Source organism: Mchenga conophoros, linkage group LG20 (genome assembly GCF_057382185.1).
Source record: "Mchenga conophoros isolate Kocher_MC1m ecotype Shallow Benthic linkage group LG20, M_conophoros_male_GT1.1, whole genome shotgun sequence".
NCBI lineage: Eukaryota > Metazoa > Chordata > Actinopteri > Cichliformes > Cichlidae > Mchenga > Mchenga conophoros.
The window spans coordinates 12,149,351-12,419,098 of NC_140545.1; the positions used below are offsets into that span (position 1 = coordinate 12,149,351).

At 40.1% G+C, this 269,748-nt stretch overlaps 6 protein-coding genes across 8 annotated transcripts; 2 read left to right on the top strand and 4 right to left on the bottom strand.

Annotated features, from left to right (window-relative positions):
• Positions 1-209: 209 nt before the first annotated feature.
• On the top strand, positions 210-3,460 carry LOC146550471 (succinate dehydrogenase [ubiquinone] iron-sulfur subunit, mitochondrial-like). Its single transcript, XM_085260264.1, has 8 exons — positions 210-361; positions 1,175-1,308; positions 1,418-1,503; positions 1,620-1,756; positions 1,867-1,983; positions 2,649-2,750; positions 2,862-2,984; positions 3,066-3,460. Exons 1-8 carry the CDS (start codon positions 302-304, stop codon positions 3,144-3,146), a joined length of 840 nt encoding a protein of 279 aa, XP_085116390.1. The 5' UTR covers positions 210-301; the 3' UTR covers positions 3,147-3,460.
• A 2,359-nt stretch (positions 3,461-5,819) lies between these two features.
• atp13a2 (ATPase cation transporting 13A2) lies at positions 5,820-21,645 on the top strand. 3 transcript variants are annotated; one of them, XM_085258928.1, is made up of 29 exons: positions 5,820-6,124; positions 9,819-9,895; positions 10,306-10,473; positions 11,161-11,219; positions 11,330-11,396; positions 11,474-11,553; positions 11,717-11,794; positions 11,873-11,942; positions 12,092-12,226; positions 12,320-12,386; positions 13,308-13,439; positions 14,206-14,367; positions 14,636-14,746; positions 14,842-14,888; positions 14,970-15,158; positions 15,257-15,463; positions 15,634-15,738; positions 16,066-16,222; positions 16,343-16,454; positions 16,568-16,692; positions 16,832-17,010; positions 17,469-17,561; positions 17,644-17,723; positions 17,869-18,021; positions 18,165-18,261; positions 19,519-19,742; positions 19,890-20,041; positions 20,214-20,386; positions 21,364-21,645. In XM_085258928.1, exons 1-29 carry the CDS (start codon positions 6,112-6,114, stop codon positions 21,526-21,528), a joined length of 3,477 nt encoding a protein of 1,158 aa, XP_085115054.1. In that variant the 5' UTR covers positions 5,820-6,111; the 3' UTR covers positions 21,529-21,645. The 3 variants fall into 3 exon arrangements, with proteins under 3 accessions (XP_085115054.1, XP_085115057.1, XP_085115055.1); XM_085258931.1 differs by lacking the exon at positions 5,820-6,124 and adding an exon at positions 7,121-9,183; XM_085258929.1 differs by lacking the exon at positions 5,820-6,124 and adding an exon at positions 7,121-9,178.
• Positions 21,646-21,698: 53 nt separating this feature from the next.
• Positions 21,699-26,362, bottom strand: szrd1 (SUZ RNA binding domain containing 1). The gene is made up of 4 exons (XM_085258932.1): positions 26,227-26,362; positions 24,950-24,999; positions 24,461-24,724; positions 21,699-23,740 (listed from the first exon to the last, which is right to left on the bottom strand). Exons 1-4 carry the CDS (start codon positions 26,272-26,274, stop codon positions 23,629-23,631), a joined length of 474 nt encoding a protein of 157 aa, XP_085115058.1. The 5' UTR covers positions 26,275-26,362; the 3' UTR covers positions 21,699-23,628.
• Positions 26,363-56,634: 30,272 nt separating this feature from the next.
• Positions 56,635-108,550, bottom strand: LOC146550474 (V-set and transmembrane domain-containing protein 2-like protein). Its single transcript, XM_085258968.1, has 4 exons — positions 108,136-108,550; positions 63,320-63,489; positions 62,474-62,518; positions 56,635-59,205 (listed from the first exon to the last, which is right to left on the bottom strand). Exons 1-4 carry the CDS (start codon positions 108,251-108,253, stop codon positions 58,735-58,737), a joined length of 804 nt encoding a protein of 267 aa, XP_085115094.1. The 5' UTR covers positions 108,254-108,550; the 3' UTR covers positions 56,635-58,734.
• Positions 108,551-112,706: 4,156 nt separating this feature from the next.
• On the bottom strand, positions 112,707-193,814 carry ctnnbl1 (catenin, beta like 1). Its single transcript, XM_085260512.1, has 16 exons — positions 193,627-193,814; positions 192,486-192,716; positions 190,640-190,746; positions 190,324-190,463; positions 189,635-189,732; positions 185,614-185,707; positions 180,167-180,258; positions 177,763-177,835; positions 176,520-176,578; positions 176,125-176,273; positions 165,799-165,980; positions 146,580-146,677; positions 142,513-142,593; positions 128,282-128,419; positions 127,548-127,620; positions 112,707-113,317 (listed from the first exon to the last, which is right to left on the bottom strand). The coding sequence occupies exons 1-16, from the start codon at positions 193,654-193,656 to the stop codon at positions 113,229-113,231; spliced, it is 1,734 nt and encodes a 577-aa protein (XP_085116638.1). The 5' UTR covers positions 193,657-193,814; the 3' UTR covers positions 112,707-113,228.
• Positions 193,815-256,135: 62,321 nt separating this feature from the next.
• On the bottom strand, positions 256,136-268,622 carry LOC146550476 (protein-glutamine gamma-glutamyltransferase 2-like). Its single transcript, XM_085259670.1, has 15 exons — positions 268,600-268,622; positions 267,749-267,795; positions 266,931-267,125; positions 266,296-266,538; positions 266,084-266,202; positions 265,859-265,987; positions 265,592-265,769; positions 264,997-265,132; positions 262,544-262,647; positions 262,190-262,429; positions 261,985-262,026; positions 261,229-261,441; positions 260,926-261,086; positions 258,135-258,274; positions 256,136-256,971 (listed from the first exon to the last, which is right to left on the bottom strand). The coding sequence occupies exons 2-15, from the start codon at positions 267,783-267,785 to the stop codon at positions 256,818-256,820; spliced, it is 2,091 nt and encodes a 696-aa protein (XP_085115796.1). The 5' UTR covers positions 267,786-267,795; positions 268,600-268,622; the 3' UTR covers positions 256,136-256,817.
• Positions 268,623-269,748: the final 1,126 nt, after the last annotated feature.

Here is a 269,748-nt window from a genome sequence, read left to right on the forward strand (position 1 = left end):
TAATGATTAAACCTACCCCTACGGCCCAGCTAAGTGATTAAGCAGAGTTTCATACATGATTGTTTAAATGTTAAAATGTTCTCGTTTCATGCTTCACGTAATTCTGCACGAGCTTTAGAGCAGACTAATATGCTTGACGAATTTAAAGAAAGAGGGGACGTGAAGGCAACAAAAAAGACGTTCCCTGCGTCAAGCACGTAGGGGGCGTGGTCTCGGCTTACATCAGGAGCACAGACAGCAGCAGCAGTTCACATAAAGTGACCGAGACTATTGTGGCTGTCAGAAATATCCAGGCAGAAACATGTCGGTGGCGTGTCTGAGTAGAAATGTTTTGGCTTTTAGGAATTCTAGTGTGATGGTGGTAAGTAGAAAAAAAAAACCCCAACAAAAAACATCTAATTCGGTATTTGAAGGCTTCACTGACGTAACTATTAATGGCTTTTTTGTTGGTTCGTGCACTGTTTACTTTTTTGCTAGGCTACAGGATATTATCACAAAGTGTTTATGCCTATGTGTAGCATAGGCCTTTTTGTATCCTATGCCTATGTGTAAATCTGACATTACTTGACAGAGTCAGCTGTCAAGCGAAAACTGTCGGATAACTTTTTCTCCTCGTAAAGACCTCTTTGTTGAGTGGTAGTGCACATAGGTTATACACTTCATAACTTCTAATAAATATATCAGCTATTAATGCATTAAATTGATATTTTATTGTCCTGGAAGAGTCAGTTAGATAACCAAAGTCCGCAAGGTGATGTAACGCTTTCAGTTCAGTTCTTTCAGGCCTCCACTAGGGGGAGACTCCATACTATCTTACACAAAAGGAGCGTACAGTAAGTAACTGTGTTGTGTAAATACACAACGCGACAAAGACTGATCTGAGGGCATCTAAGTGTATTGTCTGTCATTATAACTGTAAATTAAATGCCCTTGTTGCTGTTGTTCATACGAGGGAATGCATTAGCACTCGTACTAGATAGACTCTTGTATTCCAGGATACTCCCAGATTAGTTTTACATGGCACCACCAACAGGAATGTCACATCATGAGGCGTCCCTTTGTACATATCTAATGTTTTTAATCGGACTGTACTGTTATACTGTTCTTATTCAGATACCTTGGTAATGTTCAGTTCAGTTCATTTGGGATTGTTTGTTTACTATCTGTGGTACAGATGGTGCGCCATGCTCAGACTGCAGCTGCTCCGGCTCCTGAACCCAGGATCAAAAAGTTCCAGGTTTACCGTTGGGACCCCGACAAGTCTGGAGACAAACCACGAATGCAGACGTATGAAATCGATCTCAACACGTAAGTCATGAACTGGTCATTGAACAGAAGGCTGCTGAGCAGTATGTTTACTTTTTACTGCATGTTTTATGCCATTGTCTAATCCACTGACGTGTCCTCATTATTACAGCTGTGGGCCGATGGTTCTGGATGCCCTCATTAAGATCAAGAATGAAATAGACCCCACGCTCACATTCAGACGTTCCTGCCGTGAGGGTAAGAGAGGCCATTTGGATTCTGTTTGCACATAATAATGTGAACAATTTCTGAATGAAAGAAATCAGTGACTTGGTTTCAGACTGACTGTCTGTGAATATCTCAAATATCTTCAGGTATCTGCGGCTCATGTGCCATGAATATAAATGGAGGAAACACTCTGGCGTGCCTTAACAAGATTGACGCCAACACTAGCAAACCCACCAAAATCTACCCGCTTCCACACATGTATGTCGTCAAAGATCTGGTGCCTGTAAGTACTGCTAGTCGAGAGAACCCATCTAAGTTTAAAAACAAGCGACGTGGAAGAAAGTATATTACAGTTTATTACATTCATCATGTGTCTCTCCTTATTACCACCAGGATATGAGCAACTTCTACGCGCAGTATAAATCCATCGAGCCCTACTTGAAAAAGAAAGATGAATCTCAGGAGGGGAAGGAGCAGTATTTCCAGTCAGTGGAGGACAGACAGAAGCTGGTAGAAAAAGAAAAAAACTTATTCTTTTAATCTCTACGTGATTCACATGGTTAACACAAGCAACATTGAAGCCATGTGTCAGTACTGTATAACACGCTGAGAACTGATCGCGTAACCCAGAGATGTCAAACTTATTTTACACTGCTGACCACATACAGCCAACTTTTATATGTAGGCCAGACCAGTGAAACTCCACTTTCTGTCAGTCTTCAGAAGTTTAACTACAGATTTAATCAATGGGATATCTTATTATAAGATGAAGAAGCTTCATTTCAACAGTGTGCCTTGGTTTTTCTACATGATGAAGAAATGCTGCTGTAGTAAATTGAAAGAAATCTGTCAGCCTGACTCTTTCGGCTTAAATTGTAAGAAGTAAATGTGTAAAATTACAGAAATCTATAATGTAATTACTTTGCTGTATTGTGAGATGTCATGGGGGAACCTTTTGTCATTAGGAGAAGCTGTAAAACCTGAGAAATGCAGTTAAAAGTCCAAATTTCTGTCTTTCTTCACACTGGGCCGATTCTGGCCCCCAGGCGTCATGCTTGACACCTCTGGTTTAACCATTAAAATAAATAATTAATTTGGTAGCAACGTTTTAGGAGCTGTTGCTAATTTGATTAAACAGGCAGAATAAGCTGGTATTTGACTGTCTAACATAACAGGATGGCCTGTACGAGTGCATCCTCTGTGCCTGCTGCAGCACCAGCTGTCCCAGCTACTGGTGGAATGGAGACAAATATCTTGGACCTGCTGTCCTCATGCAGGTAGGTAATATATTATATTATTATTATAATGTTAGGGAGATAGCTCTTTTTTTTTTTTTAACTGCTGGTGGAGATGCCATTGATACTGAATTTGGTGTCTTTATCCCACAGGCGTACCGGTGGATGATTGACTCCCGTGATGAATTCACAGAGGAGCGCCTGTCTAAACTTCAGGACCCCTTCTCGCTGTACCGCTGCCACACTATCATGAACTGCACTAAGACTTGTCCCAAGGTGCTCCAATGTGACCAAACACACACTTCCTCACAGTTAAGACTTTCAGTTTCTCACTCTGTCTGACTCACTTCTCTACAGGGACTCAACCCGGGAAAGGCCATCGCGGAGATCAAGAAAATGATGGCGACTTACAAAGAGAAGAAAGCAGCAGCTTCATGAGCGTGTGAATATGAAACTGGCTCAAGATCCACTGAGAATACCTCAAACTTAGGAGGCCAGCTGTAAACCTTGCTTAGAACTGTACATTTTGTGCTCTTGATGAGTGTCTTATGTGTTTGAATGAGTCCAAGTGTGTTTAAGTGAACAGGAAGATGGAAATTCTGAGAAAAGGACGCTAGAAATGCCGTACAAGTGTTGCGACATGTTGGACTACAGTTCTGCTTTTTGCATGCTGTACTACATTTGCTTGAAATTGTATCAGCTTGTTAATATTTATATGCATTAAACTCGAGTAAAGCTTGATATGGAGACCATGCTCGTATGCTGATCACCTTTGTAACTTGCATTCCTAGGGAAGGATAATGAGATGAAAACATATCAAATGTTTTGTCACAGTGACATAATTTTCTGCTCATGGCAAAGAGGAAGAAATAACCTATGGTGAAAAATCTGCACCTGTTGTCATAATGACAACAAGCGCTACCCGAATTCTAAATTTTGATGTCCTACACCTACAAGCTGCCCAACAGCTACGGGGCTGCATGTGTTATTGGTCTGTAGTAAGCCGATTTCACTGTGTAAACGAGAACTTTTTTTTCGACCATAAATATTCTTAGCAGAATGAGTAGTGGTAAAATGTTACCAGGTAATATTACACCCATGTTATGCTAAAGCCATTTACACACTGTCTCCATACCAGCCTTTGTGGTGGTGCTCTGTCATACTGCACATTCTGGTATTGATCCAACACTAAGTAAATACAGGGCCAATATTGTCGATACCAGTACCAATACTTTTAATCTTTAAAGGTACCGACGCTCTTATTGGTATTAGATACCAGCTATGCCAGAAAGAGCAGTGTGTCATGAGTTTGCAGATTTTAGACACATTCTAATGACCACTAAAACAGATTTTTTTTTACCTCCCATAATAATTAGTTAATACAGTAATTCACACCTTTCAGTTTTGCATGTATGTTGAAAATGTGTTTTTTTGAAGACCTGAAATGTGCCTGTCTCTAACCAACTTTAGGTCAGCTTCTCTTGTTTTAATGTGTTGTAGGCTATAAATAAAATAGAGATGACAGTCAATGCAAAAAGATTCAAATATTTTTAGTAGCTCATGTTTCAAGTATATGATTTCATTGGCAAGTAAATAATTTATTTAACACATTTATTAATTTATTATTAATTTATTTAACTGCGTGGTGAACTTGGATAGAAACAAAGTATTGGTCCTTTCGCGCTGGTATCTATACCAATAAGAGCGTCGGTATTGATATTTGGATTGATCCACCCAAGGGCGTAGATTTGGCATGGACGGAAGGGACATGTCCCCACCAATATCCAGCAATTATTGAATTTTCCCCACCAATAATTTGATCTCTTCGAGTACAGAAAAACTCTGTTTAGTTTTAGCAGCGCCAAGCCTGCGCTGCAAGGAGGAGAGGAGGATGGCAGCGCAAAGGAAGAACCTGGATATAAGAAAGTATTTTTCAAAGAAACCTGTAAGTCACTTAAAGTCAAGTTCACTCATAAAATGTGTCCGTCATAATAACGTTACAGGCTATGCTAGGCTTTGGCCCACATCAGTCTAAAATTGTAACCATGAATAACGTGTTTTGGAAACTAACTGCACAACAGGCAGCACTATTAGTTATCTCAGTCTCAGAGCAGCATTTCTAATTTTGATTGAAACTGTCAGAGAAAACGGCAGCCTCGAGCAAGCCAGGATATTAGTTTACAGAGGCTGTTAAAATTATACATCTAACCTTAAAATTTCATCCTAATGGTACTGAGATATTCATAGGGTTAATTTTGAGACAATATATCATGAAGTAGCCATGATTTTGCAAATATTCCACCTTGTAGTGCAGTTTGCAGAAATTGTTTTAAAAATGCACTCACCCAACAAACATTACTGATGAGTGACTCATCAGTAATGTTTTTATAGTGTGCCTAAAATGTTGCATAATTTTGCTGAGAAATCTTTTACTTTGTGGTAATTTTAGATGAGTAGTTTTATGGACAAAACCCACCAGGTCATTCAGTGTTCCCTTAGTGCTAATGTATATAAGAGATGTTGGTGTAATATAACTGAAGTAATGTTGTTAAGTCCTTAAAGTCATATTCTTTTATTGTCATGACTGTATTTGAAGCTATTTTTTATTTTTGTATGATACCTGATTTATATGGAATATGGCTGAAGTAAAATACATTTAATAGTAATTTAACATTATATAATTAACATATAAAACTATGAATTGCAATTTTAAATGGTTTAAAAGCATGTAGAATAGCATATGTAGGCAAGTATATATTCTCCCTTTTTATCAAGAAGCAAAGACAAAAAGGTGGTTCGGTGGTTGAATCATCCGTCCCCACCAATGCCAAAACAAAATCTACGCCCTTGGATCCACCCGCCTCTACTCTTGGCGATGGCTGAATACGATTGGTTGGTATTTATATTTAATTAAACGGGTTTTCCAATATTAGGTCATAGCATTTTATTTATTTTTGGCCATTTAATAAAAATGTAAACTTTTCTTTTGTGTAAGGCCAAAGTTAATTTGTTGGATGCCAATTTTCATTCTAGGGACATGTAATCATGACGTGTTGTTTTTGTCATGATATGCGTGATCCACATGAACTGCACCTAAAACAACAACTGTTCACGCATATCATGACGGCTTTATTTGGAAAAAGGCGCCACGTGAAAGAAATGAGCAGATATTTGTGGTCCTTACCAAACCAGCAGTAAACATCACCGCTTCGCGTACCACGCTCTTTAACTTAATGCTATTTCTGCGTCGTCACAATTTTGGACGAGGAGGCTATCCGTAGACATGTGTCATTGTAGTTTAGGTCGCTGCATGGTTTGAAAGAAGCTTTTATGACCGGGAGCAGGAAACTGTTTGTCATTAACATTATGATGGTATGAGAGGTATGCGGGATCTGACGACGGGATGAACGGGAGCGGTAAGTGCGGATGCTTTAAAGGGAATGTTTCCTGCAAACATACACACTGTGTTTGCTAACTGTTAGCCACAACTCTGTTATCTCGCCGGCTAGATACGGATAAATGTTGGCCACTGATGGCAAAAACTAACGGTCATCTTCTGTCAGCTTGCGTACTAAGGTCCCACTTTCTTATTTTTTTTCATTTGATCGACTGTGTACTATGTCAGTATAGTGTCAACAAAGGACAAAGGGCTGCTAATAAAGATAAGCATCCAGAATTACTGGAAATTCAACTCTAATGTGAAGCGAACCACCTTTCATTTCTTTATATTTTTGTAGAAAAATGGGAAAAAGGTGCAGCGATTTATCGAAAAATGTGCAAACGTAAATGAAAATACAGTATATAAGGCAGCAACCTAGTTTTTACAGTTCTAGCAAGCTAGGAAGTAACCTTTATTCTTCAGCACAGTCTGAACTCTGTTAGGCATCTTTCATAAAAATGTCTTTAAGTAGTCTTCAAGAATAGTTCTCCAGGCTTCTTGAAGAACATTCAAAGCTCTTCTTTGGATGTTGGCTGCTTTTTGTTCTGTTTTCCGTTTAGATGATCCTACATTGCTTTGATAATGTTCAGGTCTGGGCTCTGGGGACAGTCCAGTTCATGACTGATAGTGTTCTACTCTGTGTTTTTCTATAAATGTGTGCTTTTACTGCACTTGCCATTGCCATAAACCCATTGCCAATCAGACATTTTCAATTCTATGCATTGTATGGCAGGTCAAAATCTGATGGTACTTTGCTCCATTTATAATTCTATCAGTTTTGACAAGATCCCAACACCACTAGATGAAATGCAGACCCAACCATAACAGAAGCCTCACCCTGTAGACACTCATTGTTTACCTCTCTTCTCACCTCCTCCATACTTACTGACAACAGTCACTCTATAAGACCTGCTGCCACTGATTTTTCAGTCAAGTTCTTGTGAAATTTCAGCCAATAACATAATACCCTGGAGATGAATTAATGCTTATCCCTTTAGACCTTGGCAATCTAAAGACTTCACCATTGCCCTACTTTTGCTACTTACAAAAGCACTACAGAAACTACTGTTTCCTCAATTTACTGTTACTTATGGTATTGCTGTTGTATCTGCTGCAGCTGCAGATACTAGCACCTTTCAGTTTGTGTGCCCTTTTGCAGTTTCATAAAGTATTGTTTGGGCTCCGAGTCAGTAAATTTCACTGCTGTTGTTGCTAAAACTGTTTCTAAGTTGCTAAGATGTAACAAAGGAATTTACTGGCCATATCAGGATGGCAAGGTTATCCTTTGGGTGTACGGACTCTTGGTCCCGGCAGAAAAGTATTGGGTTATTTAATTTCAAGGATTTGTTTTTGCATCCTCAGCTCAGATGACTGTCTTGTGTCTGTCTAGTCTTTTTTTTTTTTGCACACAGGGCATTTCCTTTTTGAGACACTGCAGAAATTTTACTCTGTGTAAGTTCTGTATTATCGTGAAATTGAAAGTCTGGGCTTTCTTAAGTTTTGTAAAGAGATGACACCTTACATGGGTGACATATTTGAATGAGTTGGTGACTCTTAACCGGATGAAATCAAGCACTGATTTTTACAAAGAAAATTGGTAGAAGCTGGTGAGTAGCAACATGTCGTTAAATGAGCCATTCCAAATAGTTAGGTACACAGAAAACCGTGGTGAATGACTTCAAAATCAAGGCCCACTGTGGTGAATGAATAGCTGATACTTTACAGGCTTCTTTTGGTTGAGTATGGCCTAGTTCGACCAAAGTGAGCATGTGATTTGGTCAAATTGCCCAACTTGGATAATCCTCCACATGACTGCAGTACAGGCATGGCAGAACAGATGACTCGGTTGTTTCTTGTGGTCAGGGTAGTGTGCGTGTGTACATGCGTGTGTCGTACATCATATTCTTATTATGAACATGCAGCAGTTATGGTATCATGCACAATACATTGTCTTAATGATAACTTGATATGTGCGTGTGTTTCTTGTTTTTCCAATCAATATCATCTTGGTCTTGAAATGAAATGAGGTAAGCAACTGTAAGTCTTTCTAGAAGCAAACCCTGGTAGTCAGGAGTCATGTTGAAAATTATTTTGACAAAGCACTGTCTTCAGTTTAATTATAATTTTAATAGAAAGACAGAAGTTTGATATAAACCAGTTAAAACATTTGGCTGTAAAAGGCATTTTTCCCCTTAAAAATGTAGATTTTTACCTCCGTAGAGTTTCTCTCTTTTGTTATCTGTTGAAATGTAGTTAAATGTAGCTAAGGTGTACTGGGACATAAACTAGATGGGTAGGTGATCTGGGAAAGGCGCAGATTAGCCCTCTGCTATCTCCACTTTGTCTTTTATCTTAGCAAAGCACACGATAAGAAAGGCAGAGAGCAATCACTGTTTCTCAGCTAGCACTGTCCACAGTGTTGCAGCAACATCCAGTGTATTTTAAGATAGCTGGTGGCGCAAACAAGCACAGAAACGTAATTGTGTTGTTGTCTCTAACTGTTGCTGTGTTTGTGTGTGTGTGTGTGTGCGCGCGCGCGGGTATGAACCAGATTAACTCGTTCTTTTAGTTTTCAAACAAGGGAAAGCAGCAGTGTAATGTCTGTGCCAGAAAACAGCTGTGAGGTATTGAATGGCCCTCATACTGTGCTCAGGTGCGATTTAATTACTGTGCCGTTCCCATGGTTACCTCACGGGTTGCACTCTGGCTGTTAGCTACCTTTATAATAATAAGATAAGATTCCCCTTTCCCCAGTACATTTTTTAATGTAACTGTCCTGTCCATTTGTCCGCATGCGTAGTCTCAGATATGATTAAAAAAAAAAAAACTAGATTAAAATAAATAAAAATGAACGTCCTGTCTGCAGTTTTCCGGGTGACGTTTCGTGTGACGGGTTTGTTTCAGAAGCCGGTTAGACTCGTAAGCATGAAGAGCCCGGATCAGTGCAGGCTACAGGGAGCCGAAGCACCTCTGCAAGGTGGTCTGATCCGTAACTTTCGGGAAAAGGCTTAATTTTAATCGCGCTTTGACGGTAAGGTCAGTCTATTCCTAAATTGTGTTTTCAAATTAAAGGAATGTGGTTTTCTTTTCGATACGAGCCAGCTGTTTGGAAGCGGAAGTCTGTTCTGAAAATAGCGTCGTTTATTGTGCTTTTGTTTTGATTTTCGCTGTTATCGGCATGAGTTTATAGCGAGCTTTTCACCTCTTTCGCGCTGTAAAGTTAATGTTTTCGTAAAACCTCAAAGTGTTTCCAGCTTAATGAGATGCGCGGATTGACTTTATTAGAGTTTATGGTGACTCTTGAATCTCCTAAAAATCATATACATTGTGATCTTACTTATTTAGAAGTACACAGATGAACAACTGTGAGATGTTTTTACCCGCACTGTCCTGGACTGGAGAGCTCTCCCTGTTCAGTTTAGACTACATTGCAGAGGCAAAACATTTTTTAATATTTGTATCTGAATTCCTGCTCAGGATGTCTCACATTAAAGAAAGTCTTCTTCAAGTTTGCGGCATGGACCGGACACAAGCTTTGCACTGCGTTTTGTCAATATTGACTTTGAAGGCGCGCGCGTGTGTGTGTGTGTGTGTGTGTGTGTTTTATGCTGCTTGGTTCATGTTAATGTTTTAACAGACGCACCATTCACCCTGCATATCCTGTTCTGTAGGTAGTGTGGTGGAGCCGCAGAGCGGACTCCCCTCACCCAGTCCTCGAGACCCCCTACTGAGTCCTGACACACACATGGTAAGAACCTACTCAGTGTTTCTGATTCCTGTTGTGGTGTGTGTTGTTTGTTATCTAGCTGTGAGTTAGATAGATATAGAAAAGAAAAGGTTAAACTGGGAAAATCAAATGCTGTATAAGTGAAAGTGCAGAAACTGATGACTTGATGTTGTGCCCAGCACCTGTCACCTGTAGATGCAGAACTTGCGTTGGTCTCTGTGGCCTTGTTATAAATAACTTCTATCATTTGTGGTTTTTAGTATCACTTCCAAAGACAATACAAGACACAATCTGGCTTCCTACAGTGGCTTTTTAACATGCAATGCCACCAATGATAAGTTGACTAGATTTATGGAAATGAACCGCTGTGTGGATGTGAAAATGAGTCTGATTTTGAACCTGAAATCCTGTTTGGTTCTCTCTCCCACCAGGATGTTCAGGGGTATAAGTGGGTGCGCTGGCGGGTGTGGTTGTGTCGACTGGCTGCCCTGCTGTCCTTAGGGCTCCTCCTGCTTGTGTTTCACTGGCGCCCACGGTTTGGTGTCTTTGCCCGCTGCAAGTCCTGCCCTCCGGCTTTGGCGGATATTCTGCTTCTCAGAGTGAGATAATCAAACAGTTCCTATGCTGAAGTAAACTCAACCTGATGGCTGGCATTATTATCACTGCCTATCACTTTGTTCCACATTGTCCTTGCAGGACTTAATCTAGGCTTCTTATTGCAAAAACTGGCTTGGTCATAGAGTATTAGTATATGTATTATGTATAGTTGTTTACACATTCTCCAACAAAAGATTCCAGGAAGAAACAAAAATCCTTTTGGGGTTGCGTCAGGAAGGGCATCCAGCATACTAGCGTAACTTTACGTAACTTTTAAAAAAAATATATGCTCGCTAATATATGCAATGATAGTTCCATTCCAAAGTTTTAAATAGGGCGTCATCTCCAGCTTTGTATTCCTGGTGTCCTGCATTCACAGTTTGAAACAAGCTTTTTTAGCTCCTCTCTCATTAAGACCAGCTTCCTTTTACGCCAACTGTCTTCAGATTGGCTGCCAAATGTAAACAGAAGGTTTGAACAGCAGGTGGGTGAATCACTGAAGTACTGGAACTTTTTAGTGAAATACTCCTGCTTACACTAACCTGAACAGTTATTACTTTACTTTATTTTGTGATGTTCTGATCACCTAGATTGAATGGCAGTTTTCTGTTAGATACTTCCTGTCTTGCTTTAAGAAAGTGTCCAGTTTCCAACTCTAACTGGTGAATTTGTGTAACCTTTTCCTTCAGGACAGTTTTGGCCAGCAGCATGTGGTGGAGGTCCTTACAGAGGAGATGGAGGAGGGAAGGTGAACTACTTGTCTATATATTCACACAACACCCTAAGCCTTTCAACTGTGTACATATATCTAAGAGAACTGTTAAACAAAACTAATCTAACTTGGTTGTTTCTTTCCAGTTTGGAGTTGCTTGGACAGTCAGAGGATACCGAATCCAGAGATACAGTTCAGCTGTACAAAGAGGAGGTAAAGCAGATGTTTCAGCAGAACCTTTTGTCCTGAACGGTACTTCTCCAAGATCTGACAGCTTTATTGTGTTGCAGAAAACACTGCTGCGGTACTACCTGTTTGAAGGACTGCGTTATGTCTGGGTGGATAGGAAAGGCGCGTTCTGTCGCGTTAGGTATGGAAAAAACTATAATGCAGTGGGATTCAACTAAACTAGACTCATGAGTTTGTGTGTCTTAAATAAAAAGAAGAACATACCCCCAAAACTCACTCTTTTAATAGTCTAATGCACTCGTTGTGTTGCGGAAAAAAAAAAGTGGATTAATTTGTTTTTATAGTGTCCTCAATGAGGACTGGACCTGCAATAACCTGCATGGCTCCCAAAAGGGACTGAGTCCCCTGGAGCAGAGCTTTAGGTAGGAAACACATGGACACAACACATTCCCTAATCTCAGAGGACCATGCTGAATAATCAAATGCACGATTTCTTTCAGGAGAACCATATATGGAACAAATCTTATTGATGTGCCTGTGAAGCCTTACCCAAAGCTGCTGTTTGAGGAGGTGGGATACATGATTACCTTCATACCGATTTCTTTTTCATTTGGCTTTTAAATATTTGATGTAATAATTTATTTAAAAAGCTCACATGATGCATCCAGTTATATATATTTTTTAACATATTTTTTTCACTCTTTTTTTTGTTTCTGTAGATCCTCAACCCATTCTATGTGTTCCAGATGTTCAGCATCATCCTCTGGACGGTTGATCAGTATTATATTTATGCCATATGTATATTTATTATCTCTGTCATCTCCATCGGTATCTCACTTTATGAGACCCGGAAGGTGAGCCTGTTATCAGAAACACACTGGAATTGTAACTGACTGTGTTTAAGCACAGAAACGAGAGAATAATGGTATTTATGTTTTTGTGACCAGCAAAGCATCACGCTTCGCAACATGGCCCAGCTAATCACAACCGTCACTATTCGCAGAAAGTCGGGAGGTGAGGGGTATTTTTGTTTGTTTGTTTTTTTAAGCAGATGTTTTATAATATGAATTTACTTTTTTTCCAGAAACACAATTATTTGTGGAATGTTTAACTGATTGATACTTAAAATAACTTTGACAGGAGTCCACTAATGTAATTCATGTGAAGATGGAAGAGCAGTCGATATGCTCAATAAATAATAAATAATATTAAAAAGTTTTAATTGTTAAAGCCAAGACAGTCACTGAGAGGAGCATGTTTATCAGTTAAAAACACTTCGATTTGCTGATGAGATAAAAAAATAGTGTTCAAACTAAATGAAACTCAATTGTGTCGGTAACAGTTGCTAACTCTTAAACCACAGATGCACCCTGTTAAAACAGAATGTCAGGTCTGATCATTTGGACCAGTTACAGTGTACAAGTAATTTGTTAAACGGTTTAACTGGCACATGCTTGTCCTCCCTTTATGGTCCTCTCTTTATGCACCTACGTGGACAAGGACCTTGACAATGTGCTTTACCGGCTGTAGTTGTGTAACTTTGTTATTCTATCTCATATACAAACATGTTCTACTAAGCATCGCTGAGTGCAAACAGAAAAACTCCCCAGGGAAACTTTAAGCTGTTCCCTTGAGGCAAAAACCAGCTGAGCTTTTTGTTTGTTTAACTAGTTTGCAAAAATATCCAGCAGCTATAGAAATGTAACAAAAAAAGAGAGAGTGAGAAAATATAATTTGGTTCCACATTGCCTATAAGGTTACACATGCAGAAACAGAGAAAAGTACTACATTAAGCACATTAGTGCAGGACTGGTCACGAGGACAAACATTTGCAAAGGAAGTGTGAAATTATCATGTTCAGTAGGTTTTTGATTCTGACCAGTCACTCCAGAAGCCTTCGCATAGACATCTGTACTGGACTGTGTGTTTTCTCAGAGGAGGAGTGTGTGAGTTCAGTGGAATTGGTCCCCGGCGACTGTTTGATCATCCCTCAGGAAGGTATGCTGCTGCCCTGCGATGCTGCCCTGCTGGCTGGGGAGTGTCTTGTCAATGAGAGCATGCTCACAGGTAATTAATTGACCTTAACAGCACCTAAAGACATTTTCAAACAGCCATTTTGAACTTTTCTAAGACATCCTGCAGATGTGCACGTGAGAGCAAATGTTTGGACATTTTATTTGCCAGTCTGTGTAGTGTATGATAGCTCTGTGGCCCATATGATGTTTTAAAACGGGTAATAGTCGGATGAATTCGTAGATCTTGCATCATGCCTTCAGTGTGTTCTAACCAGGTAGCACCCTGGCCTAAACCAAACTGAGTCGTTCCAGTAGTGAGAATAAATGTGAGGCAGACAATTTCCTGCTTTTTGAGAGACGACAGTTTCTAACAATGTCCCTATGTAACTATCATAACCAGGTCCTGACCCGATTCTCCGCATCTGGAGTTAATGTGTGGAAAAACAAAATCGATTGGCTGTGTTCCTCAGTCGTCATGTTATTTGCTCGTCGTGCCCACAAGACTAATTTAAAAGTGTTATCAAGGCTAGAGTCAAGTCACATTTCACAACCTTGAGTGTAACTAAAGCAACAAATTGGCCATCAGAAGGGATTTTCTTCACTTCCAAACTACTTTACATGTCAGTGCTAGTTATTCAATGAATGTTTAGTGTAGGAGTCTGTCCAAAAGAGGGTACATAACTTGCTTCCGACACATTTTTATTATTTGACCAACTAATGGTCGTGGCGCTTGGTCATAAAGGTGTGTTACTAATTCTTATTATAGCCTGACTTTTGAGGAATGTGTGCAGTAATCTGCTCTTGTCATCTGTGTCCAGGCGAAAGTGTCCCCGTGCTCAAGACTCCACTGCAGGCTAGTGATAGGAAGTACAGCTCAGACACTGAGCGCAGACACACCCTGTTCTCCGGTACGCAGCTCATTCAGGCAAAGGGAGGAAGACCAGGAGGCGGTGGGGCTGTTGCTGTTGTTACAAGCACCGGTGAGTAGAGAAACCGATGATGTGACTCGTTCTTTTAGAGTTTATTTTGCAAGTTGAAGGGACCCTGTGATGCTTTGACTCCATGCGGAAATATTTTTCACTGAGGCAAGACGGATCAGATTTTCCTGAAGTGATTAATAAACATGAGTATAAAGAAAATATAAAAGGGTTTACAGTTGCAAATAATTATACATTCAATATATTTTGGCACTTAAACTGTTTATACACCAAGTGAAACCACTTCTGTTTGTATGTGGATTATCCACAGGGTTTTTCACAGCCAAAGGTGACCTGGTCAGCTCCATTTTATATCCTCAGCCAATCGACTTCCGCTTTTACCGAGATGCCGTCAAGTTCCTGCTCATCCTGGCTTCAGTTGGTAAGAGCTTTAACAGCAACCTGGTTATCATTGAGACATGAAGCCTTTTGACCCAATAACAAGTTTTTCCAATATTCCCCATCTCACTGCTGCAGCTCTCATTGGAACCATTTACATTTTTGTGGTCCTCTATAGATCAAATGTAAGTGGCATCTCTAGTGACTGCATGTTTTGCTCGCATAGTAAAATACTATCACTGACATGTGGTTGGATGTGTATCCAGGTGACCTGGGCAGAGCTGGTTATTAGGAGTCTGGATATTGTAACCATTGCGGTGCCTCCCGCTCTGCCTGCTGCCATCACTACTGGCACAATCTACGCTCAGCGAAGGTTGAAGCAACGTGGCATCTTCTGCATCAGTCCACCGCGCATCAACATCTGTGGCAAGGTCTCACTCTTCTGCTTTGACAAGGTGAGGAGGGAGAGTGTTGCTAGAAGTGTGCTGTGTACATAGAGATGAACCACAGCTACTTTACATGTTGCTGGTGCTTTGTACATCTGTTTTCTTAGACAGGAACATTGACAGAGGAGGGTCTGGATGTGTGGGGAGTGTTGGAGGCGGGGCCTGCCGGTTTTTCAGAGCTGGTGCCTGAGCCCAGGCTTTTGCCTCCGGGGCACCTGAGGTCTGGCTTGGCTTGCTGTCACACTGTTGCGCTGCTGCGTGGCCAGCTCCTCGGAGACCCTTTGGAGCTTAAGATGGTCGAGTCCACTGGTTGGGTATGTTACCGTGTTACTTATTTCAAAGTGCTTGAGCTCGCATGCATCTCATTTAAAAATTTGGATTTTTTTTAAATAATTGATGAAAATGTATGCTTGGAGGCTCTTTCAGTTTCACAATCTGATAACATTAATGGGAATTGGAGTTCATTTTTTTTCTGATTTTGCAGACTCTTCAAGAGCCAGATGGAGATGGCAGTGTGCTAAATGCAGAGTTTGGAGGCCACAAAGTTTTGGCAGTAATGAGACCACCAGATCAACAAGCTTATGGAGCAGTGAGTATCCCTGTTATCACTGATACAGGTTGATCAGTAGGATTTATTAAAGCGAATGCTTACTGACTGTAAAGTTGTTATATGGGCAGCGGTTGTTTTTCAAATAGTTGCTCCTGTGTTTCGGCTGCTGATAATGAAAGATGTACTTGGTTTGTGCCTCTTTTCTAATGCAAGACAGTTGGTAAGCAGATGTAGCCAGGGCAGGTGGATAAATGAAAACGCGTAAGCTTAAGCAGCGTAATTTTTTTTTTTGTCTGCTTTGTCTGCCATTTGGAAAGATCAAGAACTTGCCGAAAGTCTTCATTTATTCTTTCATTTTGCTCTCAGTCCACGGATGAGGCGATGGCAATTGTACAAAGGTTTCCCTTCTCCTCAGCCCTGCAGAGGATGAGTGTGGTGACAGTGACCCACGGGGGGCGCTCAGCTCTTGCTTTCATCAAAGGATCTCCAGAGATGGTGGCGAGCCTCTGCCAGACTCAAACAGGTTCAAAATTGACACAAATCATAACTATAGCTTTAGTGACATTTACTCACGTTTTGTTTTTTTGCAGTACGTTTTCCTATTTTATGACATTTGTCCAAAATGGAATGTTTGCATTTCCAGTTCCAGCACAGTTCTCCAGCAAACTGCACAGCTTCTCCAGTGAAGGCCTCAGGGTTCTCGCAGTCGCCTACAAGCCATTAAATGTGAACTCTAACTTAAGCACCATTGAGCGGTAAGAACATAGTCTATATTTCTGGCTTAATTGTGGCACAAAAACTTATCCATTTTTAAAAAAATGATCTATAATAGTTTAATATGTTTGCTGATCAAGCTGTTTGTCCACAGAGGGGAAGTAGAGAAAGACATGCACTTTCTGGGTTTGCTGATGATGAAGAACTTGGTAAAGCCTGAGAGTGCCAAAGTTATCAACATCCTGAGAAAGGCGAACGTTCGCAGCATTATGGTCACTGGTGAGGAATGTTTTTGTATTCATCACTGACCGTGCAACTTATAATATTTCTTGTTATAAGATAGTAAGTTGCAGGAATCGACACAGATGGGTTTTTTAAAAGTCTTTTTGTCCCATCTTGTGTGTCTTTTTAACCATAGGGGACAATGTTCTAACAGCAGTTAATGTAGCAAAAACCTGTGGGATGGTGGGATCTGACGAGAAGGTGATATTCATCACTGCAACCCCCCACACTGCCCAGTCCATGCCCACCCTGAGGTTCAGCCTGGAGGAGGAAGCGGCTCTTTCTGGCCAAAGTTCAGTAGAGGTCATCACTCAGGTTGGTCTTGCTTAAATGGGACACTCCACTCTGGATTGTACTCTGTTGCTAAAATGTTTGTTACAGTCATACTAGCAGCTATGAAATTATGAAACGGCTACGTTGTGAAAGAGTTCCGGTTGAAGTGTTGCTCACTGATGTCACGCCTGGTTTCTGTGTTTGTGCCTGTGGCCTGCAAACATGGAAGTAAATGACCTCAGTGCTCAAGTAAAGTCGAGGACTCATATTGTTGCCTGGTTATAGTTCATTTTTAATGGAAGCAAATTTGTGCAGCTTTGAAGGCAAATGAAATGGTATGATCTTCATCTCTCTCTCATGTCAACACATTTCTAAACAGCTTGAATGCTTTCTGTTTCTATGACAGTTGTATGCATAACAAGTCCAGCTATGGCCTACTTTTTTTCAACTGGCAGGATTCATTCGAGTTACTGTTACTGATGTCTCTCCTCCTCTCTCAGGGTTTGTATCAGGGTGGTTTTGTCTATCACTTGGCTATCAATGGCAAGTCCTTTGCTGTCCTCTGTGACCACTTCCCTGAGTATCTGCCGAAGGTAATGGAAACTGTGTAAACAGGAATACTTTGACAGTGCACCGCACTTGCACGCTAATGACTTTAACCTGCTGTCACTGCAGGTTTTGATGAGAGCCACGATATTTGCACGCATGGCCCCTGACCAGAAAACCCAGCTAGTGAAGGAGCTGCAAAAACTGAAGTGAGTACAGTTTCTGCAGCATACACAAACTAGAAAGGAGTTGACACATAAGGAGAACAAATGGGAAATAAAACAGAGTAGAAATATAATGAAAGGGAATCATTTTTATAACATTAACTGTGAAATACTGCTACTGTTTCTGAAGCTACCGAGTGGGGATGTGTGGAGACGGGGCCAATGACTGCGGGGCACTAAGAGCTGCTGATGTCGGGGTTTCTCTTTCCGAAGCTGAGGCTTCAGTTGCTTCACCTTTTACTTCCAAAACTGAAAACATCAGCTGTGTGCCCCTGCTTATCAGGTAAAGACTGAGATTAAAAGCCTAGAAAACACAAAGCAGATGGGGGAAGTCTTTTTGAAAACCAACCAAACTTCTCATTTGTGTCTGCAAAAAGAAAAAGATCTGTCCTTTTTTTTTCCCCGTCCTACTCTTTTTCCATTCAGAGAGGGACGATGTTCTCTGGTCACCTCCTTCAGTCTCTTTAGATACATGGCCCTCTACAGCCTCATTCAGTTCTGCTCCGTCATCATCCTCTACACGGTGAGTATCAGCAGATCACAACTCCCTCATCTTTCTCTGCTTTGTCCCCGTAGATCACCTTAAACATGAAGCTGCAATTTATTGCCAGCTTTTCATCCATTGTAGAAATAAACCAAAACATACATTTTATGGATAAAATGACTGAAATAAACTAAAAATGTATGAAAATATGTGTATAAATAACTCATAATAAACGTTACACATGTTTCAGATAAGCAAAGACAAAGATAACACAAAACAGGTGTAATGATACCTGCATTTTGGTAGGTCTGGATAGCCAAAAGCTATCCGGCTATCCAGACCTACCTGGCCCTGTGGGAAATGGTTATTACCCCCTCTTCATCCCACCCTCTATATTAATTATGAATTAATGTGATTAGATGCATTTTTTTTTTTAAACGATGAGTTCAGTTTCACACCCAGGCCTGATTACTAGCAGATCTGTTGGATAAAGAAATAACGTGACCTGTTTGACAAGGCGAAACAGGCAAAAAGATCTCAAAAAGCAGCTTAAAAACAAATTAATCAACATCTGTCAGTCTGGAAAGGGTTAAATATCTGATGGTTTGGGACTCCAGGGATCCACAGAGAGAGACATGATCCACAAATGGTGAAAACTCGGAACAGTGGTGGACCTACAGTGGCAAGCCTACCAAAAATACTCCAAGAGCTCATTGAAGGTCATCCAGGTCACTCATGCTGGAAAACCCTCCGCTTTGGCTGAATGAAAGCAGTTCTCCGAAGAAAAGTTGAGCAAAGTTCCTCCACAGCGATGTGAAACATTCATTGCAAGTTATTACAAGTGCTTGATTGGACTTCTCGCTGCCAAGGGTCAAACCCCCCCCCCCCCCCCCCCCCAAAAAAAACAAAAAACAAAACAGTACAACCTGGTCTACAGGTAGTGAGAAATGAATGTGGCCAAAAACTTTAATAAAACGGCATGAGCGAAAGCACACTGCATTCTGTTCAGCTCTCGTCAAAAAAAGCAGTTTTAACTGTTATTCTTAGAAGCAAATGGAAATGACTATGTGTATGTGGAGCTCCAACTTTAAAATGTGGAAAATGTTCTTTCACTTAATATTGAACACTTTGGTAGCCCATAAAATGTGACCTGTGCAGTCTCTTAACACCAAATGCCAAACAGAACCACAGTCCGGTTGACTTGATCTGCATGAAAACAAAACAAAGTCCTAAATCATACAAGTTTTTTTTTTTTTTTTTTTCTCCCCTAAATAATCATTCTTGATGTGTGTCCAGGTGAAGACGAGCGTAGCAGACCAGCAGTTCCTGTATTGTGACATTCTTCTGGTGACTCTGCTGGCCATTGTGATGGGAAGAGGAGGCCCTAGTGAAGAGCTGTACCCTTCCAGACCCGCGGCTAGTCTGTTGGCCCTGCCTGTACTGGGCAGCCTCTTCATCCACACCTGCATGATTGCTCTGGGCCAGCTGGCTGCGCTCTTCATCACAACCTCAGAGGAGTGGTCAGCAAAATAGCTTTTATTTCTCATCAGACTGCCCTCAAGAAAACTGTTTACGTTGACTTCTGTGTGTTCAGATGCAGATTTAGAAAAAGAGCATCCCACGTGTTCTGCACTTTAACTCTTATTTGTCTCTTCCTTCATTTTTAGGTATATTCCTCTCAATGCGACTGAGGTCGGAACAGCCAATCTGCCAAACTTCGAAAACACCTGTGTGTTTGACATATCTGGTTTCCAGTACATCATCATGTCAGTGGTGGTCACCAAGAGCTACCCCCACAAGAAACCCCTCTACCACAACAGTGAGTCAACATGTTCAAATGCCAAAGGAGGATGATTTCAGTTTGGGAGGGCGATACATTTGGACAAATTTAGAACTATTCATGAAAGTCATACTGAGTTCAACATTAGTGAAACTTATCACTGATGCAGGACAGTTGAGTCACAAGTGTTTTTTTTCTCTCCTTTTCCCAGTGGTTTTCCTTATCCTGCTGTTCGTCCAGTTTGGTGTGACAACCTGGCTGGTGTTGTATCCTGGGGCTGTCTTTAGCCGGTTACTTCAACTGTACAACATCTCTGACATGAATTTTAAATTGCTGCTCGTTAGTCTGGCTGCTCTCAACTTCCTCATTTGTTTTGTCGTGGAGGTGAGTGATTTGTACGGAGCTTCCCAGATTCCCCGTCTGTTAAACTACACAGCAAAATCAACGAAATCAGACATCTTTAAAGTGGCTGTGATAGAAAGCTCGTAATATTCTAAAGTGAACATGTTTGCTAGAATAAGGCCCTACTGTAGACTTTTTTTTTTTTTTATTATAGCACATTTTAAAAGCAGCAGTGCTGACCAAAGGAGTGATGTGACCATGCTTTCTGATGCCTGTTAAAAGATGCACAGCAGCATTTTGGACTAACCACACATAGTCCACTCTAGAGGTGTTGAAGGCCTGAATAAAGAAGATGGGATTTTTCTTTAGCGAATTGATGTAACTGATAGAACATTATTTAACAACTGTGGCCACATTTGTTAAATAAAATAGATAAGCATCTTAAAAAAAATAAAAATAATTAACAGTGAGGGAACAATAAGAAGCAAGAGGGCACACGGTGTCAAGGTTTGTGATACCATCTTGTAGACTGTTAAACGGAGGCTGCAGTGGGACAGAGGGATCAAATTAAATGGGGTAATAGTAATAATGATGCTTTCATTGCTTTAAGTGAGATACGATACTGTGCAAAAGTCTTCACACTTCATTTCCTTATACTTTGCTTTCAAGGAGCCAGGCTTGTTTTGCAAAGTAGGTCTTGAGCAATAGTTCAAGACTCTGAAGTTCTTTCAAAATTTTCTTTGGACACAGACTTGCTTTTTAAAAAAGGAAAAAAAAAAAAGAAAAAAAAAACCCAAACAAACACACTTCCCATTATAAAAGAAGTGCTGGGTCTAAAAAGTAACTTATATTAGATGAACATAAAATAAACAGAAATCCAGCCCAGACCTGAGATAGTAATAATTTGTCATTTTCTGAGCAAAATATAAAGTATAGGGGTGCCTCAGTACTGTTGTGCAGTACTGTATATCAACAGATTCCCTGAATTATTCTACCACTTCCATGTTTTTTCCTCCCAGGTGCTGATAGACCTGGGTCTTTTGAACTGCCTTCGACTGCTGCGAGGGAAGCGTCCGTCTAAGAAACAGTATAAACAGCTGGACTCTCTTCTGTCAGACTCTACATCATGGCCGCCTCTCAATCAAACTCTGACCCCCACAGATACAGTTCTGTGCTGTAGCTAGCATCTGCTTGGCCTTCCGTGACTGTAATCTGAGCCAAACTATGCCACAGATGCCCAAACTACATCCCCAACTTGACCAACAATGCAAAGTCTTCAATAATAAACTATTTTTATTTAAGCTGCGTTTTTTTTTTAACAAGTTATTTCCATGAATTTAATGTGTTTTCCAATGCAAAGCACTGAACGTAAACATTTTTTTTTCCCAAATCATTTTATTAAAGTATTTACAGGCAGTTTGTGTTCGCACTTGGCTAAACCCGTCTCCTGCTCTGTCGTTAGAATTCCTGAACAAAAAATCGCTTACCAGTACTGTGAACTCACCCTCAGTTTCTTGAAATACAGTAACACAACCAAAAAAAAAAAACCCAGGAAGTAAAGATGTGATACAGGAGGCACAAGCTGAATTCAACCACTGTAAGAACTTTTTGTGTTTATGTCACACCATTTAATATGGCTTTGAAATCTCCTCTGTTTCCAAAAAAATAAAAAAAAATAAATCTATTGAACACAATGGTCAACTGCTCTCTGGATCGCAGCTAGCTGCTCCATTTAAGCAGTGGACCATCACTCACCATTCTTGTGACTAAAATGCTGACGGTGGGAAAAAAAACAAAACACACCCAACATTCATACACCTTGGGGCATAGACATCATTTCAGTTACATTGCAATTTATAGAGCACGGTTTCTAAGTGCCAACCCAAGCTTAAATACGGACATTAGCTGTATGAGCAATCAACCCTGCTGGAAAAATACAATCTTATTCATTCATTCAGCCTCATTCACTTGACCTGAGTTCCTACATGCTGTACTTCAGTGGGGTGTATGAAGAAAAGAAGCACGCCGCCAACAAGGTGGAGTTAAGACAGTGAGGCTCGAGAGGTACAGCAGTAAATTCACCATCTGACCCTTCTTTAAATTGCTGCCAACATCACCTTCAAATAATGATTTTTAGGTTGTTTTATTAGTTTTTGATTTTAAAAAAAGGGCTTTTGGTTCTTTTTTAGTTAAAAAATACTGCTCTGACATTGCTGCCCTCTTCTTAAAGAAAAAACTGCAGGAAAGCTACTTAAAATGGACTTCAATCCAACATCTCATCTTTTTTGCCTTTACTTTTAAATAGAAATGAAATGACAGTCTAAGGAAGACAGCCAGAAAGCTTTAAAAAAAAAAAAAACAAAAACGTAAACATACCTTGTCAGATATACAACTTCCACATAAATCCTAACCCCTGTTTTAAGAAACAAATGGCAATTTACATATTAGGTTGTGTCCTGATAAATCTAAAATCTCAGTCAAGTACTCATTAGCAGTGTGTGCATTTTAGACACCAGCTGCAGTTCCAGGTGTTTAAACCATACAAAGAACCCAACATGTAATATTGTCAGATTTTGCCACCAAATAAAGGTGGAAAACATATTTCCTATTTCTTAAAAACAGCAAATGTTATGTTTATTTTAAAAAACAAACTCAATATAAAAAGCTGCTCTAAACAGATTCTTGCGGTGTATGTGTGTGTGAGAGAGACATACTTTTACCTGTTAGATATCAGAACAACCCTAGATTTGATAAAGACAAGCGAGAGAAAGATGAGATTAAAATTTAGTGAGCCAACAACTGAAAATTAAAAACACAAAAAGGTGACGTCTTATTGCTGGGAGAAAGCTGCTGCACAAGTACCAGCTCATCTCATTTTAACATGGCCCCTCATTTTTCCTCCTCTGTTTAAGTCTTTCTGTTTGTCCTTTTGGCATCCTCTGACGAAGCCACTTAGAACCGGAGGGGAGACAGATGGAGGTGAGGGGCTTTTCTTAAAGGGGAACATCACAGTGAGTCCAGAAAATGTCCATAATCACAGTGCCAAACAGATTGAAGTGGGGAGAGATGAGAGCATGTTTTCATTGGACTTCTTCCTGGAGTTCCTCGCTCCCTGTCGGTCCTAGACGGCTGTGAAAGAGGCCGACAGCAAGGATGCTTTACTTATAGATCCCCGTGTACGTAGGGAACTGAAGGAAGACGTTTTTAAGAATACAGTACTGCATTTGCTCTCAAGAGACCCTTTATCTCTCTCCCTCAGGGGCTGGGGGGCCCTCTAGGTGCACTTATCTGTGCTGTCGGAACCCTTGGGTGCCGTCTGGGCCGGTTGGCTGCCGGACAGTGTGACTGTTTGATCTGGTGTCCTCTGAAGGCAGTGTAGAGTTATTGTGCCCTGGTCTGGCATGAAAAAAAAATGAAAAAAAGAAACAGGAATAAATTAGAGACAGCAGTCTTTTCCATATGCCAACAGCTTGACACAAACTGCACACAACTCACTGCCAGTTGGCAACGTTCAGTCATAGTTTTTGTTTTGAATGGACGTCCTACTCCAGAACTGTCCTACTTAAAGGATTCCTGTCGTGTCACGAGAGACAAGTACCAGCACACGATTTTACAGTTTTGTCTTTAAAAAACAAACTTTCAACTTTTACACCACTGCACTTTGGTTGCATTAACACTGATTCTGGCAAAATCCAAATCAAATGAATAGAACTTCCTCTTTTTTATTCAAATAATGTCACATTAAGTAATGCAAAGGATTAGGAAGCTTTCTGTGATCAGTGTAAGTTTCAACCAAAACCAAAAGATATATTAATTAGCCGTAATCTTCAGAGCGGGAGGACATGAAGTCCACCCATCCTAGTAACCGTGTCCTCAAAGCTCCTGTTTATCCAAGAGTATAGATTACAAGTGTCAAATCAAAACTGTAAATAAAAACAACCCCGTTTTGAAATTGTGATAAGAGACTCCCTTGCATTTTAGACTGAAACACAAACTTCATACTTGTGCCTGTGCATAGGTTGCTGTTCTGTCAAATGACTGCTAAGCTCCCTAAAGTAAGCAAGCATTTTGTTAGGCTGTGATTAAAACGCCTCAGTTATATTTGATGAGTATTACCTGTCTATGTTGGGCTTATCCTGTGGCGTCTCCTCTGGGCAAGCGCTGCCCAGTATTCTCTTCCTGGCCTCGGCATACTCTGCTTCTCTCTGGGCCAGGGATTTGACCTGCGGTGTAGGCCTGTTCTGATTCGGGCCCGAGGTCAGAGAACCGTTACTCGCAGGCCGCTTCAAAATGCGTATCTGGGGTGGAGGTGCAGCTGGTAAGGAGTCGTCCTGTATTACCATGGTTTTCTTCAGAGATCTTGAAGAATTGCTGGAATCCCTGGAAGCAAAACAACAGAGGCCGTCCATGTAAATTTACTTACATGACAGATGGGAAGAGGCCGCTACAAATGAGTGCTAATAAGTTTAGAGGATAGAATTAAAGTCTTTAAAAAAAGTTGTATTAACAAAAGCAGGTATTGCTATAAATGGTACAAGTATAGTGGGAACAGCAAGAAGCATAAGAACACAAATAACATTTTTCTTCAACCTTTAAAATCCTTACTTTTCTTTCTGGCTGATCCTTAGCTTCTCTTCCAACCGTTTTTCCATTTCCTGTGTGGAAAACCAGCATGCATGGGGATACATATAAACAAATGAAACTTTCAAGATAGGAAGAAGTTCAGCAGGCAATAAGTGGGAAAGTGGATTGAAGTTGGGATTCAGTTACAAGCTATTTATACATGTGTACAGCAGCTGCCAAGTCATAACAGAGTGAGTGTTCCGCCTGCTAACATTAGCCGCCTGATGTTGCCAACGAAAACTAAATGTAGATGTTAGCAGAGGTACCGGCGAACCCCCAGCAAGATACGTTAAATCAACCCGCAAGTTCAACCTGAGGAGCTTCTGAAGTTCCGGCCAACCCCAACCAAGAGCCACGTTCGTGACGTCACCAGCTAACGAGCGTTTGCCAAACTACCGTGACTACAGCTACCTACTGTTAGCTGAGTGATACCAACTGACCAGTTGGGTGACATAACTAGATATCAAACCGGGAACTAGTTGACAACATGGCCGAAATAGTCGAGCAACAGCCTGGCCTTGTGAGGAGAGGGGGAGAACACGCTGAACAATACAACCACTTTCAATCAGGCCCCACGACAATGAACATCAACGTAGCGGTACCTATTTAAAGAAGCTTATATTCACTTTCTGACAAATTTCCTCCTTAAATTGACTTGTCGCCATCCACGGGCTGCTTTGGCTCTGACGTTACCGCGGGGATGTCATTTTTTCCAAGATGTTTTAAGCTTTAAAAATGTATGCCGAAATGAATATGAGGCAAATTTAGATAGGAATATGGACTCTGGTGCTCTTCTGCGAAGTGCCTATACCTGCCGACAAATAAACTGACTTTATTTTGACACATTTTCTACGCGAGCAGTAAATGGCTAGCTTAGCATTACATTAGCCAACTTGAACCTTAGCATTTCAATTGGAATTCCGGGGTTTAGCTCGCGTCAGAAGCCATAGTGCTTAGCTCGCCAACGTTAGCTAAAAATCTAGCACATTAACGACATTCAACGCGAAATTATTCCAAACAGCTTCAGTCGTTTGCTTGGCAAAGTCCGCGTTAAGCCTGGTTCAGTGTCAAGCTATTGCTACTTGTTCGCCAAGTTTCTTACAGCTAACATTAGCTTTAGCCACATTGTTGGCCCGTAAGACCCGTTAACGTTGAACAGCGTTATGGGAACTTCTTAAAGCTAACCCCTTCGTTAAAAAGAATCGCCTAGAAGCACATGTGTCTTTAACCGAAGCTACATTGAGACATTTGTTATTTACCCCACTATCAGCAGCTTCTTCCCAACTTTCAGCGATCTCCTCATCCATGTTACATTTTGCTCAGACACGCTGTAGAGTTAGGTGAACCGTCCTCCTTCAGGTCCGCCTCCCGGCTGCCTTCACACAGTGACGTCACGATCACGGATTTCCCCAGAGTTTGACGCTGATTTTTTTTTAAAGGCCACACTACATTTCAGTACAGTCTCGGTAAACAGAGCATTTATATTATGCGTAAAGTTATGTGAACTGTGTTCAACAAAACAATGACTTCTTCATTGTTAACAGCTTTATGATAACAAAAGGCGCACCGTTTTCAGAGACAGTATAAAGACAGAACTCGGAGGACATTTGCGTATTCTAGTGAAATTTCTTAGCCAAACCCCATATACAGATGTCAGTATTTTTAACCAGTTGTGCTACATGACATCTTTGTCATAAAATGACATGTACTTTTTATGCCCTTGCATTAACATCTGTGGTTTAAATTTTACATTAGAAAGCGAGGTAAAAACGTCCATGTGGCTGCACAAATAATATGGCTCGCTATTTAGTGAGCCTCAGAAATCATGAATTCATTCATTATTTTTCCATCTGTATTCCTTCTCCGTGCTAAGAAGATGTCTAAGAAAAAGTCATCAGTGTTCTTGAATTGAGAGAATAATTTCCTCAGCTTCGAGTCCTTTTTTGTCATATATGGCAGCAAAATTTGCTGGATTAGAGCTCATGTTTATAATCAGACCTTATATATTTATATATAAGCATATATTTTCTCAGTGATGATCGCTTCTTTAATTGCATAAAATAAAGAAGACCCACTGTCATTTGTAGTAGAAAGTCAGACTGATTGATGACACCGCAAGCTGTTAAATTATTGTACTGTACTTGTTATCCAGAGATCTTTATTGCTACCGGAGTTACATCTCCTTCCTCATTATCACAGTTTTGTTCATAGATAAGAAAGACTTTTAAATTGCTCTTAAAGTGATTTACACCGGAACCACCGGAGCTAACCTGGACAAAAAGAACATGAACTCAATAAACTCACTGATGTGCATGTCAGTTATAGTGGCAGTATGTGCCCCATTGCAGCCAGATATATTTCTGTTTTACAATGCAACAGAAATGTGCTGCTGTTTTTTTTTTTGTTTTTTTTTACATTTTACTCATTTATTTTTGTAAACAGCAGATTATACTGTACATATTAGGTAGAATATGTCCTACATCTCATTTCAGTGGAGACATTTTTGTAGATTCAATACTTGTAGGATATTAGTGTTCTGAATAAAGACATGAAGGCGATCTGAGTGCAACACTTTGAAATAAACACAGAACTAAAAGTCAAGTGTTTGTTTGTTTTTTCGTTTACCTGGGATCTTTGAGGAAGGATTGGCACACAGCTGTGGCTGTGAGCACAGCCGCCTTCTGTTATGGCAGCCAATCAGAGAATAGCTGCTTTTAAGAAAAGATGGCCTTAAAGGGACAGGAGCTAAAACAGTGGATGTTGTTTGGAAGCTCACTGAGGGCAATTATAGGATACATAAAGATTATATTTAAACCATCCATCCATCAGTTTTTCTACTGTATAAATGGTAGAAACGGATGAACGTATGGAAAAGTGAACCATACAAAAGCTACCCTATAGATAAGGCAGAGTAAAAGAATAAAAATGTAGAGCATTAAATGTGCACTTTCAAATCTTTCATGTCATTTCCTAGTCCAAACAGCCTGTCCACTTTGTTCTCATGTTGCAAATAGGTTAATGTCAAAATGTCAGTGAAAGATTAGATGCCCTTATAGTTTAATATTTCAGGCGTAATAAACACAAAGATATGACTATGGTAAATATCTGGAGCAGGTTTTCCAGAGGGTAATCGAATGCATGAAATAAACAACAGACACTGTATGAAAGTAAAAGTTGGATTTATTTGAAACAAAAAGTGAGTTCTCAAAGCAGAGCATTAGAAGAAGGAATGATTATAAAGGAGCTGCAGTGAAACGTCCAGCAAACTGAGTTTAGTTAGACATTATTCAGATTCATTCAGAAATACTACATTAGATGCTGTTGTATTTCTAACCTAAGCATCAGTCAAGGATGCCACAGTTAGTTTTGATTAACTTAATTTCTCTTTTTAAAAGCAGAATTTTATGTGCTACATGAGTGTTAAAAGTCTCCATAATAAGGATAATTCATCATTGCTGCTTTTTCTGCTTTTTAAGATAATTGTAATGCACTAATAACTGGGACATTAAATTCCTGTGTAGTTGCTGGTGAATGTTTGTGGAGAGTGTTTCACAAACTATAACAAGTCAACTGCTGCAGTCACTCCTTTTTAAGAAGCTGTGCAATCAGCCAGTCCTGCACAGTTTAACTGATGATTGTGTTTAGATGCATTTCTGAAAAGTGGAACACTCATCTAGGAGCTGCTAATACCGTTGAATGTACAAATCAGTATGTCTTTGCTACATAATGCTGGAAAACTAATTACGGGCTGGAAAGCCTAATGAAATCAGTGTGCAGCAAAAAAGGAAAAGGCTGTCTAGAGTTCAGAAAATGCTGTCAGTGCTTGATGTCAGTTAAGAGTGAATTTCCTTTGAATGAATGAATTTGGCAAGAAACATTCAGACACAATTGCATTTTAAAATACAGCTGAGAGCTACAGAGTTGATTTGAATTCTGTTCAACACAAAGATTTTCACTGTTAATGTAGCATTGTATAAATTCATGGTTTGTCCATGCACTTTTATCTTGTGATGGCTTCCTTCATTCTACGGGCATCGATGGATGTGGTATCCAGTCACGTATCCTATAATGTAAACAGTCACCAGTGCAGCTACAGCTCCTGCAACCTTCACTGCTATTCCAATGTTGCCGGTGCACATTCTGTTGTAGATCCTGTGAATGGCAGAGAAAGGGAGGAAGAATCAATTATTTAGTGGTCCAGGCTTAAAAGGTTAAAACAATACTTGTGGGTATATTTTTTGTATAATGCTGAATTTGAAACTGAATTTGCAATGCCCCCCATCAAACCTATACATTATATTTTTATGTTTTATCTCATGTGTGTAGTTCTGTTTCTATTCAGTGCATTGTAGCTTTGCTTCTCTATACCACTAGGAAATATGCAACTTTAATGTCATGCATCATTTCAAGTCTCACCTTCGCAGAACAGGCTGTGAAGCCTCCACGTTCATATTGATATTTTCCTCATTCCAGCGGTCGTATTGCACGCTGGGGGTACCGTTGGACTCCATGTGAAAACTTCTCCTTCCTTTCAGAGACTGATCTACTGGAATCACTGCTCACTCACTGCTTCCCTGTACAGGTTCACTGTGCTCTGAAACAGCGAGTTCAGAGAGAGTTGTCTTGGTGTATATAACACAATATCAAGTGTCCATAAAAGACTTTTAGGTCATAATCTTGATCATAATTTTGAGATTTGTGTGCAAATCTGTTTGATTATTACCACTAACTGATGTAATATTCTACACAGGAGATTGCCAAATGTTCAAAAATCAGTTTTCACTTCATATGCTAATGTTTATATAAAGATCTTGCTCACCTGTAGGAGTCTCAAACAGTCACCTCCTTGCTTAGGAATCTCTGCTCTCAGGCACTTTTAAATCCAAGCCTGAGATCAAAAGCCCTGCCTCCTGCTTGGTATGAGACCTTGGCCATAGTACATGTCAGTCTGTCATAAATGCTTTGGCTGTAATCTTGCTCTTCTTTTTTCACCTCATTATACGTCTCTTTCTCAGTTATAAAACCTGGTGTGGTTCATTATAGTCTCCGGTTTCATCCTGCACATCCTGTGCAGATAGTAGACTACAGATGAAATAAAAATGTTAATGGTGATGGTCATGATACTCCCCTGTGCCAGAGAAAACTCGATTTGTTGTCTTTTGTTGCCTTTTCCTTGGCTGCACTGCAGAGAGCATTAGTGATCCAGTTTGATGGGGTTGGAATAACAGCACCCTCTGGTGTTTGTAGCATCATGGCCAAGCGAAGCTTGTGTTTAAAAAAGCCGCTCATTACTTCAACGTTCAACACAGTGATCTCTGGTGACATCTAGTGGCCACAAATATGAAGAACAGCTTGAATCTAAAAATTAAATGGCTTCATTATGACTGACCAGTGACCACTCCACTGGAGTTCCCAATTCTGTCTAATATTGGGTCACGCTTGTCTTGCTTTGAAAATGGGGGAAAAAATATGTCTATTTGTTTCATTAATAAATTTAAACTATAAACTTTTCTTATTTAAACATGTGTCATGGTGTGGTCTTTCTTTGCTTGTGACTACTTGATGTTGGTAAATACAATAGATGAAAGATACATATGATACACATTATGGAATATGGTTCTGCTGTGAGGTCCTGCCTCCATGTACTTATACAATTAATCATGAGACAGGTATGTTTATAAATAAGATTATATTAGGCCAATTTTCTTATACATATTTTTGACCAGGGGAAACGGAAAATGCTTATGAACTTGTAAAGTAAAAACATGCTGCATTTAGGATTAACCTGTTTGGTTTTATTAATTTAAAACAGAAGAAGCTGGAGTGCAGATACACTGCAATGCAAGTCGGTAGAGATGCAGGTCCCACAGGCTATCACCTAAAAAGACTAAACACATTAAATTGCTGCACATTTTGTTGAATAACATTTTAAGATTTTTTTTTTTAAAATAAAATATATATTTTATTTTTATTAAAATTTAAAGAGTCAAATGGAAGTCTTTCTAAAGTTTTTAAATGATATTTGTACTATGAAAAGCAGATTTTTGTTTTGTTAAAACATTTTACATTTTCACATTTACAGATAAAAAAAAAGCCCCCCACACAAAACAAAAAGCAAACAACAAGAACAGAAACCTAGCAAACCCACTCGAATGACTAAAATCAACCACCTCCTCCCTTCCTCGCTGGCTCCATATCTCTCAATAAAATGATCAGTGGAATGATCAAACCCCACGAATGATTTATTTCCTTATAAACCACAGAATACAGTGTGTTGTTGTTTTTTTTGGACGCACAAGCCGGAGCGTCAGCTTTGAGCGGGCATCACTACTAACAGGTCTCCTTACTTCTCTTACTCACATTTTCTTTGCATCTCTATGAGAGAAAGAAGCACGGTTTAAAGATCAGTTGCTTTTGTAGTGCATTCCTCTCAACTTCAGTAATTTGAAATGATTTATCTCAGATGTGAATTAGGCCTTTGTGCAGTAAAAGCGCTAAAAAAATAACGTGGAAAACTGATAATAATGACAGGGATGAATGAATGGATAAAGAACTCAAATATAACACAAATTTTGTCACCCAAAACCACAATAAAAAAAGCTTGGCCAATGTCAATAAAATGTCAATAACATAAGATTTCAATTGCAACTCATTTAAAATGTTTGTTTTTTTTTTAAATTTAAAACAGTGGAATAACAACACATCAAATGTTGTAACTAAGAATTTATTTTCTTTTTCAGGCTTTTACCTTTGATTTAAGTGGATTGATGGAGAATTTGTTTTTTAAATCTTTAAAAGTATTTTATACATTGAGCTTAAATTTCACAGCGATCATGTATGTCCAAACTTAACCAATTTACAAACCTTAAAATTCTTATGAAAATCAGACATGGTCACACTAAAGGCCTTTGCTGATTTGAGATGGCTCTACGAGCTTTGAGCCCAGCAGAGAGATTCTTCTGGGTTCACTGTTACACACGATAGTGAATGAAACTCACTAAATCTTCCCAGCTTTGTTGTATGCCTCCAGAGATGTAGTGGTTAACGTGTCTGCTTAATAAAGAATTGCTAGTTGGATTCCAGCAGCAGATAACTTTGGGGTTATGTCAGAAGGACACTGAGTGTAAAACTCTTCCAAATCAAACATGCAGAGCTACCTGCTGTGACAGGGAACAACCTACAGTAGTTTTTTGGCAACTTGAGGTTGCAAAACTTTGTCAAATGACTGACTACAAGTCTATGCAGTCATTTTTTTGATTAAGCAAACTTTGTTCACTGTGTAGTTCTTTATTTTTAAATGAAGTGATGATTGTAGCCAACAAGGAAGGAGCTTTCTCTACAGTGTATATCCTAATATTTTAAAAATGAGATTAAGGGAGCATTTTTCTTAAATCTCAGCTTTTCTTTTCTAGCCTTTGTAGCAGATTATTGTTGTTTCATAACTCTACAAAAGTTCTCGGTTATCGTCCTTGTTTCGTTGTTTTATTGCGAAAACCTTAGTTTAGAGAGGACACTTTTTGTTTTTTTGACAATTCTGTGCTTTATTGAAATAAAGTCTTGTGAACCACGTTATTTCTGTGCCTCTGCGGAAATTCCGCTAAGAGTCTGTCTTGTGCGGCCCAGTTAAAACACAGCACAGGAAGTCTGATTGGTTAGAATTCATACCACATAGCCAAGAATACTGTGAATTCTACTTACAGTGGGGCAAAAAAGTATTTAGTCAGCCACCGATTGTGCAAGTTCCCCCACCTAAAATGATGACAGAGGTCAGTAATTTGCACCAGAGGTACACTTCAACTGTGAGAGACAGAATGTGAAAAAAAAAAATCCATGAATTCACATGGTAGGATTTGTAAAGAATTTATTCGTAAATCACGGTGGAAAATAAGTATTTGGTCAATAACAAAAATACAACTCAATACTTTGTAACATAACCTTTGTTGGCAATAACAGAGGTCAAACGTTTACTATAGGTCTTTACCAGGTTTGCACACACAGTAGCTGGTATTTTGGCCCATTCCTCCATGCAGATCTTCTCGAGAGCAGTGATGTTTTGGGGCTGTCGCCGAGCAACACGGACTTTCAACTCCCGCCACAGATTTTCTATGGGGTTGAGGTCTGGAGACTGGCTAGGCCACTCCAGGACTTTCAAATGCTTCTTACGGAGCCACTCCTTTGTTGCCCGGGCGGTGTGTTTTGGATCATTGTCATGTTGGAAGACCCAGCCTCGTTTCATCTTCAAAGTTCTCACTGATGGACAATAACCATATCCAACTTCTTAATAGCAATGAACTGGTCTGCATTGGTGCATCATATCTTTATTCTCTTTCCCCTCCTGCCCCCCCCTCTTTCTTAAATAGATAACTATCATATCTGATATCATATCTCACAGTACAATAATATTGAATGGGTTGCATTGTTGTATTTTGTCATGTTTCTCAGGTCTTTGTCTGAATTTCTACGAACATTATTGCTAAGGATTGTCTTATTGCATTGGAGTCACACTGGGTTAAATATGTACACTTGGGTTTTAAGGGGTATTTATTATTTTCTTCTTTTTTTTGGGTTGTATGGAAGCCCCAAACGCAATTTCATTGTTCTTGACAATGACAATAAATAAATAAATACTAAATACTAAATACTGGAAGGAGGTTGTGGCTCAAAATCTCACGATACATGGCCCCATTCATTCTGTCCTTAACACGGATCAGTCGTCCTGTCCCCTTGGCAGAAAAACAGCCCCATAGCATGATGTTTCCACCCCCATGCTTCACAGTAGGTATGGTGTTCTTGGGATGCAACTCAGTATTCTTCTTCCTCCAAACACGACGAGTTGAGTTTATACCAAAAAGTTCTACTTTGGTTTCATCTGACCACATGACATTCTCCCAATCCTCTGCTGTATCATCCACGTGCTCTCTGGCAAACTTCAGACGGGCCTGGACATGCACTGGCTTCAGCAGCGGAACACGTCTGGCACTGCGGGATTTGATTCCCTGCCGTTGTAGTGTGTTACTGATGGTGACCTTTGTTACTTTGGTCCCAGCTCTCTGCAGGTCATTCACCAGGTCCCCCCGTGTGGTTCTGGGATCTTTGCTCACCGTTCTCATGATCATTTTGACCCCACGGGATGAGATCTTGCGTGGAGCCCCAGATCGAGGGAGATTATCAGTGGTCTTGTATGTCTTCCATTTTCTGATGATTGCTCCCACAGTTGATTTTTTCACACCAAGCTGCTTGCCTATTGTAGATTCACTCTTCCCAGTCTGGTGCAGGTCTACAATACTTTTCCTGGTGTCCTTCGAAAGCTCTTTGGTCTTGGCCATGGCGGAGTTTGGAGTCTGACTGTTTGAGGCTGTGGACAGGTGTCTTTTATACAGATGATGAGTTCAAACAGGTGCCATTCATACAGGTAACGAGTGGGGGACAGAAAAGCTTCTTACAGAAGACGTTACAGGTCTGTGAGAGCCAGAGATTCTCCTTGTTTGAGGTGACCAAAGAAAGACATCTACAGTACGTATACCTCCGACCTGCCCTTTCAACAATCCAACAGATCAAGAAGCGTAAACCTTTCTGAAACTTCCTGCAAGTCTTGTGCAATACTTATTTTCCACCCTGATTTACGAATAAATTCTTTACAAATCCTACCATGTGGATTCATGGATTTTTTTTTTCACATTCTGTCTCTCACAGTTGAAGTGTACCTCTGGTGCAAATTACTGACCTCTGTCATCATTTTAAGTGGGGGAACTTGCACAATCGGTGGCTGGCTAAATACTTTTTTGCCCCACTGTAGCTGGACCTTATTTCCCTTTGTAAAGTCTGGATTTTTTTTAAGCTAATAATTATATAATAATTATAGTGAAAATATTTCCCTTACCTTTATGGAGGACCACAAGAGCCACACGCATCGAAATAAAGAATTCTGTAATTAAGTAATAAATTGTAGAATAAATTTGTAAATTCCTTTTTGAATTCCAATTTTTAAAAAAGTGATTTTAAAAATGTTTTTGAAAAACCTCATTTCAAAACCCATTTTTTAAATTGCAATTTAAAAAAGTGTTTTTAGCCTCGGGATTTACACTTTGCCCGACATGGATTATGTGACGAATGAAGGGACCCTGCAGTGAAACGAGTGTGTGCCTCTTTATTCAGCCTCACCACCTGTTGAAGGTAATGTGCTAACATGACCAGTGTTGGACAGGTTACTTGATCAGTAACTAATTACTGATTACTTCCCCCAAAAAGTAATTGCGTTACTTTACTGATTAATTATTTTTAAAAGTAATTAGTTACTTAGTTAAAAACTAAGGTCAGTACTTCCACACTTTAAACGCTGTCATACTCTCTCCCGCACTCGATATATTATCCGTTGTTGATCTGCACACAGCTGTTGCCACGAACGTGGCACTCGTTTACGTCATTGTCATGAGACACTCTCGCAAACAAAATCACGGTTTAGCAACACAGTAACGCAGCATGCTTACAGGAAAGTAACAGTAATCTAATTATCTTTTTTGCAATATTTACTTTACTGGTTAAATGGTCGGGTTCCCGGAAGTTTAGCGCACCCAGGTTCCCCTTAGCAGAGAAGTTACAGATATAGGCACACCGAGGGATCAAACCTATGAAATCTCTGTTTTGACTCTGCTAAGAGCCCGCCTGTTATTACCTTGCGCTACATGACGGGCTAGTAGAAGCAATACAAAATTCCTATATTTAAAGTGCACGCTCGGGCTCTCTCTTGCTCGCTCGCTGTGTGTGTTTAATGTGTGCATACTTCAAGCGGTATACACGGGGAACAGTGGGGGGAGTATCCCCCCAAAGGAGGGACAAAGGACCCCCTGATGATCCTCTACCTAATCACATGAGCCAAGGTGTGAAAGCGGGTGTGGGTCACAATCAGCCAGGGATTTGGGTGAGCACATTGGGACACCTGGCCCCACCCTATCATGTGATTTCCTGAGGTCAGATGGCCCAGGGTGTGAGTGGGTGTTAAAGCGTCTGGGAAGGGATCTCAAAACTGGATTATAGATGACAGACAGTTTGTATCGTAAACCACCGCCTCTGTTCAAAGATGGTCGCTCACAGTGGACATAAATGGCTTCTTTCACTCCTCTTTCAAACCATCTGTCCTCTCTGTCCAAAATGTGAACACTGGCATCCTCGAAAGAGTGACCTTTGTCCTTTAGATGCAGATGGACCGCTGAGTCTTGTCCCGTGGAGGTGGCTTTTCTATGTTGTGCCATGCGCTTGTGAAGTGGCTTTTTGGTCTCTCCAATGTAGAGTTCTGGGCATTCCTCGCTGCACTGTACAGCATACACCACATTGTTAAGTTTGTGTTTTGGAGTTTTCCAAATGAGTCATCAAGCAAACAGGCATGTGCTTTGACTGTGGGAGAAATTAAGACACGTTTTGTTATGCTTTGTCTTTGAGGGGAACTTAATTTTTTCCCCATTCCGTTTTCGGTGGTGAAGAGTGGGCACTTTCCTGGGAGACAAAGGACTCGCTTCAATTATTGCTACAGGTAATAATTGGTAGCACTACAATCACTCTTAACAAAACGTAATCACAGCAAATCCACACAGAGCACCTCTGTGAGACCAGCTCAGGGACTGCACTTAGCCCGACTAATATTGCACCAGCCCAGTAAAGAAAAACAAACCCAGAATAAAAAAAAAAAACAGTTTTAAAAGGTGACCCTACTCTAAAACTAACCTGGGAGAAAAATGCAACGAAAAGGAGAAAGAGGAAAAAACTGTGACCAATTCACATGTGCAGCCTGTCCTGCAGGAGGCAATACAATATAAATTACATTGCAGTGCATTAATATCCTGTTTTAATGTCAAATACATTAAATGAACATACCTCCAGCTAACTACTATGTTTGCTGCACAACTTGCTTGTGGTCTTCTAAAATCACTTCTAAAAACATAAAATACAATAAACATCAAATACCTTTCAACAAATAAAAAAAAAACAAAACACTAAAAGAAAAACTGCCTGTACCTTAATTTTCTGCTGTAAAGACATAACCCCAGTATGTGTGAATGGCTACTCAATCATCTCAGGAGCTTCACCTTCACAGCAGCTTGTCAGTGCAAGAGAGTGAAGAAGAGCACCTGCTGCTATTTCCTCTTTTATACCCTCCTTTGGGTCCCCTGGGTCCTAAAGCCTTCCCATTACAGAATTATACCTTATAGACACTTGTTGCTGCTCTCCTGGTTCAGAAATATAAATATGAAAACTTGGTTATTATGCTTCACACGCCCGACTAATCCCAACAAGACAGCTGAAATGAAACTTGCTTCCTGAACAACAGCATGGTTCTATAGAGGTTAAATGACTCCAGCTCTATCTTGTTATGAAAATGCCTATAAGCAGCGTGACCTGGACGAGGGTCATCTTAACTTCCTAAGACCCGAACTCTTCCACGGCATGCATTTTTAATTTCTCTTTGATATAGGCTGATTGGGACCCGATGAATGTAAAAACAACCAGATTTTTTTTTTTTTACCTGATTTTTGTTTCTAAGAATAATGAGAGCCACATATCAGGATATTCGTTTAAAGTTTTGATAGAACAGTGGCAGTATAATGTCCTCGTAAGTGGATATCAGGCCCTTGTAGAGCAAAATTAAGTATTTTGGTCTAAATAACCCAAAATGTGATGTCCACATATGTGGACGCCAGGTCCTAGGAGGTTAAAAGAATAAAATATATTACCCCAAATTGATGACGCAGCCTTTGTAATAACTTGATATTCATTTGCTGTCTTTCATTTCTCTAGTAAATCAAACAAACAGCAAGTGGCATTATTTTAAAGACAGAAACATGTACAGCACAGGTAAACATATGGAATCAAGTACAATGTTGCATATGTTGTTATAAGTAGTAGGTATAAGTTATAAGTATAAATATAAAGCATTTTATTTTGTTGAATACAATATTCTGATTAATATCTGAATGCTTTGTGTACTCAGTTTAACTCTGAAGTGACAATGTAAAGACAGGAGAGCATAAAGGACTTCAAAGACACTGGAATATATTTACTGCTGTTTGAAATCCAATTACTTGTACATCAATCATCGCTGCTGTCTTCAGTTGTGATCTACAGTTAATAGTTAAGATGGCTGTATACATACTTCTCTATTGAAAATATCACTATAATCCCAAAGAAAGAAAGAAATAGATGACTAAGGTGAATCTTTATGGATCCTGAAAACTGCCAGAACAAATCTGACAGTATGTAAAAAGTGAATCTTGTTGCCTGCTATTTTTCCTGGAGTGGAGCTTTATGAAAAATACTGGGGTTTGTTCAATGTCCATGAAGTATGCATGTGCCCAGTAATTCACTTAATAATCTACATGATGAACTTGGTTAGAATACTTATGATCTTGACTTTTAACATCTGCGATCATGAAATAAAACAGTAGGAATAGCAGCTCTAGTATAGTGGACAGATTATGCAGCAATGTCGAAAATTATAGCTTTGAAGTGGGCATGGGTACTTTTGGAAATGCCAGTTGACTCAACTGCTTTGTATTTCCTGTATCAGCTAAAGATTACATAAAGTTAGAGGGGAGAATTTGACTGAAATACCCTGCTTAGGTTGCTGCCACTTGTTTTGGTTAAGCAGAAGAAAATGAGCGAGCAATAATGTGGGGATTATAAAAAAAAGAAGAAGAAGAAGAAAGAGATAGGGCAAGTTGTTTTCTTTCACCCAGCCAGCTTCAATCTGAGGAAATACATTTGAGAACACAGATGTTGGATCATAAGCTGTGGCTGAAAACTTTGGTTTGGTGCATCAAGCAGTTCTAGAGTAACAGTGTAGTTTTCAGAGTGAACAATGAAATGAAAAGACACCTAAGTAGTGTTGTCTTCTTCATCTTCACTGGTGTGTGGACTGCTAATGGCAATGTGATGATCCATGAATGAGTGTGTGCTTAGCGCTACGCTCTCCCCCAAGCTGATGTTTTTCTTGGTAGCCATGACAAGAAAGACGTCCCACGAATCCCAGCTTCATAAACACAGGGCCCCAGCACCCAAAAAAAGAAAAGAAAAAAAATTGGGATTCCTTAGGGGGGAAGACAACCCAGAAATCCCCCTATCAGGGAGAACCTACAGCATGAGCGACTGAGTGAGAACCAAACCGGTGCCCGTCTGTGGTTCAGGCTGCCAGGGGCTGGCCAGGGTTCTCTGCGCCACCTGACAGGCCGAAGAAAGCCATGCAAATTTGATATATTTGATTTCTCTGAGCACAACAAAATTTTTGAAAAGGAAACACAAGAACTGTGATGTGAGGCAATGTATGGTACTCGGTAAAGATTGGGGGGTGTATTAAATCAATGCCAGTGATGTCCATAGTGACGACCAAACCACAGGTAAGTAAAAACCTGAATCTGTAGATCTTTTTCTTTTATTTTTGTAATCTAAAACACAGAAATCCCGAAACTGTCAGCTCACAAAGTTGAAATTTGGTGTCAATTTGGCTTAAATTACCTAAAACGTTTAAGTGCATCTATCTTGCCACACTACATGTTCCTAAGCTAGCTAAATTAGTTTCTGTTAGCCAATCAAGTTCAAGCTCATCACATATCATCATTCAGGGTACGTTCACAGAGAAGTTCGTACTCATGTTTGTTTTTTCCTTTTACTTACTTCCGAAAAGAAAACCTAATTTCTGCCATTCAATGGGCTACTGAACAAATTGAAACTTTTTAAAATTCAGTCATTATTATTATTATTATTATTATTATTACTGCTCTTGTATTCAAGTTTGTCTCTTAGTGTCAGGTGGGCCACACATTGATTTTAACACTTTACATATGAGTGCGTAGGATGAGCATTTTATAACAGCCTGTGTGGTTTTTGTTTTTGCAGGAAGGCTAAAAGCTGTTTAATGTCTGATCTAACTGTGTCAGACATTTGCGTTCTCACGTGCATGGATAATATCTAGAAAACCTCAGGTCTGCAGTACATGTGCAAAAGTGGTTAGAAAGCAGTGCATTAACATGTGTTTTTGTCTCCTTGCGTAGCTGCTCAGTCCATCCAGACTCCTCTCCATATCCAACAGTGATGCCGGCAACTCAAATACAAGCTCTCTCCAAGTGATTCCTTCATCATCAACATCCACGATCCACCAGCTCAACACCAACATCTGGCAGCTATCCATCCAACTCGAGGGCATCACCTGCTGTGCTCAGGCGCTGGGCCGCGATTTCCATCCCTTGTTGATGACCTCGCTGTATCCTGTGCTGGAGAAAGCTGGTGAGGAGACGCTGCTGGTCAGCCAGGCGGGACTGAGCTCCATGTGGGACATCAGTAAGGCCTGTGGATACGCTTCCCTCAAGGAACTGATCAATGAGAACTCTGACTACCTGCTTAATGACATTTCACTCAACCTTCAGAGAATCAGCCAGCATCCACAGGTAGTTGTGTTTTTAACCCAAAATGGACACAGAAATGACTGCTGGAGGGTTTACCTGATTTCCTCCTTTGTCTGCTTTGTGCTGCCCTGAGCTTGTACTGTACTTCATTATAATCCTGTCTTGTTGCCCAGGCTCCACGGGTGTTGACAGTTATGTTGACTCACTCTGACTGCAGCCTGCTGCCGCTGGTCGGGGACATCGTTCAGGATGTGCTGACGGCTCTGGATCTCAGCTACGAGCGCACAGCTGCTCTTTTCTGCTCCGTGCTGCACGCGCTCATGAAGGCACTGGGTAAGATTTCAACAGTGATGTCAGCTTGAGTCTCACATATGCTGGGAGTCAAAGAGGACAAGGAAGAAAATGTAACTTGTGGCATGCTCTGCCAAATTTTTTTAATGTTGCTTAACTTTATGTTTTCTGCAGTGCCTTTCAAAGTTTCTACCAAGGGGTACATTTCAGGATGTATAATTTGCTCGTTATCAAATTATCAGTATCTTTGGAAACATTTAATACATCGTGATGGTTTAAATGCTGAGTTGTTTTCTGCTGTAGAATTAATATTCATAATAATACTTATACAGCGGCACTATAGGTGTTTGCAGTTTTACAAGCCCTCACAGTAAAAATGTGTAAATTAAATGTCACTAATGGCTCTTTCCAAAAAACATCAGTGTCTGTGTCACACTGATTTGATCAGCTGACTTATTTTATTGTAACCAAACCTATGTTCATATTGTTGTCTTGTTTTTCCTTTAGCGAGGTGGTTTCCTTCCACTTGTAGCAGGACCAGTAAGTCTGACAGCTACAGGCAACGCTCCAGTGACCAGGAAGACCTCAGCATTCGCCAATTCCTGCTGAATTACTGCAAACAGAAAGAACTGGCAGAGAGCATTGGAATAGAGGATGATTATAACACTGAAGACCAAGGTAATAGGTCTGTCTAAGGGCCAGTGGAATATAAGCTATAGGTTGTAGTGGTGGTGATATTAGATTCAGAGTGTAGAGGAGATGGATCATTGTAATTAAGATTCATAGAAATCTGAACCTCACTGCTAAACTGGTGTAACCAGCATTTCATTGCTGGCCAGCACTCCTGCAGAGACTCACAGCTGATGACCCATTAGCAGTCCTCAGAGCCTTCAGGGTAAATAAAACAAACCTCTCTTTTCATTAAGTGAGTCAAAATTATTCAAGTCGTCTTTAGTTTTAAACTCTTAGTAGTGAAAGAATGAAAGATGCTGCCCAACAACAGGCTTATTTCATTCAGAAATAGTTCTATTATTTTCTTTTTTGGGTTGTAATGTGAAGACTCTTTAAACTAACATTTCTTCTATCAGCACAGAAAGATCACTGTGTGGATGCCTTCTTAGAGGCTGCTTTTCAAACTGTCTCAGAGAATCACAAAGTAGGACTTTGTGATAAATGAAGCTGATAGTTTTTTGTGATCTTTGGTGCAAGTGTCAGCTGATTCAACTTGTCGGTGTAAATTAGGCTACTCGTCAGCTCCTGTCATCAGCTGGAATATTTTTAAATTTGTTATTCATATTTTTATTGATGAACTGACAAATACAGACACATTAAGTCTGTAAACAGTCATTTATTCACTCAGAGCTGCTGCTGGGAAATTGTTTCATCAGCAACATGCAGCTTTTGGATATATCCAAGTTTTGTAAATAGGGGAGACCGGGGATAGTTGTAACGTGGGTCAGTTGTAACACTTCCAATTTCTCCAATCAGGGCTAAGTTTCAAATGATGTGACTCATCCTGTGCATGCCCAATTCAGTTCTGCTATCACATGTGAAAAATCAGCACATTTTGTCAAACACAGACAATTTAACATGAAAAAAAGTAATTTGTATGCCAAAAAGTAAGTTTTTCTACTTTATTTCAATTTGTAATAGCATTATCTGCTTTGCAGTTAAACTCATCAAACTTAAATTATGTTATTTGTATGTCTATGGGGATATATTCTGTGTAGGTCTTTAGTGCTAATGTTTTAGCCGTTGCCTGTAATGTTAGCGAGTTCATGGCTATAGGAGTCTGGGTCAGTTGTAACAGCAACAGTCTGGGTTAGTTGTAACAATAATGCAGATGTTACAACTTACCACACTATTACTTTAACTTATATTAAACAAGTTGGGACAACGACATCAGCAGAGAGAGGTTCACTGGTCGCATTTGTATATGCGGTAATGCCATTGGCAACACAATTCCTCCACTGTTTGTGTTCCCACACATACATTATGCAGACCTCTGTGTCAGAGATGGACCAGTAGGAAGTACTGGTAGTGGAAATAAGTCAGGATGGGTGCAAGAAACAGATTTCCTCATCTTTCTGAAGCACTTTGCAAACCACACCAAGGTAAGCCATGATAAAAAGTAATGGAATTGCGATGCTGGTGAACAACTACATTTTTTCAGCTTCATTGTTGTGTTCAAAATTGGTGCAAGAGTTGTAGGTTATAATGCCCACTGAGCCAATGAGGCCAAACTCAAGGAAGACCAACCAAAATTAAGGAAATATTCAGTTGCAGAAAATTCCATAATTTGTCTTTTTTGGGGGGTTGGGATATGTTCAAAAGCTAGATTTCTGCATTCTGTCACACACACACAGAGCTACATAAATGGATGTAAGTGCATTCATGTGTTGAATAAACAAAGATTACATGTTAATGTTTTGTTAGTACCCTTATTTCATTGTGTTACATTTCACCCCAGGATATGTTACAACTAACCCAGACTATGGGGTTAATTGTAACATTTCACTCTTCGTGTTTGAGACTATACCATGCAATGGGTAATTGTGCTGCAGAGAAAATAACTGCACTATTTAATAGCAGAGACATGTAAATACTTTGCATTACATTTTGAATCCACTACCTTAAAAGAGCTTCAATTTACAGACAGAAATGTCAAAAATGTTACAACTATCCCCGGTCTCCCCTACTACAATTCATCCAGGAGGATACAATGGGAAGGTTTTATTGAATTTTGACAGCTTGCTGCTTTTGTACATTACATTTTTGTGCATTACATGCCAGGTGCTGTGCGTGCTGGGTGAAACATGTGGGGACTTTGTGAGGAGGAGGGTTTCTAAAGAGGTTCTGCCCAAGCTGAGCGCCTCTCTGGCACGGCAGGCTCCAATCAGCGCCAAGGCTGGGCCTGTCTACACACACACCCTGGCCTACAAACTGCAGCTGGCTGTATTGCAGGGGCTGGGCTCACTGTGCCAGAGACTGGATCTGGGTAAGAGAATAGAGACACAGTGCTCACAAACAGCACAGTTTCACCAAGACACAACATAGTGCATCATCCTGTAGAACTGTACCTGGGCTCTGGCAATGATCAAAGCAGCCACAACATGGACAAATCAGAGCAAGACAACTATTCTTAGTATGACGCCTCACTTTATGGAGATTGGTGCAACATGAAGCCCATTTATGTAAAACCACAGTGAAGATAGATTACCTCTTTCCAGCTGTAATATTTAACTGAAGCTGAAGCTCCTTCACCACCAGGTGGCAGTCTCATATAACAATGAAAACCAACCATTGGTGTCCCAGCATAAATCAGGGCATCTCTGTTTTATTATACAAACCTTAAACTGTGAAACAGTTTGACATCCTAAATGCATGACGGTGATGTTATTACTAAAAATGCCTCTTCACTGTGGCAGCTCTGTCATTCAACATATGTTAACCATGACTTTGATGATACGGACCACAGCCAGCTGTGCCAGCAGGATGCTGCTCAGGTCCAAACTGCACACACAGCTACGACTGCAAGCAGCTCTTCTTATACCCAACTGAGAAACGTGATTGTTCAATCAGCGAATCATGAGGTGACAGCGAAGGAGGCCGTTTAATTGATAAGATCAGAGAAGTTGTTGTTTTTGTTTACTTTGTGCTCAACATACTTCCATTAGCATGTTGAAAATATTCAAGGCCTGCAGGCTTCTGCCATTACATTACCAATTATGCAATTATGAGCTGCTTGTGTGATTTTTCATCAGTCATTAAGTTCATTAGGCGCTGATGTCCCTGTCACAACATAATGGCTGAGGATTGCTCTAATTTTCCAAAGCTGTTCAGTGTGTGTGTGTGTGTGTGTGTGCGCGCGCGTGCCCTTTAGTATTCATCCTGTCATTTGTGTGTCCGAGGAGTACTGAGATGATCTCACTCCTAATGTGACATGTTACAATCCGTCACCTAACAGAGAAGACTCCTGGTTGGAACCTGTCGGCCAGGTGGTGCCTTTCAGTGTGGAGGCTAGACTGGTCGGTGTGAATGCGAGTGTGTGTCTCTTCATGTTAGCCCTGTGAGAGGCTGGTGATCTGTCCAGGGTATACCCTGCCTTTCACCCTGTGACATCTGGGAAGAGCCTTCAACACTGCATGACCCTAAACTGGATGCACAGTTAAGTAAGAAGGAGGGATGTGAATTTTGAAGTTTGGGGATTTTTTTCTTGTTTTTTTAATCTACAGTTGGCTGATGGGGTCCAAGTGACAGGGTAGTCTGGATACTTAAACTGGAAATGAAATGCTCATTTTATTTTTTTTAAGCATTATAAAAACAAGTTTCATTCTACAAAACTGGGATTTGATTTTCAATGGTGGTGGCCCCAGGCTGGTCACCTGCGCAGTGTGGAGGTGAACTGAGTGACAGAGTGAACATCACGAATGTCACACCCTCCCACTGAGGTTCATCGCTGACAGATGAAAAGTTAGCAGCTGGTGACACCACATGTCACAAAGGTGACAGAGCTGTCTGCAGCCTTTCCAGAGCCAGCGTTACATCTAACAGTGACAAGGACTGCAGTGTAAAGACAATTGTTTCATTTTGTAAGAAACTGTTCCTTTAAAATAGCTTTCTGTACAGCAAACTCTCTCGTACAGTGCAGTGTGCAGATAAACAGGCACGATACATGTTGTGTGTTTGAGATGCTTAAATGGCTTGTTTTTTGTTAAATCCACGTCACGTTCAGTTTTTGGTCTGCGTTTGAGTCCTCTCTTGCAAACACATACAGTCTGCCTCAGCCAGACTGTGACAACGTGGTATTAAGTGGGAGTGGGCAATTTTGAGAATAAATGCCTGGACAGGCAGAATTATTGTTAGTAAGCGTTAACATTCTAACCTCTCACCATGCAGGGCTCTTCAGTCAGAGTCTGTGCTTTTACTCTTTCTACTTTTAAATGAGCTGCAATTAAAAGGTGAGAAAAGTCATTAAGTAAACCGGCAGAGAGGCCATCTGTACCCGTCTGCAGTAACAGTGAAAGTGCACTGTTTGATCAGCGGACGTCAGAGCACTTAGCATGTCACTGGTATATTATTTTAGCAACTTAAAAGATGTTAAAACATTGTTCTAATTCTATATTGAGAACTTGTAACTTAGCAACATGATCTACAGATATTTTCTCAGATTGTCTTTAAAATACCACACGTGAAGCTGTTAAAGCCACAGCGAGTGATCCTCGGTTAATATTAAAAACTGATCATGTGGAATATTTGATAAGAACGGGGTCTTTCTTGTGATACACAACCTCACAGAGAATTGCAATTAAACTGTGCAGTTCAGCAGCTGAAGCGCTGCACATAGTCAGGCCCATAAATATTTCTTACAAAGCCTCCCTACAGGCTCCAAACTGTACAAGATAAAATAATTTTAAACCTTGTAAGATTATTTTTAATACTTTTAATGCTTTTTAATCAGTGGTTACCTGAAGCTTGTAGCCATCAAGGATCACCAAACTTCGGTTCCTCACTATAGATGCTCTGACATCATTTACTGCTGCTCGCTGTGGATACTTAGCCTTCAGTCTTGTCTTCATAGGGTGACAAACCTGCTTAGCTGGGTTTAGTTTGGGTGACTGAGTCAGCCATCTGTACTTCACAGTACAGAGGGAAAACAATTCGGCTGTCACATCAATATGTCTATCCCCTCTAGTGACTTCTTGACTTGTACGTTTTTTGTAAGGTTTTTCTTCACCAAGAAAAGATTTCTGTGAGTATCCACTTTAGTCACCCTCCAGGATTTCCCAGTCCTTTTAGTGTTGCTCATCTTGTCACTGTGTTTTACATAAGTGTACAGTATTTAAAGGATGCATTAAATTGTTAATTTGTTAAGTCCATAAACACTCTGCTATCTCTCTCTCTCACTTAGATCATTAACTCTTCGGACTGCATTTTGAGTATTCTCTGAAATGGAAGTTCAACTCTTATAAATTGTCATGAAATAATGAAAAACTCCAGATCATTTATCTGCTTATTTTGTCGTGGAATAACAAGGGAGCGGGTATCAGGAGAAAAAAAAATCTGATTGCTAATTTCTTAATAAATAAAATCCATACAAATAGAGTTTTACAACCACAGTTACACCACTATCACTGGAATCATATAGCTGACAGTTTGGTTTAAAATGCCTCACTGGCCTCTTGGTTTGACATTAACTCTGTATTTCAAACAAAATCAGAGTACAGACTGTACTGACTGCAAATCTAAACTGTTTCTCTGAGAGGAAAAAGAATAACTGCAAGTTTCTGTAGGTTTAATGGTTTTGGTGTACACACCTGTAAAGTGAATAATTTCACAGATTAAAAATGTCATTAAAGTATACATACCTGAACTCAAATACAGTGTGATGAGGATTTGTTAGCTTTACCTGAAAGGCGGGGGTTTCTTACACTGACTTGCAGAGAATAAACTATATTGGTCTCTCAGTTAGAAGGCAAAGCTCCGTTACTGTGATTACCTCCTGCTGTCTCTTTCTGCCCTGGCAGAGCTGCCAAATGTATATAACAGCAGACCGTAATTTGAAAAAAAGGTCCAATTTTGGCAGCATTCACTTTATCCTCTGTCACAAAGGTAATTTGCTTCTCATGAACTAACTTGCTTAGAAGTCAGTATATGTACTTTTATGTTCTGGGCCCTATGGGTAATTCCTTCTTTTTGGTCTTTATTATATCGTCGTCATCAGATCTTATATGCGGTACTATGCAAAATTCTGCTATTAGCCAAAAATTTGGCACAGGTTGGAATGTAGTGTAGTGATGGCTGTGAGGGTCTAAAGCTGTCTGTAAAACACGGTGGAGGCTCTGTCATGGCTTGGTGCTCTGTTTCAGCATTGGAGATCTTGTCAAAACTGATGGAATTATTAACCCATAAAAGTGCAGGCATACTTAATCACTGTTCCTGTGCTTGATAGTGGAAACTGTTACGATGAAATGATAACTACTGCTCACAGTTGTTTGATGGTTTTAGTGTAAAAACTGTGAGCAGTGTTTGCATATACTGGCTCTGATGCTTCTGTATTTAAACACAGTAAGACTACACCTAACAAAGGAGCCAAAATGCATTTGGGCAACAGTCAAGATAGTGTAAGTTTTGGTTAGACATGTTAGACTGTTTGTTCAACACTAAATAAAATAATTTCTTTATGCACGTGTGGCATTTTAATTAATCCAATTGATGTAAATTCATAATGTTTATTTTTCTTAAAGTTGGAAGAGTGCACACAATTTTGAAAGACACTGCAGGACATCATTCATGTTGTCATTTGTACTGGACAGTATTATTAGCTGAAATTATTCCAAGTGTGAGATGGAAACAAAATGAGCCTGATTGGATTTTAGCCATGCTAGCTGCAGGGCTCGTCAGTGCCTCCAAAACAGCTTTTACATATCAGGACATGGGACTTCTTGGGGTGTTCTGTGGTAAAAAAAAATAAATAAATAAAAAATACCTTGAACTACTTTAAGATATGCAAGCTGAAGCTTTTGGATTAGCTCTTATAGTCTCTTGACCTGATAATTGAAAATCTCTGGTGAGATCTTAAGCATGCTGTGTGTGCAAGACGGTCCGAAAATGTCTCACAGCCTGAGATCTGAGGGTAATTGTGTCCCAGTTACTCCTAGGAGCAAGTTTAAGAAGGTGCTGGTCTGTGTTGGCATCACGCTAAAGCTGCAGATTGTCAGATGACCGTTCATGTTATTAATCTACAGGCTTGACATCTGATAAGTGTTAAGGCTGCTCGAGTACAGTGAATGGTCATTAACATGTTTTTAGTGGAACCAGCTCGAGAAGACTTGGAGATTATTTCAAATATGTTTTTGTTCAAAGGAACATCATAAAGAATCATAAAGAAGATGTGTTGGTTGTGCTGTTAAGTGAATGATCATGGCCAGCAATAGATTTTAAAGAATGGTGAATTAGTTTTAAGGGACATAAAGTCATGGAAAATATCCCCCACCATCACAGCAACACTGCTAGCCTCTTAGATGGCACAACTAATCCATGGATTCACTGTTTTCCTCACCCTACCTTCTGTATATTGCAGAAGGAGGAATGGAGATCTGTTAGGCTAGCTGGAATAGTTTTCCCACAATTTTCAATTTAATATTTGGAGTTTGCTACTGTGGCCTTGTTTTTCTGTTGACAGTTTCTAGCTGCGTTGCGAATGTTGCTGTCACATGATTGGTTGAGCAGATATTTGCACTAATGAGCAGTTGCGGCGTTATCTAATAAATTGGGCGGTGAGCATTTCAGCTCATTTGGTTGCCAAAGCAAGGCTCTGTCTGCTGTGAAGAAGCGTGACGCCGGGCTCAGCTCTCACATGTCATAGCTGAAGTCAGGCTCTTTTTCTTGACTCTCAGCCACGGGCAGACTTCTAGCCTCGGTTAGATTCAAGGTCTTTAGTTCTAGAGTTTCTACACACAACCACTAACAGAACACTGGGCACAAGCTGTTATAGATTGTTTAAAAATTCCCAGTAGGATTAATAAATACAATCTCTATCTATATTTACATGCTTCCTGTCTGTGTCAATACATTGTATGGCCTTAAAAAAACAACAGCTTTAAAGGTCACTGAAGGATTTTCTGCTTATCTTGTACTCCATTGCTGGTTAGTACTATCTCAGGCAACCTCTCAGAGGGGTAAAGCAGTGGAAGCGTAACCTCTCCTGTCTTTTTAAACCTTGTTTTTTATGAGGAAATTAATCTCTTGAGATTTAGAAATTTGAGTTTTCCTTTTGAATTTTTGCCAAAATGGACAACATTAGCCTAGCACACTATTTGATGGCTGGACAAACCAGAACTCCTGGACACACAGAATCACACGGAGAGCACATAAACACCACAAAATCAGGACCTGTTCTTGTTTTATACCCAGGGCATCTTGCTGCGAGGCAACAGTGCTGACCGCTAAGCCATGATGCCCATGTTGCTTTATTATTAAGATGTACCCATGCTAAAAAGCAAAGGTCTTATTTTTCCCATCAAAGAAGGAGACAATTTTTTTCCTTTATCAATCCTGTGCTTGATTTTCGTTGCTGGCACTTGACGCTGTCCTCCTTTCTATCTGACAGGGGAGAGATTTGGTGTTGGGAGATGGAAGGAATATGAAGGAGCAACAGAGAAACAGTCAGCGGCTGCAGCCTCACTCATGTGAATACCGATTTGGCTACAGCTTACCTCTGGGACGCCTGCAGCAAGCCAATTACCAAGCCTTAGTCACAGAGAGAGAAAGACAGAAACACACATTGACTGAAACAAATAATATGTTTCAGCTCCAGCTTCAGCTCCAATTCCACCCTGTTACTCATTTACTGCAAAATTTACCAGCACCAGGCCCTTTCCTCTTTAGTATTTGTCATTCCTCTCCTTCTATCCGAACACCTTGATTCCACAAAAGACTACAGGCCAAGAGTGTAGCCCCAGAAAGGGAGGAAGAAAGGGGATAAAAGCAGCTGCTAAATAATCCCATTTAACTCTGAAATGTGCACTGCTGCTTTTATTCTTGACACACAGCGAGCAGGCCTGGTTGAAGCCGAGTGTGGGTTGAATTGGCAAATAGAGTAAGCAGAGAGGGAGAGAGACATGTTTTGAAATGAGGCTTGAAAGGCAGCCCAGTTTGCAGCTCAGGGAGTTGCTAAATGTCTGCTGGGAAGGATGGTGAAAGAGAGAGATACAGAGTGTGAGTGAGATAGGAGGAGGAAGATGAAAGAGTGGATGGAGGGAGCAGGAGCTGGCAAGGTTACGAAAGGCGCACCAGGTGAATGGGAGGAAAGGAGAACACAGGGAGCTGGGCCACCAATAGACTCAAGACATAAAGGTGGAGGGAAGTGTAGAGGAAAAAGAGGCGCCCCCTTTTCCCACATACATCCACTCCTTAATGCGAGGAAGAGTGGATCTCCTGGAAATCCAGGGATGTGCAAACAGCCTGCTGTGAAATTCTCCACCTGAACCACCTCAGCACTTTTACTGAGCTCATTAGGAGTTAGCAGAGGTAAAGTCCAGGCTTGGTCTACTTTTTATACTCTTTCATCTTTTTCCTAGTTCCTCTTCTTTCCCTCCTCCTTATCTTTACCCCATATTTTTGGAACCAGTATCATATCTTCAAAGGTGATAGTATGTAATGTGCCCCACTTTCCTCACAACCTACTGCACCACTGCGTGCTGTTTCAGCCCATCCACCACCCCAGCATCCACCTGTGTGCTCCTGGAGTTTTATGAGTAACATATTTACAGGGAGTGATCCACCCGAAGACCAGGCACCGAGCTCAAACTGTATTCTGCTGCTGTGATTAATCCGTGAAATTAACTTGGCTTTGTTGAATTTTATTCTTTTTTATTTTCTTTTACAAGTCGATTTCTGTTGTAATTTCTGGATAAAAGTAAAAAAAAAAATCAGATTTTTATATGAATAAAATATAGTAAAAATGTCCTGTGTTTGGTTTTCTCAGCTGAAGCAGACCTCGATGTTTGTGAAGCCTGAATTTGTACTATGTGCAAGGCGGTACTTTTCTTTGGGTATTGAAATTCTAGCATGTCCTGCCTGATAATAATTTAGTATGGTCTGATATTTTTATAAAAGACAAGTTGTTGTTTTTTTTCTTGTTTAGTTTTTTTCAAATCTGCGCTCACATGGCCCTGCAAATGAATCTTCAGTCTGTTTCTAATCAAACCACAACACACAGCTCTGATGAAGCACATTTGGAGTGTTTAACTATTAATCAGTAATAACTAATAGTGTTTTGTTCCTGATACTTTGAATGCTAGTTAATCCTATGAATAGTTAAAGTGCAGATCTCAGAGTTTTCAGTCTTAGTTGATTTGACAACAACTGTATTACTGCTAATAGCAAATGTTTAATATAAAGGCCATACATTGTAGGGCCAGCAAATCAAACTATTGTTGTTTTTTTTTAGGAAGGCAATAAGTTAACGCCATCTGACTTTATATTGCAGCGGTACATCAAACTTAGGTACTTTGATGTTGTAAATTTATGTTGCATGTAGCACCTTGGTCCTGGAGGAACGTTGTTTCGCTTCACTGTGTACTAACTGTATATGGTTGAAGTGACAATAAAGCCAACTTGACTTGACCAGTACACATTGAATTCCAAATTCTGGCTGTAATATTCAAATATCTCAGCAGAATTCAGGAGTTCCAATCACTTCAATGGCCACAGGCTTATAAAATCAAGAATTAAACATGCAGACAACAGCATCTCAGCCACGAAGTGGTAAGCCATGTAAAATCACAGCGTGGGGTGAATGGATGCTGGGCACATAGTGTGCAGGTTGCCAACTTTCTGCAGAATCAGTCACTATACAGTGGAGAAGGTCCGTAAAGACGTCTAACTTCTGGCATCAACAAGACATTTGCATCAAGAGAACTGCAGCACACAGGGTATTTTCTCTTTATTAGACCATCTATATAAACCTTAAGGATGGTTCTGTTGGAAGAATCCCTGTAGATCAGCATTTTATGAAATACAATCATACGACATTCAAGTCACTAAAACCACATTTCTTCCCCATTCTGATGCCTAGTTTGAACATACATACTGAAATACTAATTGGATGATTAGATAATTGTATTTAATGTCGAACCAAGTGGCTGCCGAGTTTATAAATATTGCAGACACCAGTATTCATGACTTTAAAGTATATTACCTGTAATATAAGACTTTTAACCCTTTGCTGCAATCTTTAGTAAATCAGTTTTTGGGCTTTATTTAAATATCACCCTCACTAATTTTGTCCCTTGAGAAGGTAACTCCCAGAAATACGCAGATGTAGTTCAGCGGTGGTGGCTAAAACCAACAGGAGCAGTTAAGCTAACGTCAGGTTGGCACACAACAGAGCTAACTAGCAATAGCTAGCAAACTTGGCAAAAGTCTTCCTAGCCAGGTAAAGAGCATAAACAGTGAGGAATGACTGTGATGACAAGTTTATATGTGGCATATCATCACAGGTCAGTTGCCTTACTTTAAAGTATATTACCTGTAATATAAGACTTTTGAATAGAATAGAAGTGTCTTCAGGACATGTAGGGCCGTGATCTCCCAATACTGTGTGTACGAATCTGAAAGGGAACTCGTTTCACCATCACACTGGCAAAAACGCAGTATGCAAGCAACCTTTAATAACTCACATCATTCTGAATTATTGATCTAAGTGTTTGGGTAGCAACATAGCAGCCACAAGTAAAAACACACGCTTTAATATATTTAAGTATTTTCCTGCTTGGAGGTGATTTAAAAAACAAAGCTGAAGAGAAAAGCAGTGTTGAGTTAATGAGCTTATAGTTAAACTGTTGGTTTGCATGTTAAAGTCAGCAAAACTCGTTCAGTCTGTCACTTTGGATTATAGGAAGGTGTTTTCCATACAATAGATATTACGTGCAAAGTGAACACACAGCTCAGAGCTAATCCTGTTCCCATGTTTTTTCCCTTTCCTGCACAGTGTGTTCCGACACTTAATCCAGGTGGATCCGGACACCTTCTGGTTTACTCTAAATAAGCTGCACTGCCCGTCCTCTTACATCCCACACCACCCCGACCTCCTGCCGGTGCAGCTGAACGGCACGGGCAGGCCGAGAGACGAGTTCTCGGACAACGTGTTCAAACTGCTCAAGGAGGAGTTTGGCTCCGTTACTGAGACAGTTAACCAGCCAGTCAGCTAATGAGCTGCTGCTTGATGAAATTGACTCTTCTCACAAACAGACGACTTATTGAACCACGACTCCAACAGGTCATTTAGCTGAAAGAAAGTCTATCAGCTGTGCCAAAAAAAGCAGCCGTCAGATATGTTTGTGATAAACTTCATGGTGTGCACAGCTCTGATAAACAGCAAGGTATTAAAGAAACCAGGACCACACCTGACACGTCTTCTACATTAGGAAAAGAGCTGCTGATTCTGTTTGATCAGTTTTTATGTTTCACAGGCATGTTAAGGAAATACAAATGTTAGAATTTCTATTTCTTTTCACTCGACAAGTTTGAGCATTTTGAAGCAATTTTGCTTTTGCCGACCCTAATTTAAAAAAAAATTTTTCCGTGAACTTCAAAGGTAATCACCAAAGATCACCCGACTCAAAAGGATTTCATTCTGCTGATGTGAAAGCTGCACTTGAGAAGAGGGATTGTGAATGTCCCTCATAGTGCTGTGTGCACCTATTAAAATGTGTCTGTAGCTCAGAGGGTTGAAAGGCTGGCTTCAAGTGTTTGTCCAGATAGGAAACAGTATCCTTGATGATATATTTTACCCCCACCCCAAAAAAAGTGTATGCAGATGAAAAAGTGAAGTCTCTTTTTAACCAAATTACCTGATAAAAATAATAATTTAAATTCTACAGCTTATATCTTCTATTAAATGTTAGTCTATAATATTTAAATTGGCAGCATTTTTTTTTAAAGGTTTCTACCCAAAAAAGCTTCAAATAAATCATGAGTGCAGGTGAGTGCATCATCTTCATAAATATTCTTTTTTCAACCAAAACTGTCATGGTCCTGGGTCGGTGACCCAGCGCTTTAAGTTTATTATTATTATCATTTTCCAATTTATTGGAACCCCGTCTGTTTGTGAATCTGTCTGTTTAGTTCAATGTCTTGTCTGGTTCCATGTGTCTGAGTTTCCTGTTTTATTGTGAAGGTCTGTGTCGTATGTGAGTGTGCTCAGCTTACGTTTCCCCTGTCTCGTCAGCTGTGATTTCTCCCCGGTGTGTTCCCCTCCTGTCTCTCATCCCTTGATTACTGCTATCTGTGTATTTAAGCCCTGTGTTTCTTTGTGTCAGTGTCGCGTCGTACCCTCAACTTGCTGTGTGTTTGTAATGTCCTGTCCTCCAGCACCTCGGTTTAGAGTTTTGTTTTTGTAAGTTTTATTTCGTGAATCTTTCCTCCAGCAATAAAGCTGCGTTTTCAGTTTATTCCCATCTCCAAGAGTCCTGCAATTTTGGGTCCACCACTTCTGCTTGCCTGCCACACAGCCAACCATGACAAAAACCTAAAAGCTTTAAAGTCCAGCTCATCAGTGAGACACACTCACAGTGCTGGATGTATCTGTGATGTCAGGCATTGGGTCAGTGTGGCTACTTCACTGATATATTCATAACAGTGAAGTACTTTATTTATCATCAGTCTTACACATGCTGAATATCACAATACATAGCAGCACATCTAAAATACTGCCCATCAGGTAAACTATTCATTACTATGCACGTCACAGGAAACACATCGTATAGTATGTTACAAATATAATTTTAACATTGACCTTAAAAAAGTCCTGATATGACAGCAGCTATGTCATAAAACTTTCTGTTTTTAAAGCAAAGAAAATATTTAAATATTTGTCAGCCAATTTCATTATGATAGCAGTTTTATTTCCCAGATTCTCTTCTTTCTAATCACCCAGCTCTGTGTAATTAAGAGCTACTCTGTCATTTAGAAAATGTCCCTTAGTCATTACCTTGATTATCTAACCTCCTGGCTTCTGCTAGTCCACAATTAGTACTTACTGTACATTAACATTAGGTGAAAATGAGTTATGTTTGATCAAAAAGAGAAAAAAAAACTACAGTATTGGACAGTTTTTGGCTCTTCCCTTACAGTGGGACAAAAAAGTATTTAGAAAATCTGTGGCGGGAGTTGAAAGTCCGTGTTGCTCGGCAACAGCCCCAAAACATCACTGCTCTCGAGAAGATCTGCATGGAGGAATGGGCCAAAATACCAGCTACTGTGTGTGCAAACCTGGTAAAGACCTATAGTAAACGTTTGACCTCTGTTATTGCCAACAAAGGTTATGTTACAAAGTATTGAGTTGTATTTTTGTTATTGACCAAATACTTATTTTCCACCCTGATTTACGAATAAATTCTTTACAAATCCTACCATGTGAATTCATGGATTTTTCTTTCACATTCTGTCTCTCACAGTTGAAGTGTACCTCTGGTGCAAATTACTGACCTCTGTCATCATTTTAGGTGGGGGAACTTGCACAATCGGTGGCTGACTAAATACTTTTTTGCCCCACTGTATTTTCCCGAGGAGGGAGTCTCAGCAGATGGATCCAAACACATTTTTTACACCATATGACCTTCTTGATGTAATCGTCTCATTTATCCAGGCTTGGGACCAGCAGTACGAGTGTACTAGCTTTGGAAGCCCTGAGGGTGGGTGTCTCCTCCACCAAGGAGCCACTAAAAAAATACAAAACATTAAAATATATATATGAATACGGTTACAGCTGTTTGATTGATTTTTCTTTTCTTTTTAAGCTCTACATTTGTGTCCTACTTTTGTAGTAAGACAACACGGACAGAGTTTTAATTTTATTTTTTGTTTTTTTTAAATGAGATTTTCAGCAATTAGTAAAGGAAGTGCTTCAAGATCCTTTGGAAACTCTATGGCAAATCTAGCTCTGGTTAGAACAGACTGTGTCCTATTAAGGCAGAGGTTGCTTGACATAGTGACAAGGATGCTGGCCGATCTATCATTGTTATCAGTCAGAGCCCTGCAGGGTTCAAGAGATGTGTAAATGAAGGAAGCAGAATGTCTCTTCCATTATCTCCTCACTGATGGGAGAGCCCGGGACCTCCCCGCTCCATAATGGATGTATGACGCGTTTAGTGTGGGGAAACAAGATCACCACGTTTTGTATTTAGCTGGCCTGGCTTAATGTTAGCGAGCACGGCACAGCGCCTCTTTATCTCATCCGGTGCTGTTGCTATTTATCCTGCTGCCAGTACTGACAATAGCACCATTAGTCATCAGCAGCAATAGGATGAGGGGAATCTGGCAGCACCTATTACACGCAGGCAACTGCCGAACATCGCTGCTCCTTGATGCACATGGACAGGCACACACAGAGCAAGGGGCCGTAAAGGTAAACTGCAACTGGCGAAGAACAGCAAAAAACACCCACTTAGGTAGAAATGTGTAGTGAGTACTCAAACTCCATTGTTTCATATACAATTTATTTCATTTGATAAAGGCATACACTTAGTGAGAGACCAAACATTCTAGAAGAAATGTACATTTCCCTCTTTTTTTCCCACCCCAACAGTAATCTCTTCTTTACAAAACATCAAATCAAATTACTAGTTGAAAAATAATTCTGCTGATCACCGCTTTAAACCATTAAACAAGCCTCCTGAAGGCTGCTCATAGTAACAGCAGCACTGTTGTCCCTCTGGAGAGTAATACACCAAAGACGTGGAACCATTCATGGCCTTTGAAACCCAAGAATATATTTTGAGGCAGAGGATTTCAGTGTTTCACTAACATTTCCTCTTACTTTACCCCCTCACCGCTGAAGGCTTTATCCAAAGTGTTACCCATGTCCACATTGTCCCAATTGATCCCTTCAGAGTAACCTACAGCCCAGAAAGCCTCCCCTTCACCTTTACAGATGAGGTTTCATACAAGCATCTAAGCAAAGAGATTATTCTTGAAAATGGCAGAAGTAAAACGGCCCCTCAGACGTTTTCAGACACACATGTTCAGGCTCATTATTATGTGATTACACTCATGTTTGCTGCCCTGCAAATACAGTAGTTTAAGAAACACTGCTGAAGTACTAAGATACATTAGGGGAGCCCCCCTTTCTGAGCAGCTATGGAGAGAATGTGTCATTCATCTGTCTGTACAGCACTTTTGGAAAGCAGGAAAGCAACAGAAAACTGCTTAAAAACTAAAAGATCTAATTGAAAGGACTTTAAAAGTAAAATATGGATTTGGAACAGAATGATGGTTTTTTTTTTTTTACAATATAAGTAAACTCAGGTAACACTGTTTTTATTGGTTGGCTGCAAAAGTCTTTTTTTTTTTAAGAAAATCACTAAACATGCACTAGCTTTAATTCATATTTTACAGTCATGTACACAGGGTGGGTTTAGAGGCTTGTAGTGGAGAGGATTGAGGCTTTTTTCTTTTAAAATGACTGATAAGAACTGGGCCAGAGCACTGGAATAAAAGAACTAAGCTGGGAGAGGAATACAGTCCAGCTCCTCCATAAACGGGGGAAGTTTGTTTCACGAAGATCACGATCTGTTCCTTCTATGTATTTATAGTCAGGATTCAGAGGCACACCAAATCTGTTTAATTTAGAGGCATTGGGATTTGACCGTCTCATGGCTTTCCAATAGGGTGGGGTCCGCATGGAGCGATTTGATTGATTGATTTCTCTCAGCGTGAACAGCCACGAGTGGATCAAACCTGCAGCACGAGCGAGGGAAGGCAAATTTTCAGAGAGGCGTCATAAACTCAAAAGAGCTCTGCGGGGAGGATGGAGCCCGTGTTGTTGTTGGTTTGATTTAAAATCTCTCCCTTTTCAAACTATCGATGTATCTGTGATTTAAGACTTGTGTCTGTGCTGGATAAGCACTGCTGCTCTGGGAACACAGGGAGAACACTTGTCGATGTGTGGCTGTATACTTATTGAATGCACACAGAAGAGAAAAAAAAAGATGTAATGAAGCTGAAAAAGATTTTCAGGGAAAGAAGTAGGCTGAGTTTCATTCAGAATACTCTCAGAATAAAAGGGAGGATTTTTTTCTACTGGGGACAGACCCAGTTATAAAATGTACAATATCAGCCTTTCTTTTCTGAGGGTGTATCAAATGACAGAGTAAGGCAGTGGAAGAAGTATGAGCATGAAAGCAGAGTGTGTCTTTTACAGTATGTAAAGTACAAGAGTGGAACAGAGCACGGGTTAATAGTAAGACAGAGGTCTCTTTTTTCTTTTTTTATAATTGGTGCTGAGACCAGAACCTGTGGAGCTGCCTAGATCTACACATCAGCACCCCCCTCCCCCTTCCCACCCTTTTGCTGAATGCTGTGAAGCCAGGCTTTACAGACAGGTGAGCAGTCCAACCCAGACCCATGCACAGCGAGAAAAAGCTACATTCCCTGCACAGTTTGCAGCCCTGTGCTTAGAATAAGCCATACTGGACATTTTCTAGAGATTCTGGATTTGTGCACAGGCCTGCACTGTGTGGGAAGAATAGCTTTTTTATGCTGTGACACACATCATATTATGCAATCCTTGTGTAATGCCATCTACAGCGCACAGCTCGGTTCGTTGGTGCAGTCATTGTGGCTACTGTGGTTACTGTCCACGTCCCTCTTCCTCAGCTCTCTGCCCGCCTTGTGTTGCTGACTGCTGCTGCTGCTGCCGTGGCTGTGGTGGGCAGGTGAAGAAGAACGCTTGCCGTGCTCCTGGTGGTGCCCGTGATTCTGGTGATGGCTGTGAGCGTGCTCTTTGGTGCCACCGAGAGACTCCCCGTCGTCCCCGTCAGAGAATCCCACTCCTCTCTTGGTGTCGTCCATGGCCTCAAAGTTGTTGCTGGGGTTACGGCTGATTACGTCGCTCTCCAGCACCACCTGCAGGTAGGCTCTGACGCGGTGGTGACGCGCGCCCTCGATGTCGCTGAAGTCAATGACTCGGCACTCGTACGTGCCCTCGTCAGACGGCTTGACTCGGGAGAGGCGGAGTTTGTGGGAGATGTTGCTTCCTACAACCTTCACAACCTGATGAAAGTAGACGGACAAAAAAACAAACAAACAAATAAAAAAACATATATAATGTGGTTGGACTGTAACAAATATATCCAATATAACTTCCAATCAGAAGAGAGTTTACCAATGAGTGGCCATTTCAAGATAATGGCAACCCAACAATAAATGTAGTAAAGTAAAAGCTATTAGTTTAATGAATGAATGAACTAACAGTCACTATAGCTCCTGTTCATATCAGACCAAGAAAAACCTGCCATCTATTGAGAGTACTGAATTAATTAATGTTGCAATTTTTACGAGTCCCTTTAACTGGAATAGAAGGAAAATGTCATTTACTCTTTCAAAAAATGAAAAAGAGCAATTTGAAAACCCTAAAAATGATTCAACTAATATTTCAGCAAAAAGCAGCTCCAATACTGTAGCTATCTGTGCTGTCAGATCAGCTTTGTTCTTGTTCTCTATATATAGCTGAAGATGAGCCTTCAAAATAAAATAAAATAAAAAAAACACAGGAAAAGTGCACAAAACCCCCCAAAAAGGACTTTTGCTATCTCACAGACCCCGAGATGAGTGAGTGTGCACTCACCTTCTCACTTCAACTAAGTATGGTGTGCTGTTTCTTGGCTTCAGCTATGAAGTTTTACTATTCACACGGGGCAGCTACAGCAGCGTATTAATGCCATTGTAGGTAAAATAGAAGTTTGAGCTGGGTCAACATATACAGAGCTGTGCAAAAGTCCTTCATTTTTATACATTTACCTCCAAAGTAGTCAAACTTGTTGTCATATTTAAGATAGTTTTGAGTTCACAGGCTTTCTGCAGGTCTTTTAGAGTTTCTCTTTAGCTGTTCTTTTTAGTTATTTCCAGTCCTTGTAGCTGACCCTGTTCAAAGAGTTTTTTGTGTTTTTTTGCCAGGCAACTTAATTTCTGAATATGTTTGCACATTTCAATAAATCGCTGCACCTATTTCTCGTTGTCTTTGTAGCAGCATACAAAGAAATGAGTGAAGAAATAAGAGGCAGCTCAAGACTTGCAGAGTACTGCATGGTCTGTGAGATTAAAGTCATCATTTTTAATGAACCTCATGGCTACCCTTTGTAAAGTGGGAACAACCTCATTACATCACACATGTGGCCCACTTGCCATTTTTATGCCTGGCCACGCAAATTACACTTCAAAATCTGACTCGGCAGTAAGGATAAACTCAGTATTTTAGTGAATCATCATATTATCATAAGCATCTGGACATGACCCTGAATTCTGCCTGTTTAGAAGAAAATAACACACTGGTCTGAATGAAATTGGCAGTGCTCCTTGTTTACTCGTAGCCTCTGTCGCGTGATGGTGATCCCACTTGCAAAATGAAGTGTTGCGGCTCATTTTACAAAAAGACAGTTTCTGCAACATTTCTCATAAATTTGTAACTTTAATCTCATTTGTTCACTGCAAACTTTCAAAATGTTATGAAATTCATCATTTTCTTGTAAACCTGTGCAATTTCCGGAAACACCCGTAATCTTTTCTTTTTTCTCTCTGAATCGGTGAAGTGGTTAAGATGATGATAGATGGATGGCTCATCCAAATGTATCAGATTTCACAAAAAGTTTTTTTTTCCCTTTGCAGTCCTGAGCCGGTTTTCCTCAGAAGAAGAACACAACACATAGAAAATCAAGACAAAACGACATCACAGACGTGGCATTTATCTACTCATCTAACAATCAGCGAGAATGCAAATCAGTGGATCGTTTCAAAATGCCAAATTATTACTTTGATTGTATAAGCATCCTTCTTGCATGCAAATTCAGTCAAGCCACTTAAGGCTTGCGGCTGCCTATCATACACTCGTCTGTGTTGAGAAAATGAGCTGAGTGTATTTTGAAGATAGTTAAGATGCGTGAAGTACTGGAGGTACAAAAGAAAGATCATGAGAAGAATAGAATAAATGTGTGGTGTGGCCTGGATGCACTCTAAGGCCATGTCTCCTCCAAGCCAATCACTCAGACAAACAATAAAATCTGTGAAAGTACGAAGAGAAGACGTCAAATGCTTTGCAAGTTTGCAGAGCAGGAGTTAAGACGATGAGAGTCTGGGGACATCTTGAGATGTGACGCACCAAGATATAAATACAACTTCATTTATCACCCACCTTCCTCCTCGTGACGCCAGTAGGTGTTGGGATGTGTGCGTCGTGTGTGGCAGTGACATTTGCGCGTTTGGCTGTAAGCGTGAGCTTAATGCGTGCCGTTTGCGAGTTTGCGTCTGCATATGTGAGCATCTCATGGTGTTTTTGGTTTGACTGTATGGATGTGAGCCAGGATCCATTATATAGAGAGAGCTCATAATGATTTTGCAGCTGTGTAGCCTGCAGTGTTTTGCTCCACCCACACAAACATGCACACAGACACACAAAAGCACACAGACACACACACAGTCACAAAAACACAGCATCAGTGATTCAGCAGCAGCTAGCCTTTTGGGAGAAAGCCGAAAGGTTTTTGTTTGTACATGTTTCTGCATGTTTAATGCAGCTTTATGCATCTTCAACTTCTGCGCACACACACACACACACACACACACACACACACACACACACACACACAGCTTTAAAACCCCAGAAAGTAGAACATTTTTTGGTTCATTTTTGTAATTATAAAGTCAGTGGAAAGAGATAAGGCTAGGGGAATAAGTTTATGTAGAGATAACATGCAGTCGGTCCTGCAGTCTGCTCACTTCTGCAGGTAATTAGAAAAAAGTCAAAATGTTGAGTTACTCTATACTGTCCTGCTTCTTTCAATAAAAGGCTCACCTATTTTTCCATTTGCCAGGGGGAATACCAGAGGAGATATAAAAAGATCTGCTGACTTCCCACCCTTCCTTTTCTACTCTGTTTTACTGAGATCTGGTGCTGCAGCCACAAAGTTTCAGTAGTGTTTATTAAAATTTGCAGATGATGCCCTCAGGGGCCACTCCCCCATGGGGAGGACACTTAACCACCCACGAGCAGCAGCGCTGCCTGCTCTTTGCCTGACGCTGTGCTTCTGCAGAGCCATCGAGGTTTTTCGTGAACGTGTTAATGCACCGTCTGGAGCGTTCACCCACCATGCGAGCTGCAACGACTGAAAATCACATCGCTGTGTGCAATACAGCATAAGCACAACCTCTGTGGATCATGCAGAACAAGAAATTTAAATGTAATCATAAGCATTTTGAGTCTTCTAACACCAAGGCAAACATAACGGCTTTCTGGTGAAAATAACTGCAGATATTGTTCGCAACTCACACTTATCTTTGTAGCATCCTTTGCCATCTCCTCCTCAGGAGCCACCTAGAAAAAGTGACAAACATTAGCAGAAGGATCTCAGTTTGATTGGCTTTCTAAAACTTCAAGTTAAAAAAGAAAAAGGGCTCATATTACCTTACTCTCCCATATACTCAAAAGACAATTTCTGAAGACAACTCAGAGACAGAGAGCGTAAATACTTATTTCACCTTATGAGTCCGTGGGCTTAAAATCACCTGCTGTGGCAACTGCCATAAAGGTTGTTTTGAGCACTTTGGCAGGTGTTGAAATGTGTCTCTGTGGGCATATTTCAGCAATGTGAAACACAGACGTGAAACCTGACAAGTGTGTAGCTGAGGTCAAAATGAAGGCTGAGTTCCAAGATCAGTACTGGGTAAAGGACACTGGAAGAAATCGAGGCAAGGGGCTCAAAACCTGTTCGCACCTTACAAACCTGCACCCACATTAGTCTGTTTTCCTTTGCATACTTATAGCCCCTTCTTTGATTTCTAATCTGTTCATTTACATGTTACAAACACATTTACTACAGTGCCAACTCTAGTGTGTGCATCAGCATCACTGGGCTGGTGGGATCCCATTGCAAGATCATCTAGAATTCATCTGGAGTTGATCTTTTATTTTAATTTTTCATCTTTTCGATCATTTTGGTAACATTGTAGAAACAAGCAGTCAGGCAGTAGTGATTCAACTGAGCATTTAGATTTTCCAGGTGGCTGTGTTAACTATCCCCGGAAGGATGACCACCTGTAAACAAGATCACTAAGGGTGAACATATCCTTTAAATAAAACCAAAAAAAGGAGCCAGGATTTCTGTTGTGAACTTACTTCATTAGTTGTCCAGGGCTGCCTGTGGGTCCAGTCAAGATGGTTCCTGATGTACCACCACTGGATTTCCAGTGCATAGGAAGGGGTTCCCGCTCCTCTGAATGAGCAGGCCATCTCCACATCCTGACCTCTTTGGGCAGTCATATCGTGAGGCACCTCTGTGAACATGGCTGGACAGACACAGACACGGTTAACAAATGGTTCTAGTAGCAAGCTTTCAGTTCAGACAGACCAGCAAGCCTGAAGTGGATGCCCTTTGGAGCTTGCACCAAAACCGTAATGAGCTTTTTACAAGTGGATGACAATTTTCTTGACTTGAGCCTGGTAAAAGGGCACTTAGTCACTATCTACTCATTTTTTTCTGCCCGGTTTTACTCTTGTAAGGGTAGAAAATGTTCTGATCCAACATTCAGACACAGAGTGAGGTTTGATTTATACATCACAAATCCAACAATCTTTCAGAGAAGAGAGAAAGTTAGAGCTTGAGACCCTTTTCTGTCAAATTAAAATTGAGGTAGAGTGAAATTGAAGGAGGAAGTTGTTAGTGATAAGTACTCAGAAATATATTCTGAAACGCTTAAATCAATTTTCAGGAAAACCCTTAAATTGCTTCAGCAAAACAGTTGATAAATCTGAGACTGGGATGAGTGTAATGAGTCTGCATATTAACTGAACCAATAATATAGCAGTCCTAGCATAAATCATGGCGGAAACGAGGTGAGTGCTTTCTTTGTTCCATTTTCAAGCTGCTACAGCTAAATGATAAGTGTGTGTGTGAAGGTGAGACTGATGAACGCGAACAGGCAGAATGAGTGGGTGTGTACTGAAGAAAGACCCCAAGGGTGAGAAGGAAGTGTAAGTTATATTTGAAAACTACACATAAAAAATGTTCAATGTTTTGGCGTTTATGAAACCTATTAAGAAAAAAAGGCTTTTTTAAAACTTAAAACAGTGTAGCTGTGATTGCTTAAACCTTTAAAATCACAACAGTATATGAAGCAGTCATGAAACTTTATAGCTTTGTAGCTGAGATTACACGAAAGGGTGAGTCTGACGATGGCTGTGGTCCAACCCGTAATAGTGATCCAGTGGGCCACTTTACAACAGTATCATCATATGATCAAATATGGTGTTTAACTGGAAGAAAGTATCGTGGTACATGTGAAGGATGAGGTAGGTTTAGAGCCAAGTCAGAAATAGATGTTGTTCTTGAAAATTTAAGGTCAAAGACTTGTTTTGCAAGCTGATTTTAAGAAGAATTTGTTTATTTTTTAGGAATTCCCAAGCCAGTGAGAGGAATATCTCAGTAAAGACTGAAGACAGTGTGGTTCCTAAAATTTCGAAAAAATCATCCTCGATAACTTTAGGATTAGGCTTCAAACATCTCGTTAGGGTCCCAGAATCTCCTGCAGAACCAGGCTCAGGGAGAGGCTCAGGACCCCCAACCGGTTACAGCAAATGGCTACGCCTCACTGAACCGAAGGTTTCTTCCTGTTAAAACTGAGTTTTTACTTCCCACCATCGCCAAGCTCATAATCTTATTATTGGGGTTTTCAATCCAACAATAAAGGGTGCAAATAAAACACAAATGACCTGAACTGAATATGTAAGGGTTTCCAACACATTATAAGAATAAACAGGAGAAAATGTATGCCCACCCATCCATTTCCCTACACAGCAAATTCAAAAGTGTTAAATGTTTTGGTGTTAGTAGTCTTCTTGCAAAAGTAGAGTTAATTTTACTCTAAGTAGAGTCACATTCTTTTAATGTAACTCTGAGGTGTAAAATGATAGTAGTTAAAATCGAGTGTTAAAAACGAGTGTTTCTATGTCAAATCTGGAGGTGTTACAATGGAAACTTTAACTCTTGACCTCTTAACTCCGAACTCCTAGAGGGCCTATGACACCAATAGAGTAAATTCACAGACTCCGCCCCCAGCACCATATAGGCTCCAATCTCCAGGAGTTATTAAACTAGGCTAGCATGATCCACAGATGGATGACTGAATATAAAAGATTAATTCACAGTTAAACTTCCTTAGACTGATGAAAAAGTGCGTTTCTTTGGTATAAAAATCAAAGTGTGTTGTATGTGTATGCCTGTCAGTCTGTCAACAGATTTTAATCTTTGAATTATTTAAGAAAGGTAATTTAGAAATAACAAAAGTCACTACTGCTAGTTTTCCCATGAATGGGAAAACCGCCAAATGCAAGAGAATTTTCTCCAAAAATAAATTTTCAATAGCCACCCAAATTCACCTTCTGCAGGTGTTAAAGTGCATGTATCTACAATCACGCCATGGCCCTAATTTTAAATGTGCAAGAGCTGTGCCAGGAAAAAGTCTTTGCTATCCAAGAGTAACCATAGAGAAAAAATTCATTCTGCCAATAAACAGAAGCAAAGACAGCCCATTGTTTTAATTAATGTGCCATGCATCATATGAAAGAGTCGTTGAAGACAATATGAGGCCGTCTGTCCAAAAGTTCAAGCTAAACTGGAATTGAATTGATCACCATGAAAATGATACTAAGCATAGTAAATTTGCCAAGGAATGGCTCAAAAAAAGAGGGTTATGGAAATGGCCAATTCAAAGCCCGGCTGAAAGCTCGGGAGTCATTAAAAATATATTTCACAGCGTTTAAACATTAAAACAAGGGAAAACATTCACACATGAACACAAGAAAACAAGAATCTTACATCATTTTTATTCTTCATCCCTTTCCTTTCACATACACCCACCAAAAAAATCAAGACAAAACTCAACAGGCAGCGATCAATCACACCAGAGATGTCTACTACTATGAAAGAAACGCAACACTGAATTCGCTGCTTGCGTCTACATCACTGCCGTATTTTCAGCATTGTCTACAAAACTTTTCATTTATCATGCAGGAATTAGGAGTTTTCCTTCAAACTGTAAACTTCAATAAACTTTAAAAAATCTCCACCTTTGAAATTGCCCCTACCAAGATTTGTCCAGCTTATTCACTCAATAAGACCGAGTGAAATCAGTGCCAACTAAGTGCCGATTTTCATCTCGGTTCATAGATTAATCTCGCCCGTTCAACCAGTGAGGCTGCGCTATGGATCCGTCTTGTATTACGAGAGCGGTACAAGCCTCGAGTCATATATCCCTCTTGTACATTGATCAAATCTGCTTGTATTTTTCATTTGTGAAACCCGAAACACACCAGGTATCGATTTGACATTACACAGCCGGAGTCAGCAACAATGCCCGTGGCCCTTCTCTTGTAGATAATATTCAAAGCTGGGACATAAAGAACGGTGGAAGATAGAGCCTTTGAATTTGCTTTTAGCAATGATCATCTATCTTTTCCCACTTAGCTGTGAAGCCCACAATGCAAAATCCTTGGGCATTTTTTGGGGGAGGGGGCTTTAATGCTTCCCAAATTATAAAACCACATGAAAATGTGATAGTCATCAGCAGTTTATTATAATGTAAGAGAGCTAATTCTCACCCAGTAATTTACAAAACCCACACAGCAGATGCTAATTTGATAGCACAATGTGCCGTTTCTCAGTCTGCCTCATCCAGTAAAATGTCTCTTTTCTTAATTGCAATATTTCCTGCACCTGTTTAAGACTTTAAAAGCAGCTTTTAAAATGTAACAAATCTGAGGAAAATCTCACATATTGTCGCGCAGAATTAAATTATCTTCTGCTACTCTGCAAATCTGAACAATTCTCCTGTAATGATGATTCAAACTTGTGGCTCTCTAATGCTGTATCTCTTATTAATAGCCATTTATAATCACTGCATTGTTGAAGCCATAAAAGGCAGTGATGAGTTAGGTCTGCTCACCCCTAAGCATTATTATTATCCGCGAGATAAACGACGGAAGGCTCTCGGGCGACTGCTGCAAGTCGGTGCTTAAAAGCTACAGTACGGCTGCCAAGTCACACTCCGTGTCAGCCCTGTTACCACAGGAGGACGGAGAGATGGACAGACAAATTAACGGGGGCTGAGAAGAAAAGGCTGCGTGTGTTTGCGCAGTCATCGAGAAAATAAATCATCAGCAGAGATCAAATTAACGACTGATGTTTGTGAGAGTGTGGCTCTGTGTGTTTGTATATGGGAAGAATTAATATGAGATGCGCTGTGTGTGAGACAGAGGGAGAGGGACAGGAGAGGAGGAGGAGGAAGGTGGAGGACAGCGTGTGAGGCAGCAGATAGCTTGGAGTGGAGAAAGCTGCAGAGGCGCCTGCTATTGTTTATTTCTTTGAGAAGTGGAATGTGGTAATTACAGTGGTGATAAGAGGGGAACAGGAAATGTTCCTTTGTAGCGTACTTACTCCGGCCAACCTAACGTCTATCTTACACTCCTTATAAGCTTGTTTACACGGATGAGATCCGCCTAGGTGACACTTTTCAGAATAGCGAAATTTTCGAGAGAAAGGAAGGAAATTGTTTTCTGTTTTGTTGAAAGAACCATAAATATAAAATTTCTTAAGTCAAAAAACTACCTTTCACACTTGCTGCTACCCTTCTGTTATAGATCACACTCATCTCCACCCTGCCTGCACATACTTCTTCACCTCTCTTGTGCTCTGTTGCTTTCCACAAGAAGGATGTAAATTCAAGGAGAAGAGATACAGCAGGTTCTAAGATGAGTTATTGCAAAACAAATTCCATTTTCTGATTATTTACTTCCTCTCTGGACAGAATTCTTTTAGTAAATTTGGTTTATGGCTTGTCTTATGTATAGCATTCAGAAGAGATATAATCATACCAATGATACCAATGCGCAATGTCAATAAAGTCATTATAAGAGTTCACAGTATCTTCTTATGTTTTTAATGTGGAAATGAAGAAGGAAGAAAATCAGTCAAGAGCAAAGACACTGGGACTGCGTTGGAAGATGATGGTTTTTGCTTTGGAAATGCTGATTTTCTCAGTGATTGGTGCCAGCTAGCTGTTTTCAGCTCCAATATGTTCACCAATACTACCTGCCCAGCACCAAACAGGAGGCAGATAATGTTAGATAAAATGTCCAATGTGGCAGTTCTCTGGAAGAAAATGGCCTTGTTGGTGCCAGATGTCACGGGAGAATGGCCAGACTGCTCAGAACGCACAGCACGTTGGAGCAGATGGGCTACAGCAGCAAAGACCAAACCAAGTGCCACTCCTGTCAGCTAAGAACAGAAAACTAAGACTATCATTCCCACCAGTTCACCAAAACGAATCAACAAAAGTCTGAAAGAATGTTGGAGGGCCCGATTAGTCTTGATTTCTGCTGCGACATTGACACGTTAGGGTCTAACATGATCTTGACGTAACCAACAACATGGATCTATTATGCCTTTGCATCAGTGGTGCAATGGCGTGGAAGATACTTTCTTGGCATACTTTGGGTCTCTCAGTACCAACTGATGCCTCCATCAGAATAATGTGCCCTATGTCACACAACTCAAGTCATCCTCAAAATTTTTTGAAGATGACAATGAGTTTAATGTACACAGATTTCAATCCAGCAGAGCACCTTTGGGATGATTTGCTTCATAGATGTACAGCTGACAAATTTGCAGCAGCTGTATCAATATGGATTAAAATCTCTAAGGAATGTTAAATTTATGCCATGAAGAATTAAGGAACTTTTGTGGGCAAAAAAGTCAGATCCAGTCAGTTGTATAATTTGCTACTTGACTTTTGATACTAAGTTTAGCTCTGTTACTGGTACTCTACAAAACTCATTAATGCATTCACATCTTTTCTAGTAAACCTACAGAAATAGAAAACGAGATAAGCCGACAGCGCATAAATTTGGGAGGCTTTAACAACCAACCAGCAGCAGGTATAGGCTCCACAACTGCACAGACTCAGATCCTGACCTACAGTGCACAGTTTAAAAAGTGACTCCTGAATCTAGCAGTGGATATTAGCTCTAGAAAATGGTTATTTTTTATCATTTGTTACTGTTTGTATACATAAATTCCTAACCTTTTTAAAAGCTCTGTGTCTAAGGCTTGCGAATGGGGAACCGTGTAGCTGCACATATTCTTTGCTCCAATTATCGTCCGAGATTTGGAGGGTAAACATACCACAGCAGGCATAAATCTAATAACCACAGCAAAGAAATTCACAATTTACAGCACAGTAACGCACTTTAAAGAGATACAAGTGAAGTGAAGACCTAAATTTTAATCATTCTTAAATTTACTTATTCATGATCTTTGTCTCAAAACAGAGACCAAACCACAACTCTGACAAGCTCTAAGGACTACACCTGGAGTGACTGTGAATTCAAGAGCAGTCATATTTAAATCCAAGCAGAGTACACGGGTAAAACTTTTTGCTGTTCACTTCTCCTCTTCTCCACGCCTCAAAAAGAAAAAAGAAAAAAAAATCACTTTCCAAGGGCTCATATGTTATTTCACAGCTGCCTAACAAGGATATTGAGAGACCCGTCATGCATTTGCTTCTGTGCATTTCGCCCGCAGCCTTGTGTAACCCTCTCTCACTCCTCATAGCTTCCACAACGCATTGGTGCAACAGTCGAGTTTTTTTTTTTAATACATAAGGGCTTTGGCAACACTGAGCCTCTCTGTGCCTTTTCTGCTCACGATCTGAATCCATCATGATCGGGCAGCTGGCAGCATCAGCCTCTGAATGTCAATGCTGCTCAGTGTGCGAGATGGCTGGTGGTGCATCGTGCCGCGTACAGTGCTCTCAAGAGCTTTTCAGCATCTTGAAATGGCTTCATAACAGTTAAGCAAGTGGTTACAATGTAATGTGGCTCACAGCCTATTAAAATGGTAATTAAACTGATGTATGTGCATCTTCCGTTACACACAGAAAAAGAAGGGTTACATTGCTGTGTTGCCCAGCTACATTTCTGCAAATATAGAATTACATTTTCATTACAACAGTAACTTAGTTAATAATCCCCAATGGATGCATACACATCCAAATGTGAATCTATTTGTAGTTGCTAGTTTTAGTGGTGCTTTAATCTGCTGGTTAAATGGATGAAATTAAACATCACAGTGCTATTCATTTTTGCGCAGTGGATGCTTTATGCTTAGCTGTAGACTGAAAGATACTTTAGCAAATAGTACAGTAAAACAGGCTTCATATTTTGCATATGTTTTTCTTTTGATGTGAAGGATAAGGTTGTAATACCTGTTACAAGGTGCCTCCAGTAAGTCAAAATTTCCATTAAACAAAAATGATTAAAAATGATTAAATCGCTGTTCTATGGGTTCCAATCTATGTGTTTCCTTTTTGTTTGGAAGTTTACCCTTTACCTGTACACACCTTACACATTACTGTAGCAAGGTAAAAAATTAAATGACCAGAGGCTAGACAAGGTGGAAGAACTGATAAATATACAGTTATATACATTCTGCTTTTGGCTCTAGCTTGGTTTCCAACAGCCCATATTAGCAGAAAGTATTTGACTTTCTTGTTGATGTTGTCTTTCTGTCATTTGTTTACACTGAGAACTGTGTCAACATAAACCAAAACAATGAGGTAAAAGAGGTGAAAATGAAACGATCTGTAATACACACCAGTCCTGGGATGTGCGTGCATATGGAATTTTGTGTTGCATGCTCTTATGTCCAAAATCTATTGTGTCTGTATTCTATGTACAGCAACACTGCACAACCGCAGTGGCACACAATGCACACATGTGTATTGTCTCTGTGTGTGTGGACCTTCACCACCCTTGGCTTTGCCAGCTCCTCCATTTGAGATCAGTTTCCTGCTGTTTTGGCCTAAATCCCAGCTGCCGGCCTGCCTCCCCACAGCGCAGGTCAAACACTGTTTTCCCTCTTAATCAAATGAAAAAGGTTAAAAGGAGAACATGGCTTCCTGAGCCAGAGGGTTCAGCCAGAACACCAAGGACAAGTCATCTTTTTCCTGTAATTCAACACAACAAAAGGTGGCACGTCGGCACAAGAAATTATTACCACATCATCACTGAGCGATTATTTCTTCACAAAAACACAATGAGAGCAGAGAGTTCAGAATAACAACTAAGCCCTTGTATTACAAAGCAGTGTGAGACGAATGCGCTTAAAGCATCTCTTGTTTCACCGCATGTCTGAGAGCAACAGCAGGCGAGTGAAGAGGCTCACTTCGATGTAGTACGAGAAACATGAATAACAATATACTGAAATGCCCTGTATTGTCATTGGTAACGGGATCAGCTAGCTGTGGCATTTACTATCTAGAACGGTTTGATTTAATCCAGTCATTCAGATATCACCTCAATCTTCTTTTCACATAACATGTACCAGATACACCAGATTTAGAAGCAACCTTTCTTTCTGCAGAATTTATAGAAAAATCAACTCTCCAGCTTCCTTGTTTTATCTCCATTAATAATAACGACAATAAAACAGCCACAGGAATCAGGTTCCTCATCCCGAAGATGGCTTATTTTGCTCTGGACTGCATCGCTTGTCTTGCTCAGCGCCTCCGTTTGGAACAATGAGAAATTCAGGACTTGAGCTGGAGCTATTTCTGTCTTCTCTGCTATCCATAAAAACATGCAGCCTGTAAGGTGCTGTATGATTTCTCTTCTCTTCATTGGGAACCCTGAGAGGCACAACCAGCTTCAAGTCAGTTATAAATGATTGTCTCATGGACTCAGTGAAGATGGAGACTAATGAGGTAAAAATACACATCCCATAAAGATAAAGTTGGCCTATTTACCTCTTTATCTGTATCTTTATCTGTATGTCTATTTATTGTATTTTTTATCTGCACTATATTTTCTGCCGCTGTGACAACTTAAATCCCCACTGGGTTTATTTATATCCATTCTTGAAAAACAATCTATCCACTGCTTGCACTGTAAGCAGAGTATTTTCCAGCATGAAACTGTTATTTTACCAACTGTAAACTACAGGAAAATCCTACAAACAACAATTTGTGGGACGTCATCTAATACAGCGGTCCCCAAACTTTTTTGCGCCACGGACCGGTTTATGCCCGACAATATTTTCACGGACTGGCCTTTAAGGTGTCGCGGATAAATACAACAAAATAAAACTAGTACCAGTACCGAAAAACAAGAAAATTTATTCATAACACACGTGAAAAGACCAAGGAAAACCGAGTAAACGATAAAAACGATAACAAAATAACGCTGAAAACCGATAAAAACCCTGAAAACCATACATTTCACACCTGAGCCTCAACTCTCGCGGCCCGGTACCAAATGACTCACGGACCGGTAGCGGTCTGAGGCCCGGGGGTTGGGGATCGCTGATCTAATACATTTCTTACAGTATTCCAGTAAAGTGTATAATAGAGAAGTGTTACTTAACAGTTAGGTCCCTAAGTACTTAAGCACAATTTTCACAATTCTGCTTGCATATACCATCACAGTGGATTTGACATGAATCAATATGTGTTTGAATGGCAGACTTTCAGCTTTAATTTAAATCATGAACTTATTAAGTATTACAATCATTTTATTCATGAAGCTTTATGGGCAGGTGAGGCCTGTTCCCTTGTTATTCCATAACAAATTAAGCACATTTAAGAAATAGAAAATACTTCAAATGCACATTTTGACTGCAAATGAAAGAGGCCAGCAGCAATAGGTTGAAAAGTTAAACCAATCAGAGAAACAACAAACATTTTTAGGAGTGGTCAGTTCAGCAGTTCTGCCAGTGGAATCAGATCACTTGTGTTTATTGATAATGTGCTCATAGAAGTAGCAGGATGAATTCTGCAGGTCTATACTCTGATTCAACCACCCCTGCAAAACTGGGATTCACAGAACAATGCAAAAATGGCGTTAATCTGTTTTAATCCCAGGTAATGCAACACTTCAGTCACATCTTTATTTGTTTGTTATTTTAAAAAAAAAAATACAAAAATCATTAAGACTTTTTTAAGTAATGAGTAATGTAAGGGATTACTATTGCAGAAAAGATTACTGTTACTAACCACGCTGTGTTACTGCGTTACTAAACCGCGATTGTCTTTGTGAGAGCGTCTCATGACAATGACGTAAGCGCGAGCGACGTTCGTGGTAACAAACGTGTGCAGATCAACAATGGATAATATATAGAGTGTGGGAAAGAGTACTACCATGCAGCGTTTAAAACGTGGAAGTACTGACCTTACTTTGAGTTTGATTCCGTAAAAAATGACAAAAACATTAGAGTCCGCTGTACACTGAGTGGGAAGAAAATGTATTTTTACAGCAAAAAAACAATCTAAACTTCTGAGCAAGTACCTAGCACACTGCCACGGGAATGTGAAATTCACAGAGAAACTCCCGTATCCCCCCACTGACATGACCGCTGCAGCACCGGGCAAACCACCGACTGCTCCGCTTCTGCTAAACAGGTAAAAATAGATTTAAGAGCGACAGGACTCAGTGCTGCTGAGTCTTTGATTTCATTTATTTTCTGCCGTGTTTTACTTGCATCTATTTGAAAGAGGGAGTGTCCAAAGAAAAAAAATACTTTATTTTATATGCTGGAATATGCAGAAAATAGCTTTAAACGCTAAACAAATTTCTTCAAATCAAAGACTGTTGCATATAATTTAATATTTGCTTAATGCGATGTGCATGAAGTTAAAACATTAAAACTAATAAAACAAGTTTTAAAAAGGGACTTTTTTTTTCATTTGATTACATTTTATATGAAAAAGTAGAACTGGGCTGAAAGGTCTACTGCTTTATTACCTATTTAGGTTGTGTATCATGTTTTTAAAAAGTAACTAAGTAACTAATTATTTTTGAAAATAAGTAATCAGCAAAGTAATGGGATTACGTTTTGGGAAAAAGTAATCAGTAATTAGTTACTAATTACTTTTTTCAAGTAACTTGACCAACACTGGTGTGTATACAGTAGGAATATGCACAAATGAATGTGAGGTTGACAACAGGGATGTAGATAGATAGTCTCAGAGAAGGGGACATGCAAGAAAAAAAACTTCTAAAACCCTTTAAAATGCACAAAGGAGGAGGGAAACATTTGTTTTGATGGGCCAGATGATGCCCAAAATTGCACATGTAACTTTAAAACTTTGTCTACGGGAATATCATCATCACATTACTATAAATCAGGGGTAGGGAACTCCAGGCCTCAAGAGCCGGTGTTCTGCAGGTTTTAGAACTAATCAAATGATTAGTTCATTACCAGGCCTCTGGAGAACTTCAAGACATGTTGAAAAGGTCATTTAGTCATTTGAATCAGCTGTGTTGGATCAAGGACACATCTAAAACCTGTAGGACACCGGTTCTCAAGGCCTGGAGTTGGACACCCCTGCTATAAATGGTTCAATCAAGAGTATGTTAGGCTGACTCACCCCAACTTACATGGATGATCTGATATCGTCGTGTTGGTGTTGATCCTGGAACAACATTTACTATGTTGTTCCTGGAACAACATAGTAAATGTTGTTCCAGGATCAACATTGCAAGTGACCAATCACATTGTTGTGACGTTATTCTTTGGCGCACCAAGCCATTCGTGCATTTATGAAATTCCAATGTTGCAAGGACAATATCAATTCTGCTTAGCGTTTATTAAAGGGTTAGGGTTAGGGTCCGTTGATCGGCGGACAGAGGCGGTTTCTCGCAGCTTAAGTACAGTTTTTTGTTTTACGGCGGTTTTTCCCGAAGTCGCAAAAGTATGACGTCACAACATTCTGATTGGTCACTTCCAATGTTGATCCTGGAACAACATTTACTATGCTGATCTGGGAACAACACCAACACGACGATATCAGATCGTGCAACTTACACAAGGGTACTGCAAAGTCAGAAGTGTTGAAAATTTGACGAAAAGTGAAATTCTGAGAAGCTAAAAATGAAAAGAGCCCAAATTATCTTTGTTTTTTATTCCTTTCTACATCTTTTGACCCCTCAAAATGATCCCATTCACCCTTTTAAAATTAAATCTACCACGTAAAACAAGCACATGGCAAACATACAGATTAAGCTTAAATTCATGTACACTCTAGTGAACTGAAATTCCCAGTGGATTAAAACAAACAGTAAGAAAGCCTCACTCATTTGACCCCTCTGCAACACTATGTCTCTCTGCTTCTCTCTCTTTTTACTTCCATCACAGCTTGCCAGGCAGCTCCTCAGAAATAATTAGCGAGTAACGAGTCTCTCACATGGCCTCATAACAAGCTTCACGCTCTAATAATGAGCTTCTAAACAGTTCGGTGGTAAACAGCTGCCATCAGTTACACAGAGAACCTGCCGGAAGCTTTAAGCCTGAGCATAGCCGAAGACAAACCAGCCAGCCTGAGCAAGCAGAATCCACGAGATTGTTTTGTCTCCTTGGAAGATGTTAGAGTTTTTTTCCCCCCTCTCTCTGTGTCTCTTTTTTTTGAAGATTCACTAATGAGAAACCACAAATGAATTCACTGCAGAAAGGCACATTTTAAATTTGCTGTGCCTATTGCCTATTCATAAGTCTACAATGCTTCACAACTTTCATCAGCAGTCCAAACAAGAGAATGAAATAAAGTGTTTCCTCAGCATAATGAATGTGGAATAGTTTGGGGCTAGGGGAATTGAGAGGTGAAGTTTTATTAAAAACAGACTATTTTTGAAAAGAAGCAAACTTTTCCAGCGTTTTGAATACTCATGGAAAGGCACTCAGTCCTACCCATCGTGCTATTTGTCAAGTCTGCAACCTGCAATACTAATCAGCTATCATCAATTAGCACATATCACTTCCTGTTCACACTGAAAAAAAAGAGAATACAGCTGTAAAAACATAAAACGTAAGTGTTCACACCAAGTAGCATCACTATTTCGGCTTATGTGAGTTATTTCAAAGGACACATCACAGTCAGGTGTGTAATGATTTTTACAAGCCTCGATGAAAATGCCTCGTGGCTTGTGTGTGGTCAGTTGCAGCAGGAGCTGAGCTAACTAGCCATAAAACAGTGATGGATGATAAGAAGGTTTAAGCAGCGATGAGTAAATGCCACTGTGTTTATGAGCCGTCGCTTGGTGTTTACAACGGGCTCCATACAGAGTCTAATGCTACAGAAACTTGAGGTATAGAAATGTATATGTATGTTTTGGGTATACTGGGGTATGTGCATACTTTATATCTATACATGTTGCAAGCTTTTGCTTTGTTATAGTGTGATCTGCAATCATTTAGAACAATGACGTTTAAAATGCAGTTTGAATAAAGTATAATTCTGAACAGCTTCTCGTGGTGTTAAACCTATTTCTAACGGGATGGATTTGGCATCCCAGTCTTGAATTTCACACCAGTCATCTCGCAACAAGTGCAGGATGTCATCTAAGATTCAACTTTAAATAATTCATTTGATAATAAATTACCATAGATTACCATGTTAAACATTAAAAGCTGTGTGTGCAACACAAGTGTTTAACGTATCTTGTTTGCATTAGAGATCCCCCCCAAAAAATATTTTAAAAATACACATTTTCAAGCTACAACACTATCCAGCCATTCACTGCACAGCTTTATTTATTCACCAAACACAACAGATGGACGCGCAAGATTAGCTACAACACAGGAACCACCACTGGGTCAGATGCACCCTGATATGATTCATGCTGTACCGGGAATATTTGCACCAGATTTCATAGCATTCATGAAAATCCACAAAGATATCACCGACATGAAAAATTTGAATGTATCATATTCAGTTGCAATTTATGCCCTGGGGGGCGTGAATGACTCTACACTATTCATACGATGCTATTCTGCAGCTGCACTGAAATATTTGGATCAACAAATCAAAAATCAATACAAATAAACTCAAGCGAGCAGTATGGCGTGGTGATTAGCACTGTTGCCTCACAGGAAGAAGGACTTGGGTTCAAATCAAAGACCTTTTGTTGTGGAGTTTACATGTTCTCTCTGTGTTCGAGTGGGTACCGTTTCCCCGCCCAGTCCAAAAGCATGCATGCTTTTGCTGAAAGCCTCAGTCCCCCTGTTTCCATTACAGTGTATAAAAACACAGCAATTAAAAGTGCCTCCCCAATCAATCAGTCATTGAATCTGATGTATGTGTTTCTCAGCCTGAAAGACAGAACAATAAATAAAGTCATCTCCAAGGTGAATCTATAACAGTTCCCAATAGAAAACTGTGTGCACGAGGTGTGAAGATAAAGCCACGATTTCAACAATCCAACAAAACACTCAGTGCTCAGACTAACAAGCAGCCAAGAAATACCCTTTTTTTCTCTCCCATAACGTAAAGGATAGCTGTGTCTTTTATTTTGTTATGCATAGTGCTTTCTGCAGCATTGCAGGTATGGAAAGACTAAGTTTCAAAGAAGAAGGCAGAAAAACAACTGATGAAGTCAGAGGGAGGAGAAAAGGCGAAATGAAAGAAACAGGCCTGCAGAAATCACAACAGGGCGCATCCTTCTTTCTCTGCTTCTACAAAAGCTGCTTCTACCAGTCTATTCTCCTGGGCCAGGCAGTGGCAGCGAAGAGGAGACATAGCGGGAGAGAAACAGGAGAGATATCAGCACTCTATATCTAATCTCCCTACCCTCTCTAATGCACCCTCGAGTATCCTCTCCAGCACCAATATGGGCAAAAAGATAGAAGTCGACAGCTGCACGAGCTAAAATGCGGCACCCAAGGTTTACAGCAAAACGTACGCTATCCATGTTGGGCCTGACTCGGAGAGATATAGGGGGGGGGGGGGGGGGGGGGGGCGTGTGTGGAGGAAGGATTCTCAAAAAGACCCCAAAAAGGCTTATCAATCATTTCAATCCTAAGGGCTTCTATTTCTGTAACAAAAATAGTCCACATCAACAGGACATTTACACAAATAAACACTTCATACTGTTTTTCTTCAAAACGACAGCAGGATTCTGCCAGCAGGATGAAATTAAGACATTTTTGCTTACAGTTTAGTTTGCAAATCTTTCAGAAATCTCTGAAGGAACGTGTCACTAGTAAACACATAATGCTTGTTTTTGCTTGCAGCAGTGTTTTTTTTAAAACCATGTCGATTTGCATTGAAAGTCCCACTGAAGAATTATTTCCCAAAGCTAAAAGTGAGATTTTGCCCATCTCCCACAGGTTGATTCCTACATTTGAAAATAAATGCGTTTTGAAAAAATCATTTTGAAAACCACAATTACAGCAGTACCAACAGTGCACAGTGGTATCAGCCTTTATTGGCCTCTACTGCCTCTGTGAAAACAAGCAAACACCTACAGTGACAAGTGTGTAGGAGGGACAGTGGCAGATGAGACATTTTCTAAATTATAGCATGCAACCAAACCTGGAAGAAATGCAGAACTGCTACTACATTTAGCTCTCTGTCACTTGATGAAATATTCGATTGATATGATTGGACTCATTTCTCCAAAAGTTAAGCCAATGATGATAATAAAACTTAATATTCCAACAAAAAAACAAAGTTAATAGGAAGAAGAGCTATGAAAGAAGCATGCATTTTCTTGGCATTTAGAGCAAATAAGTGTTTCATTAGCCATGGTAGTGGCTCTGTGAGGATGTACATCTACACAGAATATCAATAAAAATCAGGAAAAAAAAACATTTTACATAAATTTTATGCACTGATTTGGACTTCATTGACTGCAATACATATTTGATCCAAAAGCAAAATATGACTTACTACTTCCTGGAGACACTCTTGTTAGCAAGCACAGCAGTAAGACACCAGGTTTGGTCACATCTCGCATTTTGGCCCACTCATTTTTATAGAAACCCTCCTAATTGTTTAGGTTTCTTGGCTAGAGCTTCAGCTTTCTTCACAGATTTTCTATAGGACTGAAGTCTGGAGACTGACTCGGCCACTTCATGACCTTTAGCCACTTCTTTATTGCTCTGCAGTATGTTCTGGGCCACTGTCAAGCTGTAAAACCCATCCCATGGTGCTGTGAATTAGCAGAAAATGGCCCCAAACCATAACACTTCCACCTCCATGCTTGACTGTGGGGATGGTACACTTGCAGTTGGTGGGTCGAGTTGATGCCAAAAGAGCCAGATTTTGGCTTTATTTGACCATAGCACCCAAGTCTTCCCATTTAGTTTCTTGGAGATGAGTGCAACATGTTCCCTGACAAACTTAAGATGGGCCTGTACATGTGCCTTATTGAGCAGAGGAACTTCGTGGGTGCTGCAAGATTTTAACCCAATACGGTGTAGTGCGCCACTAATGGTGTTCTTGGTGACCAATGGCCCTAAATGCCTTCAGATCTTTAACAAACTTGCATGGAGCTCCAGACTGTGGGCAATTGATGGTTCTTTAATATTTCTTCAGTTTCCAAATAAGCCATCACCTTTTTACCAAGCATCTTGCTGACTGTCTTATACCCTATTCTAGCCTTAAGCATGTCTACAGTCTTGTTGCAGTTGTCCTTTGACAGCTCTTTGGTGTTACCTACGGTGAAATGGACGAAAATGATTCAGTAATTGATTGACTAATTGTAATCTGTGTGTTACTTGGACACCTGATGGACATCATTAGTTGCCAAAATTCTGGCTGGGTCTAGGAGATCAAATATGTACTTCACTCAATTACATGTAAATCAATATATAACTTTTATGTAATGTGTTTTTCTAGATTTTTTGTTGATATTCTGTTAATTAAAATTAAACCACCAGTGTTCATTTCTTTGTAAGTTAGCAAATGTATAAATTTAGCAAATAATTATTTCCCCACTGTATATTAAAAGGATCCCAAGGACAATATGTACATTATTAGCTGCTACTTTTATCATGTTTACCATTTGAAATTAGCAATGTAGCACAGCAACATTTGTTCACTGGACACAAAATACGACAGAGGCTTAATGGCATTACTGAACAGTTCTGTAATGTGTTGTAGCTGCTGGAAAGCCAATATGCAGTGGCAATAAAACCAGTGTACACCAGAATAACTTCCTTCCACGTGTCATCGAAGTCAACTTTACTTCACTGGGAGACCAATTTAGTCATAGTAGGACTCTCCTTCACATATAAGCAAAGCCTAAGGCAAGGAGAGCATTTCAGCATAATGTAACATAAAGAAGTCCCTGTGATAATATCTCTATAATACCTTTGTGTTTTGCCACAGGTGGAACTGTATGAAATGTTTAGCTGCAGTTAAAATAGCATTTCATAAATAGACTTACAGTTTGAATCTATATTCAGTAAACTGCATTTGTTGAGTATGAAGTGGATGGTGTGTCACAGATGGACCTCTATGTCTTCCTCACACACGAAGAAGCTTTCTTTAATTGGACTGAAAGCGCACTATTGGTTATATGGAGCTGCTGCAAAGAGCCAAAAGTGCCTCCCATTATCTCCACTCTGCTAAAAGCCAGAGCTGAGAAAGCCTTTGAGTCCACTGCTCGAAGCATACAGGCACCAACAGGGAGAAGGGGGGAGGTTGGAGGTGGGGTGTTGGTAGACAGGACAGCTGGAACTGAGCCTCAGTGTCTGGCAGGGAGTGGTGAAATTCCCTTCCACTCAATTCACACCTCCTTCTTCCCCTCCTTCCCTGCTTCCTTGTGCTTTTCCTCCTCACTCACCCTCTCCTCTCTGCAGGTTACTGTTGTGCGAGTAAGGCTCTCATGGGGCAAGCTGACAGCACGGATAAATAAGTGAACAGGCTTATTGGATGTGCACACACACACACCTTTCCAAACTGAGAGGTACACTCTTACACTAGCTTTCCAACACTCATTAAGTGAAAGCAGATAATCCTGCGGACATATAACATAAAATGAGCTTTGTGAAAGGACGCAAATAGTCAAAGGAGGTTCGATTTAACAAACACACACAGTTTCTCTCTCTCTCTCTCAGACACACACAAACACACATCAGCAGATGTATAGCCAGTCACAGGAGGTTTACCAACAGCCAGGGCTCCCTTCCTTTTCCTCTTTGCCTCTATTAAGGCTGACATTGATGAATGACAGAGATTACAGGACAGACTGCAGCGTAGCTTCATCAGAGAATGAATGTAATCAAACACAGAGAGTATCGGGGGAACTTTACACCCTGCAAGATGGAGGCGGGAGAGGTAACAAAACAGACAATTGTGAATGTGCTCGAGGAAGAAGGGGTTTACTTTGTTATATTTTTAAAAAACAACGTTCATTCAAAGATGCATGTTCATCACCTAACTGGACTGGAAGTTTAAAGAGTGGCACAAAGTTGTTCCAGATTTTACGTGTTTTATTACATCAGGGCAACGTGATTTTGGAATTCACAACTAAAATAAGGTAAAGTCTAACCCGAAATGACAAACTGAAGCTTTCATGAGTCTGCGCTGCTTGACAACTGCTTCTCTTCAACAGAGAGTTTTCTGTCACAACCAGCAGTTTTGATAACAATTAATCAAATGTGATTGCTCTTACACTGCCTTGAATAATGTGCTGATTAGCTACTCCCACACTCAGTGTGAAGTCGATGAAAATCAAGCGACCGAAGGACAGACAGACGGATAGATAGACAGATAGATGCTGTTTTGGTTCAGGGTGCCTCTCACGCTCTACAAGTCACCGACCCTGGATCCAGTAAAAACAGCCCCAGATCATCACACTTGCTCCTCCATGTTTGACAGTTAATGCCACACACTGTGGAACCATCCTTCTGCTTACACGACGACTTACAAGGATCATGCGTGATGAACGAAAGATTTCAAATTTTGATTCATCAGTCAGTAATAACTTCTTCCAATTTTCAGTATTCCAATGGCGGTGTTTCATGGCCCAGGCAAGACTCTTTGTCTTATTCTGATGTCTGCAGCTCGAAGTCTTCTCTTCACAGTTCAAAATGAGACTTGCTTACTACGACCACTATTAAGCTGTGCTTGAAGCTGTTGTCCTGTGAGCTGCCTATCACGCAAGCTGTTTACTCTCAGAAACCTGTCCTCTGATTCAGTTGTGGCTTTGAGAGACCTCTTCCCTTGCCTGAGTGAATTTTGATGGTGAAGGAAACTGTACTCACTGACACCTTGACTTTCTTTGCAATTTCTCTGTAGGAAAGACCTACATTTTTAATTGTTATGATGGTCTGTCACTCTTCCATTGTAATTGCCTTTTTCTTGCCATTTCTGTAGCAACACACTACTTCCTGCAGTACAATACTGTTCAACTGATGCTTTTGAGGGTATGCTTTTATGCAGACAGAGGGGATTGCAAGTAATCCTGGAAAGTTGGAACACCTGTAGGAATTAGTAGCACCGGCTTTACAGGCTAAATTGTTAACCCATTTTGTGTTCCCTCAAAAAGGCCTTTTTATATAATTCTGAAATATACATATACATACATATTCTTTTTAACCTCTGGCAGTTCACCATATACCTTTGTACCATTTCAAGCTATTCATTCATTGGACTCAAGCAACCTGAATTTAAATAAATAACTGGAAATTGGGGCATTCTAAAGCTTTTGACCAGTAGTGTGTGTGTGTGTGTAAAAATCATATATATATATATATGTATATATATATATATAGTTATATAAGCAGCTGGATAGCGTAGTGGTTAAACTACACGCCTTTGGAACAGAGGATCGCAAGTTCGATTCCTGCCTGGGGCGTCTGTATCCAGTAAGGGTCCTAAGGCTAGACCCCCTATGCTAAGCAAGCCTACCGCAGACATGAGCGAGACAGATAAATATGAAGGCATGCCGGCTCGGACGTCACCCGGATCAACAAGGTCCGCGTCAGGTGTTGAGGAACCAGGGCACCCTGACGAAAAGTGGGCTACTGGAACAAGAAGGCATCGGTGGGCAAGGGACGAAAACAGGGCGTTGTTGGAATGCTACTACGCAAGTAACCCTGGCGGAAGGGGCTACATGAATAGGATGAGGGACCTATGGATTCTTCGATACCCAACATCCACAATGACAGCGAAACAACTAGTAGCTCAGTGTTCCAACATTCGAAAGAAGGGACTGCTCTCACAGCTAGAGATTGACGAGGTACAACACAAATGCTACGGCAAGGAGGAGTCAGGACGCCAGGTCAGGGGGGAGATATCATCACCCCCACCCGAGATTGGGTACATAGCCCCAAGTGCGATAGGAGAAGGATCGTTGAGTGCGAGAGGAACTGACCTGAAAAATAGGATCATGGCCAAGCTTGAAACCTGGATCCCCCGTAGCCGGTTACCAAGATTACGTGAAGTACCCTCAGAAGGTCTGCTAGATGATGTTAATGCAGCACTACGGACAATACCTACAACCACGATTACCGACACTAACAAGCTGATCTACAATACGGCATCAGTGAGATGCTTGGCTACAAGTTGAACAGCCACAAGGGGCAGTACCCTCCATGGAGAAGGAGGCTAGAGGGCAAGATCAAAGTAGCACGGAGGGAGGTTAGCCAACTAACAGAGTTGCAGAAAGGTGCGACAAATAAGGTGCCTATGCCTTGGAAACTGCCAAGCAAAGACTCATAGCCTTGGCCAGCCGCTTGAGGAGGTACACCAGAGAGATAGAAGGCAGGAGAATAAACCAGCTGTTCTCCACAGAACCAGCAAAGGTGTACTCTCAGTGGCAAGGGAACAATAAGAGAACAGCACCACCAAGGCTGGAGACGGAGCAATACTGGAAGAGCATATGGGAGAAGGATGCAACCCATAACGGCAATGCTCAGTGGCTAGTGGATCTGAGGGCAGACCACAGCGACCTCCCTGAACAGGGTCCAGTAACCATCACAGTGGCAGATATCCAAGAAAGGGTCTCCAGTATGAAGAGTTGGACAGCACCAGGGCCCGACATGGTTCACGCCTACTGGCTGAAGAAGCTGACTGCACTCCACGAGCGTCTGGCAGCACAAATGAACCAGCTGCTAGTTAACGAGAGACACCCGGAATGGCTAACCGAAGGTCGGACGGTCCTGATCCCCAAGGACCCCAAGAAGGGAGCGGTCCCCTCCAATAACCTGCCTCAGTACTACATGGAAGCTCCTGTCAGGCATCATATCGGCTAAGATGAACAGGCACATGGGTCAATACATGAGCGGGACACAGAAAGGGATTGGCAAGAATACCAGAGGTGCAAAACACCAGCTACTGGTAGACAGAACAATCAGCCGAGACTGCAAGACCAGACTGACCAACCTGTGCACTGCCTGGATTGATTACAAGAAGGCCTATGACTCAATGCCCCACAGCTGGATACTGGAATGCCTAGAATTGTACAAGATCAATGGGACCCTAAGAGCCTTCATCAGGAACTCAATGGAGATGTGGCGTACAACACTAGAGGCCAACTCCAAGCCCATAGCACAAGTTACCATCAAGTGCGGGATCTACCAAGGAGATGCTCTGTCCCCACTGCTGTTCTGCATAGGCCTGAACCCCCTCAGTGAGATCATTAACAAGACTGGCTACGGATACCGACTACGGAACGGAGCAGTTGTCAGCCACCTCCTGTACATGGATGACATCAAGCTGTATGCCAAGAGTGAACGAGACATCGATTCACTGATCCACACTACCAGGCTATACAGCAATGACATTGGAATGTCGTTCGGACTGGAGAAGTGTAGTCGGATGGTAACAAAGAGAGGGAAGGTAGTCAGAACTGAGGGGATTGAACTACCAGAAGGCAACATTGCAGACATAGAGGACAGTTACAAGTACCTGGGGATCCCGCAGGCAAATGGGAACCATGAAGAGGCCGCTAGAAAGGCTGCAACCACCAAGTACCTGCAGAGGGTCAGGCAAGTCCTGAGGAGTCAGCTGAATGGTAAGAACAAGATCCGGGCCATCAACACATACGCCCTGCCCGTGATCAGGTACCCTGCTGGGGTAATAGGCTGGCCAAAGGAGGAGATAGAAGCCACTGACATAAAGACAAGAAAGCTCCTGACCATGCATGGAGGGTTTCACCCCAAGTCCAGCACCCTGAGGCTGTACGCTAAGCGGAAGGAAGGGGGCCGGGGACTGGTGAGTGTCAGCACCACAGTCCAGGATGAGACAAGGAACATCCAAGAATACATTGGGAAGATGGCCCCAACTGACCGAGTGCTCAGTGAATACCTCAGGCAGCAGAAACCCAAGAAAGAGGAGGGAGACGAGGAACCATCATGGAAGGACAGGCCCCTGCACGGTATGTACCACCGGCAGATAGAGGAGGTGGCTGATATCCAGAAATCCTACCAGTGGCTGGACAAAGCTGGACTGAAAGACAGCACAGAGGCACTAATCATGGCAGCACAAGAACAAGCTCTGAGCACAAGATCCATAGAGGCTGGGGTCTATCACACCAGGCAAGACCCCAGGTGCAGGCTGTGTAAAGATGCCCCAGAGACAATCCAGCACATAACAGCAGGGTGCAAGATGCTAGCAGGCAAGGCATACATGGAACGCCATAACCAAGTGGCCGGCATAGTGTACAGGAACATCTGTGCCGAGTATAACCTAGAAGTCCCGAGGTCAAAATGGGAGATGCCCCCAAGGGTGGTGGAGAATGACTGAGCTAAGATCCTGTGGGACTTCCAGATACAGACGGACAAAATGGTGGTGGCTAACCAACCGGACATAGTGGTGGTAGACAAACAGAAGAAGATGGCCGTAGTGATCGATGTAGCGGTTCCGAATGACAGCAATATCAGGAAGAAGGAACACGAGAAGCTGGAGAAATACCAAGGGCTCAGAGAAGAGCTCGAGAGGATGTGGAGGGTGAAGGTAACGGTGGTCCCCGTGGTAATCGGAGCACTAGGTGCGGTGACTCCCAAGCTAGGCGAGTGGCTCCAGCAGATCCCGGGAACAACATTGGAGATCTCTGTCCAGAAGAGCGCAGTCCTGGGAACAGCTAAGATACTGCGCAGGACCCTCAAGCTCCCAGGCCTCTGGTAGAGGACCCGAGCTTGAAGGATAAACCGCCCGCAGGGGCGTGCTGGGTGTTGTTGTTATATATATATATATATGATTTTTACACACACACACACACACACACACTACTGGTCAAAAGCTTTAGAATGCCCCAATTTCCAGTTATTTATTTAAATTCAGGTCGCTCGAGTCCAATGAATGAATAGCTTGAAATGGTACAAAGGTATATGGTGAACTGCCAGAGGTTAAAAAGAATATGTATGTATATGTATATTTCAGAATTATATAAAATATTATATAATATATGATTTTTTTCCACCCCTCATGGTGTCAAATTGCATTATTAAGAATATTCAATGCTCATAATTACAACATCACTTCTGTCTCTCCACACCACTATCCAACGATAGCAGAGGAACCACGCAGTGATACTTTTGTTTGTCTATAAACAAAAGAGGCTTTAACAACTGAGGTAAAACATAATGCGCGGATTAGCATGTTGACTATTCCAATAAACAGAGATTAGAATGAATGATTTCCAAACAACTCCGAAATGACATCAAGGGAAGACAACAAATGGGGTGGGATTTGTCTGGATCAACACAATGACATGAAACTGCTGTTTTCGGACTTCATTTAAATGGATGTCTCAGCTAAAAAAAAAAATCTGCAATGTCAGAAAGTTCACTAAGATTACTGACCTACGCTGTGTAAAAATACTTCATGCATTGTTGAATCTGACAAAAGAAACTACAGCAGTGGATAAGGTTTTATTGCTTCGATAGAATGGAACAATATAAAAAAAAGGCTGCAGTCTGAAGCTGTCAACTTTAAGATAAAAGGCTGGAGGGAGATACTGCATTTCAGACTTATCTTGCTCAAACAAATTCTGATAGTGCTGAGATTAATTTACTTGCACTGCAGCTTTTACCCTTTTTTGGTATTTTAATGTCATAGGAACTTATTTTTCACTTAAAATAAAACCTCCCAACAATCTTATGTACACATAAAACTGAATCATCCCTCTAACAGATTTTTCTTTTCCTCTGTATCGCCACTAAGCTATATTTAGACCCTCTTGAATGTAGCGATAACACTGACCATTTTTGTTCTGTGGAAGAAACACCATAGACATAATGAGACCACAAGTCTGCAAAGAGTCTGTGGTTCTTTAACTTAAGCTCATTATGGTTGTCCAAACAGAAGCTAAGACTAATTTGGACTCATACTGAGTTATACAGTCCTGCATCATGTGCTCATTATACGCTGGCTGCAAATCAGCATTTTGCTAAATGCCATCCTCATCCTTCTGTCCCGTCTTTGCTCTCTTTCTCCACACTATAGCATCCAGTAAACAAGAAACAAGAAATGCCATATGTGTTCTAAAGAGATGCAGAAGAAAAAAAATTTTTTTTTTATTTGAAGAAAATGTTTTATATGGGTTTTTTTCCCATTTGAGTTTGGTTATTAATATGTTAAAAACCCAATATCAGCCAGTTAAGATGTTTAAATCAAATGTGTTTAACAAAAGTATTGCATTAACTGCTTGGGAATTACACCCATTTTTATATAGACATTTTCAGAGGCTCAAAAGTTAACACTCAGTTGATTAACAAGTAGTTTCATGTGTTTTGCACCTGTACAGTTCATGGATCCAGTCTCACAAGCATGAGATGATAATTTACCGCCCCACAGTCTCATCTAAATATGGTTATTTTTGTATCCAAAAACACCCCCCAAAACAAAAAACAAACAAATAAATAAATTCTATGGGATAAATTCAACAACATTCAAAAATGTGGACGCCTGAAACCAGCGGCTGACATCACGGTGACTATGCTCATATTTTATAAAGAGCCCAGGCTAAAACCTAACAGCGAGTGACATGACATCAACACTGTTGTTTCTCAGTGTTTTCTGGTGACCCTCAAAACCATTTCACACCACTTCCATAATGTGATGTCTATCATTCAGTCATAGATTTCTAAGTTTATGGGCTTATTGAATGCCCAAACATTTCACATTGTAAAAACTTAAAAGGAAACGTTGTGAGGCACTTTACAAATCTAGAAAAATGGCACTGCAACAATTATTTGACTGCTACCAAAACTGCCAGGTAAACAGGAGAAAACCCTATTTACTGTTCTACTTTGCAGAAAAATTGTGAGCTTATTCAAATGGATGGATCAGCTGCAGTTTTATTTACCATAGTGCTTTTGCCTGTCTGTACTCTGGTTTATTACACTTGGAAAATATCATATTTACACATCATTTGGGATTACGCTGTATGTGTATTTGTTCTTCAGCAAGACATTTTAGCAAAAGCTAAGGAAGCTGCTAGCTCCCAATGTTAGGCAGTCTCACAAAAAAATCAAGGTGATATACTGAAGAGGTTGGACAGAGGACAGACAGCGGCTGTGTGAATGCAATATGAGGATTGTTAGAGCCTGGCAGGCCTTCAATTTATTGCAGTGTCCTGATAGCAAAGCTGAACATAAATAATACTCCACTTCACTCCTATGTGAAACAGCTGAACTGTTGGGTCTCTGATTAACTATAAATACCAAGCAATACAGTTTGTTTAACAATCTTTTGTTAAAACCACATTTTTGAGACAAACAAGTTGCACGAACCAGAAATTTTCTAATAACTTTGCAGTCTCTCTGGTGGTAAAAGACCCTGAGGGCAAGAAGAAATGGCTAGATATAGCTGGGGTTGCCTCAAGACACAGCTTGGGCTCTGGAACCAATGTGAAGTTGCCCCTGGTGAGAGAAAACGGACAGGGGTGGGTATACTTGTGCCCATGGGGGTGTCTGTATGATGGGGTTTTCCCTGTGGATGAGAGGTTTGCTTTCCTGCAGCTTTACGTCAGGGAATGTGTCCTGACTGTTCTTATGTGCAAAACGACAGGTCAGTGTACCCAAGAGTTCCTTGGTGCTTGAGGGTGGCCCTGTTAGGGACCACATTGTCCTGCTCGGGAACATCTATACACATGCTGGCAATGACAGTGTGACCTGGGGGGGTGTGACTGGGAGGAATTCGCTGCCTGATCTGAACCTGTGCAGTATTTTGTTGCTCCTGGCTTCGGGAAGACCCAGGACATGAAGAGATCTTGTCTGTCAGATGACTTGGGGAATACATTGCTGTCCCCCTGGATGAGCTGGAGGAGGTGACTGTGGAGAAGGAGGTCTGAGCATATGGACGGAAGGATGTGCAGTCTCACTTCAATGTTGCTCATTACATTAAAAAAAAACATAAAAGAGTGCCTCAGGATTCAAGACAGCAGCTCAAGAAGCTGAGGGTAGGAAATAGGTACTTGGCCTACTTTTTGAAAGTTCCCTAGAATTTTAAAGAAAATCACATTTGATTAATCAGAGGTGAAAAAACACACCGCCTGTGATAGGCGAGTGCCTGCCCTGCCTGCATCAGGACCGGATCTTTTCATCTTCTCTGCAGCTGCCACATCAGTGACACCTCCGCCACATTAACGTGCAGAAAGGGAGAAAAGGAAGAGAGAAAAAGTGGGGGTGAGACGAGTGTGAGACACAGCCAAAAAAGATTGAAAGAAAGACAAAAAAAAAACCAAAAGAGAGAGCATGACTTTGACACAGCAGATTAAAAAAGAATAACAGGCGTGAAAAGTGTCACATCTAATAGGGACACGACACATCAGGCCTCCTCCGAGACGCCGAGCTGTCACACAGGAACAACTCTCTCTAAAAACAGAACGAGCGGCGGCGTTGCGGTGCTAATCAGAGGCGACGTTGGGAATACAACTCCTCAGTTGTAATCTATTTGCAGCAGCGACACTGAGCTTCATTTGGAGCAGATTTCATTTGCAGTGTTTGTCTTCCTGAAACTACAATTTGGTTGAGCTAATGAGTTTGATGTATCGCACATCTCAGGACAAAAGCAAGACATCACAGCTTATCAGGGGCTCACTGTTACAGGCACAATAACGTTTAATCCAAAAAGTTGTGAATTAGTTATTTGATCAGCTCTTTATCCATGTTTGAAATACGGGAAGACGTTATAGTAATTTGATATGGGTAATATAGACCTCATCTGCATTTGGCCGTAGAACTTCCAATAAAAAATATGTTTCCGTTCTGTCCATTTAGGATCTTTGGAACTCAAGAATTAGTCATAATAGGCAGAAATGATATCTCCGCTGACTGTTAATTCTCTTATTAATATCATATCACATCTTTCATAATGAACAAAAGCTATTCTCACATACACTTCCTGGTTCAGTCTTTCTCTTCATTCTACATCAGCAAATTGATTTATACTAGGAAGCAGTTTCACTCTAACTTATAAAAGCAATGGATCCAGTTTCAACTTGAACAAAAGACTCAACTCAGTGTCCACTTTAGTCACTTGTTTTGATTCTTTGAGTTCTATTTCCCCATCCTCATAAGAAAACTGCTAAATATTCAATATTTGTGAACAAGATGTTCTAGATGCACATGTCTTTTTAAGGCAACATGGCAGAAAGACTGAAAGTGGACTTGAAACTGACAATGATAACAGAAGTCGCTGCTTGCATGCAAAAGACCCCCAGTTTGAGACTGGAAGGGGACGAATCCAGTCTCAGGTGATCACAGGCTACTGTATTCCTTGTGCCACTTGAAGCCTGAATGAATGGGAGGGTTATGTCAGAAAGGGTATATGGTGTAAAATGAAATCAAATATGTAGGTCCAAATGCATGGCAACTCCTTGGAAATATGGGAGAGGCGGAGAGTACAATTTAGAATAAGTTGCTTTTTCTTTAATTTTATTTCTTCACAGGTTTTCTCAATTTACTACAGGAGCATTTCTATATAATAAAGGTTCAGTTTCCCCATGATATCTCAGAGTGTTTAATATCAGATAATAGATACATTAACAGGTCATTAGGCAGTAGTTTTATTGGTACAGTCCTCTTAACAGCCAGTGGGATGTATGTGGCCTACAAGGTATGAAATGATTACAGTGCATTTCTTTATTACCAATTACAAAACCGCTAAAACATGCTATGCTAAAGCTATTTTAACACATGGCTAAACTGGGTTTTTTTTCTACTTTTATATGAAGGCAAAACATTAGTCTACGTAGGCAATAACACTGAATAGACACGTCCCTGAAAATGCCAAATAAATCATCAATAAAAACGACAACAATTACAACTGATAACAGCACAGCATCTCTGCCACTGTAGAGGCTGTGATAATGGTCAAAAGTATGAAGACCCACATTATAAAATACAAAAACTATTGTTTACACCTCAAAGTTGAATTTTCACAAAGCGCAAAATACAAGAATTGGGTACATTGTAACTTCCGTTGTAATTTTGTACACTCTGCGTGGTCTCCCCTCTCATATTTAAAGAACAACCCTGTTTCTGAGTGTTTAGTTTGTGGGTCAAAAGTCTAAACGATCCAACAATCCAAACGATTGCCACAAACGGAGAAATCAGCGTTTAGCACGTTCACACCTTCTTGAACACATTTAGGCTATTTTATGAGTCACATAAGCTGAACTATCAGTGCAACACAGAAAAAAGGTCCATTGTTTATAGAAACTGTGCTAATTAAAGCTTGTTAAATCAATTATATATTACACATTGCACTTGTGATTTACTAAATGTTCTGGCACAAACAGATTGTCTACACATTGGGAAATAAAGGATACATTTATATAATATAAATTAATTTATATATTATTGCATTTATTTTATATTATAAACTTTGATATTACATTTAGATATTATAAACCAAAGCGTTGTAAAATAATATACGACATTTCTGTCTGCTAGAGGCCAAATCAGGTTTTCTGGCCACTGTGATGTTGGTGCCATTTACTTTAAAGCATGCACACCCACACCATTTTTAAATCCCGAAGACATTTACCCAGAAATGTACTGGAACAAAGAATAAAATGGCCACAGAACTGCACTGAAAGAATTCTAACAGAGGAAACAGGGACATTTCCAAATGTACTGCTAAGAACCATCATCTCTAGCCAAAGCATCCCTCCAGTCAAAAGGTGATCTGATATGCAACATATTCTCATCACTAATCCCTTGTCTGCAGTTTGAGCTTCAGCAGCGAGCAGTTTCATGCCTAAAGCATCCCTCTAGTAGCAATTCAGCTGGATATGCAGCATGCTCTCATCATGCTAGCGTGTCATGTTTAGGGCAATGTAGCTCCAGTATTGAGCAGCATCCTCTCTAGCCAAACTGTTCATTTCTAAGCTGCACAGCCAGATGCTGACAGAAATCCACCCAGGGGACGGTTAAGCACAGCTCTGAGTGGCCTCATCCACAGCCTTTGTGTTGTGGCAGAATATTCTCAGCATGTCTCGGCTGGAAAACACTCAAAATTCTTTCACTGTTGAGGTGCTTTGCCCCTTGTTCTAGTAGATGCCTGTTGACTTTATTTTCATATAGTGCTGGCTTTCTTGCTGAGACTCTTAGGAGAATAGGAGTTTGCTTAATTTAGCAAAAACATTAGGAGCAGGAGAAAACAGCTTGGCTATTAAATAAACAAACAAAGGTTTAACCAAGCTCCTCATAAGCTAATAATTTTTTTTTCTTGATTTTTGCTAGTTGGAGAGAGCCCATTTCTCTTGTTAGGTGACCTGGACTAACCATAATCTGCTTCCACTAATTATAGTTCTGTTCATCTTACTCTCATCAAGAAGGCTGAATCGTTCTATACAGAGTTTCAATACATAAAGTGCTTTGGTATATACACATATATTAAAGATAAAAACACGAACATGCATTAGAGTTTGCCAGGAAAGTTAACAATTCACACTTCAGTGACCAAATAACAACTTCTCCTTTATTCTTCTTAGCAAAGGCTAGTGATGCTTAATGCTGAAATAATTAGCAGTTCAACTCAGTTCAGCTAATTTCTTTACAAAGCACTAACGTTCAATGACAAATACTAAATTTATTGCATTACTCTTTCATATCACTTAAAATCATAAATTAAATTCATTTGGATTTGGAGAAACGGTCAGACAAAAGACTTAATTTAAGGCTAGGATAATAGGTATTATATTAAATAGCATGAACTGATTACTTGTTAATTAATTAAACAGAAACATTTTAACTGTAACTCTAACAGGCTGGTCCAGAGCTGTTATTTGCCATGCAACCAGCCATTACAAACCACACTGAGAAAATACATTTTCTCTTATGCACTTCTTCCACACCAAGCTGAGTGAAATGCTATTAGTGTGTTTGTGTGCATGTGCTTTTTCACATCTCATTCTACACTGCCCACAGGTATCAAGCTGTCCAACTCAGCAGCCCTTTGTAAATACCATGCAGGGCCTTGGACATGGCCAAGAGCTTATTAGTTGGACATGAAAGACAGAATTTGTGAATCACTGGCAGTCGGCTAAAGGAGGGAAAGAGCATGATTGGATTCAACAAGAGTGTCCCTGTCAGTGTGTGTGTGTGTGTAAACCCAGAACAATATTTTAAACAACTACGCACGTGCTCTGGTTAATTTAGCTCGAGTTTTGGTAATTGCAAACCCAACCACTGGCAGTAGATTCATTCACAGGCAGCAGTCCCACACAAATGTCCACACTTTGTCTGTGTCCGTATACATTCACACCTGCTGTGTAAGGGAGAGGCTCTCTACAGCAGTGTAATTAGGCCTGGTATCTGCAGAAACATTTTAATGGATAACCCTGCTTGAGAATGGCCAGGGGCAGCACACGTAATTGAGCATGGTGTGTATATGTGCTGGCTTGTGTGTGTGTGTGTGTAATTCACAAAGGGAGGGCTACAAAAAGGGCAATTCTTGCTGCTTGCTTTGTTTTGTTTCAGCTTTCTTGATTATGTGTGCAGTAGCACCTAATGAATGTGGATTTCAAAGCACTGTGTCTTTGCGATCACACAGATACTCAAGGATCTGAGAAGAGATCTGGTGGGGGAAGCCAGTGATGCTTTCATTGTTTTTTCTCTCAACTGAGTGGGGGTAGGAGGTCGGGGCGAGTGTTACTAGATTTGATATGCGGGAGTTGACCTCTGAAATTAAAGGTATGCTCTCTTCCTTTTCATTTGTTTATTTGTGGCTACCTAAAAACTCATTCAGAGGTGTAACCAGGAAGTGCGCTGAGTAGCAAGACTTGAGGAACTTTAGTTGATGTCATTGAGCTGTCTGGTTTACACAGCTACAGTCTATAAGGACGTTTTTTACGGGACTCCGTGAAAATTGCATCCCATCATTTGGTAGCTTCCAGAACCACCTTTACCAGCAATAACTAGAAGAAACAGTAACAGTTATGACTTCATCAGTTTCTTATATCACTGTTGAGGAATTTTGGTACACTCTTATTTACAGCGCTGCTTCAGTTCATTATTTTTGGGCATTTGTTAGTGCACAGCTCTATTAAGTTCCTGCTACAACATTTCACTCAAGTTGAGATCTGGACTTTGACTGGGCCATTGCAGCACCTTGATTCTTGACTTTTTTTCTTTTTATTCCCAGCCATTCTGTCGTAAATTTTCCAGTGTGACTGGGATTTTTGTCATGTTGCATGACCCAATTTTTGCCAAGCTTTAGCTGTCGGACAGATGGTCTGGCATTTGATTCTAGAATACTTTGGATTTTGCCAAACATGGCTCTGTGCTTTATAGCCAAACATCTACACTTTGGTCTCGTCTGTTGGGACATTGTTCCAGAAGTCTTGCGGTTTGTTCAGATGCAACTGTGCAAACCTAATCTATGCTGTCATGTTCTTTTCACTGAGAAGAGGGTTTCTCCTGGCAACCCTTCCAAAACAGCCACAGTCTTTAGTCTGTTTCAGTCTTTAGTTCAGTTCTTTAATTGAATTTGAACTTGCTAACTTTGGTCTGTAGAGTCTGAGATGACTAGGAAGCTGCTGAGTAGTAAGACCTGGAATCGCAGAACTGCAAAGATTCCTGTGAAAACCAACTAATTTCTGATTATTAGCCAATGGACAAACTTTCACTAGCAACTTTTGGGTAGTAGTTACTTTCACAGAAGCTACAGGACGCTTATATCAAGAGCAACATACAGTATTTAAATCCAGCAATGATTTTAATTTTATCAAGCAGAAGCATTTGGTGACTTCTTCATCGTGCAATTTTCCAATTTCCCAAATTACCTCTGACACCTCAGCAGGGCAGGGCAAAGCTCATTGTTGGGCCTGAAAGGGTTTCATATTAAAGGCAATGCTGACTGAATAATGTAACCTTTCCATGCCGCTATTGAAACAGTGATTCAGAAAATCATCAGAATGTACTGTAAATGCTTGGTTTGATATCAGCCACATGAAAGAAGCAAACACATTAAAGCAATCTTCAAAGTCAGCTCCCCCCATATGATTGAAGTCATGGGAAGCTGCCTGCTGATTATGTCATGGGTTGATTTCAAAGGACTGACACGGGGCCCCATAACATCACAGCATATAGAACAGCAGGAGTCACTGTACTTTCTTGAGAGCCTCAAGTCCTTAAGAGGCAGTTGCCATGGTGAGGAATGGGTGTGTGAAACAATCAAAGTAACTTGCATTTGAGAAGTAGGAGCTAATGAAGCTCACATGCTGAAGGATAACTGCAGCCTGCATAAGCAAGGAGACCAAAGCTGACTGCTGCTGACAGGTTTTATCAGCTACACCAGGTGTTTTTACATATCCAGCTGATTGGTTTTCTAAAAGAGACTCCTCCAAAAAAGCCAACTTAAATAGGAATTTAATATGGATGTGATACTTCCCCTTACAAAGATCTGTGGCATGTGACTGAAAGGTCTGTAAAATTCACAAAGACTGGACTTTTATGTGAGCTCCTCAGGACTGTAGGATAATAAATCCCATGACACAGCATATTGATGCATCTTAGTTGAATTATTCATCAAAAGATTATTTACATGAAGTAGTTTTGTTATTGCAGAAGTCAGACAGGTTGTCAATGTGACTGACATTGTGCTTCTTGTTGTAGCAGCCAAAACTACAGAGTTAGAATATGTATCTACCGCACATACCTGCTGCAACTGAGGACATCACGAGCAGCCTTTTCTGGCCTTCAGCAGAGCAGCTCATGTAATGAATATTACATGGTAGCTCAATGGACTTGGATGATTGTTTTCATAAGTCTAAACCGTAGCGCTAAATGATGAGTTCACTGCAAATGAGTGACGCGACAGCCTTGCAACTACACCCAAAGGTGGTGTGGTTGATTCATTCCAAGCTCAACAAAAATGAAAACCCAGATTTTCATTTTATTTATTCCTTCACAATTATTTTCTTTTCTTCTTTGCACATAAAGCTTTGTGTGATGCCACAGTGCCATACAGCACCAGGATTTCATTCTTTCTTTTTCGGTGCATAATGTACAGCTTGGCCTAAAAGACTAAAATCAGTTCAGTTTTCCGTAAATGAGTCATAAGGAATCAACATTGAGCTAACTTGTAATACAGCTGCCTACTCTGGGAAAAAAAGCAGCAGAAATCAGAGGGACTCTTCAGAGAACAATGGTACTTCACTAAATTATGTGGCACCCCGCTGAAGGCTGAGGAGCTCTTTCAGGCTGCAAATGACTGATCCTGGACCATGGATACATAACGTTCCCCTCTTCGCCTGCCTCCTTCCTCCTCCTCCTCTTCCTGCTTCAGTGAGACTGCCAACAGATGAATCCTGCCAAGTGCCTCCCCAGGAGAAGTGTGTGTGTGTGTTTGTGTGTCACTCTCTCTGAGTCTGAGAGTCTTTGTTTATGTGTGTATGTCTCTACTTTGATGGCAACGTTGGCAGTAATGTGTCTAATGGAAGATAAGCAACACTCTCTCAGACAAGACTTCACAGCCTAGCACTTCGCTCAACATCATCATGCTGAGAGGGAATAGAGGGAATACTCTATCCCCCCCTCTCCATCACTTGGCACGTATACACACACACACACAATTCAGTAGTGTACATCCATGCAAAGCGCACACACTGAGACACAGAACACAGAGGGTTTGGATCATCTCTGTCAAAGCTGGCTTTATCATTTCTCACACAGTGTCCACAGGGCTTCGCACGCCTGCACGCGCAGCACACATCCACGGGTCAGATGATGAGTTCCCAGAGATGAGTTTCTGTTATAGAGGGACACCTCAGAGAAAGTGTAGTTTTGGTAGCTGTCTGCAATCATTTCCCCTCCCAAAGTGTCCACCCCCACCTCCACCCACGCACACACAAAACCATAAAGTCTTTGTAAGTGAGCGCGGCAGAAGGTACTTGCACAGAAAGACAGAGTGAGAGTCCTTGACTGCCGGGTGACCCCCGCAGCTTGTTTGTGCCGATTTTGAAGAGAGTTCCGATCGAGGGAGAGGAGAGGTCTCGTAGTGTAGTACACACAACACGGCGAGCAGTGACAGCCGAGGAAAGGGAGGAAGAGGTGATGGAGGACACAGAAGGTCTAAGACCACATTGTCTAGCAACGAGCAAAACACCTGAACCGGTGCCATGCTTCCATACAGGTTAGCCACGTTTATCGTCTTCAGTGACTCCGTGTTGTTTTGTCAAATAATATCTTTTCTGGTCGCAGAACAACTATAAAATAGCAGGAGTGACATTTAAATGTTCTGGCCATTTTCTTTTTTTTTTTTTTTTTTAACTGGTCATTTTTTCTTAAAATCCATTATTTATTTAATTCACTTTCTACATGAATATAAAACAAACTGGGTGGAGCCACAGAACAGCAGCTTCACTTCAAAACCTGCAGGGTTAACCTTGTGCTTATTCACATCAGTCCAAGTACAGTAATGGCCTATTACAGTGGCAAGACTGCATAAACCAGACTGTCCCTAAAGTCAGTCATTGTGTTATAATTTCATTAACTGCAATTTTGTTAGAGTTAATTGACTAAACTGATAAAATCCTTAAAGAGCAACTCACTGAAAAATGTATTCAAAAACACTATGAGCATTTAATTTTCACCACACAAAGACCGCCTGCGGTGCTCATGCAGCTGTTACTGTCAGGAAATAAGTGACAATGTCTGTGACTAATCATATGAGTTTCTAAGACACTGTTAAATAATTACAATACTATCACAGCCCACCTCTGTTCGCCATACATTGGCTCTGTTTTAAAAGGATACCCAGATAAATTGTGGCTGGCTACTCAGGTTAAGAGAGTGCTCTGGCCAGTCATCCTGGTCGCTTCACACGCCACCGCAATATCCTCACAGAATCATTTCCATTTATGCTTGCTGTTAAGGCCACTGCAGTATTCTCCTGAAGAACAGGCGTCACCACTAAGACAATACACTCACATCAACTCTGATAAAGGAAGGGTCAAAACTGGAAGCAATGACATTGCAGTGTTTTTTCCAAAGAGGTTCTAGTTTTCAGACTGCTCCAACACATCCCTCTGTATATCTGTGTCGCTATCAGCGTTGCTGTGAAACGACAGTGAATGCCACCGGATGTGACATCATTTTTGGCGCATGCCACTGTGCGACAGGGAGTAATCGGTGAGCATAAAAGCACTCTTTACCCCATTGACTTGCACTGCCGCTGGTGGCTGTAACTTTTGTTTGGCTCTGTTTCTCTTAGCAAGCAACCTGTAGTAGGTGGAGAACTGGTTCATGTGTCACTATCAGTGTTGGGTAAGTTACTTTAAATTAGTAACTTAGTTACATTACTAGTTACTTCTATCAAAAGTAACTCAGTTACTTCAAGTTACTCGTTACTTTCAGAGTAACTAGTTACTAGGGAAAGTAACTTTCGTTTTACTCAGAATTCTCTTGTTAATGTGTTGCTTCCGTAACTGGATATCCAGCAAGATTGCCATTCTTCTAGCTTGCTTACGTGCCACAAGTGCACTGTGCCACCTACCAATAGAAAGGAAAAAATAATGTGCACATTTCCACGAGAGAAATCCCACGCCTGATTCTATCCTAGCCTGCTTTTTACATCCAACACAAAAACTGCAGTCGTGGTGCTTTCGATTGTACTCAGAACTCGGAAATTCTGCCTTCTGAATAGGAAGATGTAGGCAACACCAGACTGCAGATGAGCTGCATACAGGGCTGGACTGGGACAAAAAATTCGTCCCGGGCATTTTGACTAGAGACCGGCCCACCATTATAGGAAAAATCATAAAGCCTTTGAATGAAAATAAGCACTGTTGTGACAGTGATGTTCACTGTTTTGATGGTATATATGTATCAATCTATCAATTGTTTGTTGCAAGACTCAAATAATTATTTTTTTAAAAGTGACATTTTAAATGAGAATAAGAAAGTGAAGGAAACTGTTTCCAGGGCCTACTCCGTGGATCGGCTTCCTCCGAGGCGTGGACGTCTATCAGCAGAGAATGTACCTTCACCTATCAGCAGAGAATGTCCCTTAGTCTGTAACACAGTCAAATATATTCTCAAGTAATATTCAAGCATGCCATTCAGCGTGTTAGTACGAGCAGCTCGGGAGCAGCTTGGGAGAACAAGAAAACAGAGACTGCTTTTGATTGTCTTCCCAAAGTGACTCAACTTTATTCACAAGTACAACAGTTTATATAGAGGGTAAAATTCATGAGACAGCAGATTTATCAGTTTAAACCAGTACAGACCAAGATAAGGCAGCGTCTTCCTGCCCTTGGGTGAAGAAGCATCCTTTGTGTAGTTTATTAGTTCAGCTACAATTGTGATTATCTCAGCGACATATTTTCAAGGCACAAAACGAAGAGTTCTTTCATTAGTGAAATCTGAAACAAACCATTTGGCCTTCAACAGGCGTCTAAAAGATTAAGAAACTAATGTAGCTGAGGGAGTGATCTCTGTGGTATTTCAACCTTGTACCAGCCTGTGATTCTCACACATCAATTCTTGGGTCAAAGAGAAAAATAACTAAAACAAAGGGGCCTTATTGAATGACAGAGTTTTCCTGCATAATGTCACTATAAAACAATATCCAGTAAATGCTACCATGGTACTAAAATACCTAACAGAAAGTATTTCTTTGTGCCCCCCTTTCCCTTTTAATGCCCTACATGGACCCCTGGCAACACTTTGCTAGACCCGCCCCTGCACAGTTACCAGCTGTCAGCTACTTAGAAAAGGATCCTGGTGTTATTTGTCTCTCAGAAACAGTTCATAACTTCCCTTCAACTCATTCATGTCATCTAAAAGGTAAACCTGTTTCTCCATCATCTGTTCAGCTCTGATGATCCAGTAAGGACATCTCCTGGTTTCATCTTCATGTTTCCCTCTCATCACAAAACCAAACCATATCATGACCAGCAGGTTTACAGCTGTGGCTCCAGCAAACATCAGCTGATACTAGAAACTAATATTAAATAACTTCTAACAACAGCTGATCAAGCTTAAAGGTGCTGCTGTTGTTTAGCGCGACATCCGCTGGTTTCCTCTTTCTGGCGCAAAGTGGGCGATAAACAAACAAGAGAGAAAAGCCGATCAGCTGATCATTGATCAGTTTCATGATTGAAGTAGAAACAGGAGAGAGATGGTGAGAGGATGAGAGAAGAAGAGGCAACTGTGCAGCAAAGACACAGAGTAACTCCAGCTTTGTGTCTTTTTCATTGTAGCTGAAACATAAACTGTGTTCCTTTTCACCTCAATACGGAACGCGTGATATTTTCTTTGAATACGAGACGATTCCGTTTTTTACCGGACGGTTGGCAACTCTAATAATTAACCTTATGAACAAAATAAAGTTCAACATCAGTAACATAGCACCCACCCAGCTGTATAGAAACTCCGTCATGCTAGCTAGCACGCAGTACGAAAAAGTCAGCATAACGAAAATAAACTCCACCTAAACTTGGTTCATATCTGACCCAGATGGACTGCAGGTTATAACTTCTTACCTGAAGTTCAGTTCACCTGACACTCTCGGACCAGCGGCCGCTTCGGGTCTCTCCTCTTGCCTCCCTTTTCCTTCATCCACCTGCTGGCTTCCACCACTTGCTAATGTTATTGAATTTGTGGAAGCTCCGCGATAGCCACCACACGAAGTAACGAATAAGCCTACCTAAATCCCAGTAACGAGTAACGCGTTCCCGGTTTTGGCATAATAACTAGTTACCGTGCTCGTTACCACAATAATAACGTAGTTACTGTAACGCGTTACTTAATAACGCGTTAGTCCCAACACTGGTCACTATGCACACCAAGGCTACAAAGAACAGGGACTACTTTTACCAGCTGCAGATATCTGAGAGGCAGAAGCGTATGGATCTGTTCTGTTGTCTGTGATGGTTCTCAGTCATCCAGGTCATCGTAGTCTAAGGAGCTTGAAAAGAAAAGCGTCTCTTGAAGACGTTTCACCTCTCATCTGAGAAGCTTCTTCACTTCTGAACTGAATTGAGCATAAATAAAATCTAAATCACCACACAGTCATCATGTAGCTATAACTTGACTATGCTTAGATAAACAGCTAAAGTAACAAAAATCGCATTAGTGTCCAAAACTATATTGAAGTAACGTTATTATGGATGGTCCCATCTAAGACTCTTTGCTGGCTTGGTTTAAGCTCAGGATACTTTAAATTAAGGAAAGCAATTTAAATCTGACTGTGAAACAAATCAAAAACTTGAGCAGTCGTGCTGTGCTGAGACTAACAATACCAAAGTAGCTACCCACCAAGTTGCTGATCATTACCAACCCAGACCCTCCAAAACACCACTTTCAGCTAGTCTTTAATTGTGTTAATTAAAGCAGCTCTCAAGGTTTTGAGAGTTTGTTTTCAGAAATGCTAAATATGTTCACTCTCAGCAGTGCCTAGGTGTTTATTTGCTTTTGGTAACTGAAGGAGCCTTTGGGTTAATTATGCCACCCCTAGGAAGAAGCATGACCCATCAAACTGATTACATCTATGACTACAACTAAGAGATTTCACATTTTATTTTATTACTTCAAAATAATAAATAATAATCTAGAGTTTCCACTACTTTGTGGCAGTGCTTGAAATGAAACAGCTATCATGAAGACGTAGCTATCCGCGAATTGCGAAGAGCAGGAAGAACCAGCGCCTCTTAATGTGAAAATATCACAAATTACCATTCTGAGTACACTTTGCTCACGAAAAGATGTGCAGGCAAAGTCGGGAAGACATGAAAAAGATTGATTTTTAACTCCTGAGAAAACTAAGCTGTGTATTTTGCAGAGGGAAGGTGCAGCTACAGTGGTAAGTTCTCTTCTTTGTGTAGTTTATCCTAGGCTGCCCTCCAGCACTTGTCTCCTCAGTGAGGAGTATATACTAAGGTCAGGACCTAAATGCATTGGCTCTACCTACTGCTGAGCACCAACAAGCTTTAAAACTGTCAGCCTGTCCCTCTCCCTCACCCGTCCTTCCTGTTTGTTCTGACACAGGCCTTCTTTTTCTATTTTTGAATCACTTTCTGTGCAGCACATTCACTGACAGTAGCAGAGAGACAGAGAGAGTATACGCCTGAAGGAAATTCAGGCTACAAAACCTATAAGGAAGAAAAACAACAACCCAACACATATTGTCAAATTAGCCATCTTATTGACAGTCTAATCATTTGAGAGGCAGAATAAACAGAGGCTTGTATATGGTGGTGCATCAAAGGAATGCTGATAGTTTCATTTCCAAATAATTAGATTTTTAGTGATTAATTGTTGTCTATGAGAAAACTGAAATTTTCACAGTTTTTCAAAAGCTATTGTTTTTCCCCATCAACACTAACAAAAAACAACCATATCTTATTTATGATGGCACCAAAGAGAAAAATCCAGCAACCTCAAATACTTAGCATTTTTTAAATAAATAATTCAAACAAATGTTTATCAAACCTGCACTCAATTCATCTGTTAATTGCCAAATCAATCACATTGATCAACAATGTTGTAAACCCCCATATGCAGTGTTGGGTTGGGTGTACAGCGCACTACACCCTGTGTCCTGAATCCTATTTATTATCCTCTTTAACTCATAACACAAAACTTTAACAGATCTTTAAACTGTAGATCACAGTTTTTGTTGAATATTGTAAAAATGAAGATATGCCTTGCTCTTGAAGCCAATATTCACCTTCTATGTATTAACCCAGGAAACCATCTTTTCCCCGGTGTTAACAAAGCAGCCTGAGACATAAAAAAAAAAAAACCCAACATTGATGCAATCACCTCAAGTTTGTTGCTCTGTTAAGAGTGGTTATTTCTGTAAGATGACGTGCAGCTGTGTACAACTCATCCCCAATGTTGCCATTTCCTCATGGCAGTTAGTTATGGTGGCTACATTTTACCGATGTTCCTAATCCCAGCTACAAAGCTCTGGCTGATTGACTGGAAACAGGATTCAATGCGCTCAGCTACTGATCTATTCTCCACCCACTCAAAGGAAGGATATGGCTACTAATTCAGGGGATGATGTCGAGAATCACATTAAGTTTCCAAATGCTTTATCAATGCTTTCCCATTAAAGTACGTAATTATAATCATGGGGCTGGCTTAATAAGCCGTAAAATTTAGCACTAAACAGTAACACGTGCAGTGCATTTATTTTGCGTCTAAAGAATTTATCCTGTGTTCTCTTGGAAAGGCTAGTAAATGCATGGTCCACGGTCACGAGGCCAAAGTTGAAGTATGACTCACTAACAGACTGAGGAGCAGATGTGAAAACTGAAACACTGCGCTCATTTTCTTCATTACCTTTTATTTAACTGAATATTGTTACAAAATCTCTCTGAGATGAAGCAGCTGTTTTGGTAATTATTCCCGAAAAAGCAAAGACGATGCATTGTTTACTCAGTGCTACTGGGATAGGTGCCCATATTAGCTGACCCAGTTCAGTCTTCTATATAAGTAACAGTAATTCAGTGCACCTGACTGGCTTTTTTTTTTTTTTTTTTTTTTTACGACAGCCATTCTTCTTTGTAGTCACTGCAGTGATGATGTATGGAGCCCCAGTATCATGTACTGAGTCACCACCATCACATGTGAACCGCGAGTGCGGCGATGAGCAGACATCGACATTTGGTGTGCGATTCCATAGAAGACAGGAATAAACCCTGCAAGCTGCTGCGCAGTGTTTGCCAGTGATACTGTGTTGGCTGCTGTTAAATTTTTAATAGTCTAACAGTATTGTGATGTCATTAATTGGTGCTCCAGTTTGCCTTCAGTGAAAGTCCCATCTGCACCTCCTATATTTATAATGCAACAAATCCTCAAAAAGGGCGTTTCAGTCGGTAAGAACAGTTGTAAAGGAGGTGTAACCATCACAGTCTGTGGCTGCATGTGTGCCAGATTGTTTGGGGTGGGGGGATATGCTCGTGCACCCATTTACTATATTCTTCTCAAATAACTGTCACTTTGTGGAGGGGCAGCCATGTCTGAAGCCTTTTAAGACAGTGCAGCAGCCACAAAACATGATGGAGCGTGATTCACTTGTTGAACAGAGAAAAATAGTTAATCCAATCTATTAATGGGAATGTGGTGCTGGTTTCTCTGGTGGCAAAGGTCAACTTTTGTGAAGATAAATGAATGGTGTTAAGTGAAGGCTCACAAACATCTATTCTTTAACATGACCTGTTTTACCTCGGAAAATGGTTTCATGCTGAATAAAAGGGGTTAAAGATGAGACATAGACAGCTCTGGTAATGTTATTCAAACTTGAGCTGTTTTCTTATTACTTTCTTTCTTTTCTTTTTTTTTGTTTGACATTGTTATTTTCCCCCAATGGCTCATTTACCCTCACTGATTGGAAGCCAATTGATTGGTTGGAATAATGGCTTCACATCCTCCTAATTAGGAGTTAATTGAAAAGTATCAAAGACTAAAACAGCGTCTGGGCAGATGCAGACAGGAAATCCTTGCTCGATTTTCATAAAGTTCAAGGCTGTTTTTCTTTCGACACTTTTATTTGCTTCTCTTCGTTCCCACTCTTTTGTATACAGCTCATGCAGGAAAGGAAAAGCGAGGATGAATTATGACCCCCAGAGGCTCAGAAACCACAAATACGATCCAAATGGGAAAGAAAATGAAGGTCTCTTGATTTCCCTCAGTTGACCCTGTCGTGCCATTTGTTGAACATGACTCACGGTGGTGCAGCTCATGCTGTGAATACACCTCATAACTATGGATGTCATGGCAAAATTGTCTTCTGCAAATACAAAGGTGTTAACTGAGTAAAGGTGGGTTTATCCCCATCAAAATCGCTGAACCTTCATCGCTCCTACCCTCCTCACTCATTATGAAAAACAATCCATTTGAAAATCCTATTAGACTTAACTCCATACCACAGTATTATGCACTGTGCTTTACTAATTATTACATTGCAAGGCCATTTAGTATTTCAATTAGGAACTAGACTACATGAATCTGGTAATACACTTGGTTCTGCAGGAGTTTTAAATCTCTTGTTGCCCTCCTCTTTTCTCTCATTTTTACCCCCAGGATAAAACAAAAACAAGTGTATCTGCACACACTCATTTCCATAAAAATCCTGCACATCCACTGTCCTAAAATATGTCTTCCCACAAGCACGTTATTCAGCTTGAAGTAAGGAGTCAGAGTCCTTATTTTACAGATGCACCGTGACCTGTCATGAAATATTTTTCATGTTGCTCCATATGGAACAAAATGATAAATATTTTAAGCTGAAATGCTAGTGTTTCGCTAGGATGTGACTACAAAGGGGGTGAAGGATCTAATGAATGGTGTATATAATGAGAATCCAGCTCAGACTTTACACCAGGTTGGATGCTGCTAAATCATGTTGCCAGAGGGAGTCCCTGTGGTGACCACAGAGCATCCAATATATTTGGATCCCTGCAGGCACAACCTTAAGGCAGCCCCTTAACAAATATATAGTGAGATAGTGATGATCCCAGACAAACGTCTTAATGATATGTGGATACGGACAGCCTCATCCATCTGTAAACGTTAAACAAAAACATGTGACATGGTTAACTGTTGAGGGGTCAAAGGTTTTTCCTCCACAAATGAGCACCTGTTAACATGTGACTACGATCTATATATAAAACCACATTAAGGAGTTCAGCTCAGCTTGTTACAGAACCACATTCATCAAATTCAATTTAAAAAATTTTGAATTTGATGACTTTTAAAGGTACAGTATGTTGAACACGTTAATCTAGAAGGGGGTGCTGTTGCTTCAAAAAAAAAAAAAAAAAAAGCAAAAAAAAAAAAAGCATGCAGTGGCTGTTCCAGACCCAAAGAAGTGCAACTTTTATGTCTTAGCCCAACTTAGTTTCATCTCCACTGGACGTGGACATCTGCAACCAATGTTTATGTCTAGCAACAAATCATCCAACAGTAAACCTGCATGGTGATCTGCTGGTGGAGCTACACAAATTATTTTTGCTACTGGAAGTAAGCCTCCAGACCTCTGCACGGACTGATGCTGATGCCCGGGGTGTCAGTGAGGGGTGGCAAGTGCTGTAAGCAGAGTGTAAGGAGACATACCTGCAGCCATTAGTGCTAGGTTAAAAAAAAATCTCTCCAGTGGCTCCTCACCAGAAGATACAGCATCTGCTGCTTTTCTACTTCATTCATCATTGATCTGCCCTTCAATATGATTGACAAGTAGCCAGAATTATTGACTCTGTAAAGGAAAAGAATGTGATCTCTGCTGCTTATTTCTTCTCATGTTGGACAGAAGAATTAGATTATGCTAGGTTCACAGCAGCATTATAAAATGGACCAGCACTAGCTAGTTAGTGTGCTTACAGACTGAAGCCTGGATTGGTTGCGCGCACGGACAGCTAGAGACCTGAAGGCTGAATAGTCATTCCTGTTATACTTCTTTGAAGTCCACTGCCTGAGCAAATGCGTATTTGGTGCACCGTGATGTGAATTCTCTGCAGACTAGTTCCTCGCACTTACTGTTTGGTGATGTTTATGCCACAGGGACCCAATTGGACCCTAGACACAGGAAGTATAAAATCCTTTTCACAATAAGTCTTTGATTGTTTTGGGTATTTTTACATTTAGTTGAAACTGGCACTTCCTTTTTAACATTTTAAACTAATAATCCTACATATTACACCTTTCAAATGTGAAATTTGTAGGAGTATTATAGATATTTAGGATTATTTTCTGTTTTTGTTTTTTTGTTTTGTCAAAAATATCAACATTTTCACAGCTCTGGTTTCAGCCACTTCTCCATTATTTTATATTTATGCCTTTGTTTGAGAGACCTTGCATCTCATTTTTGATGTAATCATGTTTTAAGGTGCATTTTTACATTACAAATGGCGTGCCTTAGAGTCTGAGTGCACATTTACCACTGAAAGAAAAGTGTACTTCTTCTTTTTTCGACCCAGACAAACACAACCCTGCCAAGCACATCTGCCAAGCTGGCAGCATGACACCTGTGGAGATTGGCAGGCTCAGCCAAAGTTGCCAGGACAAACTGGGGAGCTGTGGCATTCACTGTGTGTTTGACTTTATGACATAGCCGAGCGTAAACCCTGGAGGCCATTTAGGAAAGCTCCTGCTGAGAAAGAAGGGGGGCTGATCCAAGCCAGATCAAAGGTTCCTCAGTAAAGATTTTACTCGGATATGACAAGAGAATATTAACATCCACCTGTCAGCTGGCATCACCTCTCCTCTGGCGGGATGAATCACGCACTGATCAGGAGGCAGGAGGATGAGCAGAACTGGTGGAAAGCCGCAGCACTCAGAGAAAACAAAATCATGCCAGTCATGAGGGCTGGCTGGCTCGCCATGCATCACAAGATCACAACTCATTAAAATGGTGATCACATGAATCAGATTTCACTGGAAATGGTCTAAATTTAAATGATAAAGCTTGCTCTCTGACTGGTTGATGAACACTTTTTGTATTTCCAATTTTATGCATGAACGCAAAACAAAAACAACAACAACAAACAGAAGCACTTTTAGTGACCTAAACACACACACAAAGAAAACACACATTTGCACTAGTTGGCATCATCATCGGCACCAGCCTCAAGCCCATGCGATGCTCTTTTGTTTAATTCCACCTCTGCATATGAGCAGATGGCATCACCTGTGCCACCCTCTCCACAGCCTCCTTTTCCATGAAAGAAAAGAAGTCCGAAGCGGAGCTCACACCTACCGTTCCCAGAGATGTGGTTCTCTATCTCGCCGTGTCCAGCTTGCCTCGTGGAGACACTAAGTTGCATGTAGAGTCCCATGTAATGTAAAGTCCCCAACAGCACCCTGAACGCTCCCATTTCGCTTATGTTTTGTCTCGCGCTCTTTTTCACATCGAGTGGAGTGCACGTCGAAAACAAAATTTTTCTTTTTTTTTTTTTCTTTTGTTGTTGTTTAATCCGGAAGGCTTGTTCTGGCGACGAAGGGAGTGGGATACCTGCGAGAAATAACGAGGAAGTCGCCGCAGCCTCCTCCTGTGCTAGCTGACTGACTGACTGAGTGAATGTGGCTCTGCTTCCGCTCACTCGGTCCTACATGCGGCGGAGGGAGACTTTTCCCCCATTAGAAAGTGCCGCGGCTTGCAGTGGGGAATATCAATTATGAGAGGAGTGATATTACAAGCACTCAGCAAACTTAATGACGCTGAATTTGTCATTAACGAATCCGCTTTTATGAAGCGGCGCGAGGCCACTAAAAGCTGAAAACCCTTATTAAGCTAGTATTCAAACTAATTAGTATTTTAGTATTATAATGTTTACGAGTTAATGTCGTCGCGGACGTGTTTTTTCACCAGACAAGCGTGCAAGGGAGGTATCAAAAATTAGGATTGGGTAAACAAAGTGTTGCGAGAGCCAGTGGCTTGTTTCATCACTGTACACACACACACACTGCTAAACTCTGAAATAACTGCGCCCACAGTGGGCATCACAACCACGTATGGCTAACTGTTTTTTTCCCCTGTCCACGCCAATGTTTCCTGTGCACCTAAATACATTGGCGCTGTTTGGGGGTCTCATAGCTCACCTCTTGCGTCCAATGTGAACCACTCACTACCAATGTGAGTGGTGGGAAATAATTGTTTCTTTTGATGTAGCTGACAGTCTGCTCACTGATTCATTGCATTGTTTAGACTAGCAGAGCCACAGTAATGAGCTTCATCGCTGATTTGGCGCTGGAGTGTGGTTTGTTTGCTTGAGAGACTGATGTCAGGGGCACGCTGCCTGTGTGTTGTGTAGCTGTCCGTGGTGCTGAAATGTAGCCTCACTGCTGTTCGCATGAGCAGTATAGAGATCAGATTTCTCAATATAGGGCAGCCCAGCCAAGAGCATCATTTTTGTCCACCTTGTTAACCAAAATAACATAAAACTCTGGATGGTGTTTTTTTTTCTTATCAGCTCTGCCAACTGGATTTTATTTGTCTTAAATGCTTCAAAAAGTGTGCAAAATAGAAATTGAAACTTTACTTTGAATACACATATGTAACTTATACCGGTAATATGTTTTATTATATTTTGTTCAATGTTTCTGTCTATCTCACAACTTTGAATTACTTAGCTTAAGATATGTATTTGTGTTATTTTCCAGTGGTGGGTCTGTTTCACACAAGGCACAGATGAAATATTCAATCAAGTCGCTAAAGGGGCAGCTGCCCCTCCAGTCTTAGGTCAGTATGCAGTAGCATTGCACTCTCTGTCAAATATTGCCCATTCAACATAATTTGTCCAGTGTTTTGTTCCAATAACCTTGTGAAAGCTATGCATTCTTTGTTTTGGAGGCAGGAAACAATTTTTCATAGTATTTTTTTTCCTCCTGTCCACTAACACCATTCTTTCAGTTTTTCCCGTTTTTCCCTCAATCATAGGTGCTTGTAGGACATTGAACAGAACTTGAGCAAGAGCATAACTCGTTAGGAGTGTCCTCCTAATGGAAAAGGAGGACACTGTTGTTGATGTTTTGCTTGTCATTCTGGTTGTAATACCTGATAGTCACTTTGCAGGGGTGCCATTAGGGCACACTTACAGTTGTATGTGTGCTAGTAATATTTTGCCAGGTCTCACTGAAAAACTATTTTCACAGTAGGGAACGAGAGTGGATACTCTGGTGGAAACATCTTATGCAGCAATAAGTTCAGCCCCTATGCTGAGTTCTGGCGCAGAGCGGCATTTGGACTACAGGAGCAATTAACTTTTTTCGAGCCTGCGAGTTTAAGTGCTGTTAGCTTTATGTATGCAAACTGCTAATGAGGCAAAGTTGATGATGCTGAGAACTTAAGGAAAAATCAGTTTCAGTGGTGTAAACTCAGGGCCACATGTACCCCACCAATATCGATCGACCAGTCGGGGCATTTAAGGCACCATGCCGGCAGACTGAATTCACAACCAATAAGAGACGGTTGTCATTAGACCAAATCTCACCTGTCTGCTTCAGGTTTTCTGCTGTCTCTTCCTTTACCTTAGACAGCCATTAATATAGGTAGAGGGTGTTAAACAGCCAGCCTGCCTCTTTCCCTGTCACCACCGGTATGCTTACTCAGTGTCTGCTGTCTACATGGGCGAGCTCATGACTGAATATGTCAACTCCCGGCCTGCTAGATGTGTTTAGCGAAAGTCGCATACAGTGATTTTGCCTGGCAGTATACATAGATTGTTGCCATCCTTCCCTCCTCATCACACTGCTTTTGTTATTTCTTGCCATGTTTACTGAGGGTCAAAATACACAGCTTTTATTATGCCAACATTTCAAACCTAAATATTATTAGTGCTAATACATAAAAGACTTAGCTACAGAGCTATATTTAGCCTTACATGTTAGCTTTACAGATTTTATCTGGTGTGTGTGGAGATCTATTTCTCTATCTATCTATCTCTCTCTATATATATCAAAGCATTAAGGTGTCTGTTTTGCAAACTTTACCAATCCCTCTGTTCACTCTCAATAACAGAATACCTTCTTCTTCCCTACTAAAAAGAGAAAAGCTCAAAACCACAGTGGTGCACAGTGTTTGCACTCAGTCATTCGGAAAATACAATTATTCTCCCTCCCGTCGGCTGTGAAATTGCTGTACAACCGCTGTTAAACATGCTGCAGTCATAATCACTGATAGGAGATGCATGGGGCTGGGCCTCCTCCGCCAATACGGTATGCAAACGACGCCCCGCCGCTCTACCCATCTTGTTACTGAGTGATATTAGACTTTGTAAAGGCACTTAGGAAATGCAGCAGATGTGGCAGCTGTCAGTGAGCATCCCACCCAGTCCCTCCCACCACTGCTGCCTCCTGTCAGCAGTCATGGTCAAGGATCTGGAGAGGACATGGTGTACTTAAATGGGTGATTGATAATGTAACCTTTCAAGGTAGAAAAGCACTTTCCGTGCTCCACAGTCAAATGGTTTAGATTCAGGATCTGCAAATAATCTTAATATTTAATCGTCATCATCTATGGTTCAGATGCACAGAAATCTTTACCTGTGATAGGAACAGGCTCTGATCTTTGAGCCCTGACTGAGTGTTTTGACAGAAACCTGACATAACTGCGTCATATAAATCTCTTAATAGGCTCAGATGGGGCACAACCATATGCAACTTTATTAATATTCTAAATAAATTTGGCTCTGAGGTTTATTGCTCTTTGTAGATTTAACCAACTTAATTCAACAAGATATAACTAGACGTAACACCTGCTTCCCAACATCTATCAAGTATAAAGCTAGTATGAAGATGGATATTTTAGATTTAAGAATCCTCAGCTAAAATCTAAAATTGGTGCGTGACCTGACTTAGCAATGACCATAATCGACACAAGTGTCATGCACAAGTCTAACACAGTTCATCACTTAAACGTCTGCCTCTGCACCTATGAAGGAAAAAAAAAAAATAACATGTCCAGTATTTGCGGTCAATAACACAAAATGATTGTATTTAATTTTATTTTCAATCAGCCCAATGAAGCACTTCACTCTCAGACGCGTGCCTTACTTGTGGTTCCTAACCTATTACAAAGAAGAAAGAGGGAGAGCTTTCAGGCCGCTCTTCTGTGAAACCAGCTCCCAGTTTGGATTAGGGAGACAGACACCCTTTCTGCTTTTAAGATAAGCTAAAAACTTTCCTTTTTGATGAAACTTAATAATAATTAGGGTGACCCTGTATCCCCAACCAGTGGCAGGCTGATGGATGCCTATCCCGGAGCATGGCTCTGCTTGATGTTACTTCCTGTTAAAATTGAGTTTTTCCTTCCCACTGTCACCAAAGCGTAAATTCAGTCTTTATATAGAAATTACTCTTATAAGATAAGGATGATACTAGGCTGATATTCTCTCTCAGTTAACATGTAATTCATAACAGGTTTTTTTCCTCCCAAACAAAGATGCAGCCTGGCGGACAAGACAGAGACAATAATGCAGTAGGTCTGTTTGTGTACACAGCTGTACTGTAATCCACCTCCTCACTGATGTGCGTGAACAGCATCAGCGTCAACGAAAAACAGCAGTGGGCTGAGAGCTCCGGGAGGCTGCTGCGATCCATCCGTGGGTGGGTTTAGACAAGTAAAGAAGAAGCAGGTCTGCCTTTCCGCAAGGATTCTAATATTGCGAACGGGGCTGCAGATATAGGCTTGCTGTCTCCATCTGCGCTCCGTGCAACAGTAACCAAGTGGGGGCATAATGAAATTCATGTGCACAGACCGTTATCAGCTTGCTGTGCCAATCCCACGCTGTAAAACATGACATTTAATCAAAATCAAAATGGCCATCAGAATTCCATCACCAAATGTTTTTATTAGAAAATATTTTACACCTAAATCTATAAAAAACAAAAACAGAAACAAAACAGACCAAACAAAAACTCGCCAGGTAAAAAGCTTTGAGGGGGGAATTTCTGAGTTTAAAATCTGTGTCCATGATTATCCTGCAGTGTCCAACACCAGAGTTCAGTAAATAAACAGCACTGTTGCTGAGAGTAGTCTTGCTGGCTGGGTGTTTCAGTCAAGATACAATTTTCTGCCCTCCAAACTCAACTCCCACTGTGTCTGCAGTAAACATCTTCATTGGAACTGAACCAATTCTCTGACACAAGACTTAGACAAGTAGACAAAAAGGATATTATTAACTTAGGGCTGTAATTTTAAATTCTTTCTCACATGAAACCCTATCTCCCTCCACTGAATGCTTTTAGCTGTTTCTGTTCATTTAATCATTAATTTTCTGGGTTTGATGATCACCGAGGTTCATTGTGTTTGAGGGTGGGAAAGCGTGAGCGTCTGCAAGAGAAGAAGTGAGCTTAGAAGTTGTCTGCGAGGTCCATGATCCTCTTCCGCTCGGCCTCTTTGAACTCATCGCTCTTTCCATCTCCGATGCTCTCGGCGTACTCTGCAATACATAAAGGAAAATCAGAGGATTAGTTGGCTTGACAGCACAGCCGTGGGCCTTCTAACTTTTGCGGTTAAACAGAACATGCTTGGAGCCAGAAATTGACAGAATTGGTCCTCCTCCGGCACTGAACAGGAGGCAAATGAGGGAAGAAAAACATCGTACACTTCAGGTTTAGGAATTTTCCTAAGAAGTTTAATTAGAGTAATGTAGGTTCAATAATTCATTTGTTCAATAAAACAGACAGAAAAACGCAAAGATATTCACAGAAAAACAAAAATTTATTAGATGGGTTTTTGTCAAAGCCACCAAAAACTAACCAGTGCTCTGGTCCTGAAACACCACCTCACTTCAGCTTTACTTTGTGCTGATTAATTTAAAACTGACTGAATACAAATATACTTTGAATTATGCATGCAAGCTGATTTGAGAAACTGACCATCAAGGGCCCTGGGGCAAGTCTGCAGTTCAGTTAGAAATTACTGGCACTGACGCCTGCTTCCTGCACTTAAAATGCTGAATAATTAGAAAGAAGCAGAGCAGAGATGCTGTAACTTCGGGAGGGAGAGTGAAAGCTATTCTCTGTATATTAAAAGGACTAAGCGAAAGGGAACTATGCATTAAAAGGCTTTTGTTATTAAATAGCCTTTCACTCTAGTCTAGACATTCTTCAGTCTGTACATCACTTTTCAACAAAAAGTCAAATTATAGGATGTTTCCTGTGGAAAGAAAGAAAAAAAAGGGCTTTTCTATAATAAGACGCCCTGCAGCAGTGGCTGCACTGAAATCTACCCTGTTTCCTCAGTAACCGGTCCAGGTGTATTGTGTAGTGCTTGTACTTAAGTGTGGACTGCTCTACATTTGACTGTTTTCTTTATTGTCTGCCTCTCGCACGAGCCCTCTGAGACAGCGCGACGGTCGATTTGTGAGTCTAATGTGCAGAAAGTTGCAGCTGCCGCAGCCCCGGCGGAGTCCGTGCATCCGGCGTGTCTCTCACCCAGCCTCTGAGGCAGGGATTACACATTAAACTCAGGGATGTCGAGACAGAAAGATGGAATAAAAAAATAAAAAAATAATAAAAAAAAGATTTTTCTCTGGGAGACACTTCAGAGAGAAGAGAATGAAGGGGGGCTTTCCTCACAAGAGCCCGCAGGGTTTAGGAGGATAAAGAATGGCTGCCAAAGACACAGAGAAGACTTTGCTTTTGAGGGTAGAAGGATGTTTTTATGTTATTAGATTGTACATAAAGGATAGTGACAGATGTAATAGGGCTGAGGACGAACCTCAAGAGATACTGTAAAAGAACACTACTTGTTTACAGATGTTCTAGAGGAACAGGCAAAATTATTTATTATGTTAATTCTGGTTTTATAAGGACCTGTTTCTTAATTTTTCATCGTTCTGACAAAAACAAAAGAAATCAGTTTAGACTTTAAAAAAAATGCAGGATATGGATATACAAAAATTTAAGTGTTTCCACGTGTCAAGAACTGGAGTGAGAAGTATCAACTATAAATTCAAAGAGAGCCACGCAGCACCGAGCAAGCCTGGCAGAGGTAGTCAAGGACACTGGAAAGAAAACAAGTGAGAGATATTTCTTGAGACCCCAGAACAAATGCAGAGACACGAGTGAACTTAGCCATGTTGGGAAATGTAGTCCCAAGGAAGATAATCACTAGGACCCTGCACAGGAATGGACCGTGAGGTTGCAGACCAAGAAAAGAGACACATTCAAGCCAGACTGAAGCACGCTAATGATAACCTGGAGAAAGATTATGTAGACTTCTTTGGCGAAAGAAGGGAGAGGTGTACAACCAAAGATCACAGTGTACCTGGAACTGTGAATCTCGTCAAGGTGGAAGGCATCATGAAAAAAGGATGTAGGATTATTTTTGAAAAATAAACCTCAAGCAGTCAGCAGGTAAACTTAGTCTGGGTCACCGTTTTTATCTTCCAGAAAAACAAGAACCAAAGCACAAAGCCCTGATCTAAATTCTACTGAAAATCTGTGGGGTGAACTGAAGATCAAGGTCCATCCCTGACGACCATCTAATGTTAAAAAGCTTGAGAGATTCTCCAAAGAAGAATGGGCTAACATGCAGACATGCCTAGCACCTAAATGATTTAGGGGAAAAAAAAAAAAGAAAAAAAAAAAAAAAAAAAAAGCATCAACTCAAACCAAATACTGCAGTTCCTCAAATAGCCACTAGAGGCTCACTCCCGTTCCCTTAGAACAGCGCGTGCCCCCTCCAACCACACCCATATTTTGTTTTCAAACTTGATTGCAGTTTATTCCACACCCCACAATAAAATAAACCACGAAACAAAAAAAAACAAAACAAAAAAAAAAAAAAGACATGCCTAGCACACCTGCTGGCCACTGTACGGCTACATCCTACAAATCTGTATCTATCAGAGTAGTATGGGAGAGCATTAATAGCTACAGTGGGGCAAAAAAGTATTTAGTCAGCCACCAATCGTGCAAGTTCCCCCACCTAAAATGATGACAGAGGTCAGTAATTTGCACCAGAGGTACACTTCAACTGTGAGAGACAGAATGTGAAAAAAAAATCCATGAATCCACATGGTAGGATTTGTAAAGAATTTATTCGTAAATTAGGGTGGAAAATAAGTATTTGGTCACCTCAAACAAGGAAAATCTCTGGCTCTCACAGACCTGTAACGTCTTCTGTAAGAAGCTTTTCTGTCCCCCACTCGTTACCTGTATGAATGGCACCTGTTTGAACCCATCATCTGTATAAAAGACACCTGTCCACAGCCTCAAACAGTCAGACTCCAAACTCCGCCATGGCCAAGACCAAAGAGCTTTCGAAGGACACCAGGAAAAGTATTGTAGACCTGCACCAGACTGGGAAGAGTGAATCTACAATAGGCAAGCAGCTTGGTGTGAAAAAATCAACTGTGGGAGCAATCATCAGAAAATGGAAGACATACAAGACCACTGACAATCTCCCTCGATCTGGGGCTCCACGCAAGATCTCATCCCGTGGGGTCAAAATGATCATGAGAACGGTGAGCAAAGATCCCAGAACCACACGGGGGGACCTGGTGAATGACCTGCAGAGAGCTGGGACCAAAGTAACAAAGGTCACCATCAGTAACACACTACAACGGCAGGGAATCAAATCCCGCAGTGTCAGACGTGTTCCGCTGCTGCAGCCAGTGCATGTCCAGGCCCGTCTGAAGTTTGCCAGAGAGCACATGGATGATACAGCAGAGGATTGGGAGAATGTCATGTGGTCAGATGAAACCAAAGTAGAACTTTTTGGTATAAACTCAACTCGTCGTGTTTGGAGGAAGAAGAATACTGAGTTGCATCCCAAGAACACCATACCTACTGTGAAGCATGGGGGTGGAAACATCATGCTATGGGGCTGTTTTTCTGCCAAGGGGACAGGACGACTGATCCGTGTTAAGGACAGAATGAATGGGGCCATGTATCGTGAGATTTTGAGCCAAAACCTCCTTCCATCAGTGAGAACTTTGAAGATGAAACGAGGCTGGGTCTTCCAACATGACAATGATCCAAAACACACCGCCCGGGCAACAAAGGAGTGGCCCCGTAAGAAGCATTTGAAAGTCCTGGAGTGGCCTAGCCAGTCTCCAGACCTCAACCCCATAGAAAATCTGTGGCGGGAGTTGAAAGTCCGTGTTGCTCGGCGACAGCCCCAAAACATCACTGCTCTCGAGAAGATCTGCATGGAGGAATGGGCCAAAATACCAGCTACTGTGTGTGCAAACCTGGTAAAGACCTATAGTAAACGTTTGACCTCTGTTATTGCCAACAAAGGTTATGTTACAAAGTATTGAGTTGTATTTTTGTTATTGACCAAATACTTATTTTCCACCCTGATTTACGAATAAATTCTTTACAAATCCTACCATGTGAATTCATGGATTTGTTTTTCACATTCTGTCTCTCACAGTTGAAGTGTACCTCTGGTGCAAATTACTGACCTCTGTCATCATTTTAGGTGGGGGAACTTGCACAATCGGTGGCTGACTAAATACTTTTTTGCCCCACTGTATTTCACGGTTCTTAAATGGCATGGTAATTGGTTTTAACTCGTTATTTAAAACCAGTAGCACTTTTAAACTCCTTAGCTGACCAAGTGCATAAAGTTGTCTTTGTCTACAGTGATTAGGGCTGTGCGATATGACACAAAATCTCATATCCCGATATAAGACATCTATCGTCCGATAATGATATAAATCACAAAAATGTAACATTTTCTGTAAATTCTGTGAATCTCGGGCAGCTCGTCTTGCGTGAAGTGGTTCCAGCTGGGCGTCGTGTATCTGGAGTCGAGTGTTTTAACCGATGCATGAAAGTATACAATTTTAGATGTAAGTTGTAACGGCCGCCGTTTTCTTTGTGAGTATTTATTACGTGCTGCGGGGAAAAGCCTGTTCTAACGTCTAAGTCTAAGGTTTATTTTTTAGCACTTGACGGTCTTTTTTGCTTCTCATCTGAAAATACTCTGCATACTCTTTCAGGTGATTCAGTTTATTTTGAAAAGTCTCAACAGGATCTTGAGCTTTATTGTGAAAGGTTTATGTGGAACAAGCGGACACGTGACAAGATGGTTTTACCGTCGTTGTTGCTAAAGACAACACATAAAAACAGGCGCTTGTCCGTCCGTAGTGTGGTTATATTAAATATAAGAAAAAGAGAGAACTTTAAGAAATTAATGTAGCCACTACAGTGACCATCAGAACGATGAAAAAATATTGCCGTAAACAGTTTATTTTGCGACACCACGAAACAAACGATAGCGTAAAATTAAACATAAACGTTTTTATATCGTCATCCGATATATATCGTTATATTGAACAGCCCTAACAGTGATTAATAAATTTCTTTCTCTAACTCTTATTCAATAGGAAAGCTATTAACAACAACACTTTCTATGTTTCCTCACCACAACAAATAACACCTAAATGCAGCATGATGCATTCTTTTTCATTAAGAATTTTAACTTTGTAATGCCACTCATGGAAAGTAATGTCAACCTTTGTAGGTCAAAATATGTATGTATAAAATTTGCATTCAGAAATTCTAAAAGAAGAAAAATATTTCACATGATTTTAACACCATGCTTCAGTTGGAGATAGCATTTATCATGCTTTAAAGCCCACAGTACAGCAAAAGTATAGATGAGTAGACTGTAGTCAGTAAAAGCAGAATTTCAAGCCCCTGCAAAGTTGTAATGAATGGAGTAATTAGCAGAGTTTGGCCACTGTAATAATCATTTACATCTAGTCGAGGGACTGCAGTCTGTGGCACTTCCATGTTAGTTTCATTTTTTTAGGTCAATGCTTATTTCACTAAGATGAAGTCTGAGGTAAATCTGAGAGTAAATAAATGGAAAATGCCAAGCTGTGCGTACAGTTGAGTTTGACATTTATTGTCAGCTTTATGCAAGAAATTCATGCCAAGTTTTGATTTTCTCTTCTAAACAGCTTGAGCTAACACAGAGATTTTTTGAAAAATGCATAATTCTTTGACTGTTCTGTACAGTGAAACTTGTAGAGAGACAATGATAATACCTAATAGCTAAAACTATTAAAACTATTTAAGAAGAAGAAAAAAATGGCTCTTTAAAGCACTAAGATGACAATGAGCTTAACCCTTTAAGACCTACCATAGAACCAAGTCCGCCAGAGCTTATATTATATTTTTACATGCTGTGGAGCCATTTTTGGGAGCATTTCAAGTTGCTATACATCAATACAACCATTATAGCCCAGATTTTAATAATATGTATTCATTAAGTGCATAGTAATTACATAAATTGCAAAAAAGTGCAATAAACTACAAAAAAATTAAAAATCGTTTTTGATTTTTTAACATATATTTGTAGTTAGAGAAATTTAAGAGGCTTATCCCTCAAAACTGTAAATACAAAAAAGTTGCACAAAATAGTTTCCCACCACAGGAAATTTATTTTGAGTGTCTTCATAGTTTTATTTTTGAAATACACCAATTTTTATACACTGCAGGAAAAACGAAAATAAATATTATACTGCAAATTTGCAAAAAGGCAGCATATGCATCAAAATAAACTATTTCCAGCAGTGCAATATGAGTCCTAAACATCCCAGAAACGACACAGAAAGTCATAAAGTCAAAGATAACTTTTAAAAAGAGCAGTATAGGCCCTGAGGCCCTGATCGCAAAAAAGACTACATTTCCGCGAAAATGACGTCACTTCCGGTTTCGGCCAGGTAATGGCGGAAATGCAAAAGTTCGCGCTGACGTCTATTCCAACGTAGGAAGTGTTTTGAACAGCTGATCGGACCGGCAAAGTGTGTTTCTGGAATATTATGTTTTTGTTCCTGCAAGCGCTTTTTATGCAGTTTTTGCAAAGCTTTATGTGGAAGGAAACCGTGACCTAGGACAAGCTGATGGCACAATATGTAAGTACAACTCCTCCGGTTTCATATGCAAAAAAAATTTTTGCGCTAGCTTACGTGGTTGCAGTGCTACCGGGATTTAAAAATAGTTACGCAAAACAGAGCGTTCCTGCTCCGATCGGCTCTAAAGGGTTAAATACCTAAACCCACACTTCTGCCAAGCTTAATTCTTGCCTTTTCTTACCTGATAAGAAGAGTATATTTATTTAAATGTTGAGTAGAGATGAACGCTACAGTGAGATTACCGGAGACGCCCAAGTGCAAAAAGAGATTTTCATATTTTTATGGTAAATGGACCAGTTCTTATGTAGTGGTTTTATGTAGTGGTACTTTACACAACTTTGCTCATTCATCCATTCACACAAGCACTTTTTTTCTATACTCTTTCTATACAAGTGCTCCTATCTAACATCCACACATTCGTAACTTGGGGTTAGTACTTTCCCCAAGGATATTTGGCATGCAGACAGGAGCAGACCTTACTTTACCACAAAAAAAATAACTGAAGTGAGACTGCAGAGATGTATTTAAGTTTGAGCAACATTAGAAAGAAGTTAGAAGTAAAGGCAGCATAGCACGCTACAAGAAGTGCTTCTAGAAGTACAAACACTGAGCTCAGGTCAGAAGACGCTCAGGATGACAGTAATCTGCTCGGGTTACTCCATCATTGAGTATTCAGGGGAGAGCTAGGTTATAGCAGGCCACAGCACTAGGCATAAAGTTAAGTGTAAAGTTAGACCAGCATCTGCAGATATGAGGATGCAGATTTGTCCACAGATTTGTGCAAATACAAAAGCCTTGAATGTCAGAATCAGGGATTTTAATTTGATCCGCAGAGGTTTGGATGCGAACGAGACTTACTTAAAAAGGCACAATTTTAAGGGTGACTGAGAAAAGCAGGTGAGGGGCAACTCAGAGAAAGCAACTCAACAAAAACATGATAATCTATGGCCTCTATTACTGCCAGCCTGTCATTGTGACCGAGTGCCAGTGTCTCCATGTCTATAAATGGTGTTGCAGTCAGCCACACAGACAGAGAGGTCAGAGATTCCGTGACTCTTCAACTCTCTGCAGAACCTTTTCTTTGGCATGCTGGTACCCTCTCCTTCTGTCACCACGGCAACACGGCAGAGGACAATACAGTAGTGAGCATCGCCATTACTCAGGTCAGCGACTGGGACGGATCTGCCATGAATACAAGGAGAATCATTTCCAGGAGCAGCCTCTGCAACGGCAGCCAAGGATAGGGACACGCTATAGGACTTTCAGCGTGATTACAGCTGCAGCTGGAGCACCATAAGTCATTTAAAACACTGCTAAACCAGTCTCAAGCCACTGTGATCCCACTGAACAAAGGACAGCTGGTACAGAATATGCCCACAGTGGGGTAACCTACCGTCTATAATCATCATGCAGTTTGCCTTTTAACAAACAAACAAAGAGAGTGGGAAAAAAGATACTGCAAAAGCTCTCTAAAATCTGGATACCATGACAACATTTAGCAAGACATAAGCTTCAAAAAACAATAATTGCTGAAAATGTTTATTTTCTTCTCATAAACCAGTTTCATCAGCACATCTAATAAACACAAATAAATTTTTATCTATGTCTATATTTTTGATATTTTCAGAGAAAGTCTGTGTAGGGTGGACTTTGCTACTTACATTAAATGCAATAGTTTGTATTTTTAATAGAGATGGCACGATACCACTTTTTTATGTCCGATACAGATATCGTAAATTTGGATATCTGCCGATATCGATATGAATCCGATATAGTGTGTTTTTTAATCAATAAAACGTTTTTTTAATATCTTGCTGCATTTTGTATAAGTTTTTACTCAAGTTTAAATAAATAACAACACTAAAGCTATTCTGTTATACCTGTACGTAAAAAAATACACTGCGCCCAAAATATTTCATAGTTCAGCAACACTGATCAATCTAATAAACTTAAACCTATTCCATGCTCCCTATTCTGGTATTTTAAAGAGTACTTAGCAGAAATATTCAACAACCTAACTAATAGGGTTGCAAACTCCCAGCAAAAAAAAAAAAGGGAACCACCCTCCACCTCATGTTGCTTAATCGATGTAATCAAATTTAATTTGATGCAGGGGGAAAACTGCACAGAAATAAATTCTTTTTCAAGAATAATTAAATAGATTCAACATCTTTCTTCAACAGAATTGCAGAATTCACAGATGGTACTTTCCCAAAGGAAAAAGTACTATAGCTTACTAGGGTATATTAGACTTAACAGTTACTACACTGAACAAAAATATAAACGCAACACTTTTGTTTTTGCTCCCATTCCCCATGGGATGGACGTAGAGACCTAAAATTCATTCCAGATACACAATATAACCATCCCTCCCAAACAGTGGTCACAAATCAGTCCAAATGTGTGGTAGTGGGCACATCTGCCATATTGAGATAATCCATCCCACCTCACAGGTGTGCCACATCAGGATGCTGATCTGACATCATGAGTAGTGCACAGGTGTACCTCAGACTGCCCACAACAAAAGGCCACCCTGGAATGTGCAGTTTTGTCTCACAGCAAAATGCCACAGATGCCACAAGCAATGAGGGAGCGTGCAATTGGCATGCTGACAGCAGGAATGTCAACCAGATCTGTCGCCCGTGCATTGAATGTTCATTTCTCAACATAAGCCGTCTCCACAGGCGTTTCAGAGAATATGGCAGCACATCCAACCGGCCTCACAACCGCAGACCTCGTGTAACCACACCAGCCCAGGACCTCCACATCCAGCAGGTTCACCTCCAAGATCGTCTGAGACCAGCCACCCAGACAGCTGCTGGAACAATTGGTTTGCACAACCAAACAATTTCTGCACAAACTGTCAGAAACCGTCTCAGGGACGCTGAACTGCATGCCCGTCGTCCTCATCGGGGTCTTGACCTGACTCCAGCTCGTCGCCGTAACAGACTTGTGTGGGCAAATGCTCACATCCGATGGCATCTGGCACGTTGGAGAGGTGTGCGCTTCACGGATGAATCATGGTTCACATTGTTCAGGGCAGATGGCAGCTGAGAATGTCCCAGTTCTTGCATGGCCAGCATACTCACCGGACATGTCACCCATTGAGCATGTTCGGGATGTGCTTGACCGGCGTATACGACAGCGTGTACCAGTTCCCACGAATATCCAACAACCTCGCACAGCCATTGAAGTGGAGTGGACCAACATTCCACAGGCCACATTGTCAATCTGATAGACTCCATGCGACGATGTGTTCCACTGCATGAGGCAAATGGTGGTCACACCAGATACTGACCGGTTCTGGGTCCCCAGACCCCCAATAGCGCAAAAAACTGCACATTCCAGGGTGGCCTTTTGTTGTGGGCAGTCTGAGGTACACCTGTGCACTACTCATGATGTCAGATCAGCATCCTGATGTGGCACACCTGTGAGGTGGGATGGATTATCTCAATATGGCAGATGTGCCCACTATCACACATTTGGACTGATTTGTGACCACTGTTTGGGAGGGATGGTTATATTGTGTATCTGGAATGAATTTTAGGTCTCTACGTCCATCCCGTGGGGAATGGGAGCAGTAACAAAGGTGTTGCGTTTATATTTTTGTTCAGTGTATATACAGTAATGGATTTCTATATATTTTACATCAGATTAAAACTTTGGGTGTAAGATTCAGATAATTATTTATTAAAAGCTAGACATTTTAAATGAGAATAAGAAAGAAAAGTATGTCTTTGTGCCCCCTTTTCCCTGTTCATGCCCTATCGGCCCCCCTGGCTAAACTTTGCTAGATCCGCCCCTGCACAGTTACAGCCGTCAGCTGCGTAGAAAAAGATCCTGGTGTAGAAAGTAATATTAAATAAATTCTAACAACAGCTTATCAAGCTTAAACGTGCTGCTGTTGTTCAGCCGCTGGTTTCCTCGTTCTGGTGAGAAGTGGGCCAAAAACAAAGAAGGGAGACGGACTCCCGACAGAAAAGCCGATCAGCTGATCATTGATCAGTTTCACGATTGAAGTAGCAGGAGGAGAGTGAGAGAGGCAGTCTCTCCATATATTGGTTGTTAAGCTTACCATGGGAATGCTTTACAAACATTCAGAGATGAACTTACACACTTGCTTTACTTCTCTCTGGGAAAACTTCCTCGGAGATGAAATGCCTGATTGCTAGCAAGGCTACAAATACACACAGCCGCTCTATCACGTGATGCATACTGCTGCAACTTGCTACGGTTATGAGCCGAGTTACGCCGTGTAGCAAGTTTTGTGAGGTGCTTTTTTGATATTTAATGGATCGGATTACATTTTTTATTTCTTGCCGATATCCGATCCAGCAATTTGGGTCAGTATCGGACCGATACCGATACGTAATATCGGATCGGTCCATCTCTAATTTTTAAGTCTTGCAAGTTCTTTCTTTAGTACATGTTCTTACCCCACAGGATACCATGGGAGCCATAATTTCTAGTCCCTGGAATAAGGGCTTGACATTACTTAACTGTTCTTTTGTGATGGGAGGGTGAGCAAGGGTTTCAATATTTTTGGTCAACTTCCACCTTTAGCTTAAATACAGCGTAAAGACTTCTTTTGCACCTTTTTCTTTCTTTACCTCTTGAAGGCCGACTAGGCGTAAACCTTGAAGCTCTTTTTTGAACTTCTTATAGAACAAAATAACAGAGTTTGCATCAGCAGTTAGTCAGGGTGGTCTCTGATTTAAAAACCCCAAAACTATTCTAACATCTTTATTGATATAAAGATTCATGCCACAAGAATGTGCTGCAGGAAAGAACCCAACTTCTTAATCGACACAGTCGCTTAAGTACTGTTTTAGTCAACGGTACAGTTCAATGGCACAAAGGCTGGTTTTCATTGTGTTAAAATAATTTGAAGTGGAGACTTTCAGTTTTATTTGAAGGTATTACACTGAATATTTAAGAATTGCATTCATTTTTGTCCACTGTAGGCTCAAAACTACTAGTATCATAACTTTAAGTGTAAGAATTAGCTTCAATACTTGGGTAAAAATCCAAGTATTATTATACAAGGTTATCACAACTGAAACATTTAAAAAAAGGCAAATCATAAACCTCAGAATTCAAAACCAAAAACTTCACAACACAAGCAAAATTGTTCCTGCGGAGCAGTTTTTTATTCTTCAGTAAGCTAAAGCCGTTAAGGTCAAGATAGCAGAGCAGGCGACACACACTGCATGTGCTTAACCTTTTCCTGTGGTTTAACATTGACCGGGTGGGGCACTTGAAATGGGAGATGGCTCCACACACTGTGGCCTAGTAGAAAGGGTGAGGTCACTGAACCACACGCGCGCAGATGAATTATGATAGACATATGCAATGGCTCTAAGCTATTATGTATGCGGACGCATAGTTATTTGCAGAACACATAAACACAATATAGTTTATGAAAAATAAGTCACATCAAGATCATGCAAGGAAACCTAACATGCACATTAATATGTAGAAAACATTCAAGGGCAGGCACGAGTACAGAATGCAAACTGAATCAGAAATGAAGTAAACATCTGCAAGGATTTCCTCTCAAAGGTTTGTTAATATCTAAAAAATATGCAGATAAAAGCAAGCAAGGACATGTGCGTACAAATAAACATGGAGACATGCTAATGGCAATCACACACACACACACACACACACACACACACACACACACACACACACACACACACACACACACACACACACACACACACACACACACACACACAAACTCTGTAAGTAAGCAAAAACATAGTGTGGACAAGCACGATGTGCGTGTATGCAAATATGCAGATGAAAACAAAGAGTCACACAGCCACATTTAGGATACAAATTCCTGCACACACGCACACGGGGAGGACTGGAGAAATGCCACGCTTGCTGGCAGTGCCATGTGTGACGGATGGCTCTATCTACAGTGTTACATGCCACAGAGAGCCAGAGGGTGTGTGAACGGAGCCACGTCCTCGAGCTTTATCCAACAATGATACGGGAAGGATGGATGTCGCGCCGCGAAGGAAATAACACAACCTGCTAGGTCTTTGACGGCAGAAAACAAATATAGCACGAGGAGAAATCTCTGGCTAAGTGAAAAAAGTGAATAAAGGACAGACAGACTGTCTCTGCTCTACTCAGTGATAATATGATCAGTTCAGATTTGCAAGCCAGGCTCAATTTCATCATATTGTTTTACCATCTGCAGAAAGGTAATACAATTAACAAAAACAAAACAAACAATCACATCTGCCTGGATATTTTAGATGCTCGATTTTATCGTGTTTATTTTTCCATCTGAATTGTCTATATCGTAATATTCAGGACAGTCTAAATATTAAAGACACCCCTCTCATACAAGGTGACCTCTGCTACTGCAAATGCAAAGGAAGAATATACTAAACAAAGGTCAGAGTGACAGGGTCTCCCCAGGCCTACTTCTTTGTTCAAGAGAACAGGAGCATATGACATTATTTGTGGTATTTTATTATATTCCAACCTAACCACTTTGGCAGGCAAACAGCACAGGCTTGCTATCAAACAATAACCAGAGCCAAAGAACAGCGATTATACCATCATTTTCCCCTGAAATGCTGTTTCCTTGCCAGGCTGAGAAGCACTTGGAAACAGGATTTTACAAAATGTGTCAATAAAATGCACTTCTGAAAGTAATATAAATCTCTGTGGGTGTAAGAGCAGCTTTTGAAGGCACCACTTTGCCCTTTCAAAATATGCAGTTTTTCTACTTTTATCCTTGTTCACTCTAAGGTGAAGGATCTGCGCTTTTGGGCAAGGTCCCAGATCAACCTGTAGATTTGATATAAAGTCACGGGAAAGGCCTGTGCTGAGAAATGTGTCACTACAGATTATTCTCCCATTTGCAGAGTATGAAGATAAGGAGAAAATTATTTCACACTTTCAATTTGATAGATGAGGACTATCAGAATGGACGTTTTTGTCAGATTCTTCCAACTGCTTTTTTTAACGGCGCAAGGAATTTATAACATAGCATTTCTAAGCATACAATAACATAATTACTTCAGAAAAAGCAAAAGCAGTACTATTTGCCTTCTGAAAAACTAACCTTTTTATCAAACCACTGCTGTGCAATGATGCATTTCAACTTTATGTACTGTAATACTCAAAGTTTGTAAAATCAAGCTAAAACTGAGGATTTTCTTCCACAATATAAAAACTTCAGCGAGAGTTTGAGCTGTCACCTGTGAAAGCATCATGCCAAAAGAACTCAGTTTGGACTTGAGAAAATGAAGGATATCTGAAGATTTCAACAGTCAGAAGCCAAACTGGATCTGGGTCGTCATTTTGTCCTCCAACATAAACACAACTCAAAACATGCGTAGCTCCTTGTAAAGAAATATCTCCGTCAAATTTGTAGAAGCTTGAGAGATTTGCCAAAGAAGAATGGCCTGGGGAGAAGGCGTGTTACAGACTTGTTGCAAACCACAACAAACGACTGCAGGTTGTTATCCAGCAAAAAGGAACTGATTGATTTTAACCCTGGCTTTTTTGGGTTTTTGTAAAATAACTTTGCCTGTTTGCAAAGTAAAATAACATAAACATCCAAAATAAAAAGCTATGTTCAAAATTCTTTACTCACGTTAACAGCGCTTAAAAAATACTAATAACCTTTTGTGTATTGATCAAACACATTTATATGTTAAAGCACTCCCCATATGTTTTCACATAAAACAGTGTCTGTATGTTTATGTGCAGCAGAGTAGCAGAGATACTAAGGAAATATTGAGAAGATAAAGTTACTCACCTCTCATGATGTGGCGCACTACTTTGACAGAACCTCCTCTTAGGTTAAGAATTTGATGGACCCTCTGTTGAAGCTACATGCAGACAAAAAAGAAAAGAAAATAGAATTCCTATTATCTAAAGCTGTATATTGTTGATTGTTTTGATGTGTCTTATTACTTGGTCTGTATTTTAGTGATAAACAAGAACTAAAGGTAACATTGTAGCTAAAAAGACAGTTTCCACTTTGAGTTAATGCTAGTTTGCTCAGCTTAAAATGTCCAACTTTAAGCTAATTGTTTGCTCCATATGTTTATTCTTGGACTCTACTATAGTGGCTTTTATGTTATACTAGGCCTTTTAAACACTAGTGCTTGGAAATATTGCCTCAAATCTTTATCCCAATATTTCATTCATATTTTTTACAATATAGAAAACAATGCAGTGGTTGCACCTTGCAGGCAGTAGAATTTAGCCCAAACCCTGACAAAAGGTTTCAGCAGCAGTATTACAGTGTAACAGTAGTGACACGGCGTTATAGACTGTGACATAATGCAAGTCAAATGCCTAAGTAGTATTTTTTTTTGCCTGCAACTGCAACACTTTAACAAACTGCACCCATTAAAAGCTATTTGACCTCCATCTGTTTTCATAGTTTGTGTGATCAGACATGTTAAGAACAATTAATCTGAAAGGAAATTGGCAAGCCAGGACCAGTTTGCGTGCGTGTGTGCATGCGTGCACATGTGTGTGTACCTGTGGGATTCCTGAGTTGCTGATCTCCACCATAATGTAGCAGATCAACTGAAGAACAAATAGCCCGGCGTCCAGACGACGAAGGTAAAACTCATCCTCCATGCTGTCGTCCAAGATCTCCCCACGACGGACCATCTCCTGCACACACACAAACAGACAGAAAAGCCTTGTAAAAAGAGAAATGTTTTCAAGCACAAAGCAGAGTTTTCTGTTGTTTGTGGCACACTTATAAAAGATTCAACAAACAGAAAAAAAATCAGAGCCCAAGTTTAATTTAGGTGTTGTTTTTCAGCCTCTTCCACAAATCAATTTTCTTATTGACCAGACAAACAAATCAATCGATTTCACAGCTCTACTGCTGGCTCTCACACACTTACACATACGTACACACACTTGCATAGTTATCCATCTTAACGGTCCTGTCAGTATGCCAATAACACAGTGGTGCCAATAAGCACACAGCCTACATTAATCATCATTAGAGATCAAGAAGCAGACCTGAGGGGAGAGGGGAATCTGAAGCGTAAGCCACTAGAATGGCACAGAAATACAAACAGTGTGTATAGCACATTGCAGCCTCTAAGATTTACATCTAAACGTCATCAGTAAAGTCACTATTTATTGTGAATGATGCAACTGGCCTGGTAATAAAAACACTGAAATATTCATGTATTTGCAGAATGACAAACTGAGTGTATTTGGTGACATTCACAGGAAACATGCTTTATTAAGCTACCGATAATGCAAATGCAACCATTTTCTAATGATACACCTTCATATTGAAGCATATAAATGGTAATACTAACTTTTCAATGAGGCAGCCAAATTTCACTTTTACCAAGCAGCTAAAAATCTGATTCTTGCTGCCAGACAGAATGACGGAAAAGGGACACTTATTGCCTAGCCTCTATTATTTAAAAAGAATTTCAGGGTTGACAAAGTACAGTGGGGCAAAAAAGTATTTAGTCAGCCACCGATTGTGCAAGTTCCCCCACCTAAAATGATGACAGAGGTCAGTAATTTGCACCAGAGGTACACTTCAACTGTGAGAGACAGAATGTGAAAAAAAAAAATCCATGAATCCACATGGTAGGATTTGTAAAGAATTTATTCGTAAATCAGGGTGGAAAATAAGTATTTGGTCAATAACAAAAATACAACTCAATACTTTGTAACATAACCTTTGTTGGCAATAACAGAGGTCAAACTTTTACTATAGGTCTTCACCAGGTTTGCACACACAGTAGCTGGTATTTTGGCCCATTCCTCCATGCAGATCTTCTCGAGAGCAGTGATGTTTTGGGGCTGTCGCCGAGCAACACGGACTTTCAACTCCCGCCACAGATTTTCTATGGGGTTGAGGTCTGGAGACTGGCTAGGCCACTCCAGGACTTTCAAATGCTTCTTACGGAGCCACTCCTTTGTTGCCCGGGCGGTGTGTTTTGGATCATTGTCATGTTGGAAGACCCAGCCTCGTTTCATCTTCAAAGTTCTCACTGATGGAAGGAGGTTTTGGCTCAAAATCTCACGATACATGGCCCCATTCATTCTGTCCTTAACACAGATCAGTCGTCCTGTCCCCTTGGCAGAAAAACAGCCCCATAGCATGATGTTTCCACCCCCATGCTTCACAGTAGGTATGGTGTTCTTGGGATGCAACTCAGTATTCTTCTTCCTCCAAACACGACGAGTTGAGTTTATACCAAAAAGTTCTACTTTGGTTTCATCTGACCACATGACATTCTCCCAATCCTCTGCTGTATCATCCATGTGCTCTCTGGCAAACTTCAGACGGGCCTGGACATGCACTGGCTTCAGCAGCGGAACACGTCTGGCACTGCGGGATTTGATTCCCTGCCGTTGTAGTGTGTTACTGATGGTGACCTTTGTTACTTTGGTCCCAGCTCTCTGCAGGTCATTCACCAGGTCCCCCCGTGTGGTTCTGGGATCTTTTCTCACCGTTCTCATGATCATTTTGACCCCACGGGATGAGATCTTGCGTGGAGCCCCAGATCGAGGGAGATTATCAGTGGTCTTGTATGTCTTCCATTTTCTGATGATTGCTCCCACAGTTGATTTTTTCACACCAAGCTGCTTGCCTATTGTAGATTCACTCTTCCCAGTCTGGTGCAGGTCTACAATACTTTTCCTGGTGTCCTTCGAAAGCTCTTTGGTCTTGGCCATGGCGGAGTTTGGAGTCTGACTGTTTGAGGCTGTGGACAGGTGTCTTTTATACAGATGATGAGTTCAAACAGGTGCCATTCATACAGGTAACGAGTGGGGGACAGAAAAGCTTCTTACAGAAGACGTTACAGGTCTGTGAGAGCCAGAGATTTTCCTTGTTTGAGGTGACCAAATACTTATTTTCCACCCTGATTTACGAATAAATTCTTTACAAATCCTACCATGTGGATTCATGGATTTTTTTTTCACATTCTGTCTCTCACAGTTGAAGTGTACCTCTGGTGCAAATTACTGACCTCTGTCATCATTTTAAGTGGGGGAACTTGCACAATCGGTGGCTGACTAAATACTTTTTTGCCCCAATGTATATCGGTAAAGCAAAAAACAAAACATGGATTTCAGCATCAAGCTAATGGGTATCCCCATGACCTTCAGACCCAAATGATTTAATCTCTAAGGACTTCTCCTTTAAGATCAATCACATTGAAAAGCTGCCTCTTCTGAGGACTACATTACAAGACTATTTTGTGGAAGCCCTTTTAAACCATGCTGCAAAGCTGGGAAACAAAATAGCATGTCAGTGTAAGAGACTTTGTGATTTAACAGCAGGATGGAGTTTGTACAAGTCTAACAAGCTTCAAGGTCAGTGTTTGGTATGCCTACTTTATTCTGCAAAACAGCCTGAAGTTTCTTAGGCAAGCTTTTTAAAAGTAGTCTTCAGGAATATTTCTCCAGGCTTCTTAAAGGACAGTCGAGGCTCTTCTTTGGATGTTGGCAGATTTTTGTTCTGTTTTCTGTTAAGATCCCACGCTGCTTCAATAATGATGACATCCGGGCTCTGAGCAGGCCTGTCCATGATCAACAGCATTCCATTTTCTGTTTTTATTTTTTCTTCCTAGTTTTTTATGACCATACGTTTCTTTCTTTTCATCACCATGAACTGTGTTTTACAAATGGGTGTACCTCTCTTCATAAGCCTTATTGTCACCGACTTTCATGTGTAATCTGGCATACCTCAGCCTCTTCTCCCCATTTCCCTTCTTGAAGAATGGCTTCTTGATGGCCATCCTTCCACTGACATCACTTCTGATAAGGAGCAGATGAACAGCAGATAAATCAACTAGAGGTCCAGATGCATCTCACAGGTCCTCTGTCAGGTCTTTATTGGATTTTTAGGTTTGCCCACATCTTCTTTTGTCCTCCACTTGACCAATTAAGACAAACTACATAGCATGCTCAGATACACCAAGTTTTTGGTTCTTCTTAGTAATCACCTTGTTGGCCCAAAAATATTATTTTATGCCTCCCAAACTGTGTTAGCATTGACATTTCTTTTTACTCCAGCTAAAGAAATGGGAACACATAATATGTTTTGCAACATTTGCAGCCAGCTACTAGTAACAAAGTAACAACAAAAAAAAGTAAAACTATTCTACTTGTACTATAAAGCACACCTACCTGGAATGATTCAGAGAGCAGAACTGAAACATGACAGGTGATGCTGATTAAAAAATACTTGATTTGGAGTGCTGCCATGTATGCTGAAAACTGGTTATTAAGTTCAGTTTACAAGTATTGTATGGTGCATGACTGACTTAATTAGTGAATCCAAAAGAAACTAACAGGTTACACATGGTTTCCCCTGGTTTAGGCTTCATTAATTACAAGAATAGGGGGAAAAATACCCAAGTCAGCTAATGTCCCTGACATTTTAATATCATACTTGTGCAAAATGGGTTTTTTTTAATGTCAGTGAAGTATCAGATTTGCATCATTTTTATTTGCTTCCACAGTCAGAGGCTCAGTTTAATTTATTTAGTGCTGAGAAACTGTGCCAAGGAGAGAGAGGTGTTTTTCAAAATGACAGAAGAGGAGGAAGAGGGAAATGCTCAGAAAACTCCTCCTCAGTATGATCCTGGCAGCTACTAATATTAATTTTGAGAACTTTATCACCTCAACCTCTAATAGAAAAAGCATCTGCCCAGACTCAAAACACATTTAGTGTATAATTTTAGAGTGTACATATGGCCGGTCAAGGCAAGAGAAGCCATGATGTCACCAATGGAGGATGACAGAAAGAAAGAAAATTGCAGTTAGGCTTATGTTGTCACAGAAAAATGTGTGCAAGGTTTTCTTTGCTGACATAAGACAGCTAAGATCAGCACTCTGGTATGTTAATCTATCAAAACACATATGACTAAGAATAATTTCACTCATCAAAACAGAAGAACAACCTTCATGGATGGGCTCTATGACACTTAAAGCAATATTATTTGTCAGATAATTCAATTAAATGAGTTGCGCCTGGTTAGTACTTGGATGAGAGACCACCTGGGAATACCAGGAGCTGTACACTTTTGGTAAGCTGTAGCTCAGGTAGAGCAGGTCTTCTACTAATTGGAGGGTTGGTGGTTCAAACCCTGGTTTCTCCAGTCTGCACGACAAATATCCCTGATATTAATCCAAAGTCGCTCTCTGATGCATTCATCAGAGTATAAAGGTGTGTGAATGTAGATAGAAAAGCCTTTAGGTAGAAAAAGCATAGAAAAAGTGCATGTATGAATGGGTGAATAAGGCAAGCTGTATACAGCACTTTGAGTATTAAGAGTTGAAAAGCAGAATATAAAAACCATTTACAAGGAACTGATTTTTTTTTCTTTTTTTAAAATGTCATTTTAACGTGAACGTTTAAGGGGGTTGCAACGCTTTCAGAGCCAGCCTCAAGTGCCCAATAGAGAACTGCATTTTTGGCACATTTCTCAGCTCCAGCAGCTGATGCCTGATAACGAGCTGTGTGAAAACACTGCTTTGAAAACCAGAGGAACCAGCTTCCAATCTAAGTTACAGAACATACAAATCTAGGTGAATTAACACTGAAAGTTTTTCATTTATCTATATGAATACCCCCCCCCCCCCTTTTTGGGGGGTTTAAGGGACTAGAAGCAGTTTTTAACCAAAAGCCTTAAACTCTATAACTGTAACTCACTTAACATAATTAATGTGTGACGTTTACTTCTAAAGGCCTTTTCCGTAACCCATGATCCACAATCCATTTAGTTACACTTCAGCAACAACGGGCCTCATCAAAAAGAAAAAGTAATAAAAATTTTGCAAAAGTCACCTGCAACACTTTACAGCAACAGCAAGAAAAGCTCGACAGATCAAGAAAGACCTACGAACGTGTGAGAGAGTGGAAGTTCTTTTTGAAGCATGACGTGCATTTACAATTTATTATAGAAAGCAGTGGAAGTGGACATTTGGGATATTAAAAGCTGAACCGGCGTAGGCACTGTGGCAGGATTCATTACAGCGAGAGAGTTTTGTTCACTCGTAAGTTTTGACAATGTGACCAATATCTTTTGTGTGTCAGCTCGGTCCCTCTGGCAAACACCGGACAGAAGAAGCGGAGGAAGAAAAACGTGTTGAAAGGAGGGACTGGACAAGTCAATTACTGCAACCTCAGGGGAGCCTGGCAGCTAGGCTACAGTACAGACAAAGTAATAAGCAGTGATTTTCAGCTGCATTGTGCTTGTGTTTGTGTGATGGCATGTGTATGATTTATAGAACAGTCTGCATACTTTTGGAAACCACATAGGTTTGTTTGGGTCTTTGTTTGACATGTTCATAAGCGTACATATCTCTGAACAAGAGCCTTTATCTAGTGTGCTCCTTAATGTGTGTGTGTGTGTGTGTCTGCTTGTTATTCCGGTGCTCTCTTTTTTGCTGGCATACTTCGATGCAGAATTAAAGTGATTTCTTTGTCAGCAATTTACAAAAACCCACTGTGGCTGTGTGTGTAGGAACTAATGGTTTTTGATGAAGCTTAAGCAATCTCCAGAAGGAGGGGTTAGATAGCCTCATTATGAAACAGAGATGCAGAGGTTCACAAGGAAAAATCTGAACCAAACACTGCTTTGTGAGAACACACGTTGACATGCTGATTTCTAGTTGTGATGGAGAGAGCCAAAGAACAGTCATCTGCTTCTGGGCTTGTATCAGTTATCGTTTGCTTACAAAGTGGGGAAACGCAAAACAGCAGTGTTACAGGAAGATGGGGTGGGGTGGGGGCTATTTACAAGCAAAAACAACACATTCGGTGCTGAGCTCTGATCAAATGTTGAAATGGTTGACGGTAAAACACAGTTTGTCCGTGTTCATTCTCAAGCAGCTTTGTGTTCTCGATCTTTGACAGCTTCCTTCAATGTTTCTTTTATGAACAGGACTACACTTCTCCTATAATTTATCTTTTAAGTTGTGATTGTGAGTTAGCCCTGACTGGATGACTCAATCAAAGACTCAGGAAAGCAGCGGCGCACTGCTTTTAGCCAGAGTTGGGGAAGTAAAGCAAACATCGTAACAAAGACGGTAACAAAAGAGTAAAAGAAAAACCAACAAAAGGTGTTTTTCTAAGGCTACCGTTTTCTTCTAGAACCAAACATATTACCTTATTTGGTGTCGTGATGCTGAAAATAGAGAAAAAAATTTAACATATTAGCCCAAACTACCAAATAAGCCCAAAAAAGTGTCCAACAGAGTCCTTGGGAAGGCTATAGCACCTGATACATCAGACCTCCAAAACAGCTTGGACCCATCAGGGCATGAACACAGACTTCCTGAGGTACGCTGTGGAAATCTGGCACTGGAATGTTGGCAGCAGATCCTTTTGGTCCTGACAGTTGCAGGGAGGGTCTCTGTGGATCAGCCTTGGTTCAGAGCATCTATGGATGCTTGATTGGACTGGGATCTGGGGAGTTTGCAGGCCAGGTCAACACCTCAGGCTCTTTGTCATGTTCTTCAATCCAATACTGATGAGTTTTCACAGTGTAGCGGGGGGGGGGGGGGAGTAGCTTAGTCTGGAACAATGTTTAGTTGGGTGCTGTATGTCACATCCACTTGAATGTCAGGACCCGAGGTTTCACAGCTGAAAAGTGCACTGTAATGAGATTATCTGTGTTTTCCACTTTAAAGCTACGTAATGGCTTCACACGGGCACTTCCCTAACCTACTTATGGGTCCTTCAGGGACTGCCTCGCAGTGTATGAGACTGGTCCAATTGGACTTTTACCTACACTTATTTTTGTCTCGAAAACAGATACAAACAACTGATGGTTACAATATATCAAGAGTATTCACACCCGGTAACGCAACTATTTCCAATATTAGGTTGTTTACTGCAATAGGTATTATTTAGGCATCATTAGAATATTACAGTTTGGTAGTATTTTCAGTTTAGATGATACATTCTCGCCGTTAATCACATGACAGCAAACTCATTGATTCAGGCATGTAGATATGGTTAAGATGACCTGCTGAAGATCAAACCAACCATCAACATGAGGAAGAAAGATGATTTAAGTGACTCTGAATTTGACATGGTTGTTTGCACCACACAGGCTCGTTTGAGTTTTCTAGAAACTGCTGATCTACTGGGATTGTCCACAGCAGATGATCACCATATCTATGGTTTAAGGGGAATGGTCTGAAAAAGATAAAATGCCCAATGAGTGGCCAAAATGCCTTCTTGATACTAGAGGTCAGAATAGAATAGCTAGACTGATCCAGGAAGGCAGGAGTAACTCAAGCTAACACTTATTACAGCCAGCGTACGCAGAAAAGCAACTCTGAATGCACAACCTTGTCGAACCTTGAAGACAGAAAGGATAAGGAAGCAGAATACCACACTGGGTGTCAAGTTGAACAATAGATGATTGGAAAAACACTGGCTGGCCTGATGAGAGTGTCTTTTGCAACATTCTGGTGGTTAGGTCAGAATTTTTCATAAGCAGCATTTAAACGACAACAACAACAAAAAAAACCCACAAAAATGTTTCTGTCTTTGTAAGAATCAGCTAATGGTATGGCGGATACTTTCTTGGGGCCCATTAGTAACAACTGAGCATTGTTTACATGCCACAGCCTGTCCGAGTATTGTTGCTGACCGTGTCCATGCCTGTATGACCACAGCGTATCCATCTCTGGGTGTCTGCTTTTAGCAGGATAATATAGTACATCACAAAGCTCAAGTCATCTCAAACTGTTTTCCTTAACATGACAATGATTCAGTGTACTCAGCTAATCTCCCCAGTCACCAGATCTCAATCAGAGAACCTTTGGGATGTGGTGGAATGGGAGATTTGGATTATGGCTGTGCAGCTGAAAATCTGCTGCAACTGCATGATGCTATGATATCAATAAAGACTAAAATCTTAGAGAAATATTTCATGTTTCAATGTGTCATCACAGTGAACAAATAAGGTACGTCTGAAGGCAGAAAAAAATCTAACCGTGTGCAAGCAAGGAGTAAATAGTTAAGTGGCCACTGAGTGTATATCTTTAATAAAAGAAGCTTTTATTGCTGCATTAGGCCATATTCAGTGCTAGACCTAATTAAGTTCATCATGATACACCAGTATTGGCAGTACCCACTATATATTAAAACAATTAAACAGACATCAGATCATAATGTATTTTCTTTACAAAGTGCACATGAACAGAACAGTTATGGTTTGACTTACTCACCAATTTAGCACGGCTCTGCACTGATGCCTGAACTTACCCACTCGCCTCATGGCTAATTGAAATAAGGTGACTATAGCTATCGGCATTCACCTCTCACATACTAACTGAAACTTCCCACAACAAACTTGCTAATTTTGACTGAGTCACTCACATGGGTGTAGATTTGATTTAGCTAATTATTTATTTAATTACTAGTTTTCTGTCTGCTCTTTCTGCTACTTCTTCATCCCTGTTTCCTTTCTATCGCTGACCTGTTCACTCCATCACCATGTCCTTGACTCAGAGGTGTTTTTGGATGGCCTGATTTAGTCACTGCAGTTTTTTGTTGTATTTTCACCTGCTTCACATTTCTTGATACCAGTTTAACCACATATTTTAAATATTTACATCTGGGGAATTGTTTTTTTTTTTTTTTTTTTTTTTTAAAGCTATCATGGTCATATCATTGCTATTGTCTACAATAATCATGTAGTGAAAATCAGTGATTGTGACACTTCTATACCACATAAATGTGTTGGTTAAAATAAATTGGATCACTGGGTAAAAGAAAGAGATTTTAACAAGGAGATGCAAAAATTGGTCTCTGTGTATCTGACACTTGACTCTAAGTTTACAGCTTGGTAAAATAATACCACAATACTTCCATCTGTGAAGTGCAACATTACCTGTAAATACAACAGCATTTTTTCCCCTTTAAAATGTATTAGTCTTTAGAAATTATTTTTATATGAACACAGTAGATGAAGAAATGAGAGACATGTCTTTTTGAATTAAGACTGAAAAGTTAATACCTGTTAACATTAAATAATTCAGTCCAAACTGGAGCTGGGCACACTCTGGTTAAAGGTAATTTTTAGTCCTAAATCCCTGAGGACTAAACAGTCAAATATATGAATGGAGGGTGACTTTTAAAGGGAAAGAATAACAGATGAGGATAAAAAAAAAAGCTGAGAGGAGAAAGAGAAATGATGACAGGAAGATAAACAAGCTGTGACACAAACAAAATTTCACTGAAGAATCGTGTATGAATCAGGAAACAGAGAGGGAGAGCGAGTGAGGGAAAACATTTATTCTTGGAGGACGTTTAAGAAAACTAAATATATCACATCCAGGTGCAAAACCAATTCCAACTTAACACAGACTTTCTTTGAAAATGTCTACTGTCAGCAAAGCTAAACTAGCTCATTTCTGCTGTACTTGCTACAGACCAGTAAAGGAAACCCACACTCACTCTCTCTCACACATGCACACACACAACACCGCCAGCAACTGAGTTCTTAGGAGCTAGGAAAGTGCACTCAGGCATTTTACAGTATTGAGGTCGGCCTCAGCCATGTTTTGCTGAGCTTCATCAATCTCAAAGAGCTGTTACCAACAAGCTGAGAGCAAAGGGAAGGTTTGGAAAGGAAGAGAACTGAAAGCAGCGGCATTAGGGAGAGGAGGAAAGGAGAACTGAGGGAAATAAGAAAGATGTGTGAGGAGTGAGGTGGTGTGATATAGCAACAGAAACTGAGGATGAAGGAGAAAAGATGCACAACAAGAAATACATTTTATACATAAGCTGCTCACAAGGAAGTAAAGGAAGAAGGAGAGGTAAAAGAAAAAGGGGGGTATGGAAATTAAGTAGAATAATAATATTAGAGGTATGTAAAAACGCAATTTAATGCAGAAAAAGGAAAATTGGAAATATGATAGGATGAAAAACAGCTTTAAGAAAAAGGAGGAGAGAATAAGTGGGATAGAAAGAAAAGAGAAAGAGATACCAAGGTGGAAAGAAAATAAGCAGCTTATTAGAAAGGGACTGGGCTGGAGATGCAGAGAAAAGGCAGCAGCAGCTTTTCCTCTGCTATCCTCCTGAGAAATCTGTGGATAATATGTTGCAGAGGAAAAACATTTTGCTTACCGCCCCTTAAAAACAGGCTTAACTAGGGGAAACCAAAAAGCACGGCGGAGAGAGATAAAACGCTGCTGCTGCTGACGGCAGTCGATTCTGACGAGGCGCTGGACAGAACTGGGTTGGCGTCTTTATCGCCTTATTTAAAGTAACGTGGCATTTGGATTCACACAGACTTAAAATATCACTCGGGTGTTTTCAGGACTGGATGTCGGACCAGCGGGAAGGAAACCACTGCAACCGCAGTATCATTTGTTGTCCAACATTAAGGAGAAGAAGTGATCAAATCAGAAAACACTAATGGAATTTCTATGGTTTGTGAATTAAAATGACATGTCAAAAGGAGCTGGAGAGAACAATCATGGCCTCATGGGTACACGTGAGGCCATAAGTTACACACAGCAAAACTTCCTCGCTGATGTCAGAGGAGAACAGCTAGACTGCTAGAAGAATTAAGGTGTAAACAACATGAAAACATAGATCTATACAGTATCAATGGATGTAATGTATGATGTAATGCTGTGGGGGATGATTTCTTTGCACACTTTTGGCCCCTTAGCACCAACCGTACATCATTTAAACACCCATCCTACCTGAGTGTATATGCCCTTATTTTCACTTTAACCTTTTATGAGTGTTACCACTCCAAATGTGACAAAAAGCACTTCAGTCTATAAATGACTTTGGGTCCACAGACAGCACCACCCCACCGTAAAGTACTTCATATCCCTGCTACATGCTAGAGGCTTCAGGCTACAATATGCATGCCAATATATAGCTCTACACCAGGAATATCCCACTCCAGGCCTCGAGGGCTGGTGTCCTGCAGTTTTTAGATCTCACCCTGGGTCAACACACCTGAATCAAATGATCAGTTCATTACCAGGCCTCTGGAGAACTTCAAGACATGTTGAGGAGGTAATTTAGCCATTTAAATCAGCTGTGTTGGACCTTGAGGCCTGGAGTTGGACCCCCCTGCTCTACACCATTAAACACTTATATTCATATAACTATAAGTCTATAAATGGTACAAGTGCTCCTTTGCAAGCAAAAATAAAAGGTGAATAATGCTCACCAACACAGAAACTAAAACAGTGCTCTGATTCAACCTAAAAAATGTGCACTCGAATAAAGAAATGCATCTTATCAATGTGATTTACTTGAGCTCATGACTACTAGCTGAAAAAACCTCCAGTCAGAGCCTAGATATTTTAATTATTCTCTTTTTCAGTGTAAAATGAAGAGAATACTGTTGCTGTGCGACAAACTGGCTCACAGTATGAAGTCTGAACTGGCTGAAGCAAAACCATGTGGCTTCAAAGATAGCTGCACACGTAGACATGTTTCTTATCACCATGTTATCGCAGTCATACTTCCACCATCACGGAAGAAGAGGCGAGAGAACGATAGAGGGAGGCAGGGAGAGAGAAGAGAAAAGGAGAAAGAGAGATGGAGAGAAAATGTCAAACTGTCTGGTCTTTTCTTGGCAATCCCACCAAAGATGCCTGTCTGAGAAATTAATCTTCTGTCATCTTTAGATAGGAATCTCACACTTATCTGTCTCCAGCCAAACCCCGGTTCCCCTTGTCATTCTCGCTTTCACTCAAACCTCGCTCTTTCTCCTTGCATTTATGACACCATCTCCTCTTATTTTGACTATATATCTGTTGAGATATTTAAAGTATAACTATGTCTTTTCTTATCTTCCAACCTTTTTGAGGCTCTTTCTCTCTCCATTCAAGCCATTATCCCCTGCTCGGTCACTTATCTTCTATCTCTAGCCCTCTATCGTTGCGTCTAGCCCACAGCTCAATGCGCTGACATACACACACGCAGACAGCTCAATAGGCCGCTTTCACACAGCTATCAAACTTTCCATTCTTCTGTAAACTGTCATATTGTTATCAGCAGGACTGTGATTGTATTTTAGGTCTCTTCCCTCATGGCTTTGGATGTGACACTGTGTGGAACCGCACACCTTATCTACCCCATCCCTCCAAAAAAACCAAAAAGGACTGTATTTTTGAACGCAAACACCAATCCTTTCAAACAGGAAATGCAGCTGAAATCTGAACATCTATATTGCAGTGTGATTTAGCTGGTGGACAATACAAAACCATGTCTGTCTGATATTGCGCTGCGGTCCACATTTTTTCCCCCGTCCGTGGACAATTCCAACTCAGAGTTTATCTTGTGCTGTTGCGATGACCTGCTGCAGACTGCTCAAGTAACTCACAGACCTGTCTCTTAACTTCCTTCTCTTCCTCTCTCTCTAAATGTATTCAACCTAGCAATGCTTCTGTACGTGTCCTTTAAAAGAGTGTCGACGCAACACCACAGATAAACCACCTGATAAATGAGCTCTTACTGACAATACATTTCCCTCTTCCCATTTTCTGACACTCTGAATAGGCCACCTGTCCAGGGGGGTACCCCACCTCGTGCCATATGACAGCTGAGATAGGCTCCAGCACTAGCATGACCCTGAATTGGACAAGTGGTTAAGAAAATGAAGGAATGGGTGGACGGGCTTTTATAAAACATTAAACTAAATTAGGCTGTTCATCACTTATAAAAAAGGGCCATAAATCTTGAGTAAATGGCCCCAAAGTTTTCTCTATCTATAGCCTTTAATACACACACAAACTCTTCCAGGCCTGGAAAGGGAATGCAGGAATGGTAAGTTCTGGGCAACTTATCTGGGTGCATTCGGTACAGCCTGCCGTCCACAAACGCAGGACAAAGCTTAATCATGCAAAGACGAAGCCATATTTGAACAAGGTCCAGAAATAGTGCTTCTCTGTTCTGCGGTCCAATGAATTTACATTTCTGCTTAGAAAACATGGACGCTGTGTCCTAAAGAGGAGAAGGATCATCCAATTTGTCATCAGTCCTCAACGCCAAGGTCTGCATCTCATATGGTACGGCGGTACATTGGTTCTTATGGAACTGGCAGCTTGCACAGCTGGAAATGTACCATCAGTGGTGAAAGATCTATTCAAGTTTTACAGCAACATAAGCTCCCATCCATTGTCTTTTTCATGCAGGGCCTTGCATATTTCAGCAAGGCAACGCAAAGCTGCATACTGCAGCTTTTACAATAGGATCCTCTATCAGACAAGAACGGGAAAACAACACTCTCAAAAGTCTAGCAGCTGCTCTCCTCAGTCCCAGACATTTACAGACTGTTGTGAAAAGAAGAGGGGATGGCCTTAACCCATGTTGATGCCATCAAATTAAAAATAACTCTAGTTTCGCCTGAAATGGTACATTTCTTCCATGTTTTTTTAATCCATTGTGAGTAAAACATTGCTTAATGGTATTTGGAAATCATTGCATTCTGTTCTTAGTTATATTTTACAGAGCTTTATTGGAATTTGTCTTGTCCTACAAAACAAACAAATCAAAAAGATCAAACCAACCCAAAACAGAAAAACGCCTGTATAGCAATATTACGCCGAATAATGTCTCAGTGACTCATAATTCATTGGTGGCTTTTGTTTGTGGTCAATAATGAAATCCAGGAAACACGAATGCATAATGTAAATTCATCATCAAATCAAAAAGCCTCACTGACAGACTGAGAGGGTAAGAGGGAGGGATGGGAAAAAGGAATAAAAGAAGAGATGCTTACATGTTTCTCTCCTTCAATCCTTTTGTCAGCCTGTTGAACAGCCTCGAGGTACTTAAAATGCAACTCCATCAGTCGATCAACCTGGAGAGAAAATGAAATAGAGCAAAGTAGAAAAAAAGTGAGAGATGCAAAGTGGAAAAAAGAAACATAAAGAGGACACTACAAAGCAGCGCAAAAGCAGGATGAAGCTCTGCGAGCATATATGGAAAAATTCTAACAGGGACAAACAAATTCCATCTTCTTAAAATGAAGTAACAATAGAAAAATACATTTCCAATTTCATATTTCTTTTTAGATGTTAGTATGCCACTGATCATCCCCTCATTTATTTGGCTACAGACCTTTTGCAGGGAGTAACCTATGGAGTGGCAAACAAAGAGAAGAAAACACAAGCTTCCCTTATTGCCTTAACATATCGCCAGACGCTGGATACAAACCTTAAAAGCTGATTAAAATGAGACTCTAGGTTGCCTCAGTAGTGAGAAAGCTATCGACATTTGATTTGTACCACAGGCATTTTCAAAAAAAGTCATGCATCCAATAAAATGGCCTTGAGCCACAGGCTGAATATGACACATTTGGGCACATGTGAGTAGGATCGTGGGAGTTGAGGTGGGTGGTGGGAGAGTGTGCAGTGTGTCGCGCTGTCAGGTTTGACATCATAATTGCTTTCTCACATTCTGCAACATATGGGAGACGGTATACACAGGTACAGAGTGACTCGATAACCTCGGTGTATTTAACCTCTCGTAACGTCTTAGAACTAGTTTCTGGAAAAAATAGAACTACTGCAGACTGGTTCAGGTAAAGGTGTTCCCCAAGTGTGTGGAAGCTGAATGGCCTTCTAATGTGAGTATGTTATGAATAGGGCTGCTCAATTAATCGAATTTTAATCACGATTACGATCTGGGCTTTCAACGATCATTAAAAATGACTGAGCCGATTATTAGCCCCTCCCTCATTTATCCGCGACACCTTAAAGGCCGGTCCGTGAAAATATTGTCGGGCATAAACCGGTCCGTGGCGCAAAAAAGGTTGGAGACCGCTGATTAAGAGGACCCGAGGCAAGCTCGGAAAGCTAAGCAGAAGTTATTTGGAGAGTGACTGCCGTTGGTTGAAAAGAGAGTTTAAAAAAAACAAACTTCAGTGGTGTTGCACACTATTTTATATTATTTTTTTAAAGTCATTGTTAACCCTTTAAAGCCGGTCAGAGCTGCACGCTCCGTTTTGCGTAACTATTGTTAAATCCCTGTAGAACCTGAACCGTGTAAGGTAGCGCAATAATTTGTTTTGCATATGAAACCGGAGGAGTTGTACTTACATCTGATGCCATCAGCTTGTCCTCGGTCACGGTTTCGTTCCACATATAGCTTTGCAAAAATTGCATAAAAAGCGCTTGCAGGAACAAAAACATAATATTCCAGAAACACGCTTTGCCGTTCCTATCAGCTGTTCGTAACACTTCCCACAGTGAAATGATGCACATGCTGTTTTCTTTGCAAATTTGCATCATAGGATTGTTTTTTGTTTTTCCTGCAGTATATAAAAATTGGTGTATCTCCAAAATAAAACTATGAAGACACTCAAAATAAATTTCCTGTGGTGGGAAACTATTTTTTGCAACTTTATTGTATTTAAAGTTTTGAGGGATAAACCTCTTAAATTTCTCCAAGTAGAAATATATGTAAACAAAACAAAAGCGATTTTAAAAATTTTTTGTAGTTTATTGCACTTTTTTGCAATTGATGTAATTACTATGGACTTAATGCATACATATTATTAAAATATGGGCTATAACAGTTGTATTGATGTATAGCAACTTGAAATGCTCCCACAAATGGCACTACAGCATGTAAAAAAATAATATAAGCTCTGGTGGACTTGGTTCTATAGTAGGTCTTAAAGGGTTAAATAAATATCGTCAAATAATCGTGATCTCAATTTCAGTGAAAATAATCGTGATTATCATTTTTGCCATAATCGAGCAGCCCTAGTTATGAAAATAAGATCTGTGGCAAAGCCCAATCGTGGATATGCTGAATATTCAGGCTTTCACCTTTAATCACTTTTGCTTTATTCGTTTCCATGTATACTAACCTTTTTAGCTGTGGTATTTCTACCAGTTTCAAAATAGACTTTTTTGTTTTTGCTTTTGAAAGAAAACATATGTAGTCTATCTATGATTAAAAATTATTTCCAAGAGTAATAATTTGTACATTCATTATACATGTTCAACACTGTTGTCATGAAGTTAAAGCTAGGCAGCCAGTGTTTTGTTTTTACTGACCACACAACTTTAATACTTTTATAAATGAAATGTCACTGAACTTGTCTTTTTTTTCCTTTTGATCCTCTACAGTTGCTGTAAAACATTTTGCATCGCAAAGACCGCTCAAAGTTACGACTGGGCGTAAGTTTTGTTGATGCAGCTCACGTAAATTTAAACTAAAGACTAGTTTGAACAAAAACTCAAGATATTAGGAAGAGGCTTGGGGGAAATCAGTTGATGTGACTGCCATGTGAATTTTCTGACTAATAGTTAAAAGCTTCTTTTGGCTGCTCCCTCACAAGGGTCGCCACAGCGGATGGATCTGCATGTTTGATTAGGCACAGATGACCTCCAAATGTAATCCTCCCATTTAAGTGGGCTTGGGGCCGGCATGAGGAGTACACAAACTTGTGACCCCATGAGGCTGGGATTGTATCTCCTCCCAGTCCTAACCAAGGATCTTCTCTGTGTAAAGAGAATATGTAAACCACTACACCAGCAGACTGGACCGGTAACAGTCCGTGAGTTGTTTTGGTACCGGGGTGCAAGAGTTGAGGCTTGGGTGCGAAATTTATGGTTTTTATCGTTAACTCGGTTTCCCTGGGTCTTTTCCCGTGTTGTAGTTGTGTGTCTTATTTTGAATGAAATATTTACGCATTACCATAGCGACAAGAGAGCATTAAGGGGCAGAGAGGAGGATGTTACACTCAATGTTGTTGGCGCATTTCAGGATGATGCTGCTAATAAAGTTACACAATTACACAGTGAATTTGTGTTTATTATTATATTTACAAAATACCACAGTTTTTGTCTCGGTCGTATGATTTTATTTTGTTGTATTTATCCGCGACACCTTAATGGCCGGTCCATGAAAATATTGTCTGACATTAAACCGGTCCGTGGAGCAAAAACGGTTGGGGACCGCTGCACTACATCATGGAGCACAGAGAAATACGTAACTACCAGTGTCCAAAAGGGACAGATGATCAACTTTTCCCAGTTCCGATAAAATGACTTTAAATGTCTGCAGATACAGAGTACCGAGCAGCACTAGAAGTATTCAAAACGATATATTTTTTTAAAATGTATAACGCAAGATCAGGACCTAAAGATTATGTCACAAAATAAAATACACAAATAAAATACATAAAAAAAAACACCCCCAAGAATATACATTTAGTAAACTAATAAATGAAAACAGTACAAGGATAAAGAAAATAAAAGATTTAAAAAAAATTTGATTATGCTTTTCATCCAATATTTTTTCACTAGTCTCATTGACTAGATGCTGCTCTCATCTAGGGGCTAAACATTATATAAGATCAAATATTAGCAAGTGTGGATGAATGACAGAAAGAATCCAATATGGAAAGCTTCGTTGCCTGTAAGTTTCATTCTAGTATTTGGGTAAAAACCAGTTGCAAACATATGACAAAGTGCAGAATAACCCTTGCTGTAAGGCTACTTAAGCTCAGTCATGCTGTAGTAGTATTCAGAGCCTTCTCTCACCGATTCCCAGTCCTGACACATTTGAGTCAGGATTGGACCATTATCTACTCCTAATATTGATCAGTGCGTTTCTATTGCACAGAGTACAAAGCAATTTTAGAAAATATATTTTTAAGTCATTTAAATTTAGGAAATATAGTACACCTGCTCGGAATGAAAAAAAAACAACTGGTAATGAAGACAACAACACAGTCTGATGAAGCACTCAAAAACATGAGATGCAAAACAAAAAGGGGTTGCAAGGCAAGAAGAAGAATGAAGAAACCAGCAAGACGACAATGATACAAACCTTCTCACAGTCGTTCTCCGTGAACTTGCTGAGGAGCCTGCTTCTCTGCTGGGACTTGAGATTTCTCAGCATGGAGGCGATGATGGAGCAGACGTGTTCTGAGAAAGAGTAAAGTGAGAAGAGAAAAGCTCATCAACGACACAAAATATCTCTCAAATATCTCAAGCACGGCATCGCTTCACTGAAGACCTCACAGGGGTTTACAGTAAGCTTAAAACCCAACAGGTGCATGATCTTTCACCACAGTTACAGTTAAAGCAAACAGTCTCAAACTCTTAAGAAAAAAGAACCGATTACCGCAAAGCTCATTCTCACCCACATCCACAGAAAGGACAAATCGATTAGCACTTGATAATTTGCAATTAGAGCATGCAGCCGGCTAAGCGTGGATACTCTTACAGAGAGTGCACAGAATGAGAGGAGGGAAAAATGTTAATGAAATTTAGAAATCAATTTTCATTTTAGGGCATGCTGGAACATGCTAAATGGTTTTGGCTGTGGCTGAATTACATTTATCGGGGTGATAGAAATTCGTCTGTGGCAGCTCTGGGGCCATTTAGCAAGCAGGAGGTCTAGAAACATGTTAATTGACTGAATTAGCAACAAACACCAGTTAGTCACATTGAGTGCCCTTGTTAGCCAAATTCATGCTATGTAAGACGTGTTATCTCATTCAAAGACCTTCTTAGTCACAAAGCGGCACCAAAAGGAAGTAATCGCATAATATTGCTCCATGATATTGAATGGGAAATACAGTGTACACACAAGGGGGGAAGAGAATATGACATTGTAAAATCTCTGGATATACAGAGTGGAGGGGGAAAAATGTAATTGGACTTTATCAACAAGAGGTCAATATTCTCTCTCAACGAGGCTTTGCAGTTGCTAAGCAACAAGAGTGCAGGAATCAATCCCATTTCTACTTTTTAAAAGGGGTCGTATTTGCTGTCAGCTCCCTTTGTGCAATCCCCTATGACCCGCAGGCTCTCTACCCACAAGAAGTGAAGGCTGGGAACACTTAAGGCCTCTAACACCTGCCAGATGTAGCCTTTTCAGAATATAGAAATATCCATCAAAAGCAGAGGAAAAAAAAAACGTGTGAAAATGAACTGGAGTTGCAGTGTTTCAGCATGGCAATTCAGCGGAAATGTAAAATGTAAAAAAAGCTAAAAATTTAACAATAAATGTGTATTCCTGCTAAATCTGCAAGCCAAATATTTGGTTATTTTAACACTTCTGTTCGCATCTATTGCTCTTCTATCAAACTAAATCCCTCCAATGTTTTACATCAAACTTCTAATAATTTACTCAATACTTCTGATGTAATTAAAGTCCCTGAAACTGTAGCTTTGTGCTTTAATTATGCCTCTAAGCAACCAAATATTCTTGAATAAAAAACAGCTTTTAGTTATTTGTAATGTTGGTGATAAGCCCTATATGGGCATGGCTTAATCAGGTGTGACATACGGTGATGGCAAAATAACAACACCACGGTTATATTTTGATTCAAATATTATTAAACTCTGATTCATTAAAATTTGAGAATTCAATACGTGAAACTTTCAAGGAATTCTGAATTCACATTATCCATATCTCAACAGTCACTGCAAGAATGCCCATGTCTAAAGTAGACCAACTTTTTGATTTATACTGCTGTGATATGTTTGTTTACAGGAGTAAATTAAGGATTAATTAACCATACTTCAAATTTTGACAAACTAAAATCACCTCAGCACTTCTATTAAAATCCTTTATATCATCATGACACATCAGAACAAAGGAAAAAATAAATGAACTATTTCTGACTGGTTCAGAGGTATCACAAGTATCTGCTCAGGCTGAACATCAGGACGGTTCAGTCCAAAGATCCCTTATTTTAATGTAGACAGCCTTATTTCCTGTACACAAAGACAAGGAGGCTAAATGCCATTTCCAAAAGGACACTACTTTATCAACTTGATCCAAGTGGTAATTGATGTCACCACCTCCACGCCCTGCCGGGGAGGCTATTGATCGCTGGCTGCAGAATGTTCTTTCCAAAGAGTTTAAAACTAAGCAGAGACTGCTCCTTCGAGATTTGTGAAGGAGGTGGGAGCGGGATTACATTGTGGCTACCAGATAAAGGGCAAAGCTGAGTAAAAATAAGCTTCCTCATCTGTCTTAGAAAAGTGTGCAATCAATACCTCATTTAAATGTTTTCTTTCAAACCTCCTTCAGTATTTCACTATGGGAAGCGCCCTCTGGCGTGACCAATCACGGAAGCGCCACTACCACCACGCCTGTTCAAGACAGACCAATTACTTCAAGGACAAGGGCCCCCCCAACCCCTGGCCCCCACACTAGGCATTCTCACTTTCTTCCCTGTAAAGATTATAAGAGCTCCTCAGCGGTCCTCAACCAGAATAATTAATTGAATATGTTCATTGACGCAGCCATTAAGGTTGTTCAAGAACGTGTTTTTTTTTTTTAGTTTTCGGGAACATTTATTATGCTGTAGCTTTGTATTTTCATTGAGGAAATAATAGCAGTTGTCGCGTTACTGCTAGCACATCCTGTGCCTTTAGTAGAATTGTGGGTATGTACTAGGGGTGCAACGATACACAAAATTCATGGTTCGGTTCGATACTCTGGTATCACGGTTCGATATTTTTTCGATACAAGAAAATGTTCATGCCTTTTTAATTTGTCATTTATTAAAATTATAAATATATGTTTTAACTCAAAAGTATGGTTTTTAAATGTAATGTTGCTGAAACAACAAATTAAAAAAATAAATAAATCTATCTGATCGAGAAATCACTCATCTTTGGAAAAGAGAGTTTATTACAGATAAATGGCTCTTTCCAAAATAAAAGCTATACTATCCGCTTCTTCTGGGCTATATTCTCAGCAGCATATTAAACATATCAGGTCCCCATAAGGAGAATCATGTGCTAACGGCTGTCTAAATGACTCGGGTAAAGTTTGTAGCATGCATGCTTGTTGTTTTTGTCTGCTTCCACTTGTCTTTGCACTAGGATGCTGTCGGTGTAAATGTGCAGTGATATTCGTTGTGTTCCCACTAGTGCTGTCAGCGTTAATCTCGTTAAAATGACATTAACGCCATAACGCAGCAAATCTCCGTTAACGAGTTACCACGGATCGCCCCGTGTGTGGGGCTGGACGGGGTCAACACGTTAACAAGCTAACTGTGCTAACGCACTAGTTCCCACCAATTGAGCATTGCGTGGCACATCCGACATATTGTTTTTCTTTTGTCCATGACGCGCTTACCATCAGGGTCATGCTTCACATGAAAACCAAGATAGTTCCAAACGCCAGATCTGAATGAGGGTGGGGGAGGTTCAGCTTTGAGCTTAGCTTCTGTCTTGCTAGCTTGAGCTGCGCTCAGTGGATCTGCACTCGACAGTGCAGCCTAGGCACAGTAGTTGAACGCAGATTCACTGAGCGCTCAACACAGACAGCATTGTCAGAAGAAAAGTTGATAAAATAAATAAAATTTTTTGTATTGTTCGATACATATGCGTACCGAACCAAAAGCACTGTATCGAACGGTTCAATACCGATACGAGTATCGTTGCACCCCTAGTATGTACGGACATGTTTTATTTTTTTTATGAAGCCAGACATAAAGCCAAGAGAGCAGTGTGACTGGACCTTGTTTCTGAACTTTCGTCCCCTGGGTTAATTAGCCGCCAGGGTGGAGGAATGGCAAGCACGCGCAGTCTATTCATGAGTGTTAACAACCGTTGCCAGGGGCTACAGGCTACAGTTTGCAACGAAACCAACCATTTACAATGGCGTGGTGGGTTCAATGGCTACAGAGCAGGGCCAAAAAGGCTTTAGAGAGAAAAATATCCTCTCTCTTAAGCTGAGGAGCGGTATCTAGGCTTTTATTCCAGACATTTCCAAATTCCGAAAAGGTGGGGGATCATTTGGTCCCATTCTGAAATTAACGCTCCCTCAGTTCTCACCTCAGAAAATACAAATTCAGAATGTTGACACAAAATGTGTTGTTTCGATCTATTCACATCGATAGATCGACAAGACACTCATTTCCACATTTCCAGTTCTGGATAAATGCTAATTCTTTAGGTTTGCGTTCCAGGGCATAGCCTACAAATAACTCTGTTTCGCAACAGAAAGCTGGTCTCATTAACAGCTTGCTTGCGTTTAACTGGACTGATTGTTTCGGTGATTTCCGTCATTTCCCCAGGGGCTGTCCTCGCTGCAGCTGGATGTGAGACGTTATCTCAGTCATATGGCCAAAATTTCTCCCCGAATGTCTACTGGCTCTCGGTCACTGGAGGGACTCCAAACTGTTCACTGTTGGTGACCCTTTGAATACCGTTATTATGAGGAAAATTGACAATGGATACTACATTAACAGGATAGGGGTATATTTCCGAGGGGTCCGCCGTAAATGACACCTCGCTAGAAATTACTTGGAGCTGGCAGCAGTTTTTCCAACGCTGAAGTTAGAGCTGGGCGATAGAACGATAACGATATGTATCGCGATATAACTTTTACTCGATAGAGAAATTAAGCTATCGCGATAGACCTCGCCGCTCTTGTCCTCTTAAAAAAAAGAAAAAAGAAAAAAAAAGAGAACAGCCAATCCAAATTAAGTAGCGCAGAGCCGAACCAATCACAGCCGCAGCGTCACGTCACGTGACTTGTTACGTACAGCACAAGTGCCAAGCCGCACATGTGTACTTGTTTGGGAAGCAGCCAGCCACCGTACCGCCCGGGTAATGGAGGAAATGAGTGAGCCGACTAGAAAAATCAACCGAGCGTGACCGAAGAGAAAACAGATGATGCTTCCAACGCCGGAGAGATTGTCGAACGGAAGAGCCATTGAAGTTCCGTAGTGTGAAGGTATTTCGGCTATTTCAAGTCTGACTTAAAAACAGAGTAGCGTGCACTGTAAATTGTGCCGAAAGCAAGTCTGGAAATTAGGGCTGAACGATATATCGCATTTGCGATAATATCGCGACATGATCAAGTGCAATTTTCTAACCGCAAAGGCTGCGATTATACTCTGGACATGTCCAAATTCATGGGCTGCATCCTCCTGAGGCCGCATTTGTAGACCGATTACGTCACAGCGACGCGCCGAAGGCTGTCCAAATTACTACCATATCCCAGAATTCATAGCGCGGCCCAGCCAAACTCCAGTTTCCAACAATGGCGGCCGATACTAAGTTTTAAAATTACTCATACTAATCTTTCTGGGTCACAAAATAAACTTTTAACATATTTTCAGGCGAGAAAGTAGTTGTGTAAACATCAAATATCTGCTCGGTTTATCAAGATATCCCATATTTGCAAAAGTGCTTCGACGTTTTCAGAGGCGTCTGCTACCCACCAGCTCGACAGCTAGCCGGGAGCTCGAGGGTTACTGATGCGGCCGAGAACGGCACAACTCCCGGCACATCATTTTCAGATCACCGCGGAGTTTCGCTGCTCGGGTTAAACGTAATATATAAGTCACTTAGACAACCTAAAAATGTTATTGTTGGGCTTTTTTCAGTGTTTTGTTTGTTCGTGAGTAAATCGGTTTGGCTGAGATTAAAGTTATTAGATTAGATAAAATAAAACTTTATTAATCCCCCGGGTGGGTTCCTCCTTGGTTTTCACACAGCTGACTAAACGTCAAACAGAAAACTTATTAAACAGAAGTATGAGACAGTCGAGAATTTACGCCAGTGTCTGGTTATATTTTAGATAGCAAGAAGCAGACGGCCGAGTTTATTAAACTCCACAGAGACAGCGGTGACGCTAATCAGAACTAGCCTTCTGATTAGCTAATCAGAAGGCTAGACCGTCCAATTTCACGCCTTTAAACTTTAAAGGCGTGTTTGTGTGTGTGTTTATACAATTGCTATTATGTTTGCACTTTATGTGTAATGTTACTGACTGCAGAGATCAGTAAGATGTGTGTATTTTTTATTTATTAGTTTTATTTATTTAATATTATTTTTTAATTGAATGACTGTCTAGTAGTTCACAGATGTCGAAAAACTGAGTGTGGTAAAGCCACTGATTTTGTTTATGTATATTTCTGCAATCTGCACATTGTACTGACTTTCATTTTAATGTTTACACCAGGGTTCCTTGTCAGCACTTTATGCTCAGATGTTTGTAAGCTAAAAATAAACTATTGTGTATGTTCAAATATACTGTTGTGATTGAAGAAGTTAAATAAAAATGTCAGACATCAATTCATGCATCACCTCATGTCATCATAACAGAGGTCTGTCTTCCAGGAAAGAACAGTTTAAAATTAATGTAATATAGTATTGGCCATACTATATGATCTATTGCTTGTCTTTGTTTAATAATACAGAAGACAAAGACCTTAAAAAATAATCGCATATCGCATCGCAATTGCAATATTGGGGCAAAAAAAATCGCAATTAGATTATTTTCCATAATCGTTCAGCCCTACTGGAAATACAATAAACTGGTGCATGCGCTACGTCCACACGTACCCGGGTATTTTTGAAAACGCAGATTTTTCTATGCTTTTGCACCTTTCGTCCACACGTAAACGGCGTTTTTGGTCACTGAAAACGAAGATTTTTGAAAACTCCGTTTTTGCATTTACGTGTGGACTAGAAAAACGGAGAAAACGCAGCGTCAAAGGTGTGCGCCACGTTATTGTTTCGGTGAAATGAATTTCTACAATACTGTTAATTCTACTCTCTGCAGTGTTTAAATGCTTACATATACACACAGTTACTGTCCCTCCACACATACGACTCAGTTCTGCTTCTATGCCCCAGCTTTGTTTACTTTTTCCCACCGAGGCTTCTAGACTTCTGATTGGCCAACATTTCTGCACGGTTAGGAATCTAGCGCCACCTGCTGCTTTGGCATGTTCATAGCAGCGTTTTCCTTCATTTCTCCCTTTATGTGTGGACGGGATTATTTTTTAAAACGAAAACGGAAAATCTCCGTTTTCAAAAATACCCGTGTACGTGTGGACGTAGCCTCAGTCTCTGAATGGAAGCGCTAATTCGTCATTCGGCTTTTGTCAGACTAAAGTAACTGTTAAAACTGTTTGAAAAGCTAAGCTATACAACAAGGAGAGATTGAGAATTTCCTTTTAGTTCTGTTTATTTGATATTGACAAAAGTTAGTCAGTTTTGTCTGTTCTTCTGTAAAACAAACTAAGATTTATTTTTAGAATTAATATTTTGTTTCTAAGTGGAATTGACAATTTAGTCTGTTTGGTTTGTTCTATTTTGAAACTTAAACGCTTTAGCGGCTGCCTTTTGTGTAGTTTGCAATATTTGCCTTTATCTATCTGAAAAAGTCTCATGTTCCTTAAGTACATCTACCCTGTTGAACTTATTATGGGAAATAAATATTTAAATAAAAACAAGCTGCTGATTATTTCACATTTTACTCGTGAGCAACGGCACATTTAAATCTTACAAATATAGTTATTTGGCTTATATCGTGATAGATATCGTTATCGCCTGAAATGAAAAAAACATATCGTGATATGAAAAAATCTCATATCGCCCAGCTCTAGCTGAAGTGTTTTTTGCCGCTTCTGAAAAGTTGTCATATCTTAGTTAAAACAGACATAACAGCAGTGCGTATATACACCGTCATGAGGAACTTGCTCTGTAACTTTGCACAGACTGACACACAGCCTGATTACGTGCAGCAGCAAACACCTCCTGTCATTACGCACGACACACATTCCCAGTGTGTTGAACACCATGGCAGATCTGCTCTCTAGAGGGAATCAACTCTACCGGGAGTTTAGACCCAATTCAGAAATGGTGCAACAGCTGTGGGAGAGGTTCGGACAGATCTGTTCGCATCACACAAAAATGCACAATGTCCTCTGTTCTTTTCGTTAAGAAACAAGGGCACGCCATTAAGCGAGGATGCACCCATCCTATTGCTGGCTTTGGCATCAGCGAAAACAATGAGTGATTTGCATGCTATGAATGACTTATCTATGTCCTGTTCCTGTCTGCAGTTTGTCCCCCATCCTTATAATAATTTTATAAGGTGGCTCTGCGCCCCTGCCTTCATGCCTAAGGTTAGGGAGTCTACCTATAGCTGCCCCAGGATCTATCAGCTTTTCCTCTGCCATTTGTTGCTGAGAGCCAGAGGTGGCTAAACTCATTTTGTCCTGTCCGATCATTAGCAATCTGGGAGTAGGCTATATCTCCCAGTCCTTCAAAAACATCACTAGATCAATGGATATTGCCGTTATAAATGTCAAGCAACAATGTCGTCTGAAAAGCCTACCTCACCGTGTTAGAGTTACATCATTGCTGACAATAAGACAACGCGAGACTGCTGTTAGTGTTTGCACTTCCAAAAAGTAATGCACGAAACCCTCGAGTAAAGTTAAACTACTTCACAACAGTGAACAAGGTCCCTGTCAAATATTCCTAGAAATATTTGCACTCACATTACCCAATGCATAATATTCCAATTGCAAATATTCACTCATCCTCCTCCAATCATTCATCATTTGCATTTGCCTTGCCCCAGGGGATCCATAGCACTAAGTTAACATGCAAATAACCCTGAGGGGCCTGGATTCATTTATTGATTGACAGTTAAAGGAAGCATGGTGTAATTCTGAATGACAGAAGAACAGATAGGTGGTAGCTAAATGATAGACTGATTGAGTCTGGACTAAGAGCACCCTAGGGAGAGCAATCAGCCTCTCAGCACCACAGGATAGACTGTCAGGAGGTACCTGAAGGAGCATGAATGAATTGTGGTTTTGTTTGTTTGATTTATTTCATTGCTATCAATTTGCTATCATTAGCTTGGCTAAGTTTAAAAACTTAATCTACATATTGCCCCTAGGAAATGCATAATACATCTTGTTCCAATACCTGTTGGTGGGTACACAGTCTGATAATTTGGGAACTTGGGTGGAAATTTGCAGTCCTGGATGTTTTCAGCTGCCACAGTAACTAATGTTTCTGTCCTATTTTTGTCATAATTGAAGCAGTCATCTGTTTAATTAGCATCTTCACGGTTCCTCAGATGAGTACATAAACAGGTATCTGAGAGTATGTTCTTGGAAGCAGAAATGGATTTGTGGGCAGAAATGACAAAAATTAAGGTTTATTTATGCTCCTGTTGACAAAATGCAGGCCATCCTGATGACTTAACACACATGACATGCAGAATCTGTTTGAATATTTTGTGAGTTAAAATTATTCTTCTTAATACAGCTGTACACACCAACCGCACAATTTCCATAGAAGACTTTGTGGCATTTGTTTTTCTTTTAACCAAGCTTGAATTTTCAGATGCGAATAAACAGATCTGACCAATCAGACCACTGTGCTTGCAGCTCAAAATGCGCACAGGTACTGGATATACAAATAGTAAAATAATACTATTTTACCTCAGACACAGATAGATGCTGCTTCGGCTCAATTGGCTCTCTAAAATTGTTTTTCTGTCTGAAATGTGGTCCCAACTCTAAAAGCAAAAGCTCAAACTGCCCAACTGAGATCCTGAAATATGTACGAAAGCGGCCATGATAGAGCTTGAAATCTTGGCTCAAACCATGAAATTCTCCCTGGTGCTTGCTTGTCTTGAGAATTGGATGAACCCAGAATCTCCATTTCATCCTTTTTCTGTGCAGAAAGACCAGGTCCAGCTTGTCATCACTAAATTTCGACTTTTCTTTTTCCACTAAAATGCAAGTTCATATCCAAAAAATTCAGAATTTAGCATCACTTTTTTGCAATGGACTTGGTGAGTAAAAGGCTTTTAGAAGTTCCTCTGGAGGATAAGGTCTGGAGAAAGAGACCCAAGTTCACATCTTCGGATTCATTCATTATGTTTCTCAGTAAGATTTTCAGACTTTGTAACACATTATACAGTACAGTTTTTCTTTATGGGAGCAGTTTTTGTATACAAAGTATATCTGGTTCTAGTCTATATTTGTCAGAATAGCCATGATCACAGATGAACTACAGGCAATGAAGCAATTTGTATGTAATTTGTATGGGACATCTAATGTTGTCCTTTCTGAGATGTAGCAAACAATAAGAGTTCCTTTACTAATGGAATTGAGCAAGGATGCTGCCAGGTTGGAATTTGTGGCAGGACACTTGACATCTGCTCAGCATGCATATTTCAGACCATTTTTTCCAACGAAAAAAAAAGCAGCTGTCAGGTTAAATCAATATCTGACTGTACTGGACACACGCAGACAGCTCCGCCAGGTAAGATAAGAGAATTTTAAGGTTGCACTTTTATTGCTTCTAAACAGGTGTTAAAGTGGAACGGAACAATCCAGAATGGGAATCCCAGTTAATTAGTAGTCTAATCTGACAGGCAGTTTCCTAAAGAAAACTATCAAGAAAGTTATTTACCTCTGTGTTGCAACTTGTATGTTGCTCACAGTTGATGGGATGAAGATGCTTGTTCAGTACTTAGAAAGTAATGTCATCCCACAGTCAACTTATGTCTTCAACACATCCTTTCTTCTTGTAATCACTTTGACGTATTCATGCTCCAGATATCAATAAAGTTGCCTGGCTAAAACTACAGAAGATCAGAAGGGAAGGAAAAATGTTCATGTGTGATAATTCATTTTCAGAGACAGAGAAAGGTGTTAAAAAGAGAGGACCGTAGAAGAAGCTGTGAGATTATTTTCAGAGGTAAGGACTGCTCAGTGAAATCTGAAACGCTAAAAATCTAAAGGTTGGGTAAAGTTCTAAATTTAGAGATTTTTTTTTACAATAGCTCCAGGATTTATTGATGATCTGTTGCTGAATTTATGTATTTTTTTCATATAGTGAAAAACATAAAAACAAAATGAAGTACAGCAGTTTTGTTGCATCAAAATACACTTTCGTGCAGGCTAAACTGGTTATTGCGCAGTATTCTGATGAAGACTGCATGGACCGATGCAGGGCAAGCTCTGGTGTTCTTGGTAAATGTCAGATTATATCAAGAGTAGCAGACAGTAATTTAAATTTTGTTAAACTATCTAATTTACAAAGTGCAATAAAACCTAAAGCAGCAACAGCAGCATGGGTCAGCTGGTCACAACCTGTATGCAAAGAAAATAAACTAGAGCTCACAATACAATTTACGTCTCTTATTTCTAAGTGATTTTTTTCCCTTGCTGCATGGTTACACCAGAGAACAAGGGTTCACAGCTACCTGCCAAATCCCATTTTAACCCATGCTATTAATCCATTTCTGACAGACAGTATATGACCGCAGAGCAATCATTTTCTAAAAACTACAATAGGTCTTATAAACAAAACAAAAAAAAGAAGCTTTTTGTACGGTATAATATTAGTATATTATATATTTGTTCCACCTTGTTGCACCAAACAACCCGTGCATTGGAAACGGCTGAGTTTATTACTTGCTACTACTACTAAGTAGAGCAGGGCGATATGGCCAAAAATATTTATCACAATATATATTTGAAAATTTGCGATAACGATATAACTGACGATATAATTGATGCGAGACAAAATACAACTCCACAACTTTACCAGCGCAAAAAAACCCCATCCATTTATTTTCACTTAAACAAGCAGCTGTTTTTTATATGCATTAAAGCTATTTAAAAATTTAACAGTGCAAATGCAAATTCCTTGCTGAAAGTTTAACCAAAAGCCATTTCCAGTAGAAATGGGCTGACATATCCTGAGCATAACCATGTATAATATCCACTGAAGTTAAAAAGAGGTGCTTTGCAACATTAAACTGCAGTGTGCCAAATAAAAAAAGTCTAATATGTATTTTTCGGACCATAAGGTGCACAGGATTATAAGGCACATTAAGCAAAACAAAGCAGTCAGATAAATCAAACTTTATTCAACTCATTTTTCTTGCTTCCTCCACTTCTGTACCATGGATTCATTAATGCTGTATTCTATCACAGCTGCTCTATTCCCATGTTGTTGCAGTATATTAATGACTAACCTTCTATTGTAGATGGATTGTCTCAGTTGTTCTCCTGACTTAAGTTTGGTCCGTTTACAGCATCCTGCCATGCGATTGCATTTGTCTCTAACCGTCAGGAACCCTCACGTTAACTTTTATTGAGTGGAAAAGTGTTAGTGTTCATCCTCCAGCTTCACTGTTTATGTTATGCTAACATAGCTGTGCCGCTAGTGATCACGTAGCACATCGTTATATACCAGCTAGCCCAACCTCAGTAACCTTACAAACGTCACTGCTGTTTAGTTTCCTGTCTGGAAGTGATAGCAGAGCTGTACGTTTGAATTTTTTCAGAAACCTCTCAGCAGAACATGGTATATCATGCATAGGTAACTAGCGAAAATAGCGAGCTAACTTCCTGTTAACTTCTAACTCCGTTAAATGTAATAAATTCTGTTTTCATTGATGCCTGGATGTTAAACTTCATAGTTAAACCTGGTAAAGCAGCAATGCTGATTGCTTTATTAAAGATGAAAGAATTTAGACAGTTTTTAACTCTCAGTGATGCCGCAGTGTTCGTTTGACTTTGGGACCTTGGGAGTTGGGAGTTTAGGACACAGATTACTCCCAGATTTACGAGCACCTTAGTCCGACAAATTTGGCAATAACGACGGCCCGCTTGCATGTTCTACAAAAAGAAATGTACTTTAGTGGGTATCTGACAGACAAACACCAAACTAGTTCCACATCACTGAAGTGGCACCATTTTTACAAACCAAATCTGGTTCATCCTCACTCAACGATCCGCTTTCTCCCTTCTCATTCTCCGTTGCCGCCATGCTTTTTCGGCCATGTGCGTATGAAAACAAAGGCACTGTGCATGCACGTTTTACCCATATTCTATCGCGATATTTCATTTTCTTATTGTTGCCTAACATTGTACTGGTATTATCGTGAACGGTATAATATGGCCCAGCCCTACTACTAAGTAATACATTTCGCCTAAATGTTGTCCAAGTCCCTTTCTGATCAGTCTGTTGAAATAAACCGTTTATATACAGTACAAGTTAATATACCCCAGCATATTTTGTTAAAGTTTACAGAGATAAAACATGATCCCCCTACAGAGGAAAGACCAAATATGAAGAAGATGTTAATTAGATATGTCTTTACACAAGGCTCTAAAAGCATATCTCTCCCTCTGAAATACACTAATAATAGGATTAACACAGCACGACTACGACAACACAGTTTGCAATCATACTTGTAAAATGTTACTGATACCAATCTATGCCTAAAACGTCTGTGCTGGGAGAAGGATGAATAAAGGAGATTTCTATTTGATTCTGGGCTTTTTTCCCGAAATATACAAGTTTCATCTTAATATCTAGATAACCAAGTTTTTCCATTATAGTCACTTATCTAATGTCATATATTTTACTATGCATTCATGCTTTAAGAAAAAAAAATCTCATTTGTTAATATCAGAGAAGAGATGCTTGTGATAAAGTAATAAGATGATAGAGTTTGATGTTTCGTCTTTGTAATGAAATCTCTTCTTGAGGACGAGGAGGAGTGGAGTTGCTTTCATAAAGGGATGCCATTTCCATCAAATGGTCTATTCCATCTTTTATACCCACAACGTGTATATCTTGCAGACCTGCAGAGCCATAAAACATGATGGTGCTTCTGGTCTCTTTCTGGCAGCATGTCTCACTCATTACCTATAGTAGTGCAGTCATTAGAAAATAAGGGTCGCGATACGGCCGTTCGCAGCACTGGAAGGTGTTTGTGTGGCATTCAAAATGTATCATGCACAAAGGCCTCTGTTCCCTCTCTCACCACCAAACAAACACGCACATGCACACAAGTGCACACACAAAATAAAAAAAAACTTTTCTGAGTTGGAGCTGGAGAAAGAGCTAGGACTATTGTGCCTCACCATGTAAATTAGTTGTTTACTTCTGTTCCCTCCCGCACTCGCTCACATCATTAGCCACCTAAATATAACAACCGGCTGCCACCAATTTCCATCATACAATCTCATTTCACTGGTAATGACAGAGTACATACACCAATAAACCGAGACCCTAAAACAAGGTGAATGGCGGAGTCGAGACAAGAATACTTATGAGCACAGAAATGTAATTTGTTGTTTGGGTTTTTCTTTTTTCCGCGTCTTTTCAGTGTTTTCTCGTCACTTACAATGCCCTATTAATTATGCCATTCTGTGTGCTAACTTGGTCTGGCAATCCCTGGTCATTTGGGCTATGCTAATTTCAAAAAGGATTTCACAGGGATCAGTCTTCACAAAAAGGTTTATGATAGAGAGACTAATAGAGTGAATGTAACCAAGGGGACTGTGGATAGAAGGACAGCGAGGTGCATACTTCCTAATTACTTCTGTTTGAAGCGCATGATAGTTAATTAATCTACGCTGTTATGTTATTCCAGAGAACCACTTGAGTCACACCATATTCAATTAGAAGTCTTACGGAGAAGGAGGGTTCACTCTTATATTGTGACAGGCAACTCATTACATCTATTGCTGTTTGACGAATCAATACAGACGTGATTGGGAGAGTTACGCAGGTCCCATTTGTAACCACAGAGAATAATAACAGTAATCATGTGCCAAATATCAAACTAGGAGCACTATATTGATTCTACGAAGTTATTTTGAGTCCCCCTCCCCCCAATGATTATGTTTGTATTTGAAAAAAAAATAAATAAAAAAAATAAAATAGAAAATAGTAGAGATGCACAAAATCAGAATTAGTCTGCTTCATGCACAGTGGTGGAGGCAAACAGCTGTCCACACAAGTTCAACAAAGTAAATATAAGTAAAGTAAAAAGGCAGCTAAAGCAGCTGGTGTGCCCCACACACACACACACACACACACACACACACACACACACACACACAATGTTTCAATAAAAAGTTTGTAATTTACTAGTTGGTGTAATGCTGCATAAAAATTAGAATAAACAAAACACTTAAAAGACAATTTTGAATTCATTGTATGCCTGTTGCTTATATCTGACAGGAAATATGTGCAGTGTTTTGGTGTTGCTGGTATAACCTTTTCCTCTTTATCATTAATAGAAATCTTGAACTGTTAAGAGAAATGTAGAAATTTGTTCGAGTGAACCATCCTCTTTGTAGCTTTGGATAAAAACATGGAAGATTAAGTTAGATTAACTGGGGCTTCTATAGGGCTTTTCCACGCTGAGCTTTGAAATGTTCTTTACTAGAAGCAACATTCACTGATTCATACACACATTTAATACAGCACTTTGATATATGTGTTTAAGCACTCTATAGCTACCACTCCAAGCGATGCTTTCAAAACTCAAGGAGCCAGGGATCAAACCACTCACGTTCGCATTAGTGGATGGCTTGCGACACCTCCAGAGACACAGCCACCCATTTAATTAAAAGACCTCACATTCCATAGGAATATATTCCATAGGAGGGAAAATATTTTAACTCTCCAAATCCAAAAATGTAATATTTTTGAACATTTTTGTAGTTTGCAGTTTACAAGAGAAGTTGAAAATCTTGACATTTAAGAGAAATGCATTTAGTGCATATGTAATAAATTCCACCTGCCTACTTCCACCTTCAGTAGGAACTGTTCTGCATTTATGATTTAAAAAAAAAAAAAAAAATTATATATATATATATATATATATATATATATATATATATATATATATATATTAGGGGTGCAACGATACACAAAATTCACGGTTGGGTTCGGTTCGATACTTTGGTGTCACGGTTCGATATTTTTTCGATACAAAAAAAATGTTCATGCCTTTTTAATTTGTCATTTATTAAAATTATAAATATATATTTTAACTCAAAAGTACAGTTTTTAAATTTAACCCTAACCCTTGTGCGTGTTTTTTATTTTGACAGCGAATGCGCACCTGTGGACCACTTATGTGCAGCCCTGGTTATTTAGCTCATCATATTGCAGCCACAGAAATTATTTTGTCCATGAAACCATAAAGCTGCACTTTCTTTTTTCCTTATAGTCTGATTTGTCATAACTTCTCCGTTTTGTGGTAAGCTTTTCTTTGGCTGTCACTTCTTCGCCCTGACCTGTCTTATTTGGCTCAGCAGAACTAAAATATATATCTGTCTGTGAAGGTTCTCAGTCATCCAGGTCATCGTAGTCAAATATAAATCCTGCTGCTTTTACACACGCACTCACATAAGCTCAGCGATTCTCTGCGCGATCAACCTCTCACATGTTTAAGCTGCGGGAGATTTCACTTGTCATGTTTGCATAGTAAGCTAACGATTAATAAGACGATGTCAGAGGAATTGGTGCGCAAATTATCATCACTCACAGATCAGTGCTGTCGCTCTCTATACACAGTTCGCGCGATTGCAAAGTGAAAGCAAAAAAACAAGCGCAAATTCAAACGCGATTTCAATATGTCACATATTGACAGTGGCTCACCGATGCCAATGACATAATTACCCAGCTACATTTCTGAAAGAATGCAAAAGCATTGACATATATTTTTCCTTCCTACAATAGCCCGACGGGCAGGGCAGAGATAGATTTTGGTACCCCGACTGAAAAACACCACACCAAAGTATCGAACCGAACCGTGAATTTTGTGTATCGTTGCACCCCTAATAAATATATATATATATATATATATATATATATATATATATATATATATATATATATATATATATAATAATGTCATGTAATGATGCCTATAAAAAGGACCAGTAGTAATTCCCCAGTTTTTCCCTTGAAGACCACAAATCAGCCCAACTGAGCATGGTTTGATTTGGCCTAAAAACATCATTTTCTGATTCTGAGCTTGACCTCTTTAATCATTACTGCATATCACACTGTTGATCTCCAAACACAGCTTATGTTGTCAAATACAAACCCATGAAGACCACATTTGTCAAAATTCAAGGGCTGGGAGAACCTTGGGGATGGATTTCCACATTAGTCTTTTAAGAGTATGTCTGCCCTGCCAGAGGCTTCAACACACTGAGGGGGGGCTTTATTATCTTGGTCCTGCTCTTCAAGGGGGTCAAAGGTTAATTTATTGAGTCCCTGGGTGAAAATGGGACACAATGGAAGACAATTTGTTCTTCTCTGCAGAGCAAGCAAGCCCCAGCTGACATATGAAACCTAATTAATACGAACAGAAGGAGAGGAAGGATTTTACGTCTCGGTCGTTGATAATCAAACAAAGGGCAGAGAGATGGACAAGCTGTCTACCTCCTCTTCCTTCAGTCTCCTCTCCATTTTTACTCACTTGTCGTGTATGACACGAACCTACGTCTCTCTCGCCGTCTCTCGTTTGTGCTTCCTATCTCTCACTCAGAGACAAGAGAGGTTCGAGAGCACAGGCAGGAAAATCAATCAAGATTGGATTGATAGTGTAAACTGACAGGCCAAAGAGGTAGCAAACCATGATACATGAGCAGATTAGGACTGAGAGCGCCTGCAGGAAATGAGTGTGACTAGACGTTGCAGAAAACTAGAAAACAGGAGCAGAAACAAGTAGGGATGGGTATCGAAAAACGGTTCTTGTTGAGAACCGGTTCCCACTGTTTCCATTCCTTGGAATTGTTTGCCATTTTTGCAAACGATTCCCTTATCGATTCCAGTCGCCCCGAATGACGTCACCATGTTGCGGAGCGTCATTTACCTGGCAGGAAACATGGCGGCTCAAACGCTCAAAAGTTAGGTTATACTTTACTAGCAATACTTGCAAAGTAGATACTTCATTTAAGGGAGGAAACACTACGAATATGCAAAAGCATTTGCTCACAAAACACGTGATAACCTTAAATGAATGTCGTGTTTTTAATTCCGCTCCGGACTCGTGAATCTCAACCCAGCAGCAGCGGTAACGTTTGCATGTCCTCTCCCGTTAATGCGGCAGGTAAACAGTGCATATTATGTTAGCACGATCTGCCTTATTACAAAACCTGCCTTTACTGTGCATTTAGGTGACCATGATGAGAGAGACAGACAGAGTCTGGCTCAGATGCTGGCAGTTGTCGCTGCAGTCTACCGGTAGCGTCTCCTTTCAGGCCACGATAGACGAATGTCACCGACCAGTGACTAAGTTTGTGGTAAAAGGTTTGCACCCATCTGCCACAGCAGATGCCTCTAATTTTCAGAAAGTGAATGTGTTTAATTGTAGGCAGGGACATTACTGGATATTCTGCGGCAATTGCTACAGAATAATTTATGTTATACTTTGTTATTGCTACAGAAGAATATTTATTTTATTATTTTACATTTACAATTTTTTTTCCTGGGGACCCTGTGACACCCCATTGAAGAGCTGTAGGCTGTGGATCTCTTAAGATCTCACTGTTGGGTTTGTAAGGCCATGTTACTCCTAAATTTCTATCTTGGTCAAAGAGAAGATATAAAACAACAACTGTCAATTTCTTGATATTCGTTTAGAATCACATCTGTAAACCCTGAATATTTATTACTCGGTGACTTGTATATATTGTGCCAGTCCTCATATCTTAACATACTGTGTTGACAAATAGTCTAGTTTGTTTTTGTTGACGCTAGTGTACTGGAGCAACTGTAACCCACATAATTTCCCTAGGGATTAATAAAGTATTCTGATTCTGAAGAGTCACCATAACTTTAAAAAGAGACTTGCTGCCCCTCATACAAAGGTTTAAAGAGGGACATGTCTTTTCAGGTATGGTCACAATTAAAAATGAACCACAGTTTGTTTAGTTCTGTGAGCAGCCGAGTTCATTAAAGCTACAGTGTTTTATCATTTAGTCCCAGGGCCCATTTAAAACCTAGAATCGCAATACAGCAACACTGTGATGTTGAACATTATTCAAAACAATTATCTTTAACACATCACAATGTCTGTTTAACTCAAAGAAGAAGAAAAATGCAAAAACTTTATGCAACTAACATTAACCAATTTCAAGGCTGCATCTCTTCAGGTTTTTGCCTTTTCCCTGCTCTCAAACGCTGTGCTTTGTAGACATTTGAAAAGTGCCACCACGAGGAGTCATGAAGTACTGACACAAAGTGAAAAAGTCAATACATTGGCACCAGTGTATTGATAATGTCTCTGAGAAAATGAAACCAAAAACAGTCCAATCCCATCAATATTTTGTCCCCCTAGATTTTACGCAGTTTAGAAATGTTGCAATAATTTCTTTTTCATTGCTTGAACCAACGTGTCACTCTACTCCAAGAGATCAAAACAAGGTAACAAGATTACAGCTGAACACAGCCTCGCTGACCTGCTGTAATTAGTAACTGACCTTCATGCTCCCGCTCTGAAACACCAGTTTTTCTCATCTTCTTAGGAGTTTTCATGAAAAGCGGGAAGATTGTTCGCAACCCCAAGATGTCCACAAATTTATGGCAGTTATCTGTTCCCTCTGGTCCAATCATTCCATGGTCCAGGACCTTCAGAGCACTGGTTCGGGACATCTTCTTTTCTCTGCAGGATAGAGAAGAAACACTGAATAAATCTTAAATGCAGGCTTTTTTATTTTGTCCTGGAAAAGTCTAGCTAACGGTATTGAGACACCGATAACAGACATGCCATTTTTTTAATGCATTTATATCTACATGAAATTTCAGCCTTGAGGTGCATGTTCTCATTTCTAACAGAAAAACAATATATATTTATTCCTGCAGAGTCAAACAACATGGATTAAATTGGACCACAGCTTTACATGATCACTAGAATTAACAGATACAAAAAAACAAGGTATTTGACAATTATGCTGCTGGAAATTTTAAGCACTTAAAATAAACAGTGGAGTGCATAAAGAATTACTTGTGCAAACACTTTTGTTATCGAGCACCACATAAAAGGGATTTCAGCACTTGCTTCTGGCTTTTGGAATGTTCTCTTATCTGCAAACAAAACATACAAGTGATCCAGATCTAAAATAAAAGAATATGTTTTTCGCTGTTCTCCTCAGCGTGAGGTTTGTGAATTTACTGACAAATACTTGGCGTTTTTGCGTGGCAACTTTAAACTTCTGTAGTGGTTCAGAAAATTCCTCAAACAGCTGCCTGGCAATCCTTCTTTATGGTAGCTGTAGGTGTTGTTGACAGTTTAGCAGTGCATAAACATATAATAATATCTTTCAGGGTCTATATGTCACATCCCTCGAGTATCTCTCTTCAAAGCCAGGGCTTGGTCTAAACAATTCTTAGCATTTCATAGCATTTCACAGACTAAAAATCATATCTTACAAACACACAGCTGCTTTATATTTGATTCACAACAAATAAGTGCAGTTTTAAAGAGCTGATTTGTACAAGTTGTAAAACAACACTCACAGTATTAAGCATGAGAGATTTGAGACGTTCAGGAACGTGCAAGCTTGCCAAGCAACAATGAAATGTTGCCTATATTCTCCACTCACATCATTTATTAAGTTGTATATCCCTAAAGGCTGTCGGCCCAATGTAATGCATGAAAACTCATATATGCTTTTACTAATAAAAGAAAACGAGTAAACACGACAAGATGAATTGTCATCTGTTTTTCATCATCAATTTATTGTAGTAATAACGAGGATATGCTGTTCTCTTCTCTTTGCATCAACCCCGTCCGCTCTACACACTTCTTGTAGGAAATGTAGCTGTCTATCAAAGTGTCACTTCCTCCATTCCCACCAATGACAGATGACAGTGTTTATCTCACAGGAGGGACACATATTTCAGGCAGTTGTGTCTGGTTCTGCAGACAGACACATTATATATGATGGACGGCAGTGAAGGGCAAGGGGGAGCGATATGCAATGTACTTTCAGAAGGGAACCTTCTGAAGGGAAGCCAATTCAGCTAACAGACAGCTGACTTAACTCAAAGTCCTGGTGTCATGAACTACTCTGCTGTCACATAAAAAATGGATTGTGGGTTGTATCTAGTGGATACAAGCATGACAGCAGCAGTATGTTTTCGATTTCAGTCAGATTCTAGATTAGACTAAACCAGAACAAAGTCAAAGAACCTGGAAAAGAGTTTATTAACCTGAGCAAGACAGTTACGAGGATTGATCAGAAAATGGCTACATCCCACTGGAAAAGACAGGGAACTACATTAATAAGAACTTGTATGAAAGCTGATGCATTTAAAAGTCTTACTGTGTGTTTGTAAAACTGCTCTGATAAAACTCTGTTTCAGTGGCGGGTCTAACAAATATTTCGCTCTGCCAGGAATTCATCAAGACACCAGGTCTCAAATCTTTTATGTTATATGAGGCTGAAGAGGTCTGAAATTGAGCTTTTGATCAAAGCGTCACAGTGAGTAGAGCAGCTTTTCATTTTTTTATTATTCTGTTTATCTTGGTTACTTTGTAACTCAAAGATCAAAAACACTACATTTTGTATGATGTGGGGTTATTTTGTTAGGCATGTTGGTGGTTTATCATAAATATAAGGAAAATGTAAGTGATCCGGTGTTTAAAGTGAATCTTTATTCTAATTTACATCTCTCTTTTAAACCACACCTAGCTTTTTTTATGATTCACAGTTCAAAATTATCCTTATTCATATTATACTGGACCTTAGTGCAAAGCCTGATGGCTAATCTAACAAGCTCCAGCATTGCTCTGTGAGGAGAGGAAACCTTCCAGAACGCCTACCATTTCTGCAGCACTCCACTAATCACTTTTCAAAATAAGGCACATGACAGCCCTGCTGGAGTTCAGCAAAAGGCATAAAGGACGCGCTGACCATGATAAACAAAATTCTCTGGTCTGATGAAACAAAGACTAAAGTCGCTGGCCTCAATGCCAAGCGTCATGCCTGGAGGAAACCAGGCACCACTCATCACCTGGTCAATAGCATCCCTACAGTGAAGTATGGTGGTGGCAGCATCACGCTGTGGGGATCTTTTCTGGCAGCAGGAACTGCAAGACGAGCCATGTTCAAGGGAAAAACACAGAAACATCCTTGGTAATAACCTTCTCCAGAGCACTCTGGTTAATCTTCCAACTAACCTAAGCACACAGCCATGATAACAAAGGGTAGAGCTGGGCGATAGAACGATAACGATATGTATTGAGATATAACTTTTTCTCGATAGAAAAATTAAACTATTGCGATAGACCTCGCCGCTCTTGTCCTCTTAAAAATAAATAAATAAAAAAATAAAAAAAAGAGAACAGCCAATCCAAATTAAGTAGCGCAGAGCCAAACCAATCACAGCCGCAGCGTCACGTCACGTGACTTGTTACGTACGGCACAAGTGCCAAGCTGCACATGTGTATTTGTTTGGGAAGCAGCCAGTCACCGTACCGCCCGGGTAATGGAGGAAATGAGTGTGCCGACTAGAAAAAAATCAACCGAGCGTGACCGAAGAGAAAACAGATGATGGTTCCAATGCCGGAGAGATTGTCGAACGGAAGAGCCATAGAAGTTCCGTAGTGTGAAGGTATTTCGGCTATTTCAAGTATGACAAAAAACAGAGTAGCGTGCACTGTAAATTGTGCCGAAAGCAAGTCTGGAAATACAATAAACTGGTGCATGCTCGGCTACGTCCACACGTACCCGGGTATTTTTGAAAACGCAGATTTTTCTATGCGTTTGCACCTTTTGTCCACACATAAACGGCGTTTTTGGTCACTGAAAACGAAGATTTTTGAAAACTCCGCCCAGGGTGGATATTTTTGAAAACTCCGTTTTTGCATTTACGTGTGGACTAGAAAAACAGAGAAAACGCAGCGTCAAAGGTGTGCGCATTTTTTGACGTCACACTGTGCGCCACGTTATTGTTTCGGTGAAATGAATTTCTACAATACTGTTGTTAGTCTGTGGTCTGGGAGAGAGTCCTGTAACTCTGTCTGAAAAATACAGTATATAATGACCAATGTTGGGCAATTAATTATGTAGTTACTTCTTCAAAAAACTAACTGAGTTATGCAAACAAAGTTTTTTGCAGCTGTTTACCTAAAAATGCAGCCAAGGCGTTTTTTTTAAAATAAATATTTCAAACTATTTACAGAACAATCAGCTGTTCTGCATCAAATTTGATGCCACACAAATCATTTGTGCCACTCCAAAAAATAATTTCTGTCCACTATGAGATAAAGGAGAACATCACAAGCCTGATACCTGCAGGCCTGACAACAGGAGATGCATCACTCCTGTAACACTCATTGTTCTGACGCACACAACAAAACTATTGACTACACTACACACTAACTACACAAGATTTGTGCTAAACGTCGCAAATCTCTCACATCTCAAAACACCGCCGTCACTCCTAAAACTTCCCCCCATTCCTAAACAACTAAATGCCATGTTACCATATTATTTTTTGATTGGTCGACATGGTACATTTTTCCACCAATAGGAAAGGCTGGGGGTTTTTTGGTTTTGTATTTGCTCACAGGCGGAGAGTGCTTTCGAGCGTTTTCCTTATAAAACGCAGTTTCATAAACAACGATAGTAATCAGGAAGGAAACCAAACATTGCATATTTTTAATCATAACTCTGGTTTTACGTGGCCTATCAACACAATTTAAAAACTAGTATAAAGTCCACACTTTTTCCGTCAATTGTTCCGTCTGTCCTGCTCACATCTCCAATGGTTGTACACGTTGTCATTAACGTGGCTTCAGCCACGCCGCTTTGCTAGCTAAAACACCAGAGTCGGCACATAAGGACGCTGTCATAGCCTCACAACGACGTTGATTAGCTGCGTATAGAGCTGGGCGATAGAACGATAACGATATGTATCGCGATATAACTTTTACTCGATAGAGAAATTAAGCTATCGCGATAGACCTCGCCGCTCTTGTACTCTTAAAAAAAAAAAAAAAAAAGGTCAGCCAATCCAAATTAAGTAGCGCAGAGCCGAACCAATCACAGCCGCAGCGTCACGTCGCGTGACTTGTTATGTACAGCACAAGTGCCAAGCCGCACGTGTGTTTGTTTGGGAAGCAGCCAGCGGGTAATGGAGCCAGCGCATAATGGAGGAAATGAGTGTGCCGACTAGAAAAATCAACCGAGCATGACCGAAGAGAAAACAGATGATGCTTCCAACGCCGGAGAGATTGTCGAACGGAAGAGCCATAGAAGTTCCGTAGTGTGAAGGTATTTCGGCTATTTCAAGTCTGACAAAAAACAGAGTAGCGTGCACTGTAAATTGTGCCGAAAACAAGTCTGGAAATACAATAAACTGGTGCATGCGTCACACTGTGCGCCACGTTATTGTTTCGGTGAAATGAATTTCTACAATACTGTTACTGTTAATTCTACTCTCTGCAGTGTTTAAATGCTTACATATACACACAGTTACTGTCCGTCCACACATACGACTCGGTTCTGCTTCTATGCCGCAGCTTTGTTTACTTTTTCCCACCGAGGCTTCTAGACTTCTGATTGGCCAACATTTCTGCACGGTTAGGAATCTAGCGCCACCTGCTGCTTTGGCATGTTCATAGCAGCGTTTTCCTTCATTTCTGCCTTTATGTGTGGACGGGATTATTTTTTAAAACGAAAACGGAAAATCTCCGTTTTCAAAAATACCCGTGTACGTGTGGACGTAGCCTCAGTCTCTGAATGGAAGCGCTAATTCGTCATTCGGCTTTTGTCAGACTAAAGTAACTGTTAAAACTGTTTGAAAAGCTCAGCTATACAAGGAGAGATTGAGAATTTCCTTTTAGTTCTCAGTTTATTTGATATTGACAAAAGTTAGTCAGTTTTGTCTGTTCTTCTGTAAAACAAACTAAGATTTATTTTTAGAATTAATATTTTGTTTCTAAGTGGAATTGACAGTTTAGTCTGTTTCGTTTGTTCTATTTTGAAACTTAAACGCTTTAGCGGCTGCCTTTTGTGTAGTTTGCAATATTTGCCTTTATTTATCTGTAAAAGTCTCATGTTCCTTAAGTACATCTACCCTGTTGAACTTATTATGAGAAATAAATATTTAAATAAAAACAAGCTGCTGATTATTTCACATTTTACTCGTGAGCAACGGCACATTTAAATCTTACAAATATAGTTATTTGGCTTATATCGTGATAGATATCGTTATCGACTGAAATGAAAAAAACATATCGTGATATGAAAAAATCTCATATCGCCCAGCTCTAGCTGCGTATATACGAATGTGAATCGCATTATTGGCTGGACTATGGGATAAGGTGGCATCGTTCTAATCCCATACAGGAGCAGCCAGTTACTTACTGACTAACACAGCAAAACAGAATTGTTAAAGTATTAATTTTAATTTCAATTCAGGTTACATTTTTTTTTGTACGCAACGCAGATTTTCTGTGTGCAGAGACCGCAGTGCGCAATTGCACATGCGCGCAGCTTAGAGGGAACATTGTTGAGATGTTGTTAGGGAGGTAATGAATACATGAAGACTGAGGGCTGCAGCAGGATTATTTAATATGATAAAATGGAAGTTTTCTCTGTACGAATTTAGCGTCAAATAAAGGTCATCCTTGCACAATGAAGTGCTCAGAAGTGAAAAATTACAGAACTTGTTTCTTTCTAAAGAAGACATTTACAACATTCCCAGAGTTATATATTCTGCTCCATCATATGTTGTTGTAATTACTCCCCCACCTCCTTTTCTGACACTCTCTCCTTTCCCCTGGTAGATGATTTACCAGAAAAAGGGTTCTGCATTCCAATAATGAGATATTGATCGAAGCATTAAATCTGCGTGACCAGTGATGTGATTATTAGAACAATAATGCAGAAGCTGTGAAGGTTTCATAAAGGCGTGTAATGTGCCTTTATGAATCTTTAAGGTCACATCTCTGCGGTGCTGCAGTCCACCAGCTGTTGATTGATTGGACTGGCAGAAATGGCAGGCATAGAGGTGCGTAAGGAAAGCTGTGCCACAAGGGCCCCATTCTATATCAAGACGTTTAATGTTTATTTTTATATCAATGAAGAAGTCATTTAAAGTTTCACTTATAGTACTTCTGTACGTTACTACACTGAGAACAAAGTTCATACACCAAGTTCTATTTATGAATTTGTGGAAGTGATACTGTTCATTGGTACTCAATATTGCAACAAACATGTCCATGTACGGGCAGCACGGTGGCACGGTGGTTAGCACTGTTACCGCATAGCAAGAAGGTCCTGAGTTCAATTCCACTGTCAGGCCGGGGTCTTTCTGTGTGGAGTTTGCATGTTCTCCCCGTGTTTGCGTGGGTTCCCTCCGGGTACTCCGGCTTCCTCCCACCGTCCAAAGACATGCAGCTTGTGGGGATAGGTTAATTGGATAATCCAAATTGCCACTAGGTGTGAATGTGCGAGTGAATGTGAGTGCGAATGGTTGTCTGTCCCTGTGTGTTGGCCCTGCAACAGACTGGCGACCTGTCCAGGGGGTACCCGGCCTCTCGCCCTATGACAGCTGGGATAGGCTCCAGCGCCCCCCGCGACCCTGAAAAAGGATAAGCGGAAGCGAATGGATGGATGGGATGGATGTTCATGTACGATATCTATGATGCAGATGAAACTAAACTGTCGCCAGGTATATGGCAAGTAGCGTCACTAAGTTTTATCTATTCACATTTAATTCGTTCTCATGTAGCAATTACTGCATTTGCAGTAATTCACCCATATATCAATTTTTATGGCAGAGCACTAAACCAGTCTAATTATTAAAATGAGTGCCCTGTTTCAACTGCAAAGGACTGATGACTCTGCTTTATGCCTCAGTCACACTAGAGCAACAATAAGACAGCGACTTACTTGCAACTGGGGAGGTGGGGGTTCCATTAAATCTGTACATTCACCTACCAGTTGAAAGTAGCTGGTTACCCAGAAGCTGAGTGAGACACATCTATCAATGTGAATTAGGGGAAACGACTCAGCTATTGCCATTTGGTTGGAGTTTGGTTATATTCCTATAATAAAAGCAATGCTGCTGTGTCTGTCGTTTTGCAGTTACACTGTGTTCCTACAGCAATTACATAACTATCTTGTGTTTCTGTTTCAGATTCATGCGGTTCCGACTGGTTTCTGAATGTAAGCAGTTTGAATTTCTGTGTATGTAGACAACAACAGCCTTGCAATTTCACAAATTTATCACAGTTCATTGCTGTATTATCATAAAGACACTGCATTTAATAACCACTGACAGCAGACTGACTCCATCTTTTTTGCTTTTCCTTTGCCATTTTGAAACACCAAGCTGCTTTCAGAACAGTAACTGACTGCCGAGTGGTCGCAAACCAGACTGCTGTCTTCAAAGCAATGCTTTCAAAACATGAGAAGACTGTAAGTTCATTACACATGGATCTTGCTGTAGTCTCTTACAACTGTTTTACCTAGTGAGACTGTAGCATAAGATACAGAAGACACTATAAGCTGTAGATTACATAAGTATAATCTAAAATTGAAAGCTGTCATAGCACAAATGTTGAGATTTTGCAGCAAAAATGTAGAGCTCTAAAGTCCAAGGTTTCCTAAAGCTCACAAATATATGAAGGAGTTCTCTTACACAGTTTCTTGTTCCTTGAATAATTAATTTTTTCTCCCTGTGCGAGCCATGAGTTCTGCACTAGTCTTTATTAAAAAAAAGAAAGAAAGAAAAAAGAAGATATTTTCAAATGTTTTCATCTTTCCTTTCAATATAACCATGTTTACAAGTACTACTGCTACTAAAAAGCTTAACATCATTTATTCAAAACTGTGGTAGAAAAAACTAAACCGCATAAATTTGCATTGTTATGCTAATCCTATGTGAAGAATATAATAATAATAATAATAATAATAATAATAATAATAATAAGGATAACAATAGTTGTAGATTTTTACTGTTATAATACCCTGTTGCCAGGCAAGGACAAAATTTAATAAATTGAACCTTGAATTGCCTGAACTCTGTTTTACCTTGGAGTTTGACTTTTCTAAAAGGTTGTATGAATAATGGACAAAATAATAAGCAACAAGTTTTTACACGTTGCATCCATATGTTGTAAAGAGAAGCTAGTATGTAGGGCAGGGCCATATCATACTGTTCACAGTAATACCGGTATAATGTTGGGCAACGATAAGAAAATGAAATATCGCAATAGAATATGGGTAAAACGCGCATGCGCAGTGCCTTTGTTTTCATATGCACACGGCGGAAAAAGCATGGCGGCGACGGAGAATGAGAAGGGTGAAAGCGGATCGTTGAATGAAACGGATGAACCAGAATTGGTTTGTAAAAATGCTGCAACTCCAGTGGTGTGGAACTGGTTTAGCTTTCGTCCGTCAGATACACCAAAGCACTATTTTTGGTAGAGTATGCTAGCGGGCCGTCGTTATTACCGTGTTTTTTGGAAAATACGGCACACTTAAAATCAATCCTTTGATTTTTCTGAAAATCGACAGTGCCCCTTATAATCCCATGTGCCTTATGTATGAATATGGACAGGTGCTGCTAGTGGGAGAGAGACGTCTTTCGCGGAGTCCTTTAGTGCTGCAGGCAGGAAACGTGCTCAAATAGCGCACAACTTCGGGTTTTTTAATTTCTATATGATAATTCTGTATTATTAAGCAATAAAAACAAGTAGTCTGATGTCCTGTAATCATTACGAAGCTATATTATTAGAATTACATAATACAATTATATATTGTATTATGAAATACAATGAAACATTAAGTTTTTGTACAAAGTATCGGTATCGGATCAGTATCGTCGATGCCATCTTGAATTTTACTTGGTATCAGATCGGAAAGGAAATCAGTGGTATCGCACATCACTAATGGATTGTCGGAGCATCACGGCTATCGTAGTCAGGAGCCTTGCAGAGTGATACGTACTGTGCTTCAACATAATATTACCGTATTGTGTGTGTATAACCTCTTTTTTAAGTTTTGTGGATATTATACATGGTTATGCTGAGGATATGTCGGCCAGTTTCCACTGGAAATGCCTTTTGGTTAAGCTGTCAGCGAGGAATTTGCATTTGAACTGTTAAATATTTATATAACTTTAATCCACATAAAAAACAGTTGCTTGTTTAAGTGAAAATACATTGAATTTTTTGGGGGGTTTTTGCACTAATAAAGTTGTGGAGTTGTAAAGTATTTTGTCTAGTGTCAATTATATCATCAGTTATATCGTTATCTCAAATTTTCAAATGTATATTGGGATAAATATTTTTGGTCATATCATCCTGTTCTACTAGTATGGCAATATCAAGTTCCTGAAATATCACAGTTTCCACCGTAAGATTAAAAATGTTTTGTAAGCAGTAGTTATTATCACGGCAGTAAATGATAGCACTACCTTGCCAAACAAAAACACTAACTGGGCAGATGCTGTGAACAGCAACAGTTAACATGAGTGAACTGTCAAAGAGGCCCACCACCAAGCACTCAATTTGTAGAGAAACTGGGAAGTAAAACATTGTAGTCGACATCTGCAACAGCAGGAGAGTGAAAGCTGATTTCTGTAGAGGGTTAACAAGACTGAACCTAAATTACACTTGGCTTTAGCGTGCAATATGTAGCTGAGTATCATAAGAAAAAAAAGTGTATTAATGTGAGATGCAGACATTGTGGGTGGCTCTCAACCAGGTGAAAACTGAGCATCTACAGCATGAAGCCATCAGGGAATGTTCCACTTCTACATTTCTACAACGTCTTACACAGCCTCACCTCAGCATGAGATTCATCAGCTGAAGCCCTTCACCTCTGAGAAAGCGGTCACGATTGGAGGGCAGCATGAGGCAGGAACACAGAGCGTCAAACAGGTTCTCCATCATCTCCTGCTCTTCAGCTGTGGACGGGTTGTGACGCTTGAACACCTGGAGAAGGTAGGCGGGAGAACAAAGGAAGAATTTTGAAAAGGATACATAGTATGCACATTTCTTTTTTTCTTTTATTATTTTTTACATTTCTAACAATTTACCACGGATCTGGAGAAGCTCATATTAGAGAAATACTAAAGCTTCACCTGTGTATGCCTCTCAAAGGGCTGTTGGGAAAATATGAAGGGTAGTGCACAGAAGAAACTAAAAATAGAAGGGGAAAAAAAAAAGCAAAAATCTTACAGATAGTTGCTGCAGTAACACATCAATGCCATCCATCTCACCCAGTAGTTCTCTGGTATCTGTGAAGGAGAAAAATCAAAAGGAAAAGACAGCAGGGAGATCATGTCCTGATGGTGGCAAAAAAAGACATTTAGTGAGCAGCGGGGAGGACAGAAAGCAGGAAAAAGAATGTTTAAGTGGACAGAGAAAGAGGAAAACAAGAGAAATGGTGGGGCGACAGAAGGGATAAATACTGAGGAACACAACTGCTACGAGGGACCTCCAGAGAGTCAGCAAATGAGGAAAAATGAGGGCATTGACAAATACACATCCTCACAAGTTATTCCATGTAGACCTGAGCATTACACAACACACCTCTGCTTCTCAGCAGACCCAACTGGCACACACTCACACGTCCTATAAATTGACATTAGAAAGTGGCACACACAACACTAATAATATTATGTGCTATGACCTTTTTCCCCCTTTACCTTTCTTTGCTCGCTTTACAATAAACAGCTGAATGAGCTGGAGAACATGATCAATTTTCATGCTATTTATGGACTGGGATGGGATGCTGAATTTTAAAATGCACTCTTTCAGAGTCCAGTTTTAAATCCAATTCAACATTAAAATTAGCACATCAAGGCTCTTTCTTAGCAGCTGTATGATTTGCCTTACTTTTACTTCAAATAAGGTACATCATTTCTGGCAGCATTTCTCAAAAGAAAGAAAAATGTTCTTTAGTAAAAGAACCTTTTTTTTAGATTTACATTATATTTTGTGTTCGAAAGGTAAGTGGAATAGGATGGAGGCAGCGCGAGTGAATGAGAAGGGTGGTGAGCTTAAAATGAGACAACTCCAGCTGAATGTCAATGTAACTTGTACCATTAACGACTACTTGTTTAAGGACCAGATAGTTCTGTGTTTACGTGAGGCTCTACTGGGTTTTTAGTGTTAGCGGGAAAGACGGCCAATGCACAAATGAGAACGAGAAACATTAAAAGGTAACATGAAGTCATAAAGTGGTGGAAGGAAAAAGAAAGGGAGAGAAAAGAAAAGAAAAGGTAACACTGAGGAAAAATATGTAGGGAGGGAAAAGGGAGCATGGAAAGGGCACAATAAGATAAGGCTGCGACAGACCATGACTAAGCCTAAACCCGCAGAAAAAAGGAATGAAAAGAATGGAAATAGGTTGGCAAAAATATGAAAGATAAACTAATATCATTTGGAATCCACAAACCATTTAGTGAGACACACTTACTGTCATTGTTCTGCAGCAAGATGGCCAGGATTTCACTGCAGTAAAGCTTGTTAGCATCAAAAGGCATCTTTGCCTTAGAGGGAGAGGGAAAGAGACCAAAATCTAATTACTACTCATCTTGAGAAGCTGTGCTTAGTTTTCGGGTGGAGGCTTGTGGTTTTCATGAGAATTTGGAAATCAAAACATATTTTACAACAAACTTGTTTCTTTCTTTCTTTAAACTGAAATTCTTGCTTGTATTTTCTGGTTTACAGAAACTCCAAATACAAAAAATTAACAACAACAACAAAAAAAAAAAAAAAACCTCCACCAAGGCAGCTCACTCTCTGGACAGTATTTGTATTACATTTCGTATATATTCATTTTGTTTTCTTTGTTCTTTTTAAACCTACTTTAAGAAGTTTGTAGTAAAAAGGGTAGCATGACACATGTTAGCTTTACACAAACATTTTGTAGGAGTAGGTAATGATAACAGGCATTGATTTGTAAATAACTGGACATGAATAACTTCATCTTATTATATAATATTTTCCTACAGTACATTTCTAACTAACTCTGGAGCTCATTCTCTTTCTCTTGACAACACGCTCTTTAAAGATATGACATATTTTGAGGTCAACTTGAAAGAAAGGCAGATGTGAAATTTAAAAGTGATAATAATCTCCAAACTCTTTTATACTACGTCCACACTTAAACAGGTATTTTTGAAAACGCAGCTGTTTCTATGCGTTTGGACCTTTTGTCCAAACGTAAACGGCGTTTCGAATCACCGAAAATGGAGATTAGTTTTTTAAAAACGCCGGTTTTTTGCGTTTCCGTGTGGACGAGGAATACACAGTTTGTCACGCAACGTCAAAGGTATGTGCCTTTTTTCACGTCACGCTGCGCGCCACGTTATTGTTTACAAGAGATGAATTGCAGAATGGCAGATAGAGACAAAATACTGTTAATCTGACTATCTGCAGGTTTTACACGCTTACATATACGCACGCAGTTACTGTCCCTCCATTTACAAAGGCAGAGGCGTCACGGTGTGATTATTTTACATGTAGTTGTTTTTTTCTGTGCAATAATATTCAACATTGCTATCAATACATTTTTCAAAAAATGCCTCTCTGTGCAAAATGGGTTCAAAAACATAAACAGCTGTGGGATACTGTTTGTCCGTGATTTCGACAGGGGGAACAAATCGTGGCAGGATCAGCCTGATATTATTTGTATCCCGCTGTAACTTTACTGTATGAAGAGCTAACATCTCCAAAATGTCAGGAGTAGTTAGTCATTACAACAAGTGTTTGTGAACTAAAAATCAAGAATGTGAGATTCTGTTTGTCCGTGATTTGGAGAGCCCAGCGTTGCTCCCGACGCAGGGGAAACTAATTCTGTCGCAGAGACCTGCCTCTGCACTTGTGCAGGTGAAGCCAAAGGGAAGACATGCTTCACCATATTTTCTAGTATTTGGCTTAGAATGAAGTTTGTTTGGAAACATATTTGGCAATGCTTCATCTCCTGCTTTGCGTTTGTGTTGGCGCCCCGTCAAAAACCTGTCCATTATGCTAGCAGTGTCCAAGCGTTCTTTTTATTTTTATTTTCATACCGCGCCCCCCCTGCAATGGCTCAGCACCCCCCCTAGGGGGCGGGCCCCACACTTTGGTAGATCATTCCCTATATGCCTATATGTCATCAAAACAAACAATAGAAGAAATATAGTTTTAAAATAGCTCTATACTTTGGATTATTATCACTTTCACCTTCAGATCAATCAACTGACCCTGAAGGAGAGGTCAGAGGTCATATGTGACATTATTTTATAATGTACTTTCTGCGTCTTCACAATACACACCACACTCCAACAAATAATTAAGTTGACCTCAAAGACCTTGGTGGATCTAAGCCTAATTTTAACAGATTGTTAACATGAGCTCACTCTACACCCACAACAATTTCTATGAGAATTAATTCAAACACCTTTAGGAGCAAGATAGCTTAACACTACGTGAAGGTCTTAAAGTGAAGGGAACTAAAGGCAAATGCTAATTCAACATCAAAATACTGGTAAATAAACTCCATAACACAGAAGTCACGACATATTTTATCCTCAAAATATTTTGTTTTAGCTTGGGTCTAAAAATCGAGAAGGACGCTGAAAACTCTGGATTAGTTTTTGATATTTGCTTAAGAACATGATGATGACATTTAATGTGATATGTATTTGTAAAGGCTCAATATCTTGCAACAACAAATAATCATTAAAAAGAAATGTATTAATCCAGATTGATTCCACCGTTACAAACTTCTAAGTTGGCCTTCTGGTGGGAAAAATTAAAAAAATTATTCAAATCCTGCTAACAAACCAATCACGTAGCCTTCTTGGGGCAACTTAAAACAATATTCTCGTTCTTACCTTGATTCTCTTGAGCAGCCACTGCATGAGTCCCTGCTGGGCAGCCTCTGTGCACATGCCTGGTCTGAACTCTGCCATGTTCTCAATGATGGCTGCAACACACAACACCATAGTTCAGTCTTTACTGTTAATATCAGCCCTTCATTCTAAGTAGGTTTCTAAAAGGATTTCTGATAGACATCAAAATCTGCCAGATTGATATCAAAACCAATGCCAATCTTATTTAAGGGATTAAGAATTGCCCGGATGTGACTAATCCACTTTCTGCCTAATTATAGAAGCATGTCTTAACATTTATGTTTAATCTGTGTTGCTCTGGGTTCCTTTGTGTGCAATGTCGTTTTATTTCTAAGCCTAATATCAAAATCAACTATTAGTCAAAAATCATTCTCTGACTTTACAACATGGTGCAGTTTTATAGAGGGTTAATCTGTTTTCTGTCCCAGCTTCTTCCTTAATGTTATCATCAGAAAGACTTGATGTCTCCATCACAGTAGACTAAGTGCAGAGGGGGTTGAAGGGAGCAAAAGACATTGTGGGGTGTTCATGACACCAGGGGGAAAGAGGAAGATTAACAGGAAGGAGGCAGAGGAAAAGCAGAAGGGAGGGAAAAGGGGACGGGAAGACAGTGTCAGGGATGAGGGATGGAAAACAGAGTGAATGAGGAGATAACAAGATGACAAAGGGAAGAGAGTTTTGCAAGAGCATAAAAACTGAAATAAAGCAAAAACATCTGGAGAGAACAGCTGCAGATGACAGGGAAATGATTGAAAGAGTGAAACAGGGGATGAAGTGACAGGGTGCTGAGGGAGAGATGAGCCTTTATCAGTGATTCAAACAGAGCAGACAGACAGCATCCTGGAGGACAGCCGGCTCAGAGTAGAGAGCAGCCAAGGTAGACAAAAGGCTTATTCAAGCTTGGAGAGCTCCCTTGATAACTCGCACACACAAACTTGAGCAGAGGATGCACAAGCACTGCCCCCACGATATAACCCTCATACACAGAGCCAAATACACACACCTAAACAGCCCTCTTGACACTCGGCCTCAATCTGGCAACAAAGAGGCAAAAAATCGTCTCAGTAGACTCATTCTACACAAAAAGAGCTGAGAGGCAGAAAAAGTCTGATTCATGTGGGGCTAAATACAGAGACCAGGACTTTTCAAACTATCTGCTGGCCCATGCCCTCTCCAGGACCTTGTGTATACAATTATTACTCCCCAGAAACTCTTATGACTTTTATGGTAGGCTCTGAAAAGGTATAAAACCTCCAAAGAGTTGGTGCTAGAGACATTGACAGCTTCCTTTCACTGTCACTGAAAATTTCTAGGGCAGCTGGCAACAGGGGGACACACTGCTAGCAGAATACAAATAAAGTTAGTCTATAGCCTCTATGATGTATACCCAAGTCTGCAAGGACTTCCTGTCACCGCACTGCCCAAAGACATAACCCTGGCTCATACACACCTTACAGGCACACCTCCCTCTCGAAAAGTTTCAGTTCTAAAAAGAAGGCACGCTTTGCCAATTATTCTTGCTCAAAATATTCAAATCTTACTGAGGTGCTATTTTTAACCAAGTCTGTTTTTATAGTGTTGAATTTAGGACCAGACTCTCTGCAGCACCTGAGATAGGACACCAAATAGGAGTCTCCCTTGTTTTGCATATGAACAACTCTGCATTTAGGGTGGCGTCCAATGTTTATTGCTTTATGCTGCTCACTTGGAACTTGGTATAAATTGTAGCCCTTATTACGTGTTACATGAGCAACTTAAATATTTACTGATTTCTGAAGTTCGCGGAAAAAAACTGAACACAAGCATTACGGCAAACACATTAAAAAGAAAAAAAAACAAAAGAGGTTTTTCTTCAGCATAACATGCCCCCTAAAAATTAATTAAGGTTACTAAATGTAGGAAAAAAAATAGGTCACTGAAATACAAAAATAATAAAAACTACATTTTAAGGGGGGGGAAAAGAACTAAGATTTTATTTGCTTAAAAACTACAAATGTGCAGTGAATGTCTTTAGCTTTAGTTTTAAGACCGCTAGCCTGAGGAGGCTTTAGTGCATCCATTTATTGAAGATCCAGATATCTACATGCATTATGGACAAAGGTGTTGGGCCACAATTCAGGTGTTTTCAGTCCCATTGCCTCAGGATTATATAATAAGAAAATAAATATATACAAAAACTCAAGCACCTAGCTGTTCAGTCTGGCTTTACAGCATTTGTGAAAGATTGGGTCATTCTAAAGAGCTCACAGGTCATGGGTCTGTGATAGCATGCCACCGCTACAATACGTCAGTTTGTGAAATTTCTTCCCTCCTAGATATTCAACAAGCAGCTGTAAGTGTTGTTACTGCAACTAAACAGCAGACCAAATAAAGTTATTAGACAGGATCTCTGAGTGTTAAAGCACACAGTTACTGTGCAACATGAGTATAAATATCTATAAATGTAAGAGTTGTTTGCCGTATAATACTAGTATTTTAGAAAATAACCAGAACATTTTTGTTTCTATTTTATTCTGATAAAGTCAGAAAGTAGAAGAATGCTGCAGCATCAACTCTGCAAAGGGTCACATAATTCGTGCAGCCACAGAATTAGAACGAATAAAACATGTGGTGGGTGGAAAAAATGTATCTATAAACAAATAATAAATATAACAAATAAGAACCTGCTGACTCATCGAAATATGTACAAGGGCAATCCCAAAAGTAACATCTCCAAAGGAGTGGGGAAACTGTTTGTACGGCTGTTTGCCACACTGTTGTGGTTGGTGCTTTCTCCACTCCGAAACAAGCATGCACGACTTCGCTGGGATTCTCAATCTTGGCTTGGCAGCCCTTGAAAATGGAGCTCCCGTTGAACGCTACCGCCAAGTGTGAGGTTCGCGCAGTTATTCCACTTTTGAACGCAAAAGGCATTAAACCGGTTGAAATTCAACGCTAACTGACGAAAGTGTACGGACAGCCGTGCATGGATGTCAAAAACGTTCACAAGTGGTCTAGTGACTACCACCTGTTCCCTAAGTTGAAAGAACATTTGTCCCGTAGACGATTCTGCTCCGATGAAGAAGTGACAGATTCAACGCTTCCTGAAGGACATGGCGGCGAGCTGGTATGACACAGGCCTTCTAAAACTGCCGCAGCGTCTACAAAAATGCATCCACCAAAAAGGTGAAAATTATTTTTTAACCTTTAAAATGATGTAAATATTATAGAAAATAAACAGTTGTTTGTATTTCTAAAAAAACGGGAGACCTTACTTTTGGGATTGCCCTCGTAGTTGTTAATACCAAAGTGCCAAAATCTGATAACTTCAAGCATTCAAGCAACACAGAAATAAATAAAAAAAAGCTCATATGAGACTACTGAGGAGTACTTGAATTACTTGAATTCACTCCACTGAACAACAGGACAGAAACAGACTGTTTAAAAAAATAAACAATTCCAATTTTTATTCCTGCCACCTGGTTTGTTTGGGCAGTTTCACTTATCTACTATTCCACTCAATCCATGATGAACGTTTGACTGCTTCATGCCAAAACGTCAACTGACTGCTTGATTTATTTTACATATATATGTTGGACAGGTGAGAACAACATGACTTTAGCTGTATTTCAGTCCTATTTCAGGTGGTAGCGCTGTAGTTTCAGACATTACCTGACTGAGGAAATCAAAGTTACATTCATGTTATTTTAGGGCTGAACGATATATCGCATTTGCGATAATATCGCGACATGATCAAGTGCAATTTTCTAACCGCAAAGGCTGCGATTATACTCTGGACATGTCCAAATTCATGGGCTGCATCCTCCTGAGGCCGCATTTGTAGACCGATTACGTCACAGCGACGTGCCGAAGGCTGTCCAAATTACTACCATATCCCAGAATTCATAGCGCGGCCCAGCCAAACTCCAGTTTCCAGCAATGGCGGCCGCTACTAAGTTTTAAAATTACTCATACTAATCTTTCTGGGTCACAAAATAAACGTTTAACATATTTTCAGGCGAGAAAGTAGTTGTGTAAACATCAAATATCTGCTCGGTTTATCAAGATATCCCATATTTGCAAAAGTGCTTCGACGTTTTCAGAGGCGTCTGCTACCCACCAGCTCGACAGCTAGCCGGGAGCTCGAGGGTTACTGATGCGGCCGAGAACGGCACAACTCCCGGCACATCATTTTCAGATCACCGCGGAGTTTCGCTGCTCGGGTTAAACGTAATATATAAGTCACTTAGACAACCTAAAAATGTTATTGTTGGGCTTTTTTCAGTGTTTTGTTTGTTCGTGAGTAAATCGGTTTGGCTGAGATTAAAGTTATTAGATTAGATAAAATAAAACTTTATTAATCCCCCGGGTGGGTTCCTCCTTGGTTTTCACACAGCTGACTAAACGTCAAACAGAAAACTTATTAAACAGAAGTATGAGACAGTCGAGAATTTACGCCAGTGTCTGGTTATATTTTAGATAGCAAGAAGCAGACGGCCGAGTTTAATAAACTCCACCGAGACAGCGGTGACGCTAATCAGAACTAGCCTTCTGATTCAGAAGGCTAGACCGTCCAATTTCACGCCTTTAAATTTTAAAGGCGTGTTTGTGTGTGTGTTTATACAATTGCTATTATGTTTGCACTTTATGTGTAATGTTACTGACTGCAGAGATCAGTAAGATGTGTGTATTTTTTATTTATTAGTTTTATTTATTTAATATTATTTTTTAATTGAATGACTGTCTAGTAGTTCACAGATGTCGAAAAACTGAGTGTGGTAAAGCCACTGATTTTTTTTATGTATATTTCTGCAATCTGCACATTGTACTGACTTTCATTTTAATGTTTACACCAGGGTTCCTTGTCAGCACTTTATGCTCAGATGTTTGTAAGCTAAAAATAAACTATTGTGTATGTTCAAATATACTGTTGTGATTGAAGAAGTTAAATAAAAATGTCAGTCATCAATTCATGCATCACCTCATGTCATCATAACAGAGGTCTGTCTTCCAGGAAAGAACAGTTTAAAATTAATGTAATATAGTATTGGCCATACTATATGATGTATTGCTTGTCTTTGTTTAATAATACAGAAGACAAAGACCTTAAAAAATAATCGCATCGCAATCGCAATATTGGGGCAAAAAATCGCAATTAGATTATTTTCCATAATCGTTCAGCCCTATGTTATTTCCACAGCTGAAAAAGCACCGTGTATAGTCTTTTAAACCATTATTCAATGTCATTTTAGCCAAAGTGGACAAAACCTTTTTTCAAGCATAAAGTATGGAATTAGCTGACAAACACATTATTACATGTAGCCTTGTTTAACTGTAAATCCATGTTTTGTTTTGTTTATGTTTTTTCTTCCTGAGTGTGATGACAGTTTACTTGAGGACAACTAGAAATTGGAGTTTCATTGCTAAGATTTTGGATTATGTCTCCTTACCGAGGGTGTTATAGATTCCATCAGCCTCCTCCTTCACCTGCTCGTCCAGACGCTCCATATTCTGCACCAGCAGGGCAACCACCTGACCCTCCAACTACAGACACACAAAGATGAAATTCAAGTCACGGTTCTAAAACAATTTTGCCAAAGGTCATATACAACTTTATCAGACTTTTGGAGAAACAATTTTTCATCTTTTAAAGGTTTTGGTGAAAGGTAACATAGCAGAGACAATATTTTTTCATGTTCTAGAAACACTCCCACCCTTGCACTTTGTTGGAGGTCTGTCAGATGATTGTGTCTACCCTGTCTGAAAACAAAATTATAGTCTCAATCTCAAAAAAGAAAGAAGAGAAAAGATGTATATAGACTATCCAGGGATAACAGAGAGATGGTTCACTTTTAAGACTTGTCTTTGCAGAAGACGCTTGCTTCCTGTTGGAGCCTCTCTGACGATGTCCGAATGTTATCAGTCAAGTCAAGATTGGAGACTCATAACCACACAAAGCTTGCAAGGTGCCAGCGGGCTGGATAAATGTACTCTTATAGATGAAAGAAGACAGTCAACACAGATTTATGAGCCACTGGAGACCACCGTGGATCATTTTGATTTATCTTACCAAGGATGCCACCTGGCCTTCAGGCAGCAAGGACAGAGGAGCCGAGGGCATTACAGCAAAGAGGACAGACAAATGGATTCAACCAACCTTTGCTGCCCTGAAACTGTTTCCCTTGGAAGTAGCTGTAAAGAAGAGTAAGGTTTATGGGCGCTCCATTGCATGGTAAATGGACTGCATTTATAAAATTCCTTCATTCTGCGAGCCCTGCACAGCTACCCGAGTCACTATCATATAAGAAGCCAGCTCACAAACACACACAAAAGCCAGTTTTGTCAGCAATTTCTGATGTTTATCCTGCTTCATCTACAGTTCTTCCTATCACACACCAATATAACTAAGATAGAGGCCTCGGATATGTGTTCTTAACTTGACTGTGTCAGTTATTTAGAACACAAACAGTATTTCAACATATTATACTTACACAGAAAGTAACATTAATATTCTGTTCTGTGTTTGTAAGACCATTTCAGAGAAAGACCCCATGGGCAACACCACAGAAACCATCTATACATCCAAACATTCAATAAAATGAATACATTTCATTAATTATTTACAGTGGCACATGCTATTAAGGAGAGGTAGGGAGATGAGCTGAGGAATTTGACAACTACACGACAGCGTTAGGCCAAAGGAAGGCAGTTCTTGTGAGGTATTGTGGTATGCAGTCGCCATTATGTCTACAGAAAGGACAACAAGCCCAAGGCTTACTATACAGACCAACAGCACAATAACACAACTGCTGAAAACCTTAATGAGGGCCACAACTGACAAATGTGCAAACCATTCATTGCTGCTTGCTACATAAAGAGCTGTGTCTGCTGGTGACATTGCACACTAAAAATTTGTGTCTACCTCTTAATGTGCCTGCAAAGAGGAAGGTTAGCATGAGAACCAGAAAACAGAGCAGGTTGGTGTGGTCCAATGAAACAGGTTCTTTCAGGGATGTCAATCAGGAGGTCTGGGTCCCAGAATCGGTCCAGGAAAGACTCCCATCCAACCCACTCAGACAACTTTGGAAAATTTGAGCTTTAAAGTTTTTTGTGCAGATAAAGACCTCCACCATGGCCACTAATACTATGCCAAAAGTAATTAAGTAATAGATAAACAAAAATAAATGGCAAAAGTTCCTGTTTTTTTTCCACTATCTACTGTATAATTGTTTTGTTTAAATATATCACAGTGAAAGAAAATTTTGTGTGAATTAACAGAAACCATCTGTTTTATAATCACAGGACAATTTGAGCTGAGCTACCAGAACCTAATCTGTCATTTTTCTGAAATTACACAATTTTTTACATTTTGAGCCCAAAGAGTTCTTCTGACAGATTTCTTCATTTACTACAGCAACATTTGTTTATCATATTACAAAACAGAGACCTACTGTTACAAATACACTTCCATTCATATAATTAGATATCACAGGGATTGAATGTGCAGTTAAACACAGATAGAAAGAGGATTTTCACTGGTCCGGCTTATGTGATATCCCCACATTCTGCTGCTGGTACTGTGTTTACTGGGCTTGCAAAATGCATTAAAGGAAGAAGCTGAGCCAATGAAGGTACTTTAATATTATGAGTAATGTTCTGCAGTGATCTCATTGAATAGAACAGGATGATGCTACCAACTATACTGCAGAAATTGTTCAAAGAGCACAACCAAAGATCCATGGTGCTGGTTTCACCTATAAAATCCAATCTACCATCTATAGAAAGTGCTAAAAATCCACAGAGGTCATCCCTCCATCCAACTATCCTTTTCGGCTTATCCGGGGCCAGGTTGTGGGGGCAGCAGCCCAAGCAGAGAAGTCCAAACTTCCCTCACTCCAGCCACCCCCTTCGGCTTGGCCGGGGGGACACCAAGGTGTTCCCAGGCCAGCCGAGAGATATAATCTCTCCAGCGTGTCCTCAGTCTGCGCTGGGGCCTCCTCCCGGTGGGACATGCCTGGAACACCTCACCCAGGAGGCGCCCAGGAGGCATCCTTGTCAGATGCCTGAACCACCTCAACTGGCTCCTTTCGATGTGAAGGAGCAGTGGCTCTACTCTGAACCCCTTCCGGATGGCCGAACTTCTCACCCTTTCTCTAGGGGAGAGGCCAGCCACCCTTCAGAGGAAGCCCATTTCCGCCACTTGTATCCGCGATGTTGTTCTTTCGGTCACTACCCACAGCTCGTGACCATAGGTGAGGGTAGGGACGTAGATCAACAAGTAAATTGAGAGCTTTGCTTTCACACTCAGCTCTCTCTTCACCACAACAGACTGGCACAGCGTCTGTTAATCTCCTGCTCCCTTCTCCTGTCACTTTTTAAGTCCATACCAGGTAAATGAATAAACTTGAATTAGCTAACATAGATACTTAAAAAACAACAACAACAATAACAACACAGGTCTGGTGTTAGCATCTTGTTCACATCAGAAACAGTGCTATCCTCGTGAAGTTGCACTGAATTTATCAGTATGTACAAAATGCCACGCGGACGTGTAAAATATTAGGATCAAACTACTCAAAAACTCCCAAGACTCCCAACCAAAGTTGTCAAGTGTAGCAGAGAAAAAAAGTCAACTGATTCTCTTATGAAGTGTCACAGTGACAGGTGTGAAGAAACACAGGCATGCATTTCTTTTCTCCATCATGGCTTTACCCGCATATTATTGTAATTTGACCTTTGTCTGTGTCGATCTAAATGTCAAAAAACATAATGGGCTATCAAGAATCACGACACTCTAATATTTATGAAAGCCCGGCAACACGACAGGCTGAACTAGAAAAGGAAAAAAAAGGAACGAGGGGGCTAAATATACAGAAATGGAGAGACAGGGAGAGATCATCAACGGTGAAGTGATGCCAACACACACAGCCGGAGGGTGACAAAGAAAACAGAACGAAAAAGAAAGAGTGGGAGAGTCGATGCTATAATTATGCTGATCAAACTACATACTGAAATCCATTTTTTCCTCTTGACTGAGTTCTTGTCATGTTGCTAATCCCATCATGTTTTTTTAACTGTCACAGCTCACCGCTGAGAGATAATTAAAAAGACTTTAAATAAATAAATCAACAGGTAACTTCAGACATTTGTGCCCCTGTAAATGACACTGGCAGCTTTACTAAGAACTAATGTTTGTGGATTTGTTTCCCCTTTGAAGTTATTTTAATACAACGCTTTTTATTAGAATTATTTTAATTTAATGTAATTTGTGTTTCAAACCACACACAAAGAAGACAAAACCAAAAACCATGAATGCTTCTAAGTGAGACTAAACTGAAACTTTGCTTTTGATTCATTAACAAAGACTAAGCAATCAATTTCTCTCCACCAGAGCCAAGAAGCTTAAATACTAACTCCAAACAGTGCTGCTTCATCAATATCATCAGAGACTCATGAAACTTTTGTACTCACCAGAGCATCTATGAGTACCTCAGCACCATCCTCGCTCTCATGAAGTGTGTCAATATCTGTCAGCTCCTGCAGCAGGTCCACCACGGCTATGGCGACATGTGGCTCAGGCTCAGGCCAATAACAATACTCCATACTTGATTTAACTCTGCAATCCTATAATACTGTAGAAGTAAAATCAATGCTTTCTCTTTTCCTCTAAAAGCCAGGCGACTACTTTACCCACAATGCAAATTCATCACCCAGTTTGGTCTATATTTTTGGTTTGTTGCTGGGAGATGCATCTTGAGTACCAGTGCCTTCACTGAAGGTATTTTAATGGCTACAGTAATATTTATTTTGTGTATTTTTAAAGGTTTATGCATTTACTCCAATATGGTTTTGAATCTGAAATATGACTCACTTAGTAAATTGTATTTTGTTACAGTTTTAATGTAAAAGCAAGTTTATAGTAAAAAAAACAACAACAACAACAACAAGCTTTGTGTGCAACAAATTCAATAAAAAGTTGACACATCTTTACTCTCTTAGCTCACATTCATTGTTCTTATCCTGTCCTTGGTTCTTTGTACTAGCTACGTTTACAACAGTAAACTTCTATGATACAGGGAACAAGTTTAAAGACCAATGTTATGTAACAAAACATTCAATAGAGAGAGGTGATCTGAATCAATCTCAACGTGAAAGGATATCAGTATTTTCATGACTGAGGAGGCCCAGTAGTGAGTGGACGGCGTTCAGCTCCACCAGCAGGTGGTAGAGATCTGGCATCGTAGCAATCACATGCATTTCCTGGATAATGTCATTCAGATCAAGCTCCGACTCCATGAACCTAGTTTAATAACACAAATCAGAAGTTTTGCATTATAAGTTTGATCATAATGACAGTGTTTCTTAGAAATGCTGAGACCCTCTTTTTTTCTTTAGATCCACTGAAGTCCACATATAGTTTTGTTTGTTGGAATAAAGTCAAACAAGACTTTATTAATCTGTCTGTAATAGGCTTACTTTTCTGGATTGTCTGGAAACTTAATCCTTAGTTCCTGGTTTTTGTATGACCTCTTCTCAAAGGTCAGGATCATTTTCTTCACTGAGCTCTCATCGACCAGTTCTGCCTGTTTGATTAGCACAGGGGAAAGGGAGCAAAAAGATGGAGAAGGGAAGACGGGGAGAAAAAGGGAAAAATAAAATTATTAAAGCAACTGCTGCCATAACAACAAAGAGACTCATAATCATGTGATTGAAGCAAATTGTGCAGACATTTTGTTCAATCAGAAGGAATGCATCTGAGTGAAAAGAGAATGTGTTTGACCTCCTGATGGATTATAAACCTCCGCAGTGCTGGACAGATAACAATGTAGAATAAAACAACCTTTCCTGGAACTTATTTTTATGCTGTTTCACCATGTTAGGTGTTTCAATTCAAGTCTCACTCTCTCCAAGTTTCTTGAAAGATCCAAGATTAACTGGGTGATTCAGGACAGCAGATCCTGGTTATAGTAATCTAGTTTTGTTTGGTTTGTCAAAGCCATAAGAGCATTAGACCCTGCAGACTGACTGCACACCCAGTGTGGTCACTGAATATGGGACCAGCAATACTGGCAAGACTGGCAACTTTGTGATTGGAGGATTGATGTATGGGAAGTTTGAACCCCAGTGGAGCAAGAGGACCTCTCAAAGAGCTTTCAGGAATAAACCATTTTGCAATTCCTTTTTTTAAAGCAGAAACCTGGATAGAAATCAACCAGAAAGATTAATGAACAATAAGAAACTGAAAGGGAAATTTGGGCAGGGAAACCAGTGGGGAAATCACAGAAAACTATGAAAAAGGAAAGTGAAAAGTGGCTATAAAAAGCTTTGTGTGCCCACTACAATAATCATCTGACAGTTTATATCATTTATTGCTTATTATTCTAAGCTGGTACTGCAGACTAAGCAGCTTGGAACAAAAATAAAAAATACAAAGACACTTTATAAATGGACGTTTACTTTTGTTTTTTTAATTAACCGACTTTAACAGGTCACAGAACAATAAACAGACATGACCGCAGTGGCCAAGTCTCGTTTAATGGCGTGACTTTAAATGATGTAAAAAGAGGGATCTCTTAATCAGACCCAAAGGCAGGATGCAGCAGTAGTGAAGAGGAGAATTTGAGTTAGTGGCAGCACCATCAAATCTCACATTTGTCTTCAACAAAGGAGTGTGAATTATTTCCTCCTGACTAAAGCAGAGATTGCCTAAAAGAAATTAGTCAGCTTTGTCATTTAACACTGTATTCCATTTGAATTAAATTGCTCTTTTATATTATCAATGCACCATTCACAAAGAATGCCAATGCATTTAAGTCTGTTGTTTGTGTTGTTTACAGGAAACAAACACGCTCTTGAGTAAGTCTGACTTAATAGATGTGCTCCCACGTGTTAAAGAAACTGAACTTTTGTCTATTTAATGTTGTCAATCTTAATCTGTTCTAATTACTCCACCGACACAGATGTCACAGGTAGTTACATTTAGACACAATGCATGCAGAGTATACCAACAAATAACATCTAATAAGTCTGATTCGGTATAAATCTGGCTGAAACATTTTTAATCATAGCATGTTTGTGTTTGTTTTAGTAGCGTTTGTGTAAATCTATCTGAATTTGCTAATATGGCTTATGTCCTGATGAAGCATGCTAGTATGGTGAAAGCTGTTTAAAGATTGCCATGCAAACTATGAACTCAAAACATATGAGAATAAAGGAACATATTTAATTTTCATGATCTTTGTCACATTTCTTCATTTTTCATCACCCAAAGAAACCAGAGTAACAACTCTATAATAATAACATAACAATTACAATAACCCACCTCGGGTTCTTCTGCATCCTGGTCCATCAGCTTTTCCAGGATTATCTTCTTGTCCCCTATGAGCTCCTCAGTCTCCCTCATCTCAGCACCTCCTTCTGCTCCTGCCACCTCCCTGTATCTGGCCAGCTCTCTAGCACTCATCCCTTTCAGCTGCTTCCCTCCTCTGGAGTCTTCATCTCCTCCTGCTCCTCCATCCTCTTCGCCCCTGGGACGCTTTGCTCCCCTATCAGGCTGCAACAAGAAAAGGGATCATTAAATGTGTGTACAGGGATTTACTCTATAAGATGAATATATGAAAAAGTGTTGGGAGAGCCCAAAATTATGTGGTTGCTTGTTTTCAGCAAGGTGGCATTTAATGAGATTAAAAACAATCAATGAAATACACCATTATAGCACTTGACTAGGTCATATCTGGCGCAACTATAGAAAAGTCAATCTAGAAATACTCAATCATGACTTTTCAAATGAATTTAAAAAAAAGAAGCACATATAATTTTATCAAGTTAATCGAAGCAGCTGTCAAACAACTAATCTAAGAAAACTGATGGCATTAAAAAAAAAAGTTGCAACTAAACAGTGAGCCTAAGTAGAAGACGAGATTTTACTGAAATACAGATTTATGAAATGGGACATATAATGGCGATTTGCATATTTGATGCAAATACTGGGTGAAGTCGATTTCTCGTACGTATGCCTTGTATGATAAACGAAACTGTTCAGGTACACATTTGTTTCGACATTAACATATAGAAGACCGAATCTAACTGACGAAAGAATCCCAAAGATTCAAAATGCTTTGCTAGGCATAACTAGTTTTAAACAGATGTATCTCAGGGAAGTCCGCAAAGTTTCCCCGCTCTTGATGTGCTGCTGCGAGATAGCTAACAGACTTAGCAAACGGGCTAACTGCTAGCGTTAGTAAACACGGACTTGAGATCCAAAGTTGTTTTCTTTTCGCGCAAGCGTCACTCAGTTCTAATTGACTGATCATTAAACAAGGACGCAAACAAAGGAGGCTAAATAAAAGTCTACATGCTCACACACATTAAACTGTTAGCGTTTATTTACAACCCAATGAATGAGATAAGTTACTGTTAGCTTAGTTAGCTCTCACACACATTATCAGGAGTGAAACGTCTACCTGATAGTTCAGGAGCTCTCCGACGTCCATTTGTCCAGGATACAAGTCTCAGCTTTCTTATAATTTTATTTCAAAGTTGAAAAAGCGCTCTCACAGTTTAAGTAGACAGCTATTCCGCTAACTACAAGCTCCCTGCATACACATGCCTGCCGTAAAACAGTCTTCACTCATTGCCGTAGCAACGAATTGTCGTAAACGTTGACGTTGCATGAGCAGAGTTTTCAACCATCTTCGTAAAGTGTCGGAGCGATTATTTGGACAGGGATTTTGATTATTTTCAAAGTTACTGTCATCGTTACATCATCATCCATGCTGTTGCTGAATTCTCCCGTTGACTGGACTTCCATGTCTCTCCGTGCCTGTAGTGAACAATTGTACTAGGATTATTTGTATTCCGTTGTATCTGTGTTATTCATTTTCTCATAAGTGATTTAACCAAACTTGCAAATATAACTTAATTTGCTTAACAGTACAGCGGACAAACACTATTATCGACAACAATAATATTAAGAAATACTTTATTTTCCCCATATTTTTGAAATTCCAAGCAATGGTAAAGAAATACATAATATTTCTAAATCAGTAATAAAGGGGAAAAACCACCTTAAATATCAATAAAATGTTCAAATGAAAAAGCAGATCACTGTATGTCAGATATCTGAATTGCATTATAAAAGGTTGTTGCATCTTGTATGAAAGATTTCCTGTATCTGTTCTTGTGGCAGCGGAGCTGAATCAGTCTGTTGGCGGAAATTGTAAGCGGTGATGAAGTTGATCAGGGTTATGAATGACTGAAAATAGTTTTTTCAGTGATCACTTTTTAAATGTGTCCAGTTTGCAGCCAGTCACAGAGCCAACAGCGCACACCACAACCACCACAACTGGCTGATTAAAAATCTCCATCATTTTCTATCGGGAAGGTCTCAGCGTCCATAGGACATTGTTGTCTTGTATACAGCCTCTGTGTGGGTTTTCGAGGTCTGTGGTTAATCTGGACATCCAGGTACTTATATTCATCCACAATATCCACTCCCTCTCACTCTTTCTTACTCATGTTCAGAAGCAGATTATTTCTCCAAGACCATGCCACAAAATCATTCACTAGTGCTCTATACTCCTCCTTCTGCCCATGACTAATACATCCAATCACTCCAGTCACATGTGGTGGTCAACAGTTCTCAAGCTCTGATAATGTCGGCTTCTACTTCAACGCCAGTATCATATGCTGCCTTATACGTGAGCTGTAAATTTGACTCAGGTTAACAGACACGGGTCTGAAGAAACTTGGGGCTGATACCATCAGAGTTGGAGAAGTTAAAAGTATGGTTACTTTTAGGGCCCCTCCCCCTGCCCAAAAAGAATTCTGCAAATCAATGGCAGTGCTTGAAAGTTAGATCCTCTAAACAAGCAGTAACGGGAACACATTGATTGTATGTTATCATACAATTATAATTGTATGTTATAACACAATACAATAAATGAATTCATTATTATCAGGGTGTCCTAAAAAGTGACTACAAAGCTTCAGTTGATCCTAAATGCTACAGCAAGATTAAAGAGTCTTGCGTCATCAGGCCCTATCTTATCTTAAAGGCCTCATAATACCATTTCACACCAATAGAACATTTCTGGAGCTGGAGGCTTCTTATGATGTGCTGAGTGTTACTTCTTCACTCATCTCTTTTTACTCTCCATGTGTTTATATATTTATTTCAGTTACGTAGTTATTGATCATCTCTGGCTGTTTCTACACAGTGTGTCTTTTGTCCTGTCTCCCTCTCCTCACGTCCAGGTGGTTGCAGCAGATGGCTACCTCCCCCCTGAGCCTGTTTCTCCCAGAGGTTTTTTCCTGTTAAAAGGGAGTTTTTCCCTCCTACTGTCGCCAAGTGTTTGCTCATAGGTGGTCATTTGATTGTTGGGGGTTTCTCTCAATGATTGTAGGGTTTGCATAATAAAGAATCCCGAGGTGGGTGATTTAGTGCAATATGAATAAAATTAATTTGAAGTTGGATACAACATTCTAGAATATGCATTTAAAACATTAAACCTAAATTTTTTTCATTTTTGTGGTTATGTCATTGTTCTGGTTTAGCAGAATATGTGTACATATGGATGCATTATTAATAAGCTACTTCATCCACCACTGATAATACATCTTGACAAAAATATGTTTCCCCTCCCAACAAAATCCTTTGGGCTCTGTTGCCAATGCTGAAATAAGCCCACTTAATAATACAACTAAATTACACATGACTGTTACCTCATCAGACCTCACAACATTGAATCCTGGTCTTATAGGCTCAATTTTGGTGCATTCATAACAGAAGATGCTTCATATGCCAAACTGTCCCACTGTTCCAGACAAGCAGAAAATCACCTTTTCAGTGAGCGTCATTGAGAAATGTATGAGTGCCGCATGGTGTAGAAGCCTCCTTTGCCACTCCAGTCTCTGGCCAGTGATCTGTGACAGTAGAGCAATAAAAACAACATTTAAAAGGAAGGCCACTGCCAGGCAGTCAAGCTTGACGTCCCACCAAACACGAGGGAAAATGCACTTGATCAAAGGCAAAAGAGAGAAAAGAGAATAAAAGGGAGCATGAGGGTGAAAAGAGGACTTTATATGGAAATCCCGGGGCTGGTGAGAGGCAGTTTCAGATGAATACAAAGCTTTGAATCAGGGACCTGGAGAAGGCTCTTTTTATGAGTTTGACAAATGAATTTGGGTTAAAAAAAAGACAAAAAATAGATGATGAAAAAGTATTTATACTGATACTCCCAATCCCAATGCCTGTTTGTGGTTATTTACCAAGTATACAATAAGGTAAACGTCCAGGTGCATTATTAATATTTATATTGCTTACAGTTGTATAGTATGCATGTGAACAATGACAATGAGCCACATGCATCTTCTGATGACCGAAAGCTGGATGGTGAAAGACGAAGAATATAGTGACTATGGAGGTCATCAAAATGTGAAAAGTTCAAGAGAGCAGATATCTGAGCCATGAGTTAAATGTATAGTCATCTGGGACACAGGACATGATATGATTTGATCCAGCAAAGCAGACACACACAGTGTAAGGCACTTAAAATTAAAATTTTAAATAATTAAAGTTAACTTTTTTTTTTATCACAGGGTCTTTTTCACACAAGTCACTGTAGAAAAACCAGCAGTTTATAAGACGAAATGATTAATTGCTGACTTCCATTTGGCTTCAGTTGAAGGGTATTGTGCATGATGGCTCACTGTCACATTGAAACTGTCATGCTTTACTGAGATAGTTTAATAGAACAAAAATATTGTAACACCGGTACCTAAGTCAAGTCAAAGTGACTGTAATGCACAGTATTGCAAATATATTAGTTGATCAGCATCTCACCTCACAAATGTGCTTCTGGAAGAATGGTCAAAAATCCCAATAAACACACTCCTAAATGTTATGAAAAGCCTTCCCAGAAGAGGGTGCAAAGGGTAGGCCAACATCACATTAAACTCTTTGGATTAAGACTGCAGTGACACACAAGTTCCTAACACTTTTGTTAATATAGTGTACTTTTCTTTCTTTTTTAAATTTTCTTTTACAGTGCCCTAAGACCCATAGCCATGATTTAAGTCATAGAAAACCTCACTTACTTACAAACGCAAAGAAATTGATTTCTGACACTTTCACTTAGAGCATTGTGAATGTTTCCTGCATTCAAAATGCTCTTCAGCAGCTCGTGTTCGTCCTACTGTCACTAAGTGTTTGGTCATAGGTGGTCATTTGATTGTTGGGGTTTTCTCTCAATGATTGTAAGGTTTTTACATAAAGAATCCCGAGGTGGCTTTTGCTGTGATTTGGTGCAATATAAATAAAATTGAATTTCACTTAGAGCATTGTGAAGGTTCCCTGCGTTCAAAATGCTCCTCAGCAGCTCGTGGTCTCCTGGAAACTTCAGACACAGATATGCTTTTAAGTTTTAAATTATGGCTGCCACTTGACTTACTTGAATAAGCTTCTGATGGATGGAACAAATTTACATTTAAACAACAGAGAAGATACAACTCTACAGACAAGTTCATGTCTTTTTAATCTTAGATGTTAGACCTTATTGTATTATGTTGTATTTTTTTAAATATTTCTTTGTCAAACATTCTTACTGTGTTACAAAATAAACTGTATGCTAAGATCAAATAAAATTAATTTATTGTTTTTCAGCAAATCTACTAATGAGTTCAGCTGAAGCACTAATTAACTCTTTAAGGGGATCGTCAGAAAGGTGTATATTGTGTATCTAGTGTAATATTTTTATATAAACATGTCAACTAGAGTATTTACTCTGAATGAAGCCTTCCTTGAAGCTTGCATGATTACAAACACTTTCTGTTCCACGCAATAATTAACACGTTTTGCTATCCCTGAAGGAGCCAAAAGCTTTTCACACACAGCCGTCTGCCTAATGACACTGCCTCATCGTTTCCCCCACAGAATTATTCTGGTTCGACGCTGTGCGATCCCTTTACACAGAATCGCACAGCATTTTCCCTGAAACAGAACAATACAATTTCACACAAGCTGAGAAGGCTGATTACATTAAATCACATGAGGTCAGTGTGATTGTATCATGCTGTGGAGACACGCATAAGTGTGTTCAAAATTCAGAGTGGCAATGCTATAAAAAAAAAAACATTCAGAGAAGGAGCGAGAGAGACACAGAGAAAGGGGGAGAGAGCGAGAGATGATGATGACAGCCGATTGGCCTTATCATTTCCCCCTCACTAAGTCAAGTGGTGCAATCAAATGATTTTCTCTCCTCTCAAACATGATTTGAATTATGCATCACATCAGCAGAGTACTTAAAAGCCCCATTCTCCAACAACGCACATTAAGCACTTACCTTACTTAGATTTCCAGAAAACTAAAGAATTAACAAGTTGTTTGGTCATGATGTACAGTAGTTCTCTGTGGATGAACAAGAAATAAGCTTTGCTATCCTCCTTGGATGGAGGAACATTTGATAATAAATTAATTTTATTTCAACATAGCAAACTAAATAGAAATTGCACCGTATTCCTTTGATTGTTAGGAAATCGTAAAAATACAATTTTGTATATTGTGTTATAGTCTGCAGAATATGTCAAGAATTGCTTGTTGTACAAGTAAAAAGGTGCTTTATTATTATTTGGGTTATGTGCCTTTTCATAAAGCTGCTATTATACTTTTATCTAACCCTAACCAGAGAGATTTCTGCATATCGTTGCATTAGATAATGTTTGGGCTTTTTTCTTTTCATTTTTCTGGTGGTGTCTGCATTTTCTGCTGTCAGATTTAACACGGCAAGTATTTTTTGATCTATTTTAAAATCAATTTTGCTTCTATTTTGGGTAAAGCTTTGTATGTTGTACTTCACAGTATACTATCAACATGTCATTCTTTCTTCCATCCATATTCTTCTGCTTATCTGGGGCCAGGTTGCGGGGGTAGCAGCTCTACTCTGGCCTCTCTTCAATGGCTGAGATCCTCACTCAATTTCTAAGGGAAAGCCCAGGCACTCCTTGAAACACATTTCCGCCACTTGCATCTGCAATCTCATTCTTTTCAGTCACTACCTAGAGCTTGTGACCATATGTGAGGGTAGGGTCGTAGATCAACCAGTAAATTCATAGCCTTGCTTTTATGTTCAGTTCTCTCTTCAACACGATGAACCAGTGCAGAGTCCACATCACTGCAGCCGTGACCTCATCCATCTGTCAATTTCACGCTCCCCTGTCTCATCCCTTGTGAACAAGACCCCGATACACCTAAACTGTCCACTTGGGGCAGCAACTTGTCTCTGACCCTGAGTGGTCACTTTAATCTTTTTGTGGCTGAGAGCCATGGCCTCAGATTTGAAGCTGCTCATTCTCATTTAACCACCTGACGAAGCCAGTAGAACCACATCATCTGCAAAAACCAGAGGTAGGATAGGATCTAAGGCAACCAAAGTGAAAGCCTTCCCCCAACCTGGCTATGCCTAGGTCTTCTCCAAGACCATTTAGATAGGTTGAGCAAACTCCCACACATCCTTGCATATCCTCTGGTCCCCCTTCTCAAAGATGGGGACCACCACCCCAGTCTACCAGTCCACAGACATCGTCCCAGATCTCCACATGACATTGTAAAAGCATGCACTACATCCGGAGCCTTTAGGAACTCAAGGCAAACCTCATCCAGCCTAGAGACCCAGCCAACTGCCTCAGTGATCTTGCCCCTAGTGAGGGCTGAGTCGTTCCTCAACTCCACATGACAAGGTCTTCAGAAAGGTACTGTGAATGCCAGTGCATCTCGGAAGGGATTTATAAAGAAAAACACACATATCTAAATTATTTAAAATAAAATCCCTGCATCGTAAGGGAAATCATCTATACGGGTAGAATTATTTCACAATGGACTACCCCAGTAAATTCAGAGTTATTTGTGGGAGTCAAAGTGCATGTCTATGGAAGAGGATTAGGTACACTAGAAAAAAACAGTGGGGATTTCTTATTTTTCACTGAATTCTGAGAAAAACATCAGATTAAAACTTGACATTTCTGATTTTAATCTCAGAATTCTGTCCCTCTCACAGCTATTTGAGAGGATCTATATGGCTTGTATTCCCATGCTTGGAAAAAAGAAGTTCATGATAAATTTTCCTTTTTTTCTTATACAGCTTTTCCTTGACTGTTAAACAGCAGTTCATTAGCAGGTGCTCATTTGCATGGGTTGCATAAGTAAAATTTCTTTTTTTTAAATTATGCTAATACATTTTAACCAACAAAGAAGAACAACTTTGGATGGATGGATGTGCACACTGAAGCATGGTGTTTTCCTGATAAGAAACGCAAGAACAAGCTCAAGCCTATTTGCTACAAACGTTTTCAGAGGAGCCAGAAAGCACCTAATAGCCTCTCTCTCCATTGTGCGGTTCACAAACCTGACACCGATAGAGGCTGTAGGCTGCTGCCTGGCCTGCTGTAACATGGCAGTGAAACAAAGAGACACAGAAGATGGCAGGACACACACTATAGAGATAAATGTATGTAGGGAATGGTGTAGGAGGAGAGAGAGCAGGGAGAGAGAACAAGCGATAGAGGAGGTGGAGAGTGGCAGGAAGCGATAGAGGAGGGGAAAGCAAATTAATTTTATCTCCATTATGAATATGATGGCTGTGGTGTGCTGTGGTGGTGGCCCACGCCTTTGGGTGATAGCAAACCAGCGGTATTTAATCGGAGGGGCTTGTGTGCATGCACATGCACACACACATGCACACACACACTGTTCTTGGCTGGATGGAAAAGCCTGTGAAAAAGAATTTAGAACAAGATGTGATACAAAAACTCCAATGAAACAGATACTGATGAAAGTGTTTTAGATTGATTAGCAGCTCCTTAAAGGCATGAAAATTTAATTAATCAATCTGCGCACCCTTGTGTATACCAACGGAAGACCTGATTTAAAGTCACAGAGCAACAAAATACAGGGGGCTTCTGTTTCAGAATGGTTATAGTCCTTCTATAGCAATGTGCTCTGATAGCCTGGTGCCATATTTAAGGTCTATCCATGCCTGCACTCCTGCCCCCCACTACCTTGTGGATTGCAAAAATTACAAGTGTATATACATTCTGAATATGTATGTCCAATCTCCATATACACTCGCTCTACATACAAAGCAGTGGGGATTAATTCATAATGGACATACAGAAAAAAAAATCCCAATATTACTCCAACACACCCAATTGGGTCTTTGTCACACACGGACATCTTTTTCAAATCCCCGTATTCACTCATAACCCCACTCTCGAGCTCAAGTCAGAAGTGCTGCTTGAAAATCAAATGTGTCATTAACTCAGATTTTTAATGAATTATTCACAGCACTACAGAAATCCCTACGGATTAATCCCTGCATCACGCCTTCTCAGCATGCACACACGGCACCAAGTCCCCTGAAGCCTCGCTTGTCTTGAATGACATTTTGCATGCACATAAATTCACATGCATACACGATTACACGAGTGGACACAGAAAGTTGTAGTGGCGCCCACTGAGAATTTCTTTATCGTTTCCCCACATATGTTTCCACATGTATAATCGCATTTCCACAATGCAGACATCTGATAGTGGGATTAGCTGTTCAGAAAATTTCACAATGCACACCAGTGCATCATCATCTAAGCTTTGGGTTCAAAGATTAATTTCTGCCAGTTAGTGGGTGGAGAGAAAGCAGATTTTCTGTCAAATATTTTAGCAAACATCTAAACTGTTGTGAAAAACCTCAATTCTGTGCACACACTGTGTTCATACTATACATAGATTAGTCAAATCCCAGTGTTTCTAAAAGCAGCAAAGTTTTTATTACTCAGCATAATTATTAAGTGTATCAGAGATCTTCTTATGCCTGAATCCTAGCTAATCAAAACAATAATGAAAGCTTTGAATTGAGAAGCAAGAAACAAGAAACATTCTAACACACAAATGACCAAAAACACCCACTTAATATCACATGTGAACCTACCAAGCGAACTTGTCAGCACTAGCATGAGCTGAAAACTTCCCAGCTCTACACAGAAAAAAGAAGTGAGTAAAAAACAAATATACTGAAATCATAAAGTGAACACAGCTTTTATTCTTTGGAAGAACATGGAATTAACATAAACATTTATTACTCTACTTTTAGTGTATACTCTTACATGTGTTAAGCGCAACATAACAATGAACTTTTTAGTTAATGAACTTGCAGTGTGTAAAATCTCACAACTTGATTTCAGTAGATTTTATATTTGGAAAAGAACATTTGGCACAAAAGACATTAAATGAGGCAGGAAACAGCAGATTGAAAAGGCAACACTAACTATCAGTCACCTAGAATGCAGTTTTGAGATCCCTTCCCAGGTGCCTTAACACCCACACACATCTTGCATCAGCTGACCTCAATATCATGTTTTCTCAACATGATAGGATGAGGCAAGGTCTCACAGTGGTTTCACCTAAAACCTCTAGCTATACTGACCCATGTCTTTTTTCACATGGGTCAGTATCGCTTGACTGGCCCGTGTGGCATAATGTGATGAGCCAAATGATAATGGGTCAACAACCCCCGTAAGGGTTTAAATACCTGTTACCCTTTGTGGGGTTTCTTTTTTTTTAAATTTTTTTTTTTAAACACAGGTTACTGACTAACAGCCTAATAACATGGATGTGGAAAACACTTTAGTTTGTGGGACGATCAAAGTGAAACTAATTTTATTGATTTAATACATATTGTTGGTGATGAATAACATACAAATCTAACCAGTCAATTCCTTAATTCGTATCGAGTAAAATCGAGAAAGCAACATGAGGACCAAATAGTAGTACATTTCTATATTTTCTCCATCACCAATGGAATAATAACAGTGTGATTCACAGTTTGCGCTGCTGTAACTTAAAAGTTGGACTTTGTTCAGTGGTGTTAGGTGTTCTGTAGAGTGAAAAGATTTACCATACATCAAGAATGTCATGGTGGATTTGATGCACACTACATCTTCGTGAAGTACTGACGTGTCAGATCCTCCAGATCCAAATGAAGCTTCAAACCTGGAGGTCAGGTTAGAGTGTAAAGATTAATCAGCAAAGTCAGTGTCTTCACATCATTCTTGCAAATCACATGCAAGCCGAAATACAGCAGAAATGCAGGCTAAAGCAGAAGCAGAACAGAATTTGCCAGACATCAAATAGACATGGAAATTGAGATAGCTTACATTGCTGCAATGCTTAATGCACATAAATAATTAACTGCTGCAGACAATGAAGATGGTAAAAGTCATGTTATCATCACTGGCCCTCCTTTATCTCCAGCTGTGTCACAACAACACACTGATGAATACATCAATGCACACTTCTTTCATCAGCAGATGAAAAGAAGAATACTTCAGAGTCTTGGTATAAAAGTGTTACATATGCCAGCCAACCTATGTTGCAGCCTTTCTTTCTCTCCTCACACACCCCAACAATTTCAAGACACTGCAACCATCATTCACGCCAACCTTAAAGCCTATTGCCCATTCTTATTTCACAGTGGGGTCCTCATGAAATCAGTGGCAGACCTAAACAGATTTTTTACAGAGGTCTCGGACCTTGCTGCCTTCCTTGCTCATCATGATCTTCTTACGGCAGAGTATTTGACTGTTGGAAGTCAACCTTTCGCAACTCCAAAAAAAAAAGCTTAAATCTTAGACCTAGCGAGGAACTAGACTTACTTACCAAATGGATTGGAGGGGGGAATAACTTCAGCATGCTTTAAGAACGAGAGCAGTCTACGTCAATAATCCAGCGGCTGATCTTGACAGATTGTGGCAACGGTTAGATAAGAACTTCGGGAAGTTCTCCAGAGGTCATTGAAGCTTTGCTTTTCAAATGTCTTGAGAACTTCCCAAAGATCTCTAATAAAGATAACTACGGAGCCCCGCAGGGGACATGGGAGAAAAAAAATTAAGACGGACTTTTGCGAAATCTCGCAAAACAAACTCGGGATCTCGCAAAACTTTTAGCCGCATTCTTCGGACGCTGGCTCGAAGCCGACCGGGAGGTCGAGGCACGATGTGCCGGGAAAGCGGTGTTCCTCCCGGCTGTAGTAGGTCTTGAGCTAAAGGGAAGAATGCGGCTAAAAGTTTTGCGAGATCTCGCAAAAGTTTTGCGAGATCCCGAGTTTGTTTTGCGAGATCTCGCAAAAGTTTTGCGAGCAAAAGTCAGTCTTAATCTTTTTTTTCTCCCATGTCCCCTGCGGGGCTCCGTAGATAACTGACATCTTCAAGAGCTTGCTGATCTTTTCCTTGAGGTAGATGCAGCAAAAAATTAGGGCTACCTATCTGGTTTGAGCATCCTCAATTCAGCAAGAGGAATCAACTCAATTCTGGAAAAGCTCCCACAAAACCTTCAAGAGTCACGGGTTACTGAAGGCACCAAATACAAACAAAATCGTTTTGTTCATTACCCACCAGTCTCATTCTTTGTTAAATTTGTTGACTATCATGCAGTAATGAGAACAGACCAAAGCTTTTCCCTCCAGAGCTCTAGTGCAGCCCCCCTGAAATCTGAGAGAATTTTAGATAATCAGTGGAAGACCATGTTTCCCATCTCTGCTAATAAGACAGAGGTTGAAGCCTTCAGATCTCCAGATGGCAAAATGCCTGGCATCGATCCAGACAAGCATCGTATGATTTACAAGAAAACAATTACTCTGGAAAAATGTAGGGGTTTCAGAATGAAAACTATGGATGAGAGGAAGAGTTTTCTCAAAGAGCATTTCATGCTACAAATGCTGCATGTCTACAAACCATAAAGCTAGAGATTGCAAGGCTGTTATTCACTATTCAGAGTCCAACTCTGAACATGTTCAAAGATGTGTTTAATCAATGTATATCCTAAAGGATGTCCTGAAAAAAAGGAAGAAGCTGTATGTGTAACTTGTCATACCCTCACATATGGTTAGTAACAAGTTACTAGTCAGGTCTGCTTTCTTTGACATATTCAGCATTCAGGGAGCCGGCTCTTCTTACACCTTGAAAACACGTCCTAGCGTAATACACACAGTGGAAGAAGGGCCATGGACTTTGTGATAGCTCTAGATGGTGACGTACTCCTAGAATCCAATCCATTATTATTATTATTATTACTTATTGAGTGAAACTTAACTCCCAATAATAGAGAAGAAATTCCCGTACCTGAAACAAATGAAAAACAAGGAGCAAAAGTTCAACAACAGGGAACAAGAGTCCAAAAAGAGCGTCTACAATGGCACTGATGCTCCAGCAACAGCCCACACATAATCCAGAGTGCCGGAGGACAGCAGCACAGGAGCTCAAAGTGAAAACGACCCAGAAGTCGACAGCTCCAAAAGTCCAGAAGTCAGTTAAGCAGGCCAACCGCGTGGAAGGTAGCGGCGGTGACTGAGCAGGTCGGGAGGCCGGTGTTCTGAGAAACCATCCTACTCTGACAAAACATCCTACCCGTATCATAATTTGACGGTGACTTGCGACTAAACCTAACCCTACCCCTAACCATAAGCTTAAGAAGTATTCCAGATGGGTGACAGAAAAAGAAGTTAATTCGGCATTGGTGTTTTGCGCATGCACCACGTCTGCAGATGACGGCTTGGGAGCTGCAGAGTGTTGGATAGGCTCAGTCGAGACTCCAGCAGGAGCTGATGCAGGGCCAGAAGGCGTTGAGACCCCTGGCTGAGTGTGTAGCTGACCAGGTGGCTGAGTGGCTGACAGAACTGAAGACTGAGCTACAGAGAGCGAAGCTAAGGGCTGATCTATGGGGAGTGGAGATGATTGTGGTGACGTGTCAGAGGTGGTGGAGTGGCTGACTGGACTGCAGGCTGGGTGACTAACTGGGCTACAACCTTAGCTGAAGGCAGTAATGATGGTTGTAATGGAAGTTGAGTTGGTGGTTACAGTAATGACTAAACCAAGGGCAACTTAATAGGAGGCTGAACAGCTAACTGGGCTAGAGACTGAGCTGAAGGCTGCTGGGCAGCTGACTGGATTGGCAGGGACACTGGAGACTGGGCTACAGACTGAGTGATTGAACTGGAGCCTGAGCAGCTGACTGTCGTGACAGTTGTGGTGGAAGAGGAGCTTGTGGTTGGGGAGCAGGAGGCTGAACTGCAGGCGACTGAGCAGGAGACTGAGCTATGGGCTGGCTCGTACTGTCACGATCTGGGAGGCAAATCGTCAGGAGAAAGAGGATTTGGACCCAAACGCAAGCAGGGACGACACCGTAGCTGTGAGAAAGTTTATTAATAATGAAAGGCAAAATGCAAACCAAAGCATCGCAGAGAACTACTCTAACAAAAACCTAAACTGGGAACAGCTACAAAATAATAATGAAAGGAACAAAAAAAAAAAAAAAAATCACTGGGAAGCTCTATCACACTCTCTCACGTCTTCTTGCCCAAACTCACACACGCTCATACGGCAGGGAGGTCACAGGTCCGGGGAGGAAAGCCTGTAGCAGAGGAAAGGGAAATCACTCACAAACAAGAATACTAAAGCACAGGCGCTGGGAGAAACACTAACGTCTGTAGTACAATCATCTAGCGACGAGAGGATCTGTTTTCCAGCCTCAAATAGTGCTCCAGGTGATGACAGCTGAGTGTTGTCAGGTGTGTGGGCCAAGGGCGGGAGCCCACAGTGAGCTCCACCCAGGCAGAGAGGGAGAGAGAGAGAGAGAAAACCAAACAACACATGTAGCCTTGTGGGGCCGGCCGGGCAGGCACGGAGACCATGACACATAGCAGAGTAGTGCTTGGCTAAAACTTAAATGAGTCAAGACGCTTTTACGTTTATGTTCACAATTGTGTGCAACAGATCAAACAGCCCACAAGAGCAAACCAGTGGAAATGTGTCTACCAACAACTACCCAGCTGATCGTGCAACCAGGTGACCAGCTAACATTTTCTTCTGGCTAACAGGATCTGCATTTCTAGTGGATGTAGCACAGAGACAATGTTACCAGGAGATTTTCTGCCTCGCTGAACCTAATTTAGATCAAGAATTACAGTCAGAGATCACAACTTGTGTCACCAGTCTGGCACACAACAAGCTTAGCAGCACACGTTTTGAACGGTTCTCTACTTGGAGTACTCTTTGAAGGCGTGTTAAGTGTTAAATTTATCTCAGTGAAGAGCAAAAAGCTGCAATAATCTTTGCTCTTCAGAGAGAACTGTATTCAGATGATGAGGGCAATAGATTAGTATTGGTATGGCTTAAGGTGCACATCTAAAACGTCCCCACCAGGTGAATTATTACATTTAAAACATGCTTTAAATAAAAGAATCTGTAAAAACATGGAACTTCGAGTTGATTTTAAACCCAAACTCTGAACATACAGTAGATACATGGGTTTAGTATACGTAAGAATAAGAAAACCCCTTATCCAAATTCCTTCTACAGGATGATGAAAATGAAAGTAGAAGCAAGTTAGGATTTATATGACTTACCCCCCCCCCCCCCCCCCCCCCACACACAATCTTTCAGGGACCTCTTCTTTTTGCAAATGGGGAACTTGACCCAGCACTGGTAACATTATTGTTTTTACCCATTACGCTCTACTTATTATAGGTAAGCAGAGGCTGGGGTTGGGGTAATGAAAACAGATGTGAGAGGTCAGCGTGAGCACTGAGTTAGCAGCTGTGATCATGACAGTAAGAAATGAGCTTGCTCTGGAGGGAGAGAAGCACAATGTTTCATCATTTCAAGTCCACCTGGAAGGCATAACTGCAACAGAGATAAGATGTGCCTTGCTCCAGGACACGTCAGTGGCAGATGCAGAGGAAGGACGATGCACTAGAAGTTTAAATCAGTAAAGATTAAATATTCAGTATTTGGTCACAAGCTCTGCAGCTTTACTACTATCAGGATATTACTGCACCAGCGTGTTCAGTACATAATCCACTACATATTTCTCTAAGCAAAGCAGAGCGCATGTGCAGGATGCCATCTCTGTTTCCCAGATGCCCCAGGATGCACCTGGAAAGGCAATGCAAAGCAACAGCAATGCGCATAAAGAAAATACACACAGAGATAAAAACACATCAAACTGCCAACACATGGCTTGAATTGTAAAATATATGTCAAAAGTTGGGTACTTGTGGGTGAACAAGTAAGATGAGATGTTTACTGTCAGTTTCAAAGGACGTAAAGGACACAATCTGCATTTAGGCGAGGGGAAGAGAAATCCAATTTCACTGTGTATACTGCTGTCGCATTTTAATGTCAGCCATAAATGTACTCCAGCTGAATCATATCCAGAAGCAAACTGGATGTGATATGAATGTTAAAGGGTCTATATATATATATGAATTACTGTTAAGCCCCTCACAGCAAAAACTGCTTGTCATATATATATCTTCAAGGCATAAAAAAGGTCTTTGCTGTAATTAGCAAGATTATTTGTCTGTTTTCTGATCATCCGTCTTTCTTGTGGTTTTTGACCATAAAGGGCCACTGTAGCTCAAATGATGACAGAATAAGAGGAGTTGATTCTTACAGTTTCTGATTTTGTACCTGCCAATCCAGGTTATTCAACGTCAAATGTCTTTTCACTTCAAGTGTAAGGAGACCAGGTGTCCGTCTATATGGCATTTTGTCAGTCTGTCCCTTTGTCTGTGTAATCCCTATCAATAGTCCTTTGCCGTGGTGAGCCACAGGCGGTTGGCCTCTCTCTGTATGAGTCTGATCCCCACAGCCTGTGAAGTCAAATGTTGACAGAGAATCACAAACCCCATCAGAATACTAAAAAGGCCAGTGAGTGCTTTTATGAGAAAGTGAGAGCAGGAGTAGGAGCACCCATACAAGCGTGTGTTTGTGTGTATGTGAGTGTGTCTTCATATTCCTACACTATAAAAATGACAAGCCAGGTAATGTCTTGTATTTTGTACCAAGAATGATCACCCTTACTTCAGGGAAATTTTGTGCAGCTGCTCTTTAATTCTTCAAAATGACCTTTTTCAGAGAATAATCATGAACCCCCCAAAGAAAACCCCCCACAAAAAACCCTCAGTGAGACAGTTTCTCTTTTTTACAAAACAAATGTCCTGAAAGAGTTAGCATACTGCTACAAGTCTGCAAGCTATGGTAGCTATTGTAAAATGAACCTGATAAGCTTTCATTCCAAATAAAATCTCTTGCCAACCTTGTCTTTTTTCTTTTTCTTTTTTTGCAGTGCATGCATGTTATTCTTTGTGCCTGGCATTGTGAGTGTGTGTTAGAAGGAAGAAAGAGAATAGAAGAGTAAAGGAGATAGAGATAGAGATGAAAGGCCAGTGTTGAGTATAGTAGCTTTCCTGCACGACTCTATGGTTTCTGAAGGGTGTCTTGGCCTCTCATACAAATGAGTTTGCATCTTATCAGCTCTCCACGACACTGAAGTCCAAATAATGAGTACTTGGCCGTAGTGGTTGGGTGCACTCGATTTGGTCTGCCAAGCACACTGAAACCTTTAAAATAAAAACCACTAAGCATTAGTTGGAATGAGAGTAAAGCTTAATGAAGTGTGTGTAACCTCAGCTGACAAGATATAATTGTCGTGCCTAAAGATTCACCATATAACAACAGCATATTTCTATAGTGTCGCAGGGTTTTGCTTTGAAGTCTGGTAAATTTTAATGGAGCACTAAATAAAAGCTGTAATATAACCATGTTAATAACTAACAACAGTGTAGCCAGTGTAAATATGTTGGTTTTCCATCTGTAAAATCAAATTAGTTGCACATAATGCATGCATACAGTTGCTTAGTCATGATTGCAATGTTACCATTTTATATAAAATAGAGAGCAATTGTTTATTTACAATATCAAAAATAGGGATAATAACATTTCAAAATACTGCGTGCACATGTTTAAAATGTAATTATGTATTGTTTCATTTACTTAAAGAGAGTGTTGTACAATCAAAAGCTCATTTACACTTTCTCTCCACGATTTTGCAGATTGTAAAAATGGAGGTTTTGCAACAGAAAGCATACAAACAGCTGGTTAATGGAGACATTAATCTCAGAGAACCTACGCTGCACTAAAAATGATTTAGCTGTTGGTAAAAATCTGTCACACTGACTAAAATCAAAGCACATGGTGGGACAGGGGTAAAATAATTAGAGGGCATTTTAGCACAAAGATCCGACATCCTCATGGTATCTACTAATCAGTGATGATCCACGTGTAATGCTATATTAATTGGATGAAATGGCCAAAAGAAAAAAACAACACCATGTAATATACTTGACTAGACTGTCTCGTCTGCTTGAGCACAAAAAACTACTTAAAATACTGTTTCATGCTCTCTTGAAATAATTCTTAAGATGTGCTGTCTGACTATATTGGCAATCAATGTATTTATAGCTGTTGCTGGGGGAGTATAGAGAGTGTTGCATTAACTTGTAAACATGAAAAGAGCCAAAAATAGTTGTGGCCAGAATGAGAACTGGCAAGACAGAGAGAGAGGAAAACAATCATCATGATGTCGGTGTGAATTAATTAACTGGCTTCAGAAAGTTTCACAACATAGCCATGCAAACCAACTTATTTTTGTGTTAATAGCCACCCATTAATCTCTTAGATTTCCATTCAAATTCAGCAAAAATAAAATAAAAGTAATAAAAGTAAAAAATCAGGTGAAAGAAAAGATATCCCAGTAGCAGCATTTGTCTGAGCAGCGTGAACGCAGTGTGACAGATTTACTTTTTTGGCCTGATCGGGACAACGTTTGTTTAACAAGCGTTTCAGTGCCGTCACACGTATCCTGCATTAACCATCACCATTCTTTTGCTGCCGCAGTCGCCCCTTACCCTCAAAGCAATCATTTAACCATAACCTTATCTTGAGTTCACATTGATTTTCTCGCCAGTGTTATTGCTATTAAAACACCTACCGGAGGACACTAAGTCAATGTCAGTGTCATTGTCAGTGTGCGGGGGGGTCACATGTTTCCTCTCTTAGGCATCTTTTTTCTTGTGACATTATCCAAATTCACGAGTTTGTTTACTGACAGAAAATGCGTGGGTTTGAAAATGTCTGAGTCATTGCTGTGCCCCACTGATGAAGTGAGCAGATTGGAAATGGGAAGGTTAATGAGATTTTCACAAAGTGTCCGTCTAGCGGTTTGAACCCAGATTAAATTGACACAGTCTGATTAAAATTAATTGACCTGTGAAATGAGTGTGTCCCTCAACAGTTAAGGATTGATGGATATCACAAAGGGTTCAAGAGGGAAGAAGACATTATTGGGGAAAAAAGGAAAAATTAACTATGTTTGTTTGGCAGTAAAGGGCATATATGGCAAAAGACAGCTCATGTCAGCTCATCAAGACAGGTATACTCTGACACACACACTTCTGGGGATTATATACATTATATATTATCTTAAACCTGAACTGGAAGTGTTTATGTAAGAGAACAAAGCCTTGCTAGCAGCTCTGCATGTCGCTCATGCTGACAGTGCTGTCAAATAGAAAGCTTAATGTTCACTATGTGGTATGCTAACAATATAGTAATATTTGCAATATCATGGAAATCTTATTAGCATATAATGTAGTTAGTCATAAAACACAGATCCCTGTATGTTAGACAATGTAAAGCCTCAGCTCACCTTGGACTCCATACTGTATATACATTATTGTATTATTGTAAGTCCATATGCAGACAAAACACCTAGTCTCTCATTACTGTAACAGCCGTATGAGTTCATCCCCGAAATAAAACCCATTTCCACGCCTCGAATGACCCTTTTGTACAAATAGTTAACTGCAGTTCATAGTCTACAGTGTTGGACTAATTCACTTTCAGTTCATAGTGATGGAAACTCTAATTGAACAGCCATTAAGACAGTAATGAGGAAGCCTCTTAAGGAATTAACTGAACTGCGACTGAGTTATGCATCTATTCTATGAAAAGGACAGAATTTATCACACTGTTGATCAAATCAATCAGAAAAACAGTGACTGTTTAATTACTGCATTTACTCAAAAATGCAATAAAGATGCAAGGCCAGGTGCACGACTAGAGATACTACAAACCTTGCTGGAAGCAGGGATATAAAAATCAATGTTCCTCACATTCGGCAAGGCCATGCCTCACAAACATAACAAGGATGCTGATGGTATTAGCACAGTCCAATGAGTGGGCATTACTGCTGCAAGGCCATAACTAGGATGTGGTGGATGGATGGCATTACTGAGAGAATGTCATGCTTGGAAAAGCTTCATTGTGTATTTCATTAAAGGATGTGCTGCTTGACTGGCAAAGGGTATGGCACCGTATAGAAGTGACTAATCCAAACTGAGCTTTCTTTGACACTATCTATCTATCTATCTATCTATCTATCTATCTATCTATCTATCTATCTATCTATCTATCTATCTATCTATCTATCTATCTATCTATCTATCTATCTATCTATCTATCTATCTATCTATCTATCTATCTACAGTAGTACATAGTAACACTATGTTATGTTAAGTAGAATTTTATAAAATATTTCCACATTTGCTTCTATTCCAAGAACAAGCACTGCAAGCATTAAGTATGTGGAATTAAAAATTCCATTGAGAGGAAAATCATCTATTAGTGATGTGAAATTTTTAGAAAGACTTTAAATAAATTTACTGTGTATAAAACGGTAAATACAAAAGAATCATAAGCGTTTAAAAAATTGTTTAAGAAAGAAAAAGGTATTTGTTCCTTTTCATATCGGATGGAAAGCATTTAAAAGTATGGTAACCAATGAGTGAATAAAATATCATAATTGATATAATTGCTCACAGAAAATACATGTATCGAAGGTTACCCAAAATATTGGCAATAAAACTGTAAAAACATTAAAATCACCAGAAGGTAAAAGGTGATGATTAGTGATCAGCCAAAGGTGGGTAAAATAAGGCTATCTGGAAGTTGACTACTAGAAACATGAATGCAAGATGCATAACTGAAGGCTTGCCAGCTCAAAGGTCGTCCAGCTTAACAAGACCCACATCAGCTGTTGAAGAACCAGGACATGCTGATGAGGAGCAGGTTAGTGGAACATGCGACTGTGCCAGCTGACCTAGTAACAGAGGTTATATGCAAAACATCTGGGAACTATCTATGAATAGAAAACCAGAATCCCCACTAACCAAAAAGCACCTAATTGTTCAGTGCAATAATGTCAACAGGAGTCTGGTACTATCAAAGTTGGATCAAAGAGGCTATAACACAGTGGTAATGGTGGTGAGCAATATAGAAATAATGGAAGCACCTAGAAACACTTGCGTATAAGATACAACAAGCTTTTCAATACTGAGGCTCTACAAAGTGCCAAACAAAGGCCACAACTCTAGCTACAATGCTGAAGAGATACCAGAGAAGCAAAGGTCAAGAGAATAAATGGCCTGTTCTCCACATATCCATCCAGGGTGTGCTCTCACCTACAAGGTAATAGTAGCACACAGACAGACCACGCACAGCTGAGACTGAGCAATACTGGGGGAACATCTGGGGTAAAGAAGTCCAAGACCAATGCCAAGCGACTGGTGGACATTAGAGCAGACAACAACAAGCAAGAACCAGTCGATCTTACAAAGACACACATCCAACAATAAAATCTCTAGAATAAATGAGCTGCACAGCACCAGGCTATGACATGATCCATGGCAGAAGAAGCTAAGGCATTCTATGATTGTCTGGCAGCACAAATAAGGGGTCTGCTGCCAACAGGCAGTCATCCAAACTGGCTAACACAAGGCAGAACAATCCCAGTCACAATGGATTCCCACAAGGGTACAACACCATCAAACTATTGTTGGTAGTAACTATTAAAATGATCTGCTCCTCCACAACATGGAAGGTCCTTTCAGACTTTTAGAACAGCATCTTAATAACCAAGCTGAGTAAGCATATGAGGAAAGCTCAGAAAGGCATTGGAAATAATACCAAAGAGCCAAAGCACCAGATCCTGGTTGACCGAGCAGTATTTTATGACTTTAAGATGAGGCAAACAAACCTGAGCACCACTTGGATTGACTTCAAGAACACCTGCGACTCAGTGCTCTCCAAATGGATAGTGGAGTGCTTGGCACTGTACAAGGCTAAGTGTAGACTGATAACATTCATTAGGAACTCATTCGGACTGACTGTGGAAACTCGAAGGCAATTCCACAAGTCACAGTTAAATGTAGAATATACTGAGATGATGGACTGATAGGAGGACACAGATTCCATTGATGTCAAGGCACAAAAATGTCTTGCAATGCACAGAGGTCACCCGAAGTCCAGGCTCTTTTATCAAAAGAAAGAGGGAGGGTGAGAATTAGTGACCATCAGTTGCACAATCCAAGATGAAACAGGCACCATCTGCAAACACATCAGGAAGATGGCCTCCTGAGATGAGCTGCTCCAAGAATGCCTCAGGCAGCTGAAGACAGATGGTGATGCAGAACAGAAAGAGAAACCATCATGGATGACCGAGCCCCTGCATGGGATGTACCATCCACAGAAAAAGGAAGTGGCAGACTTAAAAAAAATCCTGCCAAAAGTCCGTCCTAAAGTACAGAGGTTCTAATCATGGCAGGATAAGAACAGCCCTAAGCACCAGGTCCATAGAGGCAACAGTCTAGCTCAGGAGATAAGACCCACATTGCAGACTGTGCAAAGGTCCCCTGGAGACTATCCAACACATGATGTAAGATGAATGCTGGGACCACATACACTAAGAGGCACAACCAAATGCCTGGGATAGTGTGGAGGAACATCTGTGCATATGGTCTAGAAGTTCCCAAGTCCTGATGGGAGACACAACAAAGGGTGGCTGAGAACAACGGGGCCTGTGGGACTTTGAGTTTGGACCGACAAGCACCTGGTGGCCAACCAACCAGACATAGTGGTGGCTAAAAAGGAGCAGAAGACCATAATTGTGACAGATGTGTGAATTCCAGCACACAGCAACAAGAGTATAGGAAAACAGAGAAGTACCAGGGGCTGAAGGAATAACTGGAGCAGATAAGGAAGGTAAAGTCCAGAGTAACAGGAACATGAGAAGCTATTACCCCAAAACTGGAAGAATGGCTCCAGCAGATTCCAAGCACAATTAATCTCAATATCTTGTCCTAATAATAATAAAAATAATTAAAAAAAATTGTGTCACATAGTGTAAGAATGTAAGTAATTCAGATAAAATATGGTAAAAACATCCAGGGACAGAATATATACTCAGTCTATAATCCAAAATTGTGTCGCTATTACTTACCATGTAGCTTGTTAATATGCAGATCAGCTTCCTCCTCTACCTTGGTGGTAACACTGCATAAAGGGAAACGTAGCATGAAATACAATTACCATGCAAAACTGTCAGGAACCTGCAGCCTCCACCACTGCAGTCTTATTCTTTGAAGAGCAGTAACAATGCAATAAATTAACAGAATTGTTTCAAACTTAACTTAACAAATCTCTATTTGCTCTTCATGTACCTTATCTGTTTTTAAAGGATAAAAAAGAAATAAGGTGCTACAATCTATTCTACAGTCTTGTCTTCTTCCTTTCATCTTTATTTTCGTCACCTGTTCCACCGATTCTTCCCTCCTTTTTTGCTTTTCCCCTTTTTCAGTTGGACAACTTTGCTTTATCTTCCTTTACTTGTTTTCCTTTCTCCATCTCTCCCAAGACTGACTGATGTTGTGTTAAGGCAAGACAGACAGACGGTGGGTGAGGGATTGCCCCTGCCACCCTCTGACACCAGGCCCTATTCAGGCCGTGGAAATGATCGATGTTAAATCTAATTTTAAACACCCCCAGTTTAACTATGGCAGACAGACGGTGAGCAGAGGCTAGCGTCTGGCAACACAGCTGGGGCAACCTGATAAGACCTATGGTTAAGTCTACCTGCTGCTGTGTCTGTGTGGGTGCACGTGTTTGTGTGTGCTTCCTTCTTACTTCAGACAGCTTTCTTTGCACAGGAGCCATCTGTCCTGTATTTAAAGGGGAGTTGGAGGGCGCAACTTTAGATGACACAGATGAGGATCTCTCTGCCCTATGTGCTAAATCTACAAATATTACTCAGTGGAATACCACAGAAACAACTAATTGGTGATATAAAACACAATAAAAGTTTTGCTGATGTTGGGATTTCCCCAATGCGTGGTATAGGTCATAGGTTATTTAATGGGATTTAAATTTGCCAGTTCATCTTGTAGATTATATTAAATATGGAAACATCAAGGAGTAGTACAAGTAGTAGTGTCAAATGTACTTAGGTCCATAATTTGCTGGATAAAGTAACAGTTTTTGTAGTTTTGCAGATCTTCAGCTTTAATTCAAGGGGGTTTGACAAAGAGATTAAATTAAATTTTTAGGGATTTGAGCCATTTTTATACATAGTCCCTCAAATTTTATTAATAATTAACTGACAAGTAGTTTCATGGCAAGGTGAGGCCCATTCCCTTGTTATTGTATGTCAAATGAACAGACCTAATAGCCAAAGTTGATTCAAAGTGATGAATGGTTCAGAACAGAAACTTCACAACATCTAACTAAGCCAAGAAAATTCTTGAGGAGGTAGGCGTTTCAGTCTACAATCAAGAGATGTCTTCATAAATGAAAGTACAGAGAGTTTATAAAGATTAACTTATACACGATTGATAGAAAGAGGAAAAATACTGATAAGGAGAGCAATAGCTGAAGCATACTACATCATCTGTCAAGGTGGTAAAGTCAGTGTTATCTTATGGGCATGTATGGCTGCTGGCATTTTGTGCATTCAAGTTTTTTTTATCTGCCTAACATGAAATAATTATTATATCAATAAAAAAAATAACTTTATATTGATGATAATGCACTGCCCGTATTTGCTGAAACTTTGTGCTACAGTGAAATACTTTTTCATAGCCTTTGTAAATTGAAGTATACACCATCAGTGCCCAGAGATGCCTTAAAGGAATGTCACAAGATGTCAGCAGAGATGAGCTTGGTTAACTGAAGGTTGCTCTGGCTGTTGATTGCAAATCCTCCTATTGAAAAAACATGACATGTAAAAATGATCACACATGGCTGTTAGACTTACTGATGGGTACATTTTAATATAAATGCATCATGAAGGAACTGATCGTGGACTTCAGGAAGACCAGGAAACACTTGACCCCTGTTTCAATCCAGGGGGTCAGTGTTGACATTGTGGAGGACTATAAATACCTTGGAGTACACATTGACAATAAACTGGACTGGGCTAAAAACACCACAGCACTTTACAGGAAGGGCCAGAGTCGTCTCTATTTTTTGAGGCGACTGAGGTCCTTCAACATCTGCCAGAAAATGCTGAGGATTTTCTATGAGTCTGTGGTGGCCAGTGCGATCCTCTATGCTGTTGCATGCTGGGGGAGCAGGCTGAGGGTCGCAGATGCCAACAGACTTAATAAACTGATCCGTAAGGCCAGCAATGTTGTGGGGATGGAGCTGGACTCCCTCAAGGTGGTGTCGGAGAGGCGGATGCTGTCCAAGATAAAGACAATGTTGGATAACACCTCCCACCCACTCCATGACATGTTGGTCAGCCACAGGAGCTCGTTCAGTGAGAGACTGAGATTACCGAAAAGCACCACTGAACGACACAGGAAATCATTCCTGCCTGTGGCCATCTCCCTGTACAACGCATCCACTTAACACACTGTTTGCTGCTACAACTACACATGTTTCTTTTCCAAATATTTATTTATAAGTGACTTATGTATGTATGTATGTATATATATGTATATATTGTACTATTCTTAGTTAGCGTATTGTCTGTCTTGTCTTAATGTTGGTTTAAAATGGAGCACTGTAACAAAAAATAATTTCCCCCAGGGATCAATAAAGTATTCTGATTCTGATTCTGAAGTCTTTTTTTGTTCACTTGGTAACACTGATGTTGCAACCATTTTTAGTGTCCTCCCCGCTACAAACCTGGCTCTGCTCATTAATCTTTAAAACAATCACCGACCATACACTGAACCATGTAATTGTTCTGGACAAAAGAGTAGAAGAGGACAGAAGTCAGAGAAACAAGCTTATTTTTTCAGCAACAGTGTTGTGAATTCTGGGTTTGTCAGTGTTTCTCCTTTAAGCTTTTGTAACTCGCCCTGATGATGATTTATGGCTGGCTGGGAGAGCTGATTAAATCACTGAACAGAACGCCAGGTAGCATTACCGAGGCCATCACCACTATATATGGCCGTCGCATGGCAACCACTACATTCCTTTCTGCCTGTTTGTCGTTTGAACTGCCCAATTGTCTCTCAAGCTTGCTCTCTCTCTTTCTGCTCTCATCCACTTTCCCTTTCTCTGCACGCCCAAATAGTGTCAAGAGAGAATGCGAGAGCCCCGATGAATTTAATTATTCTCTATGGATACAGCACTACAGAATTCTTAAGTTGTGCACTCCCAATTTAGGAGTTCACAAGAACAATAAAAAGAAATCACAAAGGCATGCAAGGATTGTCTAATGGATTTGCAGGTCTAAATTTATTCATGCAGGTTTCAATCTCACCTCTGTCAAATGTGTTGCATGAAATTCACTGCAATGAAGTGTACTGGTGCTTTGTTCATTGCTCTGTAGGTGCATTGATTATTATTTTTTGTCTCTCTAATGTTTTCTTAAAAAAGTTAAATCCAAACTCCTCACCTGATCGGCCACAGGGTCCAGGTTTAGAGTTTTGCTCCAGTACAGTTGTGTTACAAACTTAATCATAGATTAAATCTGCTCAGGTCCCAAAAGGTAGTGTGCCAGCAAACAGGAAAGCAACTGCAGGTTAAATAAAACTGTTGTGAATAGTATGGAATTGCACAAACAGCAATGTAAGCTAATGTCAGAGGTAGTCCTCTTTGTGTTTAAAGCTGGGACTAAACCTGCTGTAAATGCTCTGTCATGTCAGACACATAATATACCAGTTAAACAGCCTCCCAGCAGCCTCAGCAGTTGATGGCCTGTAAATTGTTGATCAGTGGCTTGGCACAGGCCACCCAAATTGATTCCAGGAGCATCCTCCAGGAGTGAGGGTGTCTCGACAAAGGCCAAATATACAGCCATGCATTAGAATGAGAAAGGGGGGGAATGGAAGTAGAGAGAGGCTAGGTAGAGGTAGAGGTAAAGAGTAGAGTGAGAGAGAGAGAAAGAAGGGTAGAAATGTCAGCGATTCTGTGTGTGTGTGTCACAATGGAGATATACACGAGAGACACGAGAGTGGAGGGTGGAAGAGAGGGAAAGAATAACAGTGAAGAATGAAAGTGTCTGTGTGTTTGAATGAGTGAGTCACAAGAGACAGAAATACATTTAGAAAGAAATAAAAAAAGAAACAGAGATATTTTACCACATAAATAATATAGATCAGTCTTTATGAAGTATATTGTTTTATTTAATATGCTTTTATATATCCATCCATTCTGCCAGCCAGCCAGACCTATCATAGGGCAGATGCCAGGATCTGAAAGTCTCTTGCTGGGCACACTCAAAAAACAGATTCAGGTCCTCCTTTCAAAGAACACATGCAAATTATGTTAGTTGTTCACAAATGCAATTAAAAAATACCAAATTAATTTGATTTTCTTTGTGTAAACCTAAAATTATTCAAAACCAGCAGAGGCTGATTCTGAACACAAAATGAATGAGTTTGTTGGGGCACTGGGGGTAGGAGGAGTGCATTTTTGCACTTAAGTATTTGTAAACTCAAAGAAATAAATTCAAGCCCCTCTTTAAGCTTAAACATTATTTTTAATCTCATTCAACGCAAATGTAGCACTCCAGCATTACTGCAATTATTATTCGTGTGGTGAACCTAAATTATTTTCTCTCAAAGCAGTCTTTGTCACAAGAACACAAAGTTACTGAGTTACACAACGGTCCGCCTTCTTTGAAAATTTTGCGCTCTTTCAGGATCACCTAAATGAATCCAGCTGCTCTTGGCCTCTCTGTACTTTTTGGATAAAACTACACCTTCAGGTAAGGTAACATATTATTTTTTCATATATCCAATTGTGTATTTCTTTATCAGCTAAATCTATGGCAATGCTATTTATCATAGAAGCTTGTAACAGTTGTTTTTTGAACTTTTGGTGGTGCTACCATTCTCTTCTCTGCTTGAATACTATTTTTTTTGACAATATAGGTCTTTTCAAAAGTGCCTTGTTTTAGAGGAGAAATTGTGTAGCTGCCAACTTTTAAGTCGGAGCATGTGCCATTGTGCTCAATGAAAGATGATCGTGGCTCAAGAGTTGGGCGTTTGCCTTGTAATCGGAAGGTTGCCGGTTCGAACCCCGGCTTGGACAGTCTCGGTCGTTGTGTCCTTGGGCAAGACACTTCACCCGTTGCCTACTGGTGGTGGTCAGAGGGCCCGGTGGCGCCAGTGTCCGGCAGCCTCGCCTCTGTCAGTGCGCCCCAGGGTGGCTGTGGCTACAATGTAGCTTGCCATCACCAGTGCGTGAATGGGTGGATGACTGGATATGTAAAGCGCTTTGGGGTCCTTAGGGACTAGAAAAGCGCTATATAAATACAGGCCATTTACCATGATGTCCTATAGCTAACTTCTTTCTTACTGTTTTCTTTTTATAATCTAAAAATTATGTATTCTGTGTTTATTATTATATGCCATTTTCTAGTAGAAAGTATCGTTTTGAGGTGTCTTTAAAAGCACTACATAGTTTACTGAGGGTGCTACCAAAAGCGAACCATGTGGCCGGAAGAGTAACTGCAGGCAGCACAATGCGCACTCCCATGACGTTCAAACCTATTTATTATTATAAAAGATTTCGGCTACGTCCACACTTACACAGGTATTTTTGAAAACGGAGATTTTCCGTTTTCGTTTTAAAAAATAATCCCGTCCACAGGTAAACGCAAAAATGAAGGAAAACGCTGCTAGGAACATGCCAAAGCAACAGGTGGCGATATATTCCTAAACTCAGCTAAAAACAGTTTAGGTCTTGACAAACTTCACTGATGGTTCAAATGTTTAGCAACTTTCAGTGTGTTGATTCAGCAGTCTGTATTTAAACTTCTAGTTTATTATATTTATGTATGTTTTATTTCCAGGTGAATGCAGAGTTCCTGCAGATCACTACAAAACCCCTGCAGGCGAAGTTCTTGGCTCAGCTGGACTATTTAACAGACAAGCTGATGCAAATTTTTCAGGGGAGCAAAGGAGCAAAGGGCCAAAAGATCAAGGATATCATGGCGATCAGTAGTTTGGTCGGTACTAATGATAAACCCATCAATTAAATGCAATCAATCAATTCCATTTTTTTCACCCTTTTTTTCCCACCCTTGCATTAGTATGATGACATCGACATAAAGAGGGAGCATACTCTTAAAAGCCTGGTGATCTACTTTAATGAAGATCCAGACCTACTGTTCAAGGAGTATCTGGTACGCTTATCACACTTTCTTTTCTAGATTCAATTTGAGTTAGGTTCATCGCACACAAAATCCTCATATATTCAAAAGAGACAATATAATTGTGAAATATGTATTATTCTTAATAGTCATTGTTAAAACTTGCACTGGAGAGCACTTTTTAAGGGGACAGTTTCAGCAAAAATTCAATTGTTCATTCTTTTGGTGCTGCCATGTAGGTATCTACTGCCTCTATAAACACAGTAAATGTGGACAAAACATTCATCCATTTTCTGTCAGTGTTTCAATTCAGTTTATTTATATAGCGGTATATCACAACAACAGTCATCTCAAGGCACTTCAGAAAGTAAACACTCCAATGGAGTTCAGTTTATTATGCCAATTAGTAAAAAGTCTTCATTATAAGGAACACAGCAGATTGCATCAAGACACTAACTAGTGTCACTGCCATTACAGCAATCTCCTGGTTTCAGGAATAATGTGCATAAAACAAGCTGTTTCAAAAGGTTCCCAATTGTGATGAAATAAGGGAAATTGACCCAGCCCACACACACACACACACACACACACACACTGATAGACACTGGAGGAGCTGCTGCTCTATATCAAGCCCCTCCCTAAGGCAGGTACATAATACCTGAACCCAAACTATTGATAGGAAACAGATTGACGGGTTTTATTTATGTTTGGAGTGTTTATAGAGGCGGTAGAGACCCATGTTTCAGCACAAAAGGATACAAAAGCTGAGTTTTGCATAATATGTCCCCTTCCAAGTGACAGAGCCCTTAAACCTGAAACAACCTGTTTTTCAGACCTCCTCCACTGAGGATGAACGGTTGAGGTCCACTGCAGCAACTGTCATGGGTATTTACACCATCAGAAGAGAAGGGATTCAGGAGCCAGAGGATGTTGGAGTTGTCATTGAAGGTACTACAGTTATGAACAACCTCGGTAGTGTCATCGTGGCATTCATCGTCCTCTTTGGACTGATTTATGCACTTGATCTGAGCTATCCAAATGACCACAAGTACACTTTTGAGTTCTGTCAGAAGATTTTGATGAATCTGGATGGACAAAGGCTCAGTACAAAGATGCAGCAAATGAAAATGAAGATGTTTGCTTAGGCAAACAAGACCCAGCACAAAAGTTGATTTTGGCCTTTTTAGATTAGATTAGATTAGATTAGATTAGATAGAACTTTATTAATCCCTCGGGTGGGTTCCTCTGGGAAATTCGATTTCCAAAAAAAGCACAGCACCGACAGAAGTTACAGAGTTATACACACACACATATATATAAATACAGAGACAATATAAATAAAATATACGAAGGGGATAAATATAATAAATAGGAATAAAAATAAAAATACAAGTGAATTGCACATTTCAAGTATTTTATATCTTTTGTTCAAACTGTGACCTTTTTTTCTTTCTTTTTTTTGGCCAAATGGAAGTTGTCTATTTTTGTCTGCTGTTCTGTTGTGAGTGATGTGACTTTTAATCTGTACTACTATAGATGGATGAAAGGACTGGGGATTTAGCTCAGAAAAAGTTTCATGGTTGTAACCACCATTTTCTTTTTGATTGCTTTTGGGATTTGCAAAGGTAATAGAAAAATGTTGACAAGTTTTGTGTCTTCCAGTGTTTTAAAGTTGGTCTTCCCGTTCTTATAAGCTTGTAAATGTTTACATGTAATTGGTTTTGGAGAAGTAAAGTTGAAAGATTTTTTTTTATTAAAATACCTCCCCCTTGGTAACAGAAAAATGTTCGTCATGAAAACACACACACACACACACACACACACACACACACACACACACACACACACACACACACACATATATGTATATATGTGTGTATTTATGTATTGTTGGGTTGTTTCAAATCTTCAGTGACTGCCATATGGTGTGAATTGAAATGTTTAGTAGGTTATCATTGTGAATTTGCAAGTGTCGCTATAAATATATACAATGATTCTGAAGTGAAATCTGATTTTACAGATTCCAGTTTGTTTTCAGTATTGCCTAGTAGTACAGAGGTGTGTGCTATTCAGATTTGACATTCATTACAAATGTACGTCAGCACTTTTTTGTGAGCACTTTGATTTTTGTTAAGGTTGATTTGACCATGTGACATGTATGTTTATTTACAAAATATTCTGTTTCTGCTTTTAATTCAAGTGAATAAACCCGAGTTGTAAAAACAAATTCATTTTGTCATTATTTTAATAATTAAATTAGTTTTCTGGTAATGAAAATTATGATTTAGTTGAACTCAAAATAATGATTTCAATGCAATGAAAATCTAGCTCAAGTGAATGACATTGTATTGAGTTGGACCAACCAAAACCTTTCACATCATTTTAATGTACTTTTTTTCATTTTAGCAGTATTTACGAAATTGTGTTCTACTGACTCAATTTAATTGAATTGTCATGATGTATGTAGATTAGGTTGGACCAAAATAGATGTATTACGTGGAAAACCTGCCATCAGTCCAATTGAGTTCATCCAATGACTTATTTTTTTGAGTGCATTTAGCACACTCATGTAAGGAATTAGATCAGCATTTTGGAAAACAGATGCTGACAGCAGTGTCATGTCTTAACATGAAATATGGTGTGTGGTCATAGCTGAAGATAAATGTAGAAGAACAGGTTAGTCCAAAGCAGTAAAGTAAAATAGTATAACTAAGCTATTTACCTCTTGTTTAAATTCTACCAAGAATAATCACATAGCATCTGTGGTAAATAATAGGACCCCACCTTTTGGGGTTTTTTTTGTCACACTATGATTGTTAGGTTTGGTAGTTATCGTCCCTTCCTTTGACACTTAAGCCCTTGGTAAAATGACGTAAAGGGGAAAAAAAGTAATGTAAATTAGCGAGTGGCCCTCTCTGATTCGTGTGTCACGGAGAGGAAAATGGAGGGACTGGAAGGGGCAGCTAAATGGCTAAGAAAATCAAACAGCTTAAAGGATGAGAAAAAGCAAATGATGAAATTGGACTGACCTTTAAAATGTCTGATCAAACGCTGTATTCTTAATTCTGGTGGTTTCAGACATCCGTGCCTCTTTTCAAAGTGCATTTTCAGATTCATTGAAGAAAAAAAAATCCATTATTTATTATTAATTGGTGTACTTTGGCTCACTTTTGACTGTTTTCTTTTATTTCAGTAAATCCATTTTTTTGAAATATTAAAGAGGTTAATAATCTTTTACTTTGTAATTCACTCAATTTTATTTGGATAATTTAATCAATTTGCCTTTAAATGTGTTAATCTTTGATTTTTTATTTTTGTGCAATTATCTTTTAATTAATTTATAGATAGATAGATAGATAGATAGATAGATAGATAGATAGATAGATAGATGTGTCTTTAACACACCTCAGAATAGCCACTCACAACAAAATACACCAATTAAAAGCTCGGGAGCTGTGGGACTTCACTCATTAACTTGCAAAGTTTTGGAACCAAACAGAGACCAAATTCATCAAACCAAAGTTTAGAATGTTATTTCTGCCCGCCAGTGTAATTTATCACGTTTAGGGAAGCTGTCACCAGTTAAGTGGATTGCCCGTAATTGTGGCTGGCCCATCACTAAACAGAACCGACTAAACCAGCTCATCAGGGACAGACTTGTGAAATGGAGGGTAGCGATCTCTTTATCCCTCAGCAGAGAATTGAAGGTGGCAATCTCTCTTTCTCTTAACTTGCCTGTCTTTCCTGTGCAGTGTTTTTTCTTCCTTCCTACTTTAATGCCTCACAGCTCTGCTCTGTGTTCTCACTCCCCTTGTTCTCACTTTTCTAGATCAGTCATGTTATGATCAGCTAAAATTGTGATTCCACCTCTGAATGCTCTCTTTGCTGTTTTTGTTTTCACAGGGACGTGAATTGTTTGCATAACTTCCAGAAAATCCAAATTTTGTGGATGAGTACACACAGCAAATGTTCAGGCAGGCAACCGCAGTGCCAGATGTGCCTTGAACAAGACCTGTGACGAGGACTGTCTGGGTGCCTATATTTAAAACAAACAGAGAATCAGACATTCATTCAGTCCTGTTGCACTAGCTCCTACCCTCAAATCATATTGAAGATGCGGTACAATGTGGCATCGCTCATATTTAAGCTGCTCTCTCTCTTTTTTGTAATAAAAAGCAAACTCTGAACCCCACAGTGACAGTTTGTAGCAGCTAACACTGTTTAAATTGCACTTCAGCTCTTTAGCCTGTGCACACTCAGACAGACTTTTACAAGCCTCAGCCAACGGGCCAAGCCCGGTCATTTCATGCCAGAGATCCACGCCAATTTCTCAGAGCTGACTGATTTTTTAAGAGAGATCGATGAACCCGAGGCTTATCAGATGAACAGATGTCACACAGAGAACTATGGGTAATTACACTGGACTCACAATTCCCATCATCCCTATCCCCCCATGTGATTGAGTTTGTGTGAGTGTGGGTCAGAGAAAAGAGAGAGGCCCAGGGGCAGCTGGTTGTCTTCTTTTATGAGGTATGTCAACCTAAATAATTACTTTGCTGTGATTTGATCCCGTTAAATGACAATCTTCTGCTTTCTGTGTGAGATGTAAACCGGCTATAGTTTTTGGGGTAAAGTTCATAATTAAGATGTGACAATATTCACAGAATTTTTAAATAAGGTTTGTATTTGATGTGTATCATTGCTGCTGGAGTTAATGCCTCATGTTCTGCACTGTTAAAAAGAAAAAGCTGGGAAAACTCAAAATATCAAGGCAACATGATTGAATCCATTTTCAATATTTCTCAAAGTTTGACTGCTGTTGACTTTCCTAAGAGTTACATGTTTAGACAAGATTTTTGGCTACCTGAATTTTCATGTTCACCTAATTACAATATTCCTGTGAGGTTAACAATTAAATTCTATCTTCAGTGCCACATATTGCTACCCTCCCTGAGGATGGGTTTGTGTTCGTTGTATTTGAAAAACCAGGGACCTTGTATATACTGTAACAACACATGTAAGCTTGTGTGGTGGGGTGTGGTCTGCGGTGCCGTGAGGATGCACCTGCATGGCATCCGCAATCACGCCCACGGGGACTCAGGGGTTGATGGGTGTTGTGATGTGGTGGTGTGACATATGTTGAATAAAGATGGCTCAAAACAGATCTGTGGTCCCGCCGTGCCTTAATTCCAAAATGAACTGCTGAATATAGTTAAATGCATAGTTTCAAGTGCTTCCGAAAATTCATTCAAATAAAATGATTTGTTGCATTATTAGCAACGTTTAACGTAACATTTCCAAAAATGTTGGAGATTCTGAGAACTGGAGAAATGAGTACTGGATCCATGTGATCTTTGTGCCCTCGGGAGGCGCTGCATTAAAAACAGGAATGATTCTGTGTTGGAAATCACTGCATGGACTCAGGAACGCGTCCAGAAATCACTGTCTGTGATCCGTGTTCACAGACAGTGATTTCTGGCATCTATTTCAGTCACATCTACAATTGAAGATTAAAGTTCTGTCATGCAAACAAGAAACCATATGTGTAAACGATCTAATAATACTGCTGTTGTCTCTGGGCTAAAGCTCATTTAAAGTGGACTGAGACAAAGTGGAAAACTGTTCTGTGGTCAGACAAATAATATCACTTCCATCCTCCTACACCATGACACCCACATAGAGCTGTTCCAGAGTAGTTAAAGCGTGTAGGGTAGTGAAAGCTGTAACCTTTGGAGGTCCTTCAGGTGAACTGGAGATACATCCAAACATAAATGAATAATACCTGCATGTTTAAAGATAAAATGTGTGTAAATATATACACACACATCAGTTTAATATGAACACTATTCACAACAAACCAGTTGTGAGAAACGTTACATCCACTAAACTAAGAATCAGAATGCTCCACAGTCAAGTGCATATATGCTCACATGGATGTCTACAAGGACAATGCTGTAATTTGTAAGGCTGACTTAAGCAACAACAAAATCCTTGTTATGTAGCTTAGGGAAAACTCATTAGGGAAACAATGGGGGAGGAAGTTTGTTGGACTGACAAGCCTTCATTCTTTTTGTCATTGGCATATCTTTAATTCTGAGTCAGCTATATTTGAAAATTGTACTGAGATGATCAATTACTAGTTGGCACTATTACCCTGGAGATCATTATACTTGCCTTAGAGAATTCAGTTCAGTCAGCACCACTGTAGTTGAGGGACTATTGTTAGTTCCAGCTGCAGTAACTTATATTTTGGCAGTGTGGCTTCGTTCTGCTATTCCATTCTACGTGCATGACTGCATAAGACAGAATAATCATTCCTGCCTGCCTTTCCATGTGCATCCATGTAAGAGGTCTGCTACTCTTTAAGTCAGATCCAAAACAAAAGGAGCAGCTGTTGTGGAGGTGGGCTGCAAAGCGACTTGCAGGCGCACAGGAAATGTGCACTGCAGCTGTGCTTGACTTCTTAGCAAATCTGTTCAATTATATAAATCTTATAGAAGCCTGTGCAGGGTTCTAGTAAGACTATAATTCCCATCTTGGCTATATCATAGTGTGTGGATAATGTGGACCCAGAGTTGCAGAGTTGAAGACTTAGTTGCTGGACTAAACAGCCACTTCACAAACGCATGGCACAACACAGAAGAGCCACCTCCACAGGACAAGACTCAGCAGTCCATCTGCACCTTAAGGATAAAGGACACTCTTTCGAGGATGCCAATGTTCACATTTTGGACAGAGAGGACAGATGGTTTGAAAGAGGAGTGAAAGAAGCCATCTATGTCCACTGTGAGCGACCATCTTTGAACAGAGGCGGGGGTTTACGACACCAACTCTCTGCCATCTATAATCCAGTTTTGAGATCCCTTCCCAGACGCCTTAACGCCCACTCACATCCTGGGCCATCTGACCTCAGGAATTCGCATGATAAGGTGGGGCCAGGTTTCACAATGAACACACCCGAAACTCTGGCTGATTGGGTCCCACGCCCAGTTTCACACCTTGGCTCAGGCAATTAGAGGATCATCAGGGGGTCCTTTTGTCCCTCTGTGGGGGGTCACTCCCACTAGGTTTATATCTGGGACTCTCCACCATTTGACCTTAGAACTGAAGAAGCTTCTCGGATGAGAGGTGAAACGTCTTCAAGCAACTTAAAGAAGTCCAGACGCTTTTCTTTGCAAGCTCCTTTGACTACGATGACCTGGATGACTGAGAACCTTCACAGACATCTTGCTGGACTAAAGGCAAACTTTTATTATGTGAAGCTGAAAAAAAAATTCAAAAACCCAACTTATTCCAAGACACTGCTTCATGCAACCACTACTTCTACTTCAGGATCAATCGCTAGAAAAAAAACGTGTGAGTGAAATCAAGAAAGCTGCATTAAATGTTGTGTCAATTGCAGACTGCAGTTTTTAAAGTTCTGTGCTGATCTTCGGGCCAAAACAAAGCTATTCTCAACTATTTTTAGGACTACAAAAACAGCTGTCAGGACATCAATCCAGTGGCAGGTGGAAGCTGAAGGAGAAGAAATGTGTTCGGTATGTGCCGTCAGTTTGAAATGCAGAGTTTGTTTGTATTTCTTTTTTTTCTTTTTTTCTTTTTTGAGTTACCTGACTGCAGCTCTCGAAAGTGATTTAATTCCCAGATGTCATTAAGCTGGCATCAACCGTTGATTTGCTTTGTAGTGCTTTGTTCTTGTTTGGAGAGCTATTTGTTCAAGGGTTTTACTGCAGGCATTTTTAACAGGAAACTCTGACTTCTTTGAGTTTGTGTGTACGTGTGGGTTTGTTGTTGCCGCTATAAATTGTTGCTAATGAAGCCGTGCTAGCTCCCCATCCGAGCAAACTTTGAAACGAGAAAAGAACATTGGTATAGCTGCTGGCAGACTTGATTGCTGTCTTCAAATGCAGCATCCATTAAGACGATGTAAATGTATGCGGCAAATGCACTTTCACTGTTTTAGCAATATTCTAAAATATTTCATCCTCTAAGATTCAAGAGAAAATAAATCAAATATAGGCTTTGCATTCCCATTGCACTTACATGCAATCACATATCTGCCTCTTTGTAGATCGTACGGATAAAGTAACAAGGGTTAGCTTTCAGTGCACCCAATATAGTTTGATTTACCTGTAGCCATTTAAAAAGGGGGGTGCACAATATTCCCCCTAATGTGAATTGAAAAGCACTGGAGGAGAAAATCATTTCATCACTCTATCTGAGATGGTGTCACAGGGGAGAGGGAGAACTGACTAATGTGTGTGTGTGTGTGTGTGTGTGTGTGTGTGTGTGTGTGTGTGTGTGGGAGACAGACAGTCATTTCAGTGGATCCACAGAGGATAAATGATTACCTCTGTTAAGATGGAGCTTTGAGCTGAAGAGACTGCGTGATGCTGTGATATTGAAGGCCCGGTGTGAATCCTATCGACCACAGTGCATCACCACCCACACAGCCTGCATTCATATAAACCTGCTAGCTATGCACTGGGTGCACAGTGTCACCACAACACCTTCTTAATATTGAGCTGTAACACCTTATGAAGAATTCATGATTTCACTGCTACCCTTCTTTGCATTTTCTCTTGAATTGTATTTCTGCCTGTCAGACTGACGGTCTGTTTAAAAGAACTGTCTACACATTTACACCCTGGAAAATGCTTAATGAAGTTTAGGACTAAGCTAAACATTATTAAGATTGTTATCTTTGTGTTTATTTGACAAGTTATAAAGATTCTGCAGGTCAACCTTTTGTCTCTAGTTTGACTGCAGTGAATTTTGAATCCATTGTGTTTCTGCCAGGCATGACCACTGGCCATGTGGTGTACGCCATTTTATCAGTTGTAATCACAGAAAATCTATTCAGAGCTATTACGACTGCTAGAAAGGCTACAACAATGAGGTCTGTCACCAGAACGACTCACGACTGGTACAATTATTTAACAAAGAAAAAGAGTTTGCTATAAATAAAGAACCCAGGAAAAACAAAAGAGAAAATATATACAGTCAAAGACAAACTACAGGGTGGGCCATTTATATGGATACACCGTAATAACATGGGAATGGTTGGTGATATTAAAGTCCTGTTTGTGGCACATTAGTATATGTGAGGGGGCAAACTCCTCAAGATGGGTGGTGACCATGGTGGCCATTTAGAAGTCGGCCATCTTGGATACAACTTTTGTTTTTTCAATAGGAAGAGGGCCATGTGACACATCAAACTTATTGGTAATGTCACAAGAAAAACAATGGTGTGCTTGGTTTCAACGTAATGATCATGGAAAATCTCATCTAGAAAATATCTTACATCCATGTGGTATTTTTTAAAGCTGATTTTAAACCAAAACTCTAAATATAATCTGCTCTGGAGTGTTATATTTGTTCAACACGAATACATATAGTTATTTTAAGAGCTAGAAAAGAAGGCAGCTGAACTTCTTTAGGGTTTTTTTTTGAAGATGTCTCACCTTTCATCCAAGAGGCTTCTTCAGCTCTGAAACCAACCGGTGGAAGGTCTGTAATGGGTGGTTAAAAACCTTTAGTGGTAATGACCCATGCCTTTTTTTCTCACATTTGCTCCTGTGATGACGCATATGATTAATAATGGGTCAACAACCACCTCCTAAAGGAGAACCCCTATTAAGGTTTAAATACCTGAGACTCTCCACCTTTTCTGATTCAAAACTTTTTGGGTGAGAGGTGAAACGTCTTCCAAAAAACCTAAAGAAGTCCACTCGTCATCTGTTCAGGCTCTTAAGACTATCATGACCAAGATGACTGAGGACCTAGACAGATATAAATATAGTATAGATAGTATAGAGAGCCATATTTCTAAGATTGAAGACCAAGACTTGTCAGCATACCTCAGTCTTCTTTAGAAGTAATCCCCTCTGGACCCAGGACATGAGAGAAGTTGAATATGATATAAAGAAAGGGCTTCTGTTATCGCTATTGCAAAACAATGTTAATTAGTACTGGACAATAAAGCAAAAAGCTGATGCATGTACTACAAATCACACGAGAACTACAGAATTTAGGCTAAAATATCTAAAGCTTGCTGTGCTCATGGTAAACACGCCCAGATTTGTTAAGGCAGGAGAAAGATGGTGGTTATGATGAATACAAACATTAATTTGCAGGATGTCGGCTTCTGCATGACAGTATGACTCACTACAACAATGCACTGCCACGACCTTCACATCCTAACGATCTGTCTCTTTACATAATCCCACAGTTCAGACAGGACTTAAATTGCAAGGTGAACAATTGAATATTGATGCAATTTATTTGTTATCCTGCCAGACTTGATTTACAGCCTCAGAACCACTCAATCATGAATCAGTCTACAGATTCCAAAATTCAATTCTCGCACACCATTAATGATAGTCATGTTGACAGAACTGAAATGCCACTGCTGTGTTATAAGGGCATAGTGAAGTACAGCAAATACACAGTAAATGTATCACATTAATTGTGTTAGTGGATTTTCAGTGAAAAGAAGTAATTTAATGTCATTTGCTTGAAAGTTGTTGCAAAATGAAAGCATTCACACCCTGATTCAGACAGTGATAGTTAATCTGGAACAGGTGACTGATTGTGGCTCACAGATCACCGGAGTACGTCACATAATGCTCCGTGTCTTTTGAATTGGGGACTAATTGTACACTGCAACATGACTCCGATGCAAATGATGAATTTCCCCAAAATGATGTACCTATTTTATTTGACACACCACTTGTGCTGTGTAAACAAGCTGCTGCAACAGCTTCCACTTAACACTGAGGTAGCTCCACATTACAAATGGAACACAAGGAATCTTTAGAGACAGAAACGCTACATAAACAATCAAATGTGAGGTTTCATATGATGCTCAATCTCTTCAACATATTTTCAAATGCTCAAAAACAGCATGCAAAAATGCACTTTTACCAAGGCTAACCAACTGATACTGCAAGATAGATTCGACTAAGAAGGAATTGCATGACAATTGCATCTAATTACAGTCTAAAGAACACACCTAATTATTTGAGTAATTTCTGGATGTCCGTCTGTACATTTTCTACCTATCTTGAGGGGCCTGCTCATACATATATGCTTGTTTAGCCTTTTTGAGAAAATTCACTGGCATAGCCTCTGCTATGACAAACTGAGAGTCAAGCATCTCCATGCCTCGTAACCTTAGGCCTGGGTGGCTGCAGCTTATAAAGCAGAGTAGGTCATTGAATATTTGGAAGGTTGGTGGTTCAATCCCTGGCTGCACCAGTACGCAAACCTATGTATCCTTGATACTGATCCCCAGGTTGCTCTCTAATGCATTCGTCACCATATTAATGTTTTCAGAACGTTAGATAGAAAACAATTAGATGCAGAAAAAAGTATAAATGGGTGAAATAGGCATGTTGAATAATTGCTCAGTAGAGTAGACTTATCCTAACCCTAACATGAACCTAGGTCTAACCTAAATCCTAAAACAAAGTCTTTCCACTCAAACAGGCCTTTGAAAGTGTGAGGAAAAATGAGCTGGAAAGGTTCTGATAGTTTGACGGGTTATTGTTCATTTATTTATTTATTTTGTCAATGGCTCCTGTATCAAATAACTTCAGTTACTTGCTCATATTTTTTTGGGACAAAAGCTGCAACCTGTAATCTGCCACAATATGTCTCTTCCCCATAGTCTCGTCTTGAGCGGGCACAATTACACACACACTGTATCCATAGAGCAACTTTTCAGTCCTCTGTACCCTTTTTAAAACAGGTACTTAATGATTTCCTGCATGTGATGTTTTAGGGGACAGTAAAATCAGTAAATTGTGTCTACAAATCCACGAGTTACACTGTGTCCAAGCCGCATTGAACAAGTACTTATTTAATGCACTGAGGCCAGAGAGTTGAACACACAAACACACACAGAGTTCAACATGTTCAGATCTTTTCTATAGCTGCTGCAGTCCTATATAGTCCACATCTTTAGGCTACATTCTCATTTCAGTGCCTCGGGGGACAATTCTTTGAAAAGGGCAGTGACCAAACAAGACGCTCCATGTATCTCACTACTCATGTTACTATAGCAACACAGTCATCTCAAGTCTCATAAGGAGTGTGAGCGTAAGTATCCTATAAGCCTGTGTGTGTGTATGCCTACATGGGTTAAAACAACAACTGTCTGCCTTAGCAAATTGTGTGTGTGTGTGTGTGTGTGTGTGTGTGTGTGTGTGTGTGTGTGTGTGTGTGTGTGTGTGTGTGTGTGTGTGTGTGTGCATTTGTGTGAGTTCATGTGTGTGTGCGCACAGCCAAGACGGGAGAAAGAAATAGGGTTGTTTTTTGGTGTGTTTATAGGCTCCCTGAATCCTGGACCTTTTATTGAGTTGCTTTATGAATTAACATCTCACAGATGTCACAGTAAAGACAAGTTAGTGTTTTATTCATTGGAAATAGAACCAGTCAGTAGATGATTTGTGTATGCAAGACATCGTTTTTGGGGGGAGGGTGTCCTAATTCTGTATTAGAGCTCAGGAATACTGCACTGAGAAAATAAAAGAGGGGAGTTGGTCAAAAGTAGCAAGGTGGGGCACAGCAGTGGGGGATTTTTTCCTTCTCTCTGTTAGAAGACGAGCAAGCTGCAACTTTATTATTATCATTATTATTGTTTGAGTAATTGATGGAGCCTGCCACCTTTCGTGTAATCAACACCTTCTTACATTCCTTTCCTGGTGTGAAGCAATTTAAGTGCTCACTAACCTCACTATATTGCCAAAAGTATTCACTCACCACATCCAAATCAGGTGTTCCAATCACTTCCATGGCCTCAGTTGTATAAAATCAAGCACGTAGGCATGCAGACTGCTTCTACAAACAGCTGGGGGTGATTGTGGTGTGGGGAGGTTTTTCAGGAGTTGGGTTTGGTCCCTAAGTTACAGTGAAAGGAACTCCTTCAGCATACCAAGACAATTCGGAAAATTTCATTCTTCTTTGTGGGAACAGTTTGGGGATGGCCCCTTCCTGTTCCACCATGACTGTCTACCAGCGCACTAAGTTAGGTCCATAAAAACGCGGTTGAACAAGCTCGATAAGGAAGGTCAGAGTTGTGACCTGATGGAACATCTTTGGGATGAATTAGGGCAGAGACTGCATTTCAGGGCGTTTCATCCAACATCAGGGTTTGGCTTCTGGAAGAATGGTCAAACATACTCCTAAACTTTGTGGAAAGCCTTCTCAGAAGAGCTGAAGCTGTTATAGCTGCAAAGGATTGTCTCACATCTCATCCCTATGGATTAAGAATGGGACGTCACCCAAGTTCACGTATGCAAAGGCAAATGAACAAAGTGCTTTAAACGCAGTGTACAAACATTTCTTTAAACCATTTAGTCGACCTTCAAAGAAACTTACATTACAAATATAAAGGGCACGGCTTTCTTTAAGTGTAATCACTCTCCATGTATCCTTCTCATACACTGCTGCATGTCTTTCTGAGTCTGCTGAATGAATGAATCACATCAAATACCCACGGTGTTGCTTGAGTTGTTCAAATATTTGAAAAAGGAAGTGGCAGTGAAGGAAACACAGACCGGCAGGGGAAGTCGGATGAAGAGGAACGACACTAGCGGGTTGACATTTGTGTATATGTGAGAATTATATCTGCCGTAATTGCTTTCTCAGTTGTGCATGTAACATGCATCTCCATGACGGACTCGGTTTTGTAAGTCATCCATCATCGTCCTCATGCCACAACATAGTTTGTAGCACAAATTCAATATGAACATGTCGTAAAGATAGAGGCACATTACGATGCGATGGCTTCAGTGTCTGCCTTTATGTGTCAGGATGCATGCTTGTGACTGCTGAGTGCTCAGTCAGCAAAGGGCTGCTTGCTCTACAGGCTGCAGGCACCCTTTGATGGCCTCTCTGTTTCGCTGCAAAGTTAACAGGCTAATCGTTTGCTCTGCTATTTTCTTACAAATTACCTAAAATTACAGAACTTGATACAAAACGTTTTTAAGTTTATCTCAAGAATCCAGCATGTTGAGTTGCAAATAAAGAGCGACATGTAGACATGACATTTACTTGGGCCTTTTCTGTAACAGAGTCACATGCTCGATGAGCAGTGGGTTACCAGGGCACTGGTAAAGAAGAGTAGAGCCTTGCAGAAGATCATATCTTGATTGTGTCTAATTAAATCATATTTAAATTAGTGATTAAAGGTTACTTTAGTCAACATTCTCTTTTTAACAATGTATCCAATACCTGCACATGGTTTGGATGTGGATGCATGCATAGTGGCAAACCTAAAGCACCGTCTATTTCACTATTTTGGTTTTATGGCATTTTCATTTAACTCTTATTATCTGCTTAAACTTAGTGAAGATGATCAGCCCTCATACAGATAAGGATAATGGCTCATTTCTGAACACAGTGGCACATTTAACTGCTGAAGAGGTTTATCAGATTTGCTGGACACAGACAATAGTCAAAATCAATGTTCGCAGCACATTGTGTTTTAAGGGACAATGATTTCACCTCATACACCTATAGTGTTAATATGTTAACTGTGTACAGCTGCTTCAAAGGTTATCAGATCAATAAATGACTCTTATCCCTGATATCAATCCCTTAATTGTACTACAGGTACTTTACCTAAGTGCCTGTAGTACCATACTAATAGGCCAGAATGTCTGCATCATCCATTCTGATCACTGATAAAGCAGAAATGGCCCAGATTACATAAGCAACCTCTCCAGAATAAGAGCTGGTAAAATCTATGCTAGTGTCGTCCAGTCCACTATCGCACCAATGTGTGCTAGATTAACCTGTCCACTCTAAGAAAGTGGGGTTTTTCTTCTATGAGGTGTGGAAAACCTTTTTAACACCCAACAAATTTAATTAAAAACACATTTATTTCCTAATTATTTGGTTTAGGATGTCTAAAAAAATTCTGGTGCCTCACAGGACACAAATCTCTCCAAAGGGAAATTTTAGCAAATGTTCTTTTACTTCCCAACTGTTCTCATCATTTTCAAATGCTGTTATAGCTAAAATGGTTTTGGGTCCAAATGCAATGCTCCAGGCAAAAAATATCAAAAAGGTTATATGATATAGCACTTAGTGTTTCAGTGATTATTTATAGGTGATATGTGTCAGCACACGGGGAACTAGAAGCTCCAAAAAAAGAGTCAATAGCAGAATAAGCTGTTTGGCACCAGCAGAGAAGATCTGGCAAGTGGTTTTTTTGTCGCAACCCACATACTCAACGTTGCTGCTCAACCCACAAATGCATCTTCCTTACAAATGTGGCACCATTAGGGGGGAATAAACGGGCTTTCCAACATCCCCATGAAGCATCAGTACAACAAAGAAATATTTAACCATGCATAAATATCCTTACATCCTAGAAAATCAGGAAAGAATCCATTCAGTTTCTTAACCACGTATCCAACTATCCCCAGGGCTGTGGGGGCACTGAAGTCTATCCCAGCTGACATGGGTCAAGAGACAGTGCACATCCTGGACATGTCTCCAGTCTATCACAGGGTACAGACAATCAGCTACTGCTAAATATGCCATACTTTTTGTGACACATTGCCAGGTCGTGTGTGTTTATGGGAGGTACCTGCTCTGCAGTCTGCTTACCTTTTCCCTGCATATACATCTCCCACACACAAGCAGCAGAGCGGTGACTCAGCTGTGCAACAAGCTTCCCGTGCAGTTGTCATTTTTAGAGCATCCCTAGGCCTCTGTCTAGAAAAAAAAAAATGAAACATTGAGTCAATGGCTGATTTGAGGATCTTTTAAAAACCAAGCTGAATTTTTTTATGTAATGTCTAAGACTTCTTTTTTATCATCTGTGCAATAATCACATGAATGAAGTGACGCTCTGTGCCTGTATTGTATTGATATGCTTATATGCAGCAGTTTCTCTGCTTTTGGCAGGTACTGTAAAGCAGACAGCAGACTGCTGCAAGCTAAGAAAGAGAAAATTCTAACAGAGCCTAAAGTACTTTTTTCTGAGGGATTTTTGGTTTGTCAAGTGGCCAGTTTCAATTCAGCTGGAGACTGGAGAGCCGAAGGGATGGGGATTGTTAGCATCTTCTCTATTGGTCCACACAAAGTTTCCCAGTGACTAACTAGGATGTTAGGTAAGTTTTCAAAAAAAAGGATAGCTGAATGGATGCTCAACTCAGTAGGTCCTCTGGGAAATTATTTTCAAAATACTTTGTTAAATGTTAGTTTATTGGTGTTCGTTTTGTTGTTTGTTCTTTACGTGAACAATACCAAGAGCTGTGTGCATTTTTAAGAGCTACTATCAGCTTCTAAAAGCACACACACACAACAAATGATATGTACTGGTGACATGGTGGGTGTCACAGTTAAGGGTCAAAACACCCAGTGAAGACATCATCTCGAGGCGAAAGGCTGCAGTTGCTTTATAAGAGCGACAGCATTTGTGGCATCTTTGGATTTATTAAGCCATTTTCTAATTTTTGTGATATTAGAATATATTCTAACTGTCATCATCAAGTTTGTCAGCATGTGTGAAAAATGCAAAACAGCACAATATGGCAGTGCTGCTAGAGCAAACTGCTGCAAACATTTAAAAGATGGCCATTCTGGCACCAAGTCGAAAAAATGGAAAGGAACCATACTGGACAATTGAAGGCTCAAGCAACCCCCAAACAAGTATATGAACAGCTCCCAACGTGCTAACAAGCCTGCTATCATGACTGTAAATGCTCAATCACCCAGCAACTATCAGCCATTGTCATTTCTCCTCCATCACTGTCCTCCAACTATCAGGACTGAGGCTGTACCCTCCTCTACCCACCAGCACACATCCAAAACCACTGCTTCCCCACCTATCAGATCCCAGTCAATGATCTCAAACTTCCTATAACTTGCCAGAACCTGGGCAGGATCACTGCTCCTTATTGAGTGTTAAATTACATGAATTATGCATTCTGGCTTAGAGCAGGAAGACATTATGGCACATGGTCCCATCCTAGATATTACAAAGGTGGTATAAATATAGAGTTAATCTAATCTCCATTATCCACTTAAATGATGATATCTGCTTTGATGTAACCTACCAGTAACCATGAACATCACAACTGCCTTACAACATAGTGCATTACTGTTATATACTAAACTTCATCACAGTGCTGAAAATCAACCTCTTGTGCACTTTGCTTTGTTTTCATGCAACCTTTAAATAACAAAAAGTTAATATACTTCAGTTTCTTTTTCAGGACACTCACAATTTGAGAAAATTAACTTCAACCTCATGTCATGTATGGATCCTCTATCTGACAGGAAAAACATAAAACTAAACTAAACTAAATGAGGACATTAGATGTAAGCTTTACAGTTCCAGTTTATCAAATATCACTGCACGTTCCTTACCTTCTAATGTAATCTCTCTTCTTCCTCATCTCACATTATTTTCTCTCCCTGAGTAATACAGCATTACCTTTAGCTAGCAGACACACTGTGTCACAGTTTGCACAGAAACACTTTGTGTGTTTGCTGGTATTTGTTGAGCTGTTAGAAATGTTGCATTTGAAATTACCTTACCTTAAAAAAAGATTGCTCCTCTTCTGTTGCTCCAGCTAAATGCTGGAGCTGTACTATGACTGCAACTTCATTTACATCTGTACAAAGAAACATAATTCTGGATCATTCCAACCCACTTTAACACCTTCGTACAATAAATGATACAGAAATGATATGCTTTTGTGTCTTGCATCTTTTGTGTGATAAGCAGTGGTTATGGATACACCAATAACACTGTTGTTTATGTGTTATTGTTCTGTCAATTTTAATTTAAATTGGTTTGATGTTTGAAGGTTTGCAGGGAGAGGAAATAACTCCCCTGAAATGGCTTAAACCTAAACTAACGAACCTTTTTTGAAAATGCAAGGGATGGAAATGACAGATATCTGTTTTAGAATGTATAATAGCTAAAGTTGCGAGAAAAATAAATATTCAAATAAAGTGCAGATAGCTGAAAATTCTAGTAACAAACTATTTTTGCTTTGTTACAGTCTGCCTTTGCAGATTAGTACATAAGAAACCAGTTAAACAGTGACTTTGCTAATACACCATCTCGGTTATTCAGTTTTATTTTTCCTGCTTCTAATTCACTTGTTCCCTAAAATACCCCACCACCTAACAGGTGCATGAGGAAGAGATGGTCAGTGTCATTCACTTCACCTGTCAGTGATTGGTATATATTATCAGGCTACACAAAATCATGATAGAGTCCTTTTATTAAAGTCACAATACACCTTTACACTAATTCCTTTTGCATGTCATACTCGTGCAAACAATGGAGAAAAGCTTTGGACACGATGCAAAAAGACCAAAGGCCACAAGTAAAACACCCAGCAGCTCAGTGCGCAGGCAGAGTCTTACCTGGCAAGTATCACCATGCTAAAAGTGGCCAAATGTAAGACACCAAGAGGCATGGCACATCCAAGAGATTAAAACGGAGCATTTCTCTCCAATATAAGAGCTAAAAATACACACACACATACAGGCTCACAACAAAGTATTTCTTTTTTCTTAAAGTACCAGTTCCTTCTGTTAATAGTCTTCCCTTGAGTCTACATCCAGAAATAAAATGGAGACATTTTACAAGCACTGCAGCATTCATGAAGACAGGTTATACAAAGCCGAACATTAAATTCTGAATGAATTAAATTATTTCCAAAACAAAATTCCAATTACCTCCTCCGAATTTATATAAAGTGTTTATTCCATTCCCCCTGTCCCCTTATCTTATTTTCCCTCTTTTGTTTGTAAGTGTATCAACTTTAATTCTTTTTGGCAGAAAATTAAACTTCATATTTTCTCTCTGTACTTCTTTCTCTCTCTCTCTCTCTGTCCCTCCTTTCTGCCCTCTCCTTTTGCTGGTATCAAAATGCGTGCAGCGTGAAATTAAAGCCAATGCATTTCTGACTCTGAAATAAATTCACCCTCCTGATGAGGTTGGACTTGGTCCAAGGCTCAGTGATGAAAACACTTTTACACTTATTTTCCTTCATGGTAGAATTATCCACTGCCTATTATAGTTCAGCATACATGACTCTTTCCTCTGGGAATGTGGCTGCCGTGTTTAACATGGCCATTTATGAATTCTCTTCATGTCCTCAAGTGCCTTAAAGAATCTGTGTTTTTCTTAGGTAAAGTGTTAGATCTGACCAGTACAAGCTATGATTTGAGCATATGGCTTCAAGGCCTGACCATGTTCTTTGTATGGGCATCATCGGGCCAGTGATAAATTATTGATAAAAGGAAAATGTAACAGAAAAAAATATCTTGTTTAAAAATATTTAGTTTTTCAAGTTACAAATGATCCTGTGAAAATGGAGCAGTTAATGGAATACTTTGGTCAAACATCTTAAATTAAAGGGTAGAATTTTTCATTAAAATCCTGTGTGGTGGTTGTCATGGGTGTGTGTGGATGAGAGGAAGAGAGGACCCAAACGCAGAACTCGCTGCTAGGTGAGAATTGGTGATTTATTGTAGATAATGGAGAAATGAACAGAACATAAGACGACTGACTGACTGGACAACTGAAAAGTTGTGTCCCAAAACGTAGGCTGCATCCTTCGAAGGACCAAGCGCACGTAGACCACGAAGGCCGGGTCCTCCAAAGGATGCCGCCTACGAATGGCTGACTGCGCATACGGCACTCACGGGAATGACAAAATCAATGACAAGACGAAGGACTGGCGGGAACTGAGGGCTTAAATACAAGACTAACGATGACGACGATTGGAGACAGGTGAGTACGCGGCTGAACTTGACTGACTAATGATGCATGGAATAAACTGGAACACAATACACAGGTAGACAGGCTGGCACAAAAAACAGGAAGTGAAAAACATGGATGTGAAAAATAAACTGAACATGACAAAACTGAAAACCACCCAGGAACCCTGACAGTGGTGTAACGAGGCAAAATTACAATATTTGGTTCTTCAAACCTACTGATATGAAGACTGCTTATGAAAATGCACAAAATGTACAGAATTTTGACTTTTTATTTCTCTTTGAATGCAGCATTAAATTAGTGGGGAAAATAAGTGGGGATAGGTTGATTGGAAATAGGTTGACTGGACAGACTGGCGACCTGTCCAGGATGTACCCTGCTTCTCACCTAGCTGGGATAGGCTCCAGCGCTCCCCGCAACCCTGGAGAAGGATAAGCGGAAGCGAACCGATGGATGGATACTCAGAAAAAATACTGTGAGTCAAATGTAAATGATCGAATCTTCTCCAAAATGTGTGTCATCAGTCTGTTCATACATGATAAACATCTAGGTGTGAACACATGTCGTTGCAACAGATAACATTATCCAATTTACATCTTATACATGTGATTAGTGAGTGCTCTCTGATTCCACATGGTGAACGCAGGAAGTGATGTAACTCCTTTGTGCACTGGGCTAATTATGCACGCTCTCTTTATACTTAGCCAAACAGCATCTGCCTCTCAGCTGTTAGTAACATAGTAGTTAATGCACAGTCATGTTTGTGGTGTCTAATTGAAACTAATTTGCATTTAAACTAAACAAAGAAACCAATTAACCAGCTACGATTACCTATGGATCTGTGTACTTGTGCATATTCAAAAGCTTTCCAGAAGTCAATAAAACTGGAAATCTAAAGTTTCACCACCCAGCATAAACATATTATGTGATATGGGGCTTAAGTTTTTTTTTTCTAACAAGAATTCCCAGAATACACTTTTTTCTTCAAGTAAAACACAGAGTATTACTTGCTGCAAGTATGAACAAATAGCACCAGTATGACTGCAGAATAATAACATTATGGTTCTTCTAGAGGATGTTAATAGAGATGAAACAGCAGACTGTAATTCTTTTAGTCTTTAAATTACCCGCGTTCAAGCAATGCAGGTCCAGCTCTACAAGCTGTAACTTACTGTTTTGAAGGCATAAAAGTTCCAACTAAACTTCTGCTGTTACATATTGGATTTTCAGCAAAGCTGCCTCTGAGGCAACTTTAGCAATCGGTCAGCTTTGATAGTCTAATAGCGCCCTCCGCGGCACCAGCTCAACGATGATGTATTCCGGTTCACAGATGACCAAAAAGGAGCTGAAGGCAGTTGAAAACGACTCTGTAGCTCATAAAATATTGATTATTGAAACATATAGTCCGATTTTCTTGAATCATGGCCTCTTGGAAGCCATGGAGAGTGTTAAGAATTACAGCCAGTCCTGTTTTATTCATGACTTTGTTCCTTATAGCCCCCAGAGGTATCATTATTGCTCAATTGCCAAATAACCATCTTTGAACTTTTTTTTTCCTTCGCCACTCATTTAGAAAAATTGCTACGGCTCATCATCATGCAAAGCTGAGAGCCAGGACCATATTTAAAATTTGAGTTTATTTCCCCTTTAATCTTTGATGATTATAACTCACGCAGCAGTGCTCCGGCACTCAGGTGGTGATTATTCATTCACTAGCCCTTTTCTCTCTTGGCTGCAGGTTGCTCCCAGTCCAGCCATATTAATCAAGTGCTGCTCTAATTGACTGATTAAGTCGTGTCTCCAGAAGCCAAAATGGCTGACTGACTCATTAAACTATGACACATATTCTGGTTGCAAAATGGCTGACTGCAATCCAATTTCCCCGTCATTTATAGGCACTAAAAATTGTCCTTTTTTCCATTAATTCAGATTTAGTGTTGAGTCCAGCATCTTCTGCGAAACCACACGTTAGATCAATGAGTGTTTCCAAAGGAAGAGAGTTGCATGTGGCATAGCAACAACTTCATTAATTTTTCAGAACTATTATTCATTCCTGACACAGATAAGTCGAGACCTACACTGATGCTGTGTGCTTTTTTCATTTGAGACAGGTGAGCTCTCACACGCAGTCACAGTTTCTGAACTTAAAGCTAAATAAGCTGAGCTTAGTGACGGCTGTCTGAATATTATTTACTGTTCATAAAAGTTTAATCTGTTTGCTAAAGTCTCAAGAACATTTTCAAGGATTTTTTAAAAAGAGGATGTTCCTGTTCTGACTTTATAACTAAGTCACTGAGTTAAAATTTTATTTATTCAGCAGGAATCCAGCAACTGTAAAAGAAATGTGATAAATTTCATAGCCAGAGCTATCATTTTTATACCTGGCAGGATTATGTAGGTAAGTGTATCACCATTATTATATCCCTCTGTCCAGGATATTGTTGAACTCCCTGCCTTCTGTCCTCCATCAATAAAATATGAGAAAACTCAAAATGACCTCTTCTTCGCTAGCAAAATTAGCAATATATTTTCATAAGCCTTGGTCCCAGAATGAGGATGAATTTGTCATATGGGTCCCAGGTTAAGAAATAAGGCCTGCATTGGAGAGGAAATGTGCTACCTGTGGGCTGCCAAGTGTCTGTGCAAGAACCCACTGGGACCAATTCATTATATTAGCATCCCCCATGGCAAGAGTTTGTCTACAGGAAAATGCAGGAAAATATAGCGGCCAGGGAAATCCATCTGCACTGAGCTAATGAGGCAGCAAAGAGCTAGTGAGTACTTCTCCTAGCAAAACATAGTCACACACATTCTTACTCGCAAGCGATGCATTTGTGAACAGGATATAGAAACAGGGCAGAAAGTGGCAGCATTCAGAAAAGAGATGGTTTTCTTTTTTTTTCTTTCTGAAGTTTCTAAAATAATCTATGAAATGTTGATTCAGTTCTGAATCTGTGGTATTATTGGACTTTAAGAAATATATTTTCTTCAGTGTTGTGCTAATGGAAAAAGTTATGAATAAAAAAATCACATTATAAGTGCGCCCCAGGGCAGCTGTGGCTACAATGTAGCTTGCCATCACCAGTGTGTGAATGTGTGTGTGAATGGGTGGATGATTGTGTATAGTGTAAAGCGCTTTGGGGTCCTTAGGACCAAGTAAAGCGCTATACAAATACAGACCATTTACCATTTACCATTTTAAAAAAACATAGTTACAAAACAGGAATAAAATTATGTTTTAAAGACAAATGTGCTTGCTGTCAAATATATGGTCTTACATTCATTCCAACATACACATTTCCAGGTACATGTTTGATTTTATACTATGGACAAAAATAATGGGAGAAACAAAGGAAAAGCTAACCTATACAAATCTATTTTAAGGTTCTCAGTAAGAGTCTTAGTTTTGCCAGGACTGAGATGAAGGAAACTAAGACACTAATGTCTGTAAAAGCCTTCACTGAGAGGCTGCTGAGGTTGGTTGGCTTAACAGAAAAGTACAGCAGTATATTGTCAGCATAGCAATGGTAAGAAATAGTGTGGAACCAGTCATGCAGATGAAGCTGAGAAAAAGCAATGTCAAAGGCTGCAGATAAAAACAGCAGGACTAAAATGCAATATTCATCTTGATCTAAGTTCATAAGAATATCACTTATCAAAATGTATCAAAGATACCCATATGGAAAAGATATATATAAATCTTATAAAGTTTGTATCTGTCTTGTGTGAAACTTGTATGAAAAGCATACAAGAGTGAAAACAGATATAAGATCCCTTGAAAAATTATATAATGAAACTTGTATGTTTTGGATACTTACTAAAACAATATATGAAAGTAATGAGAAAGTGGCCACTTTCATGAGTTTTTACTATTTCTTTTCCATATGGGTAGTTTCCATCAACTAGCTGACAGAGCTGATGAGCAACAACTTGCTCAAGAATTGTTGAAATGAACAGCAGTTTATATCTGGGTCTGTAGTTAAGGCTGGCCTAACTGTAGTTAATTACTTAATCTAGTGCGGTAATGTATTGCATTCGTGTATTACTGAAAAATGTAATGTGATTACAGTAATACATAACTTTGGAACATGTTGCATCCAACGCTGGATCCAGGAAGGGTTTTTTTAAGTAACGTAAAAATGATGGCTGTTTTTTTTTTTCATCTTGTATGCACCCAGATGAAAGGGATTGATTAATAATAGAGAAGCCAGGGAGAGATGACAGGTAGAACTCGTTTAATAAATTTAGGAGGGATATAATGTCAGTTGGGCAGGAAGATGTGTACATCTGAGAAATTTTATCAAGGAGATGTGTCCTGGAAATGAGATTAAACTCGGATAATAGCAGTGGATGATACACTTGGGCAGGTTGATAGGATCTTGTATTGAACTGTGACTGTGACCTGTTCAAGTCACATACTACTGATCTTTCCAACAAAGAAAAGTAGAAGTCATCAGAGCACATGGCAGGGAAAGCATACTGAGCAGGATTAAGGATTCTGTTACTGGTCTTCAACAAAAACCTTGGATTGTGCTTACAAACAAACCACCAAACCTTACATCTGCATCTAATTTCTTCATGTGAAGGTAGTATGTATATGGAGGTTTCTGTTGTACCATCTCCATTCTGCCTTTCTATACATGCTTCTCTAATGACAAATATTATTGTTGATCCAGAGTAAAGGATTGGTAACTGGGGCTAAGCTGGCTTTTAAGGGGACTACATAATCAAGAATATATTACATCAATCACGTAATTGATGAGCAATAAGTCACTGATATATAAATAATTAGGTGTTGATATGGGTACATTAGAAAAGAGAACTGAAACCCTAGCTGCCAAATTCTCATTAAAGATGCAATAATGAGCAATTTGGCTGTGGAAAGACAACACTGTCTGAAACTGTTGAAAATGAGCAGATCAGACATACAGTACATCTGGAAAGTATTCAGCTGTTTTGTCTCACATTTTGTCATGTCACAGCATTATTCCAAAATGGATTAAATTCATTCTTCGCCTCAGAATTGGACACACAACACACTGCGATGACAAAGTGAGAAAAAATATAACATGCACGTAAGTATTCAAAGATTTTGGTCAATACTTTTTGGAGCACGTTTGGCAACAAGTTTTTGAGTATGATTATACAAGCTTTGCAGTTTCTCCAGTCTTGTTTCTTTAAATCTCTCAAGCTCCATTAGGGTGGATAGTGAGATATCTGTGCACAGCCATTTTCAGATCTCTCCAGGCTCTGTCTCCAGAGATGTTCACTAAGGTTCAGGTCTGGGATCTGGCTGCACCACTTAAGCACAGTCAAAAAGTGGTGCTGAAGCCACTCTTTTGTGGTCTTGGCTGTGTACTTAGGGTCATTGTCCTGTTGGAAGATGAACTTTCACCCCAGCACGAGGTCCAGAGCAGGTTGTTATCAGTGGTGTCTCTGTGCATTACTGCATTCATCTTTCCCTTGACCCTGACTAGTCTTCCGGTTCCAGCCAGGTGATGAGCATTGCCTGGTTTCTTTCAGATATGATTTTTGGCAGTTTGTCATCATTAGAAAGTCCTTCAGGTGGGCTGTCGTGTAGGTTGGCCACTGTAGCATGCAGGCGTGATTGGTAGAGCGCAGCAGAAATTGTTCTCCTTCTAGAAAGTTCTCCTTTCTCCACAAAGCAATGTTGGAGCTCTGTCAGAGTGACCATTGGGTTCATGGTAGCCTCCCTGACTAAGGCCATTTAACCCGGATCACTCAGACTGACCAGGCAGCCAGCTCTAGGAAGAGTCCTGGTGGTTTCAAACTTATTCATATTATGGATGATGTAGGCCTCTTTTCTCATTGGGATCTTCAATGCTGCAGAAATTATTCTGTCCCCTCCACCAGATCTGTGCCTCGATACAATCCTGTCTCTGAGGTCTACAGACGATTCCTTGGATTTCATGGCTCAACTATGGGACATTATATAGACACGTGTGTGCCTTTCCAAATCATATCCAGTCAACTGAATTTACCACAGGTGGACTCTTGTCCAAACATGTGACATACGATCAGTGGAAACAGGATAGAAAGGAAAGGCTTCGAATACTGTGTAGAATTCTGAAGTTAAAAAAGAATTTCATTCATTTTGGAATAAGGCCATAACCTTACAAAATGTAGAACAAGTGAAGCGCTGTGAATACTTTTTGGATGCACTGTATGCCGGAAGATTACAGAATGAGTAAAAATTGCCAAGAGTAAAAATCAGACTGAAACTTAAAAGGCACAGTATTCAAATTAATAAGCCTGTGTATAGAAATGTGGTCAATATAAAACTTTTTGTATCTGTACCTTATAAACACTGATTGGTAAAGTTAAGGTGGCAGTGTAACAGCTATAGCAGTGGTTAGGCAATTTAGCTGGTGAAAAGCTTTTTAATTGCAATGACAGGAAATCAGCTGTGCCTGTAATAGAGTGGGAATGGACAAGAAGAGTTAAACCCCTAATCATTAAATAACTGTGACTTGAATATGTTTTGTTAGACATTTCATGTAAAACAAATAGGGTTAGGGTCTATAAATATATGGACAACTAGGGTCTTACCCTAAGACCCTGTCAAGGGTCTAATACTTTCTTAAATTATAGGAACTTTCTGGATGGGGCTGAGAGTCACTGTTTCTTTTTTTTTCTTTTATAAGAAAAGCTGTAGACTGAGCTCACGGGTCCATAATTATGTGTGACACACTAATGTGTGATCCCATCAGAAGTAGTACTTAAAAGAAAGAGAGATTTGTCACCGAAGTGAACTATGTTTAATGAGGTAGTTGCACCCCCCAGCCTCCGGGTGGCGCATTGTTCAGTGAGACAGAATAGCGAGGTCATAGGTCCTCCTCTCCAATATGGCAGAAGCGAGGCAAAGAGAAACTTCACCAGTCGTCTCTGTCTCATCATTTCCCTGTTTTGCAGGAACATTTAATCTGTTTTACCGGCCCAAACTCTGGGTCGGTTACATATGCTTAATGTGGAAGAAAACATCCAGCAAGAAAATGAACTGCTATTTTTATTGTAGACATAATGAGAAGGCTGTCAGCTAAACAATTAGACTAACCTCCCAAAGATTAAGACTAGCTTTCCACCCTGCATATTCCATGTGCACAGGGACTGACCCCAACCATTCCCATTTGAAATGGCTACTATTTGAGACACATCACCTGTGGTGGCTGCACACTGGCTGTCAGCCCTAGTTATATAAAAACCAAATATGCATGGACTCTTCAAGCCTTTGATTTCCATCATTTTAAAGTCAAGCAGACATGTGTTGGCCTTAGCAATGAGTGTGCCTGGTCAGTATCTTTACCAACGCTGAAGTCACGATCGCAGAAATGTTCTTCTCTACCCCTCAGACAAGAAAAGACTAATCTGATGCCTCCCAGGCACACTTGATAACTGTGGACAGGGATCATTTATCATCAGCCACTGGCAGGTTGGATGGCATAACATGTCGCTTATACTCTCAATCTCAAGCAAGAAAGCAAGATCTTGGAATGTATTACTATCTTCTTTGGTTCCAGAGAGACAGCTCGCTAGACATCAATGTCCCAGGGACTTCTGTGCCTCCTTTCCTTTCAGTCTCCTGCATCTACTCAATAGAGTCCTGGTGCAACAAGTGAGCCTTATTTCTTGTGGCTAGTTAGAAGATATTGTTCTGAGCAACTGCACCATTCCTTCACGGATACTTCTGGGAACTAGTGATCCAACATGGCCTTCTGCCCCAAGCACAGAGAAACTGCATTATTTACACAAATCTACTAATGATCTTTCTTCACATTACACTCCTGGTAATAGATCTTCACCAGATGATGGAGCTGGCAGTCGTGGAGAAAGGCCTTCGGCAGTCTTCAAACGATCATCTTGGGGAATGTGAGGTGTTCGGACAGTAGTATAGACAGGCTCAGTGAGTTCATTAAGACTCAGGTGGAACACAGTGAACATAGTTTGATGTGCTTTGAACAGCATTGGGGCATTGTAGCAAGACGGACCACGTACACATCGCCCAGACCAAAGTGTGACCCAACTTGGCTTCAGGTTTGTGTTTTTTTCTGGTGGACAGAAAAACTGAACTGATACTACTGGAATGCATCCATATAACTCACTAAAGGAATTTATCACCATTGCTCCGGTGTGAATCCAGATTGAATCACTGTTTCAGTCCTCTACCATTTGTGAAAGAGTTCGTTTAAATGACTGTGGTGAATGGTTTCAGTGCTGGACTTGTTCCAATGATCATCATAAGGAATGTGAGGTGGTTGGACGTTCCCAAAGGTGATGAATGCATCCCGACCCTCTGTGGTGCTACTTTCTCTAACAAATGTTTCAACTCTGCCTCAAGAACAGATACAAAAACATTATTATCTCATACCACGATACATGCATTTATTTTAAGATCCTTATTATCTTTTTTTCTTTTGTTTTGTTTTGCTTTGTGTTCCTGCAACACATTAATTTCCTGGCTTTTCCATGTGTGTTCTCTCCTGATACTCAGGCTAGTCAAGTTAACTGGTGATTCTAAATTGAATGTGAGCTTGAATAAATGTCTCGCTCTCTGCTGACACACTGCAGACCTGTCCTGGGTGTGCCCATCCTCTCCTTTTATGACAACCGGGACAAGCTCCCTCAACCCTAAGCCGCATAAGTGGTTAAGGCATTAATGGAAAATATTTATACAATAGAGAGGGTCATGTCATATTTTATCAATACAGTGGAGGGTTACATTACAACTAAAGTTCTCCCACCTCCAGCTCCAGGCTGCTTAGAAACATAATCTAATTATGACTTACAAAGATGCCAACCATGTGCTTAAAGCTAAACATTGCATGGCAACAGCAGCTGTAATGTGTTTCGACATAAGCAGTACCATGTGGGGCATATGTTTTATATATATATATATAAAGAGTGAGAAAACATGTAGGCTGGTCTTTAATATATATTTAACAGCTTTCAATGGGTATTTTGGAACATATTCTAATTCATAAAAGTACAAATTCTTATTCCATTTTGTGTTTTGTTAGTGTTTTTTGTATTAGATTTTGTGTGTGTGTGCAAAAAGACTGCAATCAGACTCTTCTACAGGATTAACCAAAGCTGCACTGATCAACACTGAATGACAGTCCAGGCGAGCAGCAACTCAACCACTACAGCAAACAAATAGCCTCACTGACCAGTGCACCTCCAGCAACTGTGCGCTACATTACCGTGCAGCAATAGCCAACGTTGCTAATGAGCTATTACAGCAGTGACCTCCGGGACAAACTCATTACCAGGTGACAATAGACGCCAGACAGAAGCTAGATTCATTATCATAATTATCAGCACCGCCTTTATTGCAGCTCGCAGGGGTTGTTGATCGAGATACACGCTTGTGTGCGAACCTGCATCTGTGTGACTGAAAGCACAAGACAGAGAGCATTACAAGTAGTTAGAGACCATTACAATACTGTGAAAAATTATCTCAGTGCTGTGCAATAGCTTGGAGCAATTTGACTAGAATTCTCTCATATTTTATAGGCTGTAATGAGGAGGCCTGTACTTTCAAATAACATTTGGACAAGTCCATTACAGCCCCACTGAATCCTGAATGAATATTCTATTTTTTTTTTTTCCTTTTTGACATGACAGAGTCAAACATCGAGCTCAGAAATGTGTGCAAGGATGCACACATTTGAGAATGGACGGCCACTTCAATGCTTTGCAGCTGTTCCATCTGTTCGCTTGAATCTATCAAATGGTCATCTATCAATGGTCCCTCTTGCTGCTCCCTCTCTTGTCAAACGGCAGAGGGAAGTTTACAAACTTGCGCTTCTCAGGCTTCACGACAGCAGGGAACTTACTCATTACTCATGGAGCCAATGAGAGAACAGGGAAAGATAGGTATGCATCTGATACTCTAGCAGGTAAGTATTTAAAAGGTACAGATCGTGGGTAAGTAAGTGTATTGCAGGAAGAGAGAACAAGTGTGTTGCAGGTATTGAGAGCAGATAAGTAATCAACGGGTACTTAAGCAGATGTGTTATCATTCTCTGACCTGGGTACACAGCAACTTCAGCATGGGTTTGGCAAGATGCAACGTTGACTCACTGTCTCACCTTCTCCTGATGGGATAAGTGGTGGCAGTACTTTGCCATGTGAAGAAGGTTGTATTTGCAGCAAGTGAGGCAAGAGTGAGCAAGGCATGTAAGCAGACGGGTCTTGGTCAGGAAGCTCCAAGCAAAGGAGAATTCTACAATGCAGAATTGACTGGGGATGAGACGCTCGATACCGATGTTTTGTCACTAGTTCAAAAAGCACGAAGGTTTTTGTTGGGTCTGCGCTTCCACAGGCCCCGCTGGTTTAGAAACTTATTCCTGTTAACGACAAGGAAGCAAGACAATCAGCTTTAACCAGTTTTTACTTGCAAGCAAGGGAAGGATCTCAGAGCAGCACTTCTGCCCTCGGTCAGACCACTTCGAAGAACCAGCTTCCGCTTGCCGCCTTTTATTGAAAACAGTTACGGTATACACAAGCACCACCCATTGTAAAAAAAAAAACCCTATGGTCACAAAAGATAAGGTACTATGTGTGTATGTGTGTGCACGTGTAAGCACGTGTGTGTATGCGAGTGTGACCTCCTGCTCACCAAAGGGTCATAAAAGCAGGAAGCTTACTAAACAAGAAAACAGAACCCTCACATAGGATGTGCCTATATTGTTGTCTTTATACCCCGGTAATACCTGATGACACCACAAACTCCCAGAAAGATTAAGAGTTAGCAACAGTAGCCGAGCGGCTGGAATAACCACAGCAAAAGACAGTGGCAACTTTTTGCCTATGCTAATGGCACTGTAGAGGTCAAACGATACCTCAATGATGCATTTGTTTCAAGGCCACATGATCCACTAGTTTATTGGCAGAAGCAAAGTGTTACCCTTCGAACCATCTCAACCTAATAGCCGAATAAAGGAAAAAGCCGAAAAGCTTTTGAATAGAAATCTTACTACAAATAAAGACGGTTACTCCAAAATAAGTGTTGATCATCGTTACTGATAGTCTGGTGTAATGTGTAACCTTGTGGAGATGTGACAATACCAAAAGTGGCCAATAGATGTCACTGTGGAGACGGATGTCAGATTGTTTCGTCGGAGTAAAAAAGCACTATATGAGTACCAGCCCATTTATCGTGAGTAACAAAACAGTGCTACCACATGAGCAAGTTAGCATTCAGGCAAGGAGCAGTAGTGAAGTCCTGGTTTAAATACTGTGTTACCTGCAGATGGATGACATACTTCATCTGCAGATTATTTGAACACGATATCAACTTGTTTTTCAGACAACCCTGCTAATTGAGAATATAAATATGGAATACTTAGGAGACTAGTAATTAATTTTGCTTTTCTAGCAGAAAAAAAAGTCTCAGTTTCCATAAAGTGGCCAACATAAAAATGGTGGGTTAATTTGAATTCACTTCGTAAATCTTACAGGTTCACAGTGCTGCTATCAGTACAGTGTTGTGTGGTGCAGAGCCTTTTTAGTGCCTTTAACAATCTACTGTAGCAAAGTTGGGATAATTTTCATCAGGACAAAATTACAGCAGACAAAATCTGCAGGCAGTATAGCAAATTATTGCTTTCTTGCCCCAACACATTTACCTTTGATGCTTTCTGTCAAACAGGCTCTCTAAGATGTGGTAAATGCTCCATGACATCATGTTTTGAAGCCCATTCTGGGGTTTGGTTGCCTAAACCAAAACAAAATGGGACTGAAAATGACTCCTGCCTCTTTGCAGCATGTGTGGAAATGTATGCAACAGGTTCTGAGTTAGCCACACTGGGCTATACGGGTGGGCAAGAAGTATTTGTGGTACAAATACTAGTAGTGGCAACAAACACACAGTCAGCACTACTAAGCGCATTTCAACACAAATAGCTTCCAACAATGTGCAAGGTTAAAATGGTCACAGGACTTACAATGTCTCTGACAGCAGATATTTTCTACATATCTGTGCGTGGAAATTTCTTCTATGCAGGTAACACAAAGAAGGAACACATCCTGGTCTCTTTTGTTATCACTTGCATCATTTCTTGTGTCACAATATACCTAACCTGCACAGCCTGTAGGTTAGGTTACCCTGCACCCTTTTCAGCTTGTTAAACCTACTTTGCACAGAATGTAACTGCACTGGATGGAAACTGTAAAGTGCAGCAGTGTTCTGTATAAATACTCCTGGAATACTAGCCTATGTAAAGTTTATTAGGGTGAAAGTTTTTGTTTGAGGGTGATTAGTCAATCAAAAATCCACATGGCGCTTCCTAGCAACCCCAACCCTGAATTCAGATTGAACAGATTAAATAAACTCTTAATTAAATACCACAAATAAGCATATAAATGAGTTTCTGAGCATTTAGTATTCCATCAAATAATATTTTCTTCAAGATGCCATCGTTAAAAAAGTGGAAGTGGTGTCCTCTGCAATGCCGCCTACTGTTTTCACTCTTTAAATTTTTCGCTTTTTTTTAGTAGCAAAAAATTAAGAATAAACTGACTACAACATAAATCAAGGATAAGCAATATGTGGTGTGTAGTAAAATAACAAATTTAAACAAGCTCTAAATTGTCAACTCGTTTTCTTGAGGATCTTTCAGCATTCTGGAAAAAAGAGAGAGAGAGAGAGAGAGAAGAGGAGCAAACCTCCCGCCAGGCGTATGCGCTGTGTATAATGAGGCTTTTCTGTTTTAGCTATAGTGCCAAAATATTTCAGAACTGAAAACACAAAGTCAATGCAAAATCACACGGGTCTGTTTTACACGTGTCAAAGGTGAAAAGACAGAACAAGGCAAAAGAGAAGAGAGGATGGCAGGGAGAAAAAAACTCCCAGAACACAAAATGTTATCAAAAGGAAGGAGAGGAGACAAAGAGGGGAAGGATGGAGAGCAAGATTGTAAACAGGAAGGAGGGATGCGAAGAGGATATTCAGAGGAGGAAAAAGTGATCAAGATTAACAGGGGAGATGGAAATGAAGAGCAGATGGATGGGAGGGATGAAAATCAGTGAAGTCAAGAAGAAGGCAGGGAGGAGGGGTAAGGGAAGACAGATATGAACTGACAAAAGGTGGAAGGAAGGAGGCATGGAATAAGGTGACAGGCAAAAAAGAAGCCAGAAAAAAAGATGAAGATTTTTTTTAACGAGGGGAAATGTGAGGGATGGATGAAGAAAGGGGGTGGCTGAAAAGGGAGGGATGATGAGAGAGAGGGAGGCCGTGACGAGGAGCGATTAATAATTTATGATAGCCTCGACTTTCCAAAGCAGCCCAGCGGTCCCGCTCCCTGCTTTCCCCTGACGTTTAATTTGTCTGGAAATCAGCGAGTGTGGAGTCTGATTATCGTCTCCGTCTGCCAACGCCTCTGCCTCCATCTCTGACACCGAGGTGAGATCACAAGCTGTTCAGTACGCACGTCAGCCGGAAATCCTTTAGGTTGAAACACTCATCTAAAGGCTGCACCCATGCAGACACAATGTATCTCTGTGTAAAGCATCTTCTAATCTCCCAGAAGTGCCTGAAATGAAATGCCCAAACGCAGACAAGATCTTCTATATTATTCCATTTAGAAGCCCATTAAACTGACAGGGAACAGAGGAGGTAGTGCTGGAAAAAAAGAAGCTCTCATCCAAGCTCACTAGGTATAGTTTTACAGGCTGATGGGCCTGTTTTCGAACAGAATAAGGAATGCACATCTCTCTTACCATGAGTTTTCAGCTTCCTGGGTCTTGCAGGAAGCTGAAAAATAACCTAAAGTCAAATGTTAAAATTCACCTATATCAGGAGTCTTTGATGATATCGTCTGACCTCCACAAATCTACTGGGTTTGTTTTTTTGGAGGGGGGATCACAAAGCCAAAGACAACAGTAAGTTTAGCAGTCTAAATTTCAGCCTCTTATTTGCATCTGCATGAGAGGAAGAGCTAAACTAAAGCCAGGGTGGGGAAAAGATGAAAAGAACCTCAGAGGCAACATTAAAGACATTAAAACGGGGCAAACTTTCATTTCCTCTTATTAAACACACAGCTGCATGAGGGAGAAAGCAAAAACAGAGACAACTGGGAAAGCCGCTGCTGCCGCCTGGTGGTCTTTTTGTGTTACAGCAATGCAGCTCAGTCCAGCCTCAGATAAAAACAAAAAGGGGGGAGTGAAGACTGTACTCATGTTCATATTTCTTATTATAGAGAAATAGGCATGATACTGAAGGGGTTTTGGCCTGTATCAAGGACAAAAAAATGATAAAACCGAGCCTGTCTGGTTTACATTTTTGATTCAAAAAGAAAAACAAATATAAGAATTTTACCTGTCGCATGGGTAGAATCGTAACATGAACTTAATGTTCATTTATAGGTCATGAATCTCTTTACAAACTACATATTACAATATTATTTTTAGTTCAAACTCTCTCCATTTAAATTTTTTTATAATCATTTCAGTTTTTAAAATGTACAGTGTGTATTACATAAACTTGCAACGCTATCATCTCCTTGCTTCAAACGCTCTTGTTCAAAAAAGGTCAAATTGGTGTCATATTTTATTAATCCCACTAAACCCGTGGATTTAGTGGACGCTGAAAATGCTGCGTTGGCTTCAATCAACCAGATAAAACAAGATTAAGATAACAATTTGACCACACGCTTTGATTCCCCTGACAGCAGCTTTGCCTTATTTCATGAAAGAGCAGTCGGTGCCAGCGTCAGTTTTTTGGAATTTAACCTTAAATTTCATCGTCTCCCTGAAGCAGATATCATGCACCGATAATCTATATATATTTATGGAAGGTATTTCAATAAGAATAGGTTGCAGTTGGGGGGGAAAGCTGGTCTATGTCTTTATTTAGTCATAGAAGAAGGAGGTACAGTATAATAACCACATACAGTTGTATAAGAAATATGCTACATTCATGAGCTGCTGTGTCAGGGACCAAGCAGTAAGGCATAAAGGTGTTTAATTCAAAAAAGGGGTTTTATTGACCCAAAACATAAAAATTAATTGACAACCCAAAAACCTAAACAGGCAGACAAAGAAAAGATGTCAACTCAATAAACTAAACTCAAAAATGGCTACTATATAACCAACTAATAGAAAACAATTGAACAAATTTGAAACATCCCCCAGGCAATAAAGAAGGTGATTTCGTCCAATTAGTCTGTCAGCAGTACTTCAACCCCCAGGTAACTCAAACAAAGATGTATTAATGTAACATAAAACAGAACTTTGACCTTGCAGTGTTCATATGTGTGCACGCCATATAAACATTGGAAGGTGTGATGGAAAAAAATAAATGAAATAAAGAAACAATATCTTGGACAATAAGTAGAATATATTTAAAGTAGTGACTGCAAAGTAAACCAACACACTCTGTAAACTTGACATCTTCATCTAAGTTGTGTTCATGACGGAATAATAATAACAATAAATCACACTTTTTCTTTCATGTAAGATCATTTGTATTCTTCAATAGACAAAAGGTTAAAGTGTTACTTTAATGTTACTTTTTAATTTGTTTTACGCTGATGAAGTCGTGGTCATTATGCTGTGACAGACACTTTGTGGTACCACCTGGCAATGATGTTGGGGTTGTTGCTGTGTGACAAAGTGGCCATCAGCAGCTTGGTGCCAGGTGAAGTAGCCGTGATGGACACCTTCTTCTCTATCTTCTCGCCTGGCTGCAGGAGAATTATCCTGAGAGACAGAGCAGACAAATGTATTCTTTTCACATCTCACCTCCCACAAAGACAGTACAGCTCCAGAGCTCGGAGATCTAATGTTTTGCACAGGCGAAAGCAGGTAGTAATAGTACAAACTGAATAAAGGAGAAATTGGTGAGGGATTTTCTATCCCACAGTACAAAATGATCCCAATATCTCCATGTGCTGTGGATGATGAATTTTGAGTAATGCTACCAATTTCTCAAGGAAACCTTTGCCAGGTAGAGATTTTTTTTCTGGCTCACAGACCTTACTCTTCTTCTCCACTATATATCAAGCCAAAAAGCTAATGCCAAACCAGTCTCAGTAATGCTGATGTATAACATCTTAACAAGATACATTATTTCTGCATAATCTCTTCCCTTGTTAGCTAATTCATTCCTCCCGGGGGTGTCTGTGCAAATAAAAAGCCAATGGATACAGATTTACAATACCTTACACATCCTTGAAGCCCATAAAAAAGAAACTGAAGAAGAATTAACCAAGTGAAATTCAGTGTGTAAAAATAATAATGGAAAAAATAAACAGAAAAAACAACAGCAGGGTCCTGTATATTTTGTGTGATGCAGGAAAAGGGTGGTTGAATGGGTTTTATGAAGAGGGATGTTGTTTTTAGGTTTTTTAAAAACTACATTTGGCACTGTAAAAAAAAGCTAGCTGAAGCTAAATACACTCACTGCCAAACCTGAAAATACAGACTAGTCATTAGACGGCTAGGTGTTTAGTTGGGATGACTGAAACAACACTATTTTTAAAGGAGGTGTGGCACAACTGTAGACTTTTCAAGACTTTACGACCTCTCGACATTCCTCAAGACATTCCACCTTACCATCAGCCACAGATTTACAGTACTTGTAATCTTAAACAACAACCATGAACCTTCAGCAACCTAATTTCTCGATGAAGAAATCTTGCGTTTATAAAAGTGAGATAATGTAAACAGGTCATCATCAAATAAATGGAACAGTAAATTAATTGCCTGTGGGCAATGGTGCTCTAACATATGACAGATATGACAGCAACTTGTTTTTACTGTTGCAGTAACATACCTGACCGCATTCTCAGGCCACATTCCTCAGACATCTGCCCAGTTCAGATTTGAAGGGAAGATAGTTTTGTGTTTTTTGACACACTTACTTGGCCACTTGTTTGCCCTCCAGCAAGCCGGCTCCCTGCACAGTCAACACAGCTTCATACAGAGCTGTGCTGAGGCAGTTGGTGAAGGACACAAGGACTGTGCGCTGCTTCTTCAGCTGGATAGAGTTGCCTCCTTCAATCTACAGAGCAGCCACAATTACAAGAGCACACAGGGGAAAAAAATTATCTGTAAAACTGATTGTGGCAGATACTGTTTTTTTAACCCAATAAAAAAAGGAAAATAAATATGGATATTTTTAAAGAAGCGTGGGAAGCTTTCATATGAGTTCGAGGTGGAAGCTTGTGTTTTATAAAGTTTTGAATGCTAGTGGTGTTCTTCTTCACACAGCATTTTTCACCAATATTTTCTCTGGCACCAAACATTATCTTGCAGTGTTTTATAAGTGAGTTACATGGATCCACCTTTCTTTTGGCTTCTGTAAATGATTCACTAGACACTGCTAAAAATGCTAATAGCATTAGCATTTTGGGCTCTAATCTGCTCTTTAGCAAAGTGACTTATACTCTGTGTGAAAAAAAATCAAGGAATTAATACTTTTTGTTCAGAGTAAAACATCAAGTCTCCAATATTTTTTTGGTCAGTTAAGTAGCAGAGAGGGTGGTTAATCCGTTTCAGCTGCTTTGGTCCTAATGAAATGAACAAAAGCTGTAAAATAGGGACAACAGTGAGACAATCAGGAACTGTTTTACAAGTGGAGGCCACTGACATTCTTTCCATCCTCACTGATTCTGTTTTGTTTGGTTTTTTTTACTAGTTTTGCATTTGGCCAGAGTCGCCGTTACTAATGGTAGCATGAGGTGCTACCTGGAACTCACAGAGGTTGCACAGCTGGTGCAACTTCTCCAGGATGGCACATCAATACATGCCATTGCCACACGGCTTGCTTTGTCTACCAGCTCAATATCATGGTGGAGATTCCAGGAGACAGACAGGTACTCTAGGAGAGCTGGACAGAGCCGTACAACGCCCTTAACCCATCAGCCAGACCGGTGTCTGCTTCTTTATGGAAGGTGGCACAGGATGAGCACTGCCAAGACTGTAAAAATGACCTCTAGCAGGACACTGCTGTGAATGTCTGACCAAATAATCAGAAACAAACTTGATGAGAGTGGCCTGAGGGCCCGACATCCTCTACCTCTAAAGGGCCCTGTGTTCATTGCCTGGCATCATGGAGCCTGATTGGCATTTGCCATAGAATACACATAGGAGCAAGTTCACCCTGAGCACATGTGACAGACATAAAAGGGTGTAACAAGTTGCACCTCAGAGTGTCCAGGAGCTCAGTAAAGCCCATGTCCATATGTGGGAGGAGATCCCCCCCAGGACACCATCTGCCATGCTATGAAATTTCATCAAAATGACTACCCTACCGTATCATTTTTTTTCACTTTCCATGAAATGATGTGGCACCTTTTCCAAACACACGGCCAGTCCGTGTCACAATAGATATCCAGCACTGAGATCTGATGTGTTTTCAAAGTGTTCCTTTAATTTTTTAAGCAGTGTATAATTCTATATATTCATATGTACATTGCACAATGCCCGTCTTCTTCTTGTAAATTTTAGTTTTTATTGCTGTTGTTTTTTGTTAAGCCCAGGAGGACCGGTGATAAGACTGTGAGAGCTTACTGACTGAGAGTAAAGAATATGGTTTTTAGTGAGCCTGTGATCGTAACGCTTCATGACCTTTACTCTAACACTTGTATCACTCCAAATTTGAATACCGTAACATGCTGATAAAAATGAAAATAATGTGCAAATAGGAAAATGAAAGAAAAAGATTATTGAGAAACATCTAAAGTCTACTGAATACTGAAAGCATGTCATCTTGACAGTCGTCAACTACTTCATTAGTTAGTTTCCAAGGTACTGGAAACATTCCTCAGACGTTTTGGTCCATGTTGACATGATAGCATCACACAGCTGCAGTAGATTTGTCGGCTACACATCCATAATGTGATTTTTTTTTTATATCAACACACCCTAAACTTGATCTGTTGGATTGAGATCTGGTGACCGTGGAGGCTGTTTGAGTACAGTGAACTCATCATTATGTTCAAGAAACCAGTTTGACATTGTTTGAGCTTTGTGACACGGTGTAGACTGTGCTCACACAAAAGGATAGTCGTGGTCAGCAACACTGTAGGCTGTGGTGTTTAAACTAAAATAAAATGCTCAGTTGATACTAAGGCTAGCAGATTTTTTCAAGAAAATATCCCCTGCACCATTACACCAACATCAGCTTGAACCATTGAGACAAGGCAGGATGGATCCATGCTTTCAGATTTTTTACACTAAATTTTGACCCTACCATCTGAATGCTTGACCAGAAAGTGAGTCTTTATTTTCCAGTTTTGGTGAGCCTAATAAAGCTCATTAATTACACTAAATAGGCTTTGGAATTTAATATATGGTGTAAAGTGAATGAATATAGTTGGTCAGGGAACAGCAAAAGAAATTTATTTCTTTGCTGAATCTTTTCCTGCAAGGCCGACATATTATCAGTTGACTGACATCATAATGTGAAAGGTAATTTGATTTAGGTCACCAAACTATGTTAGAGAGACTGTTGTTGTGCATGCTCTTTTGATGTGATTTTGACTTTGTTCTTCATTACAATAATAACCTGATCCTGTCATATTCAGCTGACAGCCATGAAAAAGATAAAAGTGAGGAAGATGAGGAAGGAAGAGAAAGGAAGACAGTGCTATGTAATTCATATATAATACTTTGTGAGTTGCAGAGACAGGAGGGGGGATGTTGTTGTACCTGTATGGTTATTTGTGGAGGGCTTATGCTGAGCTCTTCAGCAGCCAGAAATGTTTCTTTGGTCCTCATGTCCTTTAGCACCACTGCCAAGTTCACAATATCATCACCAGCCAGGAATGACTGATATTTAAAATGAGAGATGGTGTGATTGAGTGTTGTCACTGGGGATGAGGAAAACGTCATGGGAAAGGAAAGAAACGAAGCAAATCAAAGGGAAGGTTAGTTACTTTGTTTATCAAACACTAATCTATATATAAGCAGTACAATAGTAAATGTACTGGAATCATGAATGTATTCAGTCACCTGAAAATGGCTGTATCTGCACCTCTGTTTGTGCGTCCCAGAAGGCCTCACACGGGCTGCTGTCGTACTCTTTCACCTGAGCGTTGATGTGTCCCACCAGAACCCTGGGGTTCTTGCACTGGTTTGTGATGGTCACACATATGTGGATGGGCTCACCCAGTTTTGGCACCCCAACTATTTTTAGGGTCACGTTCAAATTGGGTGACATTGTACCTGGTAATAACATGTACATTGTTTCAGGTTAAAGATATGCGACTAGAGCTGGTTTGATTTTCACCACTTGAACAATCTAGCTCGTTCTAGATTAAACCCTAAATGATTAAAGGTGTGTAGAAATTATACATACACACACACACACACACACACACACACACACACACACACACACACACACACACACACACACACACGCGCATATATATATATATTATAGGTTTTATATTATAGGTTCTCCTTCATAGCATTCGTTTCAAATCTCACTATGGGAAAATACTGACTCCCAGATTGCCAGACATGTATGTTAAGAAGACAGCTGTCCCCAATAGCTCCACATGGAAGGAGCACCCACCTGGGAAGAACCTGCACTGAGGACTGAATGCACCAGGTTAGGCACTGTAACATCTAGCCTTTAAAACCTAGCAAAGCGCCCGGTGACAGAGTTAACACATGAATGTGTTAACAATTTAGCTTAGCCCCTGATAGCAATAAGGGGAGTCTTAAAGGTTGTTGGGGATGCTCTGGGGTACAGACACTGACCTTGGTGTTGCAGTGTTCTTGCACAGACTGAGGTGTTTCCTCCTGAAAGAAAAAGCAGAAATAAAACTACTTGAACTTCTTTTCTCATACAGAAAGTGTCTGTTTTTCAAGGAACAATTGCTGAAGATCTTTAGCTTTTTAAAAGTTATAAGAGAAACATTTTGCTATGACAAGCCTCAGAGATAGATTGAGCACATTCTCTTACTTTTGTCAGGTTTATATGTCAGCTTCAGATTCTCTGGTTTATCTGATCCGATGCTTTTGGTGTAGATGAGCTTTCCCACACACTCAGTGTCCACCGTCTTTCCCACCACCAGTCCATTGTGCACAATTAACCTTACGACATCCGCATCAACAGAGGCACAGACGAATGGGATGTCGTATCGGGCGTCCAACCAGTGGTGCTGGATGGCAGCAACTGGACAAGGTCCACAGCAAAATATCCCTGAGGATCAATGTGTTTACAGAGAAATATCAGTCAGTATCTTTCATTGCAAATCAATGCAATCTATAAAGAGCATAATTTTGACAGCTATTTGGAGCAGGGGCCTACATGTACCTTCACTCTTTTCCTGCGGTGTTGGGTCCACTACCTGCCAACCGTCACACCCTGCACCAAGATCTGGTCTCCTCATCCAGCACTCCACCCACACATGGAAGTTCCTGCAAGAGGTCAAGTACACTGTTCCAAAAAATAGTAATGTCAAAGTATCTTACTGCATATTTTACAGTTTTGTACTGTCTTTCTAGAATATCCTTAAGTTTACATAAGTAGACTGTGATTTTACATGTCAAAGGTAAAATAACATAACATCACTGTAAATATAGTAAAACACAATTTACTTGTTTTTAAAATAGATTTTTTTTTGTACATATGCATATTTAGATTGTAAAAATACATTCAGAAATGCATCATCATTTCACAAATATTTGTCTGTTATGTGAGAGAATGATCTGTTAAATTCAAATGTAATACTATGGAAAAATATATAAAATGATCGAAAATTAATGAGAATAATCAATAATTAAAGGAGTATTTGAATTATAATTTTGCTGAAAATTTCATGTCATCTAGGCCTGATTCAATAATTCAGAGGTAACAAGTGAAAATATAATTAATAGGAATAAAAACTAAAAAAAACATCTAAAACATTGCACAGCCACGCTGTGCTAATTATATATTTTAAAAAATAAATGTAGAGGTAGGAATTGCAATTAATATAAATCTCAAAGTATTCACAACATTCCTGAACAGAAATAGGCCTCTGCACCTGTGGTGAGGGTGTGGCCATGAAAACAATGTGACATGCCATGGGACACATAATAACATGACGCTAAGCATCGGCCAATGAATGTGAACTAACAACCACAAGGTCGCGGGTATGGCTGCACTGTAGGAAAATCCTAATATAAAAGTATTTTACTGTGCATTTTACAGTTCTTTTCTGTTCTTCTAGAATATCATTAAAGTTAAGTAAATAGACTGTGATTTCACATTTCAAATGTAAATTAACGTTGTCAAAGGAGCTTGCAAAGAAAAGCGTCTGGACTTCTTTAAGTTGCTTGAAGACGTTTCACCTCTCATCCGAGAAGCTTCTTCAGTTCTAAGGTCAAATAGTGGAGAGTCCCAGATATAAACCTAGTGGGAGTATCCCCCCACAGAGGGACAAAAGGACCCCCTGATGATCCTCTAATCGTTAAAATGTCCCTAATTTAATGTCTAAAAGCACTTGGTAAAGGCAGAATCCCATGTGAAATTAGCGCAACAAACTGTATTGTCATTACTGGAAATAACCGTATTTTTATGAGGAAGTTATTTTCTGTTATGTTACGGTAGTATTTTGGCGCCCCAGGTGCCAGAATATTACCGTTTTTTTTAAGATGTTTTTTTAACAGTGTAGAGATAACTACAGATTATGTGCATTATGCAATTAATATACAGAACAGTCAGGTTAATTTTACAAAACAGAAAAATATTTGTAGTAGTAAAAAGTCCTTTTAGCAAGTTACACAATTATTTTGAAAGCCACTTTATGAGATACACTGTGCTAGTAGCAGGTTGGGCCCTGTTTTGCTTTGCACACTGCCTTAATTTATTTGTGTTACACATTCAACAAGCTGCTTCCTCACAGATTTTACTCCAGCATCGCTCAATTGCTGTAGATTTGTCGCTTCATCTATAATGTAAATTTGTCATTACACTACATCCCAAAGGTGATCTGTTGGATTGAGATCTGGTGATAGTGGAGGCCGTTTGAGTACAATGAACTCATTGTCATGGTCAAAAAACCATTTTGAGATGATCTGAGTTTTGTGACATGGTGTGTTATCCTCCTGGAAACAGCCATCAGAATATAGGGACACTGTGCTCAGTGGATGACTTGGTCAGCAACAATACTCAGGCAGGCTGTGGTGTTTAAATGATGCTCAGTTTGTACTAAGGTGCCCAAAGTTTCCAAGAAAGGATCCACCACACCATTACACCACCAGCAGCAACCTGAACCATTGATACGAGGCAGAATGGATCCTTCCAGCCATGATGTTTTATGACAAATCCTGACCCTACCATCCAACTCTTGTAGAAGAAATTGAGACTAGAAAACATTTTTCCAATATTTCTTATGTGTATTATTCCGGTGTGAATTGTATCCTTAGTTTCTTGTTCGGTTCTTCGGTTCTTCTATAACTTTGGTTAATTGAGTTACTGTTGCCTTGCTGCCACCTTGAAGCATTCTCCTATTACCTCAACAACCATACCACATTCAGAACTACTTACAGTAAATCACCTTTCTTCACAGTTTGAGTGATACCTGGTTTCAACTTCGACAGGTTGTTGAACATGTCTATACACATGCCTATGTGCATTTAAGTCCTGTCATGTGACTAGCTGATTAGATCTTTGAGTTAACAGAAAGTGAACACCTGTAGCTATTAAAGAAGTCACCGAGTGCAGATTGCAAGAAGTTACAAAAAGAAATTGTATATTTATGGTTAAGAGCAAGTGACACCAACCAAATGCTGTCCTTTGACACGCCGAACTTCTCCCCTGTTCTCGTGTAAAACTCTTCAATTATCATGTTGCCATTTCCATCATGAGCTGCGTTGAAAACTGTTACCACCCTGGAGGGAATCCCTAGAACTCTCATTACTGGAGAGAGAAAAAAAAAGGCTTTAATATCATTTAAAAACCATATTTTCAATAATCACATAGCAATGATGACATAATGCCTATGGCAAGTTACCATGGGAATGCAGTGTAAATGGTATGTCCCTTCAAAGAAAGAAAATAGATCCAATAATTGATCTAACAATCAAGGGGCATATGATGGAATTCTGTCAATCTACAGCATTTTAAGCATCACAAGAGCAACTTTAATCCATCCTGTGTGGACTCGCCTGTATACATTTAGATTTTGGGTCTGTGCTGACTTGTTTGGACAATTCTTGAGACTAATACTGGTATCACTTCTGTACTGTAGAGCAATTAAGACAGATTTAGGTCAACAAATCTAGAACTCCATGAGACATAGAACAACAGCTCTGCACAGGAGATAACTCAATCAAACACAGATTTCACCAATGATCTCATCCTAAACACACATCCTACCTGTACAGAGGACGGATGCAAAGACCCAGCATGGGCCATAACACACAGGTCTGCATTTGGATGAGGCCCAGCGGAGAAGGATGTCAGCGCTGCCACTCCAGTCTGTAGGCTTCACACCATTTTTGTAACTGCCCTGCCACTTCCCCTCCAGAATACCCAGGTCATCGTTACAGTTTATCTAGAGCAGGAAGAATCACATTAATGACTTCACTTTTTTCCTTTTACTGTGGACAAAATTGCTTAGCATTATACTATATTGTCTCTCACCATAGCGCAGACCACTCGGCTGAGGTAGACAGGGTCTGCTCGTAATGTATAATCTTTGTTTTTGTCAGTGAGGTGTTGCGGGCTGAACTCCAGGAGCTTCAGACATGCTTCCAGGACTCCAGGCTCATACTGCATACATGTGGATGGAAATTTAGCATGTTACCTGCTAATAATGCTACTATATATGATCTATGCAGACTTGTTCTATGATTCTGGGTCACATACCAGACCAAATGACCATGGACGCTTGCTAACATTTAAACTGCTCCCCATATACACTAGCCCATAGTCACTTTTGATGTACTCTTCTTTATGGGCATCCAGTGGCATGTATACTGGATCACCTGAAAAGCGGTGATAGTTGGAATTATGTCTACAAAAGGATAACAGCAGACTGTGGACAAGAACAGCAAGTGGCAGCAGCTACATGGACTCACCTTTCAGCCAAGGGTTGCACAGTAGCACAAATGTTCCCAATACATAAGTTTTTCTGCTCCGTCTGGTCTCTATGTGGGCCAGGAGTTCATACAGAGCCACTGATGACTGAACAGGAGCGCAAATGTGGATAATGACTGACTGGGGATGCATGTTCCCTGGGTAGATTGTAGCTTTCCAGTCATAGAGCTGGGGGTGGGACTGTTCTTCATAGAACAGAACTGGGATCCTCTTTGACAGGCCACCTGTATGGTAAAGTAAATAAATAAATAAAGATAAAAGCAGCATAATTTCCACCTTATAATTTGAATTTGTAATAAAAAAAATATAATAACTAAACTAGTTTTTTTAAAAATTGCAGAGGGAGTGTTCGCCCGGGGCGCCAAACAGGCTAGGACCACCACTGCCTTTGGGAACTGTACATTTCCCAATGCCTCAGAAGGGTGTGGTTCTCCCCTTTTTGACCTGTTGCTTTCTGGCAGCTGCTACAGTTTCTAATTGCTAATATCAGCACTGCCCTGGTGCAAAGGTGCTCCTGAATGCTTTTGAGTGCAATTTTTCACTTGAAAAAGTATGAGTGTGGTATTTATAAATCAGAAGTATTGCTTTAAATATGAACAGTCTTAGTCTTTGATACCTAAACAAACCTCCAGCACCAGGCTCTCAGCGCAGGGATTCCACAGCCAACTGTCAGACTTTAGCGTCACTTTGAAGGGTTTCCCTCGTCGAACCACAAGTCGGTTCCTACTAAGCCCCTGAGTTTCATGGGAAATGCTGTTTTCGGGAATCTCAAAGTTCATGGACTTTAGTCGGCAGTGGCCATTAGTGGTACCTGTAAAACAGATGGCAGAACCCATACTGATCTGAAGACAGTACACATGACAAAGATCTGTCAGGAACTAGAGAACAGACGGGGATAAGAAGGTAAGACGGGAGCTTTGGAGATGAATTTCAGCAAAGCCATCAATTTTAATTTACAAATCAGTGTTAAAGGAATTACAGGTTTCCTGGATTACCGCTGGGTAAAATGAACTTTAGAAAACGCAAAAAATAAACAACAGGACAAGAAAAAATATTGCAATGAATGATTTAAAATTGTTTCTTTCTACCTAACAAACGAAATCACTTAACAAATGATGCTGCCTCTCTCATTCATGTTAAAAACTATCCTATTCCGCTTCACAACTGTAATATTTATATTTATTACATAAAGTCCATGTATCAGATTACTTGGTAGAATATTAGTGTTATTTTCTTTACTCTTTGCACTTAATGTCTGCTGGAATAAAACTTAATTGGATTACTTTCAGCTGGAAAATAAACTGTTTATGCAAAATCATATGAAATTTAATCAATCCATTTAAGCAAAACTCAAAGCAGCTCAAACGCACACATGCGCCTTCCTATGGACAAGAAAAAGATTAAAGTTACATCTGAGTGGCAGAGTGCACTTACCATTGATGCTGTATATTGTCTGCTGCATGTTGTCCATGGTGTGACAGCTAGAATTGCAAGTGTTTGGAAGAATGACAAGCATGCTTTAAGTAGCCCTTCGCAAAGCTAAACATCTCACACCTCTCCAGTGATTAACCAATCACCATTCATTTTTTTTCTTCTTATCTGATTTTAATTATGCAGGTGTCTGACAAAGTGTACGTCATACATTACAAACAAATTGCACACAAATCACAAATTGCAAAAGCACAGCAGGAAATTGTGTCAGTGTCCTTATTCTTAACTCAAAGTGCAAAACCTACAGAAAAGTCAACAACCTTAACACAAAAAAACATTTCAGACTTCATACCAGCAGGAGACACACCCTCCAACTTTTCAAGTATTCACTAGCCAAGCATTCGAGTGATGTCACTTCAAACTTCCAGAGAAACTGTGTGGTTTATTATTAAGTTTATGATTCACTTTCTCTAGAAAATGACACAGGTTTCATGTGATGCTCGCTGACACATCTAAAACCTGCCATGGTCTTCTGCAGAATGATCACCCTAATGAAATTTGCATTTGCCTCTGAGTCATTAATGATACTCTATGTACTCCATGAAACATTCAGTATTTTAAAATATAGACCGAGAACATCTTGGAGCGCATTGTCATTGTTATTTGATGTTCTATTAAAAGTTCACAAAACACAATCAAACAGAACAACTCTAATATAATAGTCTACATCTTTAGCTTCTGAGATAAAAGACTGTGGTATTTTGGTGACACTCAAAGTTCATCCATGAGTTTATGAAACAGTATGAAATGAAGTTCGTGTGCTTTAAACCAAACTTTAAAACCTATTTTCATACCTTTCACTTAGTGGGTCCGGAAAATAAAGCACAAACAGAGGACTGACTTTCATCAGCAGAAAGGTTGCACAGACTCTTACTTTTTTTTCAACGTATGCCCCACCTGTTTCTGTAACACAAACACATCACACATTTCCCTGAATGATGTTGCAAGTGGACTGCAAGAGTGTAGCGCTCCCTCTAGTGGCATAGGGGCGACATTGCATTTACGTCAATATGATAAACAGCTGTGCAGTGGTTAGCGTGCAAGCAAGAACCCGCAGGCCAGCTGGGGCATCTCTGTGTGAAGTTCTCGATGCCTTTTCATGGAGAACTCGCTACCCCACACATGCATGTTAGATTCACAGAGTCTACCCAGGAAAAAAATCCCATTACCATAAGTGAAACGACAATAATGTCAGTGATCAAATGCTGAGCAGCAGCACGGCACCACTGTGAGTCAGCCAGTCAAATGTGTGGTGATGGACTTGCAGGATTCGATGAATACATTTATGATTTATCATTTTTATATCACAAAGAACTAAAGATATATTTTTAAAGTCCTTTAGAGTCAATATAAAGGACTGAACCCTTCAGGAATTACAGCCATTTTTGCAGAGTGTCGTCATTTTCAAAAGCTCAAAAACTAATTGGACATTTGAGCAATTTCATTGTGGCTTGTCTCCTCACTGTTTAATTAAAGTGAAGTCATACGAGGCCTTCAGACTATAGCAAGTGCAGAGTTTGCCTTGTGTCATTTAAAGACTGCTTTGGCTGTAGAGTTCAAACTACAAGAAAGGAGAGGAAAAAGTCACCGTCTAAACAGTGACTGCTCATAAAAGAAGTAGGCCTATTTTGAATGTTCTGACTACAGTATAAAATGCCAGGGAGTTGAGAGAAATGCCTGTTTGTGCATATATACATATGATTATCACTAACTTCAGGACTGATCTACAGCCAGTCTAACCCAGATTCCTCACATGCCACTTGGAAAATGCTGAGGGTGTAGCCTGTTACACTACCAGGTCACAAATACACATTGTTTAACTAATGACATGTGATACCACTGATTTCCTTTCCGATCTGATAAAATTCAGGGTGGCGTCTACGATACTGATCTGATACCGATACTTTGTACAAAAACTTAAGGTGTTATTGTATTTCAAGTTA

Coding starts and splice junctions, on each gene's coding strand:
- LOC146550476 (XM_085259670.1), bottom strand. CDS start 267,785: ATGGACAACATGCAGCAGACAATATACAGCATCAATG. Junction 262,430..262,543: donor ACCGCAGGAAAAGAGTGAAG/GTACATGTAGGC, acceptor ATTGATCCTCAG/GGATATTTTGCTGTGGACCT. Junction 261,442..261,984: donor AAGAACACTGCAACACCAAG/GTCAGTGTCTGT, acceptor TGTTATTACCAG/GTACAATGTCACCCAATTTG.
- LOC146550474 (XM_085258968.1), bottom strand. CDS start 108,253: ATGGGAGCGTTCAGGGTGCTGTTGGGGACTTTACATTACATGGGACTC. Junction 63,490..108,135: donor GAACCACATCTCTGGGAACG/GTAGGTGTGAGC, acceptor GTGTCTGTCCAG/CCATGTTCACAGAGGTGCCT. Junction 62,519..63,319: donor AGCCCTGGACAACTAATGAA/GTAAGTTCACAA, acceptor CACTTTTTCTAG/GTGGCTCCTGAGGAGGAGAT.
- szrd1 (XM_085258932.1), bottom strand. CDS start 26,274: ATGGATGAGGAGATCGCTGAAAGTTGGGAAGAAGCTGCTGATAGTGGG. Junction 24,725..24,949: donor AGGATCAGCCAGAAAGAAAA/GTAAGGATTTTA, acceptor TTTTGCTTCCAG/GGATTCCAGCAATTCTTCAA. Junction 23,741..24,460: donor GATAAGCCCAACATAGACAG/GTAATACTCATC, acceptor TTTTCATGCCAG/ACCAGGGCACAATAACTCTA.
- ctnnbl1 (XM_085260512.1), bottom strand. CDS start 193,656: ATGGACGTCGGAGAGCTCCTGAACTATCAG. Junction 185,708..189,634: donor AGGTACTCATAGATGCTCTG/GTGAGTACAAAA, acceptor GTGTGTCTGTAG/TTGGAGGGTCAGGTGGTTGC. Junction 176,579..177,762: donor CTTGCTGCAGAACAATGACA/GTAAGTGTGTCT, acceptor TCTCCTTCACAG/ATACCAGAGAACTACTGGGT.
- atp13a2 (XM_085258928.1), top strand. Junction 12,387..13,307: donor TATTCGCAGAAAGTCGGGAG/GTGAGGGGTATT, acceptor GTGTTTTCTCAG/AGGAGGAGTGTGTGAGTTCA. Junction 19,743..19,889: donor ATCACAACCTCAGAGGAGTG/GTCAGCAAAATA, acceptor CTTCATTTTTAG/GTATATTCCTCTCAATGCGA.
- LOC146550471 (XM_085260264.1), top strand. CDS start 302: ATGTCGGTGGCGTGTCTGAGTAGAAATGTTTTGGCTTTTAGGAATTCT. Junction 1,757..1,866: donor TCGTCAAAGATCTGGTGCCT/GTAAGTACTGCT, acceptor TATTACCACCAG/GATATGAGCAACTTCTACGC. Junction 2,751..2,861: donor GACCTGCTGTCCTCATGCAG/GTAGGTAATATA, acceptor TTTATCCCACAG/GCGTACCGGTGGATGATTGA.